The sequence below is a fragment of the Numenius arquata genome, chromosome 8, assembly GCF_964106895.1.
Source record: "Numenius arquata chromosome 8, bNumArq3.hap1.1, whole genome shotgun sequence".
Taxonomy (NCBI): domain Eukaryota; kingdom Metazoa; phylum Chordata; class Aves; order Charadriiformes; family Scolopacidae; genus Numenius; species Numenius arquata.
Genome location: NC_133583.1, coordinates 40,662,397 through 40,926,908, shown reverse-complemented (window position 1 = coordinate 40,926,908; position 264,512 = coordinate 40,662,397). Strand labels below are relative to the sequence as shown.

The following is a 264,512-nucleotide window of genomic DNA, read 5'->3' as shown; positions in this document are numbered from 1 at the left end:
AGAGAGAATTGTGTTTGGATGAATGCAATAAGAGAAAGGCACTGCACTGAGATATGCGGGGACTGAAATCTCAAGACAAATAATAAGGGCATTCTATGCAGCCAGTTACAAAAAGTTCCCCAGGAAATACTGCACTCTGGTTACTGAGGCTAAATACAGAACTCTTGTTATTCTCAAAAAGAGTACCTTTGAGCTTTTTCTCGTCTTGTGACCTTAAATCTACTTCAGCTGGGAACCATCTCTCTTCCGAGCCTATGGCTCTCATTCTGGTCACTAAAACATTAGTGAAACGTTTACTATTTTCTAGACCATGTTGAGAATGCTGCACCCAGTTTGGGACCCCTCCATACACGAAAGACACCGATGGTCAGGTTGGTTTGGGGCTGGAGCCCTGTGAGGAGAGGCTGAGGGAAGGGGGCTTGCTCAGCCTGGTGAGGGGATGGCTGCAGGGGCACCTACCAGCTGGTGCCCACAAGGAGGTTACAGAGGAGACGGAGCCAGGCCCTCCATGCTGGTGCATGCAGGAGGGCAAGAGACAGCAGGGGCAAACTGAGACAAGAGATGCTCAGGCTGGACAAAGCCCTGACCAGCCTTGCCTGAGCTCATGGCAGACCCTGCATCAAGCAGGAGTTTGGACCAGAGCCCTCCCACAGTCCCTTCCCACCACAGTTATCCTGTCATCCTGAATGCCATATCTGACAACCAATGATCATCTGAACATAGTGCAGAAGAATTCTCTGAAATATTCCAGCACAGGTTATTTATAACTGACATTGTTAAAATGAGCCATAGATTAAATAAAACAGTGGACCAAATAAAGGTGCATATAGGGGAAAAAATGCCAAATTAAATTAGTTACAATGAAAACAATGGAAAAGTTTTTTTAGAATTAGATATTTTAGAATTAGACATATTTTTGAGTTAAAAGCAAGTGAACGCAAACACAGAGATTCAAACTGTTGGTGACTGGAGAGAATAGGAAGTAATACCAGCATCTAAAAATCAAGTAAGATAGGTCAACTGGGAAGTGCTTCCCTCATATTTGACTGCAGAAAAGTCCATAAAGACTGAGGTAACACAAGCGGGAACACAGTCCTGCGTAAACTTGGGCAGAACAAGAATTTTTCCTTTAATCCCAGATTTACTAGTGCATTGAAGACCAAAGTTCAAGGCTTAGGAAACTTACTGATAAGTCCACTTAAAAGCTGAAAGCTCTTACGAAGTACGCATATGGAGAAGGCCACACTACAAGCTGATGTTGAGTTTTTTGTACCACCCAGCTGCCTCTTAGGTGTTTCACAGTCTCTGCTCTGCCCAGGAGGCTTTCTGCCCAGTGCTCTCCAAATCCAACACTATAATCCCATAATGACAGGATATCTGCCAGAACAAGGAACTCTGATTTGAAAATCCCACTTTCAAACAGCTGCATCTTTTTCCTCACATACAAGTATTTTAGGATAAAATTTTAAACCAATTTTCTGGCACATCATGCAAGTTTTCGAAGATCCATAGAAGTAACACATTTTTTAGCTCAGAAAATACCTAAAATTATTTCTACTTCTCTCCTTCCAAATATATTTGTCTAGCCACTTAAGATTTCCATTACCAGATGAATGCTTCCTGTGTAAAAAGACAATTTGTGAAAGGGTTTAATGATTTTTCCACATGGAAACTTCTCTATAAACAAAGAATTTTACACGCACTGCACTCTTCTGGTTTATACAACTCCAGCTGACCTGAAGTTTATGCAACTCTTGTAATCCGGGAATGTGCTAGTAGATAGTACGTTTTCTCAGCCATTAATGTTTATAGCTTCTGAACAAGGTCAGGCTTGTTTCAGTCCCAGACTGCTTTCCTATACTGGTATTACATTCCATAAAAAAAAGAAAAACAAACAAACAAAAAAAAAACCCCACAAAAAAATAACCAAAAAACCCCAAACCAAAAACCAAAACAGTGGTCAAGACTTTGCTGTTACAATACAAAAGCAAAACTTTGCTTATAATATGATGAAACCATGTCTAAGGGAATTTACATTTGTATAACTGAAGGTGGAATTTGGGCTATATGCATAAATGAAAAAGTATATCAGATTATAGCATTTGGCAAAGAAAGGAAGTGAGAATAAGCAGTGAGTCTAAACAGCATTTCCATCACTTTTATTCCACCATCATCCCCCTCAAACTTAGTCTCTGATTTTGAATTATACTTTGCTGTAATAGCCTGGTAGTGAGTATTCCACAGCAAGGGAATTACACTCGCTCACTTACCTTTCAACTACGCAAAGTTACCAACTATACTGATTTTTACAAAAGTTAGTCCTCTATTCCCTAGCTCCCTTTTCCAAGATTCCTTAGATTTTTCCTTTCTCCCTGATCAAGTATAGGTTAAAAGTTAGGTCCTCTATCAGTACCATTTTAAGATGCAAGCGTTAAGAAAGATTTTCAATTTATAGCAATTAAATTCACAGAATATTGACGTAAATCAACGAAGTTACTCTGAAGTAGCACTGAAAAGCACAGGCCCCAACTGAACAGTGAACATCAATATGTGCTGACAAATCTTTGATAGCTACAATGGGCTCGTCATCAGAAATGAGGATAAGCACATGGCCCCTTTATGTTTAAGTGTTTTGTTGGTGCTGTATAAATATCTCTTATCAGAACAAGATTGCTAGCATTCTCTTCTATGTGGGAGAGTTCATTTTCATAATCAAATTATCAGATGAAAAACTATAAAGGAAGACTCTGCAAGTTAAGCTGAACTGTAGGAGCTCAAAATAGGGCTTACAATTAATTACATTCCATAAAGCCCAGCAAATCTTGGGCCTTCTATCCTTTCAAACCTTTCATCTTTTTATTACCCCCCCACATCATAGCTCTGGACTTTAAACTCCAGCTCTTCAGCTTTACCAGTGATTTTGCAATACACAATTAACTTCTCAGTGAAACATTCTTAATAGTACTGCTAACTGTTTTTTCTCCTTCCATTCCAAAATGTAAAAAGTCTTTTGTCTCAAAAGCCTTTTAAAATAACTTCCAATTCTGTATTTTTTCTTTTTCTATTTTTCAGTGCTAAAAAAGGAACAATTGCAAAAATGCCAGAAAATCAGCCTAAGCTGCTGCTTTTGCTGGAGGGCTAAGGAAAGACCTATGCAGCTAATTGATGAAAACATTCAAATGTACTGTTTTCCTTCACCTTATTAATTACAACTGGAACAAAATTTTCAAAATTGATGGACTGCCGGAGAAAAATTTTAGAAGTAACAAACTGATTTAGAAGTTTCTATCTTTCAATAGGACAGGGCCTGCTCCCGGGCCAACTAAAGAATACTTAAATATCTGTACAAAGTTTTATTTCCAGAAGTGAGAAGTGGTTACATGTGCTCTCACTGAAGTTTACAGCTGTTGCAGTGTGCTCAGCTCCTTTGAGGCTGAGGATATATTTAAATTTTCTTTCCTCCTCCTTTTTTTTTTTTTAAATCAGTTGTAAAACCTGCACAGGTGAAGACAGATTTGATAGTAATAATGAAATAAATTATTTAAAATGGGTTAATCTAGTCCAAAAAGCCCTATAGTAAATAAAAATACTTTATATATTCATCTTTTGTACTTGCAGAAAGGAATTAAGGCAACTGAATCAATGATAACAACATCAGAGGGAAAAGGTTGATGCGATGTTGAACTAACTTGCTTTTAACATATTTTGGTCAGTCAGCACAAATGATTTTGAAACTGTGCTTTTAGATAGATTTGCTTGCTTCCGTCTTAGAAGATGGTGACCTCCAGGACCACAAGATTTATGTCCTCTGGCTACAAGCCAGATTCCTGTATCCTGTTTATTATTAAGTAAGTGCTCTGTAAAATAAGTACAATTCAAATGCTTTGCCAGTCAACCAAGAGTCAAGCCCAAGCCCACATTTAGATAGAATTTAGATATGTGTTTAATCCAGTGATTATTTAATGATCTTGAAACAGAACAAATGAAAACTTCTTCCATGTGAATGCCCCAGCCACTCTGGTTATCACGCAGGAAAAGAGGCAAGCCTCTCTACAACAGAAATTGGATAGCTTGTGATTCCTGCAATTTGGAGGGAAAGCTATTTAAATTCTTTCTGGCAGAGGGAGAAGTTAAACCTGGATTCTCTTCCTGGATGATGCTTTAACTCACACATTGTGAAAAGAAGGAAAACCTACCACCTTTTGTCCTGACTTTTTAAATGACTCATGCTGCCTTTCTGATGAAAAGATTGCTGGTGTCTCACACCACAAAGTCACAAAAGGACGGGAAGATGTCTCTGCAGGAAGAACTGGGTTTCAAACATATGCATGTACTGCTTAGGTATCAGCAGCAATCACCAAGAATTTGGATGGCTCCCTGCTCCGCTCCTCATGGGCTGCACAGTGAGCCTCTGGGGCAAACCTAGGCTCCCACTGTCCAGGAATTTGAGTTTTAGAGCCAGCCACCACAACCTAATCATTTTTCCTTATAGCTGCTTCTCCTGCCACGTGACTGCATGAAACTCAAGTTTCCAGTAAATCATAGGCAGGCTGTTTCCAGGAGCCACTACTCCCCTGCACACGTCAGTAGCATGGGTAACATAAATAAGGTCAAAATTCAGCAGAAGGAAATCTCAGCAAAAACTGCACAATTCTCCGTATGATCTCACGACATATGACAAAATCTCTGACACTTTGCAGGTTTAAGTTGCACAGTGTCACCCCCCTATCAATCTAAGCCTTTCTTTTGCCTTCTTTCTCATTCTCCCTCCCTAGTCACTATTCACTTTCTTTGTGTCGCTGGCTGTAGCGTGTGAATCTGTGAAGAAGTGAGCAAGCCAATGCCTGTTTCCTGCACTGCAGACTATCAGCATCTCCAGCTTGCAGGCTTAGTTGCAGTGGAACCAAGAAATTACGACAAATAGGATCAAATAAATAAATAAATAAAATGTCTTTTTTACTTCTTACTGGTTTTTGTACTTCCTTTTCTGCTTCCATTTTTATTTTCTGTGCTCTACTCTCAACTTAATTTCTTTTCTGCTTTATGTGTGTTTTCCTCACCTTCCCTCCAAATTTACATTTATTTCCCTTGTCCCTCCTCCCACATTCACATCTACTTACAGAAGCATTAAAATATCACAGTATTGTTAAACTACAGAATTAGCAGTACAATCTGGCTCCAGCTAACCTTGGTCCTTGCAAAACCATTTTACTTCCTGTAAACTACAACAATTGGAGATGTAGAAAGCATTCAAGGACATCCCTGCAAGCTCTTCCTATGGTTTAACTGGAGAGAGGCTCAGTTCCAATGAGCGCAGCACTAGCCTCTGCCTGCAGAGACAGCTACAGTAAATGGTAGCTACAGTAAACGATATCTTATGAAATAGAAGAAATACTGGAATATGGGAGTAACCTTATTTCTGCATGTATAGGTTGGGGGTTTTTTGCATCAAAAATTTGTCTGAGTCACTCCTCTTGGAGAGCCCTTGGCTCAATCAACTTAGACAAAGCGAGATTTAATGTGTAGGCAGCATGGATTATCTGGGAGTTCTGGCTAAGGAAAGTTAAAAAATAAAGTCTAGGTGAACATGAAGTCAAATACTACTCTAGCAAAAATGGATCCCCATTGTATACATGGAGATTTGTGAAGGCTCACAGCTACCTCCCAGTTCTTAGCAAAATAACAGTTATTGGCCCACAGACAACAGACATCTCTGAAAGAAGGATGTTTTTCTTTTAGTTCTCTTTGTTTAGGTGAGAGAGTATTGTTCAAAGTATGCCTAAGGCTGCATCCAAACTGCTGGGAAGCTGTGATGGAAATTTCACAAAATTACTTGCATGAGATTCCTGAGGTTTCCCAACTTCATCCAGGAAAACAAGACTGGCTTTTCTCACATAAATATGACTGACATTCAATTAAACCAAGATATGCAAAATGCACAAAAAGCCCAGAAACAAAGCAGATCAAAGAAAACTTGATCAAATTTTAGAAAGTTCCTGGCATTTTACTCCTACATATGCTTTATTTACCCTGCACTCAAACTACCACCATATGAGGAAGAGCACTCTTTTGCCCCAGCATCTTTCTGCTAGTTGTTACAAAGTGATTTACATAAATAAAGCTTCACTATATGCCCATAAGATAAAATGGTGTAACAAGGCAAGACACAGGACGGACAGACAAGTGAAATCAATTGCCAAAAGGCCTGTTAGAAAAGATTAAGTCAAAAAGTAAGTTTCAGGATCCCTGGTTCTCAGTTTTAGTTGCGCTGCCTGACTGCTCTTACTATTTTGTAAAAATACTGTGAAATTTATAACTATTTTGAAGATTTCTGCACATCACTGATAGTAATGATATTTTAATTTTTTAGCCCTATAAAGAAATTTATCTTTTTATTTTCCTGCTAACAGATCTCTCAGCAGTCCAAAAATGCCTCATATGCTGTTCAAATTTAGCACCATTTTCTTCTCTGGAACAAAATCTAGCACCCAGCTTGTGCACTGTACCACAGCTGTTCCAGTAGAGCATTAACACTCCTAAGCACACAGAACATATTTAATGCCTCTTTACAAATAAGGCGGCAGCATGAAAACAGGATGAGAGTAATTTGGAAACAACTTTCATTTATGAATCTGGTGGGTCTCAGCTTAGGATCAAGCCCAATTTTGTGGCAATTTTTAGGATTTTATGCACAAAATCAAGAGGAAAACCTTCGCAGGGAAACTGCTGCATCTGGAAAGCTTTTTGAGAACCTAGGTCACTGTGCTTCATGACTCCTGCCACTTTCATGGCCATCCTTCCAGTGTCTCACAAGCTGCTACCCTGTCTTGTCTCCACAATATTTCTGTAATTATGACCCCACAGCTCTACAGTTGCACATACTGCATGTGGCATATGGTTGGGTCACAGTCCTGAAAAGACTTACTGAAGCCTCAGTGAAGCGCACTAAATTTACTTACCCATTTAAAAAGCATTGCATTTTGTTAATCCACGATTTTCTCCCTCAGATTTTTACTTTATGTGAGCAGCATGGTAATTTTTAAAGACTAACAAAATGGATCTTAGCCTTTGGGATGAATGATGCAATCCCTAAAAGATAAGGGATCAACTTATTTAGTTACTTCTTACCTTGTCAATACCATTGCAACTCAACTGTTCAGAAAGGAGACATATTTGTTAACAAAGTTAAATTAAAGGTTCATCAAATTAAAATGCAGCTATTAGTAATATTAAAAATAATGTCTTCTACTATCCAAAAAGCCATCATAAACAGTACCAGCTTTTACTTAAACAATTTATGGATTTTAGTAATTAACAGAGTAAAACCTACGTTTGCACAGCTTTACAACTGCATGCAGATGGAGACATTTCCCCCTTTAATCTTAGAAGCAAATAATAGTAACGTTGGTGGTGGTGACAGACACTCAAATTTAGGTCAGGGGATTAAATAGCTGTGAGACCGCTATCGATTCACACTATAGTCATACTTCTCTAAAAAGGCAAAGCCGTTGATTGACATGAATTTTGATGTTACACAGATGTGTGTCTAAACTAGCTGATTCTAGATTATCACAGAAAAATTATTTCCTAAGCAATTTCATTATGAGAAGACAGGAGGAGGACAAACAGCAGCAATTTGTAAATTTATGTTCTTGACTCATGGATTTTGACACAAAGTTTTGGGGGGTTTTTTTGGTTTTGTTGTTGAGCAAGTGGGTGACGATAAAAGATGACAGGAACAGCATGTGCTCCTAACCAACTTGCTGTTTCAAAACAATACTGGGAAACTGCTGACATACCAATATGTATCACTTGCATGACAAAACTGCTGGAAGTAACTCAGAGCACACATCTACAGCTTTAGATCTGCTCACCGAGTTCCTTAGGGAAAACACCTGGCTCCAGACTGCAGGTTTTCTCCAGGGCCACTGAACACTGAACCATCCTGATGCAGCTCCACAGTCCTGGGTTTGTCCTGTGCACAAGGTGTCCCACCATTCCACCCAGTGTGGCTCTTGGTTAAAGCCATTGCTGATGTGGAAGACACTGAAGAGGTGTTATCTCAGTAACATCGGGAAGCACAGACTGGAGTTCATGGCTGCACTTGGGATGTGGTTAAGGTGGTCATAAGACAGGTAATCCAGAACAGATGTGCAAGTGAGCACTTTCAAAGAGGAGAGGAGCAGAAAAGGTGTTCTCTGTAACTAATACTAACGAGAAATGAAAACTTCTCTTTTACTCGATGCTTATTCATTAAAAACAGAATATGCTGACCTTCCCCCACATGAAGTGGAGGGAAGTTCTTATAACTTTCCATAGTGAGCAAATCTATATTTTAATTGGCTTCTGATGATACTGGTCATTTATGGATGGTTGATCCTAAGTGCTATTTGCAATAGTCTGAAAAGGAAAGGGATATGGCTGCAAAGCACTGCAGGGCCATGGCAGGAGAAATATAGCCCGTCATCACGTTTCACATACGGGCTGAATCCTATATCCTGTGAAATCTCTGACAAGTGTCATTTATTTCTACAGTACAGGTCTTTGCATTTAAATGTTAAGACAACCTTAAACTCTTTCTCGGAATAAAGATTTACTTGAATACACTTTTCCATCAAGGATCCTTTAAAGGAAGTCCTAACTATGGTTATCAAATACACTCCAAATGTTCCGGGAAATGGAAAGTATTTTTCAGTCAACTTACTTGGAAAATCCAGGTCAGGCTTTATAAATATCAATGACTTCCAGAGAGAAGCTAACTGCTTTTGACTTCCTACAGGAAATTTTTGCTGTGTGACACACTGAACAATGCCCATTTAGATGAAGTTATTAAATCCACTATAAGTTTATTGCGCATGTTACTAAGTAGGCAATTAACAATCACTGTTCTATATTCAGTAAAGGCCTCTGTTGAGTATGCATCTACGGTTAAAAAAAGGTCAGCTGTCAGAAGTAACTGGTTTCACAGACACTTTCAATTGGTGCAAGTGTGGGAGAGACGGCTCTGTCATCGTGCTGATGATCACCACCACTAGCTTGGCTGCACTAGCCTAAATATGAGCAAGACCCTACAGCAATTTAGGTTCAGGACCTGGTCCAGTCAAAAATTAATCCAGCAGAAAGAAAAATGAAAGGGCAGGGTGTGATAAATTAGTTTTCAGTAAGGAGCAGACACTCCTTTTAGCCTACTATGGGCAATTGGAATTAGAAATTATAAAATTTCTTTTAGTATCAGCTAGACTTTGTTGGTTTAAGAGAGCAATATCCCAAAATATTAGGATCTGCAAAGAATGAGATGCAGAATAGTACAAGAGACATTATAACTCCTTTAAGGTAACTAAATGATGGAGCTTCATTTGGAATAGAAAGTACCAGACTGATCACTGCCTATGAAAAGTGACGTTGTGCTAGAAGTTTTGGAGAGCGTTGACAGAGATTATTGGCATGTGAAAAGTATTTCTAAATACAAACACTTAAAGTGATATTTTTATGATTTTTTTTTTTTATTTAGAAAAGATATGAGTAAGACTGAATTGCACACATTAATGATTAGTAGAAAAATGGTAGATGACAAGCTTTTAGTCTTCCTGCATCATAATTCAAAAACGAGGAGACAAAAAGGAGAAGTATTTTAAACCAATCAAAGGAAATACTTTCCACAAAGCATCTAATTAAACTATGCAACTCTTTTCCACAGGAAGTAATTTGGGACAGCATTTTAAAGGCAAATGACTGGACATTTACACTTAGGACTAATACCATTGGTTAGGAAAAGAGACTGAGTCTCAGGCCTGCAGACTTACATTTAAGCAATCTATATCAGATATCAAAAAAAAGCTCAGTGCTGTAGAAGCAGTAGTTCCTAAATCTTTCTTCAAGGGTCTTTCTTACATCCTCCTGCAAAACTTCGGTTGCTGCTTATTGTCAAAGACCAGTGTACTGAACTGTTTGAATATTTTTCATTTGATCTTGTATGGGAACTACATCACTCCTACAAAACAAGAAATGGTATCTTGTGGAAACCTCTGTCATGCATAGTTAGAGAAAGATTTAGGCGGGGATGACCACAGGAGATGACCGAGTCCAATGTCCCACTCAAAGCAAGGCTAACTTTACAGTTAGATTATGTTGATCAGAGTCTTTTCCATCTGAATTGCAAAAATCCTCAAGAACAGAAGTTCTGCAGCTGCTGAGCAACCAGTTTTGAGTGATGAACTGCCTCACCATGCTTTTTTTTTTCCTCACATACAGTTGGAATTTCCCTTGACATATCTTTTGACCATATCCGTTTGTCTTTTTATTGCACACCTCTGAGAAAATACTGGCTCTGTGTTCCCTCTAACCCCTGCTGAGCGGGGGGGATATTGAAAGACTACAAACCATCCAGAAATACACTTTTTCCCTTCTAAGATGAAGTTCTTACCTGGCAACTGCATTTAGACATATCTGCAGATCACAAACTTCCAATTGCAAAACAGATTAATTAAGATGGAAAAGTAGGCCTACATTTGCTACAAAATTTCTCATACTTCATCTTTTAAATGTGTCATCAGTACATTTTTCAAAAAGTCCATGCTTTTAATTCAATCTAATTGTAACCTCTTTAAAGTTAAGAAATCGAATTACCAAGAATTAAATTGATCAAGCATATTATATGAAATTTAAGGTGCTTCTTTGTACAACTTGTGCATGGACCATAATCTCAGGGTGACCTAGAGGATGCGCTATACTACATTCCTTTATCTAGACTGCAGACCTCTGTCTCTTTTCACAGAAAAAAACAGGAGCCTAAGGATGGCTCTTTTAAGACACTCAAAAAACATGCTTTCAAGATGTCTGTGCTTGACAGTTCAACCGCAGGAGAGATACAACTAAAAAGAGGTATTCATCTTTTAAGTACAGGCAGGGATGTTAATCTTGTGGTTCAGAACTGACAGTTCTTCTTTTCAAGTGTCATAGACTTGAGCTCTGATTACACACTCTTTGCAGGCTCCAACAAAAGAAGCTCTTGTCTCATCTGTGCTTCATGCTGTTGGTCTATTGTTTTACATATTCATTTTGATAAACCATACAAAATGCTACCTTGAAATTAAGTTTTTGTCATTAACAGTGGAAACAATACCTATGTAAACAATCTTTTATAAAGTTTTATGATATTTTAAAAACATTCTACCGATTCAGTTAGGTTCCCAATATTTGCCTCACACCTGTTTTATTATTACTCTCCACCCTGTCTTTTTATTACTTTTATTTTATGATTTAGGACATTTAACGTTTCAGCCATTTTTCTTTAACACTTTCTGGTCAAGACTTCTACATACCAAAAATATTAGACTCTCTTAGAATCCAAATAACCTACCTCAAAATTTTTCCCAGGGTTGCTGTGGAAAGCATTGTGAATGCTTTCATTTCGTTTGCAATAAACAAGAGGTGTGGTGGCGAGTCTTGCTCCTGCCAGCCCTGAACCTGACTGTCACAGCTGTCCCCTGCTTCATCGTATACTCCACAAAAGGAACAGGGCAGTACAGCTAACAGTATCAGAAAAAAAAAAAAAAAAAGTGTCAAACAATTGCTCTGCAACATCCCCAAGGGGATTCTTCTTCAGTCCTAGAATGAATCAAAAAAAAAACCCGTTCCCCTACTTCAAAACCATCCTACTTTACCTTGATTTCAGTTCCTCAGAAAGGCCTAGGTCTCACAAAGGAGCAATATTCTACAAGAAATCTTACATCAGTAGTATGACTACACTCCTCAAAAATAAAAAAATCAGGTTTTCTTCCAATCCCAATTCTACAGAAAACTATTGACCTAATTTTTAAAGTAATTATCCAATCTGCTTACATTTGTTTTAAAAAATAATAACTTTAATGTTATGTATCTAAGTGACAGTTCTTCAAATGTTAAAGTAGTTGATTGCTCAATTGTACTATGTAAAATATAGTAATTAGCAGCAATACAGATTGTACGCAGAATTACTCCTTAATAGATTTTGTACATTCAGCCCTCCGGCTATAGTTTGTGGGATCACTGCCAAATCCCTCCCTCCTGCTGCTGACAGCTTGTGGCAATGCTGCGCAGCATTCTTCACACTACATTCTTTTGTGTCCCAGACATTATCTAGAAATCTAGATAGCTCAGTGTTGACAGATTGCTCAAACTTTTTCCTACTTTCTTCCATTTTGAAAGGAACACAAACCAAAAGGGTATAAACCAGAAAATTCAAAAGCTCCCAGATGTACCACCACAAGATACCAAACTCAGCAAAGTAGTACATCATTCCTTGCAAACAAGGACGTTGTGCATGCTAAGAATTTACATAATTTCAAGTGACAAAACAAACAGAAAACAAATCCGTTGCAAGTTACTAAATGCAGTGAAGCAAACTCTGACTTAGGAAACTCTTAAGCTTCAAAACTGTTGGAGGCTAGGAGTGCATTTGGAGAATATATTAAAATACTTGTTGGTTGTACAGCATTTTTAAGCATTGACTTTCACCTACTGCTGATTAAAAAACTTGGTCTGACCTAGTGTGGTCATTCTTATGCTGTACATCATAGTGAACCTCATTTTGCTTCACTGTGTCTTTCTACAATTATCTTAATAGCACCTTACCTGGGTCTGGTTCCAAAACTATGTGCCTGCACTCATAAAAGACTGCAGAAACCTTAGGGGTGAGTCAGCATTTATCTCACCCAGTATTTACTTTTGCTTCCCTATTCAATCAAGCCCAAGGCTATACAGGTGCCTTGACCATAACTTGTATCTACTCACCTGTCTCTCATCTCTGCAACAAGAGGGTTTTGCTAACAAAAACCACAACAGCTTTTAGGAGGTGGATTTTCTTGTCCAAAGAAGCGCAGATCTTGGAGATTTATACAGCCTCATTCTATTGAATGAACAGTGCACTAAACACAGGAAAGAAGAAGGAATAAGCACACGTGCAGGCTACTAGTAAAGCGTGCTCTTCAACTGCTTGCTACTACATATAATTATTACAAAAAAAAAAAAAAAAGAACAAGACAAGAATAAAGTCCTGTCGATAAGTTTACAGATATTATAAACAGGATATTTCAGTACATTTATATTTTGAACACAGAATTTTTCAGCCGATCAATTTACCTTTAGATGTGGAAACAAATTCTCCTGTATCCTATGTGTTTCTTTAGCTGCTTCTATAGATGTATTATGGTTTTGGCTAGCAGAGAAAGCACGTAGAGCACTATTCTGCCCTGTTCTTGTTTTTTACTTCAACTCAGACTTGGGAAGAATGGTTTATGCGAACATTGTCACAATTTCTCAAAAGAAGTGATGTTCTTTAATCAATACAAACAAAATCTTGCTATCTGCTCCATCCCTGCTCTGTTATCAGCACCAAGGCCATTGTGACTGTGAACTAGAACAAAAGACTCAACAACAATGTGGCGCTGGAATTGCAATTTGTTTGTGAGAAGGAATTTTTCTTTCCTTTTTCTCAGAGCTTATCTACAAATCCTAAATTATCTCCCTAAAATGTTTACTTCTGTATGCTTTTCAGATAAGAGTGCCTGAATGAATTATTCAACAGTGAAGAATCATGCTATCTTGCCTCACTTTACTGTTATGATGCTTGGATATATATGGAGGGACAAAATGTTCATGAATTTTAGTCAAACAAGGAATCAATAGAAACAATAGCAGACACATTTTTGATGTCATTTTAAAAAATGCAGGCAGTCGTGTTTTAACTCTATTTTATACATATTTCTGATATTGAAACAAGAAGTGAATGACCCATTTGTGTTAAGATTTTGTTGCTTAAGACCATTAGCTGGAGGTCAAGATGCAATGACAGTAAATACCTCAACACCATTTGCTGAAATTCTCTCTTCAGCTGCATGTTAGAAGTAGCACAAAAGGACATAGCACTGTTTTCTTCCATGCACACCAAGTGCATGGGAATGTAAAAACCTAGTTTAATCTACTAGGTTTGACTAGTCAAAGCAAAGAGGCTCTGTGGCTCAACTGGTAGCAGTGTCTCAAAGTTACATCACTGTTAGAACTGACAGTCTTCATCACTGTAAGTCTCTGAGCCCTTAAATATGAAAGCACAACATCAAATATAACAGCCTGAAATAGGTGGGAGTGTTCAAGACATGACATCTTTGTTGGGAACATGAATCAATTCAATATCTATGCCACCATTTCCTTCAACTGCTGAGAGCAGATGTCCCATATCTGCCTCTCATTGAAAGGAAAGCTAAAATATTTAAGAGAAAAAAGCAACAGCATTTGATCACAGGATTCTGTTTTTCACAATTAAGCACAGCAAAGAGCAGTAAAGTCATTCTGGTTTCCGCATATGCTCCTCTTTGGTTCAGTTAACACATACAGGTATAGTTTTCATCATTGCAATGAAAAAAAAAACCAAAACAAAAGTAATTGTTGTCCTACTTCAAGTCACATAAGCACAGAATCCCAGACCCTCTGTCACGTCTGTTTATAAAATACGTATTTGCCTTTTTAAAAAATAAATCTCCAGTTAGGCCTGGCACAAATCTTAGGATTTAAATGCCTACATTTCTTCACATTGCAAAAAGCAAAAGGCACCCTTGTTAGGGTAAATTTTCAACCTGTCAAAAAACTATTCCCCTTGTTTCATCCACAACAAACCTTAAACATAACAGAATCATCAACAGGAACCAAGGACACAGGAAGCAAGAGGAACTCCATGTCCCTGTCTCTGATAGACACACATTTGGCCATTCTGTGTACTTCAACAGCATCAGAAGGACTCCTTGGGTGGGAAGGGCAGGAGGATAGACAGGAGATTCCCTGCTTTGGTACTTGGTGGCTACCCAGGTACTCGAAACAATACATTTTAACTACTAAGATGCCTGGTAGCTAACAGCAAAGCACATCACTCTTTTTACAAGCGTTTCTGTATTTCTGCTAGCATAACATGTATTGCTTTGGTGGCAGGATATATAGCATGAAGACCCCAAAAGATTGTGAGGCCTAAAGGCTGCACAACTGGTAGCAGAACAAGAGAGGTAGTTTTCCTGATATAATGACTTCTCTCTTTTCTTTTTTAAATATGAAATGGTCTTCAAACTGATTATAGAGTAGCATCAAAACCTGACAGTTTTTGATTGGTAAGTCTGGGTAAAATTCAGACTGGTTGGTATGACTAAGTTTTAAATAATGGGAAAAAATGATACAGGGATTAAAGAACAGAAAACATAATTAGTGCCAGTCAGCCTGGCTTTATGGAACGTAGGCATTACGTAGGTATTTGGACTCATGAGGCATTTGACTTTATATCACATAGCTTTCTGTTTAAAAAAAAACATACTAAGAACAGCTCTGAGGGACTGTATCCTACAAAGGACTGAGAAACCGTAAGGGGAATAAGGAATTGACTTATTCTTTATTCCCTGCAGTGATTCTCTTACTGAAAAAATGGCAAATTTGAAAAAGACTTTATGGAAGCAGAGCTGCACAGAGGAGTAAAGAAGCAAACTCCCCTCTGTCACTGGCAGAAACAGCACTGGAGGATCACATACAGATCTTTTGCCACATGTTAAAGGATATGTTGAAGTGCTGGAAGGGATTTAAAAAAGACCACAACGATTGTTTGCTGCTATAGAAAATGCCTTATAGAGAAAGGTAAGCTTACAACAACTCAATCTGTTTAGTTTGTCAAAGAATTGAGATGCCTTGGTTACAGGATACAATTATCTTGTGGGGAGAAAGGCCTGAAAGGTTAGACCAATTGGACTAGGAATTAGGCCATGTATATACAACAGAAAGGGCGCAGCTAATTATCAAGGACAATGATATATTCTCTATTTGTGAGAAATTCCCAGTCAAAATCAGATTCCTTACAGGGGGACACGCTCTGTTCAGAGAAGTTGCTTGGTTCAGCACAGCAGCAAGTCAATGAAGCTGAAGGGCCATCATTCAGCCTTAAACACCATGATCAGGTCCTGCTAGTCCCTGAAACCAGGGGGAGCCTGTCCCCGCAAACATAGGGCCCCCAGTGTTATCTCCAGCAGATAACAGCACCTCTGTCATGGCATATATTAACTGTTCCCTTCAGTATACCCACAAAATAATTTGAAAGCATTCTTGGAGTAGTTTAAGAAGTGTATTTTCTTCTGTTTGAGCTTTACATTTTAAGGAAGAGCTCATCCTGAACTAGCTGTGGGGAGTGAGATTTTGCAATCACCTTTTAAAATCCAGGCTCATTTTAGCATTAACATTTAGCATTGCCCCATGGTACTGCTGGGATAAATCCCCGCTCTGAGGACACAAGGGCAACTGGTGTGCTTGAGTACAGGCCCAGGCAGAGGAAAATGGAACTACAAGCTGACTTTGTAGAGAAAACCTGAGCGCGCCTGTCACAGCCCTTTGCTCTACAGACCACTTCCTTCGTCATAAAGACAGGGCCTGTAGCAGGGACTCTTACCTAGACCTCCAGGTGGCTCTGACCCCTTCTGAAAGTGCCTGCTGGGCTGGAGCTGCTGTTCATGCCTTTTTGCCACGGCAGAGGCTCTTTTTGCCTGATGAGAAAGAATGCAAGGAGAAATAACATTTCTTCTGTAATTTTCAATAAAAAGAGAAGTTATTTGACTGGGAACTTTTAACCTCCGTGGGACAAGCTTCTGCCCAAATCATTAAGTGTCCTGGAAAATACCGAGAATCAGGCAGTAGGGGAGGAGATCCCCTGGCAAGGTCCTGCTTTGTTATTTCATTTGAGGGGAATCTTGCTGCCCACACAAGACCGCCTCTCCTAAAATGAGCACTACAAGCTCTACCTATCCACTTAGTGCTTCTAGGTGAAAAACTGTTGAAACCACAGACCAACTCCTATTGACTTACATGACAATACTTAATGGAGACCTGAGAGAGCAGACAAAGGTAGACGTTAAGGTCTGCATCTGTATCACAAATACTGGTGAAACCAACAGGGGAGAGCATACTGGGAACCCATGGAGGAATTTCAAGGAAAGACTACACAAGCACCAAAGTGCTGTTGCAATATTACTCCTATTTCTCTCCCACTCGTCTTTCTTCTTTTTATTCCTTCTAAGGGACTATGGGAGAGGGAAAAACAGCGCAGAAACTGCTAAGCCCCTTCTCCAACTAGGTCTGGTCCAAGACCACTCAGAGAAGAAGGCAAGACATACTTTACTGGGTCTCGCCAGTGATACAGCTACCCAGTGTGTCTCCAGCAGTGGGAGACACTAACTCAGAAGAGCATGCAAACCTGGCTGCTTTCTGCAGTATATTCCCTGGGGATTGCTCCGCATCAATGGCCATTGGATTAGGGATGTTATATAGTACATTTCTGCCTATTCTCTTTAGTATTTGTTTATGGACCTTTAGTCCATTATTTTTTCCATTCCCCTTTTGAGCCTATTGTTACTGTTATCCTCCACAACCTTCTGCATCAGCTTCCAGTAGTTCACCATTCACTGTGTAAAGAAGCACTTTCTATTATTTTCATTAAACCGCTCTCTCCTGAGTTTGTGTGGCCTGCAGCTCTGGCATTGCATGATTTCGCAAACAGCAGTTCTGCATCTGTTGTTTGCTATCAACTGCCTTCACAATTCGGAAAATGTCAGTCACATCCACTCCTTCAGAATTCTCTCTCCAAACTGGAAAGTCCCAGGCACTTTCATTTTTCCTGTTTTCCAGTTCTCTGTATCTTTTCTAACTATCCTTCTTGCAATACAGGTACCAGAACCATATCCAGTAGGTGCACACGTATGTGCACCAAAGTTTTGCACAGTGGAAAAATCATGCTTTCTGGTTTGTTCACAAGACAGCACTGAGACAGGCCTGACATCATTCTGAATAAATCTGCCTAGCACCACCTCCAAGAAATTTATGTCATGGGCCTGTCAAAGCTCTCCTCCTCCTCTGCCTTCAATCTTTTCTTCACCCTCCTACTGCATGCTCACATTCCTCCAAGCCAAGTCCATACTGCTTTCCCATTTTTCTGTTACACCCCCACTTTCCAAGCCTCCCTTTCCAACTGTAGATAAGCAGAGGATCCTGCATACACTGATTTACTGTGCATAAAACACTGCTGAACATGCTATGAGAAAATATGGGAGACCTGCACTACTGCCTTATCCTGCAGCTAGCTATCAAGAGACATCTGCATTTGTACTGCCGCTGGGGCAGTTGTTACCACTTGTACAATGTAAAGAAGCTCTTTTCACATACCTCTGCCTGACCTGGTGTGTGCAGGTTTGGGGGAGCCAAGCCCACCTTCCTCTGCCTAACACAGTGGCTCAGGGCTGCTGAGACTAGATGCACTTCAACATCCTAGCCACCGTGCCTGCATCTCTCACAGCCTTGCTCTCAGTGCTGAACATCACCAAGCAGATGAGTCAAAGCAGCACTGTGAGGCAGGAGGAGGGATGTAGGGGAGAATACCATCAAATCACCTCTCCTTCCCCCTCATCTTTGCCTCTGCACAGAAAGCCCACCATTTTCACAGCCATTTTGCCAACACTGGAGAGATCGTGCAGTGAAAAAAAGCGCTAACCAGGGTGAAAGCATGCAGGCTTCTCTCTATTAAAAGGAAAGCTGTCAGGTAAGTGGTTTAGTTTTCCACAGCTGGCAGCTTGGGCAGGGCATTTTTTCAGGAAGGAACTCAACCACCATTGCTGAAGCTGCATAGATTTTGCCTCTCCGCCTTGCCTATGCCTTTAGGTCGCTGCCTGCCTTGCTTGTGCCTTTACAGCTAGGGCTCCCTAATGACACTCAAATTTGAGGGTGGCAGAGCACAGGAAGAGGCTGCACAGAGAAGTTGTGGAGTCTCCATCTCTGGAGACATTCAAAACCCGCCTGGACGCAATCCTGTGCGACCTGCTCTGGCAGGGGGGTTGGACTAGACGATCTGCAAAGGTCCCTTCCAACCCCTACCGTTCCACGATTCTGTGATCCTGCTGTTGCTAAGGATAATAGTTTTCACTGGTTCCTTCCATAGGAATGTGTATTCTGACATATTCTTAAACAAGAATCACTAGGGGCATCTAGTCAAAGAAACCTAGTTGTACTTTTATTCTGCAGTAGAAATCTGTAAAGCATATTTATTGGCAGCTTATATTCTAAATGAAGGGTCTGATTTGGCTCATCACAAAATAAGAGGTTTCTGACATTGATTTGAGAATAATTAAACCCTACAAAAATGCCTCAGCTGTCCTAAAACTAACTAGACTATAATCCCAGACACTTTCTGAATAATATGTAAAATAAAGTGTTTCACAAATGAGCCTTGAGCTCTTAAATGAATTTAAATTAATTAGAAACGCATAGCCCAGTGATTGTGTAACTTCATTGAAGGTAGAGTTTATGGCAACATGAATGAAGATAACATTTTCCAAACATTACCAGACACTAGCAGACAAATTATATTAAAAACACTCAGTCTGTAGAGTAATACAAAATAAAATATTATCATCTGATCAGCTCAAGTAATGCTGATTTATATCTTTGAATTAACAACATTTCTCTGTACAGTTGCAGTAAGACTGCAATTTTACAAACTGATATTCAGTTGAACATATTTATAATACAAATTATACACTATGTACAAACCCAGTTCTCCAAGAAACATTTCGTTCATCATGCTTGAACACAGAAGTGATTTACCAATTTCTAGGACAGGAGGCTAGCTTGCCTTTTAATTTAAATACTGAAATACTTTTCAAACATGAAAAAAAAATCAATTTGCTATCACATGGCAGTGTTCTTAAGTCACTTGTTTGTCACTACGTATTATAGAAGAGCAGAACCAGTCACAACAATAAATAACATTGCTCATTATGAACTTAAGACTTATATTCACACGATCACACTTTCAGCCTGAGTGCTTTTACAAGACTGTAGGATCCATTTATTTTTGCTTTTCTTGACACGTAGATCAAAATTGCAACTACAGGTACTGCTATGGCTGCTACACTGGAAAATGCAATAATCAGTGGTATCATTTGATCTGGTTTTTCCAATCTTCCTGAAAATAGAAACAAAGGGAGAAAAAAATTGTGTAAAACCAACTGAAACAGCTACATGTATATTACTGTAACAGCAGTGTTATTAATGACCTTCATTTGGAACACTATTTCTGTTTTCATGCACAAAGCACATTTAAATATGTTTTTCTTATGCTTTTTTCTTTAGTACCCCCATATTACACACTTTTAACTTCTAGCCACTATCTTGGTCTTGAATTTGCTGTGCAAGTTCAAACCCATTTGATATCATCTACAACTAATTTCTGAAGAACGATGGGGTTCGTGAAGAATACAAGAATATCACGTATTTTACCCCGGAAACATCTGGGGACATCTCTACCTCCTGGAAACAACGCTTCAGGAGAAGACCATGTTTAAAAAGCCCAATCTTCAGATTTTTTTTTTTGTGAAACAGAACTTTCTCTGGATTAGTGTCACTGTTCATGCATGTGGACAGAAATGCAGCCAGGATCCACCTTCTTCTGGTCCTATCCTTAAAGCTACTGCACAAACTCAGGTAAGAGAGACAATAATATTCACACTGAAACGAGGTTAAATACAGCTTATTCTCACCAGCTGTTCTATTATTTGGTTTAATTTGTTTTTTTTGTTTGTTTTTTTAGGTTAACTGCTGTATTGTTGTGCAAGGATCAGCCATAAACTACTTGTGCTCACCTGTACAAAAAATTCATTAGAAAGTACAAGCAAAATAAGTTTAAGGCAATAGATCTACCTACCTACAACAGCTATCTCAATCACTTTGATGTTGTTTCCAACCTCATTGAAAACATCAAGCAAATATTTGCCTGTATCATTTTTGGTGACATTGTAGAGTATAAAGGTTCCATTCACTGATGGCAGAATAATTTCTTTCTCCTGATGGACTTTTTTCAGGACCATCTGTGATGGTGGGTTACTGTACGAGCTACATGTAATAGTGACATTTTCTCCTTCTTTAACATTTTCTGATGGATATACTAACACAGTAATATTTTGGGGAGGAACTGAAAAGAAAAGAAATGCAAGGTAGGATTTAGCAACAAACAGAAGCAAAAACTCATAAGGTATCAGCAGCGTGTGCACACAAAGTATTGATCCAGTTAATGGATTCACTATAATACTCAAGCACACAGTCCTAGACACTACTCTGTCACTAACTATCCATCACACACGGCAGTCAACAGCAGCTGACAGAAAAAAACATTTTATCAGTTGATGGAGAATGTTGCATATCTTTTACATTATATGAAGTCTTTTCTTAATTTATTATTTTAAATCCACTGTTTATTCATTTGAGTTCATGAAAGGACACAGATCAACAGACCCAGAGGTTAATGTCCTCTTTCAGAAGAAGAGAAATAGAAAAGGCAAAGGAAGGAGTCGTCCTAGAATAGTATTTTTTTCACTAGGTTCCACAATTTAACATCCTGTTTTCAAAGGAAGGGGAACTATGAAAAATTTTGAAGCAGCAATTATTTTGTGCATCTGCTGTTTTGGACAGAAGTTTTCATTAGCACTAAGATCCTACCACTTATGATAATAGCGTGTGCAAGTCATCTCAGTTTCTTTAAAGACAGTTCATTCTTAATGGAATTGAAGATGTCTGTGTAAAACAAATACTAATATTAATTCTCTACAGTAGCCAATTTAACTAACCTGTGACATAAAGTACTATGTGCTGAGACTGCTCTCCTAGTTCATTAATGATATGCATTCATATGTTCCGGCCTCCTTTAGCTGAGCCTTGTCTATGGTATGTGGCATATTTGTGACCTACTGTTTCAAGGATTGTGACCTCTATTTTCTTTTACAGAGTACCCTGAACAGATGTAACATCTGCGGATGTGTAAGAGATGGTAACACTTTCTTCTTGTATCACTGCATTTGAAGGGAAAACTGAACGTGTATTTTTTGATGCAGCTACAAAAAAGACGAAGAGAGAAGCAGCAGGGTTAAAGCAGAGAAGTCCACTTACTACTGAAAAAACTTTGCTATCATTGCATGTAGGTTGAGGAATCAACATTTGGTATAGCTTAAATTGAGCTTGCGAGAACAGGATGCAGAGTTGTAACTTAAAGAAGAGCCAAGGGGCTGTAATATAGTCCCTGCACAGAAAAGTTTCAGCATGTACTTTCTCTGAATCTTTCTATGCAGGTATCTGGATCCTCCACTGAGACCTATTTGGAAGGAAATATAGGCACTGCATAGCTTCTTTGCCTCATGCATGCATTTGCCAATTGGAAGGAGTGATGATAGCTCAACTGACATGAGAACTTCGCATAAGCTATCGGTATGAAGACAGATTTCACCGTTCATTGTTTAAAGCTTCCTAAATGACTTAATGACATTAGGGCCACCTTTTAGCTCCATTGACATCAAAGATTGAATTCCCCTGCCCTTCGCAGAATGAGATCTGGACCTAAAACACATAAAACAATTCTGCTCCGTCTTGTTCTACTAACCTTGAACAAGTAACGTCACAGCTTTTTCTTCTTTGCCAAATTGGTTATAAGCTTCACATTCATAAAGCCCCAGATCTTGACTTTTTACGCTCTGTATAGTTAAAGTTGCGTCTTTAAAAATTTTCTCATACTCCCCAGTGGCCTTCTTTTTCTTCCAAGAGATCACTGGAGCCGGATTACCAGAACTAGTACATTTCATTGTCACAGTTTCTCCTTCTTTAACAGCAGTAGCAGGGATAACAGAGATCATTGTATTCTTCGGTCCATCTGAAAGGAAGAATCTTGTACTTAATCATTGTTGGATTATTTAGAGGTGGATCCAACATGTCCTACTGGATGCCAGGTCGTCAGCATCCCAAAGTTTATTTCTTTTTCATTCCCAGAATAAGTAAAGCACACAGTATCAGAGCTTCCAAGATGAACTCTCTATAGCCTAAACATACTAACCAAATACTTCTAACCAAGAATGTTAAGAAGGTAGACCAGTTTCTCGCTCTTTCAGATCCTGACTTAAGACTGTGATTACATTAAAGATTTCATGTCTTTGTTTTGCTCATCAGCATTTCTTCTTTCTCTGGGAAAGAGCAGAGTACTATGCTGACTTTTTTGTACTCACAGGGTTTTGTTTAGTTTGATGGTTATATTTATCACTGAAGTAAGTGGAGAATTAACTAATTATTTTTAAATTATTGGGAAAACATTGCACATACTTACATTCCACAATAAGTGTTATATCACTTTTCCTTTCCCCAAACCTATTTTGTGCTACACATTCATAGTCTCCTCCATTTAGGAACGTCACAGACGGAAGAAAGAGAATTCTCCCCTCACTGTATGGCCCCATGTCTGCACTGTCAGTTTTTCTCCTTAAAATAATCTTGGGAGGAGGGTTACTTTCAGCAGAACATTGTATGGAAACATTTTGTCCTTCTTGAACTGTTGTAGAAGGCTCAATGGAGAGTTCTGGAATGTTTGGAGCACCTGCATGACAAAAGAAAAGGCTGTTACACTAATGCAAAAGTACTGAAGATGGAGAGGGTTTTAAGAAAGCTGGAATTTCTCGCCCAAGGATCTGTTCATTTTGATTTTCATCCCAGGCTCCATCTGAGACTTTTGGCTCTATTGAAACAGTAGTAGTAGTAGTAATAATAATAATAATTACGATGTATCAAATACCTTTACTATTAAATTACTACTAAATTTACTATTAAAGACTAAACCTACTAGTTCATAGAAGATGACTGTGATGTCCCTGCAAAGTTGTTACACACATTAGCATTTCAATGAAATAAGTGTGTCCCCTACACCACCACCTTCTCAGATTCTTTTATCACTTTGTGTGTTTCATTTCAGCAAAAATATAGAGGTATGTATGTACAACAGAAGTACAGAGAGAAGTAGCTGAAAATGAAGCATAGAAATGAGAAGTGCAGCCCATGAAGTGCAGCAGTAAATTGAAACGTAAATCCTGAATACATAACAACGAAGGACCCATAATTTCCTCATTTTCAGTGTTTCTGCATCCTCCAACCCAACAGGCAGCTGCCAATTGGGTACTGGATAACACAAGTTAAATTCAAGCAGACTTTTACCTTGTATAACAATGTCCACAGTTGCTTTGTCTGTTTTATTAGTAACCAGATTAATTACTTCACAGATGTACAGTCCTGAATCATTGAAATGGGCATGAGGAATAGAAAGGACATTGTTTTCTATCAGATGCTCAATGCTTTCATCAGCCAGATGTTTTCTCCAAACTATTTGTGGTGGTGGATTACTCTCAGTCACACAGGTGAGGCTAAGAGGGTTTCCTTCCATTGGCTGGTTTTCTGGAGATACAGTAATGATAGTATTTTGTGGACCAACTAGAAGAGAACAAAAGAGAGATAAAGTCAGTAAGTTAATGAAGAATGACATGCACATCTTTAACACTAGCTTTTCTAGCTTCTCTAGAGGTACATTTCACACAGTACTAAGAAAAAAATGAATAATGTGCATTCCAGTAACACAGTGCAACATTTTTTCCAGGCTTGATAAGACATTTAGCTTGCAGCTTTGAAAGCTAAGCTAGACAAAATGTGTATGAATTTATTTTTTTTACTCTTACATTTGTCTCCCTATTGTTTAGGATTATAAACTTGGAACTGCTAAGCATACAATGGCAATTTTAAAAGCAATTGTTTATCTGCATGCTGACATTTTTCTTCTGGTCTTTACTTTCTGACTGAGCACCAGTGCCCAAGGTAAGAGAGTGAGAGAGGAGTTACTAAAGCATTGCCTAACTTCTGTCATGAACAACAGCGGGTATTTAATGACTCAATGACTGTTATTGAATACAGCAGAATTCAACCGAATGCAATAGATTATCTACATAAATAATACAGATAAGAAGTACAGATTATAAATAATTTACAGGAAACGCTTTGTAAACCCATTCCATGAAACTTAACATTAAACAGTATTTGGTGTGAAAGCCCTAGAATAAAAATACTTACAGTTTGCATTCAGTTTCTGAGAAGTTACTCTTTCTTTGGGTTCAAAGTCCATATTAGCAATTGGTAACTTGGCCACACAGGTAATCTCTTTCCCCATATCTTCAGCCGTGGAATTAAATGAGTATTTCACAGTTTTAGTCTCTGCATTTGTGCTGTCATCTTCATAAAAATTTTCCTCATGAAGAATACTTTTGTCTTTCTTTAGGAGTACTTCCAGGTAAGCAGAAGGATACACATCAGGAATTTTACAGGTGACGGTGACTTGTCTTCCATCAGCAAAGGATGATGGGCTGATCTCAATGATAGGGTCACTGGGGAAAGCTAAAAGAGTAAAATCCATTCCTTTAGTTTAGCAGAGATGAGCTCTACGGTCAACATAAGATCCAGACATCAAATATCTTGAGTTTAGAGGCTTTCAGAACCTGGCCTTATATCAACTTTATTACAAGACATATCTTGATAGGAAGACATACAGGTCTTTTATAAGCAGTTCAAACACTAAAAATAATTCTATTTGTACAATTGTTGAAGTATGATCACAAATGATCTAATAAGCTCCAGAAAGACACCTGGTTAGTGATACAGCTGCCTAAATACAGGCATCCAGAGCAATCCATACACTGGTGTTATCCTGTTTTCTGTGCTGGTAAGTTTAGACATCTGAATCATTCCCTTGCAAACTGCAAAGGCTTTGATCAGGTGCTCTGCACTTGCAGATTTCCCAAATGCATTCATCTCAACCACATTGGTTGGGGTTTTTTTTCCAGTTTTTGCAATGTTTTGGGGAGTCTATGTCTTGGCTTTCAAGTATTACCAAGACTAAGAATAAATAAGACCAGTAAGTACTATCTTCAGTGCAGAAAGCTAAGCAGAAAGGGGGTGAGAAAGAGTTCCAAACAGACAAAGGAATCTTACAAGGAAATATATGTTGAGCTATAGCAGACACATTATCCCAGCATTATCAGTTCACTTCCAACCACAATATCCAAAAACAATTGTTTTTTACGAACATGTACTACTTAAAGAGCATATTAAATGTTTACTTACAGTAAAGTTCAACTTTGATACTCTTCTCTTTTTTCTCTTGTTTACCACAGAAGACAGTACACAGATAATCGTGAGAATTCACAATGCTAACTGGATTCATAGTCAAGGTAGAGTATGTCCTGTGGTTGTTCACTGTTCCCCCAAGGGGGTTGTCCATCTGGGTTCTCCAGGAAAAGCTTGGTGATGCACAGCCCGTAGTATTGCATGTGAGTATGAGTGTTTCTCCAATCTGTGCAACAATTCTGTTAGCAGGTATAATCTCCATTTCAAAAGCTTTAACTGCAGTAAGGAAGAACATACATACACTCAGTAGCATTCTCAACATTTATTTTCCCATTTCTTCTCATATTCTACTATGACACAAGGTCATTACTTTGCAAGTTTACTTTACAGTTGTTTGGAGGTTAAACTAATAAAGCTCATACAGTGGTTTACATCTCCAAAATACCCCACAAACTGCTATTTTTGTCAAAGATAATACAGACTCAGATGACTCCAACAGACAGTTCTCATGTATAAAATGGCATAAACCCAATGCTGTCAGTGAAAATAAATGCATTGGCACAATATATTTTTTTTGTCAGGTGGATCTGGTTCTAAAACTTTGTAACATTTGAGGGGAGGGGTGCTCAGTAAGATAGCAAGAACAACTGCAGAATCACTTTCAACAGGACATTTATTACCAAACTTGACTGATACTGTCAGGGATGACAGTAGAAATCAAACATGCAGGGATACACTGCAGTTGTCTCCTAGACTGTCTTTTAGCAAACTCAATAAGAAAATGACTGTGTCATTGCAGAGCACAGAAAAGCTCAAAGTAAATGTCAAAAAAAACTTTCCTGACATTTTGACAGAACTACTTAACTGACAGTTGTATTCACTGAAATGTAAAAGCAACTGGAACAAAGAGAAATAAAAGATCAAACAGTCAATTGTAGGTCAGTTTACACTTAAACAAAATTAAAGAAAAAAAAAAAGCAAACAACCCCCCCAACTTACCAGTCATTAACATATACAAAATTATTAGCACAGGTTGGCTTGTTCTTCCCATCTTTTTTAGCATTTGTAATTACTGTTACTAGGTAAAGAAAGTAAATTCAAAAGCCTTGCTTTCTATTATCTGTGAAGCAGCACAGTGAGATCCTGCTGCTCTGCAACAGCTTATTAGAATAGGTCCAGCGTGCTCTTTATAAAGGCTCTTCTTGAGGTGGAGTTGGAAATCCCTGGACGGGGAAATCCAGAGTAGGGAGGAACAGATCCATATCGGGCTGTGCCGGTGGGCTCAGCGCCCTCTGCTGCCTTCTGTAATACGGAATTTAAAGCCCAGGAAAACACTAAATATTAACACTTATAATACAGTGTCTACTAGACTTAAAAAGATAAAGTCAAGACCTGATCCTGCAAACAACTGATAAAATGAAAGAATGTGGGTCATTCCAAGAAACTGAATGGCACTATATCTCAGATGGAAAAGTTATTCAAGTTTGTAAATATTTTTGTAGGGCTGTCTTGAGAGTACTTCTAACAACGCTAATTTCTGTATATAACTTTACTTAAATCAGTATTTCCTTTGAAAACTGTGCTACCAGTTTAAGAGGTGATGTTACTCAGTTTCTAAGTATTTTTGATCCCTAAAAATGAGGAAGTCAGATAACAGAAGTCTGGGGATCTGACTTGATCAGCTTGAATCAGGCTTATCCTGTTTGGATGAACTGAATGACTTAATTTTCCCAATTCCACTTTAAAAATTACTCTACAGGGTCCTCGTTCAAGACGTTACTGGTATGCATTACATTACTGATACGCTTCTCAGATCTCTTATGTCCCGTTTATGTAAAATCGAAGTATAGCAGTTGATAATACAACTCTGGGATTATTTTCAGTGTTTGGCTTCCAGTGGGTATATGAATCCAGTTTGGAATATTTCTGAGGATAACTATTACTGGCTAATATAGCGACAATGTTATGAAAAAAGTAAAATAACATTTTCAGTGTTAAATTTTCAATTGGGAAATGCTGTGAATTCAAAGAATGGATAAAGTTTTCCAAATTTCAGTTGTTTATTTATTCTACTACTTGAGTACTTCATATTGGCCAATTATGAATCACTAAATAAAAGCGGCAAGAATTAAAACTGAAACATCTATGTTTTTAAAATGCCTCTGGCAAATTGTTTGGTATGTAATAGTTTGGTCATTATATATTCTATATATAATATATAGTCTATAAGATATTGTTATCATATAGTATATTTTATAAACAGCACAGATTCAAATATCTAGTAAATGAGTAATAACTTCAAAAAATAAAAGCTGAAGTAACAATGCTGTAAATGCTGAAGAAATGTTATTGTTGAAAAGCTGGCACTACATCAATCTAATACTTTTTGAGTTAAGCAGATTTGACAGATAATGACCTAATGCTAACTCCAAAATACCATGTTCAGGTGAGAGCAATACCAGAGGATATAAGGCTCCCACTTGCCTACAGGCAGTGTGTCTTCTTCAGGCACTATTTTTTTCTGCTTTTCCCTGACTGCAGCTACCCCTACATTTGCAACCTCATCAAAAGATAGCTGGACAGTACAAGCTGCTACAGAAATACCAAAGCACACTGTAATAAATACACTTATGACTCTGTCAAAGATCTTACACTAGGTAAAATAAGGAGCACCAACCACTTTTTTAATACACGTATCATAAACTCATAAATAAAAAATGACTGTGGCAAGATAAAATTGAGATCTCAGGCAGAAAGTATGTCTTAAAAATAATAATAACAAGAATATTCAGAAATATGGAAAAACTAAACCAGACAACCCAAGAATTACCCAGAAGACAACAAAACAGGGAAATCTGAAGCACCAAGAGTCACTAAAGCTGTAATTCACTAACACTGCCACAATGGATTCTCCCATAACATATTATTTTTATTTTCATCGTCGCTGTTTTTATTAGAGGAGGAGAAGGAAGAAAAAAAAAATCTTATAAGCCTCAGGACTTAAAAGTACTATTCTGGAAGTACTGTTAACCAAATCCAGAAACACCAAATTTATCCAGAGTAGGTAACAACATCTACAGAAAATGATTTTACTTCACAGGAAAGGGTTTTGTTGAAGAAAAGTGTACTCTCTTAGTTAAGTTGCAAATAAATACTTTTTAATCATAGGCAGAGAGAAGTAAGAAATGAAACTCTTCTGCTTTGACTGCTTAAATAATCATACACTAAGCTGAAGGAGAAAAGGGAAAATTTCCCTTTCTGGGAAATCAGTTCCTAGACACAAAAAGATATAAACATAGGAGGCCATATCCGCATGCTGGAGAAATTGTAATCAAGTCCTTAATCAGATAACATGAAATAGGAAATAACTCTGATCCTGCGCTCAGTAAATTAAACTGGACAGCTGCCATTAACTTTGCTGGAGTTGGATCTTTACCAGAGAGACTACTATGGTGAGTGATCAGACAAATTTAACTCAGACAGTATAAGAGCAGGGTTAGCCAACAAATATTATTAAAGGAAGTACAGATCTGCCAAGAAATTTTAAAATTTCTTAAAACTTGCTTTTTACCCGACTTCAAATGTGAGCCTTCTATGTATTTTGAAAAGAATGTGTACTTTACTCTTGGTCCTGCTATCCTGCAAATAGTAAAGTGGGTATCAAGTTTGCTTATTTTCAGAATTGGCTGTTCTGTCTGAAAACAAATAGAGATCAGCTGACAAGTTTTCGCAGTTGACCTCAAGAGTTCAGATAATCTAGCTTTTTAATTAAATGGCACAGAGGAGGATGCTGGGGATAAAAATAGAGGACGCATCGAGATTCACAGTGGAATTGAGTATTATAGGATCAACTGGAAGAAATTCTGACACATGCAGAGAATAATGAAGACTGGAATGTAACAAATATTACAAAAACATTACTAAAGGAAAAACAGATTAAAAGAATTAAGCACTGGGATGTAAATATGTGTTTTCCAATACATCTAGTAATCAAAAGAGACTTTTCTCAGGCTTTGATGACAAAGATAAAACCATTGTGTGTTTCAGAAGGGAGTTTGGAAATACTGAACACATCATTTTTGGCCCGGCATCAGAAAATACAAATGTCCTTCAGGAAACTGAAACTTACTTCAGACTTTTCTGGAGGGTAAGAAAAGAAACCCGCTTCAGAACCTTGCAACGCATTTCCTTTAACTCATACTTCTACAACTCTGCTAAATACCTATATGATGAACTTCAATTAATTTTCTCTAGACAAAAGAGATCACAGGTTCTTGATACCCTAAGGAGGTATTTGAACAAAATGCCTATTATGCCACATGTTAGTTATCCAACATTTCTAACCCTCTTCCTGCATTTTTAATGTACTGCACTGTCTCATGGAGGCTATTAGAGGAAAGCTGAAAGGCTAAATCTCATGCAGAATTTGGTCTCTTAAAACCTTCGCCATTGGTTTTGTGATTTATGGCCAAGGACTTAAGGAGGACAGGGTAATCCTTCTCCTTTGGCAGAGATTTAAAAAAACAAAAAGGTAGAAGGAAACTCATCTAATTCGCCATTCTGTTTCCTGTGTCAGCAATAAAATGCTTTGTGGAATTTCATCCCAATATCTGCATCTAGAGTCACCATTTGGGATTTCTGCTAAAAATACCCAGTGCTGGGATAATAACTGCTATACAGGGCCCCAAACACAGAAACATATACAACATGCTTATTACTAAGCATCTTTGTCCCATGAGCTTGAGAGGGCAGAATCCTTCTGTGGAAGGCATGGCATTCAGGTGAGAAGATGTAGCTAAGTCTGACTCAAAAATTCTTCAGCCTCCGATCATAGAGGTATTAGAGCAAGTTCATACTTAGGTCCCCCATTCATACTGCAGCCCTCACTCATCTCATGAAAGATCTCCTTGGGATGTGCACTCGACATCTGAGTATAAGAAAGCCTCTTACAGAGTTTCTGATGTTTTATGAAAGCAGCTGGGATGAAGAGCTTTCATCCTATGCAAAGATTACCTGGTACCTCCACAGTATGATCAAGCCTAAAGAATAAAACCAAGAGGAATGTGCTATAACTCAAATGAGAACTATTCTTGGAGGGAAAACATATCTGCACCAACAAAGAAGGAATGCCCTTCAGGCACCACATCCAAGGTAACACCTTTAATATGGTCATACTTGACCAAGTAACTGAAAATACATGAACCTGGAGGATATGTATGAATCCTACTGACTATATGGCTCATATAGTAGATAATGATCTGCCAGCCTCAAAATTTTCAGTTCTCAGCAAACTCAATAGCCTGCTATTGGAGTTATACACTGTCTTTCCTTCCTCAGTGCCTACTGGCTTTTTGGTTCCCAGACCCTTTGCTTTCCCTAACTCTCTCCACCTGCTTTCTTATCACCCGACAATAATACAACCTCTGTATAGTCCCCAAGAGGGGGAGGAGAGCATCATTGACTCCCTATAATTTTCATTTCTGGATGGGAAGGATGAGAACTACATGTAGATCTATTTAAAGGGTTGTGTCTGTTTCAGGAATTGTAACTTTGTTCCTAGCTACAAAAAGAACACCAACGCATTACCCTGTAACCCACATCACACCTTACAATTGTACTCCACATCTAGCTTGTCATCTATTGAAAAAAAGGGAAAAAAGAAAAAACTCCAGAAAGTTTTATCATCTGCTTCTTTCCCTTTTCTGGAATTTCTGAAATGCTGTATATAAAAATAAATGCATCTACTTCCTTCATTATTTTTCTCAGGCACCAGCTCCCCAGCTATGACACTTCCTGTTTGGTTAGCCTGAAGGCATCCAGAATCCACAAAACTTGCCAGATAAGATAATACAGAAGTATGATAACTTGCATAGACTATGAAATAGCAAATTTCTTATTTTATTCTATTCAAAGGCATTGTCTATTTCACTTCACAGAAGGAACAAGAAGTTCACCTAAAAAATAAACAGAAGCCACTAGAGCAAAAAGTCCCTACTTTTTATATCAGTCTCTTGTTGCTGGCAAGAAACAAGCTGTGGAAATTCCAAAACTTAAAAAAGAAAGTAAGGTTTTAGTTATGTTGGGTCTAAAAGTGCAACTGTTGAATAGCCTTTAAATCCACATGCTTAGAGTGCTAAGTACTGTACTGTAAGTCAAACTTTGTTAGTTTGGGTAGCTGAGCTTCTATTGTCTTCATAGCGACATATGTAATAAAAAGCTTCCCTTTTGAAATATTCTCCAGTGTATATCAAGAGCCAAATTCAAATATGAGCCTTGGAGTATTCAAAATCTCTTTGGGAATTTTGAAGTGAGAACTCAGATCTACTTTTACTTTGAGCCAAATATACTGAGACACACCAAAGTCTTTTGTTCTCACTGGAACTATAACTTTTCAGATAAAACTCATTCAAAATGGTTAGAGTAAAGGAATAAAGTGGGATTTGGGTTGAAGCACAGATGCTGGCTAGGACCTGGCAAGATAAAGTCAACTGAAAACGTTTAACAAGGAATATGAACAAGCCACTTCATTCCCCCAGCACTCTACATGAAATTCCAATACCACTAAATATTGTTGTGTACCTCATTAAGGCCAGCATTTCACATGATCAGATGAAGTTAATCAAGAAAAGGGTGGAGAACTTTCTGACTGAGCTTTGTTATTACTCCAGCAGCTGGTCTCCAAGGCCCTTGTAGACCCTTGACTACGGGGAAATTGAGATCAGTCACTTCCCTATTTCCCACCTCCTTCCTGCTCTTCAGTCATGAGGTACATGTATGTCCCTATGGACCCAGAAAGACAAAGGGGAACAATGAGAGCAAGGTCTGTAGCAGACCATTCTAGCTGGAACAAATGTAGAACTTGGATTCTCCTAAACAGGCTACTGATAATTGTGCTGCTACTAATTGATTATCCTTCAACTTGTCTATCACAGACTATATTCTTTATTCTCTTACAATGATTCATATTCTGAAGATCTGTGTTCAGCTGTATAGATGTTATTTTTGCTGCACTGTGTTATATAAATGTTATCTTTGTAGTCTCACAGTGGACTGGCTCACTAACAGGTAGAAATATTACATGGATATCAGGAAGGAATTAAATGACTTAACATTGCTTGGTTCAAGAATCATAATTTTTAAATCTTTCGTATGGGTGAGGATTACCGGGGTTGCTCAATTTTTTATATCTTTTTTTAAAAAAAGACACATAAGGAAATCTTTCTTTTATCTAGATATTGTCACCTTTCTCTCTGTGGAAGTAGACTGAAGGTTCTAAGGAAAATGAACCCCCAAACAGAAACAAGAAAGAATTTTGCAGTAGCAAAATATATATGGTTTTGTGTGTGTACATAAACTAAAAAACTGAGTGACACTTCAAGCCAGCTGCAAGTCTGTTAAGGATCTGGCACCTTTATCTCTTGAATGTGCTCTACCCCAAATGAACAACACGCTGTTTTGTTACTTAGACTATTTCTCTTTCTTTTTTTTTTCCCCACAGATTTGAATACCATCTTAACTATTTGCTTTTTTTAACACTTGCATGGAAGGAATATGCTAATGTAGGAGTAGCTAAGTGATAAAAACCACAGGCAGCTGAGTTTTTCTAGACAAGCAAGGGTAAGAAAGATGTGCGAGTTGCTGGGATTTATTTCTCCTTTCAAGACAATTACTTGGCTAGGCATCAAAGCCCCAGTCCTTGTTGTCTGATATAGGCAACTGAGCAAGAATTACTGTCATAGTTGTGTCACCCTCTATCATAGACCATGTTACTCTCCAGTGATAAGAGAGGCAACTTGAGAAATGTGACACGTGTTTGAAATTGCTGTCAGGCAGGATAAAGGTCTGTGCTGAATTAGCTTGAGAAATGTCTGACTTTCAACATTCCCATGCTTCTTAACCAAGGACCCCTCACGAATTTTCCCAGAATTATATGTGAATACCAATTCATAAGGAGTCTTTTAGTCAGACAAATTTTGCCTCTATTGACTTCATTTCTGTCTATAACTAGCTCGACAGCACAAGGAACGGGTATTAGCATCTCTCCTCCAACAGCTCAGCCCCAGAGAAATGCTCTACCTTACCGTTTTCTGGCCAAGGTTCTCGCCCTGCTGAATGAAATCACTACTGACTGGGTCACACGACCACGCAGCTACTGCTAGGGCTTTCATTTGGAAACTGGGATACCCTAATGGGAAACTAAACATTTCTGTGCAGCCCACAGTTTCTAAAAGATAAAGAAAACATGTAAATGTTGCATACACCATAATGAATCATTTTGTGTACTGAGGAACAAAGCCAGTTAAGTTCTGAGAGGCTCATTAGCTTGAGATTAGTTTTACCTCTACAATGTCTTTCTGTATTCAGGATATCAATAAGTATGGTGACTTGGTATCTGCAAGACCATCAGGATCAAGGCACAGGAATTTCCAGGGACATGTCCAAGGGTGAATTCATTAAGATTTTGAGGAAATTATCTTACACTCAATTTCCCACATTATTTGAACAAATACAATTATCTCACACTGAAAAGAAATCCTCTCCAGTAATTCTGTATTCTTTATCTAAAGTGTATGATATAAAACTATCAGCCTTTAAATGATTTATTATTACATTTTATTACACCGATTCATCTGCCACAGTGACAAAATCCAATTGCTGACTTTGCTTTTCTTGCACTTTCAGGTGTCTTGTGGCATGACCGTATTGAATTTTGTGGCATGAAGACATGTTCATTCTACCTCTAGCTCAGTATATGGATCCTGCTGTAGCTTATGGCTTCAGAAAATGTATTTGTACATAGCAAATACATTCTATTAACAGTTTAGGATCTCGGACAATTTAAGAAAACATTCTTTCCCTTTATCCTGCAAATAGGATTTATTAATTGAATGCTTATTTTTATTTTTGTATGCAATTTATTAATTGGAAAATTAATAAATAAAATTTATTTTAAAACATGGCTAGAAGGTTTTCACATTTAACATACAGGAGGACAAATTTTCAGGTGGAGTCTATAGTACAAGAAAGAACAGAAACTTATCATAAGGTTGAAAAGTAAGCAGTGCGTTTAAAAATCCATTTCCAGAGGGAAAGCAATTACTAATCTGCACTATTTACTAGTGCCTACTAGATCATTTTACTATTTTAATACAGTGACAACACTGCTTTCTGAATTATCAAAAGGATTGAAGAGTACCATTGAAAAAGACCATTAATTTAAACTAAAGCTGCAAATTATTATAAAGATGAATAAATGGTGAGCTGACAATTTTGCATAACATTCTTTGTAAAGTTAGTTTCATTCTGGTGAATTATCTGTAAACTTACCTTGATCTTTTATTTTCTTACTCTTCTTTATAAAATTTAATGTTTTAATGAATGCATTTCATACTATGGTATTTGTCTATTTTTGTCAGGATTTGTATTGTACATTACAGCATTTAAGATTCACTTTACCCTTCTGATACTTTTTTAGAAGGCTAAAACTCAGACAATCAAGTCCAGCGCTTTTACTGACAGGTACAGTTCTCTACTGGACTTGACTGGGAACTGCATTTTTCTGGCACATAGCTATAAAGCAAACCATTGTGAATAACTGGAAATCCTGGCAGGATCTAATTAGGAGAAATAGGACATAAAAACAAGCAAGAAGTCATCTGTAATTTCTTGGTAATCTCATAATAACCAAGTTATATCACTTGTAACAATTTCATAGCTACTCTTTAAGGTCACCGAAGGTGAAAAGCTATGGAAGCCTAACTAGATATGTGATAGGGAACTTCCAGTTTTATCTTGGCTGTAATTGCTTGCTGTCTCTCAAAAGAGAAATGTCTACATTATTCAGAGAGCGCTCTCAAGTACATGGAATTTCAAGAGTCTGGAGTGAAAGCAAGTATAGCCTGCACCGTCACATCTGGGTTCACAACACACAGAAGCGTTCACTAACAGCGAGGGCAGTTTTGTGTTTCTATTCCCAAATGAATATGAAGTAAGTTCCCAGGAGCCCAAGGCAGCTTTAAGATCTTGTTGTTAGAGAGGAACAAAATCTACCATTCCTGCCAATGTAACAGTGCTTTCCACAGAGATAAACTTCACAGGATCTTCTCTGAGAAATTCGCTACTCAACATATGCACGAATGCCAGACACTGCCACAAACTTCTTCAAAAATTTCAAGGATCCACATAATGGAAGGCTGTTTGAAAGAGTAGTGAAACAAATTCTTACAAACACCGTAAATTCTTCTTACTCTAACACTTAAAATCTTTCCTGACGAACCCCAGCTTTCTGCCCAGGAATCACTTACAAAACACAATAAATAATGCAAATAGCTAGGGAGAAAAAAAAAAAAAAAACAACCAGAAAAAATGATGGAAACAAATATTAAGGAAAAAGCTCGTCCAGAAACATTATTAAATAGTCTTAATCCCTCAGTATCTCACACATTTTAGGAAAAATGTTTTGTCTTCACAAGGAAGTCAAATGGAAAGACAAATGGTGCTACAATGTACAGTTCAAATAAAAGAAAATATTATAGAGAATATTCTTATTCTCTTATTCTTATTTTCATGTATCATAAAACATATGATGTGTTTTGGATTGGTGATTATATTTTTCGTATTCTTACACCAAAAGGAACCTTTTTCATCCATGAAGTCTGCTGCTGCTGTTTCTCCCTTACATTTAGAACTACACACTTGTGATCTTCTCCATAATGTATTAAAAGAAATGCAACTCTACACCAAAACTTCTGACATAAACATCTCCTTTTCTAAAAGACAGAGTTTTTCCAGTTAGTTCAGTATTCCTCTGAATCTTTGTAAGAATCATGTAAAGTAGGCCAGGTAGCACCCCAGATCTCACTACTACTCCCCCATTTACAATATTTCTGAATTCAAATCCTGTTTGAATGTGCTCATCAGTGTAGTTTTTATAAGGAGAGAGAGATGGCATTATCCAGACTTTGACACACCACTGAGGTTTTGGTTTATTAAAACTAGATTTTTATCAGAATATATGAACACCTGCAGTGGATCAGTCAGAATTTATCGAGGCAGAACCCCATCTCTCACACTGGCCAAAAGCAGGTGAAGAGATAAAAGCTTCAGAATGGGGGAAGCACAAGTGATACACTTGCTTACACAGGGACTCAGAGAGAGATGTTTCTATGCATTTAGTCTGTATTTTTGAGAGCAGAATTCAATACAAGAAAAATTCTATGAGCATATCGAAAGAAATTTGAGAAATGTCTAAGAGATTTGTAAATACAGTCCTACTGACATGTATTCCTAAAACTTGTAGCCTTTGAAAATCTTATCCTAAACAGTGTAGAAAAATAGATATTAATAGTACTAATTAACATGAGTTCATTTTTAACTCAGGAATCACCTGCTCTGTTCTGCCACTCTAAAACCAACTCTGCTGCTTTATACAGCTCTCCTCTGCACGATTACTGCAAAATCTCTTTCTGTTCATGCAACTGGAAATCAATCCCAGTCATTCCTGAATCTAGAATGCCACTGGACTTCATCAAATGAGTTCTTCTGAGCATCCTGATTTTGCACAGAGACTCTACCAAAATTTTGCATCGCAAAACAGCTGTTGCTGTTTACCAGCTGCTGCTAATGCATTACTACCAGGCCATCTCACAGTCCTGTTACCATGTTTTGGCTGCCTCTACTGTGTAGCAGCTTCTCCATCTGCTGACTTTGCACTACATGCTGTTACAAAGCTGCCTGTTGGCATCCACCTCTAAAGGTATGTTTTTCGTAAGTTAAGCATGTCACCTTTTTACTTCGGTCTTCATTCTGGCTTAATCTAAACCCCAGTGGACTCAAATAGACAATCTTTAGGAGATACTAATAGACTGCATTGTCCCCTTCAACTGTGTAATGACTTAAAAATTGATTTCTTAAAATTGAAAGCATCATATTTGCTGCCAATAGAAACTGGAATAACTGAAAAACTAAAGAGCTACTTTGCTGCCAAGGATCTGTGTAACTGAAGTCGTGAGGAATGAGATTCTTAAGTACTTTATAGGCCAACTCCTGCTATGATGGGCCACTCAGCCCAAGGCTTGAGCACAAAGCATGGCTGCAGTTCAGAAGGCTATTTTTTCCATAGTGCAAAAGTTGGCAAACTTTATCACAAAGAATAAACATCTCTATCTAAAGGGTGAAAGTTGGCTTTGCAACACAACTTGAAAATATAGGTCAAAACTGATTTCAAAACACAAAGAGGTTTCAAAGGAAACATACAAAATAGTAAATCTCTACTGTATATAGTAAAAATCAATTTATTATTTTATCTGCTTCTTTCCATTCTCCTCTTAGGAGAAAATTGGCATGTAGTATTTTAGTAGCATTATTATCACTTTTAAACATTTCTCAATTTTAGCAGAAAGATCTTCACCTTCTCCAAATACACCATAGATGAAACCTTTCTATGGCTTCAGTCCTTTTCAAAACCCCAATGTGAGACAGGGGATAAAGAAAGAAACAGGATATCCAAGTAAAATATACAAAAATAGGAAGAAGTTTGTTTATGAAATGGCAACCAGAGTCCTGACATATACAATATTCTCATTGTTTTTTCCTTTGCCATAAGTTTTCTGACCCGTCTGTTTTGCTTTTCTGGTTGATTTATTCATCAGCTTTTTCTATCACTATGGCAAAGGCAAATATCCTTTGGAAGGAAGACCATCTTCCCTCCTCCACACTTCCTCCGGGACAGAGAAGAAAGAACATCGATTTATTGTCCTGACAAAGTTGGCCACCTGGACTGAGAGACCCATCATTCTCAGGCCAGAAGTGCAAGACTATCACATACTCTGGCAAAATCTGCCTGAGGAACAGATCATTTGCCACATCAGCAGCAATTACTGTTGGTCCACTGTCTAACTACAGTGATAGTCAACAGCGGGTGCTTCAGCGGAAGACGAAGACTGCACATAACAGGCCAAGTTCATCATGCAGTGCTTTAAATAATTTCCTTATTTGCACAGAATATTATGTCCCTTTACTTGAGGTATGACTTCCTTCTTTAGCCTGGCTTATTTTACTGCAAATATTATTCATCCAACAGTGAAAAAATGCAATTTTTTTTTAAAATGCAGAATGAATGATATATACAAATAGTTGTAAATACTGGAGCATTCAAATTTGTACAAAACTCCAGCATTTTATATTTGAAAACAGCAAGAAACTTCCTGAAAGTTTCCCAACAAAAAAAGGTATCATATAATCAAAACCTACTTAATTCAAGGAAATGTGAAACGTTTGACTGGAAATGAGAGGAATTCTCACTTATCAAACCACAGTGCTTGCTATTCTTCAGTTAACAAAAGTAATCTGCATTTCATCTACACTGTGATATTTGTAACATTGGAATTGTGTGTATTTAGGCTGTGAGCTTAATATTTGACCTTTAATCAAAATAATTTATAGAAATACAGAAGAAAAAATGTTTAGAAAAAAAAAAAAAGAACTTAAAGTTCATGATGGTCTAGAAGTTAAAATCATTGCCATGCAAAAACTGATTTTTTATTTTAATTTTTTATACATTCCACCTAGCCATAGGACTTACACAGTTACTGAAGTTCAGTAAAACTAGTCTAAGTTGACATATGAATACCTACAAATATCCTATATTTACGTGTTCATGTCTTTATGTCTTTTAGTGTTTATGTCTTCAGTTTAATCCCATCCTGTTACATCCCTTTGAAAGGATATTCTTTCCCAGTTACAGTTTAAAATTCCGTACAACACAAATCTTTATAACCTATGCTAATACTATAAAAATGCTCTGTGTTATGTGAAACATATGCAGATATATCAACATCATATGGTATTAATGTCTAAGTGGCATATATACTAAATAATTATATGCAAAAGAGAAAATACACATCTGTTTCTCCATATTCTAAAAGAAATTATAAGTTTTTACTTAGTGATTTGTGTATATACTGCAGATTACTAATGAAAATGCCTCCTATAACCTATCTTTTAGTAAAGCTACATAAAATACAAATATTTTTTTTCCACAAGGGGTGCTATATTTGTGTTTATTTTTTCAGTATTAAGAAACTTCGTACCAAAGAGAGAAACTCAACTAATTGCAACACTGAACTTATTAGACCCATTCTCTGTAAGACAAGGAATTTAGAGTTGAAATTATCTCAGATTTGCTTAAATTTAAGTTCACTTATAAACATTTTTCTCACTTTGCTGGTGAATGCCATTATCACCAAGTTGTTTGCATGTGTACAAGTGGAGACCATGGACTACTGTTTTTGATGGAAATCACTATTTGACTTTGTCTAACGATCTCACAGGAAATGTGTGCTGCTATTCAAGCTGTCTTAGAAAATACTCAGTGAATGAACTACACAGGAAAGTTAAAGACCTAACTGTAGTATTAAAGGCAGAGAAAAAAATACAACATTCCAAGTTCTACTGGAATCCTTCTAGACAACTCAAATGTTGAACCAATGTATCTACATGCTGAATTATATCAAACTTCAGAAGTACTGTATTCTCTATAGGGCCCATGAAGTCCACATGCAAGCAAATAGGTAATTCAATATTAATTTTAGTTTTCTTTTAAAAATGGTTGAAAAACATTTTCCATTACAGAAAATAATAATTCACCCATAATTGCTTTCAATATCCTAACCGACTTTCCTTTTTTTTTTCCTTTTTTTCCTTTTTTTCCTCTGTGTGGTACATACTATTCCTTATACTATTATAAATTTTTTGATTTGACATTCTAATCATATTTTTATAAATGTCCATCCAACATTGTTATGTAGTAAAGCATCAGTTATTAATATTACTATTGTTGTTAAAAATAATAATAAAGATAGTACTTGTTTGGAAAAAAATTAAGGCAATTGAGAGACACTAATATTTTTTTATTTGCTTCACTATGGAGAAATAAGTGACCAGAGTGATTAGGCTATACAACATTCATGAGATTTTCTTCATGTGGGCCCTATAAATCTTGCCACTAATGAGGCATTGCAAGTTCTTTATTTGAAATAACTTCAGAAAGTTATTGGCAAGGATTAGCACTAGCCATTGGATTTTGATTCTTTTAGACCAATTCAAAGAGAATGGAGCCTTTTCTTCCTTTGGAAGGACTTCAAAATTATGAATGACTGCCAAGACAAGCAGTCTTTGCTAGGAAAAGTAATGTTAAAACAATGCAATAGGTCACTGGAAGTTTCCCTCTAAATTTTTTTATACATGACCTTTTGGGGAGCAGAGGGAGGTAGGGTCTTTCATTTGAAACAATAAAGTCCAACTAAGTAAGATTTAAAATATCTTTTAAAATGAAAAATATTCTTAGGACAGTTGGAAACCGACTACTGTTACGTAGCGCTGGGCTGCTACAGTCTGTTCTCTTAATTCACAAACAATGTTACTCTAATCAACCCTGCTGCGTGTCCCTAATTGAACAAAAATCTTCCAGGACTAACACAGCTGGAGCCACAGGAGCGAGGAATGGCTTTTTCTTCAGTCATTGAGGGCAGTATCTGGGGCAGCGCTAAGTTCATGCACTGTGGCTTGTGCTATGCCCCTGCATGAACTCCAGGCAATTCAGGATGAGCTGTTCCATATGAAATACAAGCAGAAAAGATGGTTTTGGTAAAATATATAGCACATGGTAACATAGGAAACATTTTAATAAAACATATGGTAAGATTTACCTACTTTTCAAGACCATATAGCTTCCAGTATATGTCATGCTATGCCATGGCATATGTGGAACAGAGCAGCTTCTAAGAATTCTTTAGTTAGGAGGGAAGACTGTTACATTTAGGGGCAAGTCAATCTGCTGTAATGCTACTTATGCAATTAGGTTGTTTTTGCACTACTTATTGTTACCGGGCATGGAGCTAACACATAGCCAGTTCCCAGATGCAGAATAATTTTAATCTTGGTTTTCAGTACAGCTTTAGGACCAATCATTTTTTACTTTCTTAAGTCAGTCTTGCTTTGTACTGGCTGTACAGAAAATCGACTCCGTGATGGGAGCATGACAAAATTCCTCCCTCTGCTATGGGTACATTTTTTTTCCAAATATTTTGCTAGAGGTAATTTCCAAGCTTTTGTTTCATTTTGGTGTCTATTTGAAAGATGGTAAGAAGCAACTAGTTTATAACATCAGCAGCTTAGAAATATTGAGGAAGCAAAGAGAAGAAAAATAAAAAAACCCAGATGCCCATGCAGGGGTTACAGAAACATAGGCATTTCACACAATTATGTATAAGAACAGTAGGTGCTTTAGGAGTCCCCACCCTAAAACAGTTTCCTGTTTTTTTCAAAACCTCAGATGCTAAATGCTAAAAGATCCACCTCGGTGTAGTTCTTCTCATTACAGCCTCTATGCCCTGTTTGTAATTCTTCTCAATACATTAAAAAAAAAAAAAAAAAAAGAAAATTGAACCATTGAACTGAACTACTTTCCTAGTTCTTGAGTTCTTGATGAGTTTGTTCATTCAGCTATAGGGTTAGCTTTATACTTTAAAAACGCTCATTAAAACCATAAAGATACATTTACCGAAACACAGCTTCACAGGATAAAAGCAATTAGTCATGGATTAAACACTGTTAATAAAATGGAAGTGCTTTCCAAACTTCCAAACTTGTTCTAGTGAGGATGACTATTGATCAAAACACTTTCTTAGAAACTCCCACACGAATAGCTATATGTAGAAACAAAAAAAAATTACATAGTCAAATTCTGTATTGACATCACTTGATAAAACAAAATCTGTCTCAGGGCCCCTTCCAAAGTATATCTCCTATTTTAGTCCATTTTGTCTCTTTGATAAAAAGTGAATGAGTCACAGTTTTAAGGAACCTGGAGGGCAAACACTTTTCCAAAGTATTTAGGAAGTGCTGCACTTCCCAAGTTGTGTCTAAGCTCTTAAGATACTTTTTAATGATCTCAGAAATTTGTTCTGCTAAAGTATGAATACTCCTTAAGAGAACTGCTCTAGAATCTCTCAATTTGATCAGTGTATTGGGGTTTTTTGGTGCTGATATCTCAAGCAATCGTTTTCAAAGTACAGGCTGCAACAGCATGAAATCTGATTAGACCTGTGCTGCTTTACTGCACTGATCTGATTCTCAGACTTCAATGACAAGCCAAAAAATAATTAAAAAAAAAATTAAATTAGATCCAGACATACAAAGTCTCACCAGTCCCCACTCATTGTCTTTACAGTACATGAGTTAAAGCAGGTTGATGGCAATGACTGTATTTTTCCTATAATGGCTTTTTGGCTTTGAGATATTGTCTAGCAATTAAGACTCTTTTGAAAATGTCTGCACCCCTCACAACATCCATTGAATTGTGCAAATTTTCTGTACTACCAACATCCTCAAAAATCACTACAGGTTCACTTCCTAGGTAAAATCTCAAAATTCTCAACATCATTTTTGATCTTTTATAAAATTTCTTGATCTGTTCAGCTTTGACCTGTGCACATACATATTTTACAAATACAGTAGAAAATACATTTTCAGGTTCTTGCTTATTCAACCATATTAGAGTTTAAAACACATCACCAGCATTTTAGCAACTCCCATATAAAACAGACTCTTCATAGCAAAGTCTCCAGTGGATTTCATGGTATATATGCTGCTCTTACGATATATTTTTTAATACCCTGCAGTCTAAAATATGTAGTTTGTTACATTACTTATTTTAAGCTGTTCATTAAAACACTTACAACTCTGCAAAAATATTAACTTTTTAAAAAAAAAAAGTTTTGACCAAAGAATCCAGTTATTTCCAAATGGAGACATTATCCCCTCATAACTATTGTGTATGACCACACCACACACATACTATCCCTTCAGAGCAAATAAACATATTTCAGTTCTTGCTTGCATGCACCCAGGATAGTCCTAAATGCACATACCTCATAGCCCAACAGCACAGCCGATCTGGTGGAGCTGTAAGTTTAAGGCATTCCCCATGGTCTCTGCCAGTATGAGACGGTATGATGGAATTTCTGCAATAAGATATTATGTTTAAAAATGCTATTAAGGTTGCAAATCCACATGCTATAACATGCGAAAGAAGAGAATTAAAGTTTACTTACATGCTCACACACTTTTTTTGCCAGGAAACCTTCAGTTCCTTTACTGTAGAGGATAGATTGACTGTGGGAATGACTGAGGAGTTGGAGGATAAGGGAGACTCTTTGTACCAGAACTTTGCTTCATGTAGCCACAATTAAAGTTAGTTAGAACTATCTTTTGCCTAATTAAAGTAGGAAGGAATGCTTATTACTCTTAAAACTCAGGTGCTCAAATTAGGCATTCAAAGTTAATGGAGTTGAGAAGCTCCAGAGAACTGGGTGGGAAAAAAAACAGTAAATTAATCAGTGGCAGTTACCTTCCATGTTTTGGTAACTTACATCAACTATGTGGGCATAGGTACAATAAAAACATACGTGTTCAATTCAGTACATCTGCTATCCTCCGAATAAACTGCAAGGGAAGGGAAAGCTTTTAAATCTTGTTACTAATGGGAATTGCCGTAATATCCTCATGATTATGAGGAAATGCTTTGAGATTACAGATGAAAATGAGAAGGCATCATAACTGAGCAAGTGAAAAAAACAACTTTAGACTATGTCCAGCTTCTAGACAGTTTTTACATGGGAAGTGACACCCATTTGTTCCATTTCCTACAAACACATCCACGTCTACAAGGAAAGAACACCAAGCAAGATCCAGACCCTCACAGCAGTTTATCTTACCAGAAGTTCATCTTTTTTTGTCTGTACTAAGTGCACCTACATTCCAGAGAACTCAAGGGAAATAACACCTTCCAGCAGAGACTAAGATTTCAGTCCCTGGAGCCAGACACATGCAGAGTCCTTCAGTTACACCAGCAGAACACTTCTTTTTTAGAAATGGGCATGATAAAGAACTTGCTCTGTGACAGTCTGTCTTATAAAACACAATGATAAATCAAATCAGTGAAACTTGGATGAGGAGCAACTCACAGATAACAGTCCAGCACTTGTGGAGAACCCAGGCACCTGATCCCAAGCTGCCAGAGGTGTCTGCTGCAAGCCCCTCCACAGCACAGGCTCCCCTGCGCTCCTACAAGAAAGTCTTAAAGTTGACCATGAAGAATCTATCCAGAGAGCTCAGCAACCAAAGAACAACATTTGGACTATGGAGAGAAAGACCTCACGCAGAATTTAGATTCAACAGTGATTCCTAACATTGGGAGATTTTGTGTGACATAATACTTGTAGTAGGGAGTTAAAATGGAAAAAATAAGTGGAATTGAGCTTGTTTAATATCAGATAACTTTATATTATTTGTAACCTTAAAAGATTTATTTACAACAAACATACAAAAGTATATGCCGCAGAGGTCTCAAAAGCTTCAGAACATTATATTACCATCCCCATTTTCAAACGTGGATGGGTCTATGCTGCAAGGGTTAAAATCTTGTGCTTCAACTATGGTGCTATGGTACAAATCATTCCCAGCTAGATGTCCCATACACAATAGCCTACATTACACAGTGGCAAAAATAATAGTCTACCTTTTAATGTGTTCGCAACATACACAATTTTCTGCTTGTCCTATATTTTCTGCATAACAACGTAATTTCTCAATAGTGTGCAGAAGTTTCTAAATTTCCTTTTTCCTTAAATGCTCTGATTACATCTAGAAAAAGTAAAATAGCCGACAGTACCACATTTACTAACAACTTGTTGATAGATTGATGTACATTAATAGAGCTCCTTCCTGATAAAAATACCAATGGCTGATGCCCAATGACTTCTTTGTCACTGTGTGAATAAGTACATAGTTTTTCTTATTCAGACATACAAACAGCTGCAGGTCATGTTCTCACAGTAATTTCCTCTTTCTTCTTTTCCTTTTGTCAGAAGTCGTGCAAACTCCTTCCAAGTACGCTGATGGCCTTATGCAGTGGGGAATAGGAAGTCATGACATAAAAATCTAACAAGCATGAACGTGTAAAAAACAAGTATTTTATGAAAAGATAGCTACAAAGAGAAATTCACCCTTGGGGAGAAAGCTGCCCCTATGCCAAGCAGTTTTGCAGTACTGCAATGGCAAACGCCCCAAGTTATTTTGGTGAGTTCAAGATTGGGGAAGCCCCACTGTGCAAAGCACTGAACCGCTTTAAACACTACCGTTTGAAATGGAAGATCTACTTCCCACAAGCGCATAGTTTTTCCATTTATACAAAATTGTTCTCAGACCCAAAGGAACTTTAAATATTTCCTTCTTCACTATCACATGCCTATACTTCCTTCTTGATTATCACATGCCTTACTTAGCAGCCTCTGGTTCCCTGTAACTGTTCAGCACTTTTCTCCAAACAGCAATAACCTAGAATGATAAAGACAATCTGCTGACAAAGGTAACTTGCGCTGTCATTCTCTCCTTATGAGTCTGTACAATACCAAACCTTGGATATTCTCTTGTGCTAGAACAGTTGCAAGTGCTAGCATTTCAATTCATATCAGGTATATGAAACTTTTGAACCTTTCTTGCAGATGTGTCTCTTTAAGTACCTGGGCTCTCCTCCTTCAATCTCCTTGCAGTTATCAGTAAGTTAAGAGTTATCTTGAAACTCTTCTTGCTGGTAACTAGTTTTGTTCTTATTTTCAGGATTTCAGTTTTATCATCTTTCTCCTTAATTATGAACTCATTTTCAGCTTTATAAACTCGTTTCAGCATATTCAGTTTCCCTTTGCATATTTATTTTATTTTCTCAATTCTGCACAAGGTAACTTCAAAAACCTGCTGTTCTTTTATTTAAAGATGCTCTTCTACACTGACAGTTCTCACATTTTTTATCACCAAAACTGCTCTTGTGCCTTTTTTCCAGTCCTGTCAAGATCACAGACTAAATGCTCTCAATCCTTTTATGCTACGCTTTACCAAAAGTAAATTTCTAACATTTTGAATTACAGCTAATCTCTTACTCAGTATGCTGAACATCTCTCTTACTCCTTCGTAAAGATTTCTTCATTTGTGCCTGAAAAAAGTTAGCAAGACCATTAATGGTTCAAGCAGCTACTGAATGTAGCCTGCAATTGCTCTAATAGCTAGAACAAGCAGAACCACAAGATATTTTTTAGCATATTATTTGCAGGCATTTAACCTGTTTACATTTCTTGTAACTTCCAATACTAGCTCAATTCTCAAACTTCTTGCTTCCAAATCCTTCCCAAACCTAGCCCCCATATCACTAGCCAGTATTGCGTAAACACGCTATTGTTCTTTTCCCACCTAGTTCCTGCTCTGTCATTCCAGCTAGTTTATTTGTACAAAAATAGTAGAATTAAACTGATTAAGATTTCCTACTATTCTTTCTTTCAGCTATCTTGTTGGAGATGCCCCACCCACTTTGAAATTTGGAAAAAAAAATTCTGAGATATCATAACTGAAACCTTCTACAGAAGAATAGAAAAGAAAAAAAAAAAGAATGAAAAAATGCATAAAATGCATTAAAATTCCTCTTACTTGTGAAACAAAACAAAAGAGGATTTTAAAACATTCTCTTAATACTCTTCACATTATTTTCAGTGTAGGCTTTCAATACATTGTAGACTCTCAAAACTGAAAAAGTTAATATTTAGCAGGTAAGTATTTTTCATTATTAGATCTCCAAATTATTGAAATATATACATAACATCAGTGAAGGCATTACTTCCAGTTAACTATGTAACTGAAGTCCCACATATACTTAAGAGTTTTGCTAAAAGGGCCCTTACTATCATTAAATAAGAAGTGTAAACGAAGGTGTAAAAATGCTAGATGATACTCCCCTTAGTTGGTAGAGTGTTAACCAATGAACTCAGAGGCACATAGGCTTTGTGTAAGAAAACTTTAACGAACTTTTTCTATGGCAATCACATCTTAGTAGCTGTGAACACATTTTGTACATATGTACTAAGAGCTGACAGCTGTTTAATGAGGGTTTGAAAGCTGTGGAAATACCCTTGTAAAAGAGAGGAAATGGAAATCCCCCCCACATCCCATTATTTCTTCAAAAATTTATTTATATAAAATTAAACTTCATCCATGACTCTGATATTAATGTTTAGGAATACGGGAAAATCTTCCTGCATTCCCGATATTTTGTGGAGATCTACAGGCGCCTGCGTTGTTCCAAAAATCTCCTGCTCATAACTATTCTTTCCCAGTAAAAACCTCATCTCTGTTAGTTACATATTGGTTGCTCTATGTTTTTTTGGAATCATTTTTGTATTTCGCAAGACTGGACTAGAAAAGAAAGAAAAGGAAAATGAACGTACATAGTCAAACTAACACCTGCTTCACCCAAATGCTGCAGACAGCTGAGCAGACACATGGAGGCAAGGCTCTTTTCCCTGGCTTGTTCCACTGGTTATGAATGTTCTCAACTTTTTTTCCTTTAGACCTCACCTGCGCTGGAGCAAGTTGCTTTTAGACACTCCTGCTCATAATACAAATATTGTAGTTTAGAGCCACATTACTGCTCAGAGTTTACACTCAGAGAGAAAGGAGAGAAAGAAGAGAAGCAAAAAAGAGTGATGCACAAGTGAGAGGCAAGCAGGAATCTCTGTCCTTCCCCCACGCAGCGGGCCCTGGAAGGAGCGCTGCTGCTTCCGGGAAAGTGTCTTCTGGGTGGGAAGCAATTGTGGAAGCTGTAGCCAATTTCAAAGCTGTAAAGGAAAGAGATGCTTGGGCAGTCAGACTGGAATCACTTGCATACAATCTATTACCAGAGCCAGCACAATTAAGTGTCAACAGGAGATGAAAAGAAAGATGTGTCACTTTCCACAAGCTGTCTCTTTATCTGCAAATGCAGTAGCAGGCTAGAGGTTTTCATCCTAAACTGGGGCAAGCAGAAAAACAGCCTGAAAGACCATTGAAAACCTCAGCTCTTACTCTGCTCTCCAGCCTGCCTTCTTCAGCAGGTGGCCTGGGAGATATGTTGCAGCTGATTAACTGCAACTAAGTTAGGGTATCTCTGGAAATACTGGGGCAGGGTTGGGAATTTGTCATGTAATTTCCAATGGAATATTGCAGCAAATATTTATAGAGTATTGAAATAAACAAACATAAATAATTTGGCACCTTCCAAGATTGTTAAACAAATTAATTCACCAGATATAGTTTTTTAAGCAGAAGTATTGCACTATAAATGCATTTATAATAATTATCTGAGATTCTAATCTGCTCTTCAAATCAGTACGGTGCAAAATGCAATGTCAATGAAGAAACTATTCAACATCCCATTATAATGTCACACATTTCTAATACATTCGTAGTATTGCTCAGAAGCTATTTTCATTGTAATAAATAATTGAGCATTAATTCAGAGCAATTAATACCTTTAAGAAATGTTAATATTTTCATGTGCTGTCTGCATCTTCTGCTAGAAGACTCACAATGCCCTAGGCCCATTTCACAGGCCCTGCTTGGGCTTCCTGTAAAGAATCACCAGTCAAATTTAATTATGCTGTTACTTTTAGTATTTTACAAATACATTGCAGTTTTTGCAGTTTTTTTATTGCAGTTTTTTTTGCAGGTTTTTTTTGCAAAAAAAACCCCTGCAAACTGCATTTGCAGTTTTTTTATTTTACAAATACCTTGCAGTTTAAAATATACCATTTTGATGAACCATCTTGTGGATAAATTCATCCAAGAACAGTGAAGTAAAATGAGCGGTTTCAATGTACGGTAAGCAATTAAAAAAAATAAAATTAGAACAATTATTTTTAAACATCCTCACAGATTTAAAGTACATTGAATTTATCAACTTGTGCTTCCTTAAGTTCACCTATGACACTAAATCCAAAAAATAGTCATGTTGGATTTCTTGCTGAATGTGCTTATTTTAGGGCAGTTGTTGCAATCCAAAATTAGTACTTTATTTAACATCAGCACTTTCTTGAAAACAAATACAAAGTTGATGGTTATTTTTAAGAATTTGCTGCATCACACATTTGTAAAATACAAATAATGCAAGCAAAAATGAAGGAGATGTACCAGGAAACAGAAATCTGATAGAACAAGGAGATCTTCCTATCACCAATAACTAGAAATTGGACCTGCTATTGTTTACTTAAAACATAGGGAAAAGTCTGCTTCCTGTCACTATACATGTATTTTGCTCCATATACAACATGACCCTTGACTTATAACAGACATGAGAGAACTTCTTGGCTTTCATTCAGTTTAGCCATTATAGACCAAACCTGCAGAAGGTTCAGCCAACATCCACACTACTTTAAAAGGATTTGACACATCATCAGAAAAAGAAGAAAATGTGAGTTTCCTTGAATTCTAGAGGGGAAAGTACTTGAATGGCAGAAAAAAAAAAAAGCACAGAAACACTGTTAGATCAGACAATGCTCTATGGACAGTCCTAAACTTTGTCGCTGAGGTGGCACAAAGCAAAACACACAGCTATACAAGTACTCTATCAGCACTACAGTATTCTTTAGGGCTTTTGAAGGCTGAAACCTGCAGTCAGTCCTCAGAGGTCCAGAGCCTTCCCCATAAAGGAAAAAACTGTATATGATTCCCATAAGGTTAAAAATAAATTAAAAAATAAAGACTGGTGTTTAATAAAGGAGCAGTAATCCATGGTTAATTAAGGACAAGGGTCACGATCTGCCATGTCTTAATGTAAATTGGAAAACGATACTACTTACTGGATGACGCTCATTTCTCTGGGTAACCTACGGCAGCTGTGCTTTCAATGCAAACAGTGGGCAGATCAGCAAGTGGTGTTTCTAAAAGGCGTTAACAGGAACTAGAGTTTTTCACCTGTTCATAGGAGAAAAACATTTTGTAATTTGTTATAATTTATTTTTAATTTTCTTCCTGAATCCCTCCAGGTAGCCATTTAGGTCATGGAGGGCTTTCATGTTTTCCACCTCTTGGGAAGCATAATTTTTCCCATTTAAATTTGATGTCCTCCTAGCAGGAGGTAAAAAGGACTCCTGAGTCATCAAATACACAATAAAACAGGAGCTGACAAATTCAGTGTAACTTGAAATGGGAGGAAGATTTCAAAAATAATTGCTTTGAAATTCATTTCACTTTTTTCTTATTTTTAAAAAAAGTGCCACGTTAAAAGTAATTGATTTTTTTCTTTTTGATAGCCCAAGGGAAATTTGTTTTGCTACTGCAGTGCATGGTCGTTCTAATAGCCTGATTCTTCAAATTTCCAATCCTGCTGCCCATCAATCTGCTTCTCTGCAGATTTTCTACAGAACTTTTCACCACCTTCTTCCACTATACCTTCTGCCTACAGGTTCCCTTTCTTCTAGCCTCTCTTGAAATATCTTTGGTAAATTTCCTAGTTCCTTGCCAGTATTTCTTGGTTATGTTTGTTATATCATTATCATTTCCAAGCAGGTGTCTTGTTCTCCCGTTCCTTCCAACCCCATTTTCTTAACTTCGTTCCTACTCATCAGCGCTATTTCTTTTCCAGCTGCTAGTCCCTTAGCACTGTCCTTGTAGGACTGCAGTTCGATGAATTTGCCTCACTCACCTTCTTTATATGCAATTTTAAAATTGTGTAAGCATTAAAATCTTGTAATTATATTAAGATTTTCATTTCATCTCGCTAGCTCATTTTTGGAGGTTCCCCAGAAGTTCCTCAAGCACCTCCCTACCAGCCACTAACCTTGAAGCTTTTCTAGCATTTCCAGATTAGTTACAAGCCCATCCATAACCCTTACTGTCACGTTAATGATATACTGAACTCTGAAGGAATAGTATGGTATCCCATGGCTACCTTCTGCCATGATAAAATACTATAAAATAGTCACTTATTGCATCTGTTTTGTGACAGCTGCATGTTTCTGTAACTTACCAGTTTGTATAGCAACACCTCATCTCTAAACCAACAACTGTTGAACTCCTCTAAAAAAAGGACTCTTCCTTTAGCAAAAGACCTTGGTTCAAACACAGTGTGCCGCAATGCAGGCCCCTTCATTGCATAAGCAAAGTATACTAATTAAAAAGCCTAAAGGCTGGCTTCACTAAAGACACCAAGTTGTTTGGCTGCCTGGATTTTATTCACTTTCAGATGCTGAGACCTTCTTTAAACTCATTATTAAATAAGACCTCCCCAGACGTCCAAAGCTTAGGGATCTTTTTGTTTATTTATTTTGCGTTTGAGTAACTTTGACATTCTTCTAATGAATTCTCAAGCTTAAATTGCCTGCTTGTACTCTTAAATACTAATTATAGGTGAGGTAAAGGCTTTGGCTGATCTTATATTTTAAATAAAAACTATACCAATATATTATTTTCTGACTTTTATTTCTGATTAAAAAAAATGGATTAATTACATGTATTAGTTAACTAAAACTCAGTATAACTGAATAAAAAAAAATGTTCTAAAAATAAAGATTAGGAAAATTGACATATGAAAGTTGAAATATATGCATATAAAGATACCTTAACGAGTGTCATATAATAACTCTCTCAAATATTTGCTTGTACAAAATTTATACTTTGGCAGTGCAGGTCCCTCTGTCTCTGTCCTAAAAAATAAGCAAAGAAAAGTTTCATGAGTTGATCAGGGTGGAAATTTTTTCTCTCAAGCTTCCTGGACCCAATAAGATGAAAGTATTGGTTTTCTTTAACTGCACAGATGTGGTGCATTGCTTATCTACTTCCATACATATTATCATATTTGAGCAAAAGTATTTAAGTGTATGTTTAAAAAACACAAATATGTTTAAGTAATGTTGAGGCAATGATGAACAACCTATTTCTTACAGTTTTATCTGCGTAGGCATCTTAAAGCCATTTTACATCTGAAACCTATTTCATGTCTATATGTTTAAGTCTGTTAATGTTAAAAAACCAAAAAGCTAAATAACTATATCAGTGGAAAGCCTGTTCTCTCCATAATTCCACTTCAGGAATTCTGACCCTGGTTTTGTTGATATCTATTAAATTCTAGAGGCTTTTTAGACCAGATGACTTGCACGGCTTCCTCTTGTTCACCAGCCGCACATAGTCTCTTTGGACCATAGTGCCATCTAGCTTCTCTTTTCCTGACCTCAGTAATTCCATGTAGAATACAATTGTGTGATGTAGCAAAAGGAGGCCGAGGGAGCAAGTGTTAATATAATTGCCGAGGTAGTCTTGACAATTTATCTAGACATACAGCTGAATAAGGGGAAGAAATTACTCAACAAGCCTCTCAATAAACTCCTCTTTGATCATCCCTTCAAAAATGGGAGACAAAAGTATGTATTTTCCTTTGGGATTGGTCTTATTGCTTCCCTCCAAAATGGAAAATCAAGATCCATACTGATGCTCTAGGCAAGTTACCTGTGCTTTTGTGAAAGCTCTGGCACCATACCAATACTAATACACACTTCACAGGACATCAAGGGCGACATGGCTGAATCCTCTCACATTGCTGAAGGCATTTGTCTCTTAACGAAAAATCCCTGCTCTCAAAGGAGGGATATTTGAAAAGACTTGGAAGATTCCCTGGAGTGGTGAGAAAGGAAATAAGCTAGAGAAATATACTTTTCATTCATATGAGGGAGGGAGTTGTGTCTTCTTCCTTTAGTAAAGGCTTTTTTTATGGGAATAGCAGAGCAGACGTTAAATGGTCCAACATAAATCCTTGCAACAGGCTGTGTGAAATGGGAACTCTTTTTGGGTAATGTAATAAAGTAATAAAGTAACACAGGCTGCCCAGGGAGGTCGTGGAGTCCCCTTTTCTGGAGATTTTCAAGACCCGCCTTGATACAGTCCTGAGTAATGTGCTATAGGCAATCCTGCTTTAGCAGCGCAGTTGGACTAGATGATCTCTAGAGGTCCCTTCCAACTCTGACAATTCTGTGATTCCGTGATCCGTGAATGGATTTCCTTGTATACACCTGGAATCTAAGACCCACTCAAAGACACCTGGGTTTCATTTGCTTTTGCAATATATGCAGGACCTACCTATATGGAAATATACAACCAATCCGGTCCCCTTAACAAAGGCATAACCTCATGACAAATGTTGCATTAAAAGAGGAGATAAAAGACCCTTCCACATCTGGGCCTGGCTCACATCCTTGGCAGTTTCTGGTGAGCCAGGGCTATACAAGAATATACAATCTAGTTTTCTTAATTTTTCTTTCTAATTCACTGATATGCTCTTTACTGTTAGGAGAGATATTTCCTGCTGTGTCTCAGGAGCATGGTTCACTTCTGTACACTGCCATCATTACACGAAATTCTCTCTGCTAATGCCCAGTAGTAAAACAGTCGAGTCTTCAAACTCTCACTTCAGACTCAATGCCAAGATAAAGATTTTCCATGAAATTCTACTAATCAACCAAACTTCTTAAATGATTAGGGTATAATAAGGCCTTAATCCCTAAATAATTAACAAACTAATTGTGATTACACTGCCCTTATTTCTTTTCACATAAACCACTCTAAGTCTGTGAAGACAGGAGGATAAACATGCTACTGGGTAGTGGCCATTGTAAAAGACGAGGCTGCAGGCTAGCAGCCCAAAGAGTTCCTCAAGAGCACACAGACACAGCAACCCTCACCCCTGGCAGCACCCACTAGCATCAGACACCTAAAAAGTGGTATTTCAATATAGTACCGCGTAAATGATGGGAATAAGAAACAAAACAATACCGCAGTATTTCTACAGAATTCTCATCTTAAGATAAAAACTTGTATGTGCTATTCTATCCTGATTATGGTGATCAAAATTATTTTCAAATTACAGATAAGATTAACATATAATAAGCTATTTTATTCCTTAGGTTAACATAATATTTATAGTGTTAGATGTTACTAAATGAGGTAATGATTACAAGACCCTTAGTTTTACATGTAGTGGGTTTTTATTTTGGACTATTTTCTCCCCAGGTTGCATCCACACAGATTCCTCAATATGGTTTCCCTAGAACGTTTTTACATTTGGGAAGAAAATTGTTTTATATATTTGTATACTTGTGAGAAAAATGCCTTTTTTTTTTTTTTTTTTAGAATTAAATGAACAATTTTCTCCCAGATCCAAAAGAAAATGGACCAAAGATAGTAACAAAATCTGAAGAAGATACCAGATAACAACTTAAAATTTGTTCTCAGATTTCTGCCCTTACATTCTACAGAAATCACATCATTCTCTGAAAGCATGTATTTTAGTTTCTGGGAAGTCACCCTCTACCTGCCACCCACGAGCTGCAGTCTTGTAAACATGTGTATCCCAGGCATCTTGGCTCTGGTTCCTGGATCAGCTTCTGGACAGTAGAGGTCACCAGCCTCTGCCCCCAGAGAGACCTTGGGAGGCACAGCCAGAAGGCCTGGGGCACCATGTGTTGAACTGCAAAAGGGTATGGGCTTATCTACCTCACCAACACATGCTGCCAAACAAGCTTTCACATGATTTCTTTGATCTCTGACTAATAACTGCATTTTTTTATATTCTTAAATTCGCAAACTCATCTGAAGGGATGTTTGGCAAGGCATAAGAAGTTCTGACAAGTTTTGCTTATCTCAAATGAAGTAAAGCCATAGTTCAAAAGGCTAGGTATTTTTTAATTATATACATATATATGTACATGTAAGTATGTAATTTTCCTTAAATGTTACTAACTCAGAAACAAAATATTTTTCACCTCAAAAACCTCAAAAAGTATTTGTGTTTGGGCTGAGACCAAGCATGGGACACTACCATCTCAAAGATACATTTTTTAGCATAGTATGACTACATTGCAGAAGGGACTATAATTATAATCTTGACATTACCATAACGACCGTGGTTGCTATCAGGTGACAGGTATAATATAGATAATCAGTAGACAGTACAATAGCAATATTTAATGATGCATGAGATAGAAGAAAATTAATTCATGTCTTTAATTCAGCTCAGAGCCATCATTGGTTACATTTGTGTGGGACTTTCCTGATCCTGTTAGCACGTACATAACAGCTACAATGAACAGCAAAGAGCCAAGCGAGATATCTACTGCAGAATCCAGAGAGCTTACATTTACTCATAATATACGAGTAATTTTTGTGTTCCTATTTATCTCTTTTTTTAACATGATGGAGAGTTCTACTGTCTTGTTTTCATACCATGCAAAAAGAAAGAAAAAAAAAGAAAAAGCTGATAGCCACAATTAGAGCTATGAAAAGTGCCTTTGCCTTGAAATCAAACAGTAGTGAGGCTGTTCTTTTGTTTTCCCATGTTGCAGACTCTTTCATTTAATCAGCCTGAGAGAAATAATGTCACAAATCGAAAAAAAAACCCTGATCTAGAGTAAAGGAAGACGCTCTATTGAATGAAAGAGGGACAAATATGCTCACCAGAGGAGCTATTTGCTGCTATAATGTGCAGCTATAATGGCTGGACATTTCAAATCCTGCAAGATTTTACTGCTACATTTATAAAAAAGCATTAGTTGAAAGAGATATTTTATGGAAAAGGACACACCTGCAATGAAGCTATTCCAATAGATAGCAACGAATGAAATGTAACAGAAGACATAGATATGAAGAAGTACTATTCATATAGCTTCACAATATTTCTGGTTATTACTTCTGTGCAAACCTTGCTGCTCCGTTCTCCACACCTACAATGCTGCTACAGCCATTTCACTGAGCCTTAGAATGAAAGATGTGAAGTTTATAAAGAATCACAGAAACAGTGTTCTACAAAATGACATCAAAGTCAGTGTCAGATGCTGTAGGGTGAGAAGAAAGTGCCAGCACTGTGGTACACTGAGGCAAGGCAGACAAAGGGGGCAGAAGAAAACAGGGAGGACATTTCACTGTGACACCTCACCAGAACAAACATGAAGCAAAGTTTGTGTAACACTTTGCAAAACTCTGGTTAATGTTTGATTCTCTCTTTGGCTCTCAAGCTCTCTCTTTCATAGTTTTCTTCTGTTGCTAATGCTCACTTCGTTTTTTTCAGGACATTGCACCTCCATCACATCAATAGCTTCAGAACAGATTGGGACAGATGCAGCTCTTGCCTGACGCGTATCCGCACTTTTAATTCTGCCCTGAGACTGTCACAGGACAGGTGAAGACTCCAGAGAGCCTGAAGACACCTATTAAGAAATTTACATCTGAGATAGCAGATACATGAAGCTATGAATAAAATAACAAGATATCAAAGACATCTCTTCCAGGTATGGTAGTTCCTGTTGTTTCTCCCCCCAGGACTGCATTTCCACTTTCCTCACTCAGCTGCTCTCTGAAATCTCAGGAAAAGAGGGAACAGAAAAGCCAAATCCTGCTGCAGTAATAAAAATACTGCACAGCTATTTTTCACAAATATTAACACCTTCCCTAGTGGCAATATCACAGGCAAACACCACCAGAGTGTCCATTCAGAAAACAGCAAATGTGACAACCACCTACGATATGGCTCTATGATGCCATTTTTCACCAGCAGCTGTTTCACTTTGTAGGGTTGCTCCTGAACACCAGGCGTCTTTGGTCTTAAGTAAAGCTTTTCAATAATAGCAGCTCTGTCTTTGTTCCTTTTGTCTTGGTCCTTGAACCACGGGAGCTGTTTCTGCCCAGTGAGATTATTTCTTTCTTCCTTTGTGTTTCTTTAATAATTAATACTAAATACAGGTTTCATCTGCTGCAACTTCTAAAGCAGCAGGAAAACTTTTGAAGCAGAACATGATCTTACAGAAGTATAGAAAAGAATGCTGAAAAATTTTGGCAGAGGCACATTTCTGTTATTCATTATTTCAACCCGTTGTCCCACAAAGGCATAGTTCAGTATGCTGAAGCCCATGGTGCTACACAGCTCCCTTGTTCAGCTTGAGCTCCCCCTCCAACAGGCAGTTTGCTTTCCTTCCAAACAACTCTCAAAAGCTTGACTCTATACTTGTGATAGGCTTGCTGTGGGGTTGCAGGTTAGATATCCTATAGCTTTCCCTAAACACCACACAGTTAACCTTTCTGGGGTGGTCATTTATGTTTCTTCAGAAACCCAAAGCTTCAGGCCAGAAAGCAGCCACAAATGGTTCTTCTTCAGGATTATTTTGTTTCCAGTTCTTTAATTTCATGCATACCTGCCCAGAATGGGTGTAGGGCAAAAACTGCACAGGAAGTCTTGCCATATTGAACTCATCCCCGATAAACAAACAAGGTGGCTCACAGTCTTAAAGCAGAGCTATTTTCCTTTAAGGTCATGTTTTCCAAGCCAGAAGAGATCTTTAGATCACCTTGTATGGTAACAGATTGGTTTGAATACTTGTATTAGGGTGTGTATTCTGCAGTGAGGTCACTGTTGATGTTAATCATAATGAGCTCTTCAGCTACAAAAGTTTTTTCTCCAGCCTTCAAATGATTTGTGACTTTCTTCTACATTACCCCTGGTTTTTACATAGCCTTAATCAAATGCAAGTATCTGTAAATACAGCCACAGCATTTGTCCACTACTCTACACAGGAAAAAACCCACCTTCAAAACCTACTCAGCCTTAAGTAGAAATTTCAACTGTGTGGGATCTGTCCCCCAGTTCTTAAGTCTTAGTTTACATTTGTCTCCCAAAACTTACACTGCTCAAGGAGTCATGTCCTGATCAGCAGGATCAAGTACTTTTCCCTTGGTGAAGGAAATTACAGAAAATACTGAAGAAAGGGAAAAAGAAAGAAAGAAAATAGACTATTACCCTGGTAAAATGATGACAGTGCATGGGAAGGATTGACATAAAAGAGCAAAAAAAAGTAGCTTTCTTAGAAGTTAAACAGTCACGAGAAAAGCTATTTTCGCTGCCATTTGGGAAGGGGACTTCTGAATTTAAAGAATACTGCAATAATCTAGTTATGTGATTTAAGATGAAATAGAAAGCTAAAGTATATGTTGTCACTTTTTTCTTTAATGAAATGCTACACTTAAACGTCTTCATTTGAAAATAATCTGTATGTGGGTTTTTTTAAAAATAGCATCAATTTGGTAGTTAGAAAAAAAAGGTTCACAGCGTGCTTATGGCTGACTGAATCTAGAGGTTAGCTAAGATATTATCCCTGCCTATAAGTCCAGCAATGCTTTTGAATGCACTCTCCATAAGAACTGCTGATGCAATTTATACGTTTAGTCTTTTTTGATTCCAGAGGTTAAAGAAAATCTGCTGGTGTATGGAATGCTTTGTTAAAAGAAGAAATTGAGAATACAATTGCATGGTTTTATTTATTAAGAAAAGCATCAAATTCTGTTTCTTCACATAGATAAAGAATCAAATAATTTGAGATGATTTATGTCATCATAATCCCAGGCCTCTTTTGGCTTTCAGACTTTCCTCTGTGTTGTTTCTCAGGATCACACTGTCAGTGCCCCTGCCCTGCTATCTTTATCTCCTCTTGTCGTATTTTCCCAGCTTCACTTTGCTGCCTGTATTTTTTTATGCACCTTTGTTTAGGGCAATGATTGTCCAGTGGCGGAGGCCCATATTATTGTAGCTACCTGATTCCACATAGCAGCTCAATGGCTTTTTACAACTATCTTACATTAAGCGTAACTTCAAAAGACTTAATCTGAACTATAACTTCATTAACACCTCTCCAAGCAATTTTCACAAATAACCTTATTTTAGGGTCTTATTCTAAGGCATCACAATTTTACCTTCAAAGAGCAGGTCCCACACATGTTTCAGCATGGGCAAACCACAAACTGAGAGGCAGATTCACTTAGGCCGTAATGGCTGTTTTCAAGCCACGCCAGTATAACTGGCCACAATTCATCCAGCCTATTACAAACTCCTAGCTGCTCATTTCCAGAAGCCCTGAGAAAACAGCAAAGGAATAGGCACCTATTGCACGTGAACAACACAGCTGATCTGCACTACTGGATAACAAATCCAATGTTTTAATGAGATCACACCCCTCATCTAATACACGTGGAGCCGGCTGACCAGCCGGTCTAGGCCGTGCTCATACAACTTGCTTGGCACAACACCAGACAAAAGGAGAACCTCGCCTGAATTGCTGACGGGATTTCCCACCATCTTCATTTACAGCTCTTGAAAGATTGTTTGGTTGAGACATTTTAAAGGACAATTGGCAACATATCCCTTGCATCTGTAAATTAGTTGAGCATGACAGAAATTCATCATGAAGAAAAGTCACCACTAAACTAGCAGCGGACACATTTGAATCAGCTGTAAAAGTAAAGCATAGATGCCAGAAACCGAGAGTCAGATCAGTTTTCTCAACCAAGAAGCAGTACCACAGAGCCAGGAGAAGTTGAGCAAAGCCGAGCTTCCATCGCAATTTACCAAGGAGTATTTACAATGTGGAAATGAATATGGCTGTAGAACAAGGCATACAGGACTTTTCTGAGCAGTAATTTCTCAGAGAAACTAATCTTAAATTGACACAATTACTCTTTCTTAATTACTTTAAATTCAAATTATTTTCTGTGTAATGTTATTTACGTCACCTGAGTATATTAAAACAGTCAAAGATTTACAGTCAGATGTAATTACATCAAACTTTCCAAGGGATTTCCAGCTGTTCTCTGGAATTAATGCATAGCATAAGGATAGCTGACTGGAGTTTTGTATATGATAGCATTTTTACACGTTTACATTTAAAACATAGTCTATATAAAATACAGGCATTTCAGATTTAACTTGCATGCTATTTTACAAGGGAAGAAGCCCAGAAGTTCAAGTTATCTGATATTTGGACATTGAATTCTGAAACAGGTTATTGCTTTAATTCCAGACTAACATGTTCCATAGCCAAAACGAGGGGAGGGGTTGTACTCTATTTTTTTTTCATTTTAAAGTTTGTTCTTTGCTTATGGCTCCAGTACTAAGCTTTACCAAGCGTCTTCAGTTCCTTTAGCCATGGTGGGAAGTGGCGATGTGCACCCTTCTGTGGGTTCCAGCTTAAGGATTACTTTATAGTAAAACAGTGTCTTAATCCTGGGTGGTCCTTGGTTTACCTGTATTTTGGCAGCGATCCAGAATATTTTCCAGAATTGGTATAGGTGTGGTTGGAACAGTTTTCCTCCTCCATTTGCTGCCCAAAGCTAGTAAAAGCAGTCACTGTAATATGATGAGAGATTACAACAAGGATATAGTGGCTCCTCCACTCTCCAAGATACGTGCACAGTGTTGATAAAAATAAATCTTGCATATCTTGTACGTTTGTGTTTCCTTGCTAGCCCTTCCCATCTTTCTGATGCTGTCACTCAGTGGCACACTGTCTCTCACACTCTCTCCAAGATGGAAGAAGAAGGTCTCTGTAAGCCTCAGACTCAAGGAAACTGCTCTTACTTTTCCACAGGTCTTTGTAAGTGGCTAAAGCTGTTTTCAAAATGTTGAGACATTTTCAGGATGTCACGATAATGTCGGATTTTTTTTCCTTTTGAGGCCTTAGTTCCTTGTCTTTGCCAAATCCTCACCTCAAGAAGAATCTTTGTTGTGACAATGGCAAATTTTTTTTTATTTAGAAAAATAAAATATTGATGTGGGGATTTCAGATATATCACTGTACCACAGATCCCTATCCGGTCTTAGACTTGGGAAAAAAAATGAAATTCTTCCCTTCCTCTTAAAGCAATTTCTGTTGAAACTCAAACCCCATCAGATAAGATAAGAAAAGCGTGGAGCATTCCAAAATATGGCCATAGGGCATTTTATATTATACCCATCGTATTTGTCTCTTTCTTGTTATTGTCCCATCATTCAAATATCCTCATTAGAGCTGCCAAGCTCATATTAATACCTGTCACCCAGTGCAACAAACTCCTGTTGTGAAGATCTTTCCTATGTTCCCATATGCTCATTCTTCTTCTCAAGGTAGCACAATTTAGGTGATACTGCTCGTGGATGCCCATGGATTCAGAAAACAACTACCTTCTTCCAGTCCTTTGTGCCAAAAGGCAAACAGAGCGCTAAATATCATCACCACAAGAACAACAGCAACAACGTGTGAAAAGAGGAAGGAGGTGGTCAAGCAACAGAAAAGGAAACACAGGTGTTTTAGGTCCATTCCTGGGAGGAATGAGGCTGCAGCACTCACCACCACAGTTTGTTTCCCTTGCCACCCTACGTGCGAGGAGCTGTCGCCTTTCCAAATGCCACACAGAATCTGTCATTTTATATTTAGCAGAGACTGTGAAATCGCACTTCAGCAATAACGTATTTAATATAAACACAATAAACTGGTAACCGAACAGGTGACAGGTTAGATGGACAACACTGGTCTCCATATTGCATTGTATTTTATCAAGTGCGTTACCACAGGCAGAAGTCTTGTCAAAACAGGCCTTATATAAAGAGCTTTCAAAACAAAATATCCAAACCAGATCACCACAAAGATGTGTTTTTCTTAACAACAGTTTCCATAGACAGCAGCATCCAGAGGTTTGCCAGGGGAAAGCTGAAGGAAGGTGTTGTGTGGACCACAGAGACTAGGTGACCTGGGGGAAAGGAAGATGTTCCTGGTGGAGGTGTGTGTGTGTGGGGGGTGTGTGTGTGTAATGAGACACTTGCCAGTTCTTCACAAAGTGAACTTTTGTGGTCAGTGAGCTTACTTCAAAGAATTACTTCAAATGCTGAAGGAATTACAAAGATTTTCTAAAAACAAACTTGCAGTAAGTCTCAAAAAGAGCTGTCTGGGTGCCTGACTCATATTGAAATCTTTAAAGCATAACAACAGTTACATACGTTGCCATATTTACCGGTTATCCCAGATTTCTGTATTTGGCTGCAGTCCTGGCCGGCTCCCGGGGGCGGGCGGCTGCCGTCGGGGGGAGCGGAGCTGAGGGGGCGGTCAGGGCCGGGCTGCGGGCAGGCAGGAGGCTCCAGCCCAGTGCCCGTCCCGCTGTCCCGGAAAAGCCGCCAGGGCTGCCTATCGGTGCGGTGAAAGAGGGAAAGAGCTGCGTGGGGTCAGAAAGGCGCAACAGGAGAACGTATAAAGCGAGGATCGGGCCTTGCGAAGGGGCGGGCGGCCCGGCTCCCCTCCCCGATGGGAGGTGATCGCCGGCGGGAGCGGCCTGAGGGGACGCCGCTGTTCCCGCCCGCCCGCCCGGCGCGTGACGGGCCCGCGGGCGCCCCCAGGCGGCAGGGCGGGGGCCGCGGGCCGCCCTCGCACGCGCTGGGCCGCGGCCCCTCAGCGCGGCGCGGCGGCGGCGCTGGCGCTGCCCACCGTCCCCCGGCGCCGCGGCAGCTGCGGGCAGGGCGGGGCGGCGGCGGCGGAGCCAGCGGCAGCGGCGGGGCGCGGGGCGGCGGCGGGGCCCTCGCCGCGGGGCAGGACGGAGCGGGCCGCCCGGCGGAACTCCTCGCTGCGCCATGTGTAGAGCAAGGGGTTGAGGGCCGAGAGGGAGCACAGGAGCAGCCAGCTGGCGGCCTGCAGCGCAGGCGGCGCCGGGCGCAGGAAGAAGCCCAGGAGACTGACCCACACCAGGGGCTGGGTGCCCAGGAGGAAGACGCAGCAGAGCAGCAGGACGGAGACGCTGCTGAGGCGGCGCTGGGCGCGGCGGGGCGGCGGCGGGGCGGCGGGGAAGGGTAGCTGGTGGAGGAGGTGGAAGTTGAGGACGCTGACCCGCTTGGCGCTGCCCCGCACCCGCCGCACGATGCCGAGGTAGCAGTGGAGCAGCAGCGCGGTCTGGCCCAGCACGGCCAGGGCGAGGAGCAGGGCGGTGTAGCGAGAGCTGCCGTCCGTCTGCCGCGGGGGCGGCTGCTGGCCAGAGCCCGGGGTCCAGAGCCCGGGCAGCAGCGGGACGAGGAGCAGGGCGAGGGCCCAGGAGAGCCCGATCATGCAGCCCGTGTGTCTCCGTTGGTAGAGGGCCTGGTACACGCTGGGCAGCTTGGTGATGAGCACGTACCTGTTGAAGGCCACCAGCAGGTGAGAGGCCAGGGAGACGGTGAGGCCGAGGCCGAGGAGCCCCCCTCGAAGCAGCCGGTACTCCGCCGAACGAAGGGAGGAGGAGTTGGGAGGCAGCAGCCCCAGCACAGCCTCCTGGGGCATCCACAGGGCACACACGCTTAGATCTGCAGCACAGCCGTTCACAATGAAGGCATTGCTGGTTGTCTGTAGCTTCTTGAAGGAGAAGACTAAGTAGATGACCATCACATTGGATAAAGTCCCTGAGATAGCTAAGACTGCGTAGAGCAGCGACAGGAAGATGCGGGTCCCGGAGGAGTCCTCCCAGAGCAGCAGCAGAGGCGAGCTAGCACTCCAGGAAGAGGCGTTGGGCATCTCGGTGTATGCAGCTCAATTTTGACTTCTCCCTGTAAATCCCATCCTTGTCTGGGTCAGAAGATCCTGCTGCAGGAGTCTCCCACCAAGCACAAGGGAGGATGTGCAGCTGAGGGACTCCGAGGCAGGTTTCAGTCATACAAGCTGCAAGGTCCAGAAAACGCAGTTCGCAGTAACGATCCAGAGAACAGCAATGTCCAAGGCAGGTAGGTAGCAAGAGATCCCACAGACTGTAGCTAGAGAAGGTGGGTCCATAGGGAGCAGATAGCTGTTAGCAGACGGGAGCACAACTGAGGATTCTGTAGCTGTGAAAATGCCAAAAGCAGCAGCACCTTGCAATCAGCAGCAGAAACGGCAGCAACTGATACAAAGCTTTGCAGTTTCTCCTGTGCCACAGTACGTACACTGTATATCATTCCAGGAAGATTCAGCCCTTCCACTCTTCATGAATTATTCAGCAGATTTTCAACTTGTTAAATCAAGGAAAAAAAAAAAAAAAATCCAAACCCTATCATGCTCCAGAAATACTGCAACTACAGTCTGACTCTCTCCTCTGCCTTACCAGTTTCCTGCTTCTAACTCATTTACACAACTTTCATTTGCAGCAGGCTTTCAAACCAGTATCAGTCACTTCTGTCTGAAATACAATCCATTTACTGTAGAAACTCCTCTGCTAGATACTCACTTAAACTGATTTTTTTCTGATCTTATTTTTGTTAAGAGAAAGTGCACTATGCTTCTGCAAGCTTGAAGTTAATTTTAGAACTGGTCTATAATAACAATATAATTTCCAAATGAAATCTTTCAAACATGATACACAGATCCCTAGTAAGACAGTACTTCTTGAGGAAGCTGGTCCTCAGTCTATACATTCTATATTTCTTCATAAAAGTCAGCCTGTCTCAGCCTGCAGGAAGTCCTGCATCACCAACCTGCCAGAGGTGAATGCTGGTGTCAGTGAGTACACAGACAAAACAGAATCACACAATCTTCTTGGTTGGAAGGGACCTTTGAGATCATCGAGTCCAACCAACAAAAAAAAAAAAGAAAAACAACAACAACAACAACAACAAACACAAAAAAAAAAAAAAACACCACAACAAAACACAACACCAAACACCAAAACAAACACCCACAACCACACACCACATCCACCCACAAACAGACACAAACCAACAATCTCGAATCAGTGTAGCGCACCAAACGGTCTCGCACCAAAATTAATTCAGAGCACAAGTTTCCGCAGAGGTGAATGACACGTTCTTGGCCAGACTAAAAACTGGTTGAAGAGTGGGGCTTAACACTCCCTTCCCAAATGGAGAAGAGTTAGTAGTGGGATTCTCTCAGTAATTCTACAGTGCTTTACTCAATCACGGACAAAATGTTAACTCTCCTTACCCTGGAAAAGATTTAATAAGGAACTGAGTAAGGACTTACATTTCCTCTCAAAAGCTTTCTAGAAAATTATTAATTTTGTGGTGAGTTTAGAAGAAAAGCTGCTTTTACAGGTTGGTTATATGTAGGCTATAGAACTAAGCAATCTCAGCTTGTAAGGTATGGCCTGTATATTGATCAGAGATATTTTTGTAAGGTGTTTTTAGATATCGTTAAACTCACAATGCTAACAAATGACAATACAAAAATAATATATTAGGATGTAATTATAGTTACAATATAAATTCTTTAAGATAATGAAGTTGTGTGGGTCAATGGATTATTTTGTTGCCACATAGCACATCTTTTGATAGAAGGGCTCATGTTTGCAAATGACAGGACTATTGATCCAAATGTGGATTTGTTACAAATATGATTATCTATGTTCTTTTTTAATTAATTAGCTTGCTCATGTGCTTAAGGTTAAAGACATACCCGAGTGATTTACTTGATCAGGCCCTTAATTACCATATTTTTTGCCTGCTGCACTTTACAGTGTAGATCTAATCAAGTGTCAAACCTTTTGAGGCCTTTCATTGTTTAGCTGTCAGTAGAGAACAGTTATTATAGAAACTAAAATCCTCCTCTTTCTGCAGTACTGTAATTGAAAAATATTCTCTAAATCTGTAACAAGAAATATCTCCCTCACCAAAAAGCTTCATAAAGCATACTTTAAAGAGATTATTAACAGTTTCATAAGGCATTAGCCACACAATCATAGGCCCAGTAGAGACCTCTAGATTTATTTAGTCCATCCTTACATGTTTATCAAACCTCTTTTTAAAGACCTCATGTGCTACAGCTTGTTCTCCCAAAACAAAGATATATATTTATATAGGAAGCAACAGAAATGGTAAAGTTCAAGGATAAATGAACAGAGGATATGAAACAAATTTCAGGATATTTCTTAAAAGCTAAAAGATTCTAAAGACCTCCCTGGTCTTTCGCTGTCCCCAAATTTGTTGTTGTTAAGAAGCTGATTGTTACAGAACACTGGCTATATTTATCATTTATTTTTAAGAACAAAAAATAAGTTGTACATTATCTGGCATTTATTGTATTTCATATAATAAATCAATCAAAGTTAAGTCTAGAAAAAGGCTAAGGGAGAGGTTGATGCCTACGTACTAGAAACTTTTTAAATAGTTGTTCTTCCTTTATATTTACCCTACACATCCAAATCAACATCCCTTAATTGTCTGAATCTAGTGGCAGAAGCCTTTTATCATGTTTTTAGATTAGACTGTCACTAGAATTTGGGCAACTTCTAAAGCATCCGCTCTATTTCTGGCTTTGCTGTTCCTTTAGAGTGGCTGTGTAACAGTTACATACTGTCCGCATTGTCTTCTGCGGTACAGACTTACCTGACAGGAATGTTAAGCACCGTGGATAAATAATCATGCAATACAACAAATTTGCTGAAAATCAGCAGCTGAGTTAAACAGTGTTAGAACCACTTGTGACTAGTTTTAACTGAAGGAAGGATAAAAAGCTAAATGAAAGCATGATATTTTAGGTTCTTATGGACAAAGACCCTGCTGTTAGTGAGACTAAGACCTGTTGCACATGCAAAAAAGCATGAGAAGACTAGCTAGAGAGAACAGTTATGGAAGATACCCATCATACTAATGTCTTTTTGCAATGTCATCTTGTTTATAAATATATTACATGCTTTAGAACAAGGTAATTTGGAAGAGCTACTCTTCAATTGGAGATCTAATCATATTAGTTTACATCAAAAGATCCAAGTAAGAAAAGCCAAGAAACAAGGAAGCTAGCTGATATAGGCATTTTATTATCAATTAGCTGCACATATATATATATCTACATTTCAAAATTAAACAATATTTTATTAAGGAAAACTATTTATAACAAAGTACATGACAAAATTCTTTATAAGAGGTAGAATTACCTTACCATTAATCTATAATTCATATACAGTATATTGTATATATATGCACACACATATGCTACCTCGTGTGTGTATATGTTACATATACACAGTTGTGAAAAAAGTACAGTATTGCATGTAAATTTTATTAAGTGATTTATATAGCTGCTCTCAGTATTGCTTATTAACACTTTCAGTACAACTTCCCAGAGCAATTTGTGATCTGATCTTAAAAAAATGATGTGGCACTTTATCTTAACTTCAGTTGCAAAGCAAATATAGGGTATTCACAGGTTTTCAGGAACAAAGACTGACAATTCAACCAAATTTTATTTTCAAGTTGCCCTTGATATTGGAAAAACTCATAGGTAACAAATCTGTTTTGGTTTTGTCTTCAAAATTAGCGAAAAATCAAGTCCTCACAGCTGCTTCCATTTTTTGTGGAGTTCTGAAAATTTTACATGTGATCTCTAACACTTCACTGTAACACCACTTCATTCTAAGTCTTATTCCTAACCACACCTGATTAAACTATACATTAAAGAGCATCTTTACTATTGACAAAAACATTCTGTGATACAGGATACATTAGCTGTGTGTTTAACAATAGTTTTCAAATTAAAAAGTTTATGAAGCATCCAACTGATAAGTGAAAATTTTATACTTCTAACATTTACTTCAGTATGTTGTGCTAATGAAACTGTACACTTATGGCCAAATGTAGGTTAAAGACATGTAAGTATGCAGCACTGCCAAATTCGTTGTACATACACATTCTTAAACAATCTGCCTTCATTTCTGCAGTATATATTGCATAGCAAAATTTAACATTCTACATTGAAAAGAAAAAAAGTTAAAACGTTCCTTTAAGACAAATTGAAAGAAAGCCTTAATTGTTCAGTTGAATCATCTGATAAATTACTTTTTCTTTGCAATGGAAGATGTAAGTTACATTACATCTCAACAAGTATTTTCCCTTTTTTTTTCTGTTCATAGTGTTTCCTTATGAAACATTAGCAGCTGAAAGTGGAAACCAGTCTATGCATCAAGAGATTTCAGTTGATAGTGTGGTAACTAGTCTCTCACTAGTTCGGCTTCCATTAAGTTACCAGAAGACCAACTAGTGAAAAAGTAATTACATTAGGCTTTTAGCAATAATGATGGACCCACAAAACAAGAAAAACATCTTGTTCATAAAAAAATTTTCATCTTTGATAAACGTGTAAAAATTCTTTAAAATACACATTTTTGTAGCAAAGAAGTGAACAATACTAAATTAAAATATATTCTATTCTTTACATAATTTTTATATATATTGCTTATCAAAATATTCTCTTAATACATATTTTAACACTGTACACAAGTTAATAAATGTCTTAATGAAACTCATTAGAAATATATTCAAGCTGTCTCAGCATTAAAAATTTAAATCTGTATATAACATGGGGTAAAATAATTTCCATAAATTCAACATCAGTGCATCTGCAGTAGTCATTAACAAGAGATTTCTGACTGTTAAGAAGTCTCCTCTTGGTGTTATGGTTTTAATATGTCTTGTATTGAAGATTCCTCCTCTGAGTAAGCATCTTCCTTCCTTAAATTCTTCTCTTTCATGAAGGACGTTGATTTTAAGAGCTCAACAGGTTTCACCAAAGCAGCAAAGCTTTAGTACTGAACATACTCAGACTGAAGGGACTGTGCAGAGAAGAAAAAATGATTAATCACTGGGGAGGTTACACTTGTATATAATACGCATTTTGCACTTAAAGATAAGGAGTAGAGGAAGGACAGAAAGAAGAAAAATAAACAGTTGGATCTGTATTTCTGCATAGGTAAAGATTAATAAAATAGGAGAAACTCAGAAACTGCATACAGCAAAGTCCATCAACTTTCCTGTATCTACACTTACTCTTCCAAACCAAATTTTAGAGATTATTGAAGCAAGTGTTACAAGAGGATTGGATTTGGGGTTGTTTTGGTAAAAAGAAAATATTACAAGTTACAAACACCACCTTAAAACAATACCTTAAAAATGTGTTGGAAAAACATACAATTGCAGTTACTATAATTGAATTGTTTCCACTTAGCCTGAATGAGAATCAAAGTGCTACTGTAGAAAATACAGCATACTTTAGATGTTGATTCAGGTAATGACATAGGAAACATATATGGTGTACCTTATTACTAAGAAAAAAGCTACAGCAGTACAATTATGCACATGAAGAAGTTTATGTATGATTACTAAAACCAGATGAAAATGAAGCACTGCAAATGGTTTATCTGGATTAGCAAGTAGTTAGTATAATTAAGAAGAAAGCATAACCTGGTCTACTCTATTTATTTACATTTCTGGTTATATGGAAGTCTAAGGTTTTATTATAAAGTAATTAATCAGTTTAGACAGCATCCAAACATTTTAATACCTCCTATACAGAGGCATTCAGGAAGTCATTCTGATGAATAAAAAGTCTTATCTGAGAGCGTTCTTCACTGTACTAGTATGGTTATAAACAAACAGCAAATAAAAAAGCCAAACCATATTTTAAAACTGCATCAGTTCATCACAATTAGAGAGAAGTACTGGAGAACAACATGAATCCCAAGAAAGCTCAGAACCTTGGAATCTTCTCTTCCATTTTCCCACTATTCCTAACTAGTCACTATAGAAATTGTCTTTGGCATCCATAGTGAAACGTATTAGTAAAAGTGCATAATATATATAAATCTTTAGAGCTCTAACTAATATCACAAAATCACTTTTTGTCTACATCTTAAGTCTCTGTGGAAATTTCCAAAGTTGTCTTTTAAATGCATTTTCACTTCTTGAAGATTTGAGACCGTTTGGATATTCTTTCCAAGGTTGAAAAAGAAGTGCTGTCAGCATACAAAGATTTTAATTCCACTGACTAAAAAGGGTCTGGTTTTAGTACTGAATAGATTCAACATGAAGGGTATCATTTAACAGAAAATACCGTAAAACTAAACAGACGTAACAAGTATTTTTTCATTATCAGCTCAGAATCACCATGGAATAAACAATTACAGAAGCTTATTTTTCCTCACTCCATTCTCTAATAATCATTCTGGATTACTAGGCTTTGGTGAGAGCATTTGTCAAGCTATTAATTACATGTGTAAGAGTGAGGCAGAATGAACAGCCCTTCATTAACGAGCGCTTGAAACTTCTGCTTTCTTAATGATCCTCAAAGCTTTCTCATTTTCAGAAGTATATTTTAACTATTAGAAAGATGGTTACACTTAACTAGAACAGAATTTGAAATGGATACTTCAAAACTGAATTCCAAGTAAAGCTGATTAACAAACATTAAAAAAAGGCATGAAATTTAATTATATACTCTCATATGTTCTAAGAGTACTAGATTACTTTAAGCTTGGACAGATGAAAGATAACCAGAACGCACTGTATGCTTTTCTTGATCTTGGTAACGGCTAGCATTAGTTGACAAAGGACTATGAGCAGCAGCCCTTTACTCAGCAGACAGTAGCAACTGGAATTGTACATCATAATTAAAATAAACAAGCAAACCATAAATTAGAGATTCTGAAGTTGAAACTAAAATTTTTAAAATTGTTAGGAACCAAGTTACAAAAAATACAGAAAAAAATTAATGGCAACATATAAAAAAGAACAAATATCCATGCAGTACAGATTGCTTGGAAACAGATAACATGTTTTGTTAATTTTCATTACAGATGGGTCATCAGGGTTTATTTTATTTATTTTCAAATTGAGAAATATGTTTTCCAGTGTGTTCCCACCCTCACCATAGCTCTACTTCACATAGCAATGATTTCTTGGTAATGTTTCAAAGCCTTTTCTGAATACAGGAAAGAATTAAATCTAAGCAGCATTTTTTCCAGATTAATATTAATTGATATGACTTCCCACAAAGTTCCTATTACTAAAAACATGGTGATAGCCATAACAACTGTGCTGTTGTGAAGTATACAGACTAAATTTTGAGTTTGAAAAATGAAATTATAGCTGGAAAGGGTTAGGGTTTGGTTTTTTGCGTTGGTTTTTTTTTTTTTTGCTTTTGCAGTTAAGTAATTTATGCTCTTAAATTTCTTCACATTGTCCAAAGAGATTGACTATAATATTTCAAAGCCTGTAATTGTGATATTAATTTTTTTTTAAATCTTTTGAGCAGTTTTCTATTCTAAAATTTACATTCCTTCCTCTTATTTGCAGTGACTCAAAGTATGGTCTGTGATTCTGAAAGCTTTCTTAAAAACAAAAAGCCCCAATTCACCTTTACCAGTCATATGCTGGTATTTAACAAAATTTTATTTAAAATAGAGGTAAAAATAGAAGGAAAAAAAAAACCCAAAGAAAATTGACTGCTGAATTGCAACAATGTCAGTATAAAATTAGTTAACTGAGTAGAATTCTCAATGTGTACTCCTACAGTGGTCCCATGCAGTGTCAAGCTTGGCATTTTATACCCAAGTATCAGACATTTAAACAAAGAACTAAAGAATTAGCTAGCTTCACTACTGTTAATGATATCTAATGAAGTTCATACTGAAGCAACAGCTTAGATCACTATCATTTTTCTTCTTCAACAGGAGTCACGTAAAGCCTCCTGGAAGAGAAAATAAGCCACAGATCCATGTAGGCAGTAGAACCGTATTCACACACATTCAACTTCAGGACCAAGTCAGCTGTGAGTTAACTTTTAAGAGGGAACAACCCTATAGCATTTAGGACTACCTGTTAGGACTTGAACATGCACTTCTTCCAGACAATTGCAAAAAGTAATTTAAGTTTTTTGAATTGTCCATCAACTCTTCCAAAACATTGTTGCAACAGGACCATTGCAGCAGGCAAGAATTACCATGAATTCACAAGATCCACTAAAATAAATGGGGATACAGAAAATGCATATGCACTTGAAGTGATCCTTTGAGTCCACTAAATTTACATACGAGTAAGATGCACTAGTGTTTGTCTGTCTTTTTCCAAAGCTGTCCTATATTGGTAAGTTCTTATTAAGAAAAACTATTGTACAAGTATAAAGATCATGTATATGAATTTTAAAATACTGCTACACTTCTCAATTTTTTGAAATTTTTCTATCTTGCCAGTTTCCATGACAGCTATAGAAGCAAAAGGTGACTCATCTTAAGACTACCCAGTTACATATTCTTCAATAAAAATGCATTTTAAAGAGTCATATTTGGATTTATAACTACCGTAAGAACAAAGTAAAAATCTCATTATGGTACCTTAAATGTGACTATACTCAATAAGAATATTTCTGAAAATTATAATTGCAAGAGATACTGTTTAATCAAAACATTAAATTTGTAAAATTTGAAAATATTTATTCTATTTAGCTATAATGGCAAGTTGTCTATTCTACGAAAATCAAGCTTTTCTTCTAGTTCATCGGCATACAACAGCATAAACATGATAAAAAGGAAGTGGATGATAAACTTACATTGATGAAGGACAAAAAACATTAGGGAAAAATACACAGGATGACAACAACAGGAAGTCACAGTAATAGTTATTTTCGGTTTGTTTTAAATTGAATGTGGAAGAATAGGATTAATAAATGGGTTTTTAGATATTTCATTACAAAACAAAAAAAAAAAAAAAGAAAGAATAACTCTCTCTTCCATACTGGAGGGAAAAAAAAAAGATGTACTTGCATTGCATAAAAATGAAGTTCCCAATTTCCTCACCAGTGAGATTAAAGAACGTTAATCAGAACTGAAAATTTACTGTCCTAAACATGCTAAAATGCTCCTGCACCACTTGTGTTGATGGTTAACAAACTTAGAAATAAGAGTGATGAGGTTATTTTCTAAAATAGAGTACCTATATGATTACAGATGGTTGGCTTAGTATCTAACTTGATTCTGCTAATAAAAAGAAGAGGAATATAATTTATATCATTCGAGTTCTTCAGTGAGACAAGTTAAATGAATGAACATAATGACCAGTATATGTAATAGACTTGTCATTATCTGATGTGCTCCAATTATAAAAAATTGCAATGTAATACAAACACTTATTGCAACAAAACCAAGGTCGGGCTGATAAGTCTTCTAAGTAATTTCAGTACCTAAAGCAGTGAAGTGGAAATCATTCTGTTTTTAACAGAATTCTGCCAGAACTGGTATTAAAGCTTGATGTTACTCCATATTTTGCTCATGAGCTTAAGATTGCTGATGAATATCACCAAATCAAAATAACTGGATGCTAGTGGTTGAAGTAGTAAGACAAAACAATCTTCCTTGGTTGGTTAATTGGCCTCTAAGAACACGGTTCTTAGTTTTTAACGTTATATTTTCATTCAACCTTTTAAGTTGTTTGAGGAAATGTGCTGATTGTTTCTGTAATGGTTTATATTATCATTTGGTACTCTTGTAACTTTTGGCCTATTGTGAACTATGTCAGCTTATTTTCATGACTGAGTCACATTACAGTTATAAAGGTGTTTCTCCCCTTAGGGCTCTGCATGTAGGTTTACATATTTATGCATAATATGCAGCTGTAACCAGAATATGGAAAAAACCTCTAAGAATTGCTGCTGGCAGCATATAATTTACAGAGGGTACAATAGAAAAGAATGGAAATGGGTTGACCTTCTAAAGAATTACTGTTCAAATACATTAAGTATGAGACAATATTGAAGGTAAGAAATAAAAACATAATCAGACACTTTACCACTTAGTTATTCAGATGAGTGATCGCTCTCTACCATTGCTGGTGTATTGACTTTGATTCCAGTATACTCAGCTGGAGCCCTTGTTAGTCCTGCTGAGGACTGAGCATCTGTAAGCATGTTGGATAAAAGACTGGGAACACCTAAAAAAGCTGACTTTCCAGAACCATCAGAATTCATAAACAAATGAAAGTCTTATAGACGGGTCTCAAATCTAACATCCTCAGCTTGCTATACACCTTTTTACCTCTCTCCTCATCTCTACGCCTGGAGGAATTAAACCAAATAAGTTACTTAAACTAAAACAGTTCTCTTGTTCTAGAACTGGTTTCATCATAAAAAAACTGGGATGGTTTCTATATCCAACTCAGGAAAAATCTCACTTATATATAGTTTACCTCAATCCCATGCAGCAGGTAAACACACAGAGCCAAATTTAAGAGGTAAAACTTCAAAAAAACTGAAAGCATGTGGCAATATTCAAGAAGTCTCTTGCAAATAAGTTACTGCTGATGTTTAAACTCAAATTTAAAGTCAATGGAGAACACTCAGTGATCCTAAAGTCATGGAATATGAACGTTTACTTCCAGCTAGGTTGTAGTGGATAAACTACATGTACTTTCAAACAAAAAGTCTGAAAGCATCAAGTATTTTTTAAAGAGTTGCTTTAGGTCAAGCACATCCCAGCACAGTTACTCTACTCCTTTTCCAGTGTAAGTATCCATTGCATTTATGAGAATACACAATCAAGATCCTTCAGCTAACTCCATTTTCAATGTACTTTGTGTACTAGTAAGGTTTCAGTCACATATGCAATTTAATTCCACAACGGAACAGTAAGAATTTATTACCTGCTGTCTTCTGTCCTAGGAAAGGACAGATCTGTCCAATTCATGTTCCCAAGCTATAAATATGTGGTTTCTGAACTGTAAGTGGTGTCACGTACTAGCTCTTAATGAGAGGGTAGACACCCTGCTTCTTCAGGTAAAAGAGAACACAACCCATGAATGATCTTTTCAGCTGACATCCTCGTTACATGCAATGTGTGTATTTGCTGTTTTAAGACAGGGGACTTACCACACTCCAAAACAGTAGCGCTTTAACGCTAAAACTTTCTTTATACTGAAATGATTTGTCAGTGGCAAGGAAACAAAAGAAAGGTGTAATGTTCTGCAGTTAATTTTTTTTACACAAAAGTAATTCTATTTCCAGCAGCTAAAAAAATAAATATCTGAAGTGTGAGTACTACTAAACAGAGGCTGACAGCTGCAATTAATTGTAGGCAATATATTCTATTAAGAACACTGCACTGATTTTTATAATTAGTAGGATATCTTGTTTTTATAGTAGCAATAAGTGTGGGGTTTTTTCCCTAAAATAATTGAAGTTATTTCTGATTTCATAACTGAAGTTTCTCTAGTCTCTCTTCTCAGCATTTTGTATAGAATCACTTTCAAGTTAAATTAATTTATCCATGCATCCTCTTTGTACAGACTCTTTCATACAGAAAAGGGGCACAAAATAAGCCCAAGGCAGCAAAGTTGCTGAGTAATAAACATCTTGCTCTAAAATACTTTTCACATTTGGTGTTAGAAAAGGACTAGGTTTGAAGTCAAGTGGACTCATCTTTCAAATGAGCTGTATCTTTAAGAATGTTATACCTTCCATTAAGTATGATACATCCAAAGGCTTCTTTAAATCTGTTACTGCAGGAAGATTAGGATACATAGTAAAGTTAATACTATGTTACAGATATTTTGAAATAAAAAAGAAAAATCTGAAGGGTAAGAAGGTCCATAAAAAGAGATATCAGAAAAGGTGTTAATTTTAAGTTCAGGAGTAATTTATTTTCATGAACCTATCATGATCTATATGCTTGAAAGAGAAGGGGGAAAAAAAACAGCTAAATAGGTAACAGGTAAAGGTGCTGTTCAGAAACATTAAAAGAAGTCAGAGAATCATGCTGGGTTAAGATTTTTTTTGCAACAGCTTTGCTCACAGAAGCAAGGAAGATAAGCATTGGTCAGATGCCTGAAAGTGCTGTTGTGACTATGAACTTACAAGAATTGATTGACTCTGGTATCGTGCTGGAGGAGTTGTAAGGCTCATAAAGGAAGTTTGATGCGTACTCATCTGTCACGGCGCTGTGAAAACTGGTTTGGCTGCTCAGGTTGTTGCCACTACTGCTGTTTCTGTTGTATAAGTTGTTGTTCAGTTCGTGGTTATTTCTGTGAGGCAGCTGCAAGCTGCCATTCAAGTGGCTGGAGATTTGTCTTACAGAAAAACCTGTCCTAGAGGACGATGATGTCATTTTGCTCTCATCATCATCTGAAGCAGCATACAGGTTCCCTAGAGAACTGGCTAGTCTGGAGTTTATGGAAACGCTGAATGGAAAACACATGCAGGGAAAAAAAATACACACAAGGTATGTACAGATATATACAGAAAATAACAGACAATTCAGAAGACATTGGGTGAATAACGTATACCATTCTGAAATAATTTGTATTTGCACACAGGTTCATCTTCTAGCTCTCAAATAATGAAAACCAGAATTTTTTGTCAGGAGTTCCCAAACTTTGTTTATTCAAGAACTACCATGGCCAGCTTTCAACCCTGTCAAACCATATGCGCGTGCAGAAGATTGTGTTAAAAGCTTTAGGCAGCGGCTGATCTACATTAAAGTACTTTGTGTACATAAAACAGTTTAAGAACAACTCCTCTGTTTCTTGAAATTGGTAACATGATACAAATCTTCAAGTAACCAAGAAGATGATAAAATTTGAGAATAAAAATAGTGCGTCCGGAAATATCTCTTTAAATTAATTATTTTCAAGTAAATATTTGTGCCCAGAGTAATTTATGTATTCTTAATAACTTCTAAGTTTCATTTAACATCCATAATTACTTAATACAATAGTAATAATGGAATTAAATAGCAATAAATCAGAGTTCATAAAAATCATATTAATTAGCACTCAGCATTCTTCTGAGATTAACAGTATATAGACTTGTGGAAAAACTTGCAAAATTCCTATTAACTCAGATGAGTAAAAAAATCAACAACCTGAGCAACGTAATACTGTTTCTGACTTGTTATAATCTCATCAAAACTCTCATACCAGTAGTATAGGTTTTGGGTTTTGTTTGTTTTTAAAATCTGCAGGCAACTAAAGTTTGGCTAGTGGAACAGCAAATCACTTTGTAAGTAGATTTAAGCCTTCTTACATCCAAGAACAGCAAGCACTTCATAGACTACATATGTGTTGAAAACCACTGTAGTATACAGTAAGTATTTGTACCAAAATGAGAAGAAGGAAAAAAAACAAAACCTTTTAAGGTTAGAGCCTGAGGATGTGGCAATTCTGCTTATTCTTTCTGCAGATGGTGAATTAACTGCCATCACTTTGGAGGCCTTCAGAGGAAACACGGATCCTTCTGTGCTACCTGAAGTATTCAGTCTAGAAGGAGAGCAGAGTTTTAGTGAGAAGCAAGATTTTCATAATTGAAATATACATCTCAGAAACACATACAGTCTTTCGATACATAGACATATTTTAAAAAGTGGGAATTCTCAAGCCTAGGTACTGAGAAGCTCAACAGTTTGCCTGTTTTCACATATCTGTTCAAAAAATTTTTCAAATGTTCCACTCCCAAGTTTTTTCCCTGCTGTATCATGTTATAAAATTAGAGGCCACTTTTCACTTTGATAATTTGTAAAGGCTAAGTATCCGTTTTGTATCAAATTTATTGTAAATTTGATTATCAATTTTAAATATTGTAAATTTGAGAAAGAATTCTTTTTGTGTTTATAAAGCAAGTATGAGTAGAAAAAACCCAGCACTGTAGCTTTCATGAGAACATCATCATCACTTCCAAATGACAGCAAGAACATTTTTGAAGTCACACAAAACATACAGCTCTTTCTAGGGCGGGACTCTTAATGACCAAATTCTTCATATTTTGATAATGAGCTGTAAGTATGGTACACTGGACTAGTCAAAAAATGTTAGCATTATAGCTGTCCATATTAGTTTATTAAAAACTACTAAGTGAATGGCCTCACAGTGGTATGAAATTCTTTCCATCCTTAGACCAGGGGATATTATCATGATCAGCTCTTAAAGGAATAAAGACCCTGGGTACAAGCTACAGGCACAGAAAAAATGACATTGAGCAGAAATAGCTTTAATTTCACACCAAGAAAGGGTAAACAGGCATCTCCAAGGTTAGACATCTGGAGTAATCCATCTCATGCACCCAGGTTGTGACAAAACTGAAGATAACGTGTTCTTTTCAACATTAATGCTTTATAATGACAGATATTGTGTCTTTCATGTTGCATTTTAGATGCAATGAGGTAAAGGATGTTACGGTTACAAATGAAAAGACTCAATTCTGCCCTTCGTATAACTCTTAAAATTAAGTCAAACTTCATGCTATGCTTTTGTTTTCTTTTGAGGGGCCACTGTCAGTACTGATTTGAGATTAGTACAGACCAGAAATGAAAGAAACGTTTAGAAAATGTTAAGAAACTATTGGCTTTATTGGCTCCACAGAAAGTTCTGAACAAAGCATGTAGTAAAGTGTACAGTGAGGATCCTGTATTAAAATATGAAAAGGCACTAAAACTCAGTATTTATCTGGTACATCTTCTGAAAAAAAGGAAAAGTACTGATTGTATCCACTAAGCAATACCTCTAGTAGTTCATCTGCTAAAATACACAGGACAAAAATTGTGATATGCAGGCAGTACGTATCCAATTTAGGCTTTTCAGACAAGAATTTAATTTTACAGAGATAAAGTGATTATGTGTTAACTTAGTCATCCTTCATTGCTTAAGAGTTAACTAGTCACCCTCCACTGCATAACAGCACAAATATTAGAAAATGTAACTGAAGAAATGACTTGTATGTGCTAATTATTTATTAAGAAGAATTCAGTGTATCCCTGAAGTACAGCTGTGCCCCTCTGTCAGATTTATTTTTTCCCCCCTATTTGCAGGTGTGTATAAAAGTTCTTCAGAAGTCTGAAATTGCTAATCAATTGGTGTGATAAATATAATTCAAAACACTGAAAATTTAAGACCTGAATGGTATACATTCAGAACTATAATTTTAAAGTTAATACCTGAAAGGTTGTGATATTGACCTGGTGTGCAGTTTCATGTCTTGCAGTCTAAAGAAACCAAAGCAGCAATCTTTAATAAAGGATAAAAAGCCTTTCCCCTCCCCCAAAGCATACTTGCATGTCTCATACTGGCTTTAAAGCACAAGACTAACAACAATTAAGAATTATTGACATATTTTAATTTACGTATTTTAATGATATTTTAATTTACAGTTAAACAACAGAGGGGTACTTCAGGTTTAATTTCAAACTTCACATTTTTACTGGTTCTGAAAAATTCAAAATTTATATAAGGAGTGCAGAAAAATAATTATAGAAAAATAACTAAGTTGATTGAATATAAGTTTTAAAGTGCTAGACAGATACAAAATTGAGGGTCTTGAAATATTTTTTTACTTTGTCTTTTACTGCTACATAATCAAAAGTCATCCTAAACAGGGAGACACAGGAAAAAAAAAAAAGATGATGAAATTAATAAACCAAATCTGCAACTAAAAGACATATTCTTAGAGACATTTCCACCACAGAAGGTGGTACAACTGGTTCTACTGCCTTAAACAAGGTCACATACTTGCCATAAAGATCTGATAGCACAGACTGAATTTCAAACTGCAAATTACTGTATAATTAATTAATTACCTTAGAGCTCCAGTTGTAGCAGAACATAGCCGTCTCCGACTTTTTAAGGCATTAAGCTTATCTCCCTGTGTCATGCCATTCTGAGTTTCCACACCTGCTTCGGCTTCAAAATCATTCTGGGAAACACAAAGTATGCAAGCGAGGAAATGTATCAAATCCTTAGGAGTAGCGTAGTTTCAAAGTATCGAACATCTCATTCGCAAGGATTACAATTAAAAGGCTAATCTACAGTCTTCTGCATATATGGGGCACTACTCTGTCTTTGCATAGTTCCAGTAAATTAAATGCGTCACTGTACAAACACACATTCACAGAAGCTTTTTGCAGAATCTGACCTCAAAGCCAGTTCAGGATGCTTGGGTTTAACACCAGTATTTATTTACTTCAGTCATCTGTTTTTACAGAACTTAAACTTCAACTCCTTCCTCTATAACTATTTTTAAAGTTATCATCAATGTGGAAGGGAAGCAGTAACACACAATTGTGTGATACGCACGAGATGAGGAAGAAATTTAGATACAGTTGTGTGTCTTGCAAGAGGAGCTAAACATCAACTTTCCTAAATTACTAAAATTTTTTTTTAAATAAAAAGTTCTCATGACCTCTTGAAAAACACAGTTTTGAAAAAAATTTTCCTATGAGAACTTAATAAGGAATATAGGATGAACAGATTTCAGTTTTATCCTCCTCCTTCTAGCTTTAGAGAATATTATAAACTCTAAGAAATACTAAAAGTGTATGCCAACATTGTTTAAATGCCTATTTGTAATTTCTGACTGATCTTAAAATAGACTTTTCTGAGACCCAAGTATGAAGTAGAGATGGTATCTTAAGTATCAGATATATGAAAGTTACAGAAATCAAGACGACATTGCAAATATTTTTTAAATTGCCAAATGAAAAAACTTACACCAATTATGCTTCATTTGACCTCAGATCAAGTATTTGTTTGTATTACTGCAGTTCCTACTGTGTCTAAGTGACCTCACTACTCTGCATAAAACAGAATAATAGTTTCTGCCATTAATAAAGATGAAAGATTGACAGAAGTAGTAACACAACAGAAGTTAATCAAATGATGCGAGCGTCCAAGTGTTGCACCAATTATAGGAAAATATAAATATTTTATCAGATTTATCTAGATTATCTAGATTGAAGATTATATGCTAGGCCATTGTTACCTATCATTCAGCCTCAATGCTGATAAAATTACAAAACTAAGACAGGACTAACCAAATGCATAGTTCCTCTAAACTGTTTCTCACAGATACTGTAGGAAACTACAATTTAAGATTTTTAGTAACCCTGAAGCAGAAGTATGGTCACTTTAGCTTACACTTTATGCCTAGGCTTCCAATAAACAATTGTAAGGTCCTTACTGTAAACGTCCACGTGACATCAGTAACCCATTAACACTGTGATAAAGGGATGGACACCTATACACTCACGCATTATTAGCTAGAAGCTTGGATTAAATACATTTCCAGGAGGAAAACTGATTTCTTTTCCTCCGTTCTCCAATAAACAACTGAAAACCCTGAAAGAATGGCTTGAAATAATGCAAACATTTTGAAGTTTGCAAAATGACCCTATAACAGTTCTAATATAACTTAAGCTTTTTTTTCTTGTTTTAAAAAGTGAAGATTTGTTCTAATTATGACGTACAAAAAAAGTTTAGTTGTGAAAAAGCAATTTAGTACCAATACAAGGCTAAAAAAATACCCTAAGAATTATCTATAGCTAGTTATTAAAAGGTCAGCTCCATCTCTGCTTGTTTGAAAATTTTCCTGCAAACTCTCACCTCTCTGTATTGATCCAAGTCTTGTACTTTATTCAAACTGTCACTGATTGAAATGTCATTCAACCCACAAAGAACTCTGTTAATGTTTCCATCAACTACTCCTTGTTTCTGCTTTGGTCGGGTGAGATCTCCCTCCAGCCATAACATTGCTTGCTTCCTTCAGGATACAAAACCAAATCAGTTCATATCAACAAATTTGCATACACATAAAAAACAATATGAAAACATGCCACTCTTACAAATTACCAACATTTGAATCTTTTGTACATCTTCATCTAGAAAAATAAATTTGAATGTCTATCACCAAAAAAAAAAAAAAACCCAACCAAAAAACCCCATCAGTTTCAATGGTTAAAAAGAACAACAAAAAAACACAGAATCACCGAACAAGTCTGTAGCCACCACAGAAATACTACAGGTATTAAAACTTCATTTTACAAAATCCTACTGGGAAAATATATTAACTAAACAGAAATTTGCAATGGTATTTCAAAGGCTTTTAAAACACAACTTAAAAATTCATATAAAATAATGCTGTAGATAATAAATAAAATAATGTGTAGAACAGATGACGATAAAGCACTTTCTAACTTCTTATTAGCATGAGTTTTGTGTATACAGCTATTGTGCACTAAAAATACAGCTGACCTGCACATTGGAAATGGTCATAGTCATGTAAAGTTGAACAGGACTGTAGTATCAATTTTCAGAAAATGCAAGATTAAATCCTTCAGACATGGTAAAAAAAAAATAATTTAATTGCTACAATACACATGGGCTAGGCAGGCTTTTGTTGATGAGACTACATTAATCCTTGATAACGAAGTTTGCTAGGTAGGTACCTGTCACGCTAGTTCCAACCAAGAACTGAGATCCTATTACATATTACTGTAATAAAATTAATTCCTATACTGAACAGATTAAAAAAAAAAGAATGAGGAATTAAATCAGAATATACTTTCACTGGAAACTTTTATTTGTTTGAAAGGAAAATATTACGGCAAAGCTTAAAAGACAATTAGTCTGAGCCAACCGTCTAAACTTGCTCAATGAAAAATGGGAAAGGTAAGCACTGCAAGAAAAACTTCACTATGTCCCAAAAAAACATCAAGAGAACGAGGGACCGGGCAGAGAGGGAGTGCCACTTATTCCACCTATCAGAAGTAGCCTAGGAAATACCTTGAATTTAAATTGCTTTGAAATCTTTCAAGATTAATTGCATTCACAGTAACAAACTGATTTGATACATACTCAGGTGGGAGGGTCTCTAGAAAAAAAAAATATTCAAACCTCCCTTATTAAACTTCAAAGAATATAAAAGATGAAGCTCTGACATCTATGAAGGTTGGGAGATCAAAGCTGCAAGATGCTTTTTGTCAGATGCAACTTTGCAGCCCTGAGGGCAACATATTTTATATTAGAATGATGCAATTGATCTTAGCTACTTCTTTCTCAATCCCATTTTGACACTACTGGTGACATTGCTTGAATTTTGTCCGATTGTCAAAACAAGCATCTATTGCCATTAGGAAAACAGAAGATTCTTATTGAACAATACTACCACTCTTAGCTATGAATGAAAAAAATCCAAAGGATCTCTGCCTACCTATAAAATCAAACCAAATACTTATATGCCACTGCAGAAGAGACATGGGCTCCGTTTTTCCTATCTTTCAAGTAAACAGCACTTACTAATCACACTACCTGCTTCCTTTCTCTCTTAATTTTGCTCTATCGTGGAAGTTATTTTTAAGAGTGCATCATCCAAGCATCAGCATGGTGTGGAGAAGTTTAATCTGCCTTCACTGAGCACTTGTGGTTTATGATTCACAGTGTTTTGAATAATGGCGGGCACGTCTTAAATAAAGCAGTGTCCATTCAGTTGTACTGGGAAATAAATAGGAATCCTCAATCATGCTCTCTTATGAATTACAGTAACATTCCTTCTTTCTCTCCGATAACCTATGGATTTTAAGATGCAAGGTCAGTGCATGTTTTACTGTATTTACACAGTATCTAGCAGAGCTGTTGCATTCTCTTTTTTGCCAAAAAGAGATAAATTTGTGGTGGATTTTCTCAAAATGTTTTTTTCTTATAACAGTGAAAATGCCTCCAACTAAATATCATCATGGTATCAACTCAAAAATATCAGCAAAACCACTATAACAGTAAATGCACAATGTAGATACCACTATGAAATTAAACTTAATGTCTACATCACTGAAGCCAGTGCAATTTTGTCATTCATTTCCAGTGAGGATCAAAGCTTCAATCATCCATTCAAATTATCTGTACATCAAATGTTCTCAACCCAAAGTACACAGTCAGTTTTACAAAGGAGCTGTATTAAACCCATGCATTTGCTCTGCTAATGACTATTAGCTCCAAATCAGAAACACTTCATACATTATGCTAGGAATCTGACAGAGATCATAAGCTGTCCACCATGTACTTAGTTAATCTTTAGTTACAAGAAAGAAAATAACATATGAATTATACTACTTTAAGATTCATTTTAAGTGTCATCATAGACCATATATAAAAGTCTATCCTTGCTATGTTAATATTTTAATAAATCCTTACTGCTGATTTAATCTTTTGTTCACATCTGGACTTTACACTTCCAACACGTTGGTCTAATTCCTAAATCCCCCAGAACACAAATATGCAGCGGAATCTTGAGATCATCTGCCCCTTAAGGTGACAAAATGCACAGCACTCCAGGGAAGACGATTGCTACGAGGTTTGATTTCAATTCCAAATTAACTAACCTTAAATATATTGCAACAGGCAGTAACATATGATGTCAGTAGACAGAAAGTAGATCCTATAAATAGCGCAAGATGGATAAGGATGTAGAGAAGCAGTTGATTCTTAGTAGCAAAGAAGGTATACATACTCTTCCAAGAAGTGTTGCTGGGGTCCTATAATAGAGCCTGGTCGACATATTCTTATCCAAGCAATGGCTTCAGCATGTGTGAACTTGTAGTGTTTCATTATGTAACAGGCAATTAACGTTCCTGTTCTCCCCAGGCCAGCTACAGAAACAAAAATACCAACATTCACATAGGAAGTCATGAGCATTTCATAATTATCAAAGTATGGGATATGAGAAGACTTCTTTGCAATCTTATCCACGACCTATTAAAGAAAGACTTTCTGATTCAGTATCCCGTTTATCATATAACTGGATTTCAATTCTGTAGATATAAGCAGCAAATGTATATATATAACAAATATATCATACTTATTAAAAGTTAACAGCGCTTAAGAATGCATGCAACAGTGATCAGTCTTGCCACTTGAACAATTCCACTTCAAACTTTTTTTTTTTAAAAAAAGGCTGATATTTCAGAAGAGAGCCATGACCAAACTGGATACAAACTTCATATTTATGAAACAAGTACGAAACAAAATCAAAGTACTTTTGAGAGGCCAATACATATACTTAAAAATCAGGGTTCAAATGCATGCAAATACATGTGCACACCACAGCAGCATGTGTCTTATCAGCCAGTGGCTTTTTCTTTTTGAATCAGTTTAACTGTGAAACAAACCTATAAAACTTTTCACTGCTATCTGTATAAACAACAATGAATGTTGATCAGCATATAATTTTATGTGTCAATAGCTTAAAATAATTTAACCCATTGCCCCCCAAATCACAAACTAATCCTGGTTTTAAGGGGACAATAGAGAGACAGAAAAAATAACATCTACTATCAGACATACCTCTGACTATAGAGGAAGAATTAATCTGTTTCTTATCTACTAATAAAGTCTCTCCACTTAAACCTTATTTTCACACAAATACAATATTTGCAATTTACAGTCTCGTGGTGGCCAGCTATTGTTTATGCACCAACAGCTCTCTAAAGTGAAACTCTCTAAGCAGCCATATATCCTTGCTGACAACTCTGTTCACAATTACAAGCTCTTAACATTTAACCAATAACTAAATTATGCTGTGACTTTTTGGAAAGTTACGGTGATTCAGGTAAAAGGATGAAGGTAAAAGTTCACAAATAGTGAGATTCCATAACTGTATGCTGGAAGACTAGCTCTAAAGCATCATTTAAAAAGGGGAAGTATTGTTAGAGAGAGAGTTTTAGGCTTGGTTTTGGGGTTTTTTTTTAATGCAAAAGGAATGCAACATGCAAATAGATAACCAAGAGCCATGCTATACTAAACATACATCTGAATAAGAAAATGGTCCCTGAAAATTGCAGGTAACATCTACCAGCTGCATGTATCACCAAGACTTCAGTTCTTTTCTCTAAGTTCCTGCTAATGTACAAACTTTCCATAGCAACCCTTTACATTAAACCATTCAATAACCTCTGGGACAAGCAATTTCTAGTGTGGAAGCTGTGCTTGGACTACTTCTGTAATAAGAGTACAAGAAAACTACAGATAGTACATTAACTCTGAGTTAACAACTGATTTAACTTTGTATAGGCTTATTTAGAAGGGTGTAAAAAACCTAAAAACGAGATTATTGGTTTGCTTGTTAAATGGTCAGATGAGTCACTAGAAAAGTATATTGCATTCCTTTAGTAACTAAGCCTGAAGAATAACGATCTACTCCTGCTAATCAATAATTTATACGCTCATTTAGTTGATTAGCAGATGTCCAGCTTATTATTGCCAGAATTTCTGGGTTCTAGCCACAGTAACAACTTGTTAGCAAATAAACTTATCTTTGATATGCATGTTTATTGTTCATGGAAAAATTATGAATGAATAGCACTATTCTTGTTGCAGATCAGCAAGGCATTCGTCTCCACAATGTCCTTACACAACCCTAAACATAAATCAAGCCATACCCTTCAAAATCTTTGTTAATCATTCTAGACTAAGCATGTTTTGTGTATTTTCTGGCTGATTTGCTGAAATAGGCTGGTTTGAAATGCTGGCATCACAGTAACTCACATTAACTTGAAATGTGGAAGTCATGCTCCACAAAAAAATATAGAACAGTCCAAAAGCACAAAGAAAACCTTTCAGTCTTTTGCATTTCCTAGCCAATTACCATAATGCTGTGAAAGCATAGTGCAAAAGAGAAATCTCCAGCAACTAAAATTCATGCCTTCAAGTGATATTAAGAAAAAACAGAACAATGAACAACAGATTGTCAGTTACTGTAAGTAGTAGTGTAGGATGAAAGAACTTAATATGCACATGAAAACAAATATTTGTCATATATTTAGTCAAGTATCATAAAACAGTATTACTTTCACAACCAGAAAGTGCTATTTTTTTTAAATGCTTTATTTCTGGAATAACTTTTATGGATTTATACTTATTTTGAACTCCAGTCTGAGAAATAAATTTTTAAGTGCACATACCTTTGCAATGTACAGCAATAGCACCATCAGCGTTTTCACAGATGTTCAGGAACCTCTGAACAATACTGTCGCTTGGTGTGCTTCCATCTACGAAGAACAGGTCATAATGCTCAAAACCAGCATCAGTAAAGCGTTTTGCCTCATAAATTTTTTTGTTTAGTCTTATGATTGATGTGACATTATGTTTCTTGAAATAGGGAAAGTAGGCTTCAGGTGCGTGAAGAGGATAACCTATAAAAAAAACATAAAGCAACAATCATTTAATGTCATATATGAAGTTCAAAGTCCTACTAATAAAAATTGCAGCCAAAGTCAAACATGCCAATACTCAAAATGCTTTAATATTTTATTCAGAATAAACATGTTAAGTGATACAAAAGAACTGTCCACAAAAATGCTCATGAAGACCACTATAATTAAAAAATGGATCAGAAAAAAAGAAACAGAGCACAGTATATATGAAATGCTGTACTGTCTCCTGTTTAGCCCATTCCTCTCTACGTAGGGTTTTATACATAAAGCTACACACATATATGAATTTGGCATTTCAGAACAGCTGTTTATCTACAGTCAAGCTGCAGATAAAAGAATAAGAACATGCTTATTGTTCTGGACAGGCTGGATCGATGGGCCAAGGCCAATTGTATCAGGTCCAACAAGGCCAAGCGCCGGGTCCTGCGCTTGGGTCTCAACAACCCCATGCAGTGCTACAGGCTTGGGGAAGAGTGGCTGGAGAGCTGCCTGGCAGAAAAGGACCTGGGGGTGTGTGTCGACTGTCGGCTGAACATGAGCCAGCAGTGTGCCCAGGTGGCCAAGAAGGCCAGCAGCATCCTGGCCTGTATCAGGAACAGCGTGACAAGTAGGACTCGGGAGGTGATTGTCCCCCTGTACTCGGCACTGGTGAGGCCACACCTCGAGTACTATGTCCAGTTTTGGGCCCCTTACCACAAAAAAGACATTGGAGGTGCTGGAGCGGATCCAGAGAAGGGCAACGAAGCTGGTGAGGGGTCTGGAGAACAAGTCTTATGAGGAGAGGCTGAGGGAGCTGGGGTTGTTCAGCCTAGAGAAAAGGAGGCTGAGGGGAGACTTTATCGCTCTCTACAACTACCTGAAAGGAGGTTGTAGGGGGGGGGGGGGGGTGTCAGTCTCTTCTCCCAAGTCACAGGTGATGGACAAGAGGAAATGGCCTCAGGTTGCACCAGGGGAGGTTCGCACTGGATATTAGGAAAAATTTTTACACTGAAAGGGTTATTAAGCATTGGAATGGGCCGCCCAGGGAAGTGGTTGAGGCACGAGCCCTGGAGGTATTTAAAAGACATAGTGGTTAGTGACATGGTTTAGTGATGGTTTTTTAGGCTGATGGTTGGACTAGATGATCTTAAAGGTGCCTTCCAACCTAGACGATTCTATGACTCTATGCTTTAAGAGGAAATACTGTGTTTATGAGGAAAATAGATTGGTGGTCTATACTATGAACAAGAGGAACAGTCAATGTATAAACTGGAGTACCAGAAGTATTCTTGCTCCACTGTGAAGTAAAAAACTTTAGTGCCTTGATTCAGCCGAGACAAAAGGATCCTCTAGATAAAGACCAGGAGGGAGCAGGGAGGGAGGGTCACAACCGTTTAGGACACTTTCACCAGGTAGATGTTCCCTGTTGATGAGAAGGTGAGGGAGTGTGTGCACACGCACACATGTCCTGTAGGATGTATGTACCTAAGATGTAGTTTATTCTTTTCCATTAACAATTAAGTCTTATAAACAAAACACAGGAACAACGTAGCTACCACAAAAATCAGAAGGTCTGTCATTAACCAAATTCACTGGTTTATCTCCAGAATTTGTATTCCTGTTCCAATAAAGCCCAAAAGCTTCCTTATAAAACACAGGTCATTTCCACAAGTTGTATATGCATTAGTAAATGCAATTAGAGTCATAACATAATGAGAAAAATGTAGCTTTGTAATGTATACTTACACTCAACTATGTGAGTCTTATTCGTAGCCTCGTAACTGGATTTTAAGCGTTAGTGTTAATTTAGTAATTTTCAGTTACATACATGTTGAAAATAGAACACAAGTTTTCCAAATTCCATGGAACAATTTCAATAATTTTTGAAAAAATTCTGCAAGAAGGGACTGTAACAGGGATTGGGGAAGAAATGCAAACAAACCTAATTATTTTCTCCCTGGATTTTGTTTAAGTCTTCAGTGGACACTATGCAATTAGCCGCATTCCAGTCATAAACGAAACATGAGTCAGCAGAAGTGAAAAAACCCCAAAAAACAAAACACAAAACCCATGCTTACATAAACAAAGATGACATGGCACAAAGAATAAGGTGAAAATCAGCAAAAATCTGATTGCAGTTTTTAAATGACTGATTTTCCTCTTAGCTGGATGTAATCTCTACTTTCCCTCTTTCAGTCAAGTTTCTCTTTTTTTTTTTTTATCCCATTAGAATCACATAGGTTCTTCCCATTATTCCAAGAATCTTCAGGAGTAAAAGCAAGCTTATTTTTAAAGTCTTTCCTGGCCTTTGTTACAAAACTCTTAAAACAGTCTCCTTTGCTTTATGCAACTCACCTTCAATTCTGTATACTTAGTATATCCAGTGTCAGGTTCCAGGAGAAAAGTAAGGGACCTGAGTTTTTCAGGCACTTTGTCACTGGAAGTCACTGACTGTTAGAAGAATTAGAATTCTTCTAGCAAAGAAGAATTCCAAAACCTTTGGAATTAAGTTCCATGATCGCATATAAAGTGTTAACTGTATGGTTATTTCTGAAGATGAAAATTAATCTATAAACCTCTATTATCTTCTGCTCATCTGCCATGACTGTTTAACATGCTGGAAAAAAGTAAGATCATAGAATAGCATTAAAATATACACCATACCATTTTCAAGTTTGCTTTTTGGATGTGGTCCACTAAATGCCAAAAATTTTCCTGGAATAATCCAGTTGAAGTCACCGTTTTCCACTCGCTATAAAATTTCACAAGAGAAAGAGAAAAGCATTTTAAGACTGCACATATAAAGTTAAAAAATTACTCAAGATTTTATTTTACTTTTTACTATGTTCTTGCTGCATTAAAATGAAACACTTCAAATGTAGTTAGCTACCTTACCTATGTGAGACTAACTAACTAACCATAAACTGCTTCTCAGAAATCTCTTAATAAAATGAAATGCAAAAAATTTTGCTTAAGTTTTCCAATACAAGCAGAAGGATCCTATTTCTCAGATATTTGTGCCTTAGAGGGCTCAGTGTTTTAAGATATCTACATATAACAACACTGACAAACATCAACGTCCTTGTATATTTTAATCAAAGAATACGGAAAAACACTTCCCTGTAAGGCACCAGCTAAAAACTGCAATTCACAGAAAACAAATTAAAAACCAATTAGCCTTCAAAACCAATTATCCTTTCCCTGTAGAAACCGAAATTTACATATTGGCATAAACTCTGATAAGCCAGTAATCACAGAAGCAAAGTATAAGTCAAATACATTTAAAAAAAAAAAAAAAGCAACTTTCAAACTGACATTTTGCATTTCTTGCTCACTTTTAAATGAAAACTTCCAAAAGGCTCTGCAAATTTTGTCAGTGCCAAAACTGGAAGCCTCTTTGGAAATACACAGCTAAAGTTCAAAACTGCCTTTTTTTTTTTTTTTTTTTTAATTGAAGAGTGCTCATTCTTCACTTGGCAATGCAGTTATTCTCAGCATGACTTTTAAGGACATGGCACTCAGTTCAACTGCATTATTAAGCTTGTGTTTTTAGCTCTCAGCAAATAAAAACATCCTAATGAGTGAAAGATTCTGATAATAGATGTTACTGTAATCAATTCACCAACTGCTTAGCTAAGGCCATTAGGCTTGCTCCAAATGTCCTCACACAGTGAAAACTCCGTAAGTTAATAAGGTTGCATAAGGACTAGCAAAGCAATCTTGCTGTCAGGTCAGCACCCCTTGCCCTCCCCCAGCCCCGATTTCTTTGACAGACTGCACTCAACATTGTAGTACCTCTACCCCCTTTAAAGAAGAAGTCCTGTTCAATAAAAGTATTTTTATATTTGTATTACCAGTTATTTGTGAATTATGTAGTTCTTTATAGTTACATGCGTTAATGTGAATAATTTAAATTTTAACCAATCTGAACTACAGATATATAGGCATGTGTGTGTATATACTCAACATTACAGGCAAACAACATTATTTTTAAAAAAAGAGAACTTGAGTATTTTACATCTAGTCCAACAAAAGGGGAATTAGCTGCCTTGATAATGTAGGAAGATGAAAGAACTATTAATGTGAAATAGAATTTCCTTTAGCCTGCCCCCTTTAAGTCTTATGCAACTTTTTTCCACATAACTGCACATTTGAAGACCTAACATAGCAAAAACTTGGAACATTTAAAGTTTTAGAAATATACCACAGGACATATTGAAACATACAAAGCTGACCACGCATAAAATAATAGAAGACATACCAAAAAATGGACAAAAAAAAAAATCAAAGATGATTCCAAGTTCTTGCTTCTTAAACTCAAAACTCAGACAGTGGGCAGCATACTTTACACATCATTCACACATACGTACTTTTCACAACTAAAATAATGTTAAGCATTAAACAAGATAATGGGATAGCTTTAGACAATTATTTTAATACTTTTTTCAGGCAGATTAATGCCTGTTATATATACAGATTCCTAAGAATTCCCAACCATCTTTTTTTTTTTAGAGCAAACATTTTACTTTTATACATAAAGTAAAAAAAAAAAAGAAATGTCATACTTTAAATTTTAGTTACTGTTCATTTAATTTCGGTAATTCAGCAAAGGCTATACCAGTTTCTCAATCTAATCATTATGGAACATAATGGCATACAGAAATCCTTATATAAATGCTTTTAACTTTTGTGAATAGCTATATGTTATAATGTGCCTATTGCAGCCAACATCTACTGTATAGATTTGTGTTGTAGATGAAGTTTTTCCACTGTTTACTCTTTCCCTGGCTTCGTCCTCTTCCTTGAACATTTGTGAAGCATTTCCTATAGCTGTATGTGTTTCAGATATGTACTGTAACCCATAGCTTCTTGCTTGTAGAACAGCTATTTATCAAATGTTACAGAGATTTAAGAAAAGCAATTATCCCTAAAACTTGTTTGATAATCAGAAATATTCAACTTAAGATAATAAATTTTAAAATGGACATTTTCAGACTATGCAAATTTATTCTCATTATTTCCAAGTTTTCTGAAAATTGCAATAGAGGGGCCGGGGGGAAGACTACTGGCTTCAATAAAGTAACACAACTCTAAGAAGAGAGTTTAATATATATTCAAATGTTTAGTACACCTCTGGTTTATATAATTTTCTCCTTAACTAATGCAACTGCAGGAACTTCAGGGATTTCCAAGGACAAGGTCCAGTACAACTACATGGTTGTCACTGACTTCAGTAAAAGCCCTTTCCCTTCCTTTGAGTGTGGGAAATGGTAGACAAAGATCATGCAACTCTTCTGGACCAAATGGATATTAACTTTCTGTGCCTGCGATTTCCTCTGTATGCAGCCCAGTTGACAGGTGCAGCACAGATATATTTCACAGGTTCTTGGCAGCAATACAGCTTGAACTGTCTACTACTAGCACATAAAGGTGTGTATGTTGCAGAACAAAGTCCTAGAAGCATCTAGAGCCATTCAGACTATCTTCTATTCTTAAGTTGTAAGAAGGCTGTGAGAACAATGAACAACAACTGTAGGCTTTCATTAGGGAAGTATTTTGGACATATTTTCATTACTGGAATCCCCATGTAATGAATCCTTACTAAAAAGCCCCAAATGTGCTTGACCTATGTGGCTATAAACATTTATCATGTATTTGGGACTAATAGCATCTCAAGAAGCAGCTCAACAAGAGCTGAAAGAAAACACAGATTGTGCGAGTCAGCTGAGAGACCTTGGATCATGTCCTGGGGGGAGGCTGGGAAAGCACGAAAGAGGTCGCAGAAGTCAGAAAGGCTACGAGAAAACAGTAGACTTTTTATGTGATGCACTGAAATTGCAAGGATATTCATCCTGCATGTTTTTCACATATGGTACACAAGTCTGGATGTACATATCTTACATATGAACACTGGGTTTTACTTGAATCAAAATGTGTTTCCAATATGTTTTAAGTCATGGGATACTGTATACTCTAACTTATTTTAGGTAAACCAAACACATTCAACTCATTATTAAATGTACAAACCTCATAGTGTTCATATTCATCCACATCAAATGTCTTAAAGTCAAAAAATCCATGCTGCAAGGCCTAAAAGGCAACAAGGTGTCAGTTTATTCTGAAATAGGATATTTAATCTCATAACACTGTTTTTGAGAATTTAAACTAAATCACTAAATGTGCTTTTAGCTTATTGAAGCTTCTATGTTAAGACAACATTACATTTTGCACAGGTTAACAAGACAGACAACAAAAACTCCAACAATGTCACTAAAGCATGTCGGGCTCATTATTTCCCATTCAAAGACATTACGATGGGACATAAGGTTGTTGCATATCACTTAAATCATAAAACTGATTCTCCCCACCCCACTATGTATATTTTTTTCTTCTGTAAGGCAGATGACAAACTACAAAGCAATTCCCTTTTTGTCATACAGTCATTCAATTATTTCATGCAGTTGGACATAAAATACAGAATATTAAGAGTTTATTGATTTTCTACACTTAATATGATACAATCTGATATGATTTTATCTCCATAATACTCAGGGAAAATGGCATATAGAGAATACAGTACTGTGCATAACTTGTATTTTTTATTTGTTGTTAATACACAGTCCACTGATAGAATGAAGTTCACTGGACTACATTAACCAGTATTTATTACAGGACAAAGAAGTAAAGTTTTATATTTGATTACTGTGCTATAATAAAATATGTCAATTTTGTACTAAAGATTTGTGTATAATACCATATGAAAAACAATTCTATTAATAAGGAATTCATAGCCCAAATTTCTTCGAGGAATAAGTAGAAGACAGTTTTGCAGCATACATTCATACTGAATCTACTGCATTCTGAGAAGTACAGATATTACACCACATTCTGGGATTAAGGTGTGATAAAAAACACACCACAGATCTATGACTTAAAAAACAATAATCAGTCTGCCATTATTTGCTACATATAGAGCACCTTTTTTAAGACAAAACAAAAATAGCTTTGTTACAGACAACACAGGCTCAATGATTGGATCTGTCATGAAACCTAAGATACAGAGAGGTTTGTCTGAACAGCTGATTTTGAAAACTGTATTTCATTTAAACATGGCTGGCTGGCTGCGCTCCAGAATTTGTAGGACCCCCTCAAATTACATGTATATGATATATATGGGCACACAAACACCAGATTTACCCAGGAAGACTAAGATTTTACTTTAGATTAAAGCATACGTTTTCTGTACAAAGTATTTTTACCTCTGCAGGTGAACAGAAAAATCCAGTAATAAATTTTATGGGAACAAAGGAGGAAAAACTGGTTCTCAAAGTCCTTTTGACGTGTTTGTTGCAGATAAATTACAGTGACTGCACTGACTGCTTCACAGAGCTTCAGGATGCGTAGAATGCCACACAAATTAGAGTCTTGCAGTTAACTGACAGCTCCTTTCCCACCCCCACAGAACTAAAAATATTAAGCTTGTTCTTTTTTTCAATTTTTAAGAAACATTTGTTTTGCCATACTTTCAAAAATTACAAATAGTCTATAAAGTGCCTGTACAGAACTGTTCATATAGCTTGCTGCATTCATCAAGATACAATGAAGAAAACTTAATCTTTGCTTACAGTATGAAGTATACACTATATAACACAAAGTTGCCAATTAAGATGCAATGTAACATTTTTTAAAAAGCAATATTGGAGCTTAATATTCCCCAGGACCAGGACTGTTAAAAGTGACACATCAAAACAGTAGTGAGATACATTAGTTTTCATTCTTTTTAAACAATTCTGAAAAGACTAGTGTCAAACGCTGAACCAAGTGTTTTGGGGGAAAGATGGGGTCAAGTACATGCAAACACTGCTCAGAATAACTAGGCGTCTGTCTCACTTGGCTTTATCAACCTATGTTATTCCCTTTTACCAGTGGTTATAAATGATCTATTAGCAGCTCTAGTGCACTGCCGTCCACTGTTAAGAACCACTCCCAGCCAGGCCTGGTGCATTTGCACCTTCCGATTCCTAAGGTGAAGTTCAAAAAGCTGTCACAGGCCAGGCCAGCCAGGCAGAAGTGCAACCTTCTGCCATTGTCACTACTCAAACACAGCCCTCAGCACCTTAGGCTTCATGACAGGGTACTACTCATTCACACGTTTTGCTTTGAAACCAGATTTTCTAGTGTATTTTCACAGTATTTTACTTCACATCTTAAAAGTCAATTTAAATCTGTTTTGCTAAGGAAAATTGTTATTACCTTATTTATTCCCTGTAAACAGTCCAAGATCGTAAGATTGTACGTGCAGTTCCCAAATGAAGCATCCCTATAGATTTAATGCAAATGAATTTAATACACACAGAATAACTATAAGAACTTGGGGAAAGGCAGGACACAACAGAATATATTCAAGTAATTCAATCCCCTCTGAGAAATATCAGTTAAAGATCAAAGACGACATCTTTTTAGAAGCTTGTTCAAGCTAAAGCTCTCCCCTATCAAAGATGTAGCAAACTGTAAATGCAGTTAGATACTGCAAATTATTTTAATTGTGTATTTTACATCATCTAATAACATGCCCTTTACAAAATTATTTATGCTGTCCTGGAACAGGAAGCTTTGCATCCTCTCTCAATTGTGTAAGGATACTAGCAAATAAAGCAAAACTTGCTTTAACCATTATTCAAGTCTTAATTGAGTTACACCGTCTAACAAGGAAAGGCAAATAGACTTCTAGTGTGGATTTCATTTACAGGCTATCATTTTGATGCCTGGTTACAGATGTGATTAAAAAATACCCAGATATAATTAAATTTGAAACTACTTGATGTTAGTTCTGCCACTATGAAAATAACAATTTCTCTTTAAAAGATTACAGGAAACCCCAAGGCAAAATATAATAGTATAAGAGACACCAACATGAAAATAAATAACACAACCAAAAATAACAGCAACAAATGTATTGTGGAAAAAAAGAAAAAATATTTTTCAAAGTCTGCTTCAGACCAGTTTGAATTTTAACAAAATTCTGCCTGGGCAAATTTCCTAATTACTCATTAAAGAGACCTCCTATGGTTTTGCTCTAACCTATCTTATCTGGAATGCTAAGAACTGCAATTTAATAGAATAGCAAAATTTTAGCTTTCAGCTAAAATTAATCTTTAATCGATTCAAAATTTCAATCTTTTATTGAAAACTTTCCTTTTTTGATAGTCTACCTGCTATAAGTAGATGGAAATTTGTTATATTGATATGTTCCTTCAATCCCAAGTACTTTACGAGTAGAATATTCTCACCCGTTCTTTAGGAGCAGAGTAAGTATAGCAGTTTTGAGCAAGCAGTGTTCGTAGAAAATGTATTTAAGAAAATGAAAAGCTAAAATTTTGGTAGTGTCATTTTACAGGAAGGCTACTGTAGAAAAGCTTTCGAGTTATTAGATTATTAAAAAATACTTAGTCACAATATTTTAGAATGGGAGCTTTAAAGCAGTAACAAACCTTCAATACCCAAATCCAACAAGAAAGTTTTTCAAAATTAAAAGCCATAAAGTATTTTCATTACATTAGATAAGCAGAACATATCAAAGCTGTGAAATATAAACTTTACAGGCAATACAGTTTTGACAGGGGAAAGTTGGATAACAGATGATTTTAGCACAAAAGCATTTTAGCAAACAAAAAGGTCTTCCGAGCAAAAAAATCTGAAGGCCCCAACGGGAGCAAATATATAGCAGAAAATCTTTAAAAGCTGCAGCAGTTTCCTGAAGGGGCTGATGGAAACAACAAAACCTAAAACAACGCAAACCACAAAACTAAGTATTTAGAGAAATATGAATGGAAGATAAGATTGTAGCAGACGTTCTATATTCCATGTTATTTTGCTATAACAAAATATTTTTTATATTTTACCTATATGTATACAGCTACTTCTTTAACTGATAGGGCATCTGATAATGCATAACATAAAAACAATACTGGGAAAAAAGGCACATAATCTCTAATCCATTAGTAAGAAGCGCTATGAGAGCAAGAGGGAGAAGGGAGAGGAAAGAGAGAGAGGGAGGACACTGAACTTGACCTAGATGCGCAAGATAAGCCTATCACAATTCCAGGTGTACAGTGTTCTTAGCTGCAGTTCCCACAGACAGCCATCGCTGGTGGAGTGCACAGGGATGCTGACAGCTAACATCTATTGCCTACATCATCTCTGCCTCAAATGCCTCATTCCTGTTGCTGTGCACCTAACCATTAAAGTAGGTGTACTCTGACTGGAGAAAACAGCTCTGCTGAGACTTGCCATCCACGCACAGTGAAATAATAGAAAGACTGGAAGCCAGGAAAATTGGGCAAAGTTTTGGAATGAACAAATAGAAAGCTGTTTAAACATAATCCCAAATTCCCAGAAACTCAAAGAATAGCAGTATTCTAATGTTTTATAAAAGAAATGCAACACACCAAGTTACCATCTGAAAAACTCACACCCCCATCTATCTTTTGTGTCAGAACGTGATCATGTAATGAAGCAATAAACAAACACTAGATACGAACGACAGTACAGCACGGTAGCGAAATAACACCTGGAATTGGTACCTTAATATTAGCTAATGCTTGAAGGGAAAGAATGATGTTTGATGAACCATGGCAAAAACTGAGCGTATTATATCAGGCCTTGCCATAATCTCTCTCTTTTTCTCCCTCTGCCCCTCAAGTATCGTCTGGTAAAAAAACACAAGCGAATCATAAAAGTCCCCTCTATTGTAATTTGGAAAACAAGGAAATAGAACAAAATCTGTGCACTTTTTTTTTTTCCTTAAAGCCACAGCCATTTTTATTTTAGCACTCCCAATCCTTTTCAGAGTAAATCCAGGACTATAAATATTTTCTTTTCTAGTTTCCAGAAGTAAAACCACCCAATTAGAATAAATTCCAGATGCAAATTTCTTTCTGAAAATTTACTGTTATGCTCCAGAATTTTTTAGTCAAGGTATCCACAGGGATTAAATTTTAGGTGTAAAAACAAAGAAATTCATCTGGCAGAAGTTTTGTGTATAATCCATGAGGGCTCTGCATGCTGGATCCGTTGGTACAGTAGAGATCTCTGAAGTACAGGTAAGACAAGTGCTTGTGGACTCAGTACTAGGAGATGAAACCCAAGTTACCAGTTTCAGAACACACAGCAACAAAATGCCCTTGACAAAGCTGTTTCAAATATTAAATCAATATAAAAACCTAGTTTATTTATGAAGCAAATTTGCAGTGTATTTAGGAAGGGACATTTTTTATATTCAATTTTCCTATCAAATAGATGATTTCATATTATTCCAGAGAAGCGTTAGTATTCCTTTAGAGTTTAGCCAGAGAGCATTTTACAGAAGTATTAGAGAGGACAGATGCTTAATGCCAATCTTACTGCCAACTACATGTCTAGAAAGGCCTTGAAATACTCAAAAGTCAAAGATTAAGAGTTTATCGTGACCTGACTTCCTGAATGTTTTAAATAAACTACTCAAGTAAAATATATTTTTGTTTAGAGGGAGTTGGATAAGTTGTTTTAAGTCACTAATTATTTTGATTCTTTCTTTGTTAAAAGCAAAACCAAAACAAATCTCCCTTCCAGTCACCTACAGGACTTCCTCCAGGCTGAGGCTGAGTTATCAAGTTCTTTTTCTAGCCCAGAGAAATCAGTCAGAAGTCATGTCAAATCATTAAGCAGCTTTGTAAATATTTTTTAAACAAATTTGCTCTAATTTTCTGAATCCTCCTGAATTACTACATTTACTGGAAAAAACTAAATAATTAAGAACCAATGCAAAACAGCTAGTTCAATTTCAGAGTTCTGTGTCAACCCATCTTCCTTCCTACTGATGTATAAATTTCCAGACCATGGATAAAAATATTGGATACTGTCAGACCTAGTACTAACATTTACAAAAATCCTGTTAGAAATACAGCTATTCTAATACCACATTGACTTGAGAAGTCAATTATATAGCACTAGATCCACCAGCACACATTTTCCTTCTACCAATGACAGACCTATTTCCAAGTTTTACAGCAATAATTAATAATACTAACTTTAGCTTGCATAAAAAGCAATAGATTTTGAATGGGCCACACTTCGTACCACAGTAAAAGCAAACGCAGGCACTAATAGTTATGAGGAAGAGCACTGTAAAGAAAATACACCTTTATTATCCTTGATGAAACAATTTTAGATTAAATTAAAATTAATTCCGGACATTATTCCGATTTAAATTTATTCTTCTTTGTACATTGTACACAGTCAGCAGCCTATTCTACAGAAAACTAATGCACGTGCTTAAGTTTAAGACAGTAATTTTTAACTTAGTGGGACTACTTATGAATATACAAAAATATTTAGGTGTTTTCACTGGTGGGAACCAACCTATTTGGATTTCAAGTGTTATCCCTTTTTTCTCAACTCAGAATTCTGTGTTTAAAAAAGCATAGAAGGGAAAGGAAGACCTCACTTCATGCCAGAATAACCAAACAGAGTACATACAGGCATCTCCTGCACAGTTTTACAGTGTCGGTGGTCTGATTTCTGTTACTGATCACATTTCATTACAGTATTCTTCCAGTCTTTTATGGTGAAATGCATAACCACCTTGACTTTCAAACAGTGTTTTATGAACTATAACCTGATAGTACTGTATTTGCTTTCAAAATGAGAAAAATGTGAATATTTCTATGTGATACAGATGTATCATACTTCATACAGTACGGAATCTGAGCCAGCATTACAGAGCTGCAAATCCCACGCCCAATTTCACAGTTATTGCAGCTGACCTCAATACTGCATAATGCTTTCCCTTTCACCAAACCTTTAAACACTGTCAGTAGCAAAACAGTTTGTTTCCCCAGCACTTGACAATAAAGAAAGAAAACCCAAAAGCTACAAACTAAAATCTAGCTCTGAAATTCATGTCATATCTAGAAATTGAACACAATAATATTGATTTTTTTTTCTCTTTATATTAAAGTCAATACAGAGTAGTTTGAGGTAAAAATCTAAGTCTTAGTTTCACAATAGGAAACTGGTATTTATGATGACTTAAAAATGTTGTTAGCACCATTTTCTTAAATGAAAGTGAAAAGATACAGTACAAGATCTTCAAGAGACTAGAGCATCACCAAGTGACAGTGAATCAGCCCAAAATAAGATGAAAGTGTCTCAAAGACAGTAGTGTCCTATCCTCCTGCTTTGTCTTTAGATTTTACATGAAAAATGTTTTGATTTTATCATAGATCTTGTAAGATGGTTATTCTGGTTTCCTTCCACCCCTGAACAATATTTGCTGAAGCTGTCTTTAAATGAAATACCAGCTGAAGATCTAAGCCGATTAAGGTTTTTTGAGGTCACTGAGCTAGATGAAAGTAGATCTGTTTCCCAGCAATCACTTCTTGTAAACATATCTCAATACTCCATAAAGAATATGACAACCCTGCAGCTTCTACCTATTGCAAGTTGTCTGGTGTTTTTTTTCTAAATAAAAGGTAATTCAGATATCAAATTAACAAACTTATTAAATAGTCTAGCTGTAACACTTAACTGACCGTCATTCACTGATAAACTCTTGCACTTCAATATACTACAGAAGTTATAGGATATCTAAGTTTCAGGGTCCAAGAATAAATTCAAGTCAATTAAGTACTGAATACCAATGATTATTGTATCAAATTATTTCCTTCCTAGACCTTAGAATAGGAGGCAGGAGGTAAGACATTTGGGTTATGTTTTTCATTGTACGTAAGAGTCATTTTAGTCCTTTTCAAGACATTAAAGATGTGGAAGGAGTGCAAACCTTTTCATAGCACCAGCTTGTTTCTTCACAGTATATCTCAATGCTAAGCAGGTATACTACCTAAGGCAGTGCTACTGCTTCCAGCACAGGTTCATTTCCTTGAGCCTCTGTATCACGATATATTTTGTACCAGAGATGTCTCCAATGTCTTAGAATAGACAGGGTGAAAAAAATCTCAAAGGCCTTGGAAAACCAGGGAAGGAGGAATAAATTATTTCTTCCTCATTCCCAGCTAATCTAGATTGTCCCACTGTGGGCCTTCATCAGATCCTACTTGCCCTTCTCTCAGCCACAGTAATTCTTAAGCTCCTTACGTATCTATTCCAGCCTTGTCCTATGAATTCAATTCCCAAATACGCCCTCTCTCTGAGCCTCCTCATTTCTTACCTAACCTGGATCCTCCAGGATCCTTGTCAGGATAAAATAAACTGAAGGATCCTTGTCAGGATCCTTCAGTTTATTTCCTCGCTCCTCTTTGTCTCCCATACAGTTAGATTACACAGCCTTTTTTCCCAGCAGGACAAACTATACTGCAGGTAACAGGATCTGCTTAGGCTCTAATTCAGTGCCAAGACCCAACACAGTCCAAAGCAGCTCCAAAAGAAACTTAAGCGCTTTCCAGCCCCATGCCATATAAGAAAGAACACTCAAGAAATCAAGTTGTTTAATTCTAGCAAAATCTCATAACACTATATTCCTCCTAGAAACAGCAAGGCTCTGCTCAAGAAGATTACCTCCCTCCCATCCTCTAAAATAGCTAAAGCTTTGAATTAAAAAAAACCAAAAAAACAACCAACCAAAACCACACCAAAACCCAACCACACCACAGAAAACCCATCACAAAAAAACCCCCCACAATCTCCCGAAAAAGCTTTAGTTTCATCCAATCATTTATCCCCCAGGAACCCAGCACTTGAAACACATGGACAAAGACTGCAGAGGAGTTACATTTCAGAAGGCTGCCTAGTCTATACATGTATCTTCCTCTTCTCTTGAAGTTGACGAACAGAATGAAGTAATTATACTTTTGTAATTATTATGACAACCCAGACTGCAAAAACTGAGTAGTGCCTTTGCTGGCCATTATCATCTTCAATATTTTCAGTTTGCATTCTCTCCCCTGGGAAACGTGAAATGCTCTTTGTACATAATATAAAACTATCTTTAGAAAATCTTGCTGTTTCTTGTATTTTTTGACCCCTCCTTTGCTGATCCCAGAGTAGCTAACTATTCTATTTTTGAATACAATTTTATGAATTCGAACTCACAAGGATTGGCTTTAAATAATGAAACAATTTCATTTTAAGTTTAATGTCATTAAATTTGTTACTGTGGTACCAGCTAAGCAGAAATAGCACTTTTTATTATTACTACTACTACTATCATCATCATTATTTTAAGGAACTAATTGCAAGGCAAAGGACTGTAGCCTTTAGTTTAAGGAAACAGGGTTATATGAGGCTGCTCTGCAAACACACTATTCCAAGTTTTCTGTCTTACAGTTTTGGGATCTGACAACTAAGGTTCTTTGCTTCGTCAGAACCTCTTTTCTACCTTTTTCTATCTTTACTTTGGTGTGGAAGAAAGGAACCTAAAGACATAACAATTTACTATAATTCCAAACAGTAATTTTCTTTAATTGGTGAACAAGATACAGCTATTCTCAGGTAACATACATCCTCCACTACTAAGAGAGTTTTGCTTTTTAACCAAGTTTTAAATAAACTAAGCTTAAGATTCTGAAAAATTTAAGTCACTTAAGTATTAAAAGCTCTTATATCTAATAAGTACTCCTGCCAAAGTTGGACCACTGAGAATGTGATATGAAAGGGAGAATCAGTTTTTTTTTAGACTCCACTAAAATGCTACATAGTAATCCCCAGAAGGAAGGAAAATATTGCAGGGAAATATTTTACTTGTTTCTTCCCCAAAATGATAAGGAGACAGAAGAATGTATTCACATCGTTTTTGTGCTCAGAAAAATAGAGTTTGCTTCAAAGAACTTCTTGCAGCAATTTTCCAACCTTTTGTAAATAGCAATGACTGTTGTAATTATTTCAAACTGGGAGAAGACCAGGAAACTAAGAATCTAAAAAGTGGACAAAACTATACATTACTCTGTTTAACTTAGATCATCATGCCTTGATTTTATATAGAATTTGGAAATGTTAAAGAACACTGACGTGTTTAAAGTAACAGATTTTTTTTTTTATGCATTGTACCATGTATCTTTTATAATTAGCTGAAGAAAATATGGATATCAACAGCTCAGTAAAATTCTTGGTCTTTGGAGAGCTACTGATGACCGGGTGAATGTATAAACTCTATAATTTGATATCTATAATTTGACACCTTTTGTGTTCGAGAGCTTAAGATTTCCAAGTCAAACTGGTCTTCACATACAAATCTACCTTCCCAAAGTTTATACTGTAACTGGCTCCTGTACAAGCTGTAAGAGGAGAGACAATCTGATCTGCCTTCGGTGAGTGACTGTAGAATCAGATGAATTTGATATAGACAAGGTAGATCTACATTTACAAATGCATCAGCTGACAGTGAACACTACTTGTAAAACACTGACTCCCCTAAAAAAGAGGACATTGACCTTCTTAAAGTTGCCTTTCACTGCCAGCGTTTGCATAAGAATACTGCAAGGTATTTTCATTCACAAAGGCCAAGGGCATTTCATGGTCCACACCATAAAAAAAATTTGGAAGTCTATTAGACAGACATGACAGCTAAACCTCCTCAGATGCAAGTCTTAGTATGGCCTTAGTACGGATAAATAAAGACAGACTGAGAGAAACTAACTATGATTCATTGAAAACAGAAAGGCAAAATAATCTAATAACTGGAACATTAGTACTTGTTCTGTAAAATAGAGAAAATATAACAGCATAAAACCCCTTCATTCAACCTAGCCAGTTAGGTACTAGGTAATTTAAAAGATTTTAATTGCTTCCAAATAGTAAAGCATCATAAAGAAAAGTTTTAATTCCTAAATCACAAACATGCTAAGAGGTATTTTCTAAGCTTGACAGTTTGCATGACTGGGAGTGTTACTTAAAACTTAAATCAATTGAAATGGCTTTATTATTCCAACACAGAGCAAGTAATTCCACTAGCAGTAAAAAAAAAAAAAAAAAAAAAAAAAAAAAAAAAAAATATTCTTTCTGGAGATCAGTTACTTTGATACAACAGCTCTATCAGACATTAAACCTTCTTCTGGGAAGGCAATCTGAAAAATTTATATTTAGTAAACTCCAAAACACAAAAGTTAAGCCCATTTCTCATGTTCACATACCTAAATGGAAGATATGGTGGATTAGATCCAGACATAAGTGTTCTGTAAGCTTCTTCTGGTGTTTTCTTCAAGTATATTACCTAAAGGGGGTGAGAGGAAGAGGAAAAAAAACAATAAGCCTTGAGTCTGAGAAGTCATTAACCACATGTACGCTTCCCCCAACCCACTAAACTCTTAAAAATGTACACTGTGCTCCTTTATGACCAACTCCTATGACATTTATAGGTCAGAAAATACATATCTACACAGAGTAAAAGATTCAGAAATCAATTTTTTGTCATTCCCCCCTTTAAAAAAAAATTAAAAATCACATATTGCTGCAACGGAGAGACTTTAAGACAGAATCAACATCATACTAAAATGAGTAACGGGCTCTATGCTAGGAGTTCTCTGTCCAGCTTCAGATCAGTCAAAATATTGTCACTGCAGTTGACAAGGGAAACATTTCTCCACCACAGCTCAATGGAAGATTTTCCAAGACAAATATTTTTTGACTCCTAATTATCAATATCAAACTACTAATTAACAAAAATATCCAATTCAACAAGATGAACCTGTTACTATGAGACCAACATATAGTTAATGTAACACCCTAAACCAAGGCTCGTTCTGCTGTCACTGAACACTATCAGCTCAGCTTACTTAAGAAAGAAATTAGAATGCAGCCACATCTTGTTGCATTTCTTTTCCTATCTGTACAGTAAAACTGGTCCTAAAATAAATTTAACTCAGAATACATATTAAGCAAGTGCCTTATTTACAAAAAAAGATTTCATCTAGTTTGCAGTGGTATATTCCACGTGCACAAACATGTTTTGTAAATGAAGCCACACAATTTTCCTAGCCATTTCCTTCCAACTCACCTTACAACCAGCACCTACCAGGCTACTTTTTAGCTCTACACACATTTAACTGTTGGATATAAAGTATTCTAATAATTATTTTCTTAACCAAGACATTGTCTAATTCCTGATCTAAAAGCTTTATTCAACTTTTGATCTTGAACACATTAGAATGTAGGTAAGTCATGGTCAATTTATCTGGAGTCATATCTCAAGTTAATGGGATTCTTAGTATTCTGTAAGAAGTCAACGTGGTACGTAGATTTTCTTGCATTTCTTCCTCAAGCATGGACAAGGCAGGCACAAAAGAAAAGATAAAACAAAAAAAAAAGACAAGTAAAACAGTATGAAAAACTCTTTGTGTGATGCAATGATAGAGGGTCCAGAATCATCTCCGTTTTTCAACTATCACCTATTTCATCATTTTGAACAACTGGTCTAATTTTGGACCAAAACCCTCTACACAAACTGATTTGCCTTCAAAAGATAAATTCCTTGACACAAGAGCTGTATTTCAGTCTCAGCCTCTAATGTTGCTGCTCCACTCATCATGGTCACACTGATAGCATTGATCAGTACAATCAGTATCCAAGAAGAGGAACAAACCCCACTTGTCTTCAGACGTTAAATCTCAATACTGAGGCAGTGTCAACATTGCTGTTTCGTTTAGCAGGGTCCCAAATTACATCTCAAAACATCTAATGTTGAGAAACACTACATTGTTTCTCAAAATTAACGTGCCTGTATTTGCCTGAACTTCCATATTGTCCCCTCCTTAGCCTCCAAAAGCAAAGGTTTCCTGAAACCTAACACCAAAACAGACCGCAATTTCTGTATTAAATTCTATTTATTCTATGTTATCTGAACAATTGTTTCTAACTCAATTATTTCTAACTCTTCGTTATTGGGGTCAAACCAGTAATTACTAATATTGAAACAGATTCAGAGATTTAATTTTAAAAAGTGGAGGGGCCCATTTCTTTTTATTTTGAGGCTGTAACTGTCTGCCTACAGCAATGATTGCTAACTAATGGCACCAACTTCATGCCTTCAGCCCCTGCAGCATACCAATGCTATTCTCAGTCATTTCTAAAAGATTCATTTAGTCTATGAAAGAAGTCTCTGTTATATTTCCTTTACAGTCCCCCACCCACCACAAAAGTTTTGCATTTAAGAACAATGCACCCTGTGCAATAGATTTTGGAGGGTGGGGGGTGGGGTGTATTTCAGAGAAAAATACAGATTTTATTTATGTCAATTAACGTCAATAATCACATCAATTAGCTTACATTTAAAGCCTAAATTCCTGCTTATAGTCAAAAGGTCCTTAGAGGGTAGTTCAGAGGACTTCAGGGAAGCATGAGTTTCCATTTTACATAGCAAGGAGTCAGAAATCTGAACTAGGGGCAGATTTGTACTATATGAATGTTTTCCCATGCTGCAGTTTTTATTTCACATAAGTTACGGTACTTCAAAGCTGTCTCTGCTCAAAGACACATATACATGATATTTTGAAGCAAACACTGCTAGTTGTCTGTCCACAAAGCTCATAATACAGACACCAGGATGGAAACAGGAAAAAGACATTAAGGACACAAAAGGAAGAAGGAGAGGGAAAGAAACACTGCACAGAGCTCTTGAAAAAACAGAAGTATCACAGATGTCAAGAATAACGCAATAATTGAAGGAAAGAGGATAATGAAATGGAGAAGGAAACACTACAGTACATGTCTTTAGTACTTAAAAAGTAGTGTTATCCATTAAGAAAAACCCAGGAGACCATTTTCTGACTCATCTTTATCAATGAAAATTCAGCAACTGAAACTTAGCTTCATTTTTTAATCTAATATGATGAATCTTCAGAGTGCTTTCATTCTGCAACATATATAAAAAAAACCCAACACAAGGAGCCTATAGTGAATAGTTTGTAAAAACTGAACCTGTATCTAACCAATAATGCAAGTAAAAGCCTTTAAAAAAACAAGTCACTTTCCAGATAGTAGCTATTCTCTTACAAGAGTTAGTTTACAAGGGACAAGGTTGTCCCCTTCCCCACTGTCACTAGTCTAACTCATAGTATGTGGCACTGCTACCTGTAAAAAACAGTCAAGAGACATTGAAAAATTTCAAATACTTTTTTCTCTGACATTTCCATTCTTATTGTTGGTAACATCCTGCGGTTGAAAGATAAAGCTCTCCACAGTTGGGACACCATACAGGCACAAGGCATGCGGCAATACTGGCAACATACACACTGCCAAGAAAATTCATATTCTATGTCCTAAAAAGTTTACAGAACAAGTAGGGAATAAGTATTTTGCGAGTCCACCTTAACTCTCATCCACAATATTTCAATTACAATGTGGATTCATCTCATTCCCACCCACACGTGCCATTTCTGAATTAAAAGTGTATGGAACAGATCCACTCTAGAGCTGCTAAGTTATCACAGGAATTCTGTGAAGCCAATCTAAGGGAATCTGACGAACAGCGGTGCTTGAAACAGCAAAGAGGCTGTATATGCTGCAGTAACTGAAAAGTCTTTGTACTTGCTTACCCTCCAAGGGAGGGATTACGGATTTAAGCAGTAGTGTGATATGCTTAGATTACAAGAGAATAAACTTGTAAAACTTCAGGAAGGGCTGAGAAGTCTAACTTATATAGGGAAAAACACTTCTGCAAACAAATGACTGAACACGGCATAGTAGTTTGCTATTACCCAGTCATTTGCTGCGATAAAATTAAAAACTTAAGAACTCAACAGCTTTTATCCCTTATTGGCATTACATAAATCTAATAAAAGCTGTTACTACCAAAATACACACTTTAAGTAATTGTGAGAAAGAAATATGACCAGCCCACCTGCTATCTACAAGGGAAAGGAAAAAGAGCTCACTGGATCTCTTTTCAGAGCTTGTCACAGAATGAAAGCATTATGTTTCACCAGGACTGCTCAAAAGTCAGATTTTGGTCCACTAATGAAGTTTTGATCTCTGAAGAACTGCAAGAGATAACTACTTGTCTGCTACAAGGGTAAAATTAAAGCTCGAGGTTTACCAGCAGTAGCAAGTGTCATACACATATGTTTTATCTTCCTCCTGCCTCATTTCTCTAGAAGTACAAGAGCAGTCACTGTACAAACAGACAACTATTCATCCTGCTCTTCTCCCCCAGTGCATTCAAACCTTACTAGACAGCAGAGTGCACAACCAAGTAGGGGTTCCTTGCTTTCCAACCGGAAAAGAAATATAACAAATACTTAAGAATAAGGAAAGAGGGACCCAGCCCCTAATTCATCCATATGTTATCAGACAGGAGACAACGCACTCTCCTTCGTGATTTCTCCAAGAACGAATTCTTTGATGACAGGCATAGAGTTAACGTAATCACTTCAGTATATTTCAGTCAAACCTACTCCCTTTTCACCTCTCTTACCCCTAGAAACTACTATGAACAAATTAAGTCAAATCAGGCTACTTTAGTTTTGGTATGCATAGAAGTACTTGTAATACTACTTGAAAACAATTTTTAAAGACCTCCCTAACAACTAAAGTAACTCTCCAAACAGATGAAGGGAAAAGCAAAGCAATATTAGCTTCAAAATATTCTCTGTGGCAGCTGGTAAGACTTTGTAAAACCTAGTAGCACCCTGCTTCTCACACCAATGAAACAGTCCGTATTGTAGTCTTGGCCACTTCAGAGGAACCCTAGACTTCTCTGTAAGATCAGAGAAGTCTACATGTTCTTCTGTTCTTGGAACACTTTAAATATTTTTTTTCTTCTTTATCTGAATTTTGTAACAGAAGTCATCTTTGCAGAATTCTTAAGAGCAAGGAAAATAATTTAGCAACTGGACATGATTAGCCCAAATGTATTGAAAGTCCATTGTAAAACTGAAATTTAGAAAACACATCTAACAGGCAAACTATTGCCAATAAAGATTTAAGACTTAACTTTTGCTTAAACTTATGAGTCTCTTACTAAAATATTTTAATAGCTATAGGGTATTTCAGTTTAACTTATCTAAGAAGCTGTTTAATGGAACAATCTAAGTTGCATAATCACCACTGGAAACCCATTCCTCGAACCTGATCCATTGTTTTCCATGTTTCATTTTACACTTAATATTTTAACATCAGGACAAATAAAACAAGTCTTCTCAATTAACTTTCACACGTTGGCAATGTGAAAGATTTTTAAAATTTTAACTTAACCCCAATTTTTTTTTCCATCTTCAAATTTACACAGATCTTCTTTCTCAAGAGCATTTACACACTATCCCCATACTTGTAGTAAAACATTTTATTCAATTACAAGAATCTGCAACCTAATTTCTTTCAGTATTATCATCTGCATTTATTGACCTTTGCTTTCAGCATGACCTCAGGCCTGAAAGAAATACCCCATTTTTCACACAGTATAATGCCTGACTTCGCAAAGACTTCCAGAGCTCAGCTGACCGTGTGGATGTCAGCTCAGGACCAGCAGCTTGTTAATTTCTAAACTTTATCAGCATCTTTATCGCAAAGATTCTTTGAGATTTCTACAACTGTGCTCCAATTCTGGACAGTAGAGCAGGAAGATGAAATTGAAATTTGAGCTACACTGCTATGAAGACACACAAGCGGCTGTGCAAGTGTCAGCTTGGGACTATCAAAACTTATGTGATACCACAACAAATTAGGCTTGTGTAACTAAGACACCCTGCATATTGCCTATTATCTGTAATACTGAAATATCTTACTTTTTCCATTACTCTGAGTAGGCTATGCAAATTAACCGAGACAAGAAATCCATCCAGTAATCACTATGCTTCTGGTCTACTAACTTTAAGAAAGGCTGTGAGAAAAAGCTTTCTCCTCCCCAGTATGAATCTCACTACTGCCACGAGCAGCAATTGATCCTAAGACAGCTAAATTTAGAGGTAAGCTTGTGGTTTACATTTTTGACATTCAAGAAAATGGTATACAATGGAAAACATGCACTTGATCCACCCAAGCCACTCTCTGCGTAGTAAAGTAAACGGAGTTAAGTCCCAAAGACAGGGCTTCCCCAAAACTCATACAGCAGAATTTTCAACAACAGCTTAGAGAAGAAACAAATGACAATCTGCCCACCTCCCTAAAGCTCTGTCCCCTGAGATCTTATTTTACATGTAGCAGGTGTCTCTTAAGGAAGGTTAGAAGTATCCGTGTGATAAATAATACTTACAGCATATGCACCTATTAAAAATGCTGCATTTGCTCGTTTCCGCTGGTCAAAACTGGTATAGTACACTATCTTCTTTCTTGATAGACTGAAATACTGTTAAAAAAAAACCACAACAGACAGCATATTTACCGAGCGAAGAATACACTTTAAAAATACTTTTTAAAAGCCTTTTTTCCAAAAACTGAAAAATAAATCAGAAAACATTCTTATTGAAATTCTTAGAATTAAAGGAGAAAAAAATTACTGATACCATGAACAGTCTTTTTACATTATAGATAAGAGTGCAGGGAAACAGGCAGTGTATCAAGGCAGATCTCTTAGTTTGCTGTACAAAAATATCCTATAAAATGCAGTTAAACCAAAATTTTCAATATAAAATACTGGAATTTTTTTTTCCAAGGTTAAATATTTGAACAATAGCTTATGAACATTGATTTAAGACGATATTTTCAAACTAAAACATCCTCCTATGTGTTAAATCTCTTTAGCACATAATTCTGTGGAGAAGATGAGAAAAACGGAAGCAATCAATCTTACAGGTATTTCAGAAGTTAAACTCTACTCTTCAATCTATACTACCTAAAGAGAGGGTTGACAGTCATCTTTAAAAAGCTTCAACAGCAAGAATTTATAAAAAAAAACAAAATTAAATGATTGCAGAAGTGAAAAGCCTGAAAAAAAGGCTGGGCAGAGACAAAACTACTAACACTTGCAATTCTCGCTTCAGGAAGAAAAGAAGCCTCTGTCAGAACCCCACGGACAAAACTCCCATTGAAAACAAGACCAACAAGCACAAGAAAAGAACAACAATGACAAAACTGCAGCAAAACTATTTAAAGCCGGAGAGAGATAAAATTGTAACTTAAAAATGGTGAGTTGGACAGTTTTTTGCATTATAATTTTCTTAGCTTTGTGAATTGCTATACTTTCATTATATTTTGCAACACTATTACTCATGTTTTTCCTGACAGATCTACAGTACTACTACAGTTTTGAGGAAGTCACCAACAGACATACCGGATTCTGCTACTAAATATTTGAAGTGCATTTCTATTTTCCAAAGTTGCACATTTTATAAACTGTCTTTATACCAGTGCTACTGTTACCCAACTTCAGTTTTTTAACTCAAATGTGACAATTTAAATTTACTTTTCTACTCTTGGCACTGATGATGCTTGGGGGTGCAGGGAAATGGAACTGCTGCAGAATTGTGTTTTATTTAAGTACTGCCAACTATATTTCACTTCCACAAATCTGTAAACGTTGACTCTCATCTTGTATCTTGTTGCAAATTTTAGGACACCTTTAGCCACAGAATCAAGTTTTGCAAAAAACCAAATGGCTGATATATAGGATTTCTTCTGAGTTTATGTACCACAGCAACCGTCTTGCTCCCACCCCCCACAGAAATAGCACCTTTAATCGCAGTTCTAACTGTACATTCCACTCTGGCCTTCTTACCCACAACTTCCATAGTGGAAGGAGTGAGAGTTAATGAAACTGAGTAGATCTAAATAGGATTGTAATTCCTGAGATAGCTGGTTGCTCTTGATTGGAAGTGGTTGTATCTTGAGATCAAGAGCATCATCTCCCTTGGTGTATATGCAAACATATAAAGCACAAGTAGTTATTTAATTAGTGAAGCATTCAATTATTATTAAAACTTGACAAAATTAATCCCAGTATTTTAAGATCTCTCCTTTCTTCCCCCTTCTCAATTTTTTAATTTTAGTGTTCTCTAACTGCAATTCCACCCATGATGTGTAGGTGGGATAAGATTACAATAGTTATGCAACAGTGACAGAACTTCAATTATAACTTGTTGACTACTGCTTATTTTAAACCAAAGTTCTTTGCAACAGTTTACAGTTCACCTGAAGTACTATTTTAAACTGCAAAAAGCACATTTTGCTAGCTAGCCAGAAGTTTTAAGTAATAAGATCGTATTTCTTGTTTTATTTTACAGAATGGATTTTTTTAATCATGTGAGTATATCAAATCATTCCAATTTTGAGATGCTTTTGTACCTGAAGGGGCCAAAAACTGACAGCTCACCTTAAAAGTTCCCAGAACATTTAAATGAAAACAATATATCATTTTCACTGGTTCATTTTCAAAATGTAAGGCTTTAGTTCTTATAAGTCATACTGCCTGATGAAATATTTAAATGTTTTTTAAATCCTGACTAAACTGTTAACACAAAATTGAAAGCTGACATTAATTAATGGCTTATAGCATAGCAACCAGAAGAAAACTGCATCAAGATTTTACTTTTCAGAAGCCTATAAAACAAACCACAGATTTTATTTGCACGTGTTACATAGAATCAAGTTTCACAGTGTTTGCTGAAGTGTCAATGCAACACCTCTGTTAACATTAACACACAAATTCTCAACTCAATATACTTTCAATATCAGTACTAAGCTGTATGTTCTATATTTAAAAAAAATACAGATTTTTCTGACCATGTTTAATAAACTAAGTCTATTCCTTTGGTTAGGTTCAATGGGAACAAGTGTTAAAGACTGTTCTTTAGGGTGGCTGTTTTTACAGCTCCAGAGCTCCATCTGAATGGATTAGGTTTTTAGTTCCCTTAGATACTGTGCAACTCTGAAGAACCAAAATGTTTCAACAAAGGATTTTTTTCAATACAGGCTGTCTACAGAATAGTGATAGTTAGAGATACTGTATTAACAGTTGCAAATAATATTTTTTCTAAAGCAAAACACACTCACTATGAAGCAGTAAAGGTATTTTTCACACATTGTTAGAAGACAAAATGTAACAATATAACAGAACAGTATCTGTCAAGATATATCCCAGAGGAATATACTCAAGGACAATCGTTTGAACTAAAAGGAGAGGTTACATGAGAAACGTGGCAGGTTTTGGTTTAGGTGATAACACTAATTCATTGAGTGTATGATGAGAGGGTTCCAGAACACAATGTTTTCACTGTCAGATTATGTTTTTTTCCCTTTTAATAATAGATTAGTTCTTGTTTCCTGAACACCTCAAGAGACATTTACTTGCACAGAAATTTATGACAGGCTTAGAAGATGCCATTGTGGGCAATTACTAGATTGGTATGTGTTTAAAATTACCAGATTATTTGACGGTATTTTATTTAATGGATATGGTTTAATATACTTGCATTGTTCAAGCAAGAAACTACTGCAGTGTGCTCAGTAAGCCTGGACCAATGCAAATGCTATCTTTATATATAAATTTACATGTATACATACACAATATGTATATATAAATAGCATTGAAAACAAGGTTGGCAAACTTTTCATAGAAGATGACATATTAAAACATGCACATGCAGCCTGCCTCAAAGTCTAAGCTGTCCTAAAGGAGATGCTTGCAATTACTATAGGTGCATGTGCATGCCCAGCAACTTACTTAAAACAAACAAACAAACAAACAAACCAACCCACCAAAACCAAAATAAACCCCTCTGTGATTCAGCAGCAATAGTTAGCATACAAGAAATGTTAACCCCATAGTTCATAAGCCTGCCAGAACCCTCCCTCTCTTGCCTTTGATCTTCCATACTTGTATCATTTACCTCAGGAACACTCCCTCTCTGATTACCCCTGCTTCTGAATTTACTGAGATTGTATAAGGCTATACACATATAAAACACAGCAGGTTTTTTAAAGCAGTTTTGATGAATCAGATTTATTTAAACAGAAGAAAAAAAAAAATAGCTCTTTCATAAATGAATCACAGTTTCTTAGCCAAGCATTTTTTCCTCAGAATTCAAAGAACAAGTAGGAAGATAGCATGGACCAGCATTTTTTCTTGCTGTTAACTTGGCTAGTCAAGCTCATCTCCATAGCAATCCACAATCAAAACATTTCAAACACAGCAAGGTCAGAAAGTTTTTCCTGTAAAGCATAACCGGGACTTTCTCAGCAAATGGATATCTGAATAAATTCTTCAGCTCTTCAGAACAATTTACTGTTTTTAAAAACCAGTCAGCATAAAGTTACAGCAGTTTACTTCAAAATGTTGGTCTGCCATTAGCACACTTCAAACTGGTATCCTTCTCCTTCCCCACCTGTCCCCCAAGAAAAAAGAGTGGAAAGCAGAAAACTGCCTCCATGTCTAACTCCTGTCCCAAAACAGAAATAGATAGAGTTGAAAGGCTTGGAAAGGAAGTTTGTGGAGTTTGTTTGTTTTAGTGAGATCTTATACCCTCATTTCTCCTGTTCCTATTCATAGAAGTTTTAAACTTCATAAAAGTTTAAGCCTTAAATTCCTTTTGAGACACCATATCCACCAAAAACTATCATGTTTTGTGAATAACTTTTTTTCTGTGCCACCCCTCTTTTAAAGACTCTTTTCATAAAAGTACATGAAGTGCATACCCAACCCATACCAAATCATGGTGGGACTCAGGCACTGGAACAGCCTGCCCAGGGAGGTGGTGGAGTCACCATCCCTGGAGGTATTTAAGAAAAGTGTAGATGTGGCACTTCAGGGCATGCTCTAGTGCCCGAGATTGTTGGTTTGTGTCTGTTTGTGTGTTTGGGTTTTTCGCGTTTTTCTGTGGTTGGACTTGATGATCTCAAAGGTCCCTTCCAACCATGAAGAGTCTGTGGTCTTAAGCACTGTGATTGCCTCAGGGTCCCAAAAGTATTGCAGTATGGCAACAGCAACCATCCTGCAGCAGAGGCTGGATTTCCAGAGAATGACAATCTGCAGCGTCTTTTACTTGCTACGATCAGCCAATTCTTGCTGTTGGTCACAGGGCAAAGTTACCCTTAATGCAAGGGTATGCAAGCAGCAGGTTGCCCAACAGGACTCTCTCCCTGTCATTAGTCCAATCAGCACTTCCCCCATCTCTGAAACACTGATCACAGGCTGCCTACGTGTCCCCTTGATGCCACATGCGAATTACCATACTTTTGCTGCTGCAGTTGCTCATTGCATCAATGCCTCGCTGGCAGGTAAGTCACAGGTCATGCACTTCTGTCTTACACACACTAGTTCAGGCCTCAGGAATCCTCCCCGGGACATTTGTGAAGGACAGACATGAGAAGGTGAGGGGCAGAAACTGTGAAGCCATAATTTTCAAGTAGTGAAGCCAAGCAGTAATCTTTTGTAGCTAGGCTTACAGTACACATCAGATGCATGCTTCAGCCCTGGGATTTGGTTGTACAAGCCTACTTACCCACTGCAGATGGTATCTAAATTAGGAGAGTCGGGTGTTTATTCTATTAGAAGAGCAAAGCTTACATTAGCAGGTACTGGCCTACCTCAGGGGTAGTGCCACTCAATCAAACCCAAATCTATTCATGTGCAAGTTTCTATACCCCTCAGGTGGTATTCCAGGCTTTAGCTGTTTGATCCCAGGTATTGCTTTCAAGCAGCTGCATTATCAGGTTACCCTTCTCTGTTATGCACTAGTAGTTTAAATTAACCTACTTGGAATTAGCATCTGGTAAGGTATAAGCACCAAACAGCACCTCCTCCCAGCTGAGACTGAACCTGACTTACTAGCGGTTTCTGTCCTGTTCCTGACCATCTGTACTCTTTACCTAGTACTGCAAGATTTTGCTTCTTTCAAAAAATATAAAAGTTACATTAAAATGACATCGCAGTTTGCCAAATCAACCCTGAAAGTGTCAGACTTACTAATTCAGTTTCAATTTGTCTCCCTTGTGTATTTTTTCCATTATAATATACAATCTTTATGATTATAAGCCATTTATCGTGAGCAACTTGCCTCATTGAATGCAGATAATGGTCTTATAACAAGAATAAAGACTGTAGAGACATTCCTGTTAATACTGAATCATGAAAAAAAAAAAACATGAGTCCTGAGGTATTTATTACTTGTGTTCTTATTTTCTGGCTGAAACTTTGTATCTAGGGTCCAGTTTGAAGGTGTTCTAGTTCAGCTACAAAAGTATGAAGGTAGACTTCAGCAGCGACACACAAGACTGTATTCAGGTCCCAGAATGATCATAGTCTCAATTTGAATCTGGAAAAAACAGAACTAATTTCTCTTGTAGTTAGAACAGTAGGTTTATTATTGGTTCTTCTCTGGAGTAACCACTTCACAGAGCAAGCATTCCCCGCCGTCTTTAATAACTGAAATATAATGTCACAAACAGCAGAACTATGGTGAAGAAGATAGATTCCTATTAAGTGAGCATCATTGGTTTGAGTGAGACAGTGGTACTGCAAAACAGGGTGGTAAGTTAATATATTTATAAGCTCTATTAAGTGTTAACACAGAAACAGTAAATCCTATGTTTTCCCCAATATGAACAGAAGCATTCAAAATTAGAAATACAAGAAGTTTGGGGGTTTTTTTTCCATTTGTAACTAACTCTGTATTAAGCAGTAAAATAAATTTTTAATAGAAGTACTTTTTTTTTTTTGCAAAAAGGTTATAGCAACTCTACAAACCTCTCAATTTGCAGAGCCTCCTCTTAAGACTACCTGACTTTAAGCAAAATGCCCCTGGAAGCAGCAGATAGCATGAATCAACTTGCATAATGGTTTCTCTTGTGCAGCAAATATGAGTCCCAAAACATAATGTTATTTTTGATCAGGAATCCTCTTAACAGTGGCCAACATTATCACAACTGCTGTCCCATTTTCCCCTTCTGTCAGTAACAGGTCTAATATTCTATAATATAAAGATTTTAAATCTGTAATATTTAATGAAGTGTCTCCTTGCTATTTGCATACAAGTGATACTAATTAAACATCCATTTCACTTCTTGCAGCTGATAAATTTTCTAGACATGCTGCAAATCACTTTTTCATAGGTGTTTGGGGACCAGGTTAAATCTACAGCTATGTTCTCAGTATACCATGTGAAGGATGGAGCTTGGTTTTCTCCATAGCAGCCTGCCTGATGCTGTGTTGTGACTAAAACCGTGTTGTTAACACACCAATGTTTTAGCTACTGCCAAACAGCGCTTGCACAGCATCAAGGCCTTCTCTTTCTCACTCTGCAAGTAGGCTTGGGCTGGCAAGATGCTGGGAGGGTACGTGGCCAGGACAGCTGGCCCAAACTGACCAGAGGGATATTCCATACCATATAACATCCAGCTCACCAATAAAACCGGGGTGTTGTCTTTCTAAAACAGCTGTTGCTCAGAGACTTCCTGGGCACTGATCTGCTGGTGGGAGGTGGTGAGCGATTGCCTTTGCACCACTTGTTTTTGTTCCCCCCATCATCTCTCCTCGCTTCTTATTCTCTCCACTTAAACTGCCTTTATCTCAGCCTGTAAGTTTTTCTTGGTTTTGTTCTTCTAATTCTCTCCTCTGTCCCACACTGGGGTTGCAGTGGGAGTGAGCGAGCAGCTGCCAGGTGTTCAGTTTCCAGCCAGCGTCAATCCATATCAGGCTTGTGGTTTTGTGACAGGATTGTGTTGTTAGAACAAAACTCAGCCCTGGTGATCTTCAGAATTAACTGTTACATTTACAGGCTCTAGACAACTCTATAAAGAAAGGACCAACACTATGCAGTCAAAAGAAAAAGCTACTGTAGTATCCAAAGAAGATACCAAGATTTTCTCTCTCTAGTGAAAAGCAACTCAAAATTGCCTTGAACCAACAAACATTATGTGAAAGCAAGAAAATAAGAAAGTTTCTACAAATTAATTCATTGGGAGTGACACTTCTACAAGTATGATAGAAAAAAGAACCATTTTCATATGTGTAAAAACAAATTTCTGTAACACTTATTAGAAGCAACATTTTATTAAGTTGTACGAGATTTAGAAGTTTTAACTTTTCCACTGAGTAAGATTTAGTTTCAATAGTGTGATTTTGGGGGCTGTGTTTTGTTCTTGCTCAGGGGTGTGGGGTATTTTGTTTGGTTGGGTTTTTTTTTTTAAATCTGTTTTTTCAGTTATTTACACTAGCATACCCACTTCATTAGCTGCAAACCCATGAAATATTGAGAATGATTTTTGTTGCTATTGTCTTGAAACTGTCAGGTTGTGAAAAAAAGGTGAACGCATCCTTCAGTGCCTCACCTGCTAAGCAACAATGAGAGCATATTCCTTTTTTCCATTCTTCAGAGGGAAAAGAATTCAGAACAAAGAATAACCTTAAAGTTTAGGAGTAGACATCTAGATAATGAGCACCTAACAACCACTTTCAAACTGCATTATACGTTTATTTGAATTTCAAAACACAAATATAGGAATATTGTTTTTAAACAAAGCTTACCTTTAATTTCTTATTTAGTTTGCAGCAGTATCTGTATAACATTGCCAAATTTAAAGGTCCAAAGTCTCCATAGAAACTGGGAGAAAAAGAACAAAAAAAGTGTTATTTACACAGAAAGCTAAGCATATTTCAACATGCATGTTGTTGACAGTTAAAGCAGCAAATCAATAACTTCTAGAGGATAGCGAGTAGCTAATATATATGGTGCAACAGATAAGCCCTTTTTTGATTTAAGAGGATAATAGTAACAATTAATTTGAAAGCATTTGTAGCTTCAGTTTAAGATGTTCCAGTAACCACCTTTTCCATTACATACACACACTAAATACAGAATTTTCTTCATCCTGTGATAACCAGTCCAGTTTTGGCCAAAACTATAGAGTTAAGAACTTCAAGAGATGATCTACTACTTCTTAAGCCATGCTGATGTCATCCTAAAGGTTCTACAACTGCTTAAGATGAGAATACATCATTAGGTTCTATGAAGAATAAGCTAAATAGAATTTCTTATGGATAGTAATTTTTTTTAAATCACATCCAGTCTTGATCTGTCTTAAATTCTTAAATTTAAGCTTATTTCTTTTTATCCCATCCTCAACTATTCCAGAGAGTATGTATTACATATACACTTTACATATAATTATGCTCCCCCTTGTGCCCCCAGTACTCCTGTCTTTGGGCTTTTCTTCCAATTTATTATTTATTTCTGTCTTCTGATTGTTCTTGTTTCTCTCTTCTAGATTCTTCTTAAACATTCACATTACATTTGAAGCAGCAATCACTGTCCTTAGGGTAAGAGCTAGTAGCAGTAGTCTGTACAGGAAAATTATTGCACAACCAAAGTAAGTTCCTGGTAGGATTCACAGTGCTCTTCCTAGCTAACACTTCATATAGGCATCTTTACAAGCAATAGTGGCCTTTATGCAAGTAACTTCAGTGACACCTTCTAGAGCCTTCTCCCTCCCCACCCACTGTTCAAAATCGAACAAAATTTAACTTGCAAGCTTTCTCCAATATTTTTCCTTTTTGTGTATAGAAGTCTTTACCTTGGTCTATGAAAATTCGCTGATGCACACACTATAAATTACAGTGGGAATGCACTATAACTTAAACTGCTTCAATCTGCTCTGCCTTAAAGTCTTTCAATAGAAAAAACAGGGTGCTTCTTGTCTATTGACAAACAAAACAGGCCATCAGCATCTGAATGCATGTTATTTGGGGAACGACAAAAGAAAAAGGTTCTAAGACTTCTTGGCTTTGAAGTATTGAAAACTTCCTGAAGTCAGATGAAAGAACAGCTTTCTTCCCTGTGGCAAAAGGTTTATTTTTCACAAAAATTGTATTCCAGTTTAACACAAGAAGAAAACTTTTACTTTGACAGAGCAGTCAAACACTGGGAAGAGGTTGCTCGGTGAGTCTGTGGCATCACAACCCAATTGTACAAGGCTGAGCAACTTGCTCTTGTTGACCGTGCTTTAAGCCCCGGGGTTGGATAAAATGATCTATGGAGATGCCTTCCAGCTTCAGCCAATTCTGCTATTCTAAGCTGACAAAAAACAAAAGTAGGAATGCTCTATCTTTTCCGTGCTTACATTATTATTATTTATTTATACAACTCCTCCTCACATTCTCTCTAACAAAAAAGCCAAGCCCAGTGCAAAAAGAGACAATTATATTAGTCTGATCACTGTCTAGGACAGTGCCTGCCACACCAATTCTGTTTCAATACCTACAATACCAATTCTGTATCTACTTTACAGTACCAGATAACAACATGTTTATAAAGATTCAGTTCAACCTTTCAGTAAAAGATATGACATAACGCTTAAAGAAGCTTATTAGCTGGGTCAAAGACAAAGGTGTCCAACTCTTCAGACTTTATTTGTAGGTTGCACATAACTTAACTCAGAATTGCAGTGGCAGTAGAGTTTAACTTTAGAATTCCTCATCTTTTCTTAGTAAGTCTGTCAGATATGGTCTACATTTATAGTTAGGAAATAAAAATTTTCTAAGAAGGACAAGTATGAGTTACATCAAATAGGAGTTATAACTGGATCTCTAACAACACTAGAGTGAATGTAGCTTGTAGACAAGCTATATAGAAGGCTAACATCTCTTGCCATTCTGCTGCATTAACAGCTTCTCTGAATCAAAAAAAAAAAAATCAAAAACCAAGTCTATCTTGTTCCATGGACTTTATAGTATTCTCTCAATTATATGATGGAAAAGTACAATTTAATATTTTAAGAATATTTTGTGAAAAATACTTTTTAAAGTATTGTGAAAAAGTGTGGGATATGATAGTTAAAAAAAATATTTTGTATTCTAGTATTTAACCAGTGTGAGCAAGGTAGCTTTTGATCAGCTCAAAGATATAGTTGAATACACAGTTCATCTAAAGCACTAAAGCAGCACAGCCATCCTTTAGGATAGTAAGTTTTTATTACTATTCATTTGCTAGAAGTATATCAATATGAAATCATATATCCACTTCTAATCTTCCACAAGAATCAACTCAAACAGAAGTGTTGGAAAAAGACATTGAAGTGAATTTACAAATAATTTTATCTGCAATAGACAAATTAGTATTTTATCCTTGTCCCCACCAAAATAGATTTGAGTCTAACCATGAAGTAACTATATTTCTACAAAATAAAGCTATTCAGACTCTCTCAGCCACCGCACTAAAGATGTCACAATCTTAGACTGACTATTGCTCCATCACTTATTACCATTAAGTATGCTGTGCCTCTCTTAACGTGGGTGGGGGAAGTATCAGCATTTAAGACTTCAGTACTACCACTGTTTGTCTATGCTGCAGAAACAAGATATTTCTCAGAATCCAAACACAGTAATGGAGGAAAGGCACTTTTGGTCACTGTTGCACCAGCATTATTACCCATGCACCAAACACTTGGCAATCCCCAAGTGTTTTACATAGAACTACGTAGGCAATATAAACCAGCCATTGGCTTCATTGATAAACCACGTGGTAGATATGCAAGGGAGAAAATTAAAATTGTACATGTAACAACCTTTCTCCACTTAATACCTCTAAACTAGAATAAGCTTGAATGCCCTTTTTTTTAATGGGGCTAAGTGAAACAAGTGCTTTACAAGCCTGCAAATCAAAGAAGTCTCTGAAAGATAATACAAGGCTCTGTACTGAAGTCAGTGAACTCTGATCTGCAAAACCCTTTCTCGATTTATATCCTTTGAAATAAATACAGTTTCTGAAGTGTTTAAACGGAAGGGTTTAATCTTATGCACCCTCATTACTTTTAGCATAACAGGCCATTTTTGTCCTTGAATTAGAGACACTTGATCCTGACTCACCCAGAGGATTTGCTTCTTAAAGAAAAGAATTTTGACATAGAGTTAAATATAAGTGGAAGATGGGAAATGGGGGCTAAGGGGAATGAGGAAGAAACGACACACCAAGTCATCATCTGAATGAAGAGTTCTATCTGGCAAAAAGTTGAAGATAAAAAACATGAACAAAATAAAATCTTATTATATGATAGTCACTGACAACAGTCTACCCAATATTATTTTACTTCTATCTATTTTACAGGTAATAGACTTTCTTTGTGTCTAAAAGTGTTAATAAGCCTTTATACACAATAAGAAATCAGGATGCCTCTGAAGCTTAAGCCAGTTAAGAGAGACAGTCATTTACAATGGAGGTGGGAACCAGATATGAGGAACAGAAGGCAAGTATGATATTAATCTACATTTAATTATATTTTGTTTTAATCAAGTACTTAGATGATAGCTTAAATTATTCTTCCCCCTCATCCGATGGAAACTTACTATCCTTATGCTTCTCAAGCTAAGAAGTAGCAAGCCCACAGAATATACTAGATGAATATTTAAATACTCTACTTCAAAAATATTATCATAACGCTACCTGGAAGCGGTAGCATAGTTTCTCATATTTGTATTCTCCTTAGAATAGACTCCTAGAACCACTCCTTCCCATCAATTCTTATAAGATCTGAGGTATATGCTGCATTGTAGCATAGGAATGGTCACCTAGAACGGCCAGCCCGTAAAGAGCTTGTTGGTCTACTCTGTCATGCAAGCACTTACTGTACATTCTTCCAGGGAATTTAATGGTGAAAGAAGTGTAGTCCACAACTCTAGGACAGCAACTCGTTTCTGACTGCAGTACCGAGGGATGCCACGTGAAGGTGCCATGAGTCAGCTCAAGCCTTGGGCAACTCTTCTGAATGCTACAGTCACTTTTTTACTAAGCATTTGGACACTGCTGACCCTAGTACAGTAGAAGAATGATAAACAGCTTTCATATCTTGAACTACCAGTCAATGAAGGAGTACTATAGCCTAGCAGACTTGGAAATGAATTGATAAGCTTCATATTAACATCACAGCCTATTTGTAGCAAAGGTATTAAGTTCTCTTTCAAAGATAAATTGCACTACTTACACTTTACCCCAGAAGCCTGACACTTTTTCCCCTCACAGATGATTACACCAGAGCAGTAGTTTTATATTGCCATTCATTTACAATTTTGTGATACAGTAACTGAGGTACTGATAAAAGGATAGAAGATTCCTATCTGAAAAGCTATTTCAGGATTCTTTCCTTCATAACAGACCAGTGTCATTTGTACACTGAACATAAGAGTATGCATTTCCAATACTCTGAATACGGTCCAAAGCCTAATTACCATGAGGGAGGTGGGGTAGGGTTGGACGGATCCACCAAGTCAGTTCTAACACCGCAATAAAGCTCGTGGGGGTAACATTACTTGCATGGCAGCTTACTCAATTACTGGTTTCGAAAACAGAGGCACAGTTTAACAACTGCAATCATTTTCTGGAGTACGTACATCAGAACTGGAATACAAATACTCCTCTAGGTAGGAAGCTTGCCTTCTTGGAGACAAGCAACCACGTAAAATCATTTTTCTGCCAAAACAGAAGTACCCCAAGCTTGCAACTACTCAAACAGAAAGATTAACCACAAGAACTTCAGGAACAAGCAGAAATACAGCTTCCTAACTGCAAAATTATGCTAATTTTTCAGCATTTTACAAAGATCCAGCTTACTATTAAAACTAAGCTATGTGACTGATTTAGAGTCAGAAAAATATTCTGCACTTGCATTTCTCTCCCTGTTTCCTAGGCTGGATTACTGGAACATTCAGGTCACTGCACTGTGAAGCCCTTGCTGCATGTGCTCTGAATCTAGCCATTAAGCAGTACAAGAAGCAGCTACTGCAGAAGCAGCCAACTGGCTACTACAGATGAATGCTTCAAATTTTAAGCTGAAATCATCTTACATGCAACAAAGTTTCTGGATGAAAGCCAAGAGGATCAGTCCACACATTCATTACAATCTAATTCCTGGTCAGGAAGTCTTACCTATTCAGTCTTCTTTGTCCAACTCCTGTTTCCTACAGCATGTTCCTCCTTCCTACTTCTCAAGCACATGAACAAAGGCGGGATGCTCAATAGCCCCACCAATTCCACTAACATGTGAATTGCTAGGAGCTTTCTTATCTGGGCTGAGACAAAATCCCTAACAATACTACTTAAGGGTTGCACACTTCTGAATAGATGAAGGATGATACAGCAAATACAAGCCTAGAAATTACATATCACCCCGCTGCTCACATCTGAAGGCAGGAATAACAAAGAGGCTCTGGATTATGCAGAACACCAGGTACTCACTCCATTTCCCCTTCAATTTTCCAAATCCTCCTCAAAATCTCAATTCGTTGAAATTCAACAGGAACTCATAGATCCAAACTACAGATGATTAAATAGCTATCCCGGATATATGCACTTTTGATACAATGCTCCTTGATGTTATGAACAAAGTATCAGTGGAGAAGTTCTCCCACAAAAAAAGTTTCCTTATAGAAGAATCTTCAGGTCATGCTGAAAACCTACTCTCTATGGAAAAAAAAAAGTAATCTTAACAGAGCCTAAGTTTCTCATAAGGGGTGTCCTATATCAAGCTACAATATAAGCTGGAGCCTAGACAACAGATCTGTCTTATTCTGTTACCCTTTTAGAGCAAACAAAAAAAAAATCCTCAATACTTTTGGCAATTGCTTTTATCTTTCCAATACAAGGAAGTGAAGACAGATATGGTAAAGCAATGTGTGGGTATAAAACGAAGCTGTTGGACTGGAGAGACCACAGGTGTTAACTTTATATTTCAAACTTCTAAAACGCTATCCCTTATGTCAGTAGTTTATATCTGAAGGAAAAGTTGACCCTCCCACTCCTAGGTCTTAGATCTTGTGACTTTTTTGTTTGCAACGAATTTTAAATCTCTCATTAAGATGGAAAACAAATTAAAGCTGGAGTACTACTCTTAATAGCACTGCATAAGAATTAAGACATACAAAAGATGGTATTAGTATATGAGGGTTTTCTGCTCTGTATTTACATTCACATTGATAGAAGCTGGGCAATTTCCAAATTAGTTTTTTTTGTAGACTTCAGCTTACTAAGTTATCTTGGTCATCTGATAGTCAAGTTCAAGTCTTCAAAAGCTACTGATGCGAACAAGGAACTCCCTGTTCTCTCTGTGAAGTGACAGCTCTGTTTGTTGTAACAAGGTTAAGTTTAAGTTTTCTTTTTCCTTTCAAATGACATAAGGCACAGAAGGATGGGGAAGTTCAGATTTCCTATGCAAGTTCTGTTACTGGGTAGCCACAGAAAAGAAGCATTTAGCCAAACTGAAAACAAACAAGTTAACCCTGACTCTTCTCACAGGAAAGAGAAACTGCTTCTTTGCATCTACACATGCAGTGAAGGAAACTAGTCCTATAAGTCAAAGTCCTAACAGTACTCATTTAATATTGTTGTAGCTGAGCATTTGAGAGTCTTATTCTACTGCTGCTTGAACTCAAAGTAGCTGCTAACATTAAGACTGCTGTGAAATGGGCAAGTAACGGCTGAAAGATTTAGTGTAAAACATAGGATGTACAGAGAATACCATATTAATTACTTTTACAGCTGCTCACAACATGCCAGAGACTAGATCTGCAAAAGCTGTTTATACAAGAGATCCAAAGTCAGAACAAATGACTGAAAAAAAAAAGTATGCTTTATGAAAGGTGCCATTATAATTTATCAGTAAGACATTCCTGTTTATCTAAATTTTAATTTTGAGAAAACTACTCAGCAATAAAAGGGACATTAAAGGTTGCTTTGATAAAAATATGCAAAAGCCAACTTAACCAGTCAAGTGTAGTATTCTCAACCCAGATCTGTTTACTGAAAGGTGAAACATGAAAGACGCTATTCTTAGAGAATAAAAAGCTTCTTACTAGTGCCTAACTCATTAGTTGAGGTCTTGCCAAGGCAAGGCTTGTCTATTTGCCAAATGACAGTCTTCATCAAGCTGGATTATTTCTCATTAACTCCATTTTCCTGTAGTTACCTGCACTATATTACCCTGAAAGATTGTATTCCTTTATAAGCAGTAGTGCAGACACTCTCAGGAGGGACCTGGGAGAGTTTCAGAAAGACTGGAAAAAAATTTTACAGAAACAGAACGATCAAAAAAGAGAATTCAGAATTAGATTAATTCATTCAGGTTTCTTGTTCCCTCAACTGAGGCATTTACATGCCATTTCCCTAGCATAATAGGTTCAAGGTTAAATTGCAGCACATTTAACCAAAGTAATGACAGTTCTAGTAGTGAGTTCCCAGTCAGCCAGCATTTGAAATGTTCTTAAAAGCATTTAAGCCTATCTTTATTATTTTTAAAAGTGTGAATGTTTAGATAAGTGAAGACAGTGTTACGAATTCATTAAGAGTTGACAACTTCAAGTGAAGACTGAAGACTAATGTACTCAAGAATACATAACCACACTTTGTGTACAATTTAGTGATAAATCATATGACAAACTGCAAGAACCAGTCAGCATTTATCAGACCTAAACTTCCAAACCCATTAGATCTAGCACTACAGTTGTCTTGTTTAATAAATGTGCTAGACTATTAACATACATTATTACTTCCTTATGTCTCTTCAAGAGTGGGGAAAAAAAAAAGGAAGCAAGGCAGTGAGATTTTAAGTACTATATGATCCAATAACACGTCCTCTGTAATCAGACAACCCCAAACCTATATATTCATGAGGTTTTCAGATCTTATATTACTTCAGTGAAAGCAAACTGACACCTCAGTAGTCAGCTAAATCAATTTCTGTAACACTTCATACTTAAGAGTTATCACCAAAGTTAAGAGTAACAGCCCAAAGAAAAACAGCCCCAAGCAAAGCAGTTTACTTTCATGCACAGTGAAGTATATTTGTCTTGTCACTAGAATGATACATCTAAGTCAAATTAAGTCAATAAACAGTCATATGAACAAGATAACTTACATACCTCACAGGTGCCAAGAATTTTGTGGTTGAGTATACATCATATTCTATCCTCCTCCGTGTAACAATCTGAACAACTCATTTGATTAAAATGCCGAAATGGACATGAAATTCTGATTAGCAAGAACAGCACAGGTGGGCCATAGGGAATAAATACTCTGGAAGCCACTGTTCTCAGCAATAGCACTTACAAAATAACTTCTAGACAATTATTTTGTTATCATTTAACAAGTATTTCTAATTGCTTTCTCAGTAAGAAGGCTGCATTGTTGATAAAATGAGCAGACGATCTGACCTGGTGTATTAAAATCACACTCCACCACTACTTACAGACAATCCCTGACGTCAGGCCTCCCACTTTGCTGTGCAGCCTATGAAGCATAGCAAACTGCTGTCAAGCTTGCTCATTAGCATAAGGAAAAAGAAAGCTAGTAAAATCAGTATTTCCCCAAGAAACAAGAGATTTGCATTCTATTCCTGCTTTTAACTCTAGGTTTCCAACTTCAGAAAGACATTAGAAAAAAAACTGGTAACCCTACTGACACCTGCTTTTACTTCCCTGAGACAATACAAACTTACTTGCAGATGAGAGGGAAGAGAGAGGAAAAATTAAAAATAAAATCAGGCATGGTTTTACTACCAAATATTGCATGTAGTGATGGGTGCCGCAATTTAAGTATAAGGGGTAAGTTTAGCACTGTTATGCAAAAGATTTAGGTTATTACACAAAATTCATTCATATCACCTGGTAACTGTCACTTAATTTCTACTTCATACAATGTTTTAGTAATTTAATTTGAGTACAAAAGGGAGAGTACTATTACAGTATCAAATATAACTTTAAAAAAGGCCAAATAGATTAGGAACTATGAAGTCAGAAAATAAACCATGAGTTACATGTCCAAAGTCTTCAGATGTACCCTAGAAGATAAAGGAAACCGCTTCCTTCCATTATCTCATAATTTACCTGGTATCAAGTTACACCCTGCTATGTGGTTAACAGGTAATTGGGTGAAGGATTATACATACAAAATTTCCTTTATACATGTTAAAGAAAATTACTTTCTCCCCCCCCAAAATTTCCCAGGTTTTTTTCATTATTATTTTTAAATATGATACTGTCCTCACTCAAAATACCCCAGTTACAGTCCTTGATTAGAACAATCATCTGTAACTAACAGAGCATGGAAATTCTCCCCCTTCTACCCCCAAGACCAAATCCTACATAAGATTCCTTCACCCTTCCTAGAAGTATGTTAAGATTTAGAAACAAAACACCTCAGGACAAGCATAACATAGAAGTCTTAGACATAAAAGATCAAATTTTTCTTTCATTAAAGAAAAGTGGAACATATTGATGCAACACAAATTGCTTAGGATCTTATCCAGTTGAATTCTGCTTTTAATATTAGGTCAACCTTGCCTTAGGGTACTCCTGAGGTCCCTTCCAACCTAAATTAGCTAATGATCATTACAGAACCTACTCCCTACCCAAGCAGTTAATTACATGAGTCAGCTTTAGAAACGAATCATTGGTAGTACTCCAGTAGAAGACACACAGCTTTGGTAATGAAGACTTGAAAACATATGTAGAAAAGAAACCCTAAAACCGTAAGTTGTGCACAGGAAGAAGCTAGAAACCAAGGGGAAAAAAAAAAAAAAAAACAACGGTTTACACCTTCACAGAAGCAGTACTAAAGTCTCTAGAGAGGGGAAGGAAGAATGGTTGATGCTCACAAGGTCTTCAACTCACATGGAAAGTAAGTTGTATTTAACATAAGACCACGTTTTGTTTCACTTGTACTGCAGCAAGCCCTTTGTCAAATGGCTAGATATATCACCACACATGAAACAGTTTGTCTGGAAACGCAAGGTAGAGCAACTAATTTTTAACTACAGCATAGAGCAATTACTTTATGTGTTTAGTGCATTTTATGTCCTTTAATAATATTCACAACTATAATCAATTTTACTGTTGACCTTTCATGTGCTGTCAGTGTCTTCCAAATGCATGAAGCTTTTACTTCACAGAAAACTCTTTCTGCTGTTCTAAAGCTACAAGAGACGACAGGAAGTGCTCTCTCAAAACCTGCTGCAGACTTACAAAAAAAAGTTGCAGATGTTCTTCAAAAGCACATTTAAGGTTTGCATTCTTATGATTCTGGATAAAAGGTGATGGCTTCATACTCTCTATACACGAAAATAAAACAAGCTATTGTTTCATCCATTCATACTAAACAACAGTCTTCTATTTAAGACACCATTTAATAAGATGTAATTAGTCTTAAGAGATCTTCTCTATCTTATAAAGAAGTCTTACAAAGCTCAGATATCCTTCCCCTAGCTCAACCACAATTTAAGACATATAACTGGTCTTGTAGCTGTTTCTGTGTTTTTTTAAAACACCAACCTTGTTAAACTAGTTTCAGCTAATGTATAAATATAACCAGGCTAACTTTACACTCATGCTTTGCACAAGTAGCTAAATGGAGCAAAAATATTCTGTATAGTATTAAAGTGCGTTGGGAAGAATCTCAGGTGATCACTTTGAATACGCAAAACACAACAGATCGCAACACTTACTTTTCATAGACCAGCTCCTCATCAGTACAGAAGTAGTGGGTATTTACGGTACTTTTCGGTTTATTTCGCAAAGTAGCAAAGTACAGCCGATCTGAAAGACAGATTAGGACAACAGCGTCGGACGGGCAAAGCTTGATCGCCGCTTCCCCACGGCAACGCCTGTCACCCCGCCGCCCCGTCCTGCCCCGCCGCGGCCCGGCAGCGGAAGAGCCTCGGCTGAGCCTTTTTCTCCTGCGTGGGAGCTGGCGGGAGCGCCAGTGCCCGTTCCTCCCGCGGGCCCTGCCCACGGGGAACCCCCAGACACCTCTCGGGAGGGACTCGAGGAGAGTGGGGGGTATTTCTGACCCAGAACGCAGCAGCACATAGCAACAGGTGCCGGCCCCGCTTCTTACCGGAAAAAGAGGAGGAAGGAACCGCTTAGGCGTGCCCCGCGGCGGCCGACGGGCAGGCAACCCGCGAAAACCGCAAGGCGAGGGGGGCCGCAGCCGAGCCGGGCACGCAGCAAAGCCCGTGGAGCCGGGGGAGGGAGGTGGGGAAGACGGGAAAGAAGCCAGCGGGTTTCCTTTTTTGAGGGAGGCTCCGGCGAGCGGGACCCCCAGCGGCCAGGAGATGGGGAGGGGTCCCCGTCCCGTTCTCACCTTTCACGAACTCCGAGGCTCCCCCCAGCACTTCGGAGGCGGCTGCCGCCGGCTCCATCTTAAACAGGGCGCGGAGGAGCGAGGCGCGGGGCGTCTCCGAACTCATGGTGCTCCCGGGCAGCCCCGGAGGGGCCGGGGCGCGCTCGCTGGAGCGCCGCTGCTGCAGTCCGCATAGGAACGGGAGCGGAGAGGAGAACTAGCTCCGGGACACGGCGAGCCGCCGAGCGGGCTAGCGAACGCCCACAGGGACTTTCGGCTCCACTCCGCCCCCAGCCAGGAGACGCCCCCGGATAAAGAGGCAGCGGGCGGTTACCAGGCGACCGGCGGCGCTCTGACAACCGCCTCACCGAGCCTTTGTTTCGCCCGGCCCGGGGCCGAGGCGTGCGACTGACCGGCCCCCTCCTGCCTCCGCCCCGGGCCTGACAGCCCCGCCCTCCGCCTCAGCGCCTCGCCACCGGGCGGGCAGCCCGCCAGCCGCTTTGCACCCGGCACAGCCCCGCCCTCCTCAGCCTCGCTCGCACGCCCACCTCCCGCCGGAGCACGGCCCTCTCCGCGCCCGGGCAGCGCCTCCTTTACCTCTCGCCCGAGGCGAAGCGCCCCACGGAGAGAGAGCGGGTCTTGTAGTACAGCTCGCCGGGAGGCAGACCTGAGCCGCAGCCGGCACCTCGTCGATGCAGGTCCAGCTCGGGGAGGAGGTGAGCGGGCCGGGCAGGACGCCGCCTCAGGGCAGAAGGGAGGCGCCGCACCGGCGGAGTTCTCTCTCCCCGACCCGGGACACTTATTTGCGCGGGGCCCAGCCCGGTCTGCCACCACCGTTTTTCCTGATAGACAAGCCGACCCACCAATCAAAAGCCGCCTTCCCACGACTCCAGCCAATGAGCGAACGGTGCCTGGTAAAGAGAGGGCCGTTGCGGGGCGCACCCTTGGAGCGGGGCGCACCCTTGGAGCGGGGCTCCCCTCAGCCCAACCTCGGCACCCACCGGCTCCCTTGCCGGCCGCCGGGGTTTCTGTCACTTGCTGGGCCTTCCCTCCCTCAGACGAGGGTGAGTTCCATCTGCCGGGCAGCGTTGTGTGCTGCGGAGAACTGAGGGGAAGACCTCGGGGAAGCCGCTTAAGGGACGGCGCGGACCCCTGTGCACGAAGCGCTCGTAACGCGCTGGTTGGAGCTACGGGCTCTCGCTCTTCCCGAGGAGGCATCCAGCGGTGAAGAGTTTCACGCCTGCTTCTGAGGCTGTCGTAAAACTACACAAATTTACTCGTAGCTCGATGTTTTTAAAAAAAGTGAAAGGTTGGCTTCCTGGTGGTTCATTTGCAAAAGCTGAATTAGCTTGTAGTTTGCAATTAACTTACTGCCAAAGAAACAGAAGCATTAAAAGCGTTGGAAATGCCTTTCTTCTATCACCCTCCCCTTTAGAAAGAAATAGTAAGTACCAAACAGAGCAGACGACCCCTCTCGGTTTTACAACTAAACAAACAAAGTTTGCAAAGGGGAGGTACCTTGAGGAGAGGAAAAAAAAAAAATTTTCCTCAAAACAAAAACCCCACCATTGAAACACCTTTAAAAGACATTGTAATACAAAGCAATATGCAGCCCTGAGGTCCACGTTATTATCAGCATGTTTTCCTGACACTATAAACAACCTACTGTAACTACCAGTTCATATAATTAATTCTAGTGTCCCTGGAGATGAGGCTAAACACGAGTGCGAAAGACTTTCAACTCCTCAGTTTTTAATCTAGAGTCATAAACACTGGATAACCTTTAAAGCCTTACAAATATGCTGAAGTACTACAGAAAATACCTCTCTTGTGCACTTGTTTTGCAGTTGCTTATTTTTGGTATTGGCTCTAATAATTTGTACATGTGTTCTTACGTTCCTCTTTTTTCCTTTTTTTCATAGCTCCAGAGCTAGTATTCCTAAATATGACTTTCTTTGGGCCTGGTCTTGTGAACTTAGGTAAGAAACCTCGTTCCCAGTATTAAGTACTATTTCATACAAGATGCTTGCAAGACTGAGACCGTAGTCTTCTGTAACAGCAAATTAAATAAAGGTTATTGGAGGGCACTTGCTTTTCATGGAAATCAACGTGTTTATCTTTTCCTATATTGTTCTGTATGACTTTCACTTGTATTGTACTTAACCCTTAATTAAATCAAATATTCCATTTTTTATTTACAAGCAATTCTCTAAGGGGTGACATATCCTATGTAAGAAAAGGGATACCAATCTCTTTTCTCCAGAACCGTGTGGTTTTTTAAACACCTTTTTCTACTCAACCTTTCACTACAGTTCAATGTTACATAGATTTCTAAGCCTGTGCTGCACTCCACTTGAGGGTAGCTTGTATGAGCATACTCAGGTTAGCTTTAACTAAGGTATCTTGGGCAACAGAAGCAAAGATGGAGCAGTGTAACAGGGCAGCTACCCAGTATCTAGAACCCCTAAGTACATAGTTTGTGTTAAAGCCTATTATTTGTAAATCCACCTAGCTAGGCTGGTGAATCTAGGGTGTAAGCATGACTAGAAACTGAAGCCTCACTGTCAAATGTTGTTGTATACTGCTTATATACCTTTTGCAAAATTACAAATGTTGTTTTGGTTGCTTGCAAGTTCTCATTTGTTGGAATTAGCTAGAGCCTTTGTAAGCACAGAAAATACTTAAAATAATCTCTCTTCTTCCCTGTAAAAAATATGTACAAAATAACCTCCACGTTTTTTCAGTTCCAGTATGATTACCTAATGAATTTCACCTTGTAAAAATTCTAACTTTAAGAATGTTTTCACCTCATACAATTTTGTTATTACAATCAATTCCAATTACCGTTTTTAACATTTGATGGTATCAAACATCAAGACTACAGTGACATCTTGTGGCATTTTTTAAACATAGGTAAAGAAGCAATTTTCTTGTGGTCCTGTTGCATCATTTTAAGACTATATCCAGAGTTTTCAACAGTGATTTTTTAAATATATCTTTTAGATACCATTTTTAAAATCCTGTGTTCCATAAACATTAATTTCTACAGAACATTCAGAGGTGGTGATGAATCTGTTTACACTCCAAAATATTTCCAAATGACACCTAATTATCATCCAAATGATAATCTCTTAGAAGAAATCATCACGTGTATTATTTTGTTAAAAACATACATTCTCAGTAACATATTTCATTAAAGAATCTTAAGGCACTTTTATAACCATCAAGGGATAAAAAGTTACTAGCCTTATAAAAAAAAAAAAAAAAAATCAAGACGACCCTTTTTGTTCCTAAGCATAATGAGTTATGGCTAGAGCTGAAGACTTATCTTTGAATTTTCTTTGCTGTCTAAGCCTAACTGCTTAAGGCTGTGTTTTTTGATGGCTTTTTTTTTCCCTCACAAGTGGGCCTCACCTTATTTAAGTGAATGCATGTGCCAACAACTACATGTTTTTTAAAAAATGAAGTCTTGGTGCTGCTCATCTGTATGCAAACTGTGAGCTTACTTTAGACATCTAACACTGAAAAGCTTCGGTCAATAATCTGAAAATAGATATACCACAAATCTGTTTTACGTATTTTATTTGACAATGATACAAATTCAATTTACCGGTATAATAAAAGCTTGTTCTATTAATTCTTTCACTGATACAGAATAATAATAATAAAAAAAAAAACAAACAAACCCAAAACAATGCCTTCCCCCAACAAAGAACCCAATACTAAGATTTGGCTGAGCTGACAGTTCATTTCACATTTAAAAAGGTAAACAACATCTGTGAGTCTTCACAATTCTAGTTGATACTGCACAGAACAGAATTTACAGAAGACCAGTAAGTAAATGAAATGCACTAAATACCACTAGGAAAGTTGCGTTTCTGGAAAGATCATAGACCTGTTTGTATACTAATCATTGCTATAGCACAATAATTAAAAACTACTTTTCACTATTACAACAAAATTAAGCAGACTTTACATTGCCATTTTAAGATTCTGGCCTTGAAATCTTGCAAAAGTACTAGGAAGACTTCACTGAACAGAAACCAAATCCTTTAACAGTGATAGAACAAAGGAAAAGATTCCTCCGTTCCCCCAAAGACTCACACCTAGAATCAGCCCTGCTGTAAAGACCTTGTCACATTTTTCAACTACTTTTTGTTCAGCTAACTTACTACAAAAAAATGATAAAATTATACACTATTTGTGCAGACACCATTTCTGTACTAGGTATTAGCTGTTATGGATTGCCCATAGGTACCTTTGAACTGATACTAAAAACCAATTAAAAGCTGATGCAGGTGAAACTGAATCTACTTTGGATGCCAAATTTGATTCCTCTCTGTGATCCACGAAAATCACTGTCTTTTGTTCTTTCCTCCATACCACAAAAATGTTCTGTAACTGCAATGGAAAAGGTTTGTCCTGTCTATGTTAACACGTTTCCAGAACTACAGAGTCCCAATCTAACAAAAGCTGTTAATAGCACTGTTTCTTGCTATATAGACAAAGCCAGGGAATTCAGAGACTAGTAACAGTCCAGCTCTGTCAAATATCACTGTACCTTAAAGTACTTTTCTTTATGCTTTACCCATTCATTGCACATTTTAAGTCCATTGTCATAGCCACCAAAAACAGAGATGAAAGGAACCAAAAAGTAAATACTCATTTGAGAGAGTAGTTTAAAAAAAAAAAACAAACAGTAAATATTAACAAAATATACACTCCACAATAACTGTAGAACAGCTTGCTCTTATTAGGAACTCTAAATAAGATATTTTTTTAAGAGTGGGGATTTTCTTGGGCACATTTTTGTAACAATGTACATGCAAAATATCAAAATGAAACAAAATACTAAAGAGAGTATTAATAAGTAATATCCCTTCCATTTCTTCTGGCTGTTTATGTAAGTTTCATATTTCATGTATTCATGTTTCTTACATTTCCAACGGCTAGGTTTTACTTTTCAGTTGCTTGCAATGTTTCAGCAATTCTAGACAAATTCACAATAGGAAAAAAAGCCACATCAGATCTTTTTCCACTGTCTCAGCAGTAGTAGATATTGTAGGCAACGGTTTTAGGACTATCTGAGATCAAGGTGAGGTACTCTTTTCTGGCTTGCTTTCATAGCAGCTTCAGGAACATCTCAGAATACAGAATAGCTTATATACAAACTTCAAAGGGGTTTTGTACAGGAGCCTAGAAGCCTGGCCAACAGTTCACTGTAGCCCTTCTATAGTATCACTGGGAACTAGGTAGGAGGTGGTAAGGAGAGAAGCGGGAAGGCAAGTAAGCATCTCAACATATAACTACCAAAAATATGCCTAGGCCTCATTTGACTAGATGACGTATTTAAAAACAAAATAAGTCAAACCGTAAGCACTGAAAGGTAGGAGTGCATTTTTGCCTGCGTGTTTCTGAAGAACTGGCCTAATTAACTGTAATAGCTTTACAGGTGTTAAGGAAAGAGGATGATTTTACCACAGCTAAATATTAGCATATATTCTTTAAATTTTCTCACAATTTACCTCGGAGAATTAGTAAGAAAGGGGAAAAGAAAACCAACATAAAAAGCCAAATGGAAAAAAATTCAGAGGCTACAAATGAGGATGGCCAAGATGCAGTAATTACACCTTCTTTTCTCCTTGAACTCAGTACAATTCACTGAGTATTGTTTAACATTTAACCACTTAAATTCATTGGCTTACATTTTATTTTTGTGATTGGCATAGTTAGGAAAACCAAACTGAGAAATCATGATATTAGAATATTTTAAAGGCATGCCATCATAAATATTAACCAGTTTATTTACACAGTAAGATCTCTGTAACAAATGCTCTGCTCGGTGCCACATTCCAGAATAGCCACTGTTAGTGTCTTTTTCTAAATTTCTTATATCAACAGGCTTCACAAACACTCCTGAAGGCTTTCCAGTATGCTTGGCTACCAGAAAATTCATGGCTATATCATCACAATTTTGAGTTTCATCTATTAAGGCATAAACAGCTTCTGGCTGTCTTTGAAAGTCTTCTAAATACCCACTGTGAAAAAATGCTGCACCAATAAGAATCATAGAATACTGATCTCCGTTGCCAAATCCAGGGTTCTGCAGTTCAAAGCTGCCGTAACTGTATACGCCCGAAGGAGTAGAAATGTGCTTTCTAGGAACAAATCCCACTATATGCTCTGGAAATTGCTGAAAGAAAAAAAATTAAAAAAATTAAAATTAAGCCCACACTGTGAAATGTGTGTTAAGTCTTTTCTTAAGAGAAATTTATGCTTTTCTTAAATAAGAGGAGCACAAGATTATTGCCAAGAAAGAACGAAATTGTTGGCATATGGTCCTTTGATCTGCATAAATGTTGCAATTAAATACAGTTTTGCAAAACGCATTCTGCGATATGACACAACATGCCTCATTCCACATCATGTAGTGCCAAAAAACATCTATCCACAATTTGCAACTGGGTATTTGGCACTCAGAATAAGTTTACAATTTCTCTCAGAGAGAAAAAACCTGCACGCTTTTGTTTTGCAGTCTCCTATCAACTTAAATAAATTCAGCAGTCAGCAACTTCAGTGTTCATGTACAAGAGTTAAAAATTTGAAAGTTATAGATTACAGGTATAGCTACTATTGAATAATATTTTTGCAATTTCTTCAGTCCTTCTAAAATTTAACTTTACAGCTAGAAAATCAATGGTAAAACATTACGATACAATATTACTCTAATTAAAACCTTTAATCTCAATTCTAACTCACAAATACTACCGGCCAAGGCGCAAAACATTACCTGCCAAACAGAAAAGGCGAAAGCAAGGTCATGGGCACTGACTAGTGTGTCATCATCCATCATTAAAACAGCTGAAGAGAGGAAGAAGAAAAAAAAAAAACTTCTGAATTTATCAAAATATTAAATACATGTGTATGCAGCACAGTATTTGACAAGTTAGCTGTGAAACTTCTATAACCGTTACACTGTACTGCAGAACTGAATTGTAACTCCTTGAAAGCAGATTGAGAAAACATATTCAGATTTCAGTGCTAAAGCAAGGCTGCAGCTTTGTGGTAACTGGAAGCAAACCTAAGTTTTATCTATTTGCCAGGCTGTAACAAAACTCAGCAACCTCTGGTGATCTATAGCATAGCTGGACACATATGTGAAAAATATATTAGAAAATTTGGCGTGTCTGGCAAAGCAACTTAAAATTCTACTAATCTTGTGGAAAACCACTATTCTTTAGTGTATGAGGTTTACACAGAATTCTTAGTATAAAATTTTAACTATCTCCTCAGTACTTGCAAGTTCTAAATAAGCAAGCTTAATAAATTGCACAGGGAACATTCAATATGGTTAACTACAAAAGGAAGAATCTTTGCCTTAAATTTTTGGCAAAAATACTATCAGGAAGTAGAAAGGAAAGATATTCTTAGATCAGAACTCCAGAGGCTTTAAAGCTTTTTAAGTTTATAGTCAGAATAAATCCTATTACAGTAAATAAAGCATTTGGGAAGTTGAAGTTTCTAGTGTCTTCCTAGAAGTCATGGGTTTTGAGTAGCAAGGCATGTTAGGAAGGGGGCATTAAATAGATTTACCTTTATTAATCATGAGTAAGGTCAGGTCTGTAATGCAACATATGTGGGTTTTTTCCACTTGAAACAAACAGGGCTTATTGTTGTGCTTCTCCTGGAAAGAGCTTAGGAAGAATATTTAGATGAATAGCCAAAAGATTGGGAAAAGATTCTTAAAAAGGATGCATGATTTGAGACAGAAAGCCAGACAGCTAGGGAGAGAAGTTTCTCTGAAGAGCAGAACATGCTTGAGAACTTAGTCTTAAAATGAATGGATTAAATCAGGTCTTTACTAGATCATTTAAGTCCAAATTAATGCAGAGACTCAACAAATACATGCAGTATGAATTTCAGTTTAGACTATAAAGGGATGAGAGGCTGAACTACCTATGTTTGTCTGACAAAGGAAATGGAGAACAGACACAGCAAAAGCCTATGAAATGCATTTTGCCTCCCTCTGTTTTTCCCTACTCTTCACTGGCAGCCTGTAGCCTGCTGCTGGTGGCGGTGTGCATCTGATAACATAGGTTTCTTCTATGTTACCCACATTCTATTAAGTGGCCCAACAGATCCATGGATTTATGACACAGTGTAACTCAAACCATCTCTCTTTTAGCATTCAGAATTTTAAGTAAGAAAATAATATTAGTAGTAGAGATATGAAGTGCTGATTACCTTTTGTTTCCAGCTCAGGGAAATTCTGGAGTCTGTTCCTCATGCGATTTACGGTTTGAACTTTAAAGACAACAGGGACAGGATGAGGACCCAAGGAATTCCACATTTCCTCTGGTATCTTCTCACCAATGTTGTTCCACACAACAATTACTTTATGTAGGTGGGGGATGGCTTGATAATGATTTAAAAGCTTTAGCAGTAAGTCAGTTCTGTTATATGTCTGCATGATAAGAGTAAATGAATCCAAGGCAGACTGACTCTGGATTTTTGCTTCCCTTCTCAAATGGGGCATTTTGTCATCTTTGATAGTGGGAAGCAAAGCTGTTAAAGCACCTGCCACAAGAAGCAAGACAATGATCACCACAGAAGTGAAGCGTAGTAGGCGGATTCCCATAACTCTTCCTGGAAGCTTACAGAAGTGAAGATACCTTTAAAGCAAGAAACAGGAAAGGAAGAGTCATTGATCCCACGTATAGTTATCTCCCTCACTTGAGCAAAACTCCCACGATATTAAGTAGACTTTTGTTGAAGTAAATAAATGAGGAGGATTTTAGGACTCGGGCCAATTACTTTCAACTATTAAGACAGATACTTCTGGTACTCAATTTCAGCATTTACTTGCTTTTCACTTTTTTTGGATAACTTTGAATTTCATTGTTCTGTGAAAATAAGTCTAGGGTAATTCTTTAACACGAGATTGTTCATCATCTCTTACTTTCTCAGTACCACATTTCTGATGGAACATTTACATACCCCACCAAACCCATCCAGCTGAAATTAGAAAACAAACTTGTACAGAGATTCATTATTTTCAGCACCGCTGAAATAGGAGCTCTTCAGGAGCTCTGCCTTAGCCAGGAAACAAAAGGGAGAGAAGGTGCCTCCTCAAGAGCTCTGACAGAAAGGAGGAAGTTAAATGCTCTTTTTTTTTTTCCTGTTGCTCAGGCATCATACACAGAAGGAATAATCTTTATCACTGATTTGCTGGACATTTTGTCCATAGTTTGTCTATCTGCTGAATAATGGTTATTAATGTGGAAAATATGATTCTGATCATACTGAGGCTATTAACACAAGTGGAGCAAAAGAAATGTGCCAAATGGCATAATGTAGGAATGCAACATCAGCAACAGCTGGTTGGCTACATCCAGAACTCAGTGGAAACTGGCAATATCAGGTGCTATGTTTCAGCTCACTGGAGGAGCAGCCTTAGGATAAGGCAAGGGTTTCTGGATCCTCCTGGTTTTGGAACTAAACAGGAGCTCTTAAAAAGCAGCTCCTACAAAGATAGCCCCAACATTCATGCCTTTTAGGTAGCACTCCCCGTTCTCCAGACATTTATAAACTGTAATCTCAGCAGGATCCAGCAGCCACTACATTCCATAGTTTGCGCCTTAAATGTGTCACCACATCTGTTCTTCCTCCTTTACTCGCAAGATTAGTATGAACTGAATACAAGATGAATATTCTAAACTTACTACTAAACAGTCACTCATCCATACATATTACTCACGTTACTCCATTAGTAATTTCTATGCTTTCAGCAGGGAATTCTGATCAAATCAAGTGATGCAGGACAGCCCCATCAATTACAACATTTCAGAGTGTGTGTTTTTTCACAGAAATTTTGATCATGTTTTTCCACAGTGGACATACCACGCTTGGAAATAGGAATTCAAATTATTTTAGTCTAAAAGACCTCTCAACTTACCTCATTGTTGCAAAGTGGGATGGTTTTCCCCCTCCTTGTTTTTACAGGACAGTTGTTTGTGGTCTTTGAATCTGTTGGAAAGAAAAGGGACTCTATAACCGAAGATAAAGAGTTATCCCACATGCTACCCAGCATTCTTTTACACGTAAACGTTCCTCTCAATTGCTGCTTGACGTATGCATTCTTGGCAATTATGCAATCCCTTTTTCTATCGCTCAGTTGAATAATTGTCTCTGCCTTTCAATGAACACTCCAGAAAGTTATTCCACTAGTTGGTTAGAAAGCAAAGCACAGCATATGTCTCTGCTTGTAAAATTACTGCTTTGTACCAATGCAACGTCTACGTGTTCCATCCTTAGGGGCAACTACAGAGATACAAGTAGGTCTCCAGAACCTCACAGTCTGTTGCTTTGTTCATCAGGCAACACTAAAATATATATTTGGCTACCACAGTCAGGTGAGTAGTCCCAATAAAATTATTTTCTTTTCTGGCTCACCCCTGTCACCTTCCACTAAGCTTACCAGATGTGTTAGAGGTTTAAGACACAGCATTTTATTATTCTTATCCTGTGTCTATTAAGGCTCTTATGTTGTTGGAGGGATTTTTGTTCTTCTAAAACTAGTTGAACAAAGAAAGGAAGTTTTTAATTTTGATTTAGGAATAGTACTGTAAAAGTTTAGAGAGCAAGAACTTGTATTTAATAATTGAACCTACTTCTTAAAAGTACAGAATTGACAATTTTTGTGTATACCAATCTGAATATGCCCCCCCTCCCCCCCCAGGTCTTCCCAAATTTGAGTTCTAATTTTACCACTGACTTATTTTTTGAGACTGGAGAGCTCGTTTAAGCTATTTACATAAGTTAATAATTTGTTTTGGTTGCTTCATTTTATAGATGTAAAAAAATCATGCCTGACTTCTAAAACTGATTGGCAGCATTTCTTAGGACCATCATATCTTGGTCATCCGAGCTTTTAAAAAGGTGAACCTTAGATTCTCTTTCCCTAGTTGCAACCTAGACACAACAATACTTACCAATACTACTGTAACAATTAATTAGTTAAAGTTTAAAAGCATACTAAAGGTGAAAGTATAAATGTTTACTGTGGTAATGAAACTTTGTGGCTTGCCATACATTCTTGCATTTACTCAATTGTATACAATAGGCTGCAATGATAAGTAAGGATGATATTATTATATATTCTGTAACTGAAATAAACGTCGGTATAAAGTTGTTAGAATTAAGCATCATGGCACATTCCAGTAAGAAAATGCCAATCAGTTTTGCCAATTAAGTTATGAAATTGCAATGCGAGATTCACCTGTTGAAAAAATGCTTACAAACCCCCCCATAGAGAGTACCTCTTCAAAACAAAAATGACGAAAATAAAACCCCTCTGTCAAAATACAGTATTTTAATTCTCATTCCAAGAAAACAAAACAAAACAAAGACATCTTGAAGGGGTTCCCCTCTCTTCGCGGGCAGCACCGCATCACAGCGCTTCATCATAACCACACGCAGCAGAAGCGAACACCTTCCCCCCCGCCCAGGGCCGGCCGCTCCGCCGCCCCCGCACGCCCCCAGCCCGGCGGCCCCTCACGCACCGCTCTGCTCACGTTCCGAAGGCCGCCGGTACCGCCGCCTGCTTCCCCCGCAGAGGGGCTGTGCTTCCCGGCCGTCCTCAGTGGCAGCAGGAGAGCGGGGAGGAGAGGAGGTGCCGGCCCGGCACCCCACCGCTCGGCTCGGCTCGGCTCAGCCCGCCCGCGCAGGCCGCTCCGGTGACTCAGGGGCGGCCCGGGCGGGATCGCCGCAGCGCTACGGCGGCGCCGCCGTACCCCGCTTCCTGCGGGGCGTCCCTCCGCTTCCTCCCGGCAGGCCCCGGTTTGTAGTTCGGGGTCCTGCCGCGAGCGGGGAGCTTTCCCCCGCCCGGCTCCGGCAGCCCCGGCTGTCACACCAGAGCGGCGTTTCGTCGCGGCTCGGGCCGGGCCGCCCCCTCAGCCCCGTACCGAGGGCTGCCGCAGCAGCTGCTCCGGGAGCACCGGGCATCATAACCGGGATGCGGGCGGGGGACGGACAACGATTCACGTTTTGGGGCCGGATTAGGTTTTTCAGCCGGCAGCGCGCGCCCCGCTCCCTGTGACCGACAGCCACCAGGCCCAGCCGCGCCCGCCGCCCCAGCCCCGCCCCCTGCGCGCCACTGGGCCGCGGCCACACGCCCCCCCCCCGCGGAGGTGGCGCGCAGGCGCGCAGTGCCCGGCCGGAAGCGTGACTGTCGTGTGGGCCGGCGACGCGGGGAGAGCTGCCGCCCCGCTCCGCCCCGTTTGCCTGCCCTGCCGGCCGGGCGCGCCGCGGCCCCGGCAAGATGTTGCCCCTGTCCATCAAGGACGATGAGTACAAGCCGCCCAAGTTCAACCTACTCAGGAAGGTGTCGGGCTGGTTCAGGTGAGCGGCCTGGGGCGGGACGGGAGGGGCGCAGCGGGGGCCGGGGCCGGGGCCGCGGCCGACCCCCGGCGGAGGGGTGGGGAAGGCTGATGCCGAGGGCGGCTGGGCCGCCCGGCGAGCGGGTCCGGCCTTCCGCCGCTGCCTCCCGCTATGTGACCCGCTGTGTGCTCCGTGCGCAGGTCCATCCTGGCGGACAAGACCTCCCGTAACCTCTTCTTCTTCCTCTGCCTCAATCTCTCCTTCGCCTTCGTGGAGCTGCTCTACGGCATCTGGAGTAACAGGTACTGGGCAGCGGGAAGGGGGGGGGGAGCGCGAAGCGGGGCGGCCGGCGGGGCGGGAGCGGCCCCCGGCGCGCAGGAAGCGGCGCCTCCCGCCGCGGCCAGTGCCACGTCTCCTTCTCGGCGGGGCCGGGGCCGTGCGGCCGGGCCTGGCCTCCGGGCCCGCTGTCCGGAGGGGCCGGTCGGCAGAACGCCGGGGGCTGCTGGAGAGCTTCCCCCGACCGGGAGCGACCCGCTCCGCCATCTCCTCAGCCGGATCCCAGCGGCCCAGGGGGGAGGCGCTCCGGCCTGGGGGCGCGACTGGGCGAATTATGGAGGAATGCGGTTCGAAACTGCTGGCTCTACGGGCCGTGCTGGTCGGCTGTTGGCAGAGGAGGAAGAATGGCCGTGGCGTGAGTTACGGGACCCAGGGGTCGTAGCCGTTTCGTGTCTGCCGCTTGCCACCAAGATCCTTTGTCTGGGAATGCGGCTTCGTTTGTACGTTGGTAGCCGGGTGGCAAGAACCAGCACTGCACCAAACATCCCGGTCGCTGAGTGAGAAACCGGAATTAACGTGTCCTGGTATAGCTAAGTGGTTCTTTACTGTAGCACAGAAATTTGCAAAGGTGGAAAGAACAGGAGGGACCTGACTAAATTGCTACTGCAAAATCTGTAGTGAAATATAAGAAGTGGTGCAAAGTAACTTTAGTACTGATGTATCATGTACAGGTAGAAAACGGACAATGGTAGAAGTACTTCCATCATGCTTCATTCTTGATAGTTGTTTTTGTGGTGGTATTTCAGTCGCTTAGCCAGTGCTTCAGATTGAAGTGGACAGGCATGGAAACGTCATTTAGCCCCAACAGTGTGTCCTTCCATACGGAACTTTAAGTTGTCTTTATCGAAAGCTTTAGAATCATAGAATCATAGAATGGCTAGAGTTGGAAAGGACCTTAAAGATCATCTAGTTCCAACCCCCCTGCCATGGGCAGGGACACCTCTCACTAGAGCAGGTTGCTTAAAGCCCCATCCAGCCTGGCCTTGAACACTTCCAGGGATGGGGCATCCACAACTTCCCTGGGCAACCTGTTCCAGTGCCTCACCACCCTCACTGTAAAGAATTTCTTCCTTATATCTAATCTAAATCTCTTCTCTTCCAATTTAAAACCATTGCCCCTTGTCCTGTCACCACTCTTCCTGACAAAGAGTCCCTCTTCAGCTCTTCTGTAGGCTCCCTTCAGGTATTGATAGGCTGTTATAAGGTCTCCCCGGAGCCTTCTCTTCTCCAGGCTGAACAACCCCAGCTCTCTCAGTCTGTCTTCATAGGAGAGGTGCTCCATCCCTCTGATCATCCTCGTGGCCCTCCGCTGGACCCGTTCCAACAGGTCCATGTCCTTTCTGTGTTGAGGACTCCAAAGCTGGACACAGTACTCCAGGAGGGGTCTCACGAGCGCAGAGTAGAGGGGCAGAATCACCTCGCGAGACCTGCTGGCCACACTTCTCCTGATGCAGCCCAGGACACGGTTGGCTCTCTGGGCTGCCAGTGCACACTGCCTGCTCATGTTGAGCTTCTCATCCATAAGCACTCCCAAGTCCTTCTCCTCGGGGCTGCTCTCCAGCCATTCTCCGCCCAACGTGTATTTGTGCCTGGGGTTGCCACGTCCCAGGTGCAGGACCCTGCACTTGGCTTGGTTGAACTTCATGCAATTTGCACGAGCCCACCTCTCCAGCCTGTCTAGGTCCCTCTGGATGGCATCCCTTCCCTCCAGCGTGTCAACTGCGCCACCGAGCTTGGTGTCATCAGCAAACTTGCTGAGGGTGCACTCTATCCCACTGTCCATGTCACCGACAAAGATGTTAAACAGTACTGGTCCCAGTACCGACCCCTGCGGAACACCACTCGTTACTGGCCGCCACCTGGACATTGAGCCATTGATTGTAACCCTTTGGATGCGGCCATCCAGCCAGTTCCCTATCCACCGAGTGGTCCATCCATCGAATCCATGAGTTTCCAATTTTGAGACCAGGATGTCGTGCGGGACAGTGTCAAATGCTTTGCATAAGTCCAGGTAAATGACGTCAGTCGCTCTGCCCTTGTCTACCAAGTCTGTGGCAGTATTGTAAAAGGCCACCAAATTTGTCAGGCACGATTTGCCCTTGGTGAAGCCATGTTGGCTGTTTCCAATCACTTCTTTATTCTCCATGTGCCTTAGCAAGGATTTCAGGAGGATCTGCTCCATGATCTTGCCAGGCACAGAGGTGAGACTGACCGGCCTGTAGTTTCCCGGGTCTTCTTTGTTTCCTTTTTTGAATATTGGAGTTATGTTCCCTTTTTTCCAGTCAGTGGGAACTTCACCAGACTGCCACGATTTCTCAAATATGATGGAGAGGGGCTTAGCAACTTCGTCCGCCAGTTCTCTCAGGACCCGTGGATGGATTTCATCAGGTCCCATGGACTTATGCACCTTCAGGTTCTTTAAGAGGTCTCGAACCTCGTCTTCTTGTACTGTGGGTGGTTCTTCATTCCCAGAGCCCCTGTTCTTGCCCTCCGTGACTTGGGCAGTGTGGTTAGGGCCCTTGCCAGTGAAGACTGAGGCAAAGAAGTCATTCAGTAGCTCAGCCTTATCCATATCCTGGGTGACCAGGTCTCCCGTTTCCTTCCGGAGGGGACCCACAGCTTCCCTCGTCTTATTTTTATCCCTGATATATCTATAGAAGTTCTTCTTGTTATTTTTCACATCCCTGGCTAGATTTAGTTCTGCCTGGGCTTTCGCTTGCCTGATCAGGTTTCTGGTGACTCGGACAGCTTCTCTGTATTCTTCCCAGTCTACCTTTCCCTGCTTCCACCCTCTATAGGCCTCCTTTTTGGTCCTGAGTTTGTCCAGCAGTTCCTTGTTCATCCACGCCGGCCTACTGGCTATGTTGCCCGATTTCTTCTTTTTTGGGATGCACCTCTCCTGAGCTTGGAGGAGGCAATCCTTAAATACCACCCAGCTTTTTTGGGCCCCTCTCCCTTCCAGTTCTTTAGTATGGATGCAGATTACTGGGACTCTTATTCAAGAGTCTTGAGTGAAAGCAGCAATGCAGATTTGGAAACAGTTGCATCCTACTATTTATCATTTTTCTCTGAATCTCTCACACAATGCTATAAAATCCTTAACCTTGATTACAGCAGTTGCTGCTGTAGCACTAGTGAGAACACAGTGCCACCTTGGGCACAGGCTATCTTGGCAATGTGCGCACCATCTTGGATGTGCTTGGTTTTGACTTTGATGTTGATTCACTCTGCAACTGTGTGAGAATTATTGTATGCATAGCCTGTTTATTCAAGTATGGATACTTTTTTAATAGCTCAGAAGATGCAAATATTTTTCTCAGTGATTCAGGTATAAAAAACTTTATGTTCATGTGAGTTTGTTCTGATGTCTTTCTTTTAAGCATAATGCTTTTCTTGGTAGTGTGACCAGAAATGAAATCTCTACCAGAAAAAGTCCTGTATATGAGATAATTAAACTGAGAAACTAAAGTGACATTTACCAGAAAGTTCTCACTGAAGAATTGGGTTTACTGGAATTGAGAAGAATTTTACTTATTTTCTGTTCATTACAAAGATTAAGAATTGGGATTTGCTGGATAGTTATTAGTTGGCCCTCTTGTTTATATTACAAGTCACTAAAGTCAGGTATCTTTATATTAAGCCTAGATTTTGGGCTAGAACAAAACAATATCTTGGCAAGTATCTCTTTTGTAGAGAGGAGTAGCAGACAACATAAAGAGGAATGCCTCCAGTCAAAGCAGTCAGTTCATGCCTTGGAAGAACAGACGCATAACAAGGAGCCCTATCGTGAAAATTATTTCTTGAGTGTGAAGAACACAGCTCTTTTGCTCTCCATGTGAGAGATGCAGAAACGGGAGGTTTGTAAAGGGGATTCTCTGTATCGTCTCGGAGCATGTCTTTATTCCACTGTGTCCTGTCCTTGGGTACGGCCGGTGCCTGATGCTGCAAGTGTTAGAAGCATGATCTTGTATTCTGTTCTCTCTAGTGCCCTTGATGATGCCAGTGAGTGTAAGACAGCAAGCCTAACAGGCTGCCATGATTATTCAGATGATTCTTCCCTTGGCTTCCACAGACCAAGGATTTTCTTTTTAATTGTGATTCTGAAAACTGCACTTTTATCCATTTAAATTGAAGCAGAGAGCTGTGAGTTCTTTGACTAGGATATTCTTATTTCAAAATCAAATGCATGATTTCAGCCCCCCAAATTTTTGTTGGCAAGGTTCTAAAAGTCTTCAATTTTTTTTTAAATTTTTTTTTTTAATTCTTTCTTCTTACATTCTCCTTAGTTTTTGTTTGCCAAGTAAGTTGTTTTCTGAACTCACATAGCTTAGTACCAGGCTTTTTGTTCTTCAGTTCCAAGAACTGAGTTGTGTATGTAATTGTTCTTAGACAACCAAAGGATTAAGAAAATAGAACTTTTGGGACAATTGTAATAACAAATGCTCATCAGTACCTCTGTATCAAATGTGTTTTCAAATATGAAGCAATTTTTGTGTTTGGATGCAATACTTCCTTGCAGACTTCCAGAACCTGTTTATGATTAGTAATTTAGTAATGTTTGGCAACTGTTGTGTGTGGTGTTAAGTCCAATTTACATACAGCTTACAAACCGATGCAGGTTCTGCTGACTGGGTAACTCATGAACTAAGTTAAGTTGCTTTGAAGTCTATAGGGTAAAACAGTGTGATAAACTTTTCCTGGGTTTGTCGATCACGATGGTAGTTGTGCACTGGTCATTGAAATAAACTTTTTAAGTGGTCTTTCAGCCTCTAGATCAAAGGGGAATGTGTGTCTTCTAAGCCAGTGCCTTGCAGCCGATAAGGCAAAGATTTGAGGTTGATAAAGTTTATAAGCAGTGGCTCGTCATCAATCTAATATCACTATAATTTTTGAACTGGAATTTGCCTGATTCCATTCAGCTGGAAGCACAGATGGAGCAAGTATTTGTTTGCTTTTATTTCTGCGTGGACATATTCCAGTCAAACTAGAAGAGTAATGGTGATCACCAGAAAAACGAGCAAATAATTGCTATCTTTACACTTAGCAAAATGAAGAAGCAGCCATCCATGGCAAATTAGCACTCTTGTCCCTACTTTTATCTTTTAAAATCGTTGATAGAGCTCTATGCTCTCAGGAGTACTATTGTTCCTTCCTTTGATTTAGTGTAGTTTCACCACAGTATTTTAACCTTGGATGTGTGTGATCCCAACAGAGATCAGGATGCTGGAAACCTTGCTTTTTGCTGTGAGTTACTTATCCCTCTCTCATCATAGTCTGTTATAGTGAGAAGAACTAGATGCATCTTGGATAAATTCTATAGCTGTTTATAATTTAGGCTAAAACACTGGCTGAATGTTTGTGATTGGAAATTTGGAGACTGAGCAGAATGCAGGTCTAGTGCTTTGGCAATGCCATCAGGGACTGGCTCCTCTGCTCAGGTAAAATGTAAAAAGTGATGTAAACATAAAAGATTGCTATTTAGGAAAGGTATGTAGTAGTCAAAAGTACGTAAGTATATTGTTTGCTGTCTTGCTTTTATTTCAGGCAAAAGAGAATATGATCTTAGAATTCCCTGTGTACTGAAACTCCATTTTTCTGGCCTGTTCTACTCATAGAAAGTGTCATGTTGCTGCAGTGTGAATGAACATCGAAGACAAATTCTCATCTGATGATGCGTTAGTTCTGAAATAACATGCTTGAGAGGAAAACTGCTATTCTGAAGTAGAATTTACAGTCTTGGAATGTTTGTCATAATTAAAATTATAAGCGGAAGACTTCAGTCTTTACAGGCCTGAAAGATTTTGTCATGGGCTACATTTGTCAGCATTTTACGAAACTTTATTTTGATTGATTCATTGGGGTTTTGCTTCATTAATGCAGACGTTAAAGAATCACAGAATGGTAGGGGTTGGAAGTGACCTCTGGAGATCATCTAGCCCAACCTCCTGCCAGAGCAGGGTCACCCAGAGCAGGTTGCACAGGATGGTGTGCAGGCAGGTTTTGGATGTCTTCAGAGAAGAAGACCCCACAGCCTCTCTGGGCAGCCTGTTCCAGTCCTCTGCACCCTCAAAGTAAAGAAGTTTTTCCTCATGTTGAGATGGATTTTCCTGTGTTCTAGTTTGTGCGTGTTGCCCCTTGTCCTGTCGCTGGGCACCACTGAAAAGATCAGTTTTCCCTGTGTGTGAAAACTCTTCCAAAGTATCAAGTTTGAAAATGGATTTGAGAATATTGCTTTCATAAGTGCTTAGTGCCATCACTAAGGTATTGGTAGCCTTCAGCAGAACAGTTTTAGTGTCACTGCACTAGTTAACCTATATATACACTGCATTAATAGATAGTCAAAAGCATTATCTTTAAACCCAATTTTGTTTATTAACTAGATGTGAAATACTATTTTTACAAACTTATGTGGGGTCAGTATTTAAATGCAACTTGTGTGTATATACTTCCCTAGCTGAATGTGCTCATATAGTCAAACTATAAATCAAAATATAAGAACAAATACCTGCCACTGGAATTATGTTGGTGAGAGATGCGGCTCTGGGTATATCTGCTGCAGGGGCTTTGGTTTCTGTCAGTGGAAACCACTCTGCACTACCACCAAAATCATATGCTAGGAGGATTTTTTTGCCAAGTGCTCTTCCAAAGTGCCTACCCTAAGTTGACAAGAGCAGTTTTGTCATTATACTTGTATTGGTGATCTCGTGTGGGTTTCTCCTCTGTGCTAGCAAAACCGTGTCTGAAAGCTTAGAAACATGGTATATTCTGCTAATGTGTAAATGTTTAAATTATGTTTTTTTCATACTCAGCATTTAGCATATGGAACATAACTTTTTTTTTTTTCCTGTTCTTTTCCAGTTTAGGTCTAATATCAGATTCTTTTCATATGTTTTTTGACTGTACTGCTCTATTGGCTGGATTAGCAGCTTCAGTTATTTCAAAATGGAGGTCAAACGATGCCTTCTCATATGGGTAAGAAACTTCAGGCTGTTGCCTTACTGTATTTTACTAAATGTCTAGGTGGTAATTTTTCACTGTATGAACAAAACCTTTTTTTGCAGAACATGGAAAAGCTATGTTGAAAGTGTGGGTTTTTAAGGTGAGTTATGTAAACCCTTAAGTTAATATCCCCCTAGAAATAGTAAAAACATGAAGGCATTGCTTTTGGGGAGCAGTTTTATTACATCTGAGATCTCTGTGATCATACTAGTGAAAACAAGTTACATATTGTCTGGTTTTCGTGGCACCAGTGAAGTAAGAGCAGCCGCATCATGGGTTTGTCCTCGCAGTGCAGTGAGGTGGGTTGCAGGGAGTCTCAGGCTGCTGGTCTGAGAGGCCCCGTGCCTTCTTTGGAACAGAAACTTGACAACTGAAGGGAGCTAAGTCTCAGTGATGCTGCACCTGAGATTATAAGCCGTGCTTTTCGCAACCAGCAGGATTCAGCAGCTGTGGCTACCGTTAGCACAGATCCTCAAGGCTGAGGTATGTCACCGCATACCGCCCTTCATGGATACAGCTGCTGCAGCTGCTTCTGTTTCAAGGGCAGTTGGTTCCACTGCACATTGCGGTTGTGCCCTGTAAAACAATGCTGGTGATACAATATTATTAATTGGTAATACTGATTAATTAACAGCAAATGAGCTGTAACACAGGTTGCTCCATTCCCCATAGCATTACTGACCTGAATGTCAGCGTTTAGTTTCAGCTGTCTTGCCTAAGCATGGATCATGTAGTTTGAAACCTAAAGCACTGTTTAATTAAGGTGGAAACTCCACTGTGCATAGAAATCAACTTAGGAAGAATTGATTGTGTGACGAACTAATTGCAATGAAAGCAGGTTCTGTATTAATTACTGCTCTGTATTTAAACAGCTGGTGTTCCATTTCTTAGAGAACAGCCACAGTGTATTAAGTCTGATGTTTGCTATATTGGAATTACATGTTATTCTGACCTGGCTGGTTTTTATTTAAAAACTTTAGTAGCTGAAATAATTAATTTCTACTTAAAACTTTTACTAAAAATCCCCCTGTTAGAGGGGAAGCAAATTCATGTATGGCCGTTTGACATCAAACAGAACTTTGCATCAACAGACTTTGATTACGTCTCATGTGCTTATCTTGGCTTCCAAATTTATGTTTGTACCATAACTTTCAGTAGAGATGATCTTACATGGGAAGATTTTGACACATTGAAAGTTTTCTTTCATCTAGAACAGGTAATGGCTGATCTAGATCAACTAATTGCTGTCAAAATACAATGCAGTGATTTTCATATACTTATCTGTAGTTTATATACTGCATCTTCCATTTGGCAAATCCCTGTGGAATACAACTGTTTGAGAAATAGAAGATTGCACTCCAGTCTCTAAGTTCCAATTTTAATTTTCAGCATTTAAATGGAGGTGGTAATATCTACTATTGCTTTTTTGTTTCTTGCAGGTATGTTCGAGCAGAAGTACTTGCTGGTTTTGTAAATGGTTTATTCCTCATCTTTACAGCATTCTTTATTTTTTCTGAAGGTGTTGAGGTATGTTATGAAGTCAATTGCACTATCAATTGTCACATTTCTATTTGTAGAGCATATTTAATGGTGATAAAATTATTGAACTTGATTATGTTCATAATTGGTTAAAAATCTGCGATTTGAATGGAGGATAGGGTCATCTGAAATTGCTGTTTTGTCACACAGAAACCCAGATTTTTCAATGTATTGGTACTAGCTTCTTCAATAGTTTATTTTGATTGTGTGTAAAGATTCTGTGAGATTTACTGTCCTTTTTATCAGCCAGTTAAGTATGCCATAGGAAGATCTTTACTTCTCATTGTTAGAGGACAAATGGGGCCAAGAGAGAAAACCAAAACTAGTCATTCAGAGAAGAGAAATTAGTCATAAGAAATGGAAATGCATTCTGTGAAGAAGTTGGACTAACTCATTAAAGAAAGAGCATTATCTTCCAAGTCTTGAAGTCTGATATAAATCGCAAGTAGTAATAGCTTTAACATGACACCAAGTTAAGCAGGAGTGTTGATTCCCAGGAGGATAGGGAAGCTCTACAGAGAGACCTAGATAGATTGGATCATTGGGCCAAAATCAATGGTATGAGTTTCAACAAGGGCAAGTGCCAGGTTCTGCACTTGGGCCACAACAACCCCAAGCAGCGCTACAGGCTTGGGGAAATGTGGCTGGAGCTGCCTGGAAGAAAGAGACCTGGGGGTTCTAATTGACAAGCAGCTGAATATGAGCCGGCAGTGTGCCCAGGTGGCCAAGAAAGCCAACGGCATCCTGGCTTGTATTAGAAATAGCGTGACCAGCAGAAGTAGGGAGGTGATTGTGCCCCTGTACTCAGCACTGGTGAGGCCACACCTGGAGTATTGTGTCCAGTTTTGGGCACCTCAATACAAGAGAGATATCGAGGTGCTGGAGCGAGTGCAGAGGAGGGCAACGAAGCTGGTGAAGGGCCTGGAAAACAAATCCTATGAAGAGCGGTTGAAGGAGCTGGGACTGTTTAGTATGAGGAAGAGGAGGCTGAGGGGAGACCTCATCACTCTCTACAACTACTTGAAAGGACACTGTAGAGAGGTTGGTGCTGGTCTCTTCGCACAGGTAACTAATGACAGAACGAGAGGGAATGGCTTCAAGCTCCAACAGGGTAGGTTTAGACTGAACATTAGGAAAGAATTTTTCACAGAAGGAGTGGTCGGGCATTGGAATAGGCTGCCCAGGGAGGTGGTTGAGTCGCCATCCCTGGATGTGTTTGAGACGTTTAGGTGTGGTGTTGGGGGATATGATATAGGGGAGAACTTTGTAGTGTAGGGTAGATGGTTGGACTCGATGATCCCAAGGGTCTCTTCCAACCTGGACGATTTTATGATTTACAAGGGCACTTTTCTTGAATTTTTTTTTTTTTTACAAGATGGTTCAGGTGATAATGTCAAGATTAAAATTTAGATGTCAAGGGTGTCTGCACTGAAGTGAGGTAGGATTAATAGAAAAATTGGTAACTGATTCTGATCAGATTGCATTAATGCTTTTACTTTATGATATCAGATGCACTATAAATTTGTTCAGACTTCTAGTTCAGAATATGTTCTAGTGGGTTTTTTTTTTAATTAATAGAAAACTGAGAAGAGCTTTCAGGAACCTATCCTCCACATAGATAAGCCTGTAAATACTTCAAAATCAGTACAAACTGGGTTGAAATTGCCTAAAAGCTTGGGAAAACTTCACTCCAAATCTAGAAACTGTAATAAAACTTACTAGGAAAATGAAAAACTGCTACTGGAAGGGTCAAGGGTAATGATGAAACATTGTTCTTTTCCTGCTGGTCTTAGCTCCCATGCTGAGTATTCCCTTTGCTTGTGACAGTGACTCCATTTCTTTCTGTCACTTCAAAATTTTACACCTGCTGAAAGTTTCATTGTCTTGCTATTGCCTGTACCTTTCATCCCTGCGGACAGAAGGTGAATGTTTCTATCCCCCATCAATAGTCATTTACACTCTTCAACACTTACCTTCAGATGCAAATTGTGTTAGGCCTGTAAGGTCTCATTGAAAAAAAAAAAAAACAAAAAACAAAAAAAAAACTTGCAAAGAAAGTAGGGGGGAAAAAAAAAATCAATCTAGATTTTAGAAGTTTTAAAAAATGCCACAATTTGTTCTCAGTCTTCATTTCATTCCCTGATTCCCCTACCCTTCTAAGGAGAAAGGAAGAAATGACATTCTAGACTCTTGGAAGTTGTTTGGCTAACCTGGGCAATCCACATACTACAACAAATGTGAATGTTTTCATATAATGTTAAGCCACATCCCACAGCATAATGAAATCTTATCATAACAGTTAGCTAGACTATCAGAATATTCTACTATACTTTCATAGCTTTGATAATAAAACTTCAACTTCAGAGAGTAAGAATTAGTCCATGTACTATCCCAAAACCTGACAGTCCTGAGCAATTTCTAATTATGTCTTTATATATGCCTGTTTGTATGAGAATGCTCCTGTACCTAAGCAGGTTTTTTCAGTGCCTTTTAATAATGTAAAGAGATTGTAAAACTCTACATTTCCTTCTTGGTTTTTGTTGGTTTTTTTAGAGAGCACTTGAGCCTCCTGATGTGCATCATGAGAGACTTCTTCCTGTTTCTATACTAGGATTCATTGTAAATCTTATAGGAATATTTGTTTTTCAACATGGAGGTCATGGGCATTCACATGGCTCTGGTAGGACGTCTATAATTTTCAGTACTGTTTCGTTTTTTGGCACCCTGTGTTCTAGGACCTTATAATCCTCCAATGAGAACCCCAGTATTAAATTTTAATGTCTTTTTAGTGGCAATCCTAGCCAAATGTGTATGTGACTTGCTGCAATATTGACTTTTATGTTTTATCACTAGCTCTAGTATGTCAGTACCATACTTGTCATTTTAATATCCATTAGCTGGAAGACCCAGAACTCCAGAATCTGCTTTCTGGAACATGCACTCTTCTGCACCTTATTGGAAGAGACTTGCAGAGGGTCTTTTGGGCAAAATTAAGCTGGAGTTAAGTGAGGTCTTGGCTGGAAAATTAACAAAACAGTATCTGAAGCAAATTTTAAGTATGGGATTGTTCAGCTTCAGGTGCTTCTCAGCTTAGTGTCTTTTGAATTTAAATGAAGAATTTGTTTGTTTATATGGTAAACATTTAGTTGTTTGGGTTTTTTTTTTTCCTGCAAAGCTAGTTGGTATCTCTTTCAGCTTAACATATAAATTCATATAGACCAGTGGAAGAAAATAATTGCTGCTCTTTAAGGAGCAATTTAAGCTTGAATTTTATGTGAACAATAGTCAATTTCTGGTTTCTTTAAAAAAGCTCTTTTTAATATCCTTTTATCTAATTAAGTGTACATTTTTCAAGCTTTACTAAAAGTGTAGCACAACTTGTCTCAGAAGTGGGAATGTATAAAAGCACTTCTTAACTTCTTAAATCAGGTATATATTTTATACAGCCGCACAGTGTAGATTTAGATGACAAACAGTTTGGGTTAATTTTCTTAACTTATTTAAAGCCATACCTTAAGATGACCTAAAAGATGAATAGATTTCAAGTCACTTAGAAAGAAATGTAAGCATACTTTTATTGAATACTTAAATTCATACTCTGATGGTGATATTTGTTTATAGGGCATGAACACAGCCATTCTCTATTTAATGGTGGTCTCAGCCACGGACACAGTCATGGAGGTCATGGTCACAGCCATGAGCATAAACATGGCCATGGACACAGTCATGATCATGGCCATAGCCATGGGCACTCTCATGGTCAGGATTATTGTCGTGGTAAGTACTTAGTTAATGTCATAGACTATCTTGACTCAATTTAAATTTGCTGTTAATGATTTACTGAAAGGAAAAAAAAAAAGGGTGCTGGCAGCTTGTTGCAAGCATACATGGAAGTAGTTTCATTAAATGTGTGGTACGCTGTGCCACCACCATCTTTTTGTGGCCCATTTTGGTAAATGCTGTTTCACCTACATTTTGTCAGTGTTCACAGTAATGTTGTGTGTTGGCAAAGGATAAAACAGATGTATGCTATAGCAATATAATGAAATTAGTTATGAAGTGCTCTGTTTCCATTTTTTATTAAAATCAATAGGCAAAGTTAAGCTGCTTTGCTAGTGTTCTCCATTTGAAGAATTTTACAGATGAAGATATTAGGAGAGGTGAACAAACAATTTTCCTTTGGGTACTTAGGAGATGATATGTCGTGCTTGGTTTGTGATCTCAAGTATAAGATTTTCTCCATCTTGTGTAGCTGTAATCTGTTTTAAAGCTGGTTATGAAGCAGGTTCTTGGTGTCTTATCTATGCTTAACTCTTTTCTACAAAGGTAAACAGTCTGTGAAGAGACATCCATGCAAAATGTGATCAGTAGCCTTCACTAGGGGAGGAGAGTGTGGTTACTCCCTATTTGAAACAATGCAAATTACTATAATGCAGGGTTGTCAGTCCTTCCTGCCTAAGCCATAAACTAGAATCTGATGTGACTGGAAATGTGCACATTCAGAGCGGGGAATAGTGTGGTAACTTGCAAACAGGAGGTGACAAAGAGTATAAAAATATTTACTTGTCTCTTCCTTGCTATTTTTAGTAGAAAATTGGTGCTTGTTTTCCAAGTGTTCTGGAGTTTGGTTGGAAAGTGGGAGTTCCCCCCCTCCTGCGTCTTCCTTGGTCTCCCAATGCTCTGCACCCCAGTGGAACAGCAAATATAGCTATCTGTTTTGTGCAATTTGATATTCAAATCAACTTTTGTGTAAATTATTATATATCTTCACTAGAAGTCATTTGATATCCTTTAACAAGCTTTTCTTCAAATATCTTTCTGATGTGTTTCACAGAGGCATTAATCTGCTTGGATGAGATGATTTTTTGTCTTGCTTCTACCTTCTCCAAGTCTTGTTGTTTTACATTAGGTATAAATGCTTGCTTAAGTGAAATATTTCTGGAGCAAAAGGTCTCATTTCTCAGGTTGTTTTTATTAAAAACCAAATCTTGATATTTTTATATATACATATATAAAATCTATATATATTGTGTAAAATGGTATTTTCTTTTTAAAAATATGTATTTTAAGACTTTCAAGTTAATTGCTGCATTAAAAAACAATAGCTAGAGTAAAAGTTAGTCATTATGAGCAGCTTGTCTGTTCAAGAAATTTCAGCAGGGAAGACCATAACAGAGTATACCACTAGAGAGAGCCTTTGTGTAGGTTAATATGCCAATAATTGTCTTCACAGATGACCATTCTCTTGACGGGATGGCTGGATCCAGCAAACAGATTTTACAAGGTATGATGATAATAAGTATAGTGGTTAATTAGTTTTATAATTGTCTGCCTGCCTGTGACTGTCACCCATCTGTTTTAAAGGGTACCTCTGGGTAAATGCCACATTTTTCTTAAAGGAGGTATTTTATGAAGTCCTCTTCCACCTGCCATATCCTATGCATTGCTAGGGGTTGAGACATTCACTGAAGTCTGAATGTAACACAGGGTCAACACAATTTAAAAAGGAGACCCCAAAAGCTGGGAATCAGCTTCTGTTACAGATGCTGAAAAACAAAATAACAAAAATCTAGGAGCGTGGTTAAAAGCAGAAACCTAAGGAGCCTAATTGCAGTGTATGCCCTGGAAAGTGAAAAACACTTTATTATTAAGAGAGAATGCATTTGAGAAATGCAGATTGATATAATTGTTAAAGGGTACCTGAGCTTAAAACTTGCATTTCAAGCTATTACAGTTCATTTAGACAAGACGATAATTCAGTCTAAATTGCTTGAAGCAATGAAGTCCATGATCTCCTAAGCATCAGTGTAAATAAATTACTGATAATTTATATGACAGTTTTGAGCTTTGATTAATTTTTTTTCAAAGTGTTCAAAAGCTAGAGGGAGAAAGTTATGTAATGTAAGAGGTAGTAATTATTTGGCATACCCAAATGTATGTACTGTTTTCTCTTTTTGGATGATTTTCTGGCTTGTCTGTAGTCTTTGAAAAGGAACATTTTCAGCCTCTGAGAATTTGTAATATACTGTACTATGTGTATGTATAGTCAGAACTTCAGTAGAAGATATTTGGAAGTCAGTCTTTTCATGAAAGGCACATTGTAATTGAAGCATAGTAAAAGTAAAAAGACTCAATTTCATATAATCATATTTTAATTTTTTAGTACTGTGGTGGGTTGCCTCTGGTCAGCACTAAGCACCTAGCACCTGCTCGCTCACTGCTGCAGTGGGACAGGGAAGAGAATTAGAAGAGTAAAAGCAAGCACTGTTCTTGGATTGAGACAGACAGTTTAGTAAGTGGAGGGGAAAAAAAGGAAAAAAACCAAAAACCAACCAACCCAAAAAAAACCAACCAAACAAAAAAAACCCTGTTGATGCAGAGACAATCACTCACCACCTCCCACCAGCAGATCGATGCCCAGGAAATCTCTGAGCAACAGCTATTTTGGAAAGACAACACCCCAGTTTTATTGGTGAGCTGGATGTTATATGGTATGGAATATCCCTCTGGTCAGTTTGGGCCAGCTGTCCTGGCCACGTACCCTCCCAGCATCTTGCCAGCCCGAGCCTACTTGCAGAGTGAGAAAGAGAAGGCCTTGATGCTGTGCAAGCGCTGTTTGGCAGTAGCTAAAACATTGGTGTGTTAACAACACGGTTTTAGTCACAACACAGCATCAGGCAGGCTGCTATGGAGAAAATCAAACTCCATCCCAGACAGACCCAGTACAAATGTAGACTTGGAAAAATCACTAAGACGCTGATGTATAGTTCTGTGCTGGTTTTGTGAGGAGGTGTTATCTGACTCAGGAGAATTGTATTCAAAAAGCTGTTTCTGAGTGACTGTTCCTGTCATTGCCAGCAGAGAGCTCCAAAGGCTAAATTTTATCAAGCTGCAAAGTGCTTGTTTCTTTGTCTTTTAAGGTAGTGTGTTACTGTTCAAAATAAGAGTGAAGTGTTCATATCTGCAGTATTGTTTCATTCTCAAAATTACTTTTCTTGGATTTCTTTGCCAAATAACTTCTACAAGATATTATCAATAAAACATTAGCACCTTTCAAAGCTTTACAGAGCTGTTTCTGTTAATGGTCTTTCCATCTTCTACAGTACTTATCGTTGCCTGTAGGCATCAGGGAACATGAGTTTGAGTTTCTTTACTGTAATATAGGTGGGTATTGAATGAAAAAAAATTAGCTACATCTGTTAATCACTGCTTAACTTGACATCCATGCCATCAAATACCCCTTACAGCTAAGTGCAGGAAAGAATGTAAATTCTTCAAATGCTCTGTATTCTACAAATGTGTTGAAATCTTGTCATCACTTTCTGTGTGTTTGACCAAAATCTGACCACAAGTTTAACAAGCATAAATCATGTTATGTATTTCTTGCAACTCTTCTCCATAAACTCTTTGACATACTCTATTAGCTTCAAGAGTATCGAGTTGTAATCATATCAATTAATCTCTTACAGGTGTATTTCTACACATTGTTGCAGACACGCTTGGAAGTATTGGTGTAATCATATCTGCTATATTGATGCAGAACTATGGTCTAATGATAGCAGATCCTATTTGTTCAATGTTGATAGCACTACTTATAGGTGTAAGGTAAGCGTTGCTATCACTGGTATTTGGTAGTATTTTTGATGCTAGTTACTGCACAAATTACAGCTGAGAAGAAAAGGTTTGTCTGTTATGCTAGTGACTTACGACATTTGCTTTTCTTCCAAGAGTGATATGTTGCCTCTGTGCTGTACAGCTGTTCTGGTGTGCTCTTACATGAGCTGTCTTTCTTTTCCTTTTCTACAGATACAGCTTTTGCTCTTAAATCTGCATATTTTACCTCCATTTGCATAATACTACAAGAACGTCTTTAAGGCTCAAACTGTAGAAAGCTTGCTCTCTGTATTTAGTACATGCTTATATAAACCAATGTACTCCAGTAAATGGAGCAGAATGGCTTCAGGGCAGCAGAGTTGAGCCTGCTGGCACAGGATGTGCCCTTGTCCTTGACAAATCAAGGCTGGCAATTTTTTTTTATTTTTTTGTATTCCCTGGCGAGAGCTGTCTTTTCCTTTGTCTTTGTATTCTGAGACATCCTTATTCCTTTTAAGATCTGATGGAAATGCTTCAAGTAATTCTGGGCTTTCCCGGTTGTTGCTTACCAAGATCACTGTAAATTGTGAAACTGTTTGGATTAGACTGGAGAAGCAAACATTTCATTCAGCAATGCTGTTACTGAGGCTTTGCTGGCAGCGGTTTCAATGGTGGCATAGGGCAGAGTGCCACAACTCCAGTTACAGCATAACAACTGAACACCTTTGTCTCTTCAGCAGTGGTGAATGTCACTTGATTTACTGCCAGCTACTTACGCTTATACCGTATATGGCATGTTTATACCATATGCATGGCAGCATTCAGAGAATCATTGATGTGAATCTCCCTATTTATCAAAGTAGGGCAACATGGTTCAGGCGCTAAATGCTCACGGAAATCTGTGTGCTAGAGATCGCTATTAAATTGCCACTTTAATATAAACTTAATATTTTGACTTAAACCTCCTGTAATTTCATAAAGGACAAATTATTACAAACTAATTCTCTTACTGGAATCTCAAAAAATGGGAAAGAAACTATTGCTGAGGTAATAACCAAGTAAAACACAGGTTTCCTTACACTTAGTATTTTAAGGGTCTGGCTCTGCGTACAGCAAAGCACATGTTGAGTACCACATGGTACCACGTAAATGAGAAATTTTTTTTTTCTTCCATTTACACAGAGATTGGAAGAAGATTCCCTTCTATAATAGAGGTTTTGTAATAAAGCTGTTAATAGGCCTTCCAGCACAGTTAGGAGGAACGTCTGAGGTCCATGTTCTATGCTGAAAATGCTGGAGAAGTTCACTCTTTGATGTGTCTTTTCACCTGATACCAGACCTCAGCCTGTAACATGATTTTGTTGGTTCACGACGCTATAAATGATCTCTAGAATGATGAATGGTAACTGAGTGTAGTCAGCTGCATCATAGTCAGTAGAAGCAAGCCTGCATTTCTTGCAAACTGGCACATCCTGGCACAGCAGTGGAGCCAACACGAATTGCAGGGTTGGGGTTTTTTTCCATTTGTTTTTTTAAGCAGTCCAACGGACTTAACTACTGATGGCTTTGCTTGAAATGCACTCAAACGAGATCATAAACAAGATGACTGGCAGTTTCAGATGGATATTCTTTTAGAGCTTGCATTCCCTTTTGTGTTGTTTGACTTTAGTAATCTTCAGTTACAGTTCTGGACATAAAAGCATTGTTTGTTTTGCCTTATTCTTCACTATGCTGTGTGTGTGAAGTGCTCGTCTAGAATTAATGCAAAAGATTGTTCAGATTTTCCCATAAGGTGTTTTTTTGTAACAGTAATATGGTTGCCCAACTGCTGATTGCTAGGATATATAACAGTTTTGTCCTTAATCTTTTCAAGTCACCTAAATCTAACTTAGAGGAAAAGGTAATACTGAAATTTTGTGAAATGTAAAATTTGAGGGGGAAAAACATTGTTTACAAAGACTTTAAACTGATAGTGGCAAGAGCTGTGTTTATTTTTTTAAAAATTGTTTGCTGATGGGGTGATTGTGGGATTGAGGTGGGGAGGAGGGGGACATTCCATATCTAGTACAGGGATTCCTGGCCACTTCTGCAGACCTATTTGCAGCCTTGATAAATAACTTGGGGGAGTGGGTGGGTGGATTTTGCTTTAGATTAAATAATTGTCTGCTATTTCAGAGGAATGTTTGTCACTTTTATTTGTGCGGAGTATCTCACTCATCCCTTTTATTAGTTAAACCAACTTTGATGAGGTGGAGTGGGATAAGAGAACATGTGGATCCATGCATGTGTGTTTAAAAGTCAGGATATGTTCTTTGTGTCTGTAATAAAGCAAGCATAGTTTTGAGTCGGAGATGCAAAAGCCAGTCTGATAAAATTGTCCAAAAGTTTTAATGCTGTCTGGGGACTTTCCCCTGGTTAGGACTGCAAAGCTTTGCTTCATTCAAACAGAGTTGTCTAAAAGCCTCAAGGTGCTGCCTCTCCTTACAAGAGTATTTTAGCTGATTGGTTTAAATCTAAATAGTAGTGTATTTTCTTCCCGATCTTCCAAAGCTCTTTTGCATCACTCCACATTTTATGTAAATAGACAATTTCATATACCTTTTAATGAGCTGCTTAGACCTCTGGTTCTACATTAAATGTATTAATGTATTAATTATTAACTGAAGAACTAGAGCAGGCAATACTCTCCTTACCGCTGTTAATGTTAACCAACAGCTCTTAGTGAAAGCAAAACCTTGAGCCTGGATCTTCTTCTACGTCTTCGAGTAGACTGAAGCTTTACAATAAAAATAAAAGCAATTGAAATGTCAAAATCTGCATGGAAATGCTCTTGCTCTTGGCTGTGAACCTGTTATTTAGGAGGGAGACATCTTTCCTCGGAGGATGTTTTTTTTTGTGTGTATATCTTTGAGCTCTCATTGTGCTGGCCTTCTCTCACTTGTTCTCAAATGTCAAATTGCTGTGTTGGATTCAAGAGTTGCCTATAGTACAGGTGCCTTTCTGTCATCAGGAAGATATCTTAGGAAACAGTTGTGAATATTGCAGATGGCTACATGAGTGTAAAAAGAAAGTATGAGAGAGTGGTCCAGATTTGAATCTTTTCTGTTAATTTTTAGGTAACGAGGATACACTAATCTGAATGTTACAGTCTAGAAGCCCCACTGGTAGTATATGAAAATAAAGTATATATTGAGCAAATTAGTTTCATAAAGTTGGAAATTCCCAATAAAATACAGACTGGTAAATGAACTTTTACTCGTGTTGATTGGTGGCTTTCTTCTCGAAGGGAAGGATCATCAGACCGGTCTAGATTACAGTATCACTTCAGATGTGTGTTCAGTCTAAGTAGTTAGTAGGCTTTCCAGTTGGAAGGAGCTTGGATAGAGATGAATTAGGATGGAACTGTAGATGTAAATCTGAGGCAGATAGGATAAACAGCATTCTTGTAAGCAGCATAATAAGGTACCTTGAAAGATGTTTTTGGATTCCTAACTTTTAAAAGTAGTTTTCTTAATCAGCTGAACAATGTGGGACACCATCATTATCGGGATTTTGGAAAGATTATATTCTTGCAGTATGATGGGTATTGTTGGAAGTATGTATTCAGAAACACATCTGAATTATTTTCAACAAAACCAGGTTTATTTTCTAAGGCTGAGCTTTAGGTATGTGTACTTAAAAGAGGAATTTTTGTGGTAATAGGTGCAAGAGGAGCAAACACTATGGTGTGACAGTAGTTAGATATGTGGGTTTGAGACTAGTAAGAATCCATTCCATCCTTGTAACAGATTACATTGGCATGTGTTTTCGCCTGATGAGAGATTGTCATAGGAATATCTAACCAATGCATTAATGTGGCGCTGTTGAATAACCAACTCATAGCTTTTATATCCTGTAAAGATACTATGATGCAAGTAGTACAAAGCAATCTAGAAAAGTAATTGGGTTAAAATGGAAGAATAACAGATGTTGAATTTGGTATCCATTACTGGATGTGGGATGGTATTTATGAAATTACATGGTATTTTCTCTTACTTTCTTGAAATAAGCAAATTATTTTAGCAGACTAACAAAATTATCGCCAAGGACTTTCAGGCTCTCAGCTCCAGCTGCTTCGTTAACTGAGTATGTATTAAAATCTTCTTGAAATGGAAAATAATTATCTCACTGAATTTTTGTTTCATATTCTACAAAAATAAATACTTTGCAATTAAGTTTTGTAATTTTCCTGAAACTGATGATTAAACATAGTTTAATTTAAAATATATACCAGTAAATGTGCATTGGTATGTTACACTTCCTATGTCCAAGCAAATACTTAATCAAAATGCGGATATTGTAGTGAGTGCACTTTTAGTGTACTTTAAGGTGATTAATTAGCTGTTGCAATTTATTTATGCCATTGCAGTAAGATGTGGGTTTTTTGAAAGTCTGATGATACAGTATTCATACAGGTCATTAGATTTTAAATACAAAATGTGTGCATTTTAAGAATGTGTATAGAACATTTTGCATAGCCCAAATATATTGGGCAAAGGTGTAAGCTGTACAGAGTTTTGTTTAACTTCCTTAAACTGTAAAAGTAATGGTTTTGATTCTTCATGTACAGTTAATGTTTGAGATAAAAAATTGAATGAGGCGGTGGTGATAAGATCCCTTTAGAGGTTCATGAGACTCTTTGAGATGCAGTTTAATAGTTTGCTTCTTAGCAAGGCAATTTTTGAGAAAATACTACATGAAAAATGAAAGACAAACTAAAATTAAGAAAGTACTGTGTAATTGGTGAATTTAGTGTTTAATACTTGGTACATATTTAATAGTTTGAGGGTTTATTTTTGCTTTTTTTTTTCCTGAATAAAATGTGCATACACGAGTTAATCTGGTAGTGATTTGGCTTCAATCATGTATCCTCCAAGTTATTGCTTAATGGTCTGATTTTGACTTAAAGAGTGTGCAAGGCATGGGTAGGGGGTAGGTTTGATCCAGGGCTCTTTTTTTCTTTTTTTCTTTTTTTTTTTTTTAATCTGTATTCTTTCTGGCAAACTTAGTTATCCAGAGAGGGAATAAAGGCAGGACACATCCTGTTCCCTTCTGTGGAACTATGCCAAATAAGCCAGTAGAATATCAAAGCCTTCACATGTAAGTGCAGAGGGGAATCATTGCTTTTAATCCAAGATTGCTTGTGTTTAGTTGAAATAAATGTTTGTTCATTTTATGTTGAGTGTTTGCTTGCTTCAGTGTTGGGTAGCACTCTCAGATTTACTCGAGTCTTGCCTGGGTCTTCTGCTCTGTTCCGTTTTTTGAAATGATGGCAACATTTGCCAAAAGAAATCACGAAAATATCTGTATAGGGTGACTAAAGAACTTACTGTTGCAATATAAAGCTGTGGAGCCTCTAATTTCGAACCTATTTTGTCTTGTGCAGATGCACGGCAATGCCTCTTCGGAGTAGTGAGGCAGTGTTTTTAATGCAAATGGTTGAGCCTTCCTGTAGACAACACCTCTAATTAGTGCAAATTGTCGGCTACTGACACTTGCTCTGTGTTGCTCCTGTGATTCTTCACTAAGGCTGCTCTGAGGTGACGTTCTCTGCCTGACTCCTCATGAGTTAGTGCAAAACATTCTGGCTGCACGGTGAAAATCCGGTGTGAGATTCTTCTGAGGTTGTTTTCACTGGCAAATAAATACACTTCTAAACTTAGTGGAAGCAGAAATCGGGTAGCTTTTACTGGAGTATAGACAGGTAAGATCAGCCACTTCCCTTTAGTGTAGACTATGACTGTCTACATACATCCCAGTAAAAGCCCGTTTTCAGTAGGATTATATAGAAATGTTGTTACTACCTAATACATCTCATGCTTTAAAATCTATCTTTTTGGAGGAAGAAAAATAGCCCACATATTACTCTTCTGATATATAGAAGCAAGGGCATCAAGTCAGATACTTTCCACTTCACAAATTTCATTATGCTTTTACTTGCTGTAGAAGGTTGTATTTTCTCCCTTTATGTATTTATCTGTCGAGCCTTGACAAGCAGAGGGCTTGGTAGTGTCGCAGACGGAGTGATTAACTTCACTAGTTAGAGTGAAGTAGTGAAATGTTTATTAAGGTGAAACAGTGATTTAACAAAATCAGTAGTAAGTGCAATAAAACCAGTAGTAAATGCAATAGTGTTTTATGAGATTCGATGTCAAGGTACACTCTATTTACTGCATAGAGGACAGGGTCAGACAAGCTGTCAGGGAGACCCTCCCGTTGAGTCACGAGGTTCAGAAAGGACCCCCTTGCTCTGTAAACTCCTTCTCAGAGAGGAGTCTGGGTGCGGCTGGATCCAATCCTAGTCCCAGACTTGGTCAACGGTTTATGTCTAAAGGATTATATATGTGCAATCAATCCTTTACTTAGCTAAGATTTCAAAGTTTAGCATGCTATTAGTCACTTACCGAGAATCTGTTGTGGCAAGGAATCTCTCAACCTCGAGGAGTAGAACCTTAAGCGAGCGTCCTCACAAAAGGGGAGATCCTGGCTTGCAGCCCGCTGCCATACAGGAGAGCTCAAAGGGCTCTTGGGCTGTCCACTATTTATACAGTAAGATAATTGACCTATAGTCATATTTTCATGGGAACAAAATTTCTAGGTCCCCACTCCAGACAGTATTTTGACTATGTTGCCAGCCATCCCCCAAAGTCCAGGTGCAAGTTATCACAACTGATGATGTGATGGCCATGGTGGCCAAGGCCCGAGCAGGAGCCGGGGGGGGGCGGCAAAACAGGGAGAGCACACCACCACAGGTAGTTTGTGGTTTCTCAGTTGGATGGCTATATCCTGTAATCTTTCAAAATCTCTGCATCATAAATCTATGGCCAATTCTGAAGGGTGAAGCTGGGGTGAGTGAGGGGTTGTAGCTCTTAAATGTTCCTGGGTGCTACCACTAATATCTGATGAATCTTCCTTTGATTACTTTCTGTACTATCTCATGCAAGCATCCATTTAATTATAAAGTATAATTAGGACATGCTTAAAATAGATGAGTCTGTTTTATTAGCATCTTGTTTGAAGTCTTTTTTTTTTTTTTTTTTTTTTTTTTTAAAACTTGGCTATTTTGTAGTTGTTTTGGTTGACACTCTTCAAGTTTTTTTCCAAGGTGTTTTCCTTGTAATTTAATGTGCCTGAAAAGAAACAATTTCTCAAGTCTCTAATCTTCATTTATTTTTCAGCCTTAGGATTGTAAGCCTTTTTTCTGAAATGTTGAAGCAGTCTTCATATTTCGATCAGCTATGTGAAATTAGTCATCAAGCAAAAGCCACAGCTCCAGTTAAAAGCAAGAAGTTTGTCCAAAACCACTATTGGAGCCACATGTTTCTAGAAAGGCACCGTAGACTAAATATGATACTAGATTGGATAGAGCATGCAGACTACCTATTAAGTGGTCAAAGAGATGAGGTCATTTACTTCAGTCATTTAGTGAAGTTGTTTCCATGGCTTACATCATTTTTATATAAAGTTTGAGCTGCTTGCTTGAACATTATATATTAATATGAGAGCTTTGGGGAAGGACATACCTGTAACTTTTGGGGTATATGCCTGTAATATTTGGGGCGTAACAATATAAAAACCCCAAATTTTTAAATGAAGTGCTGTGCTCACTAATATTCAGAAGGGATGTTCTAAAGTATGCTAGTTGCTAGTTTTGAGCCATCGTTGCTAAATGGCATGTTTTATTTGCTTTTATTTGCAGGATAATGGTACCTGCCAGCCTTGCTTGAGAATCAAAGTACTACATTATTATGAGAACAGAAAATTTAAAATTGGAAAAATAAATGTTAAACCTGTGGTCCTTGTCTTGAGCCAAGCCTGCACTCTGATTAAAGTGCTCTGACAGAGTCAAGCTCTGACTCTGATTGTCATTGCCTAATAGAAAAAATTTTTAGTCAAGTTAAATTTCTGAAATAGTCTGACAACCTTGGCAATGCAGATGTGGATGGTGGCTGGAAAAAACAACATTGAAATCTGGCTTTACATTTTCAGATACGGTATTTGAGGAACCGTAGCTGGTCTTGAGTCTTAGCAGTGTTCATTTACCTTCCACAAAATCTGTCACAAGTATCCTCTATTTTCTATAGTGCTGAGAGCATGAAATTAATTTCCTGCTGTGTTCTGGCTACAATGACTGTGTAAAGGGTTCTTTTACCTTGGAGTTCTTTTCAGCCTTGCTGTCCAAGATCATGAAAATGCCGGAGTCTTGCTAGCTATGCCTACAAAAACAGTGGCATGTACAGGATGGGACTGGAATGGGTATGAGTATTATCTGAATGTGATGCACGTTAAGAGCCTGATGCTTTCACTCTTCATTGTTAATCAAGCCACATGTAGTAGTGGCAGCCTGGATTTATCAGATTCCTGTCAATGGCTTTTATCAGTTTGAACACCTTCTGCTTCCTCTGTAACAGTGTATGTGAAAGTGTGATGTGCTGCTAACTCATCTTTCACACGTTAGCCACTTCTGCTGTTATGGCTTTTTGTAGAGGATATGTTTATGTCCTGAGTCTTGCTGTGGGTTAGAGCCTCTTTCAGATCCCATTGTCTTGTAAAAGAGTGTGGTATTTTTAGTTTCAAGGGTTGGTAGTCAGAGACGATTGGAAAATTGTGTCTGCTTTAGCAGCAAAGCTTACAGACTGCTTATGCATGGAAAAAAACTGTCCACTTGGTGAAAATTCAGCATTATTTATTCTCCTCAATAATCTTTTTGTAAATAAGGCGAAAAATAAAAAAAAAAGAGAGAGGGAAGTACCAGTGCAATAGTTGCTGTAGAGACAACTATGTGTATTTTGCACTAATGACTAAGCAAAAAAAAAAAAAAAAAAAAAAAGGAAAGCTTGGTCAAATTCTCTAACCACATTTTCAGCCTGCTTGGTATCGTCATCTTTCCTGGTGTTTTCTTCAGTCACATGAGGTGGAACTAATATTTGTAGTGCCTCCTGGTGATTAAGTAATACTGGTTTTTAGTTAGTGTTTGAGAAAGGCCATACTGTGTGGAGTTTTGGTTTTTAATTAAAGGTTTTGTATTTCAGTTGTATGCATGAAGCAATGGAAAATCTGAGACATCAGCAAACTGGATTCTATAGTTTGTCATGTTAGTTTGGCTTACAATAAAAGACTACCTTGTAAGATAGCGTCCCTTTGGATGCAGAGATGCGTGCATGGGCTTCTGTGCTCTGGCAGCATTTGTGGGGGCATATCGCATCACTGGAGCTGTCTCTTGGCCTTTTCAGCTTTGCAAAAGATAAATCTGTAGCTGAACACCGTGTCTACGTTAGAGGAGGGAGGCGTGACCTGGGATATGCTTCAGCTTTGTCACTGACAGTGTCAAGCCACATCCTGATTTACCTTTATTCTTTGGACTTTTAAGATGTTGCCGTTTCAGTTAAATACCATGGCTTTAGCTTTTTTTGTGAAGTCTGGATAAAAGCAGAACTTGTGCAGGAGGTTTCTTTCATAAAGCTGTAGTGTGAAGCCATTACAAAAACATGAATAGGTAAAGTCTTGCCATCAGGGAGACTACCTTTTAAGCTGTACCACCTATAACAGGAATGGAATGTCTTTCCCCATTCACCCTTCTCTATATTAGTTGATTTTGAGCTAATGGTTCCAATATGTGCTGCTTAAAACTGCACCCCGTTGCCTGGCCAGGAGAGACATTCTTTGCTGCTTGTACACAGCCTGCTGATTCCATAGGCCTAACCTTGGAAGATCAGTTTCTTAGGCAACAAGGCTTTCAGAATAAAGCAGATCTTAATTTTAAATGAATTTTCAGCTGAAGAGCTCTCTAACAGGTTTTTAACTTCCTCTTCTCCATGTGTATCCTGTTCCAGAATGAATCAACCAGTTTCACTGACCAAATCCTTTTTTGGAATGGATTAACATGCCCAACCTGCTAGCCTGAAATTTCTGTAGGCTTTCTCTCCAGATCTCCTACTTGCCAATTCATTTCCATTCCATCAGATAATATGCATCAGTTTTACCAAATAATGTAAATTAAGTTGAGCAAATGTTTGTCTAACCAAAGACATTTTTTGGTTAGATTTCTTTCATGGATTTTTTTTCACTCTTAGTGGTATGTTCCAATAAAAAGTCAAGCTCCTGCATTCTCCATTTCTTTAGTCCTTTCCCTGGGCAAAAATATGCAGCCTGTATATGTGCATGTATGTGTTTTGAAGCCTTTGGATGCATCTGTTAGAGCGGCCTTGTTAAATCTATGGGGATGGAGTCAGTATTCAAAAATCTTGTATTCAGTTTGCATCCTGAACTTGTGTATTGGTCTTTCAAGGCTTTTATTAAGAAGCAAACCTGCATTTTAAACAGTGAGTTAAACTGAAATCAATTCAGCAATGGAGTATTTTGGCAGCTTCAGCTCCCTTTAAAGTAATGCTTGTGACACAGATAGTATTTAGTGAGATGGGTCCATTGATAAGAGAACCTTTTTCCCTAAACTTCTGTAATCCACTGTGTGTAGAATGTGACACTCTAATTAAGCGCTCTTTAGACAGATTGAGAGTTATTACACTGCTAAATGTTTAATTGTCTTGGGGACAGGTCTGGTTCAGGCAACTCCTGCCTGCTCCTAATTGCTTCTTCCTAATTCTGAACTGATTCCTCGGTAGCAGTGCAACTGCGTGAGGCCACTTCGTCACTGCACCCAATGATGAAGTGCACCAGGCAGTAAATTTGGCTGAAGTAACCAGTGTGCCTGCAAGGAGACTTAATTTTAGGGTGGCGGTTTTTCCAGAGGTTCATTAGACAAGAGTCGTGCAGCCTCTAACTCCCTCCCACCCCGGCTAAGGATTAGCCAAGGAGTGAGCTGAGCAGTCGATCAGCCAGTGCTGCTCCCATGTACAAGTAGAACCATCTCTTTAAAAATGGAAAGGAATGGTTAGGTCGTGCAGTTCACCATCTGCAAATACACAGCTGGTCTATGCAGTGTGTTCTACATCACTTCATGAGATTTTAAACAAAGCTTGCAGAAGTGCAAAAGCTTCTGCAGTTTTCTTTTAACAGACAGCCCAATTAATCTCTTACAAATGTTTTCTCATTGCTTTTAATCCCATCACTCTGTGTACTCCAGCTGTGATGCCAGTCCTGAATGCTGAAATTCAGCTTACAATTTCTGAAATATATCATCACTTTTGGTCTAGACTGTTAGGTGACTTATGTGCTCTTGAAATTAGATTGCTATTTAAGTTTCAGTATTGGGCTGTAGATATTTGTCATCCTCTTGAAAATTTTAGGATGCTCTTCTAAGGCAGACACGATGCGCTACTCCTAAACAAAAAATCACCATGCTGAATGCTTAATAAGAGTATAAATTTTCAGTGGTAGCTTCAGGGTATGGGCTTACTGGTCTCCTGGTTTTATTAAAAAAAATAAATTAAAGGAATAATAATAAAAGAATATTAAGTGTCACCTTAATTTGCTGATTAAACAAGACCATTTGGCCAGGAGGGAACCTCGAATTGCTTCCATATGTTTAATCCTTGAGCTTGGATGAGACCCTACACTTAGTTCACTTCAAGAATATGCTAAGTTGTCCATTTTGGACAAAATAACTTTGTTATAGCTGGAATGGTTCATACTAATTTTGTTTTATGATCTCCCCATTATTATCTTAGTTCATAAGAAAAATATGCCTTAAGCCAAACACAAAAGCAAAACCCATTTCAGTTGCATGTTTTTATGGTTGGTTGTGAGTGATTGCCATTGAAGCCTACTTCAGTGGTTTTGAGTTTTGAGCTGTACTTATCAACCGCTTTGTCATATAACTTTAAAGATGCTAAGAGACTTCGTCTCAAATCCCATGATTAAACTGCTAATCTTATGTGATTGTCCACCAGTTGTCTCTGTGGAAAATCTGGGGGAGAAGTAATCTTCCCTTTAGTAAGACACCATAGCAATTTTGTCAATCCTTTTATTTTCGGTACCAGCTTTTCGTGGCAACTTTCTTGGCTTCTGGTGAAAAAACTAAAGAAAAATTCTTCAAGAGTATTAAGGAATGTTATGTTGTTCTTTTTTCAGCATCTTTTGAAAGTGTAATAGTAGCTAACTTCCTTTTTTTTTCTTTCCAGTATTGTTCCACTTTTAAAAGAATCCATTGGAATTTTGATGCAGCGAACTCCTCCTTCCCTGGAAAATGCCCTGCCTCAGTGCTACCAGAGGGTGAGCTCTTAGACCATTTTTGCTTCAGACCCAGCTGCTGACGAATGAGCCTCAGCTGTGTGTATGAGGATATTTTATGATGTTTTTCCAGTAATGCCTGTGAAAGGTTCCTTAAACTGTACAAATAGAGGTACTAGTTTGATTCTTATCTTTCTGAAGTCCTAAATTCTATGTAGCTTCAACTCATTTTGTGTGTTAAAACGAGCTATGTTGGTTTAGAAAAATAGATCCTGAAGCTTTTTCTCTCAAAGTACTTTGTGCTGGTACAAAGTGCATGATGTTTTTCTGTTTTGTTTAGTTTTTGTCTCCCTCAAAATTTAGTTCTGTCTTTAGTAAAATGAAGTGGAGTAACACTGGAAGTGCATTTATAAGACTACGTAGATTACTCTGGATTTGATCTCTCCTAGTACTCTCGTTTAACTTACTGTGTCATGACCTGAACGTTTGAAGTGCCTTTGCAAAGTTAATACAAAGCGCTTGTAGTAGTGTCATCTTTCCCCAGGAAGTTACAGGATTGTAACCATCACATGGAGGGTTTGATAAAATTGGACAGAGGAAAAATAAAGGTTTTGAGAGGACAAACCTAAGCCCTCACAAAATATTCACAGAAATATTAATATATTTCTGTTAATAGTTAGACTCTCTCACAAATTTTTTTATGGGAAAATCCCTGCATTTGCAAAAATTGCTGTTTGAATTGAATGCCCTCTCAAATTTAATAACTCTGACTTTTCTGTCTTGGACGCCACCGTTTTCAGAAACTGTTTCAATAAAATATATGGAGACCGTAAATGCAGCAAGATACAAAATCATGACACATACCTACAACTTGTATGTTTTCACCTTCCTTACCATTACTGAGACAGTAATAGGGAATTTAAATGAAGTATCACAGATTGCACAGTGAACTAGAAGTAAAAGAATGCATCAGCTTTTATAATATTTTCTGTAAAAAACCGTAGTACAGATAAACATTTTCTGAACTGTGTTTTTTTTTAAATTTGCTTGTATTTTTAGGTGCAGCAGTTGCAAGGAGTTTACAGTTTACATGATCCACACTTTTGGACCCTCTGTACTGATGTTTACATAGGGACGTTGAAATTATTAGTAGCTCCTGATGCTGATGGGAGGTGGATTCTAAGCCAGACTCACAATATTTTTACTCAGGTATGTCTCATCAGTGGAAATCACATTCCAAAGTGTCAACTGCCTGTCACGTGATGTGACACAGTAATTCTTATCAAGAAAAATTAAATGTTGCTGAGTTTGGTATCAGTGTGTTTTGAAAAGCTGCTCTGCTCCAGTAGTTTAGAACAATTTCAAAATGCTCAGTAGTGTAGATGGAATTGCTGTAGCTCTCTGCATCAGTATTTCCACTTAGTGAAAATAGCAGCTGTATTTGTCTGAGGTGTACCAAACTAAGTTGAAACTCTATATTGACCTATGAGGAACTGAGGAAATGGGTGAGGCTTCCCTCAAGATAGGGCTTCCGACCACAGACTGGACCTACGTGATTTTTTCACTCTACTGATGCTGTGTTTGTCATTCATTTCTGTACCTCCAAGAATCCATGATCTTTGCATATTTTGTTGTCTTTTACTAACATTCGTGCTGTGGTGATCACTAGTTAAAGCGTAACCATCAGTTGTCATGTTGTGTATGACCAGTGTGTTCCCATTTATTTCAGGTAATATTACAGGTTATATTTTTTTATATAGATAGGTATTTGATAGCACTTGTAGCTGATATGAAATGCTGGAATCCTTGTGAACAACAGAAACTGTATTAGAAGTTCATAGTGCTTGCCTTAATCTTAAAATCTTACAAATTTCAGAAAGATTTTTCTGTTGCTTCCTTATACTTTCAATCATTAAACATGGAATTCAGTTTGGCTGTCTATTCCAGTATAGCTTCTGAATATGAATGGTTTACAAGTAGAATCTAGAGTCTATCAAGACAAAATAGAAAATTCTTGTCCAGCAAGAGAACTTTGTGAAGAATAAAGCTGCAAACTTATAACATCCAGAGCCAAATATCCTGATTTTATTCTTGATGTAGGAGGACTGTATTTGAAAAAACTGTTACATTTTTCCATAATGTCCTTTCTCTGCTTTTGAGTAACGCAGAGTTCTGTAGCTGAAAAGAAGACAAATATTCCTGTTTATAACCAGTGTTTTAGGTAACAAAATATTGCCAGCTAATGGGTAATATTTCAGAGATATGTAAATTACTAACTTCTCTAAGTTAGTTGGACAGTGAAGAAAGGGGGCCTCTGATCAGGTATATTTGACACCCAAAATAAAATCACTTCTGTCAACAGTTTAATTAGTGCTTGCGTAATGTTCTTTTCAAAGCTTTCTACAGTGGGGTAAGTCCTTGTGCACTCACACGCATGTTCTCTTTCTTGTTCTCTGTGTTTTGTTGGCCTCCTGCGTTGGCAGCTTGTGTCTGTGACGGCTTAGTGAATCGTTCATGCATCTGATAAGCACCCCTTTTATTAACTGTTTTATAACGTTTATTAGAAATTCCAGACTGGATATTTTGTTTGGTGTTTTGTGGTTTGGTTGTTTTTTTTTTTTCATGCATCTCATATACTCAGTTTCTGGTCTCAGGAGAAAAACCACTGAAGCCAACCCTACAATGCGCTGCCTGAGTGCATGAATTCTTCTGAACTCCTTGAAGTTTAAGGAATTTTGAAGTGGTTGGTCACGGGGAACCCAATCAAAATAAACACACGTACTTGTTTTTATGGTAGAGACTTAGGGAAGGAGAATTTGTTGTTACAAATATTCTAAAACCCAACTTTATGAATAAAGTTTGGTCCTTTTTGAGGTGTTCCATCACATACAGTCTAGGTTATTAAGCAGGTAGAAATCAGTCTGCACAGCTTCTTCCTCAAGCTATGTAGTTTGAAACTAAGGGATGCTTTTTGGGACTATGCAGAACATTGTTACATTAAAACTAATTTTACATCTCAAGTCTCCAAAGGATTACACTTTCCAAGTGAGTGATTAGCTCTTCAGCTGTTCTGTAGCTGTGCAGGTATCAAAAGCCATGTGGCTAGGAAGGGAATTGGGAGAACAATGTCTATCTCCTAACTAACCTATCTATGGTGATAAGGGGAGGAACAGTTGGAGCAAGTAGAGATGCTTTTTCTCCTCAGTAATATTGGCCTTCATAATCTTAATAAAATTGACAGTTTTGCCAGTCAGTGGAGCTAAAAGCAAGTTGGTGATGGTTGAAGACAATCTGATCTTTAGCAGTGTTCAGCCTAATGCTTCGAGATCACGTTGCGTAACCAGGGACCATCACAAGGTCGGTGCCGGCATGCCCCTGAGGTCCAAATGAATGGCTAAATGATTTTTTTAATGCTGTTTTATACTGAATGACGATAAAACTAAGCAAGTCCATCTAAGCCTAGTCTAATAGGATTTCTGAGGAAATGCTTTTGTACAATTCACATACCTTTACCGAAAGTTATTTCAGTGTGTCATGATGTCACGTAAACTCACTGTAGCCATTGCTGTTTCTTGCTAAAATCTTAGTGTAAGACTGGTTCAAAAAACAAATCCCGCGTTATGCTCTTGTGCTTAGCTCCATTTTAAACTGACAGCTCTTCAAGCAGCTTGCTTTTCAGGAGGTTAAACTTGTACAAAAGAAAGAATTGCTTTTGCGCAGCTTCATGTGTGACAGTTATTTAGGCTGAATCAGGAAAGGTAATGTAGCAAAGCTAACATTAGTGTACAATTACATATGTGCTCTTGACTGTGTGAAGAACCATGTATTCATACAGTGCTGTCAAAGTTTGTAGGTTTTCAAATTGCCAGTGTGTTAGTGAATAATGTGCTGCATGTGGAAGATGAATTACAGAAAAATAAGATGCGGATTTTTTTTTTGCTAGGTGACTTACTGATGCGGACTGGTGCTCAGGACAGTTAAACTGCTTTGACGCTACAGGTGTTTTTTAATTCTCCTTCTCTTTTCCATAGGCAGGAGTAAGACAGCTTTACATACAGATTGACGTCGCAGCCATGTAGTGAATTTCTGAAATTCTGTTGGACCAAAGTTTTCTGTACTGTAATGGTATAACAACGTACTTCTCAAGACAGAGCCTGCTTCCACCGCTGTTCTGGGATTGACGAATATATTTCTGCCCTTGGGCTATGGATGGAGTTCACTTCTAAGGAGTAAATATTGAATGAATGTTATGGACTTCAGGTCTTATCTTTTTGTGGCCCCTAAACTTGTACGTTTTTGAGGGTTTTTTACTTACTAAGATTGTGGTACTGGAAACCCTGTCATGTCTTCAGTAAAGCTGCTGAAACCACTGCTCATTCCCATAAAACCAGTGTTATCAACAGTTGGAAACTTGTTTTGTAGATAATGTCACAATGGCTGACAGGCTTCGATATAATTGTATGTTTCTACAGTTGTTTGTACTTTGCAAACTTAATGAACCAAACCATATTGGGTTTTCAAAGTGCCTTTTGTATCAGGAGAGGTGTTTGCCAGCATAAATATGGAGCATCAAAGGGTTTTATTACTTTTACAAATATCTTGTATGCGGTCTGATTAATTACTAGTGATGTATGTGGGGGGTTTGTGTACTTGCGTAACTGTAGATGTTAGACTTCCCTTGTACTTGCATCTTACCAAACAGACAGAAAAATTCTAAATGTAAAAGGCAAAGGTATTGTGAAGAGGCTTCCTTCCAAAGCAAGCTGGATGTTTTATTGCATATTTCTTGTGGAAATTATTTTAGTCAAAATAATAGATTTAGCCCCAATTCTTTCTCTCCTCATACTGTTGAGAGTAATGAGACGTTACACGATGCTACTCATCTTCACAGTCATGTGAAACAAAAGGCAGCTGAGGGAAGATGCTGGCGATGGAAGCAAGGCTTGAAGTTTTTTATCTTCCAAATTATGTGTCGGGAAAAATCAAATCCCTAAATTGTTTGTGAAAGCTTAATTCTCCTTGATTTTAATAGCTTGTAATAATTTTTATTGAAGTGATTGGTGAGATAACTTTTGCCTTTCCAAATACTGAAGATAGTTGTTCCTAGTGGTTACACCTGAAATGGAAATAAGGACCGTGGTTCATGCTATTTAAAATTATTTTTTTTCCAGGTTGACAAGTCCAATATTTTTGACTGTCTTACTGTAGTTTTCTGTGTTTTCATGGAAAAAAAAAATTCTCAGTGTAATAAGTTTGGGTTTTTTTACAGAAACATCGGTCTGTCATATTTTTCTAGCATTTATAATCGTTTTACACTTTCAGATCTGAACATTGTTTTCAAAGACAATCTACTGTCCTTGGTATTATAGATGGTAATTCCACTATGCTTGTAGTAGTTAACTTAGTAATGGAAGATTTTATAAAAAGACATTTTACAAACGCAACATTGTGGAGTAAAACACAAGACAGACATTTTTCTGATAAATCACAGCCGTTACTAACTGGTATGGATTTAAAGTATTCTGGTACATGGTAATACTGAAATCAAGGCCCTCTGAAGCTGACAATGTCTGCGTAGTAAGTGCTAGGCACTATGAACGTACCGAAGATTTATTTGCAGAAGTGGTTTGCTTGCCACCGACGCTGCTGCATTCATGACAGATATGATGAGTTTCTTGCGTTCATACTTCATGTTGTTCCTATATAGCACCTGAATTTTGATCTCTCTTGATGTGGAAGCACGATGGTTGCCAAATTGATAGGCGATTCCTGATTTTTTCAGCTGAGATATTGAAACATGAATGTTGATTTTTATACAAAGCTTGGGATTGTACTCTTGTGCTTGGAACTGAAAACTGAGTGCAAAGAAAAATAGCAGTAGAAAGCCACATACATATTGCTTTTAAGCTTTACAGACTGTTCCAGTCTTCAGATCCTTCTTTCTCCCTGTTGCTGGTTCCTGCGGGTGTTGGGTTCTCCTGGGGCTGCAGATGCAGGGTGCCCTTTCAGCTGGCTGCCCTGTGCCACAGCTCTCTCTTCTGGCTTCCTGCCGTGCGCCCGTCAGGCTCTATCCCTGTCTCACCTCACCAGTGCTCTGCCGGGCCCCGAGGTGCGGACTGGAGGACAGGATCTGAAAGTTACACGGCGCAGGGTAGGGTGCAAGAAGCTGTTGAGCAGATTTGAGTACGATTGGCATATATGTTCGTAGAAAAGGTAATTAAAATACGGTTGTGATTATAGGGCGGGGATGCCTCATATTGTTTTGTAGTATGTTGCATATTGATTGCTTCTTGTTGTTTGACAGCATGATTTCTTGATTCTTTTTTTTTATAGTTAATATTACTGTATTTGAAGCTAGAGAAGATCAGCTGATATCCCTTTGAAGGCAGGCACTGGCCAACTTCATTGCAATTGTGTCATGATCCAAGAGCAGGCTTCGGTTTATATCATTTTTATACTACTGTGTTTCAGGACTGAGTATTCCTGGACTTGCTGAAGTACCGTGGTGCTGCCCAAGTTGCTGGACTTGGCCACTATTTTCGTTTTCTTAATGAAAATACAATCGCTACAGTTTGTTTCCAAGTGAGAATCTGCCTGAGCGACAATTGAGTTGTTTTTTTCTTTTATTTTTGGTTGTTTTTTTTTTTAAAGATGTACATCTACCAACTTTTAAAATATGGGAAATAGAGTGAAAAAGCCTATAAGCTGGTTATAATTACAAAATACTGATTTTAATAATTTTTTTACATCTTTTTGTTGCTTATGAGTACTTAGCTGACTGTTGGAAGCATACGTACAAGTCTGAGTTTCCTAACCAAGATAGCAATTTCTCCATTATTTTTAAGGACAACTCGATGCTTTTCCAGTAAGAAATATATCATTTGTTTGTTAAATACACAATTGAGGATAGTGTAGGGAAGTCAGATTCAAAGCAGACTGTAAGTCTTTTTAGGCTGTCTGAAAAAGGATAAGCATCACAAAATTGTACAAAAGAGAGTAGATGAGGTGTCCAGTAGGTCACTACAATCATATCTAGTACCTCGGTAAACAGCGTGACATCTGATTTTTTTTTTTTTTTTTTTTTTTTTTTCAGCTACTAGGGGGATATTTGCTCAGGTTTTAGGAGAGTATAAATCATGCAATTGGAAGTGCAGCTTTTCTTAATGCTGAGAGTCAAAGCTTCATTATTTTGTGTTTTGCTAATTAGCTAACACAGCTTATTATATAACAGTTTGCTTTTAAGACTTTATTGGAGATGCATCACATCATTTAAACAAAGATTTGTGTGAATGAGTGACATCCAGAGCTTGGATGAACGTCTGTAGAACATCTGCTAAAACTCAGCTTCCTGGTCTCCAGTCCTGAATTTTGAACCAAGTTTTCAAAGTCTGGTTTTTCTCACGTTTTCATGTAGCTGAAGCTTACGGTGGGGTGACTGGTCTGTCTTGGTGCGTTTTATTTTTCTGTGACTAAAACCGGTAACTTACAACCGTATTGTCCCAACAGCCAATCATGCCTGCTGCATGATTTTTACAGGACCTACAGCAAAATCAGAAGATAAAACAAGTCTACAGAGTGTCTGTACTAAAATGCCCCGAATGTTTGTCATGGTAAATAACAGTGGAAGTAATTTTCTTATTCTTAAGAGTATGCACAGTGAAGACCGGTCCTTCGTAGGCTAGTCCTATAAGTCTATATATACTTATAGGATAGCCTCGTTCCTTACATCGACAGGGCCCCTACAGAGAGCTAGATTACTTGTGCGATTTGCTGAACTAAGGCAAAAAGCGCTGGTCCAAATAAATGACTCTGCTTTTTATGTAATACTGCTTACTAACACAAAAGTTTAATTGCATCATTTGTAAGAGCTGCTGACACTATTTTTACATAAAAATTGAAACTGCTGCTCCTAATAAAGAGGACCTTAGTGACTCTTACTGTTCTTAATTTTTTTTTTACCTGAAGAAGTAAAGCCGTGTTTAAAGGTGAAGGAAAGAAAGGGTATCTCCTTTTAACTGTTGTGAGCGAACCTGAACCTCGAGATACACGAGGGGGCGAGAAGCTGCTGCTGAACTGCAGTTTTCCACCCTTTGCACGCACCGTGCAATCAAAATGTGAAGTTCACGGCTTTTCTCTCACAGTGCAGATTTCAGTTGCAGAAACCTTCATGCTTCTATGAAATGCGAATCCTAATCAATGCTCATCTAACAAGATCTTTAAATACCAGTTCAGAACGACGGCTTTAGTTACTGATTAAGCCCTGTCCTGTTTTCCCCAGCAGCCATCAGACTGCCAGTACTGTGATTCTTGATTATCCCACCCCCTTTAAGCATGTTTGGGAATGAGTATAAGGGATTTTCTTTTCTTTGTTTTTTTTTGGTTTGTGTTTTTTTTTTTTAATAATCCCTTTCTCTGATCCCTAATACTGACTCAATGGTTAATTCCTTCTTTACACTTCTGTGAAAATCCCTGTCTGCAACTCGCCGGGATTCCCTTTTTCCCTTTTGGATTTCTCCTCCATTCAGGCTTTGTTGGGGTGCCCATCCCTGTTGGGACTTCATTGGCCAGAGACTGCTCTAATGTGAAAAGCTGCCAGTTAGGCTTCTGCTGCCCCTGCCACGTGAGGACTACATGGCTCACTGGGGGCAAATACCGCTTCGTCTACTTGTCTCTTTCAGTGAGCCACAAAAGGCTCCTGCCTATGTGGTAATTTCGCGGAAATAATGTGTAAAAGCGAGTTGTGTATTTCACTTCCCACGTGCATTGAAGTCTTTCATGTGTATGCTGGGATCTTGTACAAGAGTTAAATGAATCGCTACGGTATTTTGGCTCAAGTGTGAAATATTGTGAATGAAGAAATTGCCAAAATCATTCCTGGTAGCATATGGCATATTGCTTGCATTCAGCATATTGCTTGCCTTTACCTTTAAATTACAGGAATTGCTCTTAGCAGTGAGCTTAAGTTGAACAGTACAGTATATCGAAATACCCGTAAAGAAATCTTAATGATAACACAAGGCAGCTCACTAAAATTCTGAAGACTATGTATGATTTTGTTCTGGAATGCTAATGTTAGTAGCTTAGCCATGACTTGTCCCAAGTGCAATATTAGAAATTTTTAATGTAATCTTTTCTACTTGAATACAGTCTATATAAAATGTTAAATGTCCTATATTGCTGAAAAGATATGGGATCAAATTTCTTTCCAATAAATCTTCAGTTTTAAAAAAAAAATACGCATAGAGGTCTGCTTTGTTGTCATACATACTGTGAAGACTACTTGAAATAGCAACTGCCATCACCCATTACCTGATTTTAAAGAGAATTCTTGCAGTCTGTCTTCTGAGAATTGGCTTAATTGAGGTTTATCTTCTTATACAAGAAAATGAAATAAGAAATTGTGCGCAGCTTCTCCCTCTGTTTCACCAACCATCCAAAGGGTGAGTTCTTGTTTTTCTTGGTTTAGACATAAAGAACGTTCGCACCTCTCTCCCAAGTAGAGGGATGGATACAGATGTAACGGGTTTTGCACACTAATGGTTTCTGTTGGTGAGAGAACTACTAAGTTTCTGGAAAGCTGAAAAGCAAAATTTAACATTTAAAATGCAGTTATAGCGAGGTATGCAGTAGGCTTTTTTTATGTCCTACCGCAAAAGTGATGCCAGACAGACACCTGGTACGCTTCTTGACTTCTCTGCTTGCACTTCTTATCCTAGTCATCAACCTAAGACTGATGTCTGATTCAGTTCATTGACATCTACAAAGTGTTTTTAAGGTTTCAAGGCTTCCGGAGGCGTCTACGCGTTAGAAGCTGACAGCACCAGGTGCAGCTTGCAGTTTTGTCCTGGTTTGAGGTAAAACAGAACCAACTTTCTGTTCAGTAATTTTACTCTTAGCTAACTCTCTGAAATTAACAGCATATTGTGCAGAAAAATGTAAGACGTGATGTTTATACTTCATGCCAAGGAACAGTATGCAGAGAGGCTCTTGCTTATGCTTACTGCTGTAACAACCACGGTCAGCTAATTTCATTATTTGCCCTTTTGGAGGGTCGGAAATAGAAAAGCGTAGAGGGGTCCCACCTGCAAGGAGGAGGGGACGGGACAGGTGACCCAAAACTGACCAACGGGATATTCCATCCCATCTGCCCCATGCTCAGTAGAAAAGCTGAGGGATCAAAGAGTCAGCCCCTCTCTTCAATGGCCAATGTCCAAGGAGGACTCTGTTCATCTGCCTTTGATCCCCATCTGTGTGTTCCTGACTCCAGAGCTGGAATCCAGTTCCCATCCATCGCTGAGCCCAGTCTGGGACTTCTCCAGTGCCTGGTGGTGACGTGATTGTCATCGTGGGAGCTTGATGTGGTTTTGTATATATTGTATCTATTTAATTATTTTCTTTTTATTTTATTATTAATATTTCATTAAAGTAGTTTAGTTCCTTCTAAACTCATAAATCTCTTTATCTTTCCTCCTCTTCTCGGAGCGAGAAGTTGGGGGAGAGCATCTGTTGGCCGTAATTGGCCAACTCGGCCTAAACCAGGACGAGTTTGTAGCCTCAGGTAAAAGCAGGTCCATGTTCCTACAGTGCTGTCTTTTGAAGCACTATACAACCTAACTGTACTTAGGCAAGCTCTAAATATTCACGGGAGTAACTTCATACTGTCATGAAATTAAAGATGGAATAAAAAAATTAAATGCCTCTTTTTTATTTAAGTGGTCTTTTGAAATGCATTATTTTCACAACTGGAACTATCTACAGAAAAAAGCTTAAGCATTTCTAATTCCAGAGGGTGCATAGTTCCTGTAACAATCAAAGAATGTAGTGGGCCACCTAATTCCACTGTGGACATCTGACACAGTGTGCCTGAAGCAATCTTCTGATCTGGAGCACCCACACGTGCGAGGCCAACACAAACTGTGTTTTCAGTAATTTCTGTAAGAAAGAAGATTAAATGCTTAATTTATTGACTAAAGGAAAAAGTACTCAAAATGCTTAAACCTTAACACTGCTTTCTTAAACCTCCAATTAATAAATCATTGGAATGGCCTAGAAAGAAGCTTGTTCTTCAAAGAAAATAAAGCTGTATCTTGGGGATGTTCATAAGCAAGAATAGGGAAGGCAGCAGAAGTCGAATATGTAATTCATTCAGGAATTGTGTTCACTTTGAGGAAACTGCTGCTTCTGATTCATCTATATAAAAGTCATTTTAACAGTATCTAAGGAATAAACTTTTAAAATGAGGACTATAACTAGATGAATTTCTGTTAGAATTTTTCTGCAACACATCTTTACAGCTGCTGTGATTTCACTTTTGATCTCGATAAACATCTTCCAGTTTGCTCTTGACAAGTGTTAAGAATTCTAGGTCAAAGTCAGAGTCCTGCATCGTTGGGTTAACCTAGACTCATGCTGGTATTCACGAAGAGCAGAGTGTGACCAGTCTAAATAAAATGTAGCAGAAATTTTTGAAACTTGACTGATCTAAAATGCTCAGAATCCTTCTGCCTCCTGCAGCTCCAGTGGATCAAAGAGCACACAATTAAAGATGGGTAGGAATAGTACAGGGTTATCAAACTGAGGCTTTGACAAAACCTCTAAGACTCGCTAGTGCTCACTCATCTGTGCTCACTGGACTATACTGTGTTCAAGCTCTGCCAAATCCATCTCATGACTAGGATTTAAGGCAGCCCAATTCCACTGCAGAGCAAGAGAATGCTCAGATTAAGGGGAAGGGAGTAGAGTTCAGAGGCTCATCAATAAGCGTGACTTGAGAGGGGTAGGAGCAGATCGAAACCTTGCAGTAATAGTACCTGGTTCTTCTCCTTGGAGCCTCCTGTTTTGAATAATGGCAAGAAGCTGTTCTGCAGCTTGATTCACACTCATGTAGCGTGGTGGCTCATAAATCTTTCTTCCTCTGCAGGAAAAGAAAAGTAGAGGAATTTAACATAAACCCATGTCATTATTCCATGCGCTCTTACAGTTTATTTCAAGAAACCACTAGCCGAGCAAATTGAACTTAAACAGGCCTGAGAGCCTGGGCCTTTTAGACAAGAGTGGAATTTTTACAGAAGACAGAAGTCTTTTGTGCTCTCACCACACCTGTGAAACAGCAGGGCCTCCAGCTGGCAGATCATTTGAGTCCTGAAAGCAAATTCAGCTGCTGGAAGCAATATACAGGTTTTGCAGCTACATGCATTAGACCAAAATTCAAGGGCAAACTACTGTTTTTCTGTCAAATGCCCTGTAGACAGATGATTACAGACTAGAAATATATTCTTAAATGAAATGCTGCTTTCATTGCCAACTGTGGATTCGGTCAAACAGATTTTATTTTGAAACTCCAGAATAAACAAACCTCAATGATACTGTGAGACTTCACAAATGTTAATTTAGACCAGAGTTACAGCATGTGTATAAAGTAACCATTTATATTTGCCACTGTCAAAACATACAGATTGCAAAGAGATGATTAAGATGTGGCAAGAGCTTTTGTGAATACAGTTAAATGAACTTTAAAGCATTTTCTATATATTTCTTATTTAGCTGTTTAAAAAGGCTGGTATGTATTCAATACTTCATGCTGTTTCTAGGAAGAATGAATTCAGAACAATGTTTCACCTATTAATCTGTTTCAGGATGGGACAGAACAGTTGTAAAATAACACTCATTTGCCGAGCAGAAAGCTTACCCCATTCTGACTTAATGCTTCTCACAGAAACAGTTCAAAAAGAGATTATGCTGTGCTGCGACTTCATTCAGTTACTGTAAATAAAGCCAAGTCCTATTGTAATGAACAAAAAAGTTCCACTCCTTGTGAGAAACAAAAGATCAGCCTCACCTCTGTGCCTGGGAAGATCATGGAGCAGATCCTTCTGGACGCCATGCTTGGGCACATGGAGGACAGGGAGATGATTCAGGACAGCCAACATGGCTTTACTAGGGGCAAGTCCTGCCTGACTAACCTAGTGGCCTTCTATGATGAAGTGACTAGGTCAGTAGACAAGGGGCGACCTATGGATGTGATCTATCTGGACTTCTGTAAGGCCTTTGACACGGTTCCTCACAACATCCTGCTTGCCAAATTGGAGGGATACGGATTTGATGGGTGGATGGTTCGGTGGATAAGGAATTGGCTGAATGGTCGCACCCAGAGGGTGGTACTCAATGGCTTTAAGTCCAGATGGAGAGCAGTGACAAGTGGTGTCCCTCAAGGGTCTGTGCTGGGACCAATACTGTTTAACATTTTTATCAAAGACATAGACAGAGGGATTGAGAGCACCATCAGCAAGTTTGCAGATGACACCAAGCTGTGTGGTGTTGTCGATACACCAGAGGGATGGGATGTCATTCAGAGGGACCTGTATAGGCTGGAGAGGTGGGCCCAGTTGAACCTCATGGGGTTCAACAAAAGCAAGTGCAGGGTTCTGCACCTGGGAAGAAACAATCCTCAGTATAAATACAGACTGGGGGATGAGGTATTAGCAGCCCTGAGGAAAGGGACTTGGGGGTGCTGATGGACAAGAAGCTGGACATGAGCAGGCAATGTGCTCTCGCAGCCCAGAAGGCCAATCACATCCTGGGCTGCATCAAAAGAAGTGTTGCCAGCAGATCCAGAGAGGTGATTCTGCCACTTTGCTCTGGTGAGACCTCACCTGGAGTACCGTGTGCAGGTCTGGAGCCCTCAATATAGAAAGGACATGGACCTGATGGAGCGGGTCCAGAGGAGGGCCACCGAAATGATCAGGGGGCTGGAGCACCTCTCCTATGAGGACAGACTGAGGGAGCTGGGGTTGTTCAGCTTGGAGAAGCAGAGGCTCCGAGGAGACCTCATAGCGGCCTTCCAGTACCTGAGGGGGGCCTACAGGAAGGCTGGGGAGGGTCTGTTTACAAAGGCCTGCAGTGACAGGACGAGGGACAATGGTTTTAAGTTGGAGAAGGGGAGATTTAGATTGGATGTTAGGAAAAAGTTCTTTACTATGAGGGTGGTGGAACACTGGAACAGGTTGCCCAGGGAGGTGGTTGAGGCCCCTTCCCTTGAGATATTCAAGGTGAAGCTCAACGAGGCCCTGGGCAACCTCGTCTAGTTGGGGGTGTCCCTGCTGACTGCGGAGAGGTCGGACTAGATGACCTTTGGAGGTCCCTTCCGGCCTGGACCAATCTATGAATCTATGAATCATGGCCACTGAGAAGTACAAGAGCAGAAGGCAGGTAAGTTCAGTGTTAGACTACGGGCAAAGAACCTTTGTTCCTCGTACAAAAAATCCTTTGTAAATACACTGTGTGTTTCTATGTATTTTCAAAATGGTGACTCACTTCATTAGATTTTCCAGAGACTGCTCCTTCACTTTAATATCTGTAGAACAAAACAGATATTACAATGCAGATTCCCCACAAACCTCCCGATTAGTTTTCTATGTAGGTAAAGCTTAATTTAATTAGCAGATTCTATAAACTTTATAACAACATTTTAGCTATTCGAGGCAAAAGGAATATGGATTACATTCTACTGTTTCATACATTAATTAATCACAAAGTATTGTGATTTTATGGGTGATTCTACCCACAGTTAGGGCAAGTTTCACAGATTTCAGAGCAATGTACATGAATAAAAAAAACTACTAAGTATACAAATAGCAGGGATATTTACCAAATGCCAGCATGTTGAAACACCAGGGAACTGGGACTACTCTAAAGTTATGAGTACATCATGGTCACTAAAGGTAGAACAGTATGACTGATCGACAGTGATTACATCACTGCCGTGCAGGAACCTGACTTTCGTTAGCACTTCCTTCCTCTCCCAATCAAAATTTAGAACAATCTTTTGTTATGGGAAAAAAAAAACCAATTTGGGCAAAAATAAAAAAGAGAAGGGGTCAGGTAAGACTCTGCACATCTGCAATTTTATGAAACTCCAATTGACCACGATCTCTCCAAGAGGCAATCAAACATTATCTGTATTCAAATGCCCCCAAAATATTTTCATAGTGAAAGCTGGATATATTTTTAATCTTGATTTAAAAAAAAAAAAGTATTAAGCTACATGATCAACTCCTAAACCAAAGTGACTGTAAAGAAAGGGGTTTAAAATGCAAAGCTGCAAGATTATTTGTGCACAGTTTACCAAATTGCTTATATGTCTGTGAAGTCACTTTGAATTCAGAAGTTTATCAGCACTAACCCTTTTATGTCCCATTTGCTTATCTGGGAATCTTGTCTAGCTGGATAAACTATCAATACATAGACCAGAATGACCAAGTAGTATTGAAGGAACAATTAACCTGGAAATTGGTAGGTTTCAGCTGTCAGCTACAATTAGATGCAGGTACCACAACTGTCTCTGAAACATGAGATTTATAATTCAATTTTACAGTTTCCAAATTTTTCCTCTCGTGACTGTATAAAAAAAAACGTAAAAGGGAGATCATAGAAGTTCTACAAAACATCTAACAAATCCTTTGTTTTAACATATAGCTGTAATAATCTTTGTTTAAAACACATGTAAAGTCATCCTTCTTTAAAACAAATTACCAACATTCTGATTTTTAGCCAATTCTGAAAACAAACAACTTTCAAAGCATTGGAAAGTTTGATGTGCAGTGATGTCTACACATTTAAATTGTTTCCTGCTCAGGATTCCTCCAGTTACCACAGACTTTGTTTTTACTTAAAATATTAATTTATTTAGCAGTGACCAATCTCATCTGTGTCTCAAAGATGATACAGAAAGATATATAACTATATATACAAATATGCAAGTGTCTTATAGTCTATATGCAGGCAGTTCCATAATCTTTAAGGAGTTACCTAGACTAGTAGAGTTACTCAGCAAGTGGCTTGCAGCTGAGGATTGTAGGGTAGGGTAAAGATCAGACAGCTCCATGGGAGAGCCTGGGACAGTGGTCAGATAGGAGCAGGATTCTGTTTCAGCTCCATGATCAACAAGAATTATTTACAGCACTGAAGCTTGTCACGTGACAACCACCTTTTGCCTAAATATCCTTAGATAATTTAGAAAAGGGAAATCACCTTATAAAACAGAAATGTGGTTAAATGTACAATTTAGCTCCCCAGAAAGTCGAATGAGTTGAGCTCTAACCTAATTAAGTCAAGAAAAGATAGCTGCTACTCACTGCAACCTGAGTTGGATACTGAGCTTGATCTAGCTTAAAATCACACTGATCTTTAGAGTAAATATGGTCTTCCTGCTCCTATTTGACCTCTACAAAGACATAATTTCTTATGGAATTTCTGAAGAGAAATTAAGAAATTCCTGGCCACTGTAGCATGAACAATGGCTGAACTAAGTACACATAGAGTAATGTTCCAATTTTTGCTATTTTTTTGAAGATACACGCTAGCTAAGAACGTTTGTTTCATCATAGACTTCATCTCAAGCCTATCACTATTGTCCCTGGATGTTGTGGAAGATGGTAGCTAAGGAACTGGGATAGCTGCCGCTTACCAAGTAAGCACAGTGTGTGCATTCCATTCTGCCTGTTCTTCTCGATCTTGTCAAAAAAACTCTCTGGCTTCCACGTATCAGTCCAGAAAACTATAGAAACTGTCTCTCCAAAATTGTACAACTGTAAAACAAGAAGAAAAAAACAAGTAGTAGATCATACAGAAAAATGCTATGAAAATTATGAACAATTGGCAACACTGAAAAGTCCTGAGCCTAGTTAATAAAGAAGCTTCATACCATAAGGAGAGTACTCTCCTATAGGATGCTTAAGTTTGCTCTTTCATAAATACACAACTAAACATTACATTAAAAATAATGCTTCCTTTTAAAAAAGCTGCCCTGTGCTTCTCTTGATGAGTTCTAGTGCATTCATTTGCATTCCCTCCTTTCTTTTTAGCAAAACCTGTAATTATTAAACTTTTTTCTTCTTCATAATAGAGATTTGCTACTGTTCTTTTACTCTCCAAACAGTAAAGCACGTTAAAGAACAACTAGTGAACTACCTGAAAAGTTTTTACCTATCTTTGCATTCACAGAATCACAGAATGGTAGGGGTTGGAAGTAACCTCCAACCTCCTGCCAGAGCAGGTTCACCCAGAGCAGGTTGGACAGGAATGCATCCAGGTGGGTTTTGATTATCTCCAGAGAAGGAGACCCCACAGCCTCTCCGGGCAGCCTGTTCCAGTGCTCTATCAACCTCAAAGTAAATAAGTTTTTCCTCATGTTCACATGGAACTTCCCGTGTTCCAGCTTGTGTCCGTTGCCCCTTGTCCTGTCACTGGGCACCACTGAGAAGAGTCTGGTCCCACCCTCTTGACACCCGCCCTTTAGGTATTGATAAGCACTGATAGCTATACAGACTGACATCCCCACCTTCTCTGTAAACCTGGAAGGAAAAGCTGCTTTTCCAAGCTTGCTCCAGGAGGCACTGTGTGCGCTGTTAGCAGAGAAGAGGACCCTATGTAGAAGCAGCTCTGTGCCATCTGGGGATTCCCCTATATGTACTTATTTTCCTGTGGCATTAGGTTGAGGTTTTAACTCCTTTATGCTGGCAGAGCAGAATTTGAATCCAAGCAGAAACATGTTTTCAAGGGACCAAAAACTCAAATTTTAGCCATTCATGCTGATAGGAACAGTGTTTATTCAAAGATTCCTGGCATATTACTGAAAACATTTCCTCTTTTAAATATTTCATCCTAGCACGAGGACAAGAACAAGCACTGTACATTTCACAACCTAAAGGTTCTTCCAGTAAACTAAATATAGGTTGAACCAAAAGAATTGCTCCTGATGTAACTTGTTAACTATTTCAAGGCTGTGTTCTAGAAAAAGAAAAAAAACAAGCTATGTTTTACCTATATTTCATGTGGCTAGCTAGGTCTTTTTCTGTTTTCTACCAAATATGAAGAAAAACTATTAGAACAAGGAGTTTCTCTTTCTCCCTTCACTGTTAAAGCACCTGGGAACAAGTTAACCTTTAATCTCATTGGTAGTGTGCTTTCAGTCATCAACAACTGCTGAAATGTCCGGTCCCAGCCTAACCAACTAGCTTACTATGTGCCACCTGAAAGCCACTGCAGTCATTTCCCCAAGAGCAGCAGCCCTCCTTCAGTACAGAATGTGGCCTCAATCAACCTCAACCCTTATCCCAGTCCCTTTGGCATTTTGATAACCTGAAAGAGACAAACTTCCCCCTCTGCCTTTTAGCAAAGAAAATGACGTGCAGAAATGGGTAAAATGTTACTATCTGGTAAGTATTTTATTGGAAATGAGATCTTTTAAAACACTCTGCCACACATTAAAAACAAGTTGGGCATTCAACTTTATATCCTACAGCACTTCTGATTGTTATTTTTCTCTTTTCCATAGATCATTACGAAGATTCTCCAGCATCTTTGCCAAAGAGAAGTTAAGTAAGTTATCCTTTCTGTGCAAGCACTGCCAGCCAGATTCACTGAATCTGTCCTTTGTTTACCAGGTTTTGCCTGAAAACTAAAGTCTGAATGTCAAAAAAAAAGAACAAAACATTTTTGTCAGAAATGGCCTGTCTATTCAGTAGATACAACTTCAGAATATCTTCACAAAGTATTGATATTGTGGAAAACTGTACTTATAGTCTCAAAAAAATACACTTGTTTTCTCAGCACCTGGACAGCACTGAAGTAGCTTTTACACCACCAAGATGGAACGGGGCATATTTTATTAGCCGCGTAGAAATGCCTTTGTAACTTACACCCCTCTACTAACTGGACTTCTAAAGAATAGATTTCCTTGCATTAATGCATACATATTTGAACTTGAAATTAAAAAAAGGGAAAAATACTGCTTTGGAAACTTTCTGGTACACCAACAATCTATGAATGCTGTGGATGCTGTGGAACTGAAGCAAATAATGGATAACCCTATTGTGCTTGACTTCTTGTAACCAATTACCTTACAGGCACTTTTACAGACACAAACAAGTATTTCTTTTTCATCTAGCATTTGATCTCTGCAGACGTGTGACATTTATGCAAACATAGGCAGTGCTGTTCCACCAGAGCAAGCCTGCGTTAAAGAAGCAATACATAGCAGTATCAGAGCCTACATTTTTAACTCTCTCCCTGTACCTCATGCAGATTCAATTTGTTCCTAATACAGTTTCCTGTGCTATGTTCTAATTTCTACCTCTTGAAATCTAGCACAAAGTATCAGATTTTCAAGAAAAGCCTTGCTGCAGGGAGAGCAGTAAACACCAAAAATTCCTCTACTATCCTAAGGATTCAGCAGTTACAGAGGACAGCAGGTCCACTAGAGCCAGAGCCCATTGAAATTAAAAAAGATTCTTTCTACCAACTATAAAAGACTGATCAGGGTCCCAAAATTCCAGAAATCATGCTTGTCGTTGGAATAAAATTGTGACACCTTTGTTAACCAAGGTGTATTGCAACACAACTAAGGATTAATGGCATGCTTTGAGATTGTCAAGAAGTTTAATAAGACAATGAAGAGCTCTGCATATTGTCAGTGAAACGATCATGCTGTACAGTTGCTGGCACAGCTTTAAAGAGAGGCAACAGTAAATGAAGTTTCCCAGCGGTCTTCTGTGTGCTGCACTCTACATTAAGCAGCTGGAGTTTGGAGTGGGCAAGATCTGCTCTGTACAAGCTCAAACATCTCAAGCATCACACTTGCACTAATCATCAGATTTGTTGGAGTGCCTACATTCTGCTCAGGCACAAAAGTGCCAGAATTTCAAAGGGGCTCAGTGAAATGGTTGGACACACATTTCATGCTCTCAGCTTGGAAACTAACCTTCTTGCCTTCTCCCTAATGCTCAAAAACTTCACAGAAAAATTTCAAAAGGTCATTTTGAAAGACCTCAGTCTTTGGAAATACCCCTCCCCCCCGCCCAAGTAGTAATTGGCTTAAGCAAAGCTTTGTGCACTTGAATTTTGCAATGCAATAGCTGAAGTCAGGAAAGGAAGCCAGAACTTTCTACTCCGAGGAAATGCTCTGTCTGCTCGAGTTTTCTGCCTCTCACATAATACTGCAGAAAGCTGTTCTTCAACTCATGCTTTCATCACCTCAGAACAAGCTATAATTTCACACATAATATGAAAGAATGACAACTTTTGGTACTGAGGTGCCTGGTTTCAAATAGTATTTTTAACTGTTCTATTAATGATACTTCTTATTTCACTTGTTGTTTATATAAGCAGAATTGATTGCTGGTTGAGAGGCCGGAATAAACTATAAGAGAAAAAGTGCTATACCACGAGCTCAGCTTGGAAAACCTGCATGCAAGTGAAATTTCAATGAAACTACTGAGTAACTTTGTTAATGGCCAGTCTGAATGACATAAGACACCTCAAGCTGTCCAGACCAACAGTCCTCACTTAAAATACTGGTTTGGTTAATCACCACAAAAACATAAGGCATAAAAAGAAGGAACAAGTTGAGACTAAACAGGGAAATTAAAAAAGGAAGATCCCCCCCATCCCCTCTAAAAAGTACTAAAGCAAGCAGGAGAGAAGATGCAAGATAATATTAAAGGTCAGTAGGGCAACAGCTGCAGAGAAACCAAGAAGTAAACATTTCAAAATGCAGATGTTTATTTTTACAGCATCTTTCCCAGAATTACTGCTGTATCAGCTGCAATGGTGACAAAGCAATTCTTCACTTATGAGCCTCTCCTAAAATTTCAAACAGCTTCAGAACTGGATACATGTCAGGAGAAGATAATAAAAAGGAATCTTACATTTTTCAGACCTGGCACCTGTGCACACAAGCAAACGCCCGTAAACCCTGTAGGACTAAAACACTATTCAGCTATGTTCTGTGTTGAGATGGTCACAGGTTACACTGCAGATAGTTCTTATAGGACAGGTGTGTTCTGCAAATGAAGATACTGCACAGTCTGCTCACATCCATTGACAGACACCAAGAGGCTTTTTCTCCTAAAGCTATTCCTCAATGGAATTTGGAGACAATAGAGCACCTTGCATTATCCCAGATTGCCTCTTGGTAAATCCCAATGAACATACACAGGAAAATTAAGACATGTTTTGTTTATCTTTGTCATAAGTGTTTTGACGTGATGCTATGCAACGTTCATCCTCAAAAAAAGGCATCTAAGTCAGGTTTTTCCCTTGTCCTTTGTAACATGTTAACAACCCTTCAGACCATATACATCAGATTAAAGGACTCCTGCTGTTCTTTATATTATATATTGTTGCCAGAGAACAGATTAGGAGGTAGGACAATCATCAACGAAGAGGCAGCAAGAATCTGTCAAGCTTCATTTTTGCTTGTAATTGGTCATATGAACCAACCACAAGCCTAGCTCTAGCCCTTTACACTATCTCATTTAGTACCACAGACCCTTAGCAACTTTGAATGTCTCTCATGAAAACCTTCACATGAAATTGAAAGCTTTTACCATTCACACACACGGGGCTATGACTCCTTATTGTACTGCAAGCCAACAAAGATTGGCTCAGCTGTCCCCTTAGCACATGCCAGAGAAAAGGAACTGTGAAGAAAAGGATGTTTGGCTGAGGGAAGCCCGCTCCACATGATTGCAGTCTTCAGGAGGCAGCTGAGACAAATCACATAAAAGCAGCTGAAGGGAAGAACACGTTTTTCTCTTGGCTGCTTCCTGTATCAGCACTTAGAAAATAGTCACTCCACAAGCAGAATAAAATTCAGCTACCAAAAGACTCAGAAACTCCAAGAAAACTTGAACAGGACATAATTTCCCTCCAAGGTATTGTCGCGTTATCTTTAATAATATCTTAATAATCACGTATCTTTAATAACCTCCTAAGACTCTTTCCAGTAATATCAAACAATGATTCCTTCCCACCCTGGTCACTTGGGTTACTAATCTGAAATGAAGATACCTAAATGGAGAAAAGAAATCTATTCTGATCAAATGGACGTTTCTGGGTCATGTTTACTGGTGACAAACGGCACTAAGTTGAACAGCAATTGTGAGTAATAAAGTAGTGTGATTAGCACTGATTTAAACTTTAATCAGTTTGAGAAACCAATGCCAACTTCTAAAAGGCTCAGAAGCTGGTAGTAAATGAGAAAACGAACCAGTGATGGAAACCAGTTTGTTTCTAACTGTCACTGAATAAAAACCACTTTGCGTAGAGCCCCTCCTATTAGAGTCAAGAGTATTTTTGAAGATTAGGGCACAGAGAGAGGGTGTAACTCAGAGGTCCTGCTCCTGCAGCTACCACAGGTTTTCTATTTGACTATGAGCATGAGTAATGATAGCATCCTTCAGCTTCCTTATCTATAAGTAGTATTTTCCTACTTGACACCGAAAATATAATTACCTGTTCAGTAAAGACTCAAAAATAACACAGTAAGCACGGGCTTTGCATTTAAGTGATCAGCTAGTAGTGGAAAGATGAAACTATTTTATAACTGTAATTGTCTTACAAGAATTAACTGGACTGCAAATAAAAAAAATCAGTATGAGTCACTGAAAGAAACAAGGGGACATGCAGATGTTTGTTCTAAAGCTATTCAGGTGGAAAGTGGGTATGTCTCAAAAGAAAGGCAAGTCTTTGCCATGACATGTTTTTTTCCTAGCTACCCTACCAAAATATAAAGCAAATGTTTTCAAAACTAGCAACACCACTCTCCCAGAAATGAGTGGCTCATTTTAGTCTTTTGTCTCGTTCTGTGGCTTGCCTCCAGCTTTGCACTTTAGTTTTCACTGAATTTCACTGGATTTTTAGAGTTGGAAGGGATCATAAAGATCATCTAGTCCAACTCCCCTGCTGAAGCAGGATTGCCCAGAGCATGTCAGAGCATGTTACTCAGGACTGCATCCAGGCGGGTCTTGAAAATCTCCAAAGAAGGGGACTCCACAACCTCCCTGGGCAGCCTATTCCAGTGCTCTGTCACCCTCACTGTGAAGAAGTTTTTTCTCATATTTGAGTGGAACCTCCTATGTTCTGACTTGTGCCCGTTGCCCCTCGTCCTCTTTCAATCTTCTTTTTTTTTTTTTACAGTAATGCCGTGATCTGAAGCCACTTCAAGTTGCATCATTCCTTCACATGCAGAGTCTTCCTTACATGTTTGACCACCCATATTGACATCTCAAAGACACGTTACCAGAACTGGGTCAGAGATAATTCTGTCCCTAGAGCGCTGCTATGGCCAGTGACCTTCCCAAACTAACCCAGATGTCATGCAGATTAGGAAGGAAGGGAAAAGGTGTAAATTAGAGATCCTGAGTTTTTTTCCTCTTTATTCTAGGGCTAAAAGCCTTAGCAATCAGCCCTATTCTGAAAAACTGAGTGTGGGTATGGATAAAGCCATGGAAGTCAGGCTCTCCCTTTGTTCTCAGCTAGCAATGCTGAATCCTAGTCGGATAAAGCCAAGGTAAAGTCTTACTCACAGGGTATCTAAGCAGTGGTAGAACAGAGGTAAGCCTCTTACCTAAAATACTAAGTTTTCCAGAGGTACGGAATTACAGTGAAGCTGCTGCTGAGGAAAGCCAAACTGCCTCGCTAGTTACCACCTACTAGAAGTGCTCTCTGAGAATTTTGGCCTTCCCAGGGGACTTCTGTCCCCCCTCCCTGACTTCCCTGGCAATATGCATAGATACCAAACTGCATGAATTTCTTCACTGGTGGTTGTTCCCCACTACAACAGAAGTCAAAGTGATCAACATACCTACATGTCAGATTCCAGACAGAAGGGGCAAACCTGCAGAGAATGTGCTAAGAGGCACTCACACACTTTTCCTGGCTTCTCCTCTTCCACTGTATTTGTTTGATTTTGAGGAAAAAGAGGTTCTTCAGCTTCGGGAAAAAAAATCTGACACAGTGAAGCACAGCAAGAACAGTGTAAAAGAGGGAGCCACAGTAATTCATAGGGCCTTATGCTCTTATGTCAGACTAATCGCTAAGTTATACTATCCCTTGCTTTCAATAGCTACAGCTCATTGTATCAATCTGTGAGAGCTTACTAGAAGTTCAAAAAGTTTAATTCTCAAAACTAAAATACCCCTCGATCTTTACACAAATGCAATCTTCACCTGTGCAGCCTTCAAAACTGCTGCACTGATCCTGTTAAATGTGCAAGACAGTAAAAAAACCCAAAGTATTTGAAAACAGATATTCATCCTTCTTTACAGTTTGGCAAGAAATAGATCTATGAATTGAAGGTGACAAACCATCACTAATGCTCTACCAACTTCAGTAATTCACTGCCGTACAGGAAAACTGCACAACTACCAGAATGTTGTTGGCTGCACAGAAACACTGCTCTGATGACAAGAGACATATTCTTTTGTGAACAGAGTGGGCTGTAGCTGCATGTTACTGAGGGCCTAATCAGCAGTTACAGCTCACTACGCACATGGCTTTCAGAACAGTGTATAAAGGTGTTTCCTGTTTTTCTCTAGAAAGAAAGAAAGAGGTTTTGTATCACAATCAGATTAAAACAAGAAAAAAAGCCAAGCCTTTTCTGTGGTGAAGCAAAAGAGGAATCCCTGCTAATACTTGACAGCAACTTTTCAATTTGAAACACAGTAACTCCAAAACTAAATTGATGGCAGGAGACAGCCATGAACATAAAGACTGTTAAAAGAAATTATAAATTTCCACCACAACTCTAATTATATCAGAGGCTGCTTTTTTGTAAGATACCTCTCACTTGCTGTTTATGCCTGTAAGGAGCAATGAAGAGTTAAACACACAGCTGGTTATAGTTTGTCCGGTAATACAATATGATCACTATTTCCTATAATGCTTTCTACAACAACAGGAATGTTGATTTATGAGAAGGCAGCCCCTCCCAAGCCAGAATGGAAAAGGGGACTAATGCCAGAGTGAATAACATCACATTTCCTTCGTGGTCTGTTCCCTTCAGCATGGCATAAGGGAGTACTAAACTAATCTCCAAAACTCTCTATATGTGAAAAAAGTTATGGACTGGTTACAATATATTCCCAGTTAGTTTACAATATATTCCCAGATAGTTTTCTGCTCTTTTTTTCAATTAACCTAGAAGGTCTATATTTCTCCTTCCTATTCCTAGCTGGAGCTGGGGGGGAAGCAAACTTTCAGAAAGCTGTCATCTGTTCTCTTCAGGAATAGAAGCTTTGTATCTTCCTTCCTAACGAATGTAAAAGAACAGTAAAAAGATAGCGGGAAGTAAAAACTATTTGTCAACAGCTTGACAGCAGAAGCAAACTCCGTACCACTATGAAGCCAAAAGGGGAAAGGGTGAGCCCCAGCTCAACTCTTGTGTTACCCACCCCAGTAAGTGCAGTCATGCGACAGCTGCCATCTGTCTGTTGTACATGTAGAGTTTAGACACCAAGGAGCCTATTTCCTTCCTAAAAGATAATTTTGCCCAAGTCTTAAGAGCAATAGGCAGGTATCACTAAGAAAGTACTCGTGGGAAGAATTAGAAAGAATGTGAATCCTGTACTGCATTCCCTTTAGCATCAGCATTCACATCTCAGAACAGGTGTCAATGCAGTGTTGCTGAACTGCCAGATCAGACAGGGCTCTTCCATTTCTAAACCACTGAGATGTGATCAAAGCCAGAGACAATACCCGACTTATAGCAACAGATTTTCTGCTGCTGGGCAGCACTGAAATAAGGCTATTGGAGTTTGTCAGTGTAAATTTGAAGGTGTCCCTTCTTATTTGAAATTCAAAAATGGTGTTCTTTTATGTTAAGATAGGAAGGAATACCTCCTCCTTCAGTGATGATAACTTACTGTTCAAACTCTCAATTGTTGTCTGTAGTACACTTACATTCCTGTGCTTGCTTTCTGTTTTGGTAAAGTGGGAGCTTGTTTTAGCAGTTCCCATACACAGGGAACCATTCTGACCCTTGAGAGGGCAGGTTCTGTGTTAAGGTAATGAATGAAAACAAGAGGGGGAAGCTTCAACTACTTTATATGTGATTAGTTATGATACACACACTGCCATAACAATTTTCATGCAGGAAAAGTAATAATGGACCTATACACATGCAAACCAAAGTGGTGAAATATTTTCTTAGGGGACAGTAGACCTTTTCTACTTTAGCCATTCAAGAAGCACAAAAACTGTAATTTGTTCTTCTAGTCCTTGGCTAGGCAAATCCCTCCTCTCTCAGCAGATAGGCAGAAAATGAAGATAGGTCAACCTTGCAGAGAAAGAATGCATCACATACAAGAGTTTAGAATTAGTTATGATCTGAGCTGGGCATAAAGACAGGCTTGTGCATGTATTCCTTTTATGACAAGACCAGCATATTTATCAACAGGATAACAATCTAATTTAAGAATAAACTTATCAGGTTACCATCAGTAGTAGAAGGAAGCCAACATGAGCAAAGCTTTATCTGTAAAATCACTTAAATATCAAAATCTCCTGGGGCAGAGGGAAGCTGAACAGCAGAGAAGAATAGAAGTGTTTCTATCCATTTACCCATGCACTCCTCAAAAGGGACTTTTGCTGACATGTAACACGCTGAAAAGGAAGTGTTAACAAATTCTGACAACAGAAGTGTACAGTTGCTACAGATCTTCAAACTTCAGATTGCAACATGCACTGCTACAGCAGTAGAAGAGCTCACCAATTCTAAGTTTAGCAGTTGTGCAATAGCATATATACAAAAATATTACCTGTAAACCACAGCAGCCCACTGCATTCATTATTGAAGCATTATGAATGACCTTGTATGGAATCCCCAATTTTACTGCACGTAGTACTAAATCACTGTGCGTTGTGGCCCTGTGTTAAGAATAGAAAGGAATTAAAGACTGAAAAGAGAAAGCAACCAAGTGTTACTAGCATTATAGTTTTGTTTTGAAAGTAAAATGAAACCCCTCACAACTAGGGCAACGCAGAGGTGCCAAAACGGCAACAGTAACTTGACTAATTGTTATAGGAAAGTAAAAACTCCAATAAGGCTTCCATATGTCATCTTCATAGCTGAAAATGTCTTCTGCTGGTGTCTGTTGGACAGACTGTAAAGATCAACTCTATTTGGCATAGGCTTCAACAAAATTTGACTATTTCCTTACTTGCTTCACAGCCAGGCCCTCTCCCATCTGCACCAGTGCATGCTAGGAAAGCAATACACTCCAACGAGAACTTTGAACAGACTGAGGTAAACTGCTTTGCAGTACTTCGAAAAAACATCCTTAGACTAAATCAACTTTTACAATATTTAAGCCAAATTATTCAAATTAAAAATGCCTAAGTTTGAGTGAGCAAGTTTATTCTGAAATAATTAAGAAAATTCTAGTTAAGATTAGAACTGAGTTAAATTTGGTTCCAGGTCTAATGCTCAGTAAACACCTTCCAGTGACTGTTGCAAGTGTTACCGGGCTTATAGCTAAGGCAATTGGAATTAGAGTCCTTCTCAGACGGTAAGTATATCTAGTTCCAGAAAATCTTTGAACTGCAACAATGTTTACACATGTATCTTGCTTGCATGTATGCTTACATACATGCTAGGCACTCAATTTCCCGTGTGAAACACGAAAACGCACCTACCCCTTGCCTAAATTTATCAAACCTGAACAATGGCCTTAAAGATCTCATTGCCAAGACATACCACGCATTTCTGTGTGGCCATTCCAAAGAAGGAAGCGAAGAAAGAAATAGCATATGCTGATCAAAATAATTAACCAGGAAGACTGCTTTCACCCTGGCCTGGTTTGGTTACCCTAACAGAATTCCCCTGATTTTCGGTCTGATGATTTTGATGCTGCATGTCTGACTAGCACCAATCAGCAGATCAGGTGCTTCAGAGTGGAACACAAATGTGGCAGCAGCTGGCAAGGCTGTAAGGGTCAATCATTTAAAAAAGAAATCAATTTCCCTGGAGGAAAAAAAAATCCAGAGGAATCTGAATTTGGGAAATCAGAGGCCCTGATACAAACAGGCTTCCAGACCTAGAAGAATGCAGTAAAGTGATCTAAAACACCACTTGGGTTAGTAAACAAACTATGCTTCTGACTTCCATAAGCAAAGGTGTTTTAAGAACACCTGCTCTAAAAGAAAAGGGGACTAGTTTTACAGCCTTGTATTACTCCTTTCACATACATAGGTCAAGAAGCACTGGAGGATTTTGTGGTTATGCTAATATTGACCAAGGGATCAGCTGGCTTTATTCACTAAAATCTGCTCCAGCCAGTATTTTCTCCCAATAGACCTGTCCATAATGTCTGTAGCTAAAAGCAGAAGTGCCCTCATGAGCACTCAGCCCATAGCTGCAAAGGCTTCATGGAGTCAGCCCTCTGCACCCAGAGCTATACTAGTATTTTCTGTCACCAATACAGATTTTGAGCTTCATGGGTAGTAATAATATGAATGTTAGCACCAGGTTAGATGAAGGTGGGTCTTCCAGTATACTAGTAAAATTGTCGGGTTCCTGCTAGCACATCCATACCTGTTACCATATACGCAGATAAAAACTTGCAGTGAACAACAGTGAGAAGAATGACATGGGCACAGCTTGTTTTATCATTTTAACCATTAACGACCAACACCTGAGATTTCTTAAGGCTGCCAAGTACTCTTCTGACCTGCAAATAAACTTGAAACTCTACGACCAGCTGCAGTCATATGGCTTCTATTCTCCTCCCATAGGACTACTCTTAGGACAGAAACATTCAGTACTCTTTCCTAGTAAATCCATGAACCCCTAAATCCTTAGGGCTCTCTGTGGGCATAGGAGCAGTTCTAGCTGCAATATGAAGAGCTAAGAACGTAAATATTTAAAGAGAAGCAACTCGTTCAAAAAAAAGTGTGGTTTCCTACAACGATGCAGTATGTTAATCAGAATTGAAGTATTTTGACACTGAAACTACTGATAACTGAGGCAGATCAAGATACTGCTTACAAGTAGAAATTACATTTCAATACATGTAGGTTGGTGGGTTTTTTCATTTTGTGTACTTATATCAGTCACTGGGTCAGAGCACAAGAGTGCAGGTAATGTGGCTCTACGCTCTACATGAATCCTAATTTTAATGTTAAGATGCATTGAAAGTACAATTCATATTTCTGAAATACAGCATCATCTGCCCATAAGTACTAGTTTAATATGACATTCTCTTGCCAATTCGCTTCAACATGTATTTACATAAATTATCTGCTTTTGACAGATGTGCATGTTGCTCCTCTTTTTCATAAACTCTTTCTATTTTTTCACTCACAAATAGGGTACTCAGTGATTTGATTTTTCTGTGCCCCTTAACACTGTGGTATAAATCTTGAATCACCAGCTGGAGACTAAAAGCTCTTCTGTATGGCTTGACATTACAGATTGATGATGCCTGACTAAAAAGACACAAGGAGATCCTTTTGGTGATACAAAAAGGCTATACTTTTCAGCAGGAATAAAAACTGGAAACAAAAGGCTTAATAAACCAAAATGAGATGACATTTATAACGGCCTAAGTGATTTTAAAAACTAGCATATACCAAAGCAGAAGCACTGTAAAAACAACAATCAGTATTCATTGTAAAACAACTGAGCATAAAAGCTGCAGTTTATAAGGACAAATAGCAACCAGAAGAATACTCTCTCAAAACACAGCACATGTCTTAATTATGTGATATCCTGGAATTTCTTCTGTCAGCAGATAAAACCTGAAACAAAATATTCTCTATAAAAGCTAGCATGGAGAATGAAATGATAGTGAATGCTGAAGGAAAGATTTATATATCCTGGAGGGTCCACATTCCTACCTATAAGGGATATCTGGGCAAGAAAACTCCAAAGCAAGATAAAGTGTAGGCAATTGCATGCAGATTTTTAATGCAATAAAGAGCATACAAAGACATAAAAAGTGCTTCTGGTTTGAAATTCTGCTTCTTCATAAAGAATTAAAGTTATAGATTATGGCTCCTTCCTATTGAAAAAAGAGAGTGATCAAGCTAGAGCAATAATTAAAATGTTGGTTTGTCTTACCCAAAGGGATCACCAACTACAAGAAATGCAACATCATAAACATCAGCTTCTTTTAAAATGCTGTCTGCTTCTTGCTCCACCGTTTCTCGGTCAGCCAAAATCAATTCTCTTCCATAAAACTCTTCCTAGAATTTGAAATTAATAAGAAACACTAAAATAAAATACATGAGAGTGTTTTTGTATCTCTCCGGGTGCTCACTCAGGAACATAGACAATGGACACTGGAAAGGCCAACTTTACTATTCCCCCAGCAGTCTGACCCATGTCTTGGAGAACCCTGCCTCCCCTTGCAAGAACACCTGAGCTTTTCATAAAGCAGCTCCTGAGCTGACAAAAATTAGGCAAGCAAGTTACTCTGATACTCACATGGGTTTATGTGCCTTTTGTGTCAGCTGAGGAGTTGCTCCAAAAGTAGCTCAGTCACACCCACATACTGAAGGTACCTAGGTGGACTCTAAATTTAGTTTATTTAACTGGTCATCCTACTGTAAGGCATCCCCTCTCTCAAGTCTGAGCCTAACTGCTTAGGTTAGTTACAACACTGACATCAAACCAGATACAAATACGACACTAGCTATACCACTAGTTGTTTAGATTTTTTCTTTCATGATTGTAACTAACCACGTCTAAGGAATGATTTAATATTAATCCTTCATCTTTGGTTCTCTGTAAGAAATACTTTACCATGTATACAGGTAAACATGTATTTGAGTGCGTCCTTTGCTTTTCTTCAGCAGCTCAGTAATCATGGTGTCTCTTTGTATGTTTTAATGCCTTTATTTCCAGAATCCACCTCACATGTGTAATAAAACTTCAGTTAGTTCTAGACACACGTTATCTGACCATCCTGAACATATCTGTCTCTGTAAGTCATGTTTTAGCATCTATTTCACATGGTCTTTACATGATTAGATAAAGGTTTTTTCCCAGGGCATAGATGAAAAAAAGGCGTTTTTGTTCTAAATAGTTTTCAGAAAATGTGGGTGGTATTATAAATATTAACAAATTGATAAAAATGTTAAGTCAGTTATGATCCAGAAAGATTTTCCTCTGACTTCTCCTGTCACTTCAGTGATCTTCATCTTTGTTCACAAAGAACAGTGAATTGACAAGACAACCATCATACTTGTTCAGAAGTGGAGTAGAGCTTCCACCAAAAAATCCATCCAACAGCTAGAGTACTCACTTACTGGGTTTGGTTCCCTTTTCTAAAGATGACTTCCTCACTATTTTTGGATAAGTTTCTCCACCTCTGTAAAATGAGGATATTATTTTCCTTGAGAAACAGACTGCAACCTGTACAGATGTGACAGAAAGGGGATCAAACACATGCGTGAGCAAATCTTGTATCTTTGATTCAGAACGGTTGACAGCCATCCTGGAGTAGTGCTGAGGTCTTTACTGAACAAACACCAACAAATTTTGACACCCCACTTGTTTTTATTAGGTATCTTACACTAGATGCACATTAGCAAGTAGTAAAGCAGCAACAGGAGCTGATCTATAAAGCAAAGCACTTGGTGCTGAGAATGCAGTAACAATGCTACACACATTTTGGTGGGTTTACCATTGGACCAGGCTAACTTTAGTCCAGTACTGGAAGCGAATACACACAACAGAGCATATTAGGTGCATTCCCAGAAGAACACTGTTCAGTTTGCTTTCACTTAATGTAATACATCTGCATGTTTTGGGACTGCTCCACAATGCAAATCAAAGCACATTAATTAGAGAATATATAAAAAGCGCTCCCCTGACAAAAACTGAAATGCAGACTCACTCGGAGGTCACTGGATCCAAACAGTTCTGTTGCCAAATTGGGGGCCGATTTCGATGGTCAACATCAACTGGCTTTTAATACACATTTTAGGCCAACAAGATAAACTAAGTAATGTCACTTGAATTTTGAGATCTGATTTTAAAAGCATGAGCACAGGAGGATTTCTAGAAAATCCCTGCAGGAAAGCATCTGTTCTTTATCTCTTGAGAGCTTTCCCATAACTTTTCATGTTGCTTAGAAGAGACTGACCTTCAGATTACTAAATAAATCATTCAGCATTGTCACTTGTATGTAAACTGGGCTGTATTATCAACACTTGGTGATTAATTCCTATATTCCCTCTTAGGCAGTTTCAGGTAAGATAGCTTCTTTTACTTTGTTTTTATTGATCATTTTTCCCAATTACCTCACCTTTGGGACTTCAAGGTTTCCAAAAGACTTATAACAATAAAAACCAAACCAAACAACCCCCCCCAAAATAACCACGCCAAAAATATTCGGCATTTTTCTATTATTCAGTGTTTTATTTTCAGCTGGCTAGGAATCCATCTTTTCTTTTTATAGTAAATGCAGATTTTGCAAAGTAAAAATATCCAAGTAATTATTTTTATTTTGCAATTTCCCATCTATCCAACAACAACAAAAAATAAAATTTTGATTTCAATGGATTAATTTCAATTTAGATTGATGCAGCATACTGAAAAAACAGAAAAATACGGAGTATATCTTCACTTCAAAATACAGCAGCTATACCAGAAATGGCTCAAAATATTCTAGCCTAGCTTGTATGTGGAAACCACATAACACTGATTACAAGCTAAAAGTCTCGTGCTGTATGTACATACAGACATGCATACAAGTACATTATGGTTATACAGCATCCAAGACCCAGATAGCATCTCTGTATAGTACTACACAGTTTATTTAGAGGCGAGATCCCCATTCTTTGGGCTGCTACCTATTTTTGGTATTATTTCAAGATTAAACTTTTTTTATTACCAGTGAACACATCAGAGTTATAATTTATACAGTTTTAAATTTTGTAAAAATTGTACATTTTTACAATTTGTACATTCTTCCACAAGGTGTGTTTACTAACAAAAAGCTTATATCCATGTTTTAGTGATGGTTTTGTCAGTGGCAGGTTGATGGTTGGACTAGATGATCTGGAAGGTCCCTTCCAACCTAGGCAATTCTATGATTCTATGAATTCTATTCTATGAACTGTATGTATATTTTCTGGTAGTCTCAACATGGTGAGACAGCCTGGCCCACAAGGAAACATGGAAACCTGACACACTTTAATTATTATTCCCAGCAGGCACCGTAACACCTCAGGCTGATAATGAGGTTCAAGCTCAAAAAGATGTTTTTTCTGGTATATCTTTTATTTATTTATTTTTAAATCAGATCAGACTTTTGTTTTGACCAAGTTCCCAAGTTTCAAGATTGCCACGTTGCCAGAATTTGAGATGAAAACTAGCGTTAAAACTAGTGTTGTAGGAAGGAAAAAATATTTTTCATTTGAGTCTTCTCACAAGGTAGTGAAACAATTTTCTCAGTATGTGAAAGTCATGTACACACTTTCCCCAAGAACATACACTGTTAGTTTCTCTTATGGGCGTTACTGGCCCACCAGCCCCAGCACCCTCCTCATGCTTTGCAGGAGAGGCCTTAGGTGCTCTGTGCCACACCAGAGCCTGGACCTACCAGCGCTTCCTTCCCCACCGTGAGGACGGACGTGTAGGCCTCCAGGTACACCCTGCGACACTGCCTCACCGCTTCCAGCCCCTTCACCGTGATGTCCTTTGCATCTCCCAAGCCCAACCCGACTAGATACAGCATCCTTGGGGAGGCCGTTACAGCTGCCAGGCCCGCTACTGCCGCCGCCACCTATCACGGGAAGGAAAAGGGGATCAGCCGGGGCGCATCACGCCCCACTACGTCGTCGAGACCTCGCCCAACGTCTCCCCACTCCCGTCACCCGCCTCTTCACACCAGGGTGCGGGCGCTCCCCCTCCCCTCAGACCGCCGCGCGCGTGCCGAACCGCCGCCAACGGCCCCTCTCCCACCTGCCTCCCGCCGGCCGCCACAGGGGCCGCCCGGCGCCGCAAAGCGCGGAAGAGGGTGCGGCCGCAGGGGCTGCCGGGACTTGTAGTGTGTGTCGGGCGGCGGGGCGGGAACGGGGCGCTGCCGTTAAGCATGGCCGCGGCGGAGGTCGGTAGGGAGCATCGCTGCCCCACGCTGCCGCTCGCTAACGGCCGGAGCATCCCGGTGCTGGGGCTCGGTAAGTGCCGCGGCGGGGCCGGGCCGAAGGTCGCGCCGCAGACGCCTCCCTCTGAGAGGCGTCGTGAGGCGGCAGGTGTCGCCATGAGGCTGGGCCGGCTCATGGCGGTTTGGCTTTGCCGTAGGGCCACACCCGGGCTCGCCGCGGGCAGGCTGGGCTCGAGGCTCTTCCTGAGGTGGCCTGAGTTGAGCTGGGCAGGGCAGGCCTTGCCCTCTTCCAAAGTTTTATTTCTTACTGGGTGAATCTTCATGGCCCTGTTAAGTGGGGCCTTCTGGGGCTCTTCCCGCTGCCCTGCAGTGAGGCAAGCTGGAGAACAGGCGCTTTTCCACTTGGGAGTACAAATCTCCTGCCTCCCCCCCCGGGTATTATTTGGCGTTTTTGTTTTTGATAAGGCTTGGGAGCTGGCTTTTCTTTAAAGCAGACTTTAAAGCCTGAATTAATCTTACTGGAAGTTGGGTGGGGTTTTTTTTGTTGGCTGCACCTGTTGCAGTCGAAGGGCTGTGTAGGAATCTCAGCTCCGCGTTAGAGTCGGGCAGCCTGTGTGAACTTTGTGCCTTGTGGTTGCGGGAACATTATGGCCTGTGTGTATACTGAAAGAATCCAAATGCTGTTAAACCCTGGCAAGTGCATCAGAATATGATATGTGATTTTTTTTCTTTTTGAAAACTAAGGTTTAGTGGCATATTGAAGTTTAGCAAATACATGGTTTTGGCTGTTGCTCGCACAAGCGTGTATGACATTTTTAATAGGTTTTTAGGAGGAAAAAAGAATAATCTGCCTGTAAATATGAAAATGTAAAGGGAAATTAGCTTTTCTGTAATTTACATCTACTTTTATTATTAATTATGCAGTGAGAAGCTCTGCAGTAGAATTGGTTGAACGCTAAAGAATTTGTTTTCGAAAATGTGAACATGGGATAAAAAATTAGAAGTCCTTTTAAGGTAGTGTTAGTGTTTGAATTAATGCTAGTGATAGTTCAGGAAAGCTATTGCATTCAGTCCTGGCAAAACAAGACTACAGGCCAACCAGAATACACTCCTGCAATGAGAACTTGGGCACAAAATTGTCCATGAAATTTGAAAGATGGATTTTTTTTCTCCTTTTTATTTTTTTTTCCCCACAAGGCAAACAAAGTATTTATTTTCCCTCAGATGATAGAGAAAAGGGGAAAGGGATTTTCTTTTTTAATGAACTGTAGATGGTATAAACCCAAGCTTGGCTTGCAGCAGAATACTCTGTTTAGTTGTGCATAGGAATATCGGGTTTATCTGAATTCCAAATCCATTTAATTGGTGGATTTGCTAGTGGTTCAAAAGAACCAAAGTATTAAATGGTTAAAGGCCATTTTCCAAGTCGGCACAGGACTGTATGAGCAGAGGAGAGTTAATACCAGTAATTCTGTGTTGTCAGAGCACTGTCTATGCTGTACGTGTAACAGAGAAAGAGGCCATTGATTCTCCCAAAATGGGAGATGTAGCAAAGAGTGCCTGGAAGGTGTGCCACAAGGAGGCAAACACATACCATACACATACCAATGACCATTACATACTTGACCAGATTTTCCTGTTGCGTTTTATTTTTTTTAAATAATTGTCTTTTTATATAGTTGACATTAATTAGTTTTTATTTCTTGTAAAAGTAAGACATTAATTTATCTCTTGATTAAAGCCTCAGATTCTTTTAGCACAGTATTTGAGCTTCTCTTTCTGTCTCTTCTTAACAGTCTTTCCAGAAACCTCTTTCATTCATAACATATTCTAAAACATGAATACCCTTCCCAATCAGTCTTTCATGATGCAGTTTCACTGTGGGTCAATTTGATATCCCAGATTTTCCATTATTTTACATAAACATACAAATCAAAGGCACTTATGTTCTTTGTCTGTGACACTGGAGTTAATCAGTCACAAATATCAAGCTAAGCTATAAAATAAAATGAGCCTTGTGGTCTTTTCATCTTTATCCTATGAATGTGTACTGACTTCAGAGCAATTATTTAGGATTTTCATTAGTATAAAGGAGGGCAAAATTGGAGCTGTGGATTTTGGAGCGTATTACGCCACTTAAGTCAATAGGAATTGGCCTTTGGTTTTAATCGGGATGTTTTTTCATCCAGAAACACTAAGTGAATAGATAGAGCTTGCAACACTTGTTTCAGGGGACCCAAAGTCATTTGAGCTGCACACATTAGTTGAAAAGTCTTAGCAATTTGGCATCATCAGCCAAAAGATTAAAAAAAAAGAATTTAAAAGTCCACAAAATGTTCGTAACTTGTTTTACCATGCATTTATGTGCATGTAAGTGTTAATAAATGTGGTATGTGTATGCCAGATGTATGAAGCTGTAGTTTTAGTATCTGTTAACCTTAAGATTACTTCATTAAGCTATCCCTTACACAGTCCATACATAATGAGCAAAAAGGCCTATGTTGTTCAGAAATATTTTTTGGGGGGTTGCAGGGAAGGTCTGGTTTAACCTGTAATACTTTTTTGCTGATTTAGTTCACTTGGAGATTTATAAAAATAAATGTAAATAGTCTTTTTTAGAGAATGGACTCAGTTGTCTTATGTCCATTGTTTCAGTATATGTTGAACCGTATTTCAGGCTATCTGCAGAACTACCTTTTTTATTAGAGATTTCAATACATTTCTCAGGTGATTGAAAGAATAAGCTGACTAGAAAACAGGCAGAAAGACTCCTTTGTGCTCTCTACCAAATAGCATGCTGTTTGCTGTCCTTTCGTTATGTAAGTCAAGCCAGAACTCAAACCGCAATAAATAGATAGTAACATACAAGATTAAGAAAATTAAGTTTGAATTTTTCTGGCCCAATAACTTCTATCAGGTATGGCTTTCAAGGAGCTTATCTTGACTTACAGTGGTGTCATGAGCGGCAAGATTTCGTTCTTTGATTTCACTTACCTATTCTTGTCTTACTAGAGTAACACTTGGCATATTGTTTATACATTCAGCTGCCTTTTGAGGGTCTTGTAATAGACAAGAACTAGTCACATAATTTTAAGAAAGCCTTGATGTGGGCCACAAAACATTGCAGATTTAAGAAAAGGAGTGGGGAGAGAAGAAAAGCTTAAGACTCACTACGCTTGCATTTGTGGTCAAGCTGTAAATACCATGATATGCAGCCTAACACAATGGGATCTTTATCTATGGTAGGTGTTCCCACTTAATCACTCTTTTACAAATTAATGGCTTGTTTTTGTTAAAGGCTTACTGCATTAACTAGTATTTGTAGCACAAAAAATTTACTCAGCTATAAAGTAGAGGAGAACTTTCTTTAATGAGGATGCATTTTCTGCAGGGTCATTTTCTTCAGGATTTAAGATTTGGTTGTTTCTTTGTCATTTCTTGTCCATCTAAACATGCAGACATAATTGTTATCTATGAAAAGTCATGTTTGAGAGGACAGATGTGTATATTGCCTCTGTTGCTAGATAATATTTTTAAAAGCTTCAGGGAGAGATAAAAATACTGTGTCAACTGGAAGGCAGCTCAGATAGATATGCAAGGTATTTCCAAGTGATGAAACCCCTTTCGCAGCAGCTGAGAGCTGCAGTAGGAGACATATAACATGTTTCTCAGCCAGAACATGTTACTGGAGAGCGAGTGCAACAGCAGCCTTGGATAGCATTCTATCAAAAATATCTGCTTTTTCTGTCCAAGCTTCAGTTGTCAACAGGTGTGGTGGTGGTGTATTTTTAATTGAGTTTTTGTGTTTTCAGTGAGTTTCCACGTCACAACTGATTTGGCTTCCAAAGTTGTATAGGGGAAGCTCAATAAGTTTGTTGCAGAATAGCAATAAGTTGTTTGATGCAGAAGGGAAGACCGGGAACGGAGGAGGTTAAGTGGTCTTTCATTAGGTTACCATTCTTTCTGATGCTCTGCATGAGCGTACATGAAGTGTTCTTGGTGAGGAGGATCCATTTCCTTTAAAATCTCTAGTGAGAAAGATGAGTTTGTACACCAGAGAAGACTATGCAGTGTACAAAATTTATGATCTGTCTGAAAGGTTGCTTGGAATAACATGCCAAATTCTGTATTTACTTACATGCATATTCATACTGTATTGTATCTGTTTTGTGTCCAACAGAAAGACAAGTCTACTAGCAATAGTAAAACAAGCTGACTCTCCTGAAGACACCTACTGATTATTATGGCAGCCCATCTTTGTGTTAGAAATATGCTGTATAGCTAAAGTTTTAATTAACAAATAAAAATAATCTACATTTTGTTTATTGTGTGATTATAAAAACTGTTGATAACTTTGTGTTTCTTATGGTTCAATTCTAACAATTGTGTTAGCCAATACTATTGATATGCAGAAGGTCAGGCATGTTTACAGTCAACGATAATGTTCATCACAAAGGCTGCTTTTGACTAGAGTAGGCTTAACTCTAAAATCAATTGGCATTTTGGCCCTAATACTTGATACAAGTGTAAAGATAAGCCCTAGATAGTACATTACCTCATGACAGCTTTAGATTGCTTTAGAAAATGAGTACATTCACTATCTTGCCACTAAGATAGCTATAATTTCTTTCCATGTTTGCAAGACTTACTTTTTTAATATTTTAGAAATACAGGGCAAACAGCTGGTATAAAATGTCACCATTTTGAAGTTGGTGTAGTTACACTTTTTCATAGGAGCTACATGTATCTGAGAATAGCTTACTTTGTGCATCTTTGTACTATAGTAGAGAATTACATATTCTTACATTGTCTTAGTTTAACTACAGGATACTTGGTGCTTATCTAAAGCAACATTCTCAAAAATAGATCACTTGTCAAAGTGGTACACACATACACACACACACACTATCATCCTCCTCAGGCTTTGGACGAAAAATGCATACAGTTCATGCTGTTCATGCTTACTTCTGTTAAGTAGGAAGCCCCCACTTACAAAGTTGTCACTTCCCTTTTTTTTTTTGTTTGTTTTGGTTTGGGTTTTTTTGTTTCCTTTTTTTTTTTTTTTTTGAAAGTCTGAGGGGTAAAAATGCTACCTTCTAAAGCATTTGAATATAATTCAGTAGCACAAGGGCTTTTCTTCCTGTAACTGAAATATTAGGAAGCTTTTTGAAGGCCATATGCTGAATGGTTAAATTCAGCATGGCATCAGTCTTTGTTGGAAGGCTTTGTAATATGAGGGAAACTTGAGTGGTAAAAAGTATTTGATTTGTTCATGAACTTTACCAATATACTTCTCTGAATGTTTTATTCTATTAAAAAAATAAATAAAATAAATAATCCCTTATTACAAAAGGTCCCCATAACACCAATTGTAGACATCTCTTAAGGCTTGTTCTGGCTCTCTTTAGTGGAACTATCTTCATCTGTTCATCTCTTAATCTGTTTGATCTGACAGTTGTATTGCCATTAGAAAAAGGAGTTTTGTGGTGGTGTGTTGTTTTTTTGTTGGGGGGGGACACACAACAACAGTAATAATGAAATTCAGGGGGGTGGTCAAATAGCATGTGATTTCCTGACAAGGTGTGCTGATGATACCAAAAATTCATGGAATGTTTTCTATAAAATTGCTTTCTATGTAATCCTTAGAGTAGCTAGAATTAATAACAACTTGATGAGATAGAAAGTTCTCTAATGATCCCCTCCTATCAAAGTATAAAATTAATTGCATGCTTGTTTGGGAAGAGACTTCAGGACAGGCAATTACTAAACAAAATAATCAAGTCTTTATACTCATTGTGCCTTACCCATGTCACACACAGTGAGTATTTTATTATTAGTAATGATGTTCTTTATGGGAGATCATTCAAGAATGGGCAGTGCCATTATTCCAACTGCTGTGGCTGGGAAAGAGACAGGTACAGCTCTGAGCAGCTTCTAGTCAAATAGCCAAAGCTTGGGAGGAATAAAAATCAATCCCTATGAACAATATAACGTCGGATAACTTGCAGCACTAATAACTTCATTAAATTGGTTTTTTTACTGCTTTTGTCAGTATGTTGCACTACTAACATGGTAAAAGAATATGCACAGACACATACATAGACTCCCTCAGTATTCAAGGGAAACCATTAAAATCTCTCCTGTCCTTTTTTCAGGGTGTTCCATAGATAAGATTCCTGATATTCAGCTGTAACTTTATCTAAGTAAATAAATTGTAAAAGTAAGTTTTTTATTGACTTCACTGATTGCATTAAGATGTTGCATCATTTGCACTGCAGCCATGCAAGACTTCTTATATTGTTCCCAGTTCTTTTCACAAGGGGGATTTTTCTGGAGAAAAGCATAGAATCAGATTACTTCACTTCCATTACATCAGGTTGTGTTAGGTGGTTGGTTTTATGTCGAAATGTTACATATAACTTGAATCTTAATGCTGAGTGGAAGTATTTTAACATTTCCCTCCATTATGTGTTACTAATTCTACTTTTAATTACTCATCCTGGAGTTGCTTGTGTTCATTCTTAAACTTAGCTGTGGTCAAAAAAGGCCCACTCTTGTTGGGATTGGAATCAAATGAGATTTTGCTTTTCAATTCAATGGCAGCAGAATCAAGCCTTCACTTTTTGTTATTCTCCACTGTTACTGCCTTCTTTTTATTTTTATTTTATTCATGGCTCTTGTTTCTTCATGGCTTCAGTTCTTAAGGAAATTTATGGAACAGTGGTCCTGATACCAAGACCTATGGCACTCCCTGCTATTAATCTTACCCTGTAGTAAGAATCGGCTGTTTATTTCTTCCCTTTGTTTTGTGTCTCAACCATTTTTTTTTATTCTGCTGGGACTTCGCTTCTCACCCATGGTTACCAAGTTGCCTTAATAGCCTCTTGTGATGAACAAAATGCCACATCTATAAATCTTTCTGTCTCAATTCATCCACAGTTTCAGTAGATCTGACCTTGAGAAGTTGTACTTGAGCTTTGAGGGCCTCCAGATATTTAGCTTTTCTCGTGTACAAAATGTGGCCACGTCCCAGGCAGCTGTGTATTTGCAGACAGTGGAACAAAGCACTATCCTCTCCTAACCTGGCTAAACCTGCTGAGCTCCTACCCCCCTTGCTTGCTTCCAACTTCACCTGCTTCCAGTTTGGGGGCATTTTATTCTTTAGGAAAGACTGAATGCTGTACAAATGTTGTTTGAAAGGGTACTAGTAAATGCATCTGGGCGACAATGCTGGGCCAATTTTGCTTTTATCAGAGTGTACACAGTACAGAATTTTTTTTTTTTTTTCTGGGGAAATTGCTGCTTTGTCTCTGCTCTTTTTGTACACCTATAAATCTATGAGGTCAGCTTTTTATATTTTTGCTGGGGATTCTACCTTATTTATATTTTGACATATGAACTGTGATTTAATAGCAGAAAGATAGCTTCCTATCTCAAGCTAGATTCTTTTTGCTAATGACGCTGTTGCTGATGTGATACAGATGAATTTTAAATGTCCATTACTCAAAGTAATAAAAAATCATGTTTCTACCACTGTTTAATAAGTAAAGCCTTTATTGGTATAAACAGAAGCACGTTACGTGTATGCTTTTAAATTTGATGTTGCCAGTAATACTTTTATATGTTACAAGCTTAATTGCTCACTAGAGGAACAAATTATTTGTAACCAGTTTGAAATGAACAGAGAAGCAAGTTCCAGTGTATTTACCTTTTGTCTTTCACCATGTTTCTGTAATGTAGAAAAATGTTACCAAATTTCGGGGAGAAAAAAGGAAAGCTGACTTTTATCTTTCAGCCTTCCTGTAGCAGATTTTAGTCGTTGTACCTTTTTTTTTTTTTGTTTGCTGGAGCTCTCTAGCATGGTTTTGGCAGCATTGAATGGTGATGTCACATGCTGCTGTAACCTGAAAATTGCAGTGGTTCCTCATGCCTCCAAATGGGGAGGTACTGATTCCTACGCTTTCTTCAGTTCTTCTAATGTTTATGCCAAGTATCTCCAACACAGAGTGTGATACAAAAATCCTCGTTATGGGGGGAGAGGGGAGAGAAAGAGGAAAAGCCACCTTTGTGGGTTTACATCAGTTTCATAACCGTAAGCTCTGTTCCCCAGGCTTAACGCCTGAATGGAAGTGCTTTGCATTCTAATACATACTGTTCTAAGGCTGAATGTGTGATGTGAGAGGAGGGGCTACAAGAAACGTTGTTTGTCTTGGAAACTTTGAGAAAATACATTTTAAATTCTTAGATGATGTGGGGGGGGAAAGTGTGTTGTGAAACATTCTTTATTGTCCAGTTTTAGTTTGCACTACAGATAGCTGGGTTGCTGCTGTCCTTCCAACTCATGAACACAATTGGTTAGCAGTGAGACAGTGCAAGTCTCAGACCTTGCACTGTCACGTGGTATTGCAGGAGTAGGATCTTGTCATGATTCACAATTGCACTGATTCTGCGAGTAGTCTGGTGGGTATAAAGGGCACTGTTATGATGTCAAAAATTAGCCATCAGCTTGAACATCATCTTGAATTGGGATCCTACAAGGATGAGTTATTGTATATGCATTTTCATCTTGTAAGCTACAAGTCACTATAAACTGCAGTTCTCTTTTCTATAATATTTCTAACTTGTTCTATAATATTATCTTTACAATATTCTAAGTGATTTTTAATTATTGGTCTCGTGATCAACTACACTTTTAAAATTGCTATCCCTCTATTTAATTGTATGTTGACTATGCTTAATCATAAATTATTTGTGTAACTTATTTTTAAGTCAAACTTTCACAGCAGGAATGATTATGATAACGTCCTACTTAAGTACAGAGTATAGGCATAGTTGTTGGTTTGTTTTTTTCTTTTAATTGTTTTTTTTTTGTGGCAGTTGTTTGGAGGATGGAAAAATTGTCATAGGTCTGTCTCATTGTGAAATATTTACAAATGTCTAATGTTAATTAATGTGATCTTTATCAGATAGTTTAAGGAAATGTATTAAAATGGAGGAAAATAACAATATTTTTATTCAGTCTATTTATTTGCTACATATCCTCATTAGTTATAAAGTTAAAAGTTCTATCAAGGTATGATACATACTGGAAGTAATTTCAATTGAGTTAACAAAGGGAATAGAATGAAAATCATTTAAGACTGGTTCACACCACCAATTCTTCGTGCACTATTAACTGCTAAGATCTAGTCACAAAACATTATTCTGAGGAGAAAAGGTTTAGTGAACCCTAGAAATTGGATTTGATTTATGCCAGAAAATCTGCCTTTTCACTGCTTGAGATTTCTATGGAAGGAAGCCACAGTCTTTTACCAAATGGTTTCTAAGGTAACATCTTATAGCAGAGCATCTGAAACCAATTTGGTTGTTAATGAGAAATAGTTCTCTCAGTGGTGGGAAAGTGTGGAGTGAAAGAAAAGCCTTCAAGATTTGGCAGTCTGTCTGTAAAGGCATTTAAATAAATGTGCGCTGCTGCTCTGCTTATGAAATTTCTACATGGATTACAGAGTCATAATTGCCTTTCGAATGCATAGGTCACTTTCCAGAGTTGTCCTTCCCTGCAAATTTAATTGAGAGGTTCTGCGTGATAAAAATATTTGTAAGCAACAGCTAAATAATTTAAATAGCTGGTGCTTTTGAGTGGAAGGCTCTTTACTCCTGCAGAAAAATATATTTGCATTTTTTGGGTGATAGTGTATTTTTGCTGCCAGAAATACGTTAGTGAGTTGGTGCCATATCATCCCACCGGTGATAGGTGCTGCTTGCAGATTTTCTGGGCTTGTTGTGAAACACATTCCGAAAAGTTGCTTTGATACCTCCTTTTCTAATGTTCTGACTAGATAAATGGTAGGTCAGTGATCAGAGATACACAGTCATTTTACAGTAGATGATCTGAATATCCTTTACAGTCAGTCCCTCTTTGGGATGGAGGGAATAGAGTGCTTCTGTCAACAATGGCTCATTGCCATTTCTTCCTTCCTCTCAGGAAGAGAGAAAACGAGCAATTCTGGCTTCCCTTTCCCTGGATACATAATAAACATGTAATGGCTCTCTCCTACCCTTTTGCATTGCAGCAAAGCTGTATTCCTGCATTCCCTTCCTTGGTGCCTGTGTAGAGCTGCATGAGTAGAATTGCCGAGTTTAAAATCATGCTTGCCTACTTTTATTGTTACTGTTTTCCATGAGCTTATACTATCTGAGTCACGTAGGAGAAAAAACAGTCTCAGAGTGACCCCTTTTTGCACTAAGCAATGGATCACATGTAGCAAAAAAAAAAAAAGAAACATTACTAAAGTAAAACTTACATATTAAAAAAAAAAAAGTAATATCCGTAATCCAGATAGCTTTTACAGAGGCAAGAGAAACTTCACGGTGTAATCTCTGCGTTTTATGTAGGCCAGGTCTATTAACAATGTTTCATTAGCATAGTGATATTATTTAGGAACGTGAAAATACCACATCCATACAGTACAGCTGTAGTGCTATAAAATGTGTGTAAGTGCAACAGAGATCCCTATGAGTTGTTCTAGTGAATCTTCTTATATTGGTATGTTGTTGCAGTATGGAAGTACCTGCCTTCCTGGTGTGCTGGCAGGGTGCTCCTTGATGTCCTTTGATGTCCTTAAATGACTGACTTTTAGATAAACCTATGTGCTGCTCTAGTTCTGATCAAAGCATTGGTTTTGTAATATGTCTGCTCCCTGCCTTTCACTTATTGTTGACATTGTCCTACCAGTTCTCCCAGAAGCTCATCAACTCTATACTCAAGGGCTGCTGCTCCATTATATATGCATTAGATGCCACTCTTGGACTCTGAGCAAAATGTCCAAGTTATTTTGTGAAAGTGTGATTAGATTTTGATCTTGTAACTGGAAATACTCTGTAGTTGCCTTGTGAAGTATAATAGCTTCATAACGAGCTTGACTTTGATTTCACCTGCTGCAGAGGAAAACCCTACATTCTATAAAAGAAGAGAGGATGCTAGGAATACTTGTGTTGCTAAATATGATTTTCAGAGTAACTGACCCGTTTAAGTAAAAACTATGCCAAACTATAGCAGTACAAACACTTGGGTTCTAGTGCTGTGGTTATAGAAAGTTAGTGTGACGTTATCTGGTTGTCTGAGAGCGGCTCTAGGGATGGTGTTGGGGAACATAATGGAAAGAAAGGCTCCAGGAGACAAGTTCATGGAGGTCTTTTTGATCATTTGGTGGTTTGCTTGAACAGCACTGTGATTTGTGTTTCTTCTTTCCATTTTAATTTTAATAAAAACACTGAATATATCAAGTTATTTAAATGCTGCTAAAGGGGGAACTTTTCTTGCCCTATCCCTTGACCAAAATTTAGTGGTTTTTCCCTCTGGGGAGGTACTCAGGTTTATGAATAATTCTAAGACTATACACTTTTTTTGGCCGTTTAACAAACTGAATCAGATTGTCAGAGGATCATATGAATGCAGAACTAGGTGGAGGAGGAGGTAAGACAGTAAGCAAGGACAACTAAGGATTGTCTATTCTTGAGCTGTTTCATGGAAGAGACACGTAGTTTTGTGAATGGATTAGCAATAAATCTTGAAATGTGTTATATGTTCATTTGCTGTATGTGGAGGCAACAGATTATGATTATGTTTTATCATAAAATTTGCTCATAAGGTAATGAGTGAAATCAAACTTGGCTTTGACACCAAGATTTTAATTTATTCGTAAGATGCAGTATGTGGCACTAATGTTGATATAATGATGAAATAATAGAAATAAAATTAATAGAACAAGGTATTTCAAGCTTGTTATGGTATACCATAAAATATATACACAATGATTATGTAAACACTGATAAAAGGATGTTTGAGCTTTCGCTTTTGAGAGTTCTTTTCTCAAGGGGTTACTTGGAGATAAAAAATCAGCAAAAGAATGGGCATTTTTGTAGGAGTTTTGTTTGCCAACTGTTTTTAATTTAGTACCGAGAACTAATGTCAGAAGGTCATTAATCTCTGATATGATTTCTGAATATCCTGGCTGCGGTTTCACTAACAGGAACTTTTCTAATGTAGGTGATTTCATTGATTTCAAGTAGTCAAAGTTATACATATCACAGAACATTCTTATATATTCTGATAAATAATACTTTCACATTTCACAAAGAACATGAAGACAGGCTCCTCCACAAACGGAGGGAGAAAGCAGGGAGAGAAAGTAGGTCCTGAGTCTCTTTTGAAAAGCTGTTGATGCTTTGGATCTCTCTCTGTAGTTCTACAGCTTCCGTGAAGGAGAACAGAAAGTTTAATGAGGCTGGGAGTCAGCTGAGAGGGTGCATGAAACTGGGAGGGGGGTGTGTGTGTGTGTAGTTTTCTGGTTTGTTAACTGTTTTATGTTTGGGGAGAGAGGAGATGTTGTTGATTTTGTCTTTTGAGGGGGGAGATTGCTGGTTGGAGGTTTTTTGTTGGTTGTTTTTTTTATTATTTGTTGTTCGGTGTTTCCCCCCCACCTCCTGTAGCAACTACATTTTGAACAGGATTCTGCCTTCCTAACAATCTTTGGAACATTTTGTGGATTGCCAGAGCATGTTTCTCATCCCAGTTTTGATAGCAGTGTTCTTCAGGATATCAAGGAAGTGATGAGTAATCATGACAAAAAGAACAACGTAACTAATTAAGCCTAGTTTTCAATGGATTTGTTTCTTTGACCTATCTGTGTTGGCACTGCAATATCCTGGTGCCTCCCAACTTCCAATTTTTCACAAAATCTGTAGGAATGTAATTATCTCAGATGTCTGTCAAATTTGGGTTAGTTCAGTCAGTGAGAGAATAGCACTATTCCCCTAGAAAAACAAGTTAAAATACTAGCTAAAAAATAGGGAGTTTTTCCACACTTGTTTATATTTGACCTCATTTATTATAAGGGTTTCCTATTTTTTATCAGAGAATTCTAGAATAAAAATGTATTAATTCAATGGACTCTAGTTCATATTAGTTTTAAAAGTGAGATTGGATTTTGTCTTTAAATATACATGTACAGTGTGAATTACATCTCTTAACAAATGGTAATCTCAAACATTAAGAATGTTAATGTGTTCAAATAAGATTAAGTCTGGATTTAAAACGTAAAAAAATAGAAACTTTCGTCACCCTTCTGCATTTATGAATTGTAACATGTTTAATCACATGAGTAAACACAAGAAAACTCGGATTTCTAAAGTCTGGAAGTTGTTAGATTAGTAGCATAATTAACTTAGAAACCTGTTGTTCGTGATTAAGTTGGCTTGCAAAGTGGTAATATTAAATAATTGTTAAGCTTTCTTTTTAATTATTATTTAGTGCATCAAGGCTGTTGTAGTTCATTTTTAGGCATAGAAATTGAGATAATTCCCTCCAGACTGATCCCGTTTTCTTTATTTCCTGTGAAACAAGTGTGCATGCCATCACTGAATGGGGAATAACAACAAAATTTTTCTGAATTTTCCTTCTTTCCCTCTCTCTCCCTTTAACTTAAAAGGGTTAAATTTAAAAAAAAAAAAAAAAAGTTTTGTCCTAAATGTTCTTACTGAAATCCATTATGCATGAAAAGAGTCCGAGTCCATTTGCAAGACCTCTAAATGAACTCCATTCATTCAGTGCTTAGAAATGTCCATTCAGCCAGAAACAGACACAATAGTTAGAACCTCATTTATTTGGCACCAATACCAGCTTATTAAAAGTGAATGGATTGTTATGAAAAAGTATAGTAATTTTTCTATGCTAGTTATATAATTCTTTAATAAAATTCCTTTAGGATCTAAATAATATAATAATTGCATATATATTCTTTGCCCGTAGTTGCAATGTGGTAGCATTGCATTCATCTAAAGTTCTTAAACATTCATAAAGATTTTGAAATACCTATTTTGAAAATGTAAGTTGACCTAGCTTGGCTTAAAAAGTTATAGGGTCATCTATTTCTAGATGACTCAAAAATTAAGCCACTTATTAATCATAATTAATGGCTATGGAGAAAAGAAGTTTTAAAGTTTTGTCTTTTAAACCATTAAAACTTTCTTTACACTTGGAAAGTAAAGTACTTGTGATGCGCATTTCAACATTGTAGGAATTTAGTGTTGTAATTTAATAATTCTAAAATCCCTGAAGATAAATCAAGAATTTAATACTCCACATTTTGTAAACATACAGTGGGTATTGTCCCATTGTGATTAGCAGAATGTCATGATCCTCAGGTGTACGTATGGGATATCGGATCATACTATATCTTATTTTAAGTGACTTGAAGTGTTGAGCAAGATTACAGAGGCATCACTGGCTTTCCTTCTAAGATTAGGAATGAACAAAAATGATAAGCATTTAGAAGAACCTGGCTTGCCTTACATGCAAGTAGGACTTTTTAAAGTCCTCATTCTCGCATGCGTTGTAAGTTACATCATGTGTGAGAGAGTCATGCAGACTCCCATGGGCTTTCTCTCTCCAGTTCATGTATGGGAGGTTTGCAGGATAAGTCTAAGGTAACTCCATGTGTTTTCATTTGTTTCCTTTTTCTGACAGTCTGAGTAGCCATATGCATTTGTTAATATCATAACATGCAGGTAGTGTTTGATGTAGAAATAAGTGTTATGTTTGGAGGGAGAGGGAAAGTTAACAGTAGGTACAAATTTCACTTTATATTTTTCTTCTTTGACCTGGAATCCTTTATTTCTTTAGATTCAGCGGTGGCTGAAGACCCTGTTGCTCTTGCAACTGCACAGGGCCCTTCTGAAGTTAGTGTCCTAGCCATTTGCATGCCAACTATTGTTTACAGCCCTAGGGCCTTTCATCATCATCTTAGAAGGTGGCTTTGGTAGCTGGCTGGAACTGACTGAGCATTTCCTCCAACAAACTGTAGAAAATACTGTTTGTGAGAAGTGTTTGAGAGAGGGTGAATGGGTGAGGGGCTCATGGCAGGAAAAACAACTAACAGGAAAGGGTAAGTGGAAACATCATCCTCCTTGCTCTCAACCAGTTCTTTATCTGACAGTCCTCCTGCTGGTTGCTTTTCCTGCTGAGTCTCCTCCTCCTTCCGTCCCCTTGACATGTAAAATACACATCCAGTGAATACCTACACAATAAGAGTTACAGGACTTTGTTACTGAAACTCCCTGTTTGCCCTTTCTGTAACTCTTGTGTAGGATTCCATTGTTTTGGTAACTGCTGAACTTGACATTATGTGAATTGCACCTGTGGTACGGCCCCGTCTGGGGTTGCACAATATAATAACAACTTGAAGCTACCAGGAGTTCAACAGAATAAAGGTTTCAGGATATGCTTTCTGCAAAGTAAATAGCTTTTTAAGTTATATTTTATTTCTTATTTTAATCTGTAAATGTTGTGCTCCTACATGAAAATTAAGTGCCATGTACTAATTTTCCATAAAGTATATATTTTTCTCTCTGATACTCTTCAGCCTGACTTCTGAAACCACTTCTCTACAGTTAAATGCTGTTGATACTTGATTTTGACGAACTTATCTCTGATCAGTGTTAATATTCTAGCATTTTATGTATTTTCCCAATCTAGAGATCTGTTAGTTCCTATTTCTTTGTTATTAGGAAATGAAAATTGAATAAGAAAGTTCTGTGACAATATACAAAAAAAGGAAAGCAAAAGTTAAAAAGAATGATAAAATATGTCCCTCATAATTCACCGCTGACGATTCACTTGTGATTTTTTTTTTTACTTAGGTACTTCCCACCAAGGTGGCTATTCCCATGATGCTGTGGTCCATGCATTACAAAAATGTGGCATTCGTCATATTGACACAGCAAAGAGATATGGCTGTGAATCCCTCCTCCAAAAAGCCATCGAAGAGAGCGGTGTGAAGCGAGAGGAACTCTGGATAACTACCAAGCTGTGGCATAGTGATTATGGCTATGAAAACACAAAAAAAGCCTGCTTGGAGTCATGCGAAAGACTTGGTGTTGAGTATCTTGGTATGTATCTTTACATATAGCTCATTTATTGTGCCTTCCATATGAGTGTTTGCAAAAATGAATGAATCCCTGAAAAAAACAGTGTAGTACAGATAGATCACAGAAACCAGTTTCTGCCTTTATTTACGCATTTGCAGATTTCTTGTTCTGCTTGTTCTCTGGGAAGCTCACATGCATACAATTGAGAGCAGAGACTTTTTCCTTGTTGCAAATGTTTTAAAACTGATCAAGGTATATTTTGTAAAGGTACATTTAGTTTTTAAATTGATTTGATGAAGCACTACATGAGTTCTGTATATTTTGCTAAAAACACCTGAAACCTAAGAATTCATAAACTTTACAATAATGTATTGGTAACAGGATGACAAAAATGCCTGATTTCTTCTTTGGTCTGTTAAACCTCAAGAAATGGGAGTCTCTTCTAAAAGTTATTTTGTAGGTCTGTTAGTTATTTAAAATTCTGAATAACTGCTGTTGGTTTGGTCTGTTTGATGCAATATACTTTGGCGAAAATGTCAGAAGTATCTACCGGACTTTAGAAAACTAAATCTAACTAAAACTGAATTAGACTTTTGCACTTTTAAGCTAATCCTGATCATGAACTTCTCATAGTCAAAGATGTGATATTGTTACTTCCTTATTAGACAGGCAAAGAGCTGCAATAATGACACCAATTAATTCTTTGCATCAGATCATAGAAGAGGAGATACCTGATAAAAATAAACATGACATTTTTTAAAATGTTTTTGCTGCTTCTTTGCTAGAAGAAGCAATGTCTTTGCTTCTCCTAGCTGGAGCAATGAAAGGAAAGTGGAGGAAGGTGCATTTAAAGTAATTATCTCCACCAGCATCATTATTTTAGATTGTGTTTATGTTGATAATCAAGGAATAAATGACCTAACCATCAGACATTATCTATCAGCATCCTGAAAACCCTCATTTTGCTTCTCTTTACTCACGCTGTCCCCCTGTTAAATAAACTTTAATAATTAAGTGATCAGCTTTTGTGAAGTACAGATTTCACAGAATTAATGGCATATAATATAATGGCAGCTGTGTGCTGTATGTACTGGCTTTTTTGCTTGGGTACTTTGTAGATGAAGGGGAAAAAAAACAGTATCTGTTAATGTTTGAGATATTTGTATGCATGTTTTTGGCTCCATTCTTTCTGGAAATGTATCTCTCAACTTCCTGCACAGGTACAGAATAACGCAAAAGAAATTAAAATCGCCTTTTGTCTGTCCCATGCAAATACAGGTCCCTGCAAGGAGACTTTCATAAATGATGTTTCAAGCCCTGACTTTCTCCTCTAAATGAAGAAATAACATGTTTCCTCCTCTCTGCTTTCTGCTTGTTATGTTTTGTGTTTGCTTTCTTTTTTCTTCTTCTTGCTGTGGCACTGGTGCTGAATGTCGATGAGAGGAAAACTTGACTCACTTCCAAGAAATCATTTTCAGTGATTCCTTTTAGTACTGTAATTTGCTTTTATTTCCTCAGTTAGCAGACTGATTAAAGTAGGTACTCACACAAGTACTCAGTTTACATATTGCTGCTAATCAGAAATACATGAAAAAAGGGAAGAAATATCTGAGGGCAAGAAATGCACAATACTGTCACCATGTGAGTGAATCCTTGGCCTGGCATAAATAACTTCAGTTCATCAGATATATTCAGCTCTGAGACTTGTTTTGCTCATATTACTAAAAAAATTAAGGAGTATTACAACTGCCTGTGCAATTTCCTTCCATACCAGATTTGTTTTCCTTTTGTTTTGTTTTATACCCTCACCCGTCTTCCCTCCTTCCTCACTTTTCTTCCACTGATGTGGAGATGTCTGAAAAATTTATAAAGCTCTTTCTGAACCACCACTTAGTCTGACATAGTGACCTAAATCAATGCTGGCTTCAGCTTGCTTTAACTTAACAATTTGTAAACTCTAATGGCTTAGGAAATACGTCACATGCAATTCACTCATCTGTCAATGAGGATGGATGACCTCTGCGAGAAGAATGGGATGGCAAGTGGAGTAATGGTTTTGGCTTCTTGAGTTTAATCTCAACTGTTGGATCAACTCCACAGACCATCTTTGTTAAACACAGTGTGATCTGCACTCAGGTGAAAGAGATAAGTCTGAGTTCTATGTTTAGCGCTATATATGCTGGTGAAGTAGACCCTTGGAAGAGGTACAATACGTGGTGTGTTTTATGGGGTTCATAGAAAGCATTGTGCTTTAGGGAGCCCTATATCTCCTGTCTGAAAGCACCCAGCCGGAAGGTGCTTTTGGAAGGATTTTTAAGCAAAAAAAAAAAAAGCAGCAATATCTTGAAACATACTTTTCAAGAATGGTTAGAGTAAGAGCTTTTTGTTGGAAGTTTTGAGGGTTATCACAAGTCTAACAAAAGTAACCGGAATGCAGAAGATTAGTTTGAAAATATGCTTATAAGCTTGTAGAACTAAGTTTAGATATCCTAGCTCTGTTTACATTCATACCTGCATTTTATGTCCCTTTTCTGCTGGCCAGTGTATCCTATAGAGAGGACGTGAAATCCATGACAGGAAAAGATCTGGTAATAACAGGGCAATTTTTGTCTAAGCTTATTTAGGAAAGTAAATTCTTCAGTTACAAGCATGTGATAAAGCTGGCAGGGTTTTTTGTGAAATAGGAAAGTGAAATAAAGGTACATGAAATGTACCTAAATCAGAATTTCCTGATTTCATTTTATATTAACCGAATACATGGTGGTTCACAGCATTTCCGTGAAGAATACATGGTTCATATAGAAAATTGAAAGTTCCTAAATAATACATGTGTGAAATTAGACCTTTATGTTGGAGGTAAAGTTAGTCATTCAGAGGACTGCAAAAAGCTGTAGGAGCCCCGGCAGCTAAATGTGCAGCTAAGCTCTTTGTTTGAAGGGGGTCCTCTTAATTTTCTTGAGGACCCTTATGGGCTACCCAGTCCATCCATGCAGACTGAATTAGACTTGGGAAATAATCTAACAGGAATTGATAAATCTGTGCATTAGCAGTCTATAGAATCCCAGCTGTTGAAACGGATGAACTGCTGAAAGCAGTCTCAGCTTTTTAAGAAAATAAGTGTTCTATGTAAAATACTGTTATGAAACCATTTCGGTAAACACTTTTTGGGCAAATGGTACTAGGAGAGCAATGTTCCAGGATTTTCATTTGAATCAGTAGATCATATATCCATGAGAAGCTGGAAACTTATATTATTTGTGGGAAGTGGTTGTAACAGATATTCTGCTCCTTGCATTTTCTAAATGTGGTCCTCAACTAGCAGTCACAGTAAACCAATATGAAATGGCAGCAAATCTTACAGGTTTGGCAGTAGCAGAATACGTTCCTTGGGATTTGGATCAAACCTCCAAAGTAACTGCTACTTGAATGTGACTTGTGGGTTAGTGAATTCATAAACAATTTTATTTTCCTTTTGACTGTTCTGGTGTGTCACGTTCAGGCAAATGTAACCTATCGCAAATTCCCCGCTGGAGTTGGACAAATGTTCTAGCAGCATCTTCAGTATAATAGATGAATCCCATGAATGGTGATAATACACCCGGTTCAGATTGTGTATGAATTCAGAACACTTTGGAGATTACTTCACATCAATCCTTGTTCCAATAGAATAAAAAACAACAACAAAAAAAGGCTGGACAGGAGAGAAAAATAAATAATGTTGATACTAAGTGCAGTGACAATTCAGAAAAGCAGGGAAAATACAAACATCGAAAAAATATACTTTTCTTTTAGGTTTGTTATGAGCCAGGGCCTGCTCTTCAAAACTAGGTTTCTTATAGTGAGTTTTGACCTTTTTTTAATATTGTATTAGGAATTTGAATAGAATTGCAAACTTTTATTTCCATGACAACATGCTGTTGCCTTTTAAATGTGTAAAATGTCCCTGTACTTCTGAGTTAAGAGGAACTGTGTTGATTGTAGGTGCCGCAACCATTAAGAAGTAATAAGCCACTCTATTTTAAATGTTTGTGTGAAAGCAGTTCACGTGTTAATTTTAGTTTTCCTGCAGCACTGTTTTGAACATTTGAATGAACTACAGGCCCTCACTTACTACTGCTACACTAGGTTTCTATAAAGAGCTGGTGAATATAAAATTTGATTGTAAATGTTTGGGATTCTTTTTCTTCTTTTTCAAGTGCATCCTGATACTGTGAATCACAGGTTGATTTTTTTATTTTGAGTTAAGATTCCGTTAAAAAATACATGGTCGGAAGTCATTGCAAAGTATTCATTAATCTATCCCACACTACAAGGCACAACCACATTGTTCTCAAGAGGTGAAAACATAGTCTGTTCTTAAAAACCTTCGGTCAGTGATAAAGTTACGCATTTCTTGATTAATGGAACCCCAAGCTATTTTGATAAATAACTTAAAACAATTTTCTTGCCTCCAAAATGAGAATAAGGGTGTTTGTGTTCATGTAATTCCCCAGGAGGGGAAGTATTTTAAGCAAAAGAAAGTGTGTAGGTGTGAATGTGTGTACAAATGAAGTTGAAATTGTAGACCTTGGTTTGTGAGGTGCTTACTGTTGTTATTGGCCTACAGGTATTATGGAAAATTTTCAAACAGATGCAGTAAAAGCAAGTAGATTCTCATTTAAAATGAACTATGCTTAGTTTATTTAAATAGAGTGGCAGTTCCATTGCTCATTGCAAGGTACACTGTATTCCTTCCACTTCTAGCTGTGCTGGGGTGGTTTGTGCATGACTGGCAGAAAGACCATTCTGCTCTTTGTCTCTGAGATAAGGTACCTTTGCCCCACATCTTTCCCAAATGCTTCTTGCAGTAAGAAGCACTGCACTTTGTGATCCAATAGATGCTTTCTAGCCCTAAACGTGTATATTTATAACTGTGAAGTAATTTTTATTTCAACAAAAAGCCTAAATTAAAATAAACATAGTAGGATGATATGGACATCGCATACCTGATAACATCATCTTTCTAAAATAAAGAACCAACAGCTCAACATGTTTACATTGAAGAGGTCTCAGACACTAATGCAGGGAAGGGTGATGTACTGCATTTTTTTAAATATCCAAGGCCAGAGATCTTTCCGTTATCAAATCTGTTAAAAGTCATTCTTCTGAGAATGCTTCGATTTCTTGAGCTGAATACAAAGCATCTTTGTATGTGGAAATCCATGGTGTAGCTATTTCTGTGAACATTTGCAAACTGTGGTGAATATTCAGGCTTTTGGTAAAGTAGCTTTTGGTGAAATCCTGCTGAAGTTAATGATTATATTTTGCTGGCGCTATATGACATGTTTCTGCATAGTTAAGCAGTTCTTATTTGGAGAACATAACAAGCAGCAATTAAAGATACTCAATTCTTCCATTTTTATGTGAGGTAAACTTACATGTACTTATATATGACACTTGCTTTATCCAAGCAAAAAAGTTTAAATTAAAACATGGCAGTCTCTATGCAGTAAGTACTGCTAATGACGTATATAATTTTGGATCAAAATGAACACTAGCAATTCCTAATGCTAATCATTGGGATTGCATCTAGTATAAGTCAGTGTCAATTCAAAAAGAGACTATTGGCAGCAGAATTAGAATAATCATGAGTTTTGAACATAACCTTACTAAATGCTTTAATCAATATCCCAATATTAGTTTTCACTTAAACGTCACAGAAATTGGTATTTACTCTGGTATCTTAACTTGGTATTTATTCTTAATAAATACAACTTCTTCCTTCAGAGTAATTAGAGAAGAAGTAATTATTTGCAGATTAGTGATGAACGAGACTGCATGTGTGGTTTTTTCTACATTGGGACTGGATTTTATGTATATAAGGGCAAAGAATTGGCAACTTTCTCTTTAAATGTGACTTAAAAGATGCTGCAAATCATTATATATGTGATAATTTCTTGTCTGAGCAATTGTGTTTAAAAGTCTAGGGTGTTCTTGATATCAGAAAGTGCAAATTTAGCTCATGATTTTTGTGATGCGCCCAAAGTATTTTTTCTTTGATAAGTCTGTAATGTATCTTACTGTACAAAATTCTGTACTGTTGTAATTAAAGCAAAATACTCTCTTTAACAGTGTTGCAATGAGGTACCCCAATAGGAACTGGTGTATTGTAGTGAATTTGATGTTACCTTTTCCTCTTAGATTGAGGTTGCATTTGTATTTAAAGATGTGGAAAGCTAATATACCAGCCCAGTGAAGTAATTGTTAGTTCTGTCTTTAAAAGTGAATTAAAAAAAAAAATCATGGCAGAGGGTCTGTATTTTCCAGAAAAGGTGCTGTAAATGAATGGGGTGATGCATTCAAAGAACAAAACTCTGCTCATTGCAAACAAGCTTATTTTTTCATAACTCTATATTTGAACTGCCAATAAAGGAACATTTTAAAGCACAAAGACAATGATGCACATCTCAGTCATGCATTTATTTCCTTTTCCTGTTTTGTGTCAGAGTAATATATGTGGCAAAGACCAACACCTCTTTGGGATGCCTACAGTTACCTGTTTCGTCTGCAGTTAGAATTTAAATAGAAATGTAATTGTTTTCAGAGTGTCTCCTAAGTTTCTCCTTCAGAATGTCTTAACAGCATCTACAAACTTAAAAGGAGTTATAGATCCTGTCATTTTTTAAATTTAGGTAATCTGGATAATTTCATCAGCAGTAAATCTTGTGCTTGAAATTGTGCTAACACTTTATAAATGTAGTAAAGCGCAATTTTGTTCCCTTAACATAGTATTTTTAAAAATGCTTTAAAAAATCACAAATGATGCCACAAAATTATAGCAAAAAAACCCCCCACAACCAAAACCACCTGCATGAAAGAATGTAATGTAATTTTCAACAGAAATCTGTAAATGGAAGTATTCTTTAGAAAGGAAAAAAACCAGACCCACTGCTGAGGTTGTATAAAATATCTGTAGAACTGCCAAACATATTTATCTTCAGTAAACTTGAAGACTTGTAGCACTTCAGCAGTAGTCCAGTCTTAATTCCAGGGACCACAATCCCTTTGCTTCAAAGGGGGCTTGTTATGTGCTGAAAGTTTAAGTGCATATGTGACCATGAAATTCTGATTACAGTGACCTAAACCTGTGGCACATGTGCAATGTATGCTACCTTTAGATGTTAATGAAATGTTGTAAATTTAATTTATTAAAAGTAAATGGATGTATACAGTAATGATCATGGAGTAGTAATTGTAACTATTTTTATGATAATATGTTAGGGGACATTATGGAGGGAAAATGCTATTTCATGTGGTTTGATATATATATTTTTTGGACACTTCACTGAGTAGTCTGGTTCTATTTCTTTTTTAGATCTTTATTTAATACACTGGCCTGATGCACATGTTCCGGGTAAAAGCAATCGAGAGGTCCGAGCTGAAACCTGGAGAGCAATGGAGGAGCTCTATGAGAAAGGTAATATAATAATGAAAACCTATCTTGGTAGAAGGAATTATAGTGAATTTTGGGAATTCATAGTGACAGATGTTCCAAAACTTATTTGGAACTGGATGCTTATATTTCAGTGGGATTTTGGTGAGTGAGTTACGTGAATCTCTTTGGAAATTTCAGCATTAGCATTTTGGTAAGTGAAATGAGAGAGCTTTGTGTTGCTTGTAAATAAAACAGTGCCAAATTCTGCCCGTGAGATTAATGGTGTGCTTGAGGAAATCTACAAATTGGAATGTATATACCACTATAGAACATCTTTGTAGTAGCCTCCTCTGTTTTAAGTATAAATCATGCTAAGTGTTCTTCCTTTAGTTTTTTTTTTAATTGTATGATGCCATTTTCCAATTTAGCATATATTGTGGTACTTTGTAGATCCATTTGTGTTTTAGAAAGGGTCAACAAAACAAAATGACTAGAAGACAGACAAATACTTAACTGCAGATTCTTTGATACTAACTTCTGGGGGAAAGGAAAAAAAAATCAAGGAAGGGAGCTCTTCTCTCAAGTTCTGCCAACTGTCAATTTGATTTTGGGTGCACTGCAAACTTCAGTTTACATTCATAGCAATAGGAAGAGGACACTGCCTCAATCAAAATTTATCGTGTAAATTTCAGAGGAGAATTTTGGTCCTGAAGTATGGAGTATTATTAGAAATAGTGTTGTAAGAGAAGATTCTGTTGTGCAGTTCTTGGACAACATGGACCACCCTGTTTACAGCATTGGAGAAGTTCCACAGACAAGGAGAAGATTTACTGGATTGAGTAGTCTATCCGTAAACCCAGAGTTACTGAAATAGTGATTGTAGCCAGACAGTTGTACAAAGGCAATTACAGGCTGTGTGCCACTATCAGATTTATCAGAGCAATAAATAAAGCTGTTCTCTTACACTTCAACCCTTCAGTTACTTTTGGTCTTCCTCTGGAAACACAGAAGTAAACTATCTTTGATACGTCTTTTGTTCTTGCTTTTTATATTAAGCACAAGGGAAGTTGCAAAAAGTGTTTTCTGCCATGAAAGGGATTGCAACATTTAGTTTTTAAAGAAACACTACACCAACCTAATGTTTCAAAGCATCAATGACTTTTATGTCCAAAGATGGCTTATTTGACAAGTTACTTCATCTTTCCGTTGAGAAGGTTTTTTTCTAATGAGTATTTAAGTTAGTGCATGTCATTTGTGCCTAGATACGCCATCCTAATTCACTGCAAACAGCTTGTATTTTCACCTCCTATTATTATTCCTATGCTATTAGCTTTTTTATGCTTTTGCATGTATGTTTGTGATTTTTCCTGTTTTACACAACTCTTTCTTTCTCCCTCTCTAATGGGAAAGACTGAGCTATTCAGTGGTCTTCCAGTAAGACACTGGAAATACCATCACTGGCATCATAGTCAGAGGAAAAATTACTTTTATTTTTTGCTCCTATGCGTGTTACCTCTTTAAAGACATCCCACATTATAATTATTTTTCTTGCAATTGCATTTCTTCAACAGTTTTGTCAATTTGCATGTTGCTACCCTCAGTCTTCTTCTGAATTTAAGCATTCTGTAGACTCAGGATTCATTTAGCTGAGCGTAAGTTTTCCAGCTCTGCTTGTCTAAATTACCTCAGATCATCCACAGGGGAAAGAAAATTTATTAGTCTGGTTGAATCAAGTGCCTTCAACATTAACCTCCACATTTTTGCTTTATGGGATACAGACTCTGGATGTCCTGACCATAACCATGTGTTACGGAAATGATACGCAAATGTTGGTCACTCTGGAGATGGAAATGCAATGATTCCTGAGGAAAATGTTAAATAATTTGTTTGCATGGTTAACCACTAGCCTTTCCACTGAAGATTAAACACTTGCTGCATATCTTTATGTGACTTGCGATGTGTTATGTGAGCAACATGTTAGTTTTGGTATGAATTGAATATAGGATTTGGTCAAAATCCTTACTTGAGGAAGAAGAGTCATCTTCAGTTATTGGGGGGAGGGGTGGAAATTGTAAGTTCTATACTAAACAGGTGAGTTCTTTGTCTTCTCAGAACTTGACATTGGCTCAGGTAGTCATCGGTTCCTCTTTGCAATCCTGTTACCTTCTTTTTGCTTTGTATGTAAATGCTTATTCTTGAAAAAAAAAATAGTAGAAACTAACAGCTTCACATTTAAGGATTGACCATCTAAATGAATAATATGCTTCTGCAGTCAATTCTCAAAGGAAATATTGAAATTATACAACTTGCTAGTGAGTTTAGCAACTGTGTCCACACTGAAGAGTTTCAGAAAGTGCACTGACAATAAAGGCTGTTTTCTGTGGAAAAAAATTGTTTTCTGTTATGGGACTATCTGCAAGAGACTTATGAGGTGTTAAAATACCTCAATATTACTTAAGTCTTTGGTCTGGTTGAAGTTAATAAGATTTTCTTGAATCACTTCTCTGTATTCACAGATCGTTTGAGTGCAGATATTTGAAAATCTCATCAATCTCTGTCAACTTCAATTTAAATCCAGGTTAATATTTATTCTACATTACCTGGGGCAAACAACATTTTAAAAGAATGCAAATTGTTAGTAGTCTTTATTGTTGTTATTATTGATTGCCCTAGGAGGAGGGTAAATAAACTATTAGTACCCAAGACTGTAAAAGTCTTTAATGCAGATTTTTTTTAAGATTGTGTTAAGTTTTAGATTGGTCACAATGGTCACAAGTTGACACAAGAAAAATCCCAACTGAATCTACATTCATAGCTTGGAGATAATTTATTTTTTAGGTTGTGCCTACAAAGATAGATTCAACCAGGTTCATCTGAGAGCCAGCACATAGCAGCTGAGACACAGGGTTGCAGTAGCACAACTTGCTGGGCTTCTCGCCTGAGTATCTTCTCACCCAGCTAACTGAGGAGAGGCCAGAGGTTACGGGTCTGTGCCCCTGTCCAGGTCGGTATGCACTAATTTATAAGACTCTGCCCCCAGATAATAAACACTTTGTGTTACAGGTTAAAAAAAAAAAAAATCTAAATAATTTGTCAAAATTTTTTAAATAAATATTTTAGGGATCAGAAAACTTACATAAAAAAGTTAGACAAATCTCCTATGATTATAGTGAGTCCAATTTTAGTAAACTCCCAAGTGCCTCTGGCTGTAGAAGAAATAGCAGGTTTATTGTTATTTGAATGCAGCATGTGCCAATGAAATTGGTGTGTAAACTGGTAGATGTCCATTCACTGAGATGTGTGGGCATCTTTTAAGTTTACTGTTTCTTAATCTTTGACTGCTTAGTAGTGCTTCCCCTTAATGAAGGTTTGGAGTTGAGCTGGAGCTGAGCTGGGCATTTTTTGGGTATGCTCTCATATCTGCCATGGTCTCCGTAATGAACAATCTTAGGGATTCTGAAGCCACTGTTGCCTGTTACTGTAACAGTATGACATAATACATTTATTATCTATGTTAAAATCACACGCCCCGAGAGTTTTACCCACTTCAGGTGTTCTAATCCCTTTGGATGTGTCTGGAACACAGCCCTGTGTCTTTCTGGTTTGCTTCAAAGTCTTTGGCTAAACATGGTTGTCTTTTATTTTCTCATGGCTAAATCCTTCAATATGTTTCTTGGAGTCCCTTAAAAGTCCTACCAGTATCTTTCCCTCTTTAACCTGGAATTTGTATATTTTTATCCTCTGTCCTTTCTTCTCTCCAAACAAGGCAAGATTATACTTTTAGTTTGCTTTTTTAGTATTCCTGTTGTATAGCCAGAACCTAGTCATCAAATTTGCTGGTTTCCCTTAATATCTTTCCAGAGAAAAAGACCATACAGTCTTGGTCAGCAAAGGTAGCCACAAATTTACAGTATACAAGTGTATAGCAATTGTATCATTCCATAACATGAATTAACATGAAGATAAAGGCACTACCTGCACTAAAAACTCACACTTAAAAATACTGGGTGATTTCTGATAGACCAAGCTGATAGCTCTTTATTCATAGCAGGAAAGATCTTATTGTTAAACTGATTGTCCTTTACTAGCTGAGGACAACCTTAAAGTTTCAAGAATTAGCTTTTTTAAATGCTGTTTTGCCTGAGAATGTAGCATTTCTTTTTTTGTTTTTGTTTTTTCGTCTTTCTGTCTGTCTGTTATCTTTTGTGACTTGTTAATCTGCTCCAGTTTGATTGGAGCTGTTTCACAGGAGTCGAGTGACTCAATAACTGCATCTGTCTTAAGGTTGCAGTCAGAGTAAAGAAGTCTCTATCTGTACTGCAGTGCTGAGAGGCAGGGAATTCTGGATGTGCGTCTTTGTTCAACAGCCTGCATACGTGTTTTCCTTTAAAGAGTTATGGGATGAACTGAGGGAAAAGGGGGGAAAAAAATATCTTCATTTTGGTTAGTGAGACATTTGTGTATAATAACTGGTTCTTTCTGTTGTAACAGCTGAAATCAACTAGGATTCTTGTAATATCAAGGCTATGGTTTGAATTTTTGTGGTCTCGTACATTGTCATTTTATGAAATTATCCTCTCCAGTACCTCAGGACAGTGGCCAGACTGCCTACAGAATCCATTCCAAGATACATACATTGAGTCAAATATTCCCTTGACAGCTGCAACATTCTTGCATAGGCATTTGTCTGCTGGCAGACAAAAGCAGTGTGGCAAGCAGCTTTGACATCATGAATAGTCATTATATATGCTCACTGGTAATTGGTCTGTTCCTAGCAAAATGACCCTTTCCATATGCACTGAGTGTCTTTAATGACCTTGATTTTGGCATTGTGGCTAGCCCATCATCTCTGCAAGCTTTTCATACACACATGCACATGATTACTTGTTCCTCCATCTAAAAATGCTGGGAAGAATGAGGGCCTGCAGCCAGCTTTTGCCTGGAGTTGGCACCAGTAGTAATGTGGTGGTTGTTCTGGGTTCAGATCCCCCTGGGACTCTGTGCCATTTTACTAAGGGTAAAATTTTTTGCTTATCTTTTTAGTGTAAGCAGTACATCTTACGCTTACGTGAAATACTCACACTTGCATCAGAAATCCCGTAATGTGTTAACATATGATTTTGTTAAACATAGAGAAATGCTCTTCAAAATAAATACAATTATTCCATTAACATGTTAGCTTAGTAGTATTCATGTATGATTTGAAGAGAGTCCCCTAAAATAACAGAAAGCGTTTAGCCCAGTAACTGAAGCAATGTCAATGTGTTCCTGGAAAAAAAGTTATGTTTTGCCTAATTCCGAGTGACAGAAGAAATCTGTTCAACCCCAACAATATTCTTGTCCTTTTCATCTTTGGACATAGACCAGTTCAATCATCATCTTTCCTTACAACATTTTCTATCAGTTCTTGAAAGTATGAGTGAGGGTTCAGTAAACCAAATACGGTTTTTGTGTAGGTGGCACAAATTTCTAGTACATCCTTTCCTAGATGACGTATTCTGCTTTTATTCTACTGAAAAATTACTTTAAGTCTTCTCTTGTATTGTCAAGTGATGAACAGCTAACAATTCACAAACGTTTTGTTACAGCTCCACAAAACGTTTGTCTCAAGAGTGTTTATGTTGGTAGAAGTCATATGTGAATGTGTACGTAAGTTGCACTAAAGTTTTAATAAGTAAAGTAACTAATTTTCCTAGCAACGCATCTTTCTCACATTGTCTTTAGTATTCTCTCTGTACAGATGAAGATGTCTCATGGGCTTGTTTTTATCAGAAACACAGTTCAAAAGTGTGTTTTCATGGGTTGAAGGTGGTTGCAGTTGGTGAGGATGTTGGTTGCACCACACCCTGTTGATCAGATAAGACGGCAATTAAAAGAGTATGCAAAAAATACCCCAAAAGCTACACGTTTATATTAAAGATCATAAAGAAGACTTCATAATGTGCAGTATCTTATTTAAGAAGAACAAATTGCCATAGAATAAGTAATTTTGGTACAGATGTAAAAGTGGGAACAAATCTAAACACACACAAATGTTTATCCTCATTTGTTGTGTTTTCTTCTTTTTTTTTTTCTCTACACAGCCCCCTCCCCCCAATTTTAAGGACTTTGTGGGTAATCCTAAGTGTAAAAATAAGCCCTCAGACTTCGTGATTTATTGCAGTATATGGTTTGTGCTTTTTCTAAAAAAAGTGAATCTTTTTTGTCAAAAACTTAGATAATTTTTTTTGCTTAGTTTACTTAAAGCAAATGTACACATTTGTGCACCCACGCAGAAGTGCCTGGAGGTCCCAGTGTGAACACAAGAACTCTTCAGAAGAAGGCAGTGCTGAAAAACATTTCAAAGGAAAGTCCTTGTCCAAAATAACTTTTTGTCTCCATAAATAATGTCCAATCTTTTGTTAACAATGGGATTCTGCACGCTTAAAACTGGTATAAGAGAAGGGAAAATCTGTAAGAGTACAAGGGAATTGATTCAGTTCTGAAAACAACCAAACAGCCTTTTTGGTGGGTTTCTTTGATCTGATTTGTAATGTCAACTCGAGGAAAAAAATATGTCAACATAACTAAGATAGTGTTGCATTGAAGTAGTGAGAATGAGCAGCCAGGTCAAAGACACAGAATCTAAGCTAATGTTATGGTAGTGTTGCTGCATTATGCTATTTAATTAGCCATTTAACAGTTGTGTAAACTGAATGTTTATAATGAGTTTTCAGTCACAGAAGTTGTCAACTCATGTCTACTCATGCTTCCTCTCCTGTTGTCCTCAGTTTATCATGGTTCACAGGTGATCTGTAGCAGGAGTAATGATCATGGATTTGTAGTAGCAGGAAAGTCATTTTAAGGCAGATAAGCACCTATACTGTAGTAATGCATAGGGTAAAAATAAATCCTTTGAGGGAGGAAGCATGATTTTTGTTTTCAATTTTGCCACAGTCTTCCTGTGTGTCTTAGGACACTTAGTCTTGTGGCGTCTATGTTTTTTTGTCTGTGAAATGGGAGCAAGTGTTATTTCGTAGATTTAGAACTTCATTCCTTATTGGTTCTGTCTGAGAGACCTGTGCTTTATTTATCAAGGCTTTGGCTTGCAATCTGCATGTGAGGCACACTCAGCCTACAGCTTTGATTTAGCAAGCTGTGCTGAAATCAAATCTTGTATGGTTTTTTTAAGTAATACCATTTACCCTCAGAGAAGTGCATATCGGAGAGAATGTGGACCTTTCCAACCTGTGTAACCTCCTTTAATAAAGATACAGTTACTGTAGTTGACCTCTTGTGAAAAGTGGATCCGTTTGTGTTTTTATTCTGTGGCCTGAATAGAAGATGTAACAGAATGGGCACTGTTCACTGGACGTGGGAATTCTCCCTTGCTGTGACTCATGTAGAGCAGCAGGGAGGGGGAGGAAAATGGGCTCAACAAACCCAGTATCCAGTTTTATTATTTAAAAAACCTTTTTGATCTGAACTTTGTACATTTAATATTCCAGAGGGTATTTAGAAGTTTGATAAAAGTCCATAGTAGTGCAAGAGAAAGATAAGGCTCACTATTGTACTAAAACAATGTTGTGGTGCCAAGACAGTATATTTATGCTTTTTTGTTGCAAGGCTAACAGTGCCCATCAAACTTTGCATAATTTGGTATTATACTAAGTAAAGGGAAAAAAAAAATACCCAGTCATTCTCTAGGTTGCCATAAAAAATGCTTTAAGCTTAGAGCACAACTGCATTGCAAATCAGTCCATTAGCGCGATGTGTTGCTTCACAGCAGCTGGGAGTAATACAGTGTGGTGAAATTACTGATGTGGTGGAGGCCAAGATTTTTTTTTTTTTTTTGTAGAATAGAAAAGATACTAATTTTTTTCCCACTATAATCAACTATTATTTTGCCAGTATGTTTTCTAATGTCTTGCAGAGTTTCACGATAGTTTTTCAAAGCTGGATGAAAATTTCTATTCCACCATTGTGGTCAGTTGATTTTTAGCATGCATAAAAGAACCACCATTGCCAAGTTTTTCTTCAAGCCTGTGAAGTCAGAGTTGCAAGCAGCAGGACAAAGCCTCTATAAGCTTTGGGAGCTAATAGGGAATTGCAAACTCTTTGTTTATTGCACCTGGCACTTTCTCAGATCTGCTTTTTAGGGGCCAAACCACTCATTTCCTCAAGCAGATAAGGAGGATGCTTTCTCTCCCTGAGTCAAAGCTCTGTGACTTTGTAAATAAGGCAGTATAAATGTATATATTAAAAAGTGTATTTTCTAGAGGGATTGCAGCTAGCACATTGCAAACTTTTATCTCAGAAGACCTGAACTTCAGGACTAGTTAAACTGGTGAAGTTAAAAAGAAGTATAGACGTTAAAACCACCTGCTATCGCAACAGCTAAGACATGAATTGTGCTTGAATTCCCTGAAATGGGATTTTTAAGCACACAAAACACATACTAAATTGAAAATAAATGCTTCCCAACCACCCTTTTGAAGAGCATTCTGGTGGGTTTGAGACTTGTGGTACAAACTCTGGGGAACCTACCTCTGTCGGAGCTCCATGAGAGAGGAAATATAAGGAAATGTGCTCTCCCCCCTTCTCTCCCCCCACCAAGTTTTTTCAAGGCAATGACTTGGGACCCTTTTATGCAAGTTTCTCAATATATATATATTTTTTTATTTCTACTGCTGATGTGATCATTTCATGTATCTTGTTTGATATACATTGTCACAAATGTTGGCCTGTCGGATAAGGCCCAGGAGCTAACCAGACCTTCATTTTCTTGTCCATAACTTTCTGTTTCTTCGTTCTTGGGAAATAATCCAGCAGATGTAAATGTAGAAATAATTCTGTATAATCTCCTGCTTTAAGGCAGTCTTTCCCAGATTTGACCATACAGAACAATTCTTCGATCAAGCAGATGGAAGCAATGCTCTGGAGCAGAATCCATTGATTTTTTGTTAAAATTTAGACTCTCTATTTTTCAGGAGACTCCAGTGTTTTGATTTCATGTTTCCACCATGCATTGAAATAAGATTTTTAATGCAATCAGGCTGTGCAATTGTTTTTGTATTTATTGTATTTTATATTGTAATTTAATACAAAAGTCAAAACACTTTAACTTTCATGTACTAGACTAAAACCAAAGCAATGAAGTTGAAGCGAATGGTTCTAACTTTACCAAAACTAAATATGTGGATTTCATGAAAATGAAATGTTTTAATTGCATTCCCTTAAAAAAAAAAAAGTGTTAAGAAAATGCTGGTTCCACAAAAACACTGAAATTCTAATTATTGTTTCTCTGTTGTCTGCGAAAATGTTTACTTCTTGGCAATTCTGAATTTGGCTTTCTCTGTGTGACATCACGCTTAACGCAGGAATGCAATAATATTGATTTTAGTAGGAGCAACTCAGATGACTTTTAAGACGAAATGTAACTGACCTGGAATTTCTTTATGGGAAATCTAACAAAAAACTTACCAGTGAATGCAATGGGACTATGGAACAGACTTCAAAGTCTCCTATGAAAAGTATGCTAGAAGCAAAACATCTTAAAAGTATACTGTAGGGGAAAAAAATGGAAGCTTTCTGTGAAAGTGGACGAGTTTAATAAGCACTTTCATCTTTCATGTCTGTGATTGAGTTTTGGTTTATTTCAGCCTGAAATAAAAGCTTTATTCCTCAAGGGCAATAACAGCATGTTTTTTGTAACTTCTTAGCTTTCAACAATAGAGCATGATATTTGGTTCACCATTGTGTTAAAACTGCAAGTGTTTCTCTGACTGCTTTGGCATAATGATTTATTAGTGTTGACACTCCAGGGTTGTTTGTCAGTAGAACTCAAAAGCTTAGGTTTTGTTCTGTCTGGCAGATTACACACAAATTGTGCAAATCACTATAGTGCAGGTTATAACCTAATTATGTTATACATCTTGAACAATGATAATTTCTGTAAGGGAAAGCTGTCTAGCATTTCAGTTGCTAATGTATTTTTTTTCTCCTTTTTCTGTTCTACAAAAGAAACCACATTAAAAAGTGATAGTATGTGTGCAGGTTTTGCTGCTGTGCATCTTATCTGCTTCTGCTGCTAAAATATGTGAAAGCAACATAGCAGTCAAATTGCCTATGTTTATATGGTTATGGTTAGTGGCTTTTCTAATGAAAACCTGATTTTTTCAGACCTCAAGAACGTGGTGATTCTGACTGGAATGAGGGCAATTTCAGACACTTGCTGTCAAAGGAATGATTTCTGGACTGAAATCACCCAATGACTTTTTTTTTTTTTTTTTTTAAATAACAGTATAACTTTTGGCTTAATTCCTTTGGTTTTTGCTATAGATATTTGTATGCATGTATATAGATAAGAACATGCATATACATTATATTAGCCAGCACAAACACTGTATTAACAAGAGTGATTGGACTTCCATGTTCATGTACCTTTTAGACAGACTTTCCATCTGCAGAATTACGGATTGAAATGCAGATCAAGTCAATCAAGACAAAGTTTTTGTACTGAAGAAATGAGTCTGATTCATAGTCCACAGAATCAGCAGCTGAAGGAGACCACTACTAGCCTGACCATAGTTGGTCTCCCTATTAACTGTATTTGGCACAGCGTAAGGGCCAACTACCAACGATGAGTCAGGGTTGAGGTGTGGTGACAGGCCAGTATTAAGACTTGTTTTTTATCGTATCTGAGGTTAGAAGGAAGACATCAGATTTCAGGACTGTCAACACTTAATACATACCACATGCATGCACGCTTAAGGTTTATTTTAAAAAATAATCTTTGTATCAAGTATATGCCATTTAACTTTATCTGCATGTCAACAGGAGCTGAGAAATCTAGCTACATTTTTAACCACCTTGGTTCTTGTTAGGTACTGCTCACTTAAAGTTTTTATACTGAGTTTTATGTAACATCTCGTAATGATCTAATAGAAATATAAGCAGCGTTACATAGTTCATTTGAGCTGCATGTTCTTGTGTTGTATTGCTCACACCTTATTAGTCTTCTGCAAATGTTCCACTTTTCTTTAGTTTTGGCAAGCTGCTCAGAACACCATTTCCTTCTTTTCATTCTGGTGGAGTCCAATTGTTCTTTGCTTATACTACATTAGCCTTTCCCAGAATTTAGCCTGGGGTTTTTATACACTGGGGAGTTTCCAGTGTGTTTAGATTATAAAATGATTTCCTAGTGTGACTGTGACGGAACCATGCTTTCAGATAATACTGTCAAACTAGATTTCGGTGCTGGTTTTCTGTGTTACTTTGCAGTATTTTGCTGTACAGAAATGATGTGTACAATCATTTTGTCTCTTGAAAGTGGTATTTTTCAAGTCATTCTCCCGAATAGTTAGGATTGTCCCAAATTGTTCTGTTTCTCATTAGGTTTGTGTAGATCAATTGGTGTAAGCAACTTTCTTATCAGTCATCTTGAGCAACTAAAGGAAGACTGTATGATTACTCCACATGTTAATCAGGTGAGTGGATAAACATATTTAAAGTATCTGGGTTTGGGGTTTTGCTTTGGTTTTTTTGTTTAATAATGCCCTATGCCTGAAAGGCTACACCCAAACTAACCTTAGTCATACAATTTCTTCTCTTTCATTTCTGTGTACATCTTGAAAACCATTCAGGAAGATGACCTGAAGTGGGGGGCAGGGAGCGTGGAAGTCCTTCCTCCTTTCTTTTTCCCAGTTTCTCCCAGGCTACTTGTTTATGGCTGGTCTTAAGGCACAAACAAATGGTCCCTGTGCTAGTTTCTGATGATAAAACAGTTCAGAAATAAAATTCAAGGAGCAGTGAACATTTAGCATCTCCAGAGTGAACCAGGTTTTGGAGAGGGTATAGTATTTGAACAAGGGTGCTGTTTCCCTTGCACACCTCTTATTTCATATTCATATTTCAAGGTCACATTAGATTCAGTGAACTTCTCATTTAGGAAGGTGCTGTGAGAGCCCCGGCAAAATTTTTTTGCTGCCCTAGGCAGATAAAAACTGGCAACCTACATATCCGCAGACTTCCACAACACAACTTTTCCCTTGTTGCAGTTTTCTGCCTGCAGCTGTGCTTGAAAGTTCACGCTCCCATTCCTACAACCTCCTGCCAGTGAAAGTGTGCTTATGCTGGCATGGAACTGGAATGGATGAAGTGCAGGCGCCTGCTTTTCCCCTCTGTACAGGTGGTGAGGATTTCTGGCAGCTGTTTGTGGTTTAATGTCATAAAGAGCCACTAAAAGGTTGCTCAGAATGTGACTGTCAGAACCTAAAGTCTCTGATTTTTGCTATCCACTAGACTAAAGGTTACTAAAAGACAACCATGAGTAATGTTACATTAACCTAAAACTATATAAAACATTTAGGTTCAGTCATTCGATTATAAGCCATTGAAATATGACTTAAGATAGGCAGGTTGATGACTGTTTAAGAATCAGTGAGTTTGCCAAGGTTCAGTTGTGTCTCCTTTTCAGAAATACACATCTTCAGAGTCTTACTGGAGTTTGGCATAAGTTGTTACTGTCTGTTAAATGAGAATAGCCTTTCAGTGTCCTACTAAATCACTGCAAGGAAAAAAGATGTAATCTTGGATTTGTTTTGAAGTTTCCTCATACCCACAATATCCAAATGTTACCACTCTTACTGTGCCAGTAGTGTTAATGGAGAAAAGTTGTTTCTTGATACTGTTTGAGGGCATCTCTTTTCCTGTGGCTGAAAAGGGAGACAAAAAGTTGAGACGGTAGTGATGCTGGGGGTGGGAGGGTGCCCCTGCTGTATTCAGATCATCATTTCTTTAAGGTGACGCACTGCATTGTTCCAAATTAAAAACAAAAACAAACCAATGAAATATCCATGCCACTGCAAACTGTTCCACTTTGAACAGTTTTGTTATAGCATTAATTTAACTTTGAGTTACAGAAATCATATAAACCATCAGTTAAACCATGAAAAGAGTATTTATTCTGTTTCTTGCTTACTGTTGGAGAGTTGCTGAGTCTGATGGTGAAATTACCTAAGCATTATCAAATAACTAATAAACTTCTAAATTTAAATTTGGGATGGAAGTGCTATATTGAATTCTTATTTCACTGTCCAGACCTTATAATACAGAAGATCTTTGCTATATTTATGCATAAAATAGTGCACTCTTTCAATGAACTTATTTCTAAATACAAAACATTTGCAAACAATCATTGTGTACAAAGTCTAAATATTTAACAAACAAGTCAAGGAAAATCACTTCTCTCTTAGCTGTAGTAAATTTGCATAAAGAATTTAGGGTGTTCTTACTATCCCAACAGTTCTTATGATGTTAAAATTGAAAGTTATTTTTTCTGTGAAGATGAGGAAGTAGGAAGGCAGGAGAAAGGAGGTTCTTTATTAGACTTCTGTAGTCTTTGCAAACCAGATAGTAAGCAATGCTGCCTTCTGTTTTACAAACCAAGTTGTAAGTACTGCCTCTCTTCTGCATTCCTGGAAAAAAACAGTATCATCATGGTTTTTAAAGAAGTAGGAAAGGCCTGTCTTTTCAAGAATATAGTACTGTTAAGGTATTTAGTAGTAAGTAAGCACCTTTTAAAATTACAGTCTACTATTAAAAACACTTTTAAACACTGTGTAAAATGATGATAAATATTTTAATTTTAGCATCATGTAGAATGAAGCCTACAACATAAAAGTTACAAGCTTGTATTCCAGAGCTTGTAATTGACTTGGCAGTAGTAAGCTTGGGGTTTATGCTCAAGGAAGTCTTTGAAGTCTCTTTGAAGACTTTTATGCCTGTCACTCATTAGGAGAAAAAAATTACATTTTATAAGAATTTAATTAATATATATGTTTCATTTAAGAAAGTGATACACTGAAACCAAACATAAACTGTTTCTCTCTGAATTCCATGTAGGAATGTGCGTCAATATTTTTTCTACGTTTATAGAAGTGCAAATTACTGTGTAATGACCTCGGAGAGATTTAATGATGTTAGTATTTCCATTAATATTGAGCTCTGTTATGTACATTTGTATGAGGTAGAAATGTATTTTAGTATTTTGAGACATTAGGAAACAACCCCTTTGTACATAAACCCACCTGAACTGTTTTTCTATAGAGAAAATATTTCTAGGCTTGTATTTCAGTTTTATAAAGAGAAATAATTGTAAGATGGTGCATTCCCATTGAGAAACTGAGTGAAGTCCAGATGCAGGGAAAGTTTACCAGGTGAAAACAACCTGCAGCAGGGTGGAAAGAGTAAGGCTTTTGTATACTGTCATCTAAGGTGTGACTTTCTAGGTCGGTGTATCAGGATTGTTATTAGGCTCAGCTTTTCCCCATTGTGCTAAGACTGTTGTAAAGACCAGTGCTTACTTAGAGTTCCCCTGTGACCGAGCAAGTAGGAGCTGTGAAGAGTTCTGTAACGTGAACTGCAAACTGCTTTATTAAACAAATGCCAGATTTTACACACAAATCACTTGGGGTAGAGTGCCAGAAAAGATCAAGATCTTCCTCTACCACTATGTGACAGACAGCCCTCTCCTGAGAAAAGTTTGGTGACTAAAATAGCAAGGGTGGGGCAAGCTAGGAAGCAAGAATTATTATTTTGAGGGGAAGAACATGCTGGCCACTCACCCTATACCTCTTGTAGCTCAGGATGCTCGTGCCTTGCATTCAGATGCTGCTAGAACCTTCCAGAAAGTTTTCACAAGAAAAATAAATACAAAAGGGCTTATTTTATGCATTTGATTATTTTAGCAATATATTTAAGAAGAAAGATGCTGCTACCAACACACAACTGCATGTGCCAAAATTCAATTCACAAAATTTGGGAGTCGCTTGATTCAGTGAAAGGCACAAAGTATAATTTTCCTAAGTAGGAAGTAGTTGTTGCCGTGTGTTCCACTTGTGAAGCAGGCAAGTGACATCTCAGCATGCTGTTCTTGCTTTAAATGTTTCTGGTGTAACCTGGAACTGTGCTAAAAATCTTATTAGACAAGCAGGTAAATTCTGCTTGCAGTTATATTAATAATAAATGCCATAGGGATACTGCAGATTTTTCAGCATTTGATCCTAAATATGTCATTCCTTATTTAATATGTTCTAGGCTATGCTATTTGTTACACATAGTGTAAAGAATGTCTATTAAAATCGCTTATTACTACTGTAATAATTGAGCAATACACCCTGGTTGCTCTTTATTTTTTCCCCTCGTAGTTTTGTGTAAAAACAATGAGAATATTTTCTAGTCAGCTCAGGTGCAAACAAGTGAATAACTGTATGACCTAAACATTGGTCTTACACATAAAAACATGAAATACAAAGGCTACTCAAAGGTCAAGAAACATCAAAGGTTGAAGACATGGATGTGTCTGCTGCTTGAACCTAGTTCCCGAGTCTACCTAGTAATTTAGATCATAGCAGCTTTAGGCTGACTCAGCCCAGCCTCCGAGGGGCACAGTTTTTTTTCTCGGCGCGTATTGAATGACTGCCAGCCTATTGTTCCTGACTATTGTTGTCTGAAAAGACAACATGTTCTAAAGATGAGAAACAGGAAATGTTCATTTGTCCTCTTCGTGGCAGAAGAAATTTTCCAGATTCCACGTGTTGAGGTAATTGTTCAGAGGAGTATTTTTCTTCAAAATGCGCAAAGAGTTAGATCACTGGAACAACGGTGACGGCCAGTCACAAAAGTACATCACATGATTATGTATTTTATAAAAGAAAACACTACCTGTTTTCATCTGAATGCAGAGGAAGGTATTCTTCTTACAATGTATAAACTGTGAAATACTTATTTAAAGAACATAATAAGGAATATTACGGAGGTTCTCTTTTGGGTTTTGTTACATGCCAGAATACATGGCTCTTGTGAGATCCTTACTTTCTGGTAACTTCTGTTTCCTTTTGCTTCCAACAACTATGTCTTTGTAGCTTGTTGCTTTTCCTTTTTTAACTGGTTCTTGGCAATTTGTGGTCTTCCTTCCTACAAAGGGTCTCCTTCACACTTCATTCCACAGCATGATTGCTTCCCTGCATAAGCTGTTGGTGACACCACACACAGAATACAGGATTTTCTATGTAGAATCCATGCCAACAGAGTTTGCTTCCGAGGTCAGGCCCTCATCCTAAGCAAATTGTTCTGGTTGGTCTCTTGCAAACCCAGTCCCTGACCAGCGCCCTCCCTTTGCCTGTGCAACTCAAAGATCATTAGTAAAGAAACAGGAAACAGGAAAGGAAATAGAGAAGGTAGGCTCAAATTGCCAATAAAAATTACCTGATGCTGACTTCCACTATGCATTTGCATATAATTCTCAAACACAGTGCAGAACAAGAGTGCAAGTCCAACTGCAGGTAGGGCAGACTACTGCTTCAGGCACCTTACTTCTGGAGGAAGCATAAAATACACAGTAAAATGTTGTGCCAGTTAGTGGCAAAATGCTTGTAAATTAATATTCTTAATATCCTTCACGTGTCTTCTAAAACTGATACTTATGCTTGTCTTCCAGAAGCAGTGATTTCACTCATGTTGTATTTTTAAAATGAGAGGAAAAAATATTTTCACTTATCATGATGTTTACTACTAAATGTACTCACCACGCTTTTACTAAAAGTTTATTTCTATTTAAGGTTGAGTACCACCCTTTCCAAAGACCTCAGGAGCTGGTGGATTATTGTAGGAGCAGAGATATTGTTTTTGAAGGCTACTGTCCTTTAGCCAAAGGTGAAGCACTCACTCATCCTAGTATCATTCAGCTGGCAAAGAAATACGGCAGAACTCCAGCACAGATTTGCATACGCTGGAGTATACAGGTAATGGAGGGTGGTAACGAAAACGTGTCTCCTCTCTCAGGAAAAAAAATGCAAATAGTTTGGTTTTTTTGTATCAAACTAGAATTTATACAGAAAGTATTTTTGCCTTCAGTGTGTTGATATCACGTGAACTAACCATGCCGTACTGGAAATTTGGAATTTAGTAAACAAATCATGGCAGTATTTTAAATATGCAAATAATGTGATTGTAAAGAATAAAAAGAACCACTAATAAGAGATGCTTTCAAACTAAATGTTACAAGCAGTATGGGGCATCATTCCTTTTCTGTCACTCAGCATGAAGTACTAAGCAGTGAAATAGTGTATTAAGTTGACATAAACCACATAGTCTGTGTTGGAATTTAATGCAGTGCATATAATTGCAATAAAAAATAGCATCTGGAAATGTCAGTGTCCTCCGAAAATGAAATTAAAACCTCAGAAGACATGAGGAAACTATGTAAATTTTAATGATGAGAAGCATTATGTTTTTCAGAATGGTATTGTCACTATTCCGAAGTCCACAAAAGCAGAGAGAATACAGGAGAACTGCAAGGTAATATTTCGTTATGCACCGAAGTCTGACTAACATCCATATTACTGTTTTTAATACTTTGGTTTGCCTGCCCGTTTTCTTATACTAGTTTTATATTGGGGCAACTCAGTTGAAATTGGCAAATTATAGTACCATAAAATTACTGCAATATAGCAGAAAACAATAATTCACAAATGTCAGAAATCAACTGGAGACTTAGTCACTGCTTGTAAAAAAGATATCTATAGGAAGACCTTTCACAGTTGATTTTTATTAGTAATATTTTTATTTATTGCTTGGCTGATTGTAGAACATCCTAATGTGGTTATGGTTAGGCCCTTTTTGTGATAGGCATGTAGGACAAATGGAAGGACTTTGTATGCTCTGCGTAACACCGTATGAAAGCTGCAAAACTTTTTTGGGGATATCCCAGATAGAGACCTTCTAAGGAAATCACAGTCCTGCCAGAGCTGACTCTTCCCCTGCCTTCTTCCTTCTACTCAACTTGCAGAGAAGTCCCAGCATGAGAGAGATGGACAAAGATAAGTGGGGAACAAATGAGGATTGGCAGCATGACTCCCCCCACCCTTTTTTTTTTTTTTCCCTTTTCATACCAAATGTTTTTAAGTCATTACTTAATTTTTCCTCTCCGTTTCTCTAATCTGAAAGTGTGCTTTCTTTGGAGGAGGGGAAGGAAAACCACAGCAACCTTATTGTTACTTCCAAAAATATCGTTGGGGTATCAACTGTTTGGCAAATCAGGAAGAAACTTTGCAAGATAGGAAACTTCTGTCTGCTAGTTAAATCAGTGTGTGTGTATGTGCGTGCACGCGTGTGTGTAAATCAACGTACATGTAATGAGGATTTCTCCTGGTGGCTGTGTCTGTTTATATAGCTCCTGCCTTGACTACTTATTCTGACATGCACACTGCCTTCCGTGGTATAAGCAGAGCTGTTTGCGGTGTACTGTATTGTGAATGAGATCAGAGAACAAAACCAGGTTAAAAATCCTTCCTTATTCATTTTTATTTTATTTATTTTTCCTAATGATATTTTAAATCCAGGTTAATTCTATTTTTTACAGAGTTTGCTCTATGGCCCCACCAATTCGTTTCACACAACTGAGGGAATGCATTGCAGCAAAACTTAAAACTCTTAGGGTGGAGAGGAGGAGGGGAGAACTGGCACAGTTATCAGGTGTTGCTTATCACATCTCCCTTCTTTTTCTTTCCTCCATGTCAGTGTGTTGACCTGAGCCTCTACCACCTCTAGTCAGTTGGTGAAAGCATGGACCTCATTAAGCCCTCAGTATATAGTATAATACATAGTATTTCAAGTTCTGTGACTGGTCCCTGGTTTAGGTTTAAAAAGCATTTACACTGAGATTTGAACTACAAAGGTCATTCCAACAGACTGATTGCTGGATAACGCAGGATGGGAGGAGATCATTTGGCAGCAGTTCAGGCTCCACAGGATCTTTTTTACTGAGTATGGAGGAGCACTGACAAAGTCAACAGACCAGCTTAAAGCAACTTCAGTTCTGAAGTGATGATGTCTGAATAAGACACCTGCTAAGAAAACACTGACACCGTCATTCATGTTGCAGGTCTCACCCCGGGAGAAGTCGGTGGCTGTAAGAACCTATGCATGAAGCCAGGTGGTTGCTTTCAAGTTTGAGTTAGCGCTGAGCCACTGTGGCACTGTATCTGGTTCTGTATTAGCTGTTCCGTGAGTGTTTAGTTTAAGTGCACATAGGAAAGATAGATACAGTCTTTAGTTTGCTGGCTTTATGAATGTCCTGATACCTTCTAATAATTCTCTTTGGCTAGAGTTCTGAGGAAAACAACTGTAACACTCTAGACTGAACACTGGAATGTAAGTGAAATATTGAGCTCAGATTTCCAGAGGGATTGCAGTCAAGTTATTCGTATACCTCTGGCAGTGACCATAGAGAGAGCTGTCAAAACCAGCTTTGATACTACCTTTGTCTTGGACCCTTGCCTGAGGCCAGAGTGCCACCAAACCATCTTAACAGAGTCTACAAATGAAAATGAGTCACAAAAGGAGCAAAGAACCCAGTGGAGTCTGTCTGCTTAACGGAGTATTTGTCTATGACAAAATATAAGAATTTCCAGAAGGAAAAATATAGAAAAATTCTGCCTGACATTTAAAAGAATCTTGGTCAGTTTAAATAATAGAAACACTCCTGATTTTCTCTATGTTCATGATGTTAACTGTATATGCATTCCCATAGGTGTTTGATTTTACAATAGCAGAAGACGATGTTGAAATTCTGAATGGAATGCATGATGGGAGACATGTTTCCTGGGACCCAAGCCTTATTGTGTGAATGAAGGTTTGAGCTTTTTCCTTTGTCAGTGAGCAGTGAGTCACACCATGCAATTTAAATTCAGGGAAGGTCACAATAAGAAAATAATTGTGAGATTAATGTCTGCTATTAATGACAACTGATTTGAAATCCTTAACATTGATAACGGACAAAATATATTTTTGAGGGTAGCACTTTAGTACAGGGATCTTACATTTCCATCTCAAATCCTGATCTGTAGTTCATTGAAGCAGATGCAAAGCCTCCTAATTATGCCATTGACCCTGCATCGGACCATTTAATTAAAGAGCATGAGGCGATATCCCTTCTTTAAAAACATAAGAAAAATTGCTACCTACTAGTGTACAACACAGGTGTTAAGTATGAATTAATTTTTCAAGTACTTCATTAGAAGGGTATGATGTATGAAGAAGAAAAAGCTGTGTGAACAAGACATGTTAATACCATTATTACTACAGTATTTATATTGTACAATATACTGCAAGTCTCCATCAAAAATATAATCACACTGTGATAAGCAGTATCTGAGCATCACAAAAAAAGTTTTATGCGTATATTACATTGACCCGGAGAGTTCTATGAATGTTATTTACTAGTCTATAGGTATAATAAAGTAGAAACCTTCCCAGAGAAGTCCATGTACAAATGGGCTAAGAGTTGAGCTCAAGAGTCAGAGGCATCTTTGTTATTACTGATCTTTTTCTCTTACTGGAAATTCTGGTGAGTTTTGCATAGCTGTTAGTGAGAATTAGTTTAGCTTTCCTTATGGATTTGTCCAGGAAATCTCATGAAGAGACTATACTGTTCCTCAGATTTTCTTATAAAATATGTATGTATATTGAGAGATAGATGTAGATGTAGATATATGTAGTTTACAGATCTGTTTTGAGAAATGTCTGCAGATTCTTTTGTCGGCTGAGAATTCAACTTCTAGTCACATTGGTTTGATATTTTAGGAGTTCCTGTGTCTAGAAAGGTATGGAAAATCTGACTATGATTTATATTGTGTGTGGACTTCCTGAGGCAGTTTTCCCAGTCCTGTTCTGCTATAGTCATATTGTGAAACAAAGCTCCTTAGTTTTTTATCAAGAAGTGACTTACAACAATCATATATTCCAGCCTGCATTGTTTGTCCTCAAGGTAGAGCTTCTATACAGCTTGGCTAAAATACAGAAAAACTTACCTTTTTGATAACAGCTCCCCAGAATAATTGGCTGTTTTTTCCTGGTAAACACTTCCACAAAAAATTGTCTAGATTTGCTTCTGGAATAATTAACATATTATTTATTATTTTAAAATACAAGGTAATGTATGAAATGCTATGCTCACTAATACCTGTACAATGTACTGTTCCAAGAAAGATACACAATCTCCACAGTAAGGTTATTTTCTAGTTTCATGCGTGGCCTGTGTTTTGGGGCACTTCAGTATCTGGGAATGCTACTTTAGGTGTCTAAGAACAGCTATGCACCTGGCTTAACTGTTGTGATGAGGCATTCAATAGTTCCAAAAAGTAAGGCTTATTTATAAAATTAAGGTAATTTTTAGGCTTTTTTTTAGCTTTTGCACAAAGTGATGGCAATGACTAAGTGAAAATTGGAAAGATTCCCCCAAAATAAACCTTTCTACCAGTGGTTATAAGCTAATCCTGCTTTTGAAAAGTCACTTCATAAGACAATACCTTAGGAATATGAAAAAAAAAAAACAAACGTTATTGTGCTGTTGAGGGACTTCTTGCTTCACAGTGTATCTGAATTCATAAAACCAGGACTAGAAGTGAATCACGTGCCTAGTGTTCACTCAAAGGGGCTTTTTGGCACTGAAGACTTTCTCAGAAACTACAAAAGAGAAGTTGGAGCTTTACTTTCTAAAGAAACAGATGTCACATCAACATACTATTTTCAACACAAATGGTGCAACACGAAAGTGAATCAAATCTTTATATATGCTAGCAAATTCTAGCTTTGGTATTACCAGAACAATACCAGTTAGGACTAGCTATGCGGCTAGAAGTCCCATGTTGGTCAGAACCAACGTACCCTGTTGGTATTTTCTCTGCGCTTATTTCTGACTGATCACCTCCATGTTCTGAGCTAAACAGAACTAAACCAGATTTTCTTGCTAATCCCTCACATAGATGGCTTTAGGCTACAGTGAGGACGGCTTCCTAATTCATTGATAGATTTCATTGTTTCCTCTGTCAAAGAGATTTTACAATGGTTTTGTGTCTGCGTCTGCTTTTGCTAGGAAGTCAAGCCACAGTTTTCTCTGATCATGGTATCTAAGTACAATGAGTAATGGAAGGGATAATCAGATAGAAATAGTATTGCTAGAAAAGCATTCTTCTTAAGGAGCTGTTGTGGCTCCTGTGTTACAATTCTAATCTGATATTTTCCTAACTTCCTTCAGGGTTAATTATTGTTGGTTCAGGACGTTTTTCTGGGTGGGGTTGATTTTTTTTTTTGGTCATCTTTCCTAGCAATTCCTTCACCACAGGTAGTGGCTTTAAAACTACGAAAGAGTTTCATTTGAACTATTTACAAAGTTGAGTGTAATTTGAGGCAATATAAGCTTTTTAAGTGCCAGAACTCATCTGACCCATTCTGTCTTTCTCCCAGGTGTGCCATTTTGCATATTGTGCCATCACTAATAGCTATTGTTTTCTGCTAGAAGCTGTAATTGCCCCAAGAGACTGGAACCCTGTTATCTCCTGCGTGCTTGGGATATATCATTGGAGCCCTTCCTTTGAATACAGCATTCCTGAGTTTTATACTACCTTAGTTAATTTAGAATCATTGATCAAATCCTCTTCTACTTTTGATCAAGTTGTGGAGGGAAAGACAGGCTCAGTGGCTTCATATTTTATGCTCCTCTTTACAATTATATTGACATTATAGATGTGGTAGATAGTTTTGGTTTTAAGAAAAGGCTGTTGAAGATAAGTCCACATCACTTCATCTAAATGAGCGTTTCTGAAGTACTGACAACTTTGATCATAGTATAAAGAAATAAGACTAATAAGAAATTGGAAAATGAACAGTAGTGAGATTTAGGGGTAGCAGTGAGGAGTGATGTTCTGTAATAGAAGCAGAACCTAGAAGACCAAAAAGGATATAAAAGTGCTGAAGATACAAAATCAGGACGTTTAACTCCATTGTTTATTTCTCCTTTGGTCAATTAGCCTGGAGGTGCTCATTTTTTGAGTTGTGGGGTTTTTTTTTGTTTTTGTTTTTGTTTTTAAACTCAGAATTCATCCCTTAAGTGAGTTCTTGGAATGATATGCATGTTCTTCCTCAGGGCTGAAATTCCTCCGCTCGTCCATATTTCCATCCGACAAGCTTTCTCTAGGGAGAAAACTTTTTCGCCTTTCTACAGTGACCATTTTTAAGACACAGCGATGCATCCGTTTTATCAATGTAGCCCATCGTCTTGCTAACAGGAGTAGGCAATACACCTGAAAATTGGATGCATGACTGATTGGGGCACTCCTTCCTAGTTGAGATAAACCATTATTGAAAATAAGATACTCTTTATCAGTGTTATCTACTTAAGTGCAATCAGCTGCCTTTACAGGAGCACTGTGGCTCTTAATGGAAGGGAACTTTCTTGAAACAAATGAGGAAAATTAAACTGAAAGTCAGTCGAAAGAGTGAGGCTGTTTTCTGTGCAGCCAAGTAGCTTCATGTCTGACTCTGAGTGGCCCCCTCTTTCCTTTTTCTTGCCTATTTCTGAGTTCATCTTTTATATTACTGGACATGAAGGCACCTAAGAACATTTAATTGGAAAATAATGGGAATGGTTTTGAAAAGTGCATACTTCAGGAAATTTTTTTTAATCAGCCTGCATAAGTGTTTCTACCACACCTGTCTCACAGCATAACTTTCAAGACATTATTTTTCTCACTAGCATGTGTAATAAAGAAATTATACTACTAGTAAATTCACAAATCTGTGAAGCCAAGCAGGCTGCATAATAGTAACCCTTCTTTTTGCTCTGTGGTTAACACCAGCTGATTTTCTTTTTAAAGCAGCGGTGCTGAACTGTTCTGACAGGAAAGCTGATTTTAAACCCGTGTTTTTGAAAATGGGAACAAAGGTGGAGTAGCTCTTGCTGACACTAAAGAGCAGTTAACTCTTTCTTTTGCCACACCCCTCCCAAAGCTTTGAAGCTCATCTCTGACTATAGCGTGTTGGGCAAAAACAGCAGATAAGCCAACCTTCTGGCAGTTTTTTGTGTTGCTGTGCTGGGAGTCTTTTTCTGTACTTAATCTTTTGGCACTTTTTGCAGCCTCCTTCAAGATGTCTGCACTTTTGAAAGACAGTGTATTTGCACTGCGTGGTAGTGAGCCGATGTTATATTAATGATATAAATGATGCAGCCTTATTATTTGCCTTTATGAATGGCTGCTTATCCATCTGCAGCATCACATAGGACTAATTTCAAGCGCCAGGACATTATAGAATATTAATGACTTCCAAGGGTGCAGAACATGAGAAGTATCTTGAAAACTTGCCGCTATCCATTGAGGGAGGGGGAGCACAAAACCTGAAAATAATTTAAATCAATGATGCTGATGCTGCTTCCCAGTGATATAACGGTTATCACTCTAAACATCGTAGGCTTGGCCAATGTTAGGAGTTGTGCTCCTCTAAGCAGCTTTGCACAGATCCATTGTACCGATCTCACTGTGCCCACAAGGAATATTGAATAGTGGCTTTGTTAGCCAGCGCCCTTTGAGAATCATCCTGGAGCTGAACTACTAATAGGAAATTCAGGAGTATGTTAGCAGCATTATCGTCCTACTAATGATTGTTCTGTTTTTTTCTCCAGCAAAATAGATTTCCAGGACTTCATAGATGAGGCTTCAAAATTCCAGTATAACGAACTAGTGCTAAGTTCATAACTTGGCTGTGAAATTTGGAGGGGGGGAGTGGAGGGCACAATTACTTTCACCGTTTCCTTTCTGTTGTTTTGTTATGTTTTGGTTTTCTTCTTTCTACGAATTCATTTTTTCCTAATGTTTTTTCGTGACCTGGATTCACCCCATTGAATATCCATAAGTATAATGTTGCCAAGATGAATTTACAGTAAATCACTTGCTTTGGGTGCAGTGTGAAGGTGGTAGAAGATTAATCCGAGGCATAGCTGTCAAGGTCATACATATACTGTGGTATAAATTCACGTTCCTGATGTTGAAAAATATGTATTTAATGGACTCTTTATATTAATGAAACCAGCTATTTTATATCACATGGTTTGTGATTATCATGAATAATATATCATGAATGCCTTATAAACCAGGTATAAGTACCTTTGATTAATCTGAAACATTATCACAAGTGGTTTGGTTTTTTCAGGAAATGGCTATTTTACTGCTCCCCCTTTCCCATATTAGAGATAAGTAATATCTGTGATCTGCCAAATAATTGCGGATTTTCCATCTAAGACTTCTCTTTCTTCACAATAGCAAGTTAAGTTCAGTTATGCCCATTGATGTCTTTAGTTTACCCTAGCAGAAAAGTTGGATTTGGAATTTACTTGACTGGTCTGTATCACTGGAATAAAAAATTAACCTTCAAAAAATTTTCTAATGCTGCCTTATACAGTTTTGTATACAGGACTTCTGTTATATTTTAATACATATTTCTGTTACAGGACTTCTGCTATATTTTAATACATATGAGAAAAACATATATCATGATTAGATATATTAAAGAGTGTTACGGCTTTGGGTGCAATGATACCCAGCAAAACTATTGCATGTCACTTTCTGAGTTACTTCAATTCTTTCTACTCGGACTTAAGCTTTTCCTGATGTTATATTCAGCTTAGTGATCTAAAAATAAATTACAAATTCTCACAAAAATGAATATAGCAAACTTTTTACAATAGTCTTTTAAAACAAAAAAAACCCCCATGTAATTAATATTAATTATCAATATAAAAAATGAAAATAAAACAGACCACCTAAATTAAAGAATGCTAATGCAAAACAAATATGTGTGCTTTAGTCTTTGCAGTGTTCTTATCACTTTTTTATTTCTCCAAACCAGGTTTTTGATTTTAATCTGAGGGAAGAAGATGTGGAATTTTTGAATGCTATGAATATCAACAGAAAATTAATTCATCTAACCTATCCGCTGTGGAAAGGATAGTTTAAAACCAGATTGTTCTATACAGCAAAAGTGATGCAACTGAAACATTAATTCATTTTAAACTGAACAATAAATTGTTCTCGCAGGTACTCAAAGAGTTACCTAATAAATATCAATCAATAATCAAAAATTGGTATTAATGGCTTGTATTTACTGTTATGTTAACAAATTAATAAAATAATTTTGTTTACTCTTTTCTTTGTTGCTTTCTTACAGATACAGAAATGCTTTCAGCATTTTCTCTGCTTTCTCAGAACTTTCTGGCATATTCTCCCAGTATGGGTTTGGGTTAAGCTATCTCACAATATTATAATTAAATTTCTTCTGCATGTATGTACTTCATTTAAGGTGTCATTTTAACCCATTTGAACAAATTACCTTGGTTTTTTTGAAAATATTTTGAAAGGTATTAGTTATTTAATTTTGAAAAATATTAGTTACTTAAAGGCACAGATAAGAGCATGCTACAATGCATGTGGGTCTTGAAAAATTCAAAATATGGAATATTTGTTCTAGGATTGCAGCAGAAATCTGAATCTGACTTTTTACGCTGGTTTTTTACATTTCTTCTAATCAATGAGAAGTTGGGGGGATCCTGCAGGCCACTCTTGGTACTTTCTTGGTGAGCAAACCTGTTCTGTTGGTAGTGTTTCCAGGATCTCCTGTCTTGACCTAGCACATCAGGGAGGAATGGCTCTGGTTTATGGCCAAAGTTGCATCAGAATGAATAAAGGTAGTTTTTGCTTATATAGCTAAAGATTTTTGAAGGTGCAGAAGAGTAATGTGCTGGAGAAAAATCCTTTGCTAATCTGTCTTGCAGGAATTTTCTTCATCTTTCCAAGATGGATATTGTTCAGACACTCCTCTGATGGAACTGTGAGTTGTCCAACAGTACTAGCACTGGGAGAGTACAGTCTTCTGGTGGGGTCAGAGACCACAGATCTATTAGTATGCAGGCTTTGGGAGTACCCCAGCTTGCAACTTCTTTTCTGACAAGATCAAAGGATTTTCCTGCAAGGAAATTGCCCTGTGACTAGCCAGGTTTCTGAAATCCCCACCACACTAAGTTCTTATCAGAAGTTCCATAAGAACTCTGGTTTTCACAGGTAGGCAATATTCTTTTTTTTTTTTTTCTGTTGCCATGCCCTAAAACATGAGTTTCTGCTTATCCTAAAAACGCAGGTATCTAAGAGTATATATGTATTCAGGATTCCTGTGAACAAAAGCGTCTGCCTCCTTATGCTCGTGGACATGTTGCAGGCACATTCTTTTAACCAGTTTACCCAGGTCAAGCGACTCTTATGAATCAGTTTGGTGTCCTGATGTGCACAGCCCTCCCGCTGGCATTCAGCTGAGACCTGTGTTCTGGTTATTTCTGAAATGGTGCATGAATAACATTGCATTGTCCTTTCTCCTTATTCTGACTGTAGGCAATTCCGGAGTCGAGTTCTCAAAGGAGAAATATATACCCTGGACTTCTATAGTGTATTTCACAGAAGTACAAGCTGCCTTAACACCGGACCTGGCAGTTGGGGAGGTACTGAGAAAAGAGTTCTTGTTCTGTTGGTGGGGATAGAGTATAACCCTGGTGTAAACCACCTCACTAAACACCAGCGTATTTTTGGTGGAGTTGGTCGGACCAACCTGAGTTCGCCTCTGTGTTTGAGCCCTTGTAAGCAGGATACAATCTCTGCAGTTGAGCCACGTTAACCTGTCATCTCTGAGGTTTTAGACAGCTGATCTGGCTTCATTTGCCTGAGAAGAATTAAGCTGTACTTCAGTTTCCTCTCTGCTGAGATGTCAGGAGGGCTATAAACGTGTGTGGTGATCTAATTTTAATGATGCTTTTTGTGATACAAATACCCAGCTGTTTGGAGTGGAGCTGAAATTGCCCAGGTATTTTACACAGCCTCTGACAAGTAATTCGTTGGATGTTACATCTCTGAGTTGGAGCCCTCTCAGCTGTTTAACCAATAACCTAAACATGAAAGCCTGTACATCTGACTACTGAAACCCTGAGTCATTCTGGCCTTTAATTAAAGCGTGTTCCTCTTGCTTAAAATTATGTGAGAATTATTTCCTAGAGGAAAATGCCTAATGAATGCACTTTTATTTAGTATTTTCTATAAATTAGCAAAATAAAGGGGGAGAGCTTGAAATATCTAGGGTACGACAGGCAGTTGCAGGGGATACGTATGTCAACCTCAAGCATGATTTATCTTACATGCCTTTTCTGACAGTTGTAATTTAACGGCTGTATTTTCCTCCAGGCTCTCAGGAGGCTAAACATCTTTTCAAGTTTTCTAGCTTTGTGGTGGAAGAGTCTGTTTGCCAGTGTAATTTATCTGAGTCATTCTGGGAGAGGCGTGGAGCAATTGAAGCGTGACTATTAGCATAAGTAAGAGAGGGACTCTCTTCCTGAGGGTAGAGTTACTCTTACCCTCGTTCAGAGGAAAGCTGTTTCCCCATAACAACTGCTACTGCTGATTTACTGGTGTGATGCTATGAATTAAAAGACCTAATATATTGAGCTCTGGTCTACTGTGCTATTCTTTTGCATTTCAATTTGAAGCGGAGTTAAAGAGAACAGGGCAACGAAGGAAGAGGAAGATTTCTGCAGGAAGGGCAAGAGTAGATTACCAGCAGAATTAGCATTTCACATACACTGCGGTGGTTTTTTGCTTTTAAAAGTTTGAAGAAAGAAGGAATTACTAAGCCTAAACTCACTGCTTCTTTCTCAGTCTCTATGACATCTCTATTTCTACAGTCTCTATTACATAAATAGCACTGCTACCACTGTAAGTAGTTGTCATTTTAAATTCATTTTTTAAAACATAAACTGGCAACTTTCCTTTGTATTTTCAAACATGTAGGTGTCTTAGCATCCTCTGAACAGTCAAAGACATTTTTTGCATGTGGAGACACCAACACAGAGTCGTGTTTGAAGTGGCATGAAGGGAGCCCGCCATGGGCCAGTGCAGGCTTCTGCCCTCCTGCTGTGCTGGCTGCCGCCCCTCGCCACTCCTTGCCCCGCGGGGCTGGCGCCTTACCCCACGCCACGGGAGGCTGCAGCCCACGGGTGCCGGTGCCACCCTGCAGGATGGCTCCCGCGGCCAGCGGGCCTGCCGGGACAGAACCACGCCTCTGCACGGGCCCAGCTTGGTAAAGTGGGAAGAGGGAAGAGCCTCTTCCAGCTACTCCCTTAAACATTACTTATGACGCTTGTAAGAGCAGGGACTCAGGCGGCGTAGAGGATGCTTCCTTTGGCCTTTTCCCTGCTGTGCCTACTCAGAGGGGGAAGAAAAAGGCGGGGAGAAATGGTCACTGGCGTCCCTCAGGCGCAGGGGCCACGCTCGGAGTCGGCCGGGCCCCGCCGCCACCTCCTTTCCCGGGGGAGCCGCCTCCTTCCCGCGGGGCCAGCGGCGTGCCGGCCGTGGGAGGCGGCGTGTCTAGCCCCGGGACGGCTGGAGCCCGGACGGGGCGTCCCCTTCCCCGCCTCCCGCGGCCGGGCTGGGCGAGGTGGGTCCCGCGGGGGATCTCCCCGCCTCACGCCTTCCCGGGCTTTCCGCTTCGTCCCCTCTTGCTTCTCCGGGTCTGTGGGGTCCTGAAAAGCCCCGGCGGAGCAGCGCCCGCCGGTGCCCCCTTCCCGTCGGGCGGCGGGACGGGACGGGACGGGGCGGGGCGGTGAGGATGCCCCGGCCGGGCGCTGGCAGCTCCCGGGCTGGGCTGGGCGTGCAGGTCCCTCGTACGAGCCTCCCCGCGGCCGCAAGCAGGGAGGAGTTAGACGTGGATAATCGGAAACGGGGTGGAGAACAGCAGCTGCAGAAACATTAAAACCACCGAGCCCCCGGCCCGGCCTCTGGAGTTGCTGCGCGGGCACGCAAGATGCGCAGGGCCGCCGCGGGCTCCGCGCCGCGCTTGAGCGAGGTAAGGCTCGGGGAGCCGCGGCCGCGCACCGCACCGTGGGGCCGCCCCCGCGGAGCCTGGGGCCGCCGCGAAGTGCCAGCGCCGCGGCTCTGCTCTCCGGCGTCCCGCCGGAGCTCCCGAAACAAAAGAGGCGAGGGGGCTCTCCCGGGCCCGCCGTGCCCGCCTTGGGGCCGCGTCCGCCGGAGGCGGTGCGGGACAGGCGCGGTGCGGGTTTGAGGCTGGGAGCGGTGCGGGACAGAAGCGGTGCGGGAGCACTGCCAAGTGCGGGACAGGAACAGTGCGGGTTTGAGGCCGGGAGCCGTGCAGAACTGGAGCGGTGCGAGCAGCAGAGCGGGAGCGGTGCGGGACGGGAGCGGTGCGGGAGCGATGCGGGAGCAGCGCGGAGCGAGGGACGGAAGCAGTGCGGATTTGAGACCGGGAGCGGCGCAGAACAGGGGCGGTGCGGGTCTGAGCCCGGGACAGGAGGGGTGCGGGAGCAGCGCGGGGTGCGGGCCAGCGGCGGTGGGAGCAGCAGAGCGGGAGCAGTGCGAAGCGCAGGACTGGAGCGTTGCGGGCTGGGGCCCGGGAGCAGAGTGGGGAGCCGTGCCCGCCGGCCTCGCACCTCCTGCTCTGCCCCGCTTAGGCTGTAACTTAACAACTCTGCCTGTTCTTCTTTCCTTGCGTGATTTCACGACTTCTCTTTAAATGCCCACTAGAAACTGTTTATATGTAAAGGGACTTTCCCTCATATCTGCATTCCTGAATCATGCCCATTTCAAAAGCTCGCAATGCTAAGTATTCAAACACAAGGTAGTTTTTTGCCATTGTTTGTTTCAGACCCACGGAATGGGCCTGCCATCTTGCTTATTTACATATTTTTCTTGATTTTTCTAAACTTTTTACTGCTCCGGGTTTTGTAAAACACAGTCTTACTTTTATTTAGCAAGGGCACCCCTTTCCTGTTTACAGCCTTGAGATGATCACTTGCTCATATATACATCAGTGAATTCACCACCGTTCGCGATGGCATCAGTAAATTGCATAATTGCCCCCTGCCAAAACGTATTCTGACTCTATTAATGGATGAGAATACAGGTCTCCTGCCAGGTAATTTCTGTGCAGGCTTTCGTGTATTTGCAGTTAAATCAAATCAAATCAAGCCCTTTCCCTTTCTAAGTCTCTGCTGTTGTATTACAAGGTGTGTTTCCTACTGAAGAAAAAGATCCAGTAGAACTTACTGCTGGGGAACTTTCAAATCTTTCGCACTGAAAAGTCCAGTAATGCAGTCCTTGTCGACTCCAATTTACCTGTTCAGCTCTGCATGACAGAACTTTTTTTGTCGTAATAAGCTAATAGCTTTACCTATTGAATACACCTCACCATCATTTAAAAATACATTTAAAAATACATTTTAAAAAATGTGTTTTAACAGCTGAATAAAACTGATTCTGGGTGATTAGATTTGTGACTCCGATGTACAGTCAGACTAGCAGATTATCTTAAACCGTTTATCGTTTGTTACGTTGTTTGCCTTCCTTCTTTTAACTCTGGGGTTTGTGCCTCCTGTTCTCAGGGCCGCGGTTTCTGAGGCTGTGCAGCAGTCCCGGGCAGGCTGCGGGGACAAGGAGCTGCGGGGCAGCCACCGGGTTTGCGCTCAGTGTCACCGTCCGGTGGCCGCTGGGGAAGCAGCGCCCAGGCGGGCACCATGAGCTCCGGCACCACCGCCCCGCTGAAGGTCGTCAGCAACCTTGCCAACACTGATGTCAACTATGTCATCAAAGAGCATTATAATTACACGGGAAAGCTAAATGAGAATGCGGACAGTGGAATAAAAGTGACATCGGTGGTTTTTATTATCATTTGCTGCTTTATAATCTTGGAGAACATTTTTGTCTTGCTCACCATCTGGAAAACCAAGAAGTTTCACAGACCCATGTACTATTTCATTGGGAACTTGGCTCTTTCAGACTTGCTGGCTGGTGTGGCTTACACTGCCAACCTCCTGCTATCCGGACACAAAACCTATAGCCTCACCCCCTCCCAGTGGTTTGTAAGAGAAGGCAGCATGTTTGTTGCCTTGTCAGCTTCTGTGTTCAGTTTGTTGGCCATTGCCATTGAGAGATACATCACCATGTTGAAGATGAAACTCCACAATGGCAGCAACAGCTTCCGCTCCTTCTTGCTGATCAGTGCTTGCTGGGTCATCTCCGTGATACTTGGGGGACTCCCGATCATGGGCTGGAACTGCATCAGCCTCTTGTCCAACTGTTCCACCGTGCTGCCTCTCTACCACAAGCACTATATTCTCTTTTGCACCACCGTTTTCACTGGCCTTTTGCTATCTATTGTTGTCCTCTATTGCAGGATCTACTCCATGGTGAGGACTAGGAGCCGCAGGCTGACATTTCGGAAAAACATTACCAAAGCTACTAGGAGCTCAGAAAAATCACTAGCCTTGCTCAAGACAGTGATCATAGTCCTGAGTGCCTTCATTGCCTGCTGGGCTCCCTTGTTCATCCTGCTTTTACTGGATGTGGGATGTAAAGTGAAGACCTGCCCAATCCTCTTTAAAGCAGAGTATTTCTTAGTACTGGCCGTGCTCAATTCAGCCACAAACCCTATCATCTACACCTTGACAAACAAAGAGATGCGGAGGGCTTTCATCAAGATTCTGTGCTGCTGCAAATGTCCCCCAGCAGATTCTGGGACCAAATTCAAAAGGCCGATCATCGGAGGGATGGAGTTCAGCAGGAGTAAGTCTGACAACTCCTCCCATCCACAGAAGGAGGAAGGCGACCGTCCTGAAACCATCATGTCTTCGGGCAATGTTACCTCATCTTCTTAGGAGTAACCATGGGGGTGTATTTCAGAGCCTTCCTCTGAAATCAGGGAGCCGAGACGCCCTGCGGCTCACGGCGGCAGCGTTGGGCTAAGTGAGCAAGTAGCATTAGTTCTAACGAGGCAAACGGTGCACTTGCGAGGCTGGAGTTCAAGAAATGGGACGGACTGTTCTGGCTTGAAAATCTTTTTCCCTGGAGCATGTTTTGTCTTTGCACTGAGGCGGCTCAGGATTGTCAGGCGCATTCATATCCTGAAATCTCCTTAGTAACTCTGAAAGACTGATGCCTTGGTGAAATGATGCCTGGTGTGTGAGAGAAAGAGAGAGGGGGAGGAGGGAGAGGGAGAATGAATCTTTTTTTTTTTTTTTTCCCTGTGAGAAGAATGTGAAGTTATTTCTCCTTTACTTGCAGCAAGCCACTGACACAAAGATCTTTCTGTACTGAGTTTAGTGGTGGCTCTGGTATAGTAGGTCAGAAGCGTTTGTTTAGCGCATAACAAGGAAAGAGATCACACAAATATAACAGACCATGCACAACCATAATTTGGCATCGCTTTCCAGAGATTTTAGTTAAGTCGTAAGGTTTTATTTGCAGAGTCCAAAGCTGTTGGGGTTTTATTTAGCAAGATCATAGCTGTGAATTTTTCTGCTGGTCCATATTACATTTGAAGACCATGAGCCAGACTCTGCCGTTACTTTCACCTGTACCATTCCGTTGGCTGCGTCAGATTATACGGAGTAGCTCAGAGCAGCATTTGGCCCCATATGTCGATTGCCTTGTTATTCTATAGCATTAAATAAACTGCATTATCATGACAAATGCAAGGTAGAACTAAAGGTCATTTCTCTTTAAGATGACTGAAGGTAAATCTTATAGTATAAGATACTATTGACAACAGCAGGGTTTTTGCCTAAGTAAGAAGAGTAAAAAAACTGAAGGGGCATTTCAGTGTCAGGTTCAGAGTCATTCCAAAGGTCAGTCGGAAAAATCTGAAAATAGTATCTTGAGTTTCAGAAAAATAAAAGGAAAGTTGAAGTGAAATGACTATAGATAAATGCACTTCCATAACAAAATGCAATATATTTTTGGCACATTTTATTAATGTCTATAATTTCAGCAAAGATGTCTGTATTTTATCAGTTCATGGAAGAAGTACCTGTCATTAAATTGAATGTATTTGTTTTACAGCATCATTTTTACTCCTCTATTTTTCTAACCTGTGCTAATGGGGTTAAATGTGTACAATGTAAATAAGTTAATAAGATGCAGGAGTCTTCATGCACCTAGAGTATTACTATAACAAAAGTGGTATATCTGGGATAGCTGAGAGCAATTGACTGATTTACAGTTACTGGCAATTCCTAGAAGTGGTATTTTGTAAAGAAAATTTATTGCCTTTGTAGTAAAATTTCCAGTGCAATTAAACTGATTTTTTTTTTTCTGGTTTAAAAAATAGTATTTAAAATGTTTCTGACTTTTGTTGTTCAATTTGCACATAGCTTTATTGACTTCTAAACATTAATAAACTGATTTTTTTAAAGTTTCTGTTATCAGATTACTAGTTTTGTACTATTGAGGGGGTTTATGCCAGGTGTGGTTTCTTGTTGACAGAAGTCAGTGAAAAAATTCCTTGATTTCAGTACATGCTGGGATTAAGCCAATTCGGCAGGGGCCATGAAATGCATAATGCCACTTACAGGATCATGTAAAATACAAAACGAACACTAGAATATAATTTTTCATCAGCACATGCTGTATCGATGAAATGCTATTAAAAGAAACTACAGTAGCGATTTTTCTCAACCAGCTAACGAAGCACAAACAGAAGTAAAAACATGCCTGCCAGTTTTGCCATGACTGCCCAGAACAGAGTAAGTGAAAGAATTCCCTTATATCGGTATATATATATCATGATATATATATTATATCCCTATAATGCATAAGTTTAATTCTTAGCTTATTGCAAACATCAAGGAAGTTTATGAAACATAGAATGGTGGCCTCAGCTGTGTAACGGCTGCAGGTCCGTTGGGTCCGCCAGTGAAGACCGTGGCAGTGTAGCTGAATAGGTACCGCGTTACTTCTTCCAAAGGCTAGACTTCCATTTCCTCTCTTGCGGCCATTCCCTCTCCGTGTTACTTTTAAGTTCCATGGAGCTCATACAGGATGCAGTTGGAGTGTGAAGATAAACCTCACCTTGTCGTACTGTATGTCAGCGCTGTGCAAGGTTTACTGTGGGAAACGAGAGCCTACTCACCGAGGAAGGCTCTGGGTCGTAACCTCACTTCCTGAAGGAAATTCCAAAAATGCCCTGAAGACAAAAGAGTGGAAACAGGCTGGAATTTCTCTCCATCTGTCTGCCTGTACGGAAGGAATGATTTCATGTGTGCTCACTTCCTAGGCTTTTAATTAGTGACCGGAGCAGGGCTGGAAAAAATGTCAAATCTGTATTTGCGCACAAGATAAAGTCTCTCTTGGCTCAGGCCTTCATTTGGGCAGGGGTGGTTTACGCCGGGTGCTGACAGTCATGAGGGAAAGTGCTGCTTTGTCCCAGGGATAAAGTCACTTCTGTGCAGAGAACCAAAAGCATATAAACAATGGAAGTCCAAGTTAAGCCCTCAACGTGCTACCAGTGAGTAAATAAAGGCAATGTAAGGGGAGACGAAGCAATGTGCAGGGACGTCTGAATTTGTAGGGGTGCTCTTATGCAAAGGACGAGGGCCCTTCCTCTCCTGAAGCCTTACAGGCACTAAGGTTGTTTGTCCCACATGGGTCTGAGATCCTGTGACAAGGGACGAGCTATGTCACAGCATGGCTGTGTCATTGGCCCCTCATGACCACCACCAGCCTTTCTCTCTATTCGTAACTGATAGCCCACAGGTGAGTCACTTCCCTTCGCTTTGCCTTTGTTTCTGTATCCCTCACTTATCTATCTCATCTAATTGCACTATGGGCATTTGCGGAAAATGACTGTTTCCCCTATGGAGGTGACTGTGTGATGGGAGCCCAATTTTGGTAGGGAACTCAAAGCCCTACGTAATTCACGCAGTAAAAAAAATGCAAACATCAGAGTGTGGCACTGGGCCATGGGAAGCATTTCCTATGCTCTTGATCATGATGACTGAAATCTGTTTCCTCCACAGACAGGCCACATCTATGTGTAGACAAGATGCAGACAGGGAACAATAACTGTAATAAAATAATAACAATAATAATAAAAGTAAGGGTTCCTGCTGGGGAAAAAAAAAAAAAAAGGCCATTTGTCCTGCTCTTCGCTTCCTACGGGGGAATTCTGCAGCTCCTTGGCCACGGACAGGCA

General features: G+C 38.2%; 8 protein-coding genes across 10 annotated transcripts; 3 read left to right on the top strand and 5 right to left on the bottom strand.

Annotated features, from left to right (window-relative positions):
• Positions 1-19,847: 19,847 nt before the first annotated feature.
• On the bottom strand, positions 19,848-34,743 carry VCAM1 (vascular cell adhesion molecule 1). The gene is given in 11 exon segments (XM_074151781.1): positions 19,848-20,008; positions 20,747-21,013; positions 22,472-22,738; positions 23,186-23,452; positions 24,064-24,336; positions 24,967-25,287; positions 26,014-26,292; positions 32,664-32,704; positions 32,706-32,796; positions 34,356-34,408; positions 34,637-34,743. Coding segments are annotated over 11 exon segments (2,127 nt in total).
• Positions 34,744-63,161: 28,418 nt separating this feature from the next.
• Positions 63,162-64,250, bottom strand: GPR88 (G protein-coupled receptor 88). The gene has a single exon (XM_074152564.1). The coding sequence runs from the start codon at positions 64,248-64,250 to the stop codon at positions 63,162-63,164; it is 1,089 nt and encodes a 362-aa protein (XP_074008665.1).
• Positions 64,251-67,460: 3,210 nt separating this feature from the next.
• On the bottom strand, positions 67,461-130,761 carry CDC14A (cell division cycle 14A). The gene is given in 17 exon segments (XM_074151552.1): positions 67,461-69,270; positions 76,335-76,395; positions 76,397-76,657; positions 77,606-77,734; positions 79,405-79,452; positions 80,044-80,159; positions 81,845-82,001; positions 84,744-84,882; positions 87,193-87,423; positions 90,088-90,175; positions 93,451-93,513; positions 95,677-95,743; positions 104,547-104,626; positions 110,600-110,692; positions 118,805-118,880; positions 129,760-129,850; positions 130,398-130,761. Coding segments are annotated over 17 exon segments (1,836 nt in total). The 5' UTR covers positions 130,504-130,761; the 3' UTR covers positions 67,461-69,240.
• A 3,188-nt stretch (positions 130,762-133,949) lies between these two features.
• EXTL2 (exostosin like glycosyltransferase 2) lies at positions 133,950-142,379 on the bottom strand. Its single transcript, XM_074152158.1, is given in 6 exon segments — positions 133,950-136,569; positions 137,167-137,237; positions 138,621-139,048; positions 140,332-140,363; positions 140,365-140,402; positions 142,340-142,379. Coding segments are annotated over 6 exon segments (1,101 nt in total). The 3' UTR covers positions 133,950-136,077.
• Positions 142,380-142,695: 316 nt separating this feature from the next.
• On the top strand, positions 142,696-175,468 carry SLC30A7 (solute carrier family 30 member 7). Of its 2 annotated transcripts, none has more exons than XM_074152468.1 (11): positions 142,696-142,775; positions 142,955-143,056; positions 149,949-150,062; positions 151,529-151,616; positions 154,182-154,308; positions 155,250-155,387; positions 156,862-156,912; positions 159,098-159,233; positions 171,341-171,431; positions 172,449-172,598; positions 175,421-175,468. In XM_074152468.1, exons 1-11 carry the CDS (start codon positions 142,696-142,698, stop codon positions 175,466-175,468), a joined length of 1,125 nt encoding a protein of 374 aa, XP_074008569.1. The 2 variants fall into 2 exon arrangements, with proteins under 2 accessions (XP_074008569.1, XP_074008568.1); XM_074152467.1 differs by having other exon boundaries at positions 155,250-155,405.
• Positions 175,469-182,074: 6,606 nt separating this feature from the next.
• On the bottom strand, positions 182,075-205,174 carry DPH5 (diphthamide biosynthesis 5). The gene is made up of 8 exons (XM_074152051.1): positions 205,141-205,174; positions 204,779-204,961; positions 201,289-201,413; positions 197,987-198,095; positions 187,855-187,975; positions 185,703-185,742; positions 183,200-183,303; positions 182,075-182,321 (listed from the first exon to the last, which is right to left on the bottom strand). The coding sequence occupies exons 2-8, from the start codon at positions 204,911-204,913 to the stop codon at positions 182,098-182,100; spliced, it is 858 nt and encodes a 285-aa protein (XP_074008152.1). The 5' UTR covers positions 204,914-204,961; positions 205,141-205,174; the 3' UTR covers positions 182,075-182,097.
• Positions 205,175-205,247: 73 nt separating this feature from the next.
• LOC141467673 (uncharacterized oxidoreductase ZK1290.5-like) lies at positions 205,248-254,642 on the top strand. Of its 2 annotated transcripts, XM_074152311.1 has the most exons (8): positions 205,248-205,355; positions 220,982-221,230; positions 228,564-228,665; positions 240,000-240,091; positions 245,225-245,407; positions 245,904-245,963; positions 248,197-248,298; positions 254,346-254,642. In XM_074152311.1, the coding sequence occupies exons 1-7, from the start codon at positions 205,271-205,273 to the stop codon at positions 248,290-248,292; spliced, it is 867 nt and encodes a 288-aa protein (XP_074008412.1). In that variant the 5' UTR covers positions 205,248-205,270; the 3' UTR covers positions 248,293-248,298; positions 254,346-254,642. The 2 variants fall into 2 exon arrangements, with proteins under 2 accessions (XP_074008412.1, XP_074008411.1); XM_074152310.1 differs by lacking the exon at positions 248,197-248,298.
• A 5,416-nt stretch (positions 254,643-260,058) lies between these two features.
• S1PR1 (sphingosine-1-phosphate receptor 1) lies at positions 260,059-261,198 on the top strand. Its single transcript, XM_074152025.1, has one exon. It carries the CDS (start codon positions 260,059-260,061, stop codon positions 261,196-261,198), a length of 1,140 nt encoding a protein of 379 aa, XP_074008126.1.
• The last annotated feature ends 3,314 nt before the right edge of the window (positions 261,199-264,512 follow it).

What these genes read in the sequence shown, in the direction of transcription:
- GPR88 (XM_074152564.1), bottom strand. Translation starts at nt 64,250, where the DNA reads ATGCCCAACGCCTCTTCCTGGAGTGCTAGCTCGCCTCTGCTGCTGCTC.
- SLC30A7 (XM_074152467.1), top strand. Translation starts at nt 142,696, where the DNA reads ATGTTGCCCCTGTCCATCAAGGACGATGAGTACAAGCCGCCCAAGTTC. An exon ending in AAGGTGTCGGGCTGGTTCAG is followed by an intron (nt 142,776 to 142,954) that starts GTGAGCGGCCTG and finishes CTCCGTGCGCAG; the next exon opens with GTCCATCCTGGCGGACAAGA. An exon ending in CAGCAAACAGATTTTACAAG is followed by an intron (nt 156,913 to 159,097) that starts GTATGATGATAA and finishes AATCTCTTACAG; the next exon opens with GTGTATTTCTACACATTGTT.
- DPH5 (XM_074152051.1), bottom strand. Translation starts at nt 204,913, where the DNA reads ATGCTGTATCTAGTCGGGTTGGGCTTGGGAGATGCAAAGGACATCACG. An exon ending in CGGTGGGGAAGGAAGCGCTG is followed by an intron (nt 201,414 to 204,778) that starts GTAGGTCCAGGC and finishes TTCAAATTCTAG; the next exon opens with GAAGAGTTTTATGGAAGAGA. An exon ending in GCTCCAAGGAGAAGAACCAG is followed by an intron (nt 182,322 to 183,199) that starts GTACTATTACTG and finishes TCTTTCTTACAG; the next exon opens with AAATTACTGAAAACACAGTT.
- LOC141467673 (XM_074152310.1), top strand. Translation starts at nt 205,271, where the DNA reads ATGGCCGCGGCGGAGGTCGGTAGGGAGCATCGCTGCCCCACGCTGCCG. An exon ending in ACTTGGTGTTGAGTATCTTG is followed by an intron (nt 221,231 to 228,563) that starts GTATGTATCTTT and finishes TTTCTTTTTTAG; the next exon opens with ATCTTTATTTAATACACTGG. An exon ending in GGAGGAGCTCTATGAGAAAG is followed by an intron (nt 228,666 to 239,999) that starts GTAATATAATAA and finishes GTTTCTCATTAG; the next exon opens with GTTTGTGTAGATCAATTGGT.
- S1PR1 (XM_074152025.1), top strand. Translation starts at nt 260,059, where the DNA reads ATGAGCTCCGGCACCACCGCCCCGCTGAAGGTCGTCAGCAACCTTGCC.